Source organism: Callospermophilus lateralis, chromosome 15 (assembly GCF_048772815.1).
Source record: "Callospermophilus lateralis isolate mCalLat2 chromosome 15, mCalLat2.hap1, whole genome shotgun sequence".
Classification (NCBI taxonomy): Eukaryota; Metazoa; Chordata; class Mammalia; order Rodentia; family Sciuridae; genus Callospermophilus; species Callospermophilus lateralis.
The window spans coordinates 58,823,498-59,111,855 of record NC_135319.1 but is presented as its reverse complement, the minus strand read 5'-3'; the positions used below and the strand labels follow the sequence as shown (position 1 = coordinate 59,111,855).

Sequence of the window (288,358 nt, the reverse complement as noted above, 5' to 3'; positions counted from 1 at the left end):
TAAAAATGGGATAACCATAGGTGCACTTGTGTCTGATGTAGAGGGATGAATCACAGAAAATGATTTCTGGGGATAGGACCCTCTTCTAGTCTATATGAAGGATATGCAGATGAGTAAAAGGTAGACTGTGGCCCTCAGGGTGCTACACTCCATGGAATAATTACCATGCAATCGTATGATGGACACATGTGAAAGCTCAGAGAAGAAAAGACACGTGGCCAGGTCATACAACTAGTGATTAGCTGAATAGTGAGTCAAATTCTACCTTTCTGACTTGAAATTCCATTCTCTAAAATGCAGATAGTATTTTAAAATGTCATTTTAATATTACAACAAATACTAATTTCCTATGAAGTGGAATGCAAACCTTGATAAATTAAAAGGATTAAAGAAAAGAATCTTCAAATAAATTTAGTTTGTTTCTTGGGATGCCCCACAAATTTAAATCCAGAAATTTCTGCATTTAGAAATCCCTGGGAACCTTTAAGAACCCATAGAAGCTCTGCTTGGGGATAGCATCCTAGCATAGAGCACAGAAGGGTTTGGAGAATATAGTATGGTGCTCAAAAGACCACCAGCAGCCACGATACCAAATATGTTACTATCCAGTTCAGACCAAACAGACCAAACACGGAGCCTAGCAACCAGCTTAGCCATAATGAGTCCTATCTTCTTCTTCATGACAAAAGAAGCTAGGTGTCCTAGAAAAAAAGAAAGGAAGGACAGGGGTTAATAAACCATGTACTAGATATTCCTTTACCATGGAACATGGCCCAAGCCTGTTCTTTTATGCTTCTGCCTTCATAAGTCTCCCAAACCATAAGTTTATCCTCCACTTAATTTTTGGACTGGACTAGAATCCAATCATGATTTCTGTTGCATCTCATTGGTCCCCTGGTCCTACTTTGAAGAATAGAGAGAGAAGAAAGTATGACTAGGGCAAAAAGCCCAGAAGATATGGGTCTTACTGGAAAGGGAATTTTCTGGATAGAAGAGCATACAATTAGTTTGGACATGGATTGGAAAAGAAGGCAGTAACAGCATGGTGGGTGAGGGGGATAGCAAAGAAAGCAAGGTCAGAGAGGAAATGGGGAGGGAGGATCAGTTATGGGGAGCAAGGAAGAGCTGCTATGTCTTCCATGTCTAATAGCAGTTAGGAGCTGTTGGAGGATTTTTAGGCAGTGAAGGAGAGGCCTGTGACAAGATAGATTTGTGTTTTCCAAAGATTATCCTGGTGGGATAATGAATTCTAGGATGGAAAGACATGAAGCAGGGAGGCTGAAGATTTCCCAGTGGAAGGGGATTTAGATGGTGGTAGTTTGAATGGGAGCAGTTGGTGAAGATGGAAATGAGAGAGATTTTGAACATTGTTTGTAGGCGAAGGACTCCTTCTGATATTATCTAGCCCAACTCCCTCATGTTACAGATGAGGAAGCTGCGGTTCAGAGAGGTCATTTTGGGTCAACGTCTGTGTATGGCAGAACTACCACTCTGATACGGGCTCTTGACTTCCAGCCTAAAACACTTCCTGTTGGACTACACAACTTTCTATTATTTTTATGTTTATATGTCTTTATCCCTTTCACCAGATTATAAATTTCCTGAAAGCAGAGAGGCTGCCTTACACCTGAATGACTGATTAACTTTTATTTTGCAAGGGCTGTCAGCAAGCCGCTTGGTAGATGAAATGTGGTGAGGTACAGTCCTTCAGTCCCAAGATCACTCAACTCCAGGCACACAGAGGGAGCTCCTTGCCACTTCTTAAATCAAAATGAAGTTGAATTATACATAAGCTTTCCCATTGACATAAAATAAAATCCTATTGAGATTCAGATTCCAAGAGGAATTTCAGAACCATGCTAAAGAGAAGAGGAAATAAGGAGAGGAAATCCACATCAATCCTTTATGGAGGAAAAGACAAAGCCTTTATAGGAACTGTCCCAGCGGGCCCTGAGTCGGGAAGCATTTGCAAACACTCTTCCCTGAACCTAACCCTGGGAGGAGTTTCCCATGGGTTTAGCTGAGGGTCTACATACCCGTCAGGACTTGGCAATGGAGATGGTGGTGGAAAGGGTGAATGAATGACAAGTAATTCCAGGAACTCCCTCTCTTTCTATTTCTGCTTCCAGAATGGCAAAATGGGGTTGGCTGAGTCTTCGTTTTAGGAGCTGTTTTTAATCCAGAGGAATATGCAGGACCAAGTCGCAGCTGTAGGGAAGCAAATCAATAGGCTGGCTTCTTACACCAGTTTCTGGCTTAGGCTTCAGACTAAAATCAAATAAAATGAGGGAGAGACTCTAAGTTTACGTATTTTTTGGTCTAATTGACTAAGCAACCAAGCAGAAAGAAATTATACCTAGAGCCCAATATAAATTATTACCAAGGATTAAGTCATAACCAAGCATAAAGGATGTTCATTTAACACAACCATTTCCTATATATCTCGCTCAGGAGCCCAGCTTGACAGAGAACTACTGGAGGGATGTGCAGATTCAGTTCAGGTAAGGGAACCCTTCCCATCTGGTGTGGTTGGCAGGATCCAACACAGCCATCTGGAAAACCTCAAATAAAACAAAGATGCCATTTGGTTTCAGACAGAGTGCCAAACACCTGTGTCTGTTATTCATCATGAAGTTATTGAAAATTAGCTTTGAATAGCTCAAGTGCTAATGATGAATGAATTAAGATCACTCCCTGTACTTTGTACTCATCCTTTCTCGAGGTATGTACAGTGTTGGCTAAGGCCCTGCTTGGACCAGTTCTGTTTTCCAGTCTCTCAGCCTCTCCTTCTGTGTCCTCCTCACTTCCTCTCTGATAGCTGGTACCTTCTTGCTGCAAATAGGGTTTCTGGATCTCCATAACCAGGTTTGCCCACTGAACAATGTCCAATGTTTTTAAGTTATTCTTTTACTCTCCCTCAATTCCATAAATCTTCCTACTTCCTCAGAACACTGTTTTCCTGAAGCTGTTCAAAGGAAAACAATCTGACTGAACTTATTCGCTCTATACGTTGGATGGCTCTTGTGTTGATTCCTCCAACCTTCAAATGGATAGCTCTTTATTTATTTATTTTTATGTGGTGCTGAGGATCGAACCCAGTGCCTCACACGTGCTAGGCAAGCGCTCTACCACTGAGCTACAACCCCAGCCTCCAAATGGATAGATCTTACTGGTAGAATGTAGTGGGAACACTACTCTCTAGCACTTTGAACATTATTATGTACTTTTCCCCACCATTTTTATTAGCTTTTAATTAATCTAATTGTTTTAAAAACTGATTAATTTATTAATAATTCTTTTCAATTGGATGACAAGCTGTGAGAGAATAAGGCCAGGTCTATTCACCTTTCCTCGTCTAGACCACTACGACTATCTCAAGAAGGAGACTAGTAAATGCTTCTTGTGTGAATGAATGAATGAATGAATGAGTTGAATTTTCCGTTCCAAGTGAGTCAGATATTTTTCATATCAGCTCCTAAGCACAAAACCAGCAAAAAAAGAAAGAAAGAAAGAAAGAAAGAAAGAAAGAAAGAAAGAAAGAAAGAAATATTCTCAGGAAAATTGAAGGATTTTCTTGGGGAACTGAAAAATAACCAACTTAAAAAAAATATAACACTATGTACAAATTTCTTTCAACTAAAAAAGCATAGACTTCCCTGAGGCTGACAGATAGGTTTCAAGGAAGCAAGCCCCAATTACTTAATACCCTTTGCTTACAGAGCACAGCTCTCCTCAGATAGGAAAAATGAATCAAGACTATTCTCCCCCACTTCCTTTCCCTCTTCTCTGATGAGAAGAGCAATTTGAACCTCCAGCCGGAGCCCCGTGTTCTCAGCTCTCACACTGGCCTTTTCCTCACCCACCCCTCTCACTTCCATCCGCTTCCCCACATAGACTCATAGGCTCCCTCTCTAATCCCTTCTTTCTCTCTGGCTTCCTTGGTGATAAGACACAGGATTAGGATGCTGTATATAAAATTTGCCAGTTTTGCACAGGGCTCACCCTGTGCTGCAGAGGTGTCGTTGTTCTGTCTGGATTTCTATGAAAATGAGATAAAATTTATGTAAAAGAGTTGGGTTTGTAGTAGGCACTCAAAACACACAGTGTTTTTTCTCCTTGGTTTTAGTTGATTCAAATACTTCTGAATCAGATTTGTTCATCAATGACAGCTAAAAAGAGAAGCTGTTTGTAATTAATTAAATTGAAAAAAAAACAACAACAGTGGAATGGGATTAGAAATGTACAAATGTAAATATGTGACAAAGGACTAAGATATTTGAAGTGGCAATGGCCTGTGTTTCCCTGGAATGGAAGACTTCTTAAAGGGTAATTTATCTTTAAAACATAGTTCAGGTGTTTTTTTTTTTTTTTTTTTTTTTTTTTTTTTTATAGTTCTACTGTTGCTATGGAAATTGCCTCTGTAGGAATGTGTGCAAATGCAGAATGGATTGCTAGTTGTATGAATAGGGAGGTGTGGGCAAGGGGCAGGCATGTTGACACTTGTCAGTCTGCAGCTTTGGTCCTGAAGAGAAAGAAACAGAATGTGGCTGAGGAACATGAGGGAATGCTGTGGGATCCGCACCACCATAGTTATCTCACTGCTTGACAGACCCGGAGTGAGACCTTCTAGAATCTCTAAATCTCCACTCGACTAATTAGGGAGACCACTGTGTCTGTTATCTCAGAATTTTCATTCATACCATCACCTTTCACTGTCAGTGTCATTCTGGTTTAGTTGATAAACCCGAAAATCACCAGATCACTACAGAATATAATTTCCCCTATAAAATGAGAGAAGCACACTGAAATGATTTGTCACAGCTTTGATGATTTTTTTTTTTTTAAAGCACAGGACTTAAGTCATTTATAAAGCTACTTTCTGGGTAAGCAGCATCTCTTCCTTTCCCTGCACTTCTCTTACTTCTGTCACAGCTTCAGTTGAACAGCTGTGCTTCCTGCCCACCCAGAAGAAACAAGTAGTCTTATCATCTCTCGAGGAGAAACTAAAGTTGTGTTGAGTCATGCAACTGGGGAATCTGCTAGCCTCATTCTCTCGTCAAGTCAGTAGCTCTTACATGTCAGCCTTCCCAATTATATATTTCAGATTTTTGTGCTGCAAAGAAAACAAAGCAAATGATTACCCATAGAGAATCCTAGGCAGGTATATCATCTATAGCTGCTTTCTGGGAGTAATCTCAAAGAAAAAGGGAAGTGTTAAAAGGACACTGGGAACATTAACAGAATCATGGGGGCAGTCTAGAGAACCGGGTGCAGAAATTGAGGAAGCACAAAGTGGGATTAGACAGCTGGACCATAGCCAGAGTCAGTGCCACAGATGTCCAATTTGGATACTGCTGCCCCTGCTGTTAGGCATTGGATCCCATGGTGGCAGTACAACCATGACTGCCCCAAACTTGCTGACTTTGCTGCCACCGACAGAGGGATAATCCATGATCCCTTCTTTTTTGCTTAAATAACCTCTGATTCAATGTCCCAGATTTATGCATCTTATGGGCCAAGACAATTGTTGGTACCCAGGTTCTAGTAGCAATTTAAGGCCTGAAGAGTGAATAGCAGCCCTTTTCATCTTCTATAGAAGAATTCTGTCTCCCACTAATTTCTCCAACCTTGGCAAGAAATTCAAATCCACCTTAGCCTAGAAAATATCCGCTATGTGAGTATTTACCTTGAGAATGTAAAGGACCTCCACTCATAACCTTTAGAAATAAGATCTCTGAAAGTCTATTGAAAGCAAGGTCTAATGTTCCAAAATAAAGCCTTAAAGCAGGGCTCTCTGTTGTGATTCTATAACCCGTAAAATCAGAAAAACTAGAAATTATACCCCATCAATGTATGACATATCAAAGTGCATAAATGTATTCTATCATCATGTATAACTAATTAAAACAATTTTTTAAAAAAAATTTTAAAAAGAAGAGATAATTTTTAACTGTTCATGGGTTTGTATCTAATGTCAAAAAGGAAAGTGAAAGGAAAAGGAAGAAAAAATACTAAGAAAGGAGAAAGGGTTCTTAGGGGCAGGGAAGTCAACAGTCTTGGATGGAGGAAGGGGTATATTTACTATTTTCACCATTCACAGAAAAGGGATGTAATCCAAGGGGCAGAAATGATTGAGTCAAGGAACCCAGAATTCCACCCAGAGAGAAGGCAGAAATGTAACCTGCAATGAAGGAAAAGAGTGCTATGGAAAACTTAGGGCCCCAGGAGAGTGGTGTCCTCCAGAAACCTTGAACACCTGGGTGGCCCACCCAGCAGGCTTGACTCAGAGGCACCCTCCAGGAAGGAGGAGACAAATGGAGCTTTGATGCAAAAGACACAAGAAGGGTCATCTAATTATGGGACAGGCCAGCTGTCAGGATGAGAAATTTGCCAATGTGTCACTTGGCTGCAAGTGATAGAAACCCAACACTAACTAGCAAGGGCAAAAAGAGAATTTACTGGCAGGATAAGGGGGTGCTTCATGTCTTTGCCAACAGGGGGGAGAAGGGGCAAGCTGGGCCTCAAAGATCAAATGTCCCATCTTAATGTCTCATCTCTGCTTCTTGCCGAAGAGAAGAGGCACCACTGCCTTGACTTGTGGACCAATATCTTTGACCTAGTAGCAGCAGGATGGCTCACAAGGCCAAAGTCCTATGTCGGGTGGCTTCTTCCCTTAGAGAGGAGATCATCCTATTCTTTCAGTCCTAGTTCTGTAGAAATAATCTAAGGAGACCCACCCACTCAGGACAAGTGTCCCAGTTTAAGTTTCTGACCATTTTATAAGAATGTAGAACTTTATTTATTTATTTATTTATTTTTATGGGGGTGCTGAGGATCAAACCCAGAGCCTCACATGTACCAGGCAAATGCTCTACCACTGAGCTAGAACCCCAGCCCCAAGTTTCTGACCATCTTAAAGGACAATTGTTAGTTGTGACTAATCTGCTTGCATTTTTACCTACCCCTCAGGTGATCAGTTGTGGATAACAAATTGGGTCTTGCTCGTCCATTTTGGGATTCTTTTTTTCCTGGATCTGCCCGTTATTCAAGGAACAAGGCCCTGTCACAAAAACAAGACTGCTCGGGTCCCACCCCTGAAAGTCAGTGCTGTTCTCACAGAAGGGAGAATTCCTGCCAGCTTCAGCTGGTGTCTGTTAACATCCAGCAGTCTGGATGGGAATAAGAGCATGGTCTTTTTCTGGGAGGAAAGAGAAGGCCCCTATCTTTAATACCCTTCTTTGTTTTTCCTGATACTAAGGCAGTGAGCTTGAGAGAAAGCATTCTTGAGAGCCCCTGAGTAACTAGGACAACGCCTCATCACCTCTGGGTAATCCTAGGTCCCTTGTGGGTACTGCATGGTGGTGGGGTTGAAAGCAGCCTGTCACCAACTCAGTTCAAGAAAGTTCTGGCAAGAAGCACATCTGCAGTCTGAGCATGGGCAAGGGCCCATGATGCTTACCTTACAACAGAGCACTATCTGAGTCTAAGGAGGATCTGGGGCAAGGAAGACAGGCACCAAAGCCCCCAAGAATAAGGGGTCCTGATGGTGATGTTTAGGGATGGTCAGGGGCTCAGTCAGTGTTCAATTTATTATCCCAAGTTCCCTCACCATCCCTGTAAAACCCTGATTGGTTTTACAAGGAACCGGCTTGAAATTAGGCAGATACAAAGCAAGTTTATCTTTCCTGCCCACTGCTGCTCACTCCTAGATAACACATTTCTAAGGCCACAGTCAAATTTACATTTGAAAAGTGGAAAAAAAAAACACACACACACAAACACACAATCATTCTGTATTTATGTTCCAAGCAACTGCCAGGAGGGATTCTTGATGGAACTGACTTAATCACAGTTGTTTTGATATCATTCAAATGGAGCTGTAACTCTGGAAAAAAGTCAGCACGCATGTACCTGAGCTGGCATGTTCTCGTGTCAGCTACGGCTCTCGACCTGGCCTGGCCTTGCTGAAACCAAACCCTTAAAAGAACACCTGTGATATTAAACTTGCAGTTCTTGGTGCTGGTAGAATTTTTACATCCTAACCCGAACTTCGATAATTGGGAAAGACAAGTAGAAGCTCCTGAATTACTGCAGTCAAGTTTATCCTTCGCTGTTCAGGGGAGTTAAGATTGGCATCTCCCTCCTAAGTTACAGGTACAACTGAACATTTTACATGAAGTTCTGTTGCAGGACCCAATTAAGTTTGTGTTCCATCCAACTCCTTGTAATGAGTCATGGTCTAACAGCCTTCTTCTATGGGAAAATGAAGTTACACAAGTGGATTTTAACTGTCATTTGCTGTTCGAAAATGCCTTTGGTTCATCTTTTTCTACTTTTACTCAAGTTTCTTACTTTTGGACACATTTTTACTTTAAAAAAAAAAATTAAAGCTCTATCCTTTTAGGGATATATGTCAACATGTCAACTGCTTTGTCACATTCTTTGCTAATGCCAATGTCATCAGAATTTAAAAAGCTGAAGCAAGGAATTGCATTTTGGAATGAACGCCACGTGAGTAGTCAGGGCAGACAGCCAGAACCTTCTGGTGAAGAGAATGAAAGCAGAACTGTGGTGGAGAGCATTTAAATCCCCTTTACAGTTCTGATCTCCTCCCCCCTTTCCCAGCCTCTGTGGCCCATTGGAACAAAGGTGGTGTCATATTCCCTGGGCACGCTGCCACCACTCTTTTTTATTTTTTTAACCCAAGTCTTTTTTTTTTTTTAAGACTGTATTTTTTTTTAGAGCAGCTTTATGTGTACAGAGAAATTGTGAGGAAGGTACAGAGATTTCTTTCCCATACACCCCCTACTCCCACACATGCATCACCTCCCCCATCACCAATATTCCCCACCAAAGTTACAACTGATCAACCTACATCGACACACTCTTCGCACCCAGAGTCCAGAGTTTACATAGGTTTGTCTTGGTGCTGTCCACTCCGTGGGCTTGAACAAATATACACTAACATGTACATACCCAGTGTCTGAAGAGTAGTTTCACTGCTTTAAAAATCCTCTGAGCTCCATCTAGTCTCCTCCCCGCCCTTAACCCTTGGCAACCACTGATCTTCTGTCTCCATAGTTGTGCCTTTTCCAGATGCCAGTTCGTTGGAATCACACAGAGTGGCTTTTTTCACTTATAATATGCATTTGTTTCCTCCATGTATTTTCGTGGTTTGACGGCTCCTTGCTTGCCACCGCACAGTCAGTATAAGCACCAAGATTTCACTCGTCCCGTCTACCCTCCCCTCCATGATGCACACATTTTTGGATCATTTCCTTGCCACCGACTTCCCCTGTGCAGGGGAAAGAAAAGCATGTTACACAGCAAAGTCTAATCATCATGCTTCTCCATTGGCTTCCTGGCACCCAGTGTCCTGCTTGGGCTTAGAGATTTCTTGGTTTTTATTTTTTAACTTAAAAAAATTTTTTATCGGTGCATTATAATTATACATAATAGGAAATTCATTATGCCATGCATTCATATGTGCACATAACCTAATTTGATCATGCTTATTCCCCAGAATTTTCCCTATCCTTCTTCTCCTCCTTCCTCCTGATCTGCTTTCTGATTTCCCTTCTATATTATTGCTGTTCAGTTAGTACATTGTTATCATACACATGTACATATGTATATGCAGAATTCGCTGTGGCATATTCATACGTGGACATGATGCATTGGCCACCACGTGGTCTGCATTTTAAATTTTCTTTTCAAGTAGCTATTATCAACAGATTCAGTGTGTAGGGCCATGAAGGTAAGCATACTCTGTGTATCTGCTGGAATTTCTCTTCCATGCTCACAGTGATGGCTAAAGTTTAGAAACTATTCATATTGGACATTTTTACATCAGAAAAAGTCCAGAAATGTCTCTCGGACCCCACAGTTCAGAACAGTTAGCAGCAACATGTGAAAAAGTATCCAAGAAGCTATTTCATTTCCATGGCAGCCAGGGCCCAGACGCTAAAGCTTTATAGATTAAAATCAATGCTTGAATTGCATTCAGAAAGCCTGAATTGCCTGTCAGACTTCAGGACCAGCAGCGCAACGTGATAAATGAGGTGAAGAGCCCCATCCAGGCCAGGGAGTGTGTGCCGCATTAGCGAGTACTTGGGTTTCTTTTTCAAAGCAAATACCAAATGGAATGAATTACTGAGAAACAGCAAATGAATGTCAAGAATTTGAGATGCGAGGGTTATAATTTACTAATTACTGGGAAACGATGAACACAAAGTCAGTGTGTGAAAGAATGTGGTAGGAGAAAGCATGGATCAGGGAGACAAAGAAAGGAAGCAAGGCAGGAGGCTCTTGATTTCCATCCTGATCAAAGGAGATGGATTTTAGAGACATAGACACCTGGTGAAACTCCCGGCTTGGTCATTACTAGTCTGTGTCATAAATTATAATGAGCATTAAATAAGTAGATCCACACCTAAGTTAGTATATAAGCACACAGGAGGCAGTCAATAAATGTTATGGCCCCCTCTTTCCAGTTCCCATTCAATTCCTTTCTCATTTAATGCTGAGAAGCTTGTACTGACTTTGTTCAGTGAGTCAGTGTGAGAGAAGAAGGCTTGCCGCCTCCCACAGCAGGTCACCAACACTTAAAGACAGCCAAGTAAGGACAGAGCATTGAGGGAGGCACAGAGACACCTTCATAAATGCTGGGCTCATTATAAAATTGCTCAAATAATCTAACTTCTGATGCTGTTTTCTATCAATGCAAAATAACAACCCATAGTTTCATTCTCCAGTGTTTCTACCTTTTTTTTTTTTTTTTTTTTTGTGACACTAATGCATTTTCTGAGCCTAGGCTGTCCATCAACCTTGTGCTCCTCACAAGGCTGCAATTCCAGGAGCTAAGGTAGAGACTCCCTGGGGCTTCTCCTCTGCCACCAGGAAAAGGAAGGATGTCATCTGAGAGGAACCTTGGACTGATTGAGCAAGACCTGGAATTTCTAGGGAGTCAAGAAACTGAAACATTTCTCTTGACTCATCCAGTAGCCAGTTGTGCAAAGTTAAAGGATCAGACCAGATCATCATTTCCCAAACTATTTTCACTAGTTCTTTAAGAGGCTGTGATGGAATGGCTTATTGTTTTCCAATATCCACTCTCCCTTTGTTGGCACTGGCATCCTTGATGTTTAGCTGTGAAGATGGCTGCTCAGAAGGAAGACCACATCGCCCCAGGCTTCCTTGCCAATGTGATGAGATCTGGCAATGATGGAAAGCATAGAGTGTATGTACCTTCTTGGGAGTCTAATGGGAAAGGAGAGTGTATGCATCTTTCTCCTGGCCCTCCTTTCTCCTGCTAGTGTGATGTGTTTGTGAATGTTGAAACTGGAGCAGCTCTCTTGGACACGAGTGGGTGCCACGTGCCAGGAGGGCAGAACAAGACAAAAGAAAGAACCTGGATCCCTGAGGCTATTAGGATCCATGCCAAGACTAGACTATCAAGACTGCTTTTATAGGCAAAGGGAAAATGTCTCCATTAGTCTGAATTTTTTGTTTCTGAAAATTGAAACTTAATCTTAAATAATAGAGATACTAACAGACATCCTACTAAAAATGGTTCCTTGGCCAAATTCTAGAAGTTCTGCATATCACAGACCCTTCTCAAAGATTTGCAACACATGACAGCCTTTAAGAAAGCACATTTCATATAACTTCTCTCCTGAGATTAGTATTCCACAGGCCCTTGTAACTCAGAATGTGGTCCGTCACCCAGGAATTTGTTAGAATATGCAGGATCTCAGACAACGCTAGACCTGCTGAGTCAGAATTTGTATTTTAAACAAGAGTTCCAGGTGATTTGCCTCCACTGGAGTTTGGGAAGCACCATGAGAGACTTCAATGATGTCCTGTGGTCTTAATTTGGCAAAGGCAGTGTTGTACAGGCAATGAATCTGTCTGGAGCCCCTGAAGCCCTGGGACAGCCTGAGGGATATCCACAGTTTCGAAATGGCTCTGAGCTCTTCAAACCTGAGGCAGCTGCTATCAACTCCATGAGTCTCACTGTTTCATCTCTCAGCTTTGGGTCAAGGTACTTGTTAGATGTCACATTGTCTGAGACAAGTCTGTGGCAGGCTTCCTTGTCCTGTGCTTCTGCAGAAGGTCTCCTGCTAGAGTGTGTCCCCTGCTGCTGCACACCTCTATGTCTTACTGCTGCCTTCCTTGGCAAGTTACATATGAATCTATAGGCAAGATGAGAGGGGACCTCCAGGAGACCCAACACGACTTGCCAGACCCTGCAGGAACAGCTGTGTGGGCAAAACATCTGTCAGTCATTTTCAATCACAGAAACTCATCTGGTCTCCTACCTTACACAGTCATAGCATCAGTTGAATTAGGTCATATTGGTTGTAAATAGTAATCGATTGGATCAGTTCCATTTGCTTTTTACTTATGATTTATCTGGCAGTAGCAAATTGGAGGAGGTACTAGGCAGTAGAGAAGATCTTGTTCTCTGGAATCATATTTCATGGGTTGGGATCCAGACTTACAAGGTCCTAACTGAAAAACTTCAGTCAAGCTTAACTTCTCCAAGCCTCAGTTTCCTCACTATAAAATGAAGATTAGTATGGTATCTACCTTCCAGGTTTGTTGTGTGGCTCATGTGAAGTACTGAGATTTGTTCTTGGCACATTGGAAACATGATATAATAAAAAATTAAAATACATTAATAGATACACACATGTTATAATTTACTACTACTGTATCATAATTTGGATTAAAATCAAAATCATGTGACAGAAATCTAAAAATGAGGAAAGAAATCTAAATATTGACAGGGTTTTTCAGCTTTGTTTCTTCCATGGGGTTTAGGTAAACTAATGGTCAGTTTTATTAAAGCAAAGCAGACAATTTGAGCATATACACATTTAATAAGCATATACTGAGTGTCAAGTAAGGTGAATGCAAGGCACTTGGGGACTACAGTGATGAAGTTCCTGCGGTGTGATTTAGTAGAGGAGAAAGACAAAGGCACAAATATCTTAATTAAAAGACCAATGGAGAGGGGTTGGGGTTGTGGCTCAGAGGTAGAGTGCTTGCCTAGCACGTGCAAGACCCCGAGTTCAATATTTAGCACCACATAAAAATAAAAAAAATAAAATAAGGGTATTGTGTTCAACTACAACGAAAAAATAAATATTTTTTTTTAAAAAAAGACCAATGGAGGAAGTGCCATAATATGTCCTATGAAAGCAGAAAAGCCCACAATAATAACGGGTAAGTGTGCCAGGAATTACATAGGTACTTGAACATTCATTATTCCTTTTGATATTCAAAGCAAGCCTTTGATGGCAGAATAAATCATTCTCATTTTGAAAATCACTAGATGGAGCTTTACAGATATTAAGAAAATTGCTGAGTTCTCATAGATGGTAAGTGAAAGAGTTAGGATTTGAACTCAAGTTTGGCTTTCTCTGTCGCACTTAAGTTGAATGCAAAGAATAACAAACACTTCATGGAGAAGATGACATTTCAATTTAGCCTTGAAAGAGACTTCGGGGGCCAGTTTTCAAAATTGAAAGGCAACGGTGTCCACATGAAATATGGGTCCCAAGCTGGAGTCACGGAGATCTACTCCGAGTCCAGGTGGGGGTGAGGTTGAGGGGACAGAATAAAAAAAATTGGCAGAGGAGCAGAGTCAGATGTATAGTTAGCAAATCAAAAAATTTGCCTATAAATTACTAAACAGCTAGATTTTAAATCTGGCTCTACCACATCCTTAAAAGTTGCTTGCAGCAGGGAAAAAGAGACCCATGATCTAGGCATTATCCATAGGTCTGCTTCTGAAGCTTCTAAAATTCAAACAGAATTTTAGAAGAATTACTTTCTGCATTTCTTGTGATTTCACTGCATGTAGCCTCACTGCCCACCAGAGCTGCCAGAGCGGGGAGGGCCCAGTGCAGTGAGGATGGTTAAATAAAAACAGTTCTATTTTGGGCACGCTTTAATGACAACCCCATCTTAGAAATATTTTTCCTGTGATGCCTTTTCTGTTCAGTGTCATTGAAAGTGTTTTTAATCTCAAAGAGAGGTTAGGGCACGGGATGTTAATCAATGGAATTCTGGCATGCTTTTCTATGAATCTGACTCATTTTTTATGTTTACCAGTGACAGAGATGAGCTGTTCAACCCAGGCAATATTGTCATTCATGCCTGGTTAATAAAGGAAGAAACAAATGCCTTAGGAAACTCGTCCTGACGTTAGAGGGAGGGAGGAGGACCTATTTTAGGGCTTTAGGATATTTCATTGTCCCCAGGCTGTTCCTGTGAGTCACACACAGGACAGAAATGTGAAGCAGAAAAGGCAAGAGAGCAGAGTCATCCAGACTAAAAAATAAGTTTGGGCTGCAATAGTGGATAATGGTATTTATGTATTCCTCATTTGCTGGTTTCTGCCTTGCCTTCTGTTATGTATGCAGGGGGTGCAGCCTGAAATGCCTGCATTTTTGTTCCTCTAAATTCCTGTCCCTGGACACTGCCAGGATTTAGGGTGGGGTCAGCCCAGGGCCATTTTAGCCCCAATAAAGGTCTGTTTTATTAAAGGACTGTTGGTTGCTTGCCTGTTTACTGCTGCCTAATACAACCCTTTCTTTATCTCTTTTTGGCTCTGTCCCAAAGAAAGCAGGGAGACTTGCTGCTGTTTGGATCCCAGTTTCCATCTCCAGTCTGGTCTTAAGGGGTTTAAGGGCTTGAAGTGAGGAAACACGGGAGCACGGCATTTAGGATGACATTTCAGGCTAGTTTGCATCCCAATTATTATGAACAACAGTGATGACGCTCTGACCTCCCCCTTGGAGCATTTCTTCCACATTTTGAGGAGGAGCTATGTACGCCCTGTCATTCACGTGCTCCCCCTTCCTTCCAGTGACAAGGTCCGTGTTAGAGTTGACTGGGTGAGAAGTGAAGACTGTGTACATGGAGGGGTGGTTCCCTGGGAAAACTAACTGGCAATTTCTTCCCATGTTCTCATTAACTTCTCTGGTCCTGATAGTTGCCAAGCTAAAAGCCTGGCTGAAGCATAAGGCTCAGGAGGATCAGCTTCCTGAGCGTGTGACCACTGCACTTACAAGGGCTCTGCACTTAAAAGGGTCATGGCCTTTGTTTAATGAACTGCTGTCATTGGCTTGAATTTTTTTAACGTTTTTTAAACAAGGGATCCACATTTTGTTTTATACTAGGCTCTGCAAATTATGCAACTGGTCCTGTTTGTCCCTACCTTTGAGCATTCTTGACTAAGTCAATCAACTGTGAAGATAAATCATCTTTTAGGCTCCCCCAGTGGTGTGCCAGTTCTCAGGGATTAAAGGATGCATAATGGGGCAAATGACAAGTGGGCATGCCTGCTAAATCCTGAGATCTGTCTACAGTACAGGAATTCAGCTTGTCTATTACATGAAAAGGCAAAATGTGGTGTAGCTGTGAACATGACCACCCTGGCAGAGCCAGAGTGCTTAGAGAAGAGGGTGACTGGCAATGGCAGGTGTGGCCATGAGGTCAAGGAAGAGGAGTTTGAAGAGGCTTACAAATATGCCCTTGAAGATGTAATTGGAGACCTAGAGAAGCTGTAGAAGAGAAGACTGAAAGCTGGCTGAAACTAAGAAGAGAATTCCAAAAGTGAAATTGGAGATAGAGAACATGTCCAGAGATAGATAGAGTGGAAGAGAGTTGGTGAGGGCTGAATATTTGTGGATAGACGGCCTGTGATTGTCTGGTGGTCACTAGAAGGCAGGCAGGGCAGAAGGACGGGGTGAGGAGGGTGCGGGAGGCTGCAAAGGGAATAGGTACTATATAAGATCTAGCACACATCTAATAGTCTCCACGCTGCCACCTCCACCTCCCTGACAGGCCAGAATCCAGGCTGTGAAGGAGTAAAGCAGAAGGAAGGGGTTAAACTAGGTTTCTGAAAATCTAGACTGGGAACATGAGTAGCAGACTTACTTTGTGGGGATTATTGTAAATATATTTTCTGGATCCTGGACCTCACTATCAGAATCCCTCAGGACCCTGGAGGTGGAAGAGCAGGAATGTACCCTTAAAACTGGCATTTTCAGGTAATCTTGATGATAGTAAACATTTTAAAACCAGAGGATGGAGAAATACAGCCAGTGGGGACAGCTCAGGCAAAATTTGGAGACTTGAATGCATGGTAAAGTGAGACGGCAGTTGGATAAGGAAAGGAGTGTTGTGGGTCCAGCTCCTCTAGATGCCCAACTGGTCTGAGATGATTGCAGTGCAATCTGTCCCAAAGGCAAAGTGTCTGTTACCAAAGTCCCCAAAGGAGCCTCCTGTCAACCAACTTCCCACCACACCTTACCTTATTGGGAGAAATTGTTTCCTGTAATCACAGGAAAATAGAACATTTTCAATGAAGATGATGCTCCTTGCAGTAGTTTGGATCTTGACTGTCCCCCAAAGGCTTATGTGTTATAGTCATGGTTCCCAGCCCATAGAGTTACTGGGGGATGGTGAACCTTCAAGAGGTGGAGCCTAGTGAGAGGAAGTTAGGTCATGCCTTAGGAGGAGATATTGGGACTCAGACCCTTCCTGCTGCTTATGTTTACTTTCCAGTCACCATGAGGTAAGCAGCTTCTTTTGCCACATGCTCCCACAATGATGAACTACCTCACCACAAGCCCCAAAGCAACAGAGCCTACTGACCATGAACCAAAATCTCTGAAACCATGAGCCAAAATAAATCTTTCCCCTGACAAGTGATTATCTCAGGTATTTTGTCACAGTGACGGAAAGCTGACTCACACACTCCTAAAAATTCTATTCTGGTGTATCTTGCTTATGCTTAGAGGCAGTCAGTCTGAAGAAGTTCGAAATAACTCTGACCTTTTGAGGGAGGGTTCTTAAATCAAAATGGAAGACTCATGAGGTGTTATAGAGTGTGCCTAGACCTTGGCTCAGGTCTCCAGTCAAACACATTCTCTGGTCACTTCTTCCTTCTTCAGTCTTACCTCTTGTATGTATTGTCCTCTCTTAGGTATACAGGGTATTTACAGGCCTAGGCTTAGGCAAAATTCTTCAGGGAATTGGACCCAGGGCCTTGTACTTGCTAGGCAAGTGCTCCACCACTGAGCTACATTCCCAGCTGTAGGCAAAATTCTTTATTGTTCTTGGTCCAGCCTTTTAGTCCTAGATAAACTTGATCTCTTCTTAGTCCACAGATTCTGCCAAAGTGAATAGGCTGATAAGACTTCTATTTCTCTAGCTTCCAGATTCTCTTTCGAATCTTTGTTGACTAATTCCTGTTTGATATTTCTCTGATGATTTCTTTCAGAGTTTTGTCTTAGCTGTCTGGTCTCTAGAGAACTTCTTGATGCACCAATCATTTCACAGTTCCTGAATATTCAGACACAATCCTTTCCAAACTTCAGCATGTAGACAAATCACTTGGGAATGCACATTTTCATTCAGTGAGTATGGGTTAGGACCTGAGAAACTGCTTTTCTAACAGCCTCCCTGGTGATGCCAGTATGACTGTTCCATGGGCCACACAATGAGCAGCGAGCTTTTATAGGAAGAGTAGATCACAATTCTCTTCCATATCGAGCTCTGCCCACTCCAATTTTTGAGCCTCTATCATTCTCCTTTACATACAGGAACAGAAAAATAGCCTATCTTCAGTTAACCTTGTTTTCCTGCTTCTAGTCAGATTGATCTCTCCAAATCAATTTCAAATTGCTAATGAGCTGAGATGGGGCATTGACATCCTTCTACACAGTTTTCCAGGATTTTCTTTGCATTATCTTCTTAAGACTTTATTGAAAATGTCTTATACACAGGGCATATGGCATTATATATAGAGAAGAACAGTGAGCTGTACCAAGCAGATAACAAGCAGGCTTCCTCCAACATTGGAGAACATGGCAGAGAAGTTTCCGAAGGTTGGCCTTAGAAAGGCCTCACATCTATGCCCCCATACCATTGGCCAAATTGAGCCCTTTGCCACAGCTCTCCCACCCAAATCTCAACTCCCCTCCTGCCTGTTTAGCAATTGTTAAGTGAAAAGGAGCCAAGAATCCCTGAATTTGAACGAAAATCATATTTTTTTCCATTTGTGTAAAGGATTTGAAAACAACACTTATTGCTTATACCATTTACATTTCAAATGCAAATTTCTTTATTTTTATACTAGGTGGGTGAATTGAGTGAATTAGCTCTCTAAATATGAAGTTTCAGAATTATAACAAATGTTTTACACTAGTAATATTGGAGGATAGGGAAAATGGTTAATATTCAACATACATTCTCGGTTTCTCCTGACAGCAAACCCTGCTGCTTATTCCTCATGTTCCCCCCTTCAAACCACTGCTCAATTCCCCTGCCTTTCACAGACAAATTTTTAGAATGATCTATACTTATTCAGAGGCATCTTTATCCCCACTCTCTCCTTTAGTGTCTGAAGTGGAATTCTATTTTCACAACTTTACTGAAATTGCACTTTTAAGGACATCAGCAGTCTCCAAGTCACTGGATCAAATGGCTCCTCAGTCTCGATTTGCTTTCCCTCTCTAAAGCCAGGATGCTATTAACCTCACCTTCTCCCCTGGCTCCCTGACGGGTGAGGTCTGCTGACTCACCACCTGCCACATCATGTCTAGACCTTCTTTGCTATTTCCTTTTCCTCCTTCCCCCTCTACTGCACACACTAAGACAAGTACCAATGTCCAGGACTGTTGTTTGTCTATTTTCTTTGCCTTGGGATCTCATCTATTTTACTGGGCTCTAACTATCAGCACAGGTAAATGTTCACCAAGCCTCTGGTGCTGACCTCTCTGCAGCTCTACCTCCCCTCTTTAATTGTTTGTTCTACTTCCATGGTCACCTTCAAACTTCCCTCTGCCCAGTTTCTCTATTGTAGCCAACAATAATTTTCAACCCTGAACTCAAAGTGATTAAGAAATATTATTTTTCTTTAAATCAATATGAATGTGACTCTAAAATCCTTTCCCCCTAAGCTGACAAGGAGTTAAATTTCACCCACTGTAGGGGCTAAGCCCTGCCTGTCAAAGGTTATGCTAACATACCCAGGAGGTTAAGCAGTGCCAAAGCATTAAGGAAGATTCAAGTTGCCAACAAGATATTCCTTGCCCCAACTCATGGACTTCCTTAAGATCAACCCCCTTTGCTACTTCCATGTCACACTTGAGATCTGGAGTGTTTTGGAAATTAAAAAGGTAGTTTTAATTCTTCCTAGCCTTCCTTTTCCTTATCTTCCTGAAGAATTCTATCCAAAAGGCATCACAAAGTGTAGAGCAAATTTGTTATCTGTGTTAAGGAGAAGAGAAATGAGAGCCTTTGTATTTCCGGAGAGCAAGATGTCAAAGGTCAAGGAGGACAACATGTGCATTGCATAGGAGGGAGCCCAGTGTGGGGACTGGCATGGAAAGACAGGGTTCAGGAGGCTTAAGGAAGGTGTTCACACGAGAAAGGGACCTGAGGTTTCAGAACCCAAATGAGGTAAGGAAGGAAAGAACTAGAACAGTACTGTGGTGGGAATCAGAGCTCATGGTTTGTATATGTATTGTATGAAGATTTCCTAGCTTAGCCCACTGAGAGGGCCTGAGAGCTGCAACATCCCAACAGTAGTGAGCAACTACAATGCTCAGATCTTGGCTTCTGAATACCATTCTGCACTAAAATGAATGAGGCCGACCCACAAACTAGCAAACTCCACCTTAAAGGGGCATCTACAAAAACTACAGCTTACATATTCTTAATGTTGGAAGACTAAATGCCTTTTCTCATAAGATCAGGGACAAAGCAAAGAGGTCCAATTGTTTTAGAGAGGGTTTTCACTGCTGCAACTAAAAGACCTGACCAGAACCACTGTAGAGGAGGAAAAGCTTATTTGAGGACTCATGGTTTCAGAGGTCTCAGTCCATAGACAGCAGACTCCACTCCTCAGGGCTCCATGTGAGGATAAACATCATGTCCAGAGAGTGGTGGAGGGAAGCAGCTCACATGATTATCAGGAAGCAGAGAGAGAAACTCCACTGGCCAGATAAAAATAAATACCCCAAAGCCACACCTGAGATGCCCCACCTCCTCCAGCCACACCCCACCTGCCTCCAGTCACCACTCAATTAATCCCATCAGGGATAATTAACCGATTGGGTTAAGGCTCTCACAACCTGATCATTTCTCCTTTGAACTCTCTCACATTGTCTCTTTGGGGGGACACCACATCTAAACCCCTACATTGCTTTCACAACTCCTATTCAACATTGTACTGGTAATTCTAGCCTGTGCGAAATACAGGAAAAAGAAATAGCACCTAAATGAAGAAACGAAGATGTAAAAGTCTACTAGAAGCAATAAGTGAATGAGCAAGGTGGCATAAAGAAATGGAAATTGAAATTCTAAAAACATTTTGGAATAGAACCCAACTATTTTCAATAATATGAAAAATTAGAAATTCTTAGAAATAAATTTGACAACATATCTGCAAAATGTGTATACTGAAAATATAAAACACTGCTAAAAATTAAAGAAGTCCTAAATAAAAACATCATGGAATGGATCATGGATCTGAAAACTCAATATTAGGAAGATGTCAGTTTTCTCCAAAATATCAATAGATTCAATGCAGTCCCAGTTGAAGTCAGAGCTGGCTTTTATTTTTGAAGAAACTGACTAAAATTCAAAGGGAAATGCTGAAAACTACCTTAAAAAATATAAAGTTGGAAGATTTACACAACCTGAACTCAAGATTTCTTTTAAAGTTGTAGGAATTAAGATAATGTGGTATTGGTGTAAAGATAGAAAAATAAGTCTATGGAGAAGAATAGGAAATAAAGAAATATACCCATGGTGTTCAACAAATGTGTAACAAGTGGTACTAGAACAATTGGATGTTCATATGCCAAACAGAACAAATCCTCCAGTCCATAGTTTCCATCATAAACAAATAAATATTAACTAAAAACTGAATCATAGACTCAATGAAAAACCTGAAACTACAAAACTTACAGAAAAGAGCAGGAAAAAAATCTTTGTTACCTCAAATTAAGTTAAGATTTCTAATTTACAATGCTAAGAATACGTTCCCCAAAAGAACAAATTGATAAATTGGACTTTATCAAAATTAAGAACTGGTTGTTGAGCAACAGTAAACAAATTAAAAGAGAAATGTAGGCTAGGAAAAAATGTTCATAAATTACCTATTGATAAATGACTTCTGTCCAGAATGTATAAAATAAAATTTCAAATCTCAATCCAAAAGTCCATTGACAGGTAAATAGATAAATTGTGGCATATCCATACAATGGAATACTACCAAGCAATAAAAAAGAATGAAATATTGATACCAAAACAAAGGTGATGTCAATATAATTATGCTGAATCAAAAAGCCTAGCAAAAAGGAGCTCATACTATCTGATTCTTTTTATATACATTTCTATAAAAGGCAAATAAATTTATAAGGACTGAAAACAGAGTGGAGAAAGGAATAAAGGAGTAAAGAGGAAAATTTGGGGAGTGATTGATATGTTCATTATCTTTACTGATATGGTGGTTTCAAGGGTGTTCATATAATGTAAAAACATCATATTGTTCACTTTGACATATGCCATTAATTATACTTCAACAGAGCTGTTAAAATACTCTCATAGAATATTTCACATATTCAGACGTGCTAATTTAACAAACATCTGTGTACCCACCACCAAGTTTTGACAGATCTTAACATTTTGCTAAAATTTCTTTGAATTTTTTTTAAAGAAATAAATCATTATAGACAAAGTTGAAGCTTGTATGATCTCTTTCTAATCCATCGTCCCCTCTACCCTCCAGCTGTAATAGGTATCCTGATTTTACTGATTGTGGATCTCATGCTGGCTTCACTCTTTTGCTTTGTGTGATGTTAATAAATAAGACATAGCATAGCTTTGCATGGTTTGCACACTGGAAATCTTTATGTAAATGGAAATTTCCTTCCCAAACTTGTTTTTATATTCAACATTGTGCTTTTTGAAATCTATCCATGTTGCTCTACATCATTCACTTAGTGGTTCAATTCATGAATATACACAACATAGTTAAAACTTCTCTTGGATTTTAAGCTGTTCCCAATTTTCCACTCTTACAAATATTTGTCTCAAAAATGTTGTCCTTCAACATTCTTGCACTGATCTCCTTGGCCTATCTGTGGGAGAAATTTCTAGGGTTGCATCCTTCAGGGAATGTGTGGGAGAAGTTCTGGGCATCTTCTTGCTATACTAGCTAGATTCAAATTGCTCTCCAGAGTGGGTCAAACACAGCAACTAGGATTCCCAGTGCCCCTCATCCTTGACTATACTTGTTTCTGTCACAGTTTTAAATGAAGCATGGAATCTGAAACACCTCTTGCCAGGAGGTAGCTTCTGCTTTCTCCAGGTGAACCCTGTGGGCATCTGCTTGGAAGCTAGCCATCTTCCTGGCATAGCCACTGAGCTGAACAGGGTGCATATTTCTCATGGGATCCTTTTCCTACTCTCTTGGAATCCATTACCCTTTTCTCCCTGACCTTGGAAAAAAAGTCTTTTCTCCTCTTGTACATTATTCTGGGATATCAGCATTACTCCTTTATAAGTTTCAACTTTATAAAGAAGAGATAGATCCAGGAAAAATTCTTGAAGCAAAGAAATAAGAAAGACCCACCTGCTTTTGTGGAATTAGAGGGGATTGGAGGTGGAGAGGATGGTGCAGAAAATCTCAGAGAGCAAAATGGAAATCAATGTCTCAAGAAACTATCCTCCCCGTGCAAATGGTACCGTTATCATCATCATCCAGATGCTGAACCCCACGCCACTCACTCATTTCTGTAGTTCTCACATCCAGTCTCACTTTGTGTCACTTTCAATCAAAATGCCTTTCATATTCTATGCACTTACCCTACTCTAAAACTTATCTCAGGCAGCTCCTGAATCCCATTGCCTTCCTTTCTTGCTCCACTCTCAGAGAGCTGTCTGCACTCTGAGATAGCAGAAGACATCCTTTCTGCAAATGAGCACCGGGAAAAATTTTCTTAGACCACTTTGGACATTTCAGTATCCTTTGAAGGTAAGAATTGGACTACTTACCCTGGCAGTCACGGCCCTTTACAATCTGGTCCTACCTAGGCTTAACTCTTTTGCTCCCAGGATGATAAGCGCTCTGTGCTGGCCAGCTTGACCTATCTGTCAAGCTGTTTCTCATCCTTGACAGATACTTCTCTCTCCTCCAGGCTCAGCCCTAGCCCTTACTGCTCTTTGTAACTCCAGACCACTACTACCTTCTTCTTTTTAGAACTCAAGCTATTTATTACATCCACACTAGCCATTTGGGCAGTTAACCCCAGCTGGCTTTATGACAGTTTTATTTTGCTATTTGACTTTTTGCATATATATTTATGTTTCTCTCTCCATTAAGGCTATTAATTCTCTTACGTCTGTGAAATAGAGATTCATTTCTCCAGCTGCTCAGACGAAAAAGCCAATTGTGTTCAAATAATTTGGGAAAAGACTAGGTACCATGCCCCTCTCTAGAAGGTTCCCATTGCATATTAGCATATTAAAAGACCTGAAAATTCCTATACCAAAGAAAATTTGCTTCACTACTTACTGATTCTTATAATTATGAAAATTCTTTTTTCCCCCTTGTAACAATAGTAATGTTCCCCAGAACTTAGTGCTCCTTACAGGAGGCTTTGGGAAGCCTGGAATTAGATAATAATCTTCTTAACCCATCATTGCAACCCCTACAATGGCCTCTTGCTCAGTGCCCTAATACTTAGTAGGGGCTCTGAAAATATTTGGGGATTTGGTAAATAATTCTATTTTGGTCAGTTAGTGATCTAAACTCTTCTAAGAGTCTTTCTCTGTGCAGTCTTTAGAATACTAGAAAACAAATAATCTTGCTTCCATTTATTATTAAGTTTTTGGCACCAGACTCTGAAACTAATGGAATTTTCGAAGTCCTCTGTGTGCCTCCATGTCTGCCTGAGAAAGATAGCGTGTGCTCACACACAGTGGGAACATACAAAGTTCACAGAATTTTCACTTCTAGTACAGCAGACCCCCATTTGCTTTGTTATCATTTAAATGTGTGCTTTATCATTGTATTTTACTTACAGGCATACTTCAGAGAAAAGCTCAGGAGTTGCCTGAACTCTCTGAAGACAAACTGACTCAGAACTTCCACATAGATGAATTGTACTTCCAGGTCCAATTCTCTCTCTCTCTCTCTCTTTTTTTTTTTAATTTGTGGCTTTGGATGTACTTTTACCAGCATGTTGGATAGAAAAGCTAAAAGGTTTGAATCTGAATCTGAGATAGCAAAAGACAAATAGCTACAATTAGTTCAATCGCCAAAGTTGTGGTAGAGCTACTTGTAATTGGAAAACAAGTTTGACTTTGAAATTTGAAAGTAAAAGGAAATTTTAGAGAAGATTGACAATAAGTTGGTGATTTTTTTCAAGTTAATAGGACTCACTCTTAAATTGCTTTTAACTATCAACATGAATATGAATAATACATATTTTATATATTATTATATACAATATCATTTTGCTATCTATATATTATATATTTAATGTGTAAATCTCTCTCATATATATATATATATGTGTGTGTGTGTGTGTGTGTGTGTGTGTGTGTGTGTGTATAATTTGACATATACAAAAGAATATGAGCAGAAAACGAACTCCTATCTCTTGTCTCCTACCAGCCAGCCCTCCCCAGAACATTCCGTTTAAAGTTACTTTTCAAAGCTTCTAAACTATGCATATATGTATATATTATTTGCAATGCTGAATGTTACATGATTTACACTTCTTAACCTTACTTTTTAACTTACTATATATTGAAGATGTGTTCATTTCAGTAATATAGACTGCTTCTTTCTAATACCTTCAGTGTATCCTATTTTGGGACCATACCACCATTTATTTTATTTTCATATTGATGATATTTAGTTTATTTCAAATCACTTTATATTGCAAAAGATACTATAACAATTTTCTTTATATATATCTTTATTTATATTTAGAATATTATTTAAACATATTTATATTTAAGCATATGTAAGCATTTATATATAATACATATATTTATACTTATACATAACTATAAATATATTTATAGTGAATATAAATATATTTAAATTAAATATGTATATATATTTCTTCTACAAATATGTGAATAGTTATATGAATAAATTCTCTTTCTGGGGAGTATACCAGGGATTGAACTCAGGGACACTCAACCACTGAGCCATATCCCCAACCTTTTTTTGCATTTTATTTAGAGACAGGGTCCCACCTGAGTTGCTTAGCACCTTGTCATTGCTGAGGCTGGCTTTGAACTTGTAATCCTCCTACCTCAACCTCCTGAGCCATTGGGATTATAGGCATGCACCACTGTGCCCGGCTAATAATTCTTTAACTTACAAATGTCTGGGTCAAGGGGTATATATTATTTTATTTTAATGGGTTCTCTCCTTAGCAGTCATAACATTAGAAAAATTCCACCATCAGTCTATTATAATGGCAATTTCCCAACATGTACTATCCAAATTTCTCTTAAACTTTTTCCAATAAAGTGACACTTAAAATTATATTTCTCACATAAGTGAAGCCAAACATTTTTTATAGGTTAGAAGAAAGTACAATACTTTTTTCTTCAAATTGTGTATTTTTCTTTGTTCATGTTCCATTGTGGTATATTATTGATTCATGAGAACTCTTTATATACTGTTTGTGATAGGTATTGAAATAATTAACTTTAATCACTAGTGCTCATTCCTGAAAGAGACTTTAGATTATAATCTTTTCCAATGCATTGTTCTTTCAACCCTAACATTTTAAAGATATAAATTAAGGACTACTTCAGAGAAAATCAATTTCCTTCTTTCTAGTTCAACTTTGTAAAATTTTTCCCACTAAAGCAAGACCAAACTTACATATTAGACATTCTGTATCATCTTCCAAGTTTTGTCAGTGGGTTTAATACATTCTTTTGAAATGGTCTAATCCTATGATTTATGTTCTAGCAGAAGCAATGTGCCTACCTGCCAAGCCTGGTGGGATTTATTCAAACAACAAGCCTATCATTCCATCCAGATCAGAGGTTACAAATTGACTACCCAAATTCCAAATGCAGCCACAGTGTGTATTTTATTTGACCAGCATGATATTTAGAAAAAAATAGAATTAGTTGCCCACATCAAAGACAGTGCATAATGCAGGAGTATCTAGATTTCTGGCTTCTCTTGAGAAATCACAAGATCTAGCCACACTGCATTTCCACATGACAACAGCAGGCTGGAGCTGGTGGGTATCTGCCCCTTTCAGAAGCCACGTACTGCCATATTCTTACGCCAAGCCAGCCTCACTTGCTTCTGTCAATTCCCTGGTTCCTGGAGATATTTGCCTTTGGAATTTTTGACTCTTTGCTCTGAGGGTTTTCCTCTCTTTTTTTCTCTCCCTGAGTCAGAAGGGAAAAAATTCCCCCAGGTATCTCAGCTTACACAGACTCAGGTAATTTCCACTCCTCCAATCCACCTCCCTGACTTTTCTTTGAAAGACTCTTCCGTGCACCCCATAGTATTTACCTGGACTTCACATCATGTCTTCACATTTCCTCTTTCACCACTTCCCTTAGAAATGCAGTCTGCTCCTTGGGAGCCCTTCCAAAAATTTTGGAATGACACAAGTCTACTCTACCAGGGCGTGAATTTTAAAACATAGTGTAGCAGGCTTCAGGTTTTGAGAAGCATATTTTGAGGTGTCCTTTGGGTACCAGTGGATCCTTTAACATAAAATTCCCTGCTTAAGATGGAGAATATGGACTCGGGATGGGTGTGCCCCTCTCCATCCCCTGTTCCTCTCAATTCTTCCTCTTAGCTTCTCCTGAGCTACTGCCTCAGACGTGGAAACTAGTCTCCACACTGCAGGTCTTCTTCAATTTGATTTTCCAGACATAATTTTCCAAAATGCAACTTTTATTTCATCAAGTATCACCCCTTTTAAAAGTTTTAAGTCATTCCCTGTTGCCTAGGGGCAACGGCTGATTGCCAACAAAGTTCTTGAGGTCCTTTACCATGCAGCCTTAGGACTTGGTTCCAACCAAGCCGTATACCTCGTGCGTGGTCTGGCTGTGTCAGACTCTGCCATTCCCTGAGCTCACCAAGAGCACCCGGTCCTGGTGCTGTTGCCAACGGTGCTTTTTTTCACTAAAATACATTATTCTTGTTGATTTGCCTAGAATGTTCTTCAAGTTCCAGGGCAATTTCACTTCTTGGGAGTTTCCATTTTCTTCTACTTGGCACTTTCCTCTTCTGTGTTTGTACAATACTTATCATAGTATCTTGGATTCTTTCTCCTCCCTTTTACACTGTGAGGGTATGAAATTTATTTACCTTTCTGTCTCCAGAACTAATCTCAGTGTTTGATAGGTAGACGATGTTCATTAAATACTTAATGAGTGAAAAAAAGGAACCATTGACACTTTAACTCACGTTATTAGCTAGTCAGTCACTTGGCAGCTTCTAGAAAATATATGTCGTCCTTCCTTTTCAGCCTGCAGGATCATCCTAACTGTAGACTTGATTCGGTTATTGTTTTCCATGGACCTCACTGTAAGAACAAGGTCTTAGGTTGTTGCTCGGTGTGGTACACACTATCCTTCATGGCCTGAACTCTTGTCTGCCATTCCAATTTTAGCTGTTGCCATCTTCCCAATTCTTCCCCAACAACTGGAACACGTAAATATCCTGAAAAATCCCTGCTTTCTTGGTCTGGGCTTAACCATTTGCTTTTCGCTCGGCTTAGAGGATCTTTCCTGTGTTTTCCTTTTCCTTTGGCTGTGCATACACGGCAGCTTAGAAAGGCTTCACCTGTCATGGGCCAGGTTGGATGTTCCCAGGTGCTCCCATGGCACTTCTCACCCTGTGCCCTTCTGTAGTCTCAGCTCCAACCTCACTGCAAGCTTTAGGACGAGAGCTGGGTTTTTCATCTTTTTATCAATGGTAGGAGCACAGATTTTTGGTACAAACTAGATGCTCAATAGTTGTCAGTAAAAATATCAGGATAAATGAATGGACCAATAAAAGTTTTTTAAAAATCAGGAAAAAGGAAGAGCAATCCAAAGTATACAATTCTCGAGATGACGTGAATGCTTAACCCTCTCCTTTGCATTTGATAGGTCTTTTAAAAAGTAGTACACATAATGTATGCAAGTTAGTCAACATGGTCAGGAAAAGAGAAAACTTGCAAAATCCTTCAAATAGAAGATATCTATTACAGGGAATTGTTTTATAGATATTGGGAGGCTGGAAGAGCAAAACAAGAAGTTGAGGGAAATTAGTTATTAGTAATTATTGTCCCTAGGGCTGAGGCAAACCTCCTACTACCCTGAGAACACTGAGCAAAAAGAGAAGAAGGGATTACCAGAATCTAGTTACTCAGAAGGAAAAAGGAAAACAATTTAACCATTAAAGACACATATGACTGGAAGATGTGTCTCAATGGCACACACGTTGAAATGTGCCGGGAAAAAAATAGATGGTATTAACCAATAAATGGAAAGAATCTGGGTTGGCTAAGGGAAGGGTGGGAAAAGACTGTCCCAGGCCACAAGGACAGTATGTGCCAAGCTCTAGAAGTCCACAGGTACTTAGAGATGAAGAATCATAGAAGGAACAAAGAGACATCAGAAGGCAGTAGCATTGGACCCTAAGAGTGCTGGGTGGCGAGGAAGAAATAATAAGGTGAACTGGGGTGACTAATTGCACATTAACCTTCCAGTAGCTCCCAATGTCATAATGTAGAGAAGCGACATCAGGGAGCAGCGTAGAGGATGAGGATCCACCTTAAGCATGAACATTTGCAGTTGGGCTGTGTGTTGGGAAGAATTGCCCATCAGTCTCCACTCCCATTTCTTTTCCTGTGGAAGGGCACACGTTAAATCTGATAATTTAACCACTCTGAGTTCTTCCTGGCCTTCGGAAGGAGTATCAGTTAATGAATCTTGCTCCTTTCTCCATTCTGGTTGCCCTGGGATGGAAAGTTTGTTCTTACAAAAATGCGGTGCTGTCGTCTTGCTAGTGAGGAAACAGGTGTCTGTCACTGTAGACAGTGTAGTGTCCAACTGAATGGGTCCTTGGTTAAAAGGACTGGTGTGCTTGCAGATCAGACTTAGAAGGAATATTGAAATGGAAGTATGACCAGAAGGAACCCCATCTACTCCTCATGATGGGATTTTTAAGATGTGAGTGGCAATGGACATCTCTAACCATTCAGTGGTGCTATTTCAGCTGATAAAACCGACTTGGGATCATGCACGAGGAAGAAGGATGTGAACAGGAATGGAGAGATTCGGCTATATGTGAAGGTGGGTAAAGATTTAGACAAGACCAAAGGATAAAAGGGTTTGGGAAGGGGTCTCAAGCCTGAGGGCTAGTGAGGCAACTCACAGGTAGGAAGAACTAGAAACAGGAGCGCATTCCAGAGGTGGGGGGGCCTCGTTCTTCAGGCGCCATCCTGGGACACTCAAGAAAGTTAAGATTGGTGAGACTTCTAGCCCTACTGAAGGGTGAGGCCAATGTTTGAAGGATATAGAAAGAAGAAGGGGATCCTTCCTGTAATTCCCTCTGACGCTGACTCACTCTTCTGTGTGCTCATATATTTATGTTTGCAAAGTCCAGTGTTCAGATGGAAAAGGCAGACGATGGAGCACGGTCCACCCATATCCTCACTGGAGCCAGAGGAGACAGGGCACATCTTGATATTTCTGTATTCAGTGGGTTCTGACTAGGGGTTTTGATTTAGCACATTTAGAATTTTTTTTTTCCTAGAAAAAGAATTGGTAGAAGGAGCCCTCTATCTTGGGTAAACCCAAGGAAGGCCCCAAACAAACCCTTTTCTTACCATAATTTTGGACAAGCTGCCCCCTAAAAGACAAGGAAGCTGGCATTGGGGTAGCATCTGGTGGCCTTACTTCACTACCAAGAGGACACATGGCACCTCAGGCCACGGCAGAGGTACATCTTAAGGTACCCAACACACAGATGTAGGGTGCGAGTAAACACGTCTTCCTCAGTTGCTGTTGGAAGCCAGTTGGTCAGGGTCCCTAACTGAATCTCAGTAAGCCCAGAGCAGGAGGCTACCTGAGACTCTGTAAAGATAAATGACAAGAACATAAGCTACTCTGAGAAACCTACACACAAGGCCTGGTGGTTTGTGGCTGTTTTGTTTTTAATCAGTGACTTTCCCTGGGGCAGTCCCTTTGATAGATTCCAGAATCTGCTCAAATTGTCCTTCTCCCCCCACCCTCCCCACAAAGAGCAGATTCATTCCCCTCAAGTAGGGTTGCCAGATAAAATCCAAGACACTCCATTAAATATGAATTTCAGACAAACACCGAATAATTTGTCAGTCTAAGTATGTCCCCAATGTTGCAAAAAAAAGTTTGTTTTTTTTTAATCGAGCAGGCATTCTATATTTTTATGTGCTAAACCCTCTTTGAGGGAGCAGATACTGTTTCCATTCTGTGAGTAGCTGGTTTGGGCCCTTTCTTCTTCTTTGAGATTGCCCTGTGATCACTGATTTAATATAGAAACTTTCAGTTGGACTTTTAAGGAGATGGGGAAGAAAAAGTGAATAGCTCTCAAGTACTTTAAACGATTCTATAGGCGCATTTGTTGTTGTTGTTTTTCTTACCTAATGTGCAGTCCAGAAGGAGATGAAGAAAAGACATGCAGAGTGATTAGCTCTCCTTCACGTCCACGTCTTAACTCTGGAGTGTTGGGATGTGAACTCCAGATAGAAAAGGAGAGCTCAGACAGTACCAAGTGTTGTGATCGGAAACTGTCAAAAGAGGACTGTTTTCCAACCACCTCTCATACCACAAACACCGTGGTTGGTTAGTTGTGGGTGGGTTTTTTATAGAACTATTACTGTACTTTCATTTTGAGAGAGCCGCTTGCTCTTTGCCTGAATGAGAATTAGATAAACGACTCCCCTCACATCGGACTAGTAAGGACTGAAACTGAGTGCCTGGAGATTTTGGAAACTTTGGTGAGTGCACATTGGAAAAGTAGTCACTTAAATGCTGCAGGTGATTTTCTCCCTTGTAGGAAGTAGAGATTTCAACAATCACTTCAGGGAAGACTCTTCCTTTACTAGCAACACCCGAAGGTATCTTTGTTTACACCAATGTAAGGCAAGTACCTTCTCATTCAATAATAAGGAAAGTGTCAAGTTACCAAATACAGTTTAGACTAGAAGTTCATTGTTGGGTTTGGAAATACTAACTGTGTGTTCACTGAGGTCAGAACTACTTCTCTGCATACTTACTTTGGTTCTGGGGAATGCTTACAGGAGCTAAAGATCCGAATATAGGAATAGGATGGAGTTTGGCAGGGCTCAACCAGATTGGTGCTATTGCTGTCAATAGCACAGCTGTTTAAGATGAAACTGGAATTACAGAGTGTCCTGATGGTGGATTTTTGCGGTGCTGTTCTTATACTGAGGCCAAGCCTACCCCCTTGTGGTAGGGGTTAGAATTGCTCCTTAAGAAAAATTACCGTTGTCAATCATCCCAAGAACAGCCAATTATATGAGTAATTAGTTAAACCCCCACATAACAGTGGCTTTCATACTTCCTAAAAGAGAGTCTAGAAGCGGGCAGTCAGAGCTACTGGGTAGCTCCTTGGTCTCTAAGGGCACTTGCATCTTTCTATCTTCCTTCTTATTTAGCCTTAACGAACGGCTTATTCTCAAGGGTCCCTGGATAGCTACTGGAACTCCAGTAATCTTAACAACGTTGTAGCTTGGAAGGATGAAAAATGGAAGAGGAAAGAAACTGTGTGTGTGTGTGTGTGTGTGTGTGTGTGTGTGTCCTTCCTCATTCTCCCTTAAATTGCCTTTCCGAAGTCCTCAAACACTCCCAGAGCTGGTTGAGGTATTGAGAGAGAAAGTCTTTTACCTGGGCACTTTTCATTCTAAATAAGTCAGAGTACTGTTACTGAGAAAACAAGAGAATGAATGTTGAGTGGCAGTAGTAGTTTCTGCCTCTCTGGGAAGCAGTCCTGAAACCCAAGGGACAGAGGAATCTTTTTCTCCTGAAACCATTTGACAGTTGGGCCCAAACTTTCTGGTGAAGGGTGTACAGGACTCTTTCACAAGGGAGACCTGGCACCAGGAACACAGAATGGCTCTGGCGGGTGTGCTTGAGCTGGCTGCTCTGCTGCTGAAAGTCAGAAGTACTCTTGAGGCCCACTTCTCCTTCCGTTATCCCTAAACCTTCTGTAAGGTTTGGTTCATCTTGGGCTGTGGGAAGTCGAGGTGGGCTCTGACACTTTTCATGCTAAAGACAGCAAAGTCCTAGATAAACTAAAAGGAGTCTGTCATCTTAAACGCACCCAAGGAAGCTTCTTTCAGGAATCCTTATAATTGCTAGGGGCATCTTTAGGAGCAGGACCAAGTACCTGTGATGTGATAGCTGGGGACTCAGAGTCTCTGGGCCCTTTTGACTGGTATGAACTGTGGGAAATTAGTTTCAGTGATTCCTGAAGTTCATGAGTCCACAAATTCTACCTCTCAGAAATAAATCATCACAGAAGAGCAACAATTAAAAGTGTCAGAACAAATGTGGCAGTGAATAAATGAACAAATAAATGGAAATGTCTAAATCCCATGCCATCACATACAGACCTCCTAGGGTCTGGCCAAGGACTTCCTCTCCAACTTCAGCCACACCTCCTGTCCTGCCCTCACAGTCACCTTATCATCTCCTGTCCTGAATGTATGGGCCATTTCATAGCACCGAAATACCTTCTCCTTCTTCATGTGCCTGGTGAACCACAAATGTTCTTTCAAGTTGCAGCCTCAGGGTTCTCTCTGCGGAGCCTTCCCTGGCCCTCCCCAGGCAATGCTGAGTAGTCCCTCCTTTCAGCCACTTGGCACCTGGCACTCCCCACCACACTGGCTCCCAGTGACAGGCTCAGATTCAGGTCACATGGTACATATAATGGATGTTAATTAGTGTTGGTTTAAAGAGGCAAATCAACATGTACATATCTATATATTTATATTTATTTGGATTTTTTCTGTTCCGGGCGTCAGAATATTGACTACAATTCTCAGTTGTTTTCACTCTGCACAGGTTTATTTGCTGAGTGGTTTATTTAATTTGAGACTTTATAAAGACACAGAAAAAGATTCATTGGGAAATATTACCATTGAGAATAACTAAAATTTATAAATACAATAAAAAAATTTGTTAGAGATTATTGAGACTAACTGAATCTATGATGCAGGTTGAACTGAGGATGAACTGTTGCTTCCCTAACAGTTAACTTCAGCCGACATAGGTGACAAACAATATTTTAAAGTGTGTTCAAATATTAATGATTGGTTGTTTCTCATGCTGGGATTAGAAAAATCTTTGCATATGGATGCACTCGATAAGATGGGGTGAGTTAGGCTTTATTAAGAAAACAACAACAAATTAACACAAAAACAAGACAAAACAAAAAACAAGCCAAATCTCAGAGATTTAACACTTTCCACTCATGCAAGTGCTCCATGCGGTGTCTGGGCTACTTTACGCGTACTGATCCCAGGGGCACCGTGACAGGGAAGGAGAGCCCTGGGCAATTTCCTGGCCCTTCTCTCCTTGGCCAGAGCCCTGCCACATGGCCCAGCTCACCAATAGGAAAGGTGAGGTGTCGATTAGCTGGGATTCACAGTCCCGTAAGGAAGGAGCTTAGCGGGCAGCTCATCAGGAGGGTGTGCCCTTGGGGTCCCCAGCTGTGTAAAAGAGAGGACGGAAGTCAGGCTGGGCAGAGGGATAGGCCAAGCCTCAAGGGATCCCCTCAGGAGTCTTCACTGTTTTGGTGGGACTTCTAAGGACAAGCTGACTTCAGGGCTGACCCAAGTATGTCAGTCACTGGATCAAGACGTCCCAGGAAGGAACATGACCCTGAGTGAGGCAACTCAGCTTGGGCAATTCCAGAAAGAGCTGGCACTGAGGGCCATGTGCCAGGCTAGGGAGCAAGAGCTGCTTTCATCCCCGAGGGGGGATCTGGAGGGCTTATCATAGCACACCACGGTAAGCACAGTGGTCTCTTCCAAGCAGATATTTCTGCATAGATCACATCTGAATGTGTTCATGTCTGAATTCTCTTTCATCATATTGGCTTGATGTCAGTTGCTTAGCTTGACCTGTACCTCACAGCACTTGTCTCTAGCAGTTTCATCAAACTTGGGTTTAAAGCACAATCTTCATCTCTAGCCGCTTTAGCTGTCCCTGCTGGCTACGGCACAGATTGGGGCATCGCTAGACTCTAGAAAAACATTCTGCAAAATTCCTGCTGCCTACTTAACCAAAGAATGGTCTCTCCTCATGTGCACTGGGCTCTCTATTGATCAGGGGTATCTGTCTCTTTAAACTCCTGGCTACAGTGGGCCAAGACTCTTCAAAGACAGAGTTGGACTTCCTGTTCAGAGTCATGGAATATCCACCCCTCCCGTAAAGGAAACCATACTCAATCTTTCTATGACCATGTTGTGCCCTCTCTGCACTGGACACAGTGCAGCTCTGTTGAAGAACACCTATGCAAATTCAGCATTTATTTGTCCTCCACTAAGAGCGGATGTTGAGCTTGATGTTGAGCTAATAGGGCCCCATTTTAACTTGATCTAACCATTTTCAGTGGAGGCAACAGTAATGGCTGGTCTTTATTGCAAAGCATTTACTCATGATAATTTGCCTAGTTTTCACAACTATCCTATGCAGAAGGACTGCTAGCGTTCCTGATTTACATGTAAGCAAACCAAGACAGCAATTTAAGATACTTGACCAAGGTCACGTGATATGTAACTGCAGAGTTTGGGTTCTTAATCACTATATCCCACAGCTCATCAATGCCCAGCTTTTCTTAAAACTCAGGGATCTGTGGGTCCCTAGGATCAGGCCCACACTTTAGCAAGGTATATTTCCATGGAGTCCCTCATGAAAGTCATTTAATTCATTAAAGTTCAAAGCCTGCATGGGAGATCTAATAAGGACAACGCTCTCTCAAAGAACTTCTTCACAAGCTGGAAAGAGAAATTAAAAGTGAATAAACTTAGAAAGGAAGATTCCTCATCAAAATATGGAGATATATCTATATCTATCTATCTATACACACACACACACACACACACACACACACACACACATTTATGGACTTTGGTATTTTCTAGGATGGGACAACTGATGAGTAGCTTTTGAGAATTTTTAGTAGAGTGCCATGAAGCAATTGGGTAGTAACATACATTTAGATTTTGAGGACAGACAGCAAGCAAGCACTCTATGTAGGTGGGGTAGGGCAAGAAGAGGGTCATTGTTCCCTAGAAACTGAGACTACTCATGCCTCCCTGCAGGCATGTAACTACAACACCGTGGCCCCTATTGAACTCTGTTTGAAAAGGAAGCCTAATTATCTACAGAGAGTGTCTCTGAGTTACAATGTGGCATCCTCTATATTCAATGATCTGGTGAAAGTTAGGAATATTTTATAAATATGACCTAAATGCTAGGCAAATGGCTCCTTCATCTTCAGGTGTGATGATTTGATGAACTTTCTCCACATCACATTACCTGGGAAATGGGTCTGGAAGAAGCTGGGTGCCACAATTCTTTGACGGGGAGTCTAACCTGTCATGTTGGCTCCGGTGTTAGGGGTACAAACAGCCATAATGAGGCCATTGACCGAGCTTAGCAAGCCCTCCCTGGTGATGAAATGTGCTTGCAATAGGCAGGGTCTGGAGGTGATCTGGGCCTGACAGCTCAGCCTACAAACCACATATTCCATGTGTCAGGAAAATGAACACCAGGTCCCCTCTGCGTGGTTTGAGCAATTAGACCTTTATTAATACCATGGAGCAGCTGGAACTAGAAATAGTCTCAAGTGCTCACATTCTTTGAACACACAAATTTCCAGAGTGGGTGGCAGCTGTTGAGACCAGGTTTATTCATCTTGGGCCAAAATTCTCATACTCTTGATCCCATGTACTGGGCCTGGACTTTGTGGCTCTGTGAAAATATGGCTGCAGAGCTCTGCTCTGAGGAATCAAACCCTGCTCTCTTTGTCTCCTCATGGTCACTGTTTCAGGATTTAGAGAGGACTTTCCTTTCCTGTATTTGGGGTTTTGTTCCTCCATGAGTAGGAGTGTTTTTGATTTATGAATCTCTTATGCCTGTCCCCCTCCAAAGTCCCCTCCTTGAGTGTTTGCACTGGACAGGACTCCACGGAAGCATGAGAATTGGTCTAATCCACTTCCCACCCAGGGAAGATCCCATCTGTAGCTTCTGACTCAATTTCCCACAACCATGGGCTTATCTGTGGGATAACTGAGTTCCATCACAGGGCTACCCCCGGTATTCAGAAGTTCTTCCTTGCATTCATTGCATTGAACGAAACATTTGTTTCCAGGCAGATAGGTTTCTGAGTGTCCTGGTCATTCTCAATGACTCATTTTCCCATGTTGTTCTGGGGAAAGAGAAGATGGGGACTGTGAAATTAACTCCTTTTCTCCCTATTATAAGATGAAGACCCTTCAAGAATGTGGCCCAATGCTACCTTCTCTAGAAAAAAAAAATCTTCTACTTCTATGGATTATGATCATATGAGGTACTGATATGGGTTAAATTGTGTCCCCTCGAAACATATGTTGGAGTCCAACTTCCAGTACCTAAGAATGTGACCTTATTTGGAAATAAGTTCTTCTTGGAAGTAACACAACTAAAATGGGGTCATTAGGGTGGGTCCTAATCCAATATGATTGGTGTTCTTATAAAAAAGAGAAATTTGGAAATGTAAATGCACGTGGAGGGAAGATAACACGAGGACACACAGAGAAGATGCCATCCATGAGCGAAGGAGAGAGGCTTGGAGCTGATTCTCCCTCCCGGCCCTCAGAAGAAACCAGTGCTACCGACACCTTGGTTTCAGACCTCTAGCCTCCAGCACTGGGAGATAACACTTATCTGGTATTTGAGCCACTCAGTTTTCAGTATTTAGTCCTAAGGCCTGATAAAAACTATCAGGCCTTACATTTTTTCTACATTTTTTTTCTTTAAAAATTTCTTAAACAGAAAAGTATTAAGACAAAAATAAGGCAGGAAAAAAAAGCATATAGTCTGTTGAGAAAACTCTGTTTTCAGTGTGGAAAACATGCATGGTATATAATATATATATTATATTATATATTATATAGGTCATATATATGACCCTATTTTACATACACACACACACACAAACACACACACACAGAGTACATATTTACACCATCATCTCCTCATTGTCTATAGGGGGTTGATACCAAACTACACAGATGCTCAAGTCCCTCGTATCAAATGGCATATGATCTACACTTATCCTCTCACATACTTTAAATCATCTCTTGATTGCTTATAATATCTAATAGAATGTAAATTTTATGTAAATAATTGTTTTACAATATTACTTAGGAAATAATGATAAGGTAAAAAAAAAAAAAAGTCTGTATATGTTCAGTACAGATGCAATTTTTTCCCTGAATATTTTTGATCCCAAGCAGGTTGAATTCACAGATGCAGAGCCTCTAGGTACAGAGGACCAATTGTACTTCTGTTTGTGTATAACGCAACATGTGCTGAATTACACAACTCAAATACTTCAAAAAGGTGCAGAAAGAGAGAGAGAGGAGAGAGAGAATGAGGATGTACCTAGTCCCTTTTCTCATAACCATTAAACAGTCCGTACCCCAAACTTGTTTATACCAGTAACTTTACATCCATCCATCTATAGATTTTTAAAAACATTCAAACGGGGTGATATTTTTCATATTCTTTTTGCCTTGCTCTTTTCTTTAGATTACTTGTTGGAAATCCATCCAGATTTGCACATGACTATCCTTGTTTCTTGGTGCCTTTACAGCATCCTCCCACAAGATATGCAATGACTCACGTAACTGGATCTACCCCAAGGGCCGGAGTTTTCTGCTGGGCTGGGTGAGGGTGGGTGAGGAATGCATCTGAGCACCTGAGGACTGGTAGAACATTCAGAGCTCATCTGCTAGCCCTCCTTTTTCAAATGAGGGAAACAGAAAACGGAAGCATTTTGTCTCAAGTGGCACAGAGAGCTAGCAAAAGTGGTTCCAGCTGTTGAGGACGTCAAACATTTTCCGTAATTCTGTAATTAGTTTTTGTCACCAAAACAATGTAAAGGTGTTACTGATGAAGTAGGAAAAAAAATCTAACATCTGCATATTTTCCAAAAAAGAACCCAAACAATATTTGGAAACAGAATTTCTAACCGGTCTACAACTCTTCCAAATGAAGAGTGGATGGAGGAGGTTGAACATATTGTTTTAAATGCGTAAAGATGCAACGAACTTCAAATAATTTGTAAGAACAATTGATTGACATCAGGGGAAAATTAGAACTAAAGTTGAATTAAAAAAAAAAACTTTAGTGAAATTGGTAAATGGGGCTTAAAAAAATGAGTGTCATAAAAAATAAGTATCATGATTTAGTAAGTGAAGTTACCATTTTCCTCATGTATTCTCACATTTATGTGTTTTTGTATGGTAATAATTTTTTGTGTTTATTGGTAGTTATAGTCACTGAAATCCATTATCAAAATATTTCAAACATAAAACCAGAGGTTTCTATCACTTTATGTTAAAGTGATATTAAACCAAATATTTCAAAACATTTATATTTGCATTTAGCTCTTTAACATATTATTAATTATAACTTTTAACAATTTAGGAAAAGCAAATCCTTTTTATATAAACAAAATAAATTAGATTTTAAGCTGTTTATATATATGTGTATATATGTGTGTATATATATATATCCCTTTATGTTTCTATTTTATATGTTACATTATGTACCTATTACTACAGTCAAACATATAGATTTGTATGTACATATGTACTTGTTCTAAAAGTCTGGTCTCAAAATTGGTTTTACTTCTAAGCATGTGAAATCAAAATTTAGACAACTATGAATTAAATTGCTAGCTGACTACTTTGTGGCAACAACAGAGACAAGTAATGAGACAACTTCAAAGTGCTGAGGAAAAATAATTGACACCTCACAATTCTATTCTCGGCTAAAGTAAAATCCAAGAGTGAGAGGAAAAATAAAGATATCATCAGATAAGCAAAGATTTAAATAAATTACTACTCACAACCCCCACCCTCGAAGAAATGCTAAAACTCTACTCTGGGAGAAAGCACGAGAAGCAAGAAACAAAGGTGAGCAGAGACTGGTAAGTCTAAACAAGCGTGGATCCATCTGATGATGATTAGCTTTGAGGTTGTAAAAGCAAGGTGTAACTAAAATGCTAGATAAGAACTTGTAATACAAGAAGGCATGATCAGAATTAATATGTTCTAAAGTAGTGCCCAGGAGGAGAGCAGAGCTATTGATTAACTTTAAGCTTTATTAAGTCAAAGTACCAGTGTGAAGATGGTAGCAAAAAAAAAAAAAAAAAAAAAAAAATCAGTATTTCTTACAAAGCATCCAAAAGAAGAATGAAAAATAAAACGCATCCTCCGATTTTAGCAAATCCTGGAGATGGATAAATGTTTGAATCACAAAATTAATGGAAACATTCCCCAGAGCAGTGGGCATCAAATAAGGGGTATCCTGAGGCAGAGTTGGCATCATCTGCTTCTCAAAGGGGTGCTGTAAAACCCTAATTCAGGAACAGAGTGGATGGGGGTGGTCAAAGGTGTCAGGGCCCTGGGCCTGTTGCTTCCAAGGGGAAAGAAGAGGTGAAAAAAAAGGAGAAATTATCACACAAAGAAGCTAGGGACCCCCTCAAAAAGACCAAAAAATTCTGAGCATAGACTTTTAATAATACAGTCTGAAAATATATAAACCACAAATGATTGGAATTAAAAATATATAAAGAAAGCCACAATCTCAGTAAACTGTCTATACAATGCTCAACATTAAATACCTTAAAGCAAGCAAAATTATTTGTAAATGTGTAAAAGATATTTTACACATTTACTAAATATTTAATAACTCAAACATAACATTTCCTGAGCCTAAAAATTGGAGAATACATATTGAATTTATGTTTTGAATGACCACATAACTGGTCATACAACAAGTATCTAAAAATAACAAATCAATGAATCATACAGACCACATTCCCTTTCAAATCCAACAACATTGGAAATATGTTACAAAAATGGAACTAAAAAAAAGAACCAATTTAAAAACACTTCTAAATAATTAGAAAGTCAAAGTAGAGATCATAAAGGAAAATTTTAAAAACTAGAATAATGATGGGAAAACTGCAGATCAAAATTGTGAGATGTAGCTAAACTAATACTTCAGATAACAATTATAGATACACAGAACTGACAATAGTGCTTTTCATAGGAATCTAATAGCTGGTCCTAAAATACTGGATGAGGAAGAACTAATGAATGTCAAAACAAATTTAAGGTAAAAACCAAAAAAAAGTAGAATCACATCACCAGCTATTAAGACCTGTCACTTTGTTATACTAATGTTAGAATTCTAGTACAGGTATAGGGATAGACAAACTGGTATAGAGATTCTAGGAATTGACCCACTTTTCCATGAGCATTTCAAATACTGAGAAACTCTGGATTATGCTTAACAATTAGCTTTCTCTTTAGAAAAAGATAAAAATTAGTTCCCTATTTTTTCCAGATCAACAAAAGTAAATTCTAGATGGATAAAGATCTAAATGGGAGAGCAAAAAATTTAGAGTTTTTAAAAAACAGTGTGGGAGAATATCTCAAATATAGTTAGGCACAGATTTATTAAATAAAGAACAGAGAAAAGTCTTGAATAAACATATGAATTTGACTACATAAAATTTAAAAGTTATTTATAATAGGAAATAACATAAACAAAATTGAAAGGTAAGGTAAAGTTTGAGAAAGATGTTTGCAACTCAAAGAATAACTTCACAATAAATAGTTATAAATTTATAAGAAAAGAGCACAGGATTAGAACAACTCTCACATATGCGCATGCACACACACACACACACACACACCACACACATACACACACCCTGTGGAGATAAAATTGGCTAGTAAGCATGTTTAAATTCTTACCCCCATGAGCAATTAGGGAAATGTAAATTAAAATGATTAAATACCATTTGCACCTTTCAGATTGGAAAAATTTAAAAGCCCCACAAGGGATGGTAACGATGCAGGAAAATAGAAAGTTCTCATCTAGTGGGAGTTCAAATAGTCACAACTACTCGTGAGAGCAATTTGTCAATACTGAAGAGGGTCAAGAACTATGTTCCCTACTAATTAGCAATTCTACTTTTAGGTTTTTACCCTAAGAAAATATATGCACAAGCACAAAGATGCGTGCCCAAGCATGTTCCTGGAAACAAATGACAATAAAGCAATAACTAATCTTCCCTCAAAAAGCAACGGAAACTCCTTGGTTCATACCCAAAGGACTTAAAGTCAGCATACTACAGTAATGCAGCCACATTAATATTCATAGCAGCTCAATTCACAAAAGCTAAACTATGGAACCAACCTAGGTGTCCCTCAATAGATGAATGGATAAAGAAATGTGGTATATATACTCAATGGAATATTACTCAGCTTTAAAGAAGAGTGAAATTATGGCATTTGCCAGTAAATGGTTGGAGTTGGAGAATATCATGCTAAGCAAAATAAGCCAATCCCACAGAACCAAAGGCCGAATGTTTCTTTAATATGCATATGATAATTCACAATAAGGCAGCAGCACTAGGGAAGAATAGCATTACCTCAGATTAGGTAGAGGGAAGTGATGGGAGGGGAAGGAGGCGATGTGGGGATAGGAAGGATAGTAGAATGAAAAAGACATTATTACCATATGTACATATGTGACTTTGTGACCAATATGATTCTGCAACATGTATACTCAGAAAAATGAGAAATTATATCCCATCTATGTATGATCTATCAAAGTGCATAAGTGCATTCTACTGTCATGAATAACTAATTAAAACAAATTAAAAAATTTTTATAAGGCAACAGAAAAGCAGTCAAAATGAACAAGCTAGGTCTACATTGTATCCATACAACATAGAATTTAGAATAAGTCTCTAAAATATTCTGTTGGGTAAGAAAAGCAAGTTGCAAAAGAATACGATGCCATTTATGTAAATTCTGAATGCATAAAAAACAATAGTAAATGTGGCTTGGGATTTATAAATATCTACTGAAAGTACAGACTCATGCGTGGGAATAACTCATGCCAACTTCAGGCAGAGGTTCCTCTGTGGAAGGAAGATGGAGAAGGGATGAAAGGGAAGAGGGGCTGTCTTTTGGTTTTGCTTTTGTTACAAATGATTTGAAGTAAATATGGGGAAATATTTAATCTAGAGGGTAGGTTTATGGTTATCTTTTTTTTTCTACACCTTTCTATGTGGTTGAAATACTTCTTAATTAAAAACTTTTAAATATAGGAAAAAATTAAGAACTGAGAATAGATATTCGGGTCTTTTCCTTCTGAATCTTTTTCAGTACAATAAATATTGATGCATATCCCATGAGCTAGGCATGGGAGAGCTAAGTGTCAGGTGGAAGTGGACCCACATTTAAGGAGTATATGCCCTAATAGGGAGAAAAGTAACAATTATTTCTTACTCTTTTTGATTACTGTTTGATAACCCACCACTGAGAAAAATAGTTGCAGGTTTTTTTATTTGTACTAAATATAAAAGCAACAAGGAAAGACCCATGTGAAGGGCTTTCCCCAGGGTCACATGGTTGGCTGTCACGTTCACAGATTGCTTTCACAAGTTTCCTTTGACTGCCAAATGTCACTGGGTGTTGAGGGCCTGTCCTTTGTGTGTGGCACAGACAGGGTGGCTGGGATGATAGGCCATTTCACAGACTGTAGGTAGCAGAGTTCTGCAGAGGCCATGTTCACTCAGGTAGATCCTGAATAATTGCTGTATTGGGACCGAAGAAAGAAGCTCACATTCTTGGGATGGGGGGACAAATATGTAGATGAAGCTATATGGTCCTGCTAGTTCTGATCTTTAATGTCCTCCAAAGACCCTTGTGTTACAGGCTTAGTCCCCAGTTTGGTACTTTCGGAGGGGGTGGAAATTTTAAGAGGCGGAGCCTAGCGGGAGGTCTTTAGGTCACTGGGGATGTACTGCCAAAGGGGATTGTGGGAACCCAGACTTCCTCTTCTTTCTGCCATGAAGTGGACAGTTTGGGCACACCACACACATTGGTCATATGCTGTTGTGCCAAAGGTCTAAATTAACAGGTCTTAACCAATCAGGGGCGGAAACTTTAAAAATTGTAAGTCAAAATAAACCTTTTCTCTTATTAAGTAGATATGTTTCGGGTGTTCATTGAAGTGACAGAAAACTAACATAGGTCCATAAAAGAAGTGGAAACAACCTATTTAAAAAAAAAAAAAAAACGGTGGCAAGAGAAGAAATGAGATTGCAGAACGTTTCTTGAAATCAACAGAATTTAAGATCAGCCTTATTTCCAGTCAATAGCATGAGAAGATTAGCCTTCTAGATCCCTATCTGAAGAGTCATGCAGTATCATTCTAGGTTGACAGAGGATGCTTTATAGAAGTGACACAGGCTTCTGCCAGTTGGGCTTAAACTACAATTTCATTCCTTTCCCTCCTCCCAGTGAAGTAGTGTGCTGATAATGTTATTCTATTCACACAATAGAGTCTCCAGGGGGAGTGCAGATGTTGAATTTAGGGGGCAAAGGAATAGAGGGAAAAAAAAAAAACCAAGGAGGGGGAGAAGTTCTAACAAGCTCTAGCATCAAGAAGTAAAATTATCCAGGTAGGCTCTAAATGCAGTCACAAGCATCCTTCCCAAAGGGAGGCAGAGGGAGATGTGACAAAGAAGAATAAGGCAGTGTGGCCGTTGTGGTTCCCTTCTCCATTTTCAAACCAGTTATGCTGCTGGCTTTGAAAATGGAGAAGGGAACCATGAACCAAGGAATGCAAAACATTCAACTCTAGAAGCTGGAAAAGATGAGAGATTGGTTTCTTTGTCTGGTCTCCAAAATGAGCCCAGTCCTGCTGACACCTTGAGTTGGGCTCATTGAAACTGATTTCAGACTCTGACGTCCAGAACTATAACAGAATACATGTGTTTTGTTTTAGGCCACCAAGTATGTTGTGTTTTGTTATAGCAGCCATAGGGAACAAATACAGGTTTCTTCAGATGTCTGAAAGCAGCCTTCTAGGCATCTGCTCTAAAGTCGTTGGAGGAGTCTCCATCAGAAGACAAGAATCAAGATTTTGGTCTCAAAGGAGGCAAAATTTTGATAAAATGTGTGTGTGTGTGTGTGTGTGTCTTTGGTAGGTCAAGTTCTCTGGAGAAAAGATTCTGGGACAAATATTTGCACGCAGGTAGTTTACCAGGGAGCACTTGTACCTATAAAGGACGCTGGGAGGCAGACCTCAGTAGAGGCCAAAGTTGCACCCACAGCCAATCCCTCAAGCAACAGTAGAGCTCCTTGAATTTTTGATACTTGAAAATATACCAAATTAATCTAAGAACCAACATTTTGTACCCCTACATTGACCAGTTGTGGGATGCAAGACTGTTTCCAGGGAAGGGGTGGTAACCTTGAATGAGACAGTGACCTTTGACCAAGGGCAATCCCTGGGAAGGGACACAGCTATGAGCCACCCATGGGCCACATTCCTGAATGTGGGAGGGCATGTGCCAGGGTCCTAGGGTAGAGGAGTCAGAGCAGCACCCCACGGCATTTCCTTCTCTGTGGGGGCAATCCCCCACCCAGTAGAGTTTTGTTTGATGAAGTTCCTAAAGCAGAGAGGTGAGGGGAAAGTCTCTCCTTGACCCTGTTCTCAGGCCATTGCTGGGTCTGCCAGTCCTGAGCTTTGTGTTTCTTTTAGGAGCCTGATGACAACAAATCAGGGACACCTTGGGCAAACCTGCTGACATAACTATAAGTGGTTTGGTTTTGGACCCAGGTTTGAAAACAAACCTACTGGTGACGACTTGGAAAGCCTTCTGAGAAAGCCCCTGAATAGGTGCCACAACCCCGTGCTACATGGGTTAGGATTGCTTTGGCCTGGATTTTCTGGGGCTCATACTGTGCCCTGGCTGATAAACTAAGCAATGCAGAAAGCACCGAAGCACGCGGCCAAACCCTGTCCCAGCCATCATACCACACCAAGCATCAGCCAGCCCTGGCTCCACACTCTAATCCTGAGGTCCCAGGGCAAAGCAGAGATGGAATTGATTTCCAGAGAGTCTGCACTTGGGGAACACCCACTGTCAGAACAACCTGAGCAAGTCAAAGGCCTTTGATTTCAGCCTTCCTTGCTCCAGGTCCAGCTAAAGAGCCTTACTTCACTCACCTGCTTAAATACTGAACTGAGTGTAATAGAGTGGTGCTTTAGTGATTTGGAACCTCAAGGCATCTCTCTGAACTGTGTGGTGTCTGAAGATCTGGGGTTTCATCCTACTTCTGATACCTATTACAAAAGTGATTTTGAACAAGGCACTGTTCTCTGAACCTGCTTCCCTTCCCTGTAACATAGGGTTGGGATTAAATTATCTCAGATTCTGGCCAGTCTTCATGCTCAAGGAATCTGTGGTCTCCCTGTAGGCATGAAGGTTGTAGAGAATGACATGCATTCGTACCGAGGCTGATACATTCTAGAATCTGCCTTGTTGGGAGAAAATTCCTGCCATCAGGTTTCTTTCAAATGGATGAATATATGAATATATCACGCTTATTTGCATTGGCTGCTTTTTCTAAAATTGGCAGCTCAATATTTCCTTGAATCACCAAAATAGATTCCTTTCATCAGTCTGTGGATTTTCCAGGGGCTTGTGCATGAGTGGCCATTACCTTTTTTAAATCCACAGGATTATCTTTGAAGTGTAGCCGAATGGAAGGATAGAAAGCCCGCTAACTTATTTGTCAGAATATTTGGGTTGCAATTCATGCCAACTAGTTTCCTTGTGACATTGGCAAACCATTTAACTCATTGAACTTCTGATGGGGGGCCAGTCAAGGTCAACCCTGCCTACCTCACATGGTAACCGTGAATATGAAATGTAAGAGACCTTTGGAACCTCTAAGGCTTATCAGAACAAAAGCAATTATTTTTATTACTTTAACACCTTCAAAGCTACATGCAAGGAATCTATTCCATCAGTTATATTTGCTTGAAGAAAATCTCCCATTTTCAGTGCAGAAGTTTTTATTCAGAATATAAACAAAGTGGGTACAAAGATTTACTGTGCCAGCTTCTAAAGCTCCCAAGAGAATGTTTCCCAGCAGTAAAAGTTGCTAAAATAGTTTGTAAGGTCACCTGCTCTTAGCAACTACCATTGGTAGAGAGGGAACTAGCCCCAGAGGACCAATGCTTTTAACAGGCCTTACAGCTGCAGGGGGCAAGTTGCTCTTACAACCTCCAGCAAGAAACCCCTGCTTTTGCATGGGAATTAGGCAGGTCTGTTAGCTCCTTCTGAGCATACAATAGTCACGTGGTTCTTCTGTTTACAAGGACAGCTGCAAATGTGAATCCCCTTGAAATAAAAAGCACGATCTTGAAGATTTTCCTGTTTCTATTGTGTGCTCTTATTTCTTCCAGATTGTTGCAAGCCCACAGAACAACTTCCTACCTATTCTCTTCCTCCAATTTGTTCTCTCAGAAAAACCTACACATGAAAGAGAAGAAAACTCACAAAAGGTATATCTCCATAAGTGCATTAAAATCTGCTCCTAGATTTTTAAAAATCTTGAATTCAGCTTCTCTTCTGAAAGATGATTGGGAACACATCATAGCAAGCCAAATGACAGCTGCCTTCTTACTCCTGCTGCAAGCTTATAAGTACCAAATAAAGCAGCAGAGAAGGAAACACAAACTGCTCCAAGATTAGAATGCCTTTGAGAAGCTCTGCCTTTATTTATGTATTTTCTGAGTCTCCATTTTCTTCTTTCCACTCTTGGGAAATACTGATGATCAGCATGTTGCCTGGATAGAAACAGGTGCTGCAGGTCTGGAGGGACCCGGCTAAGGGCTGGACTAAGTCAGCATGGATTGGCAGGTGGGCCACACACACCACACCACACCACGCTGGGTGGGCTGGGGGCATGAGGTCTGTTGTTATAGAAACCAGACTCCTCTGGGAGCACAAAGGTAGGGGCAACATGTCTGTGAGAACAGAGTGCAGATAGTAAGCCCTGGAACCATTCAGTGGGATTCAGTGCAGGCTGACAGGCAGACCCTTGTACAGTGCAACTGAGCCTGACAGCCGAGCGCAAAAGAGGTGCCAGTGCTCTCATGCTCTGCGTTGAAGCCCTGTCTTTCCTTCCTCCAGGCAGATGTCAGCTGGCAGGTGTGTTCTGCTCTCTCCTCTGCAAGACAGAGCTTTGCAGGTGCTGGTGATTACAGAGCCAGCAAGGGTTAGATCTTCTGGGAGCCTTTCAAACCGTTTTGATGTCAGTTACTTGTGGGTTCCTATTTCTCTACAGCCCAATTAACTAGAGTTTCATATAATGTTATGTATAACATGGATCCACTTGAGCTGCCTCCTTCCCACTCCGAATCTCTCTGTTTCTCTCTCTTGCACAGACCTTCCCTTCTGGACATTCACGTGTCTGAGGTTAGAGGCTCATCCTTCAGAGAATAGAGCTTACCTATGTTTTTAAGCATTAGGGCTGGCAGGCAGACAGATATTTATCTTGATGTAGGGTGGTTGCCAGACTCACAGGAATCTGAGTTTGAAGTAATGAAGCTGCAGCTCTTTTCATAGTGGCTGGGCTGCCTCTGTTATGATTGTTTGTTTTTTAGTTTCCCTGAGATTTGTCACAGTTTGTGTTTTTTTTTTTTAAAAAAAAAAAAAAAAAAAAAAACCTCTGCCAGGGACCCTGAGGTCGACACTTGCTCATTCACTGCTTTTTTCCAGGAAGCAAATGAAACGTGCAGCATCGCAGACAGGAAGAAGCTTGGCCAGGGTGGCCTCATTTCAGTGAACCCCACCCTCCCTGCTCAGCGTCCCTGGACTAGGAATCTTGGCCTCAGTTGCCAGTAAGACTCTGCCAGCCCAGACAGCATGTCAGAAGTACCTAACGAGGCTCTTTAACCCGTGACTTTATAAAGACAGCAAAAAGGCTAATGGGGAATGACTGACTCCAACTATGAAATAAGAATTAGGTACAGTTTGTTACACAGTTAACCCTAACACGTTTCCATGTTCCACAAGCCATAAATGATATACGGTGGAGTTCTGGAATTAATTTCCACGCCCTTTTAACCCCAGACTTGTCTATAGGCAAACGTCTCTCTCTCTGGTCCTGTTCAGATTGCTGCTCCTTTCTCTGCCCCAGTTCTCACATATTTGCTGATTTCTTCAGACTCTTACCATTCAAGTTCCAAGCCAGTTTATGTTGATGAAGCAGAGATACTGCTATGTGCTCACCCAAATTCTCATCTTGATGGAACACAGAGGAAAACTCATTTCCCAGCTTCTCCGACAGTGGGAGGCAGTGCTGGGCCCTGGCCAATGGGATGTGGGCAGATGTGATCCCTGTCACAACCATCGCTGCATGAGCCTCCCTAACCCTTGCCCCATACAACCACATCCAATTGCAACAGAAGCGAGAAGTAAACTTTTATTGTTTTACTTCAGTGAGATCTGGGGATAATTTGTCGGAATGCTCAGAATAGACTTTCTCTTAGATCAAGGTTGAGAATACCAACTTCTAAGAACTCTTTGTTTCTGTCAACTATGACTCGAAGTACAGAGTTTGAGTATATTTCCCCTTGACCATATATAAAATCCAGAATTGCTTTCATCCAGTACAATCCCTATCATCTGGCATCTCTGGTCTCTGGATGCAGTGCTAGACTTCTCTGTTCTAGTCGATATCACCCTGAGTTGTATCGCATAGGGGAGATTTTGAATACTTCATAGCGTTTTGGTATGTACACTGTGAAAAATTCTTTTTGCTCAAAATTCACCTCTGGTTCTTTCTTGAGTAGCAGCATCAAATAACAGCCCACAAACTGCGAGCTCTCCTGGCCAGTGGGGTCACTTCAGTTCATTTGGTTTTGAGCACTGGAGGAAAAGGACAATATAGATCAGTGGAAAGAGCACAGGATTTGGTTGTTGATCTGGATTTTAATTCAGGTACTTTTATGAACTTGCTGGGTGACTTTGGACAAGTTGCAACTTGCCTTGGCCTCTGTTCTTCTGTTTAGTCACCTATGATACGCAGGTACTATTGTGTTCTCTGGCTAACTCAGCAGGATTCTTTTGTTGTTATAGGACAAAATGAGTAGTCTAGGTAGAAATATGGGAAATCATGGTGGGGAAAATGCAAGGAATTATTTCAACAAAATTCACTTATAATCAGGTAGTTAAATATTATGGACTAGCCAGACCTCTGCTAGAAAGATTTGCTGTTTTGAAAAATAAACATTATCTTCTTGGGTTTACTTTGTAGTTTCCTTACCTTTGTATACATACAAACACGTGGAGCAATGGTCTCTGAGTGTGATTCATATAGTTGCTTTTCTGGACAACTTGTCAGATTTGAGGTCCTTGTCGATTAATAGCATGTTCCTGATATCTACTCAACAGTCTTAAGATCAAGTCTGCCTGTATCAAAAACTATTAAAACCATAGTTAGACAATTCCATGTCTCTTCTATGAGTTGGTATATGTGAGAAAGGACATAGAAGAGGCTATCTACTGTTTAGAATAGCAAAAGATTTGAAACATCTGGTTTTGTACCACAGGGGAAACTGGATAAATCAACTGTGGAAATCTGTGCACTGGCAAAATATGTAGCTATGAATGTTGAAACTCTGATATACTGATATGGAACATTCTCCAAGAAATTTCATTAAGTTAAAAAAGCAAATTGCAGGAGAGTGTGTAAAATATGATACTGCTTGTGTAAAGACATTCTTAAAAATGTATTTATTTGTGAATGCATAAAATCTCTTTGGAAGAATACCAAAATTCTGGTATTATTGTTTGCCTCTGGAGAAGAAAATGGATTAGCTAGGGAACAGATTGTGGAGGGGCTGTTTCTGTTTTCTTTAAATTTAAAATCACGTGAATATTTTAACTATTCAAAAGCAAAGCAGAAATGAAACCCAAAAATATGGTTTGTTTTTTTTTACATTTATTTATTTTACTAAAATTTGCATAACATAAAATTTACTATTGTAATCATTTTCAAGTGTACAGTTCGGTGGCATTCAAACAGGAACATTTTTGTGGAGCCCTCACCAGCGTCCAGAACTGTTAGATCCAGTTCATTTCTGATCTGCGCACATTTCCACAGAGACCATTGTGCTTCCCTCCATGGGAGGGAACAGCATCCATGGAATGTTTCTGAAGGTTCCCGGAGCCTTTACTCCCTTCCCTAAGGGCAGGTGAATGGCTAAGAAGACTGGTGATTTGGAAGAAGGACAAAAGTTCAGCCTTTTCTGGATTTCCTTTTTGATGGCATCCTGTCTAGGGACACATACGTGTTCTTCTCCTCCAACCAGTGGACATACTTGGGCAGACCCTATAGTTCTGGGGAAATGAGGACAATGGGGACGAAGCAGTAGGAAGCTCACTTGGGTGTGGCCCAGAATCATTTGTCTAAGACAGATTCCCATTCATCAGTCTTTCAGAAAGGGAGTTGGATGCAAATAAGGTACAGCACAGAGTTAAGGTGGCCAATCCCAGTTAATCCTGAGGCTTGGACCCAGCCTCCTCAGCAGGCCAGGAGAAAATCTGTGTTTCCCCAGGGATGAAGGCTGTGAGAAGAGTGGAACTGCTAAGTGGCTGCAGGGTTTCACTGCCATGGTGAGGAATGGACACTGCCTGCTGTTATAAACTTGGAAGCAATCATGATCCCCAGCCCAAGCCTGGAGCTGGCAGTTCTCTGAACTCAAATTTCTCCAGACAAGCGCTTGCTGTTTACTAATGTAGCTTGAACTCTTCACAGTTCAATGGTTCTAGTCCCTTTCCTAGAATTTGATGTCTGGTCCCATTGACCATTGTTTTCTGCCCTAGAAGGTGGTGGGCAATGGGGACCCCCACACCTGCTATTGTTCCCGTCTTGGTATCTTCCCAAGGAGCATTGCCCCAAAAGGGCAAAATGTATCCACTGGTTACTTGAAATGTTTATATGACAGTGTCCAAGTGAGTTCTACCAATAATAGAACTAATGCTTTAATTTTCAAAAATCATCTAAATCTCTAATGTTTTCAAATTCAAAGGAGGAAGAGAGGACTGACTTACCATGGCCTGCTTAAACTCCAATGATTTTTATTAAATTACTAAATTATGACTTTTGCTACCACCTGCACCTATAGTTTCTCTTGGTTATTTCATGTCTAATAATGGAACTTCATAATAAAGCCAACATGCCCCTGCACCACTGCCTACCATCCTGAGGGACTGCTGTTCCATGGTGCATGGCATTATTTTCCAGGGCATTCGTCCCTCTCACTTCCAGAAGGGGCTCTGCCCTGCCCTTCTCTTACCGGAACCCAAACATGTCCTAGACCTGTTCTTTATTTACCACCTTGCTTAGGCCAGGCTGAAAGACTGGATTGAAATTGATTCAAGCGTTGGGGAAGCATAAGAAGATAACTTAGCACTAATATAAGATGTGCTTTTTAATGAAGGGACAGACCAACCCACTGCCTTACAGTCACCTAAATATTGACTTGCCTACAAAGAAGTCACTCATGCCCACTGCTGGGACAGCACCCAAAACATGACCAGTGCCGCAGAAAGAAAGGAGTTTCTCCTTTTTGCTAGTCTGATCAGGGTCTATCTTCTCAATCCTTCCCTCCTGGCCTAGGATCTTGCCAGGGTAATTGACAAGGGCAATGTTTAGTTCTTTCAAGAGGAACACCACCCTCCATCTATAGGGGTTTTACCTATTCCTTTGCCTTCCATGCTCTATCAGATAACCACATCATAACACAATAGTCTAATAATGGTACTTCCAAGAAGACTAATCAATGTTCAAAACAACTGTAAGACACCATAGGTTTTAGCCCAAGATGAATCCGGCCAAACCCAAAGCAGTCCTTTAGTAAGGTGGTCATTAACTACTCACCGTTTCCTACCCTTTACCCCCTCACCTCTGTGAGCATCAACCCAAACAAGAACACAACCCACCACTAGAACAGATGCACCTGCTAGTGGGTATGAGAAAACTGTTTTTTAAGGGGTGCACAGCTGCTAAGATGCAGTTCTTTCTGCATCATCAACAACATGTTCCCTTATCTCATGAATGAACTTAGTTTCTTGGAGTTAATATCTTCATTTTAGAAAAAAAACATTTATTTTGCATTTTTATAATGTAGACTCATTCAGATGCTTGTCCCCCCCTACCCCCCCAAAAAAAAATAGAAGTCTGTACTTTTTGAATTTAAATTTTGAGTGACTGGAAATTACTTGTAGCTTTAAATTTTCTGTTTGGCCAGGCTGTATTTATTAAAGTTTCAAAATAAGCCTCAGCCTGAGAACCACATTACATGCTTCAGTTGGAATCCAATCTCCTGAACATAACTTTCAAGGCATGGTGCACCTGGGCCCATCTTACCAACACACATGATCGTAACTGTCCCCATCTCAGACACACACTCTACCCAGTCAGGGGGAAGTCCTCCAGAAGAAGCATCACTTTTGTCTTTATTCATGCCACCCTTTTATCTAGAATCCTCCTCAGTTCCTCCCATTTGATGAAGTCTTTCATACCTTCATTTCTCCCTTCGGACCCTCACAAGGCTCTTCTTACTCATCCACCTCCCCACTTACCCAATGGGAGTGCGCTGAGGGCTTACCATGTACAAGACACCAGGTTGATTCTATAGGATTTCCAGAAATGGACAACATGCAGGTCTTTTCCCAGTTTGCAATTTTGTAGCAAAGTACACAAAAAGCAAAGTTGTGTTTTACTTTTCCACCCAAAAACTATGTCTGGTTTCTTTTTTTCACTCAAGTGTCTGATACTGCTTTTCTTGTTCCTCATCCCTGATAGTCTGAAGAATAGACATTCTCTGATTCAAAATCATCCCATGTTGTATTAATAACAGATGTGATAAAATGAGGACTAATCAGCACCAAATCCATCTGCTTATCTGCACCTGTAACCACATTTTCTCTCTTGCTCTTACTTAAAGCAAATGCTTCCATTTGGACCCTGGATTGCTCTGCATTTGTCCCTATTCTTTTGTGCATCTTCAGTTTTTAACTTAATACTACCCTTTAAAAAACAAAACCAATTGCGAACCTCCTGCTTTTCCCTGCTACCCTTCACATACCTTCAGGAGATGTCTATATGCACTGCCATTGCTTCCTCATCCTCCAGGCTCTTCAGAATTCTCTCCAGAGCTGTGCACCCATCACTCTTAGGAATTAGCTCCTGTAGGAGTAGCATTAGCCAAGGCTCTTGGCCAGCTCTGCCTTGTCTCTCTTGGCCTCCCTGCAGGGCTGGGCCTGACTGCCTTCCCTTCTTCCCCAAGATCCTTTCTGGGCTTCTGGGCAGACACCTGCCTGGCTTCCCTGCACGGCCTTGCTGCTGTTGTTTGGCCTCCTGCTGGCTCCTTTCCTACACTACATTTTTAAATGTCGCGGGCCTCTGAGCTCTGTCAGGAACCTTGTTCTCTTCTTTTCCTTTTCTGTATACTCTTTTCCTAGGAAATTCATGGTCTCTTAGGGATTCAAATAACACATGTGCAATGACTGTGCTCAAACTTCAGGTCCCTGGATGCAGCTGTCTGTATCTACCCATTTAAATGTCTAATGGACATTTCTGACTTGACCTAGCCAAGAAAATGGGATCATTATTCCTCCATCACCTGCCCCCAGCCAGTAACAGCCTTCTGTGCCCTGACAAGCCTTCCTTGTCTTATTCAGTGATGCCACTTGTCAGGGGAAGGTTCAGGTTTTGTGGTCCTGAAGCTTAAACAATTTAGGGATCCCTCTGTAACATACATAATACAAAATTAAAATATAAATTCAGCATAAAAATATATATATTAATTTAGACCTAGAAAAGAAATCACAATGAATTACAAGTATTGCTATACTGACAAATACCACAGTAATTGCAAAATCAAGAAAGACAACATTTTATTAATTACCGGCCTCACATACTTCAATGATGCTTTTTTCCTACATGCTTTTTGATTGCCTTTTAAGATAACATTTTGTAATAATTTCTATAGTGAGAATAAGAGAATGATTCAGATCATTTCTCTTTGATAGGTTAGTAAATATATTTTTTTAAAAAGTAGAGGTAGTTTTGAGACATTTATTTTAAGCTTCACAATTGGTAATATTTAAAGAAAATTCACATAAGACTGGATAGTTTTGCACTGTGGACTGAGCAGACCTGTGCCAGCAGGAGATGCCCTTTGAAAATGGACTCCATGTTGAGGGATCTTATTTGGCAGTTTTTGCAGCCTGAGGTATGTACTGTGACACAAAGCAATGAACAGGAGGAAGGTCCATTTCATTGCTTACCCAGGTTCATTTTCAGATTGATGTTCTTGGTTACTTACTGATGTGTCCAAAATATCTGCCCAGCCCTCCCGGGTTCATGTTTCCCAGTGTTGAAATATGTCATGGGCTTAGGTTAAGTAATTCACTTTCAGCATTTATCTTATAGGTAGATTATTTTCCTTTCTTTACACTCCGTATCTAATCTGTCAGTAATTCTTGTTGCCTTTTTTCCCCCAAATTCACTCCCTAAATTTAACTCCTCTTACCAGCTCCCCGATTCCTTCCTTGTTCCACACTGCACCCACGTCTCTCGAGGACTCTGTCGATAGTGTATGACTGTCTTGCTACTGGTTGACTTGATTTAACTTCCCTGTCTTCCATTATCCCACCTCACAGTACCCAGAACAAAAACAGCTCAGCTCCTGCCAATCTTCTGCCCCAAACCCCAGATGGCTTTGAATCTCACTGAAAACCATATGCAGCTCCTGGAGCCCCACCATTCTGGCTCTGCCCATCTCTCTGACCTCACTTTCCTCCACAGTTCCTCTTGATCATCATGCTCCAGCCACACTGATCACTTTGTCACTCAATTATTCCCACAGGACCCTTGTACTTGCTGTTCCTCCAGCTTAGAGCACACTTCCCAAACACAGCAAGCTGCCTATGCCCACCCTCCAGTGCTCATCTTCCAGGTCCAGGTGAAGTGGCCCCTCTCCCAGAGGCCTTATCTCATATAGCAGCCTCTCTCCAGGTTTTTGCCATATGCTTCTTCTGTATAGCACTTTTTTTTTTCCAGTGCCAGGAGAATCTCATTGTATATATTTTTATAAATTTTTCTGTATCTACAAGAGCATTGGTCCTAAAACTGAGATGCAAATACTTCTGGAGCTCCGTGAGGTCTTCTAAGGATATGAGAATATAACGAGTTAGTTTTCAGGGAATTTTTTTTCAGATAGCTAATTCCACATGAAATGAACCACAGCAGAGACATTATGCCAGCTTTTCTTTTCCAATCCCCCATCACAATTGTACTTATCTGATTTACCCTCTACTCATCCATCTTGATGGATATAAAAAAAAAGTCTGAGGCTTGGGAAAAGCAGTAATTAAAAATAAGAGTTTGAGGAAGTAAACAACTTTTAATGACAGATTTTAAAAAAATATTTCCTAATAAATATAATATAATTTCTAAATGTTTTTTCAGTGCTTGGTATTGAAGTCAGGACCTTGCTTATGCTAAACCTGGGCTCCACTAGTAAGCTACATCACTAGACCTTGGTGTCTAATGTTTTACTTTGACAAAATTAAAAGATGACCAAATTTTTTTCAAATATTATTAAATATTATTTTAACATGGATCACTATGTGCTTTTCTGAATATAACTTAGGAACAGTTTAAATAACTGAATTGCATTGAAAGAAAAAAATTCTTTCTATTCCCACTGAATTATTTAAGTGAATCAGGTTTCTTCATGCTTACATTTGTAAAAACAAAAACTAGAAATAGAATTGATGTTGAATCCCATCTGATTCTAGCAGTAATATTCATCCATGAATACATAAACTAACTGAAAAAATAACCCTAGTAAGTCTCATTAAGAGAACATTTAATAAAATTTTTATTTCTTATGTTTGAGTACTTTCTAATAAAATTTGCAATGTAGTTATGCTTTGATCAATCATGTCTTAATATCATTATAATGTTAACTGAATCCAGATGAAATTGTTAGCAGTAAGAGCTTTATAGTCACAAGAATAAAAAGAACTGACTTCGATTTAAAAAGTTTGCTCAAGATAAATATCGCTTGTCCCCTTTTCCTCTCATAGTGTCCCATGCCAGAGCATATTGTGGCCCTAAAGCATTGCCTGACCTCTGTGCCTGTAGGCTCCTGGCACTGAAGCAGGTTGCATAGTGGGAAAAAAAAGATAAATATCATGGAATTTCTATGGAAGAAATGGACTGGAAATGCAATGGGGAAAAGGAAGGAATTAAAATTTGTGACTTTTGGAGATGAACTTTCCATATGTTTTCAAAATAGATAATAGCCATATAAATAAAAAGAGTTGGCTAGACATAGAAGATGCTAGAAATCTAACTTCCAATACTATATCAACAGGGTGAAATGTTATTAGGGACTTTATATGCTTCTCCATCTCAAAGAGTAGTAGAAAATCTTTATTATATATACTGCAAGCATGCAACTATTGCACATTGCACTCACTTGTGTTTAGCCACGCCTCACGTAAGCAAGCAGGGGCTGCTGAACTTTTAACTCATGTGTTCTACTTCAGTGCTAGTCACATAGTTAGTGCTAAAATTAATGACATTTAAAAAAAAAAAAGACCATACCCCTCCACCAAAATAAAAACAAACAAAAAAACCCTTAAGTTTCAGCTACATTGCAGGCAGGAAGGCTCCTTTTAAGCCTAGAAGGGATTCCTTTTAGGAAAACTAGACAGGAAGCCCACTCCCATGGCCTTCTCTCTCACAATGGAGAGAGACAGATATTCTTTTCTTTGCATATGACAGGGTTTTCTGGAATCAAAGTAAAAATGGCTTTAATAAACAACGATTCCTCTTATCCAATTACCATTGGATTTAAGACTTAGATCAGCTTCCCCAGGCAAACAAATTTTAAGTGACTGAGAGCCCCAAACCATTGTCACCTGGATGAACAACTTGTTCATCCTGGAGGGTTTACTTTTGACAAAGCCATTCTAGCAGAGAGATAAATTAATGACTAACATCATTTAAAAAACTGCTTTCATTGAATTGTGCTTTTGTGTATGTCATCAGTCTCTTCCACAGGACACTGTAAGAAACAGTCTCATGACATTCTTTGCTTTTATTATTGTATTTAGCTTAGGACTATTGTTGAGGGTGTGGCTTACCATTTTACACAGCATCAACTTTATCAGGAAGGAGGTAGAAATTCCTTTTTGGTTTTATAATCAAAGATAGTTATATTTCTTCTGCTCATCTTCATTAGTTTTAATCTTCTGGGTTCTCTAATTTGCATGATTAAGCATGTGTCCCTCTATGTCAGCGACTGAGGTTTGAGTGGATTTGGTGAGGTTGCACTAGCAAGTTCACTGAAATTCATGGCAACCTTTTTGGGGAGTGTGTGCTCACCTGACCACTAGTTTCGAATTTTTCTTCTCTAGCCTCATTTCCACACCCCTCCCCACACACTTTCTTCACATACTGAATTAATCAAGAACCTTAATTAAGAATGGTCATGGGGCTGGTGCTGTAGCTCAGTGGTAGAGCGCATCCCTCACACGTGTGAGGCACTGGGTTTGATCCTCAGGACTGCATACAAATAAGAAAATAAATGAAGGGGGATAAAAACAGAATGGCCAGAAACTCAACTTAATTGAAAAAGTAAAGCGAATATATTATGCTTGCTGAATATAGTTCAGGAGCTAGGCTAGCTTCAACCATGGCTGGATGTGGGAATTTTTCCTAAAACCCTCTCTGGCACTCGGCGTTTTCCCCTCTGTCTTGCAGCCCTGCTGTCTTCTGGGTTGACTCTGTCTGAGGTCTCTGCCTCCCCACCTAGTGGCTCTGGCAGCACAGGCTTGTAGACTGCTGCAGACATCAGTCCAGTGGAGGGAGAGCTTCATTTTCCCCCACAATCCCGACAAAGTTCCCAAATTGAGCTTCCGTGAGTGACTTGGCCAAGCCACTGAGGACAGATGGTTGGAACCCACATCTTCTCGGAGATGCTTCCGGCTCCACCTGAGAGGCAGGAAGTTTCTCCTGCGGCAGCTGAGGAAGAATGGGGAAATGGATACAAGGCAGACAAAACCAAAACTTGCGGTATCCATTTACATTCAATTTTATTTTTTAGACAGAAACATGTACACTTTTCTAAGTCCCTTTATAACCTTTTAAGAACAATGTAGGTCATTAATAAATACATAAGAAATCAAATTATAATTTGTCAGTTGCTCAGTGAGCCTGAAATCAGAACAAGGGCATCTGTGTATGTGACTGAACTATTCTGTGGAGGGCTCTAAGGGCAGAATCATCTGCACAACTAGAAACAGGTCACAGGGCCGTGCTGGAGACACAGTACAGGTGCTTTTTCCCTGGAATCTTCTTTTCCTTAGCTACCATTCCCAACCATCCCACTCCTCCTGGTTATGGTAATACCGTTCACTCCAGTCACCTATTGACATAACCGTGAGGCTAGAATTCCCAGCTTCCCTGCTTCAAGCCTGGAAGACAATATGTCTTTTATGTTTATATATGTCCTGCTTCTTCTATCATGGACTGACTTCACAGTGTAACTCTGAGAGCTTTGTGAAGGGAAGAAGTTAAAACTACTAAATACTTACAATGAAGGCAAAATCTCCTCCGCTCCCCAAAATGCTATATAGATCAGGGTTGGGTGGGGACAAGTAGCATGTCCTTAGTCATTGTTGGTGATGGGGCTGTGCCTTTGCCATCAAATGGCTCAGTCTAAGGTGGGTGGTGGTAGAAATGCCTACAGCAATCACACTGGGCATGCACTGTACTCCCAGTATATAGGGAGGTGTAGCTCAAGCAGTCTCTCTAAAAGTTATAGGGAAGGAACTGTCGTCAACATTCAGATTCAACAGACTGCTGACGTCTTCTGCAATTTCTTAGGGGACCAATACTATGTTGGACTGCTTGAGTTAACATTAGCATTGAATTTCATTGATACGGACCAAATCTACCCTTTTCCCTACCTCCTATTCTCCTACCTGGAAAGAGGGAGAAATTAGGGATAAGAGGCATCCATTTTTGTCAGTTAATAAAAGAAGCTTCACAATAACAAGGAACATGAATGCAGAAGGCATCTCCTTTGCTTGATAAGGCCAGAATTATTATTTTACAAAGTTCTGTTAAGAGTAAATAGGAGGCTGGGGATGTAGCTCAGTTGGTAGAGTGCCTGCCTCTCATGCACAAGGCCCTGGGTTCAATCCCCAGCACCACCACCACAAAAAAAAAAAAAAAAAAAAATTGACTAGGAAGTCCTCACCCAGGCTACTTTGGTACTGTCAGTAGAAAGCTAGTTCTCTTATTGACAAAAAAGAATGTGAGGGATCCTAGAGACTAAACATGGACGCGCACCTGAGTAACTTCCGGATTGGGGGGGGGGTGGCTAAACATGGACACCTGAGGCATTTCTGGATCCTAGAGCCTAAACATGGATGCCTGAGGAACTCCCGGACCCCAGGGGCTTAAACATGGATGTGCACCCTACGAAATTCCGGATCCAGGGTCCTAAACATGGACGTGCACCTGAGGAATTTCCGGATGCTAAGGCCTAAACATGGACGTGCACCTGAGGAATTTCCGGATGCTAAGGCCTAAACATGGATGCCTGAGGCACTTCCAGATCTGAGGGCCCAAAGATGGACGTGTGCCAGAGGAACTTCCGGATCCTAGAGCCTAAACATGGACGTGCAACTGAGGAACTTCCGGATCCAGGGGTCTAAACATGGATCCTAGAGCCTAAACATGGATGCCTGAGGAACTTCCAGATCTGGGGGCCTAAACATGGACACCTGAGGCACTTCCGGATGCTAAGGCCTAAACATGGACGTGCACCCGAGGAACTTCCAGATGCTACAGCCCAAACATGGATGTGCGCCTGAGGAACTTCCGGATCCGGGGGCCTAAACATGGACGTGTCCCTGGAACTTCTGGGTCCTTGTGCCTATAAAGGGCAGGGCGTGACTCCCAGAAGGGATGTGGCCCATGAAGGGGAGCCGAGTATGGGGCCTGTTGGGAGGCAGACTGAGTTGTCGCACCCTGAACTTGAATGTGATGGTGGCCTCACTTCCTGGCCTTCCCCTGGGTGTCACTTCCTCCCCTTCCAGGTGGTGCCGGGGAGGAAGTGAGACCAGGCGCAGGGGCCAGGCCCTGAGGAGGGACACCGTCTTTCTCCTCACTTAGCCAGGCACCCGGCCTGGCTGGGGACGGGGACATTTTGTGACACTGGCTGCCTCCTGCATCCCTGCCCCAGGACCTCAGGGACCACAGGCGGGGACAGTCGTTGATTCTCCCCTGGCCGCTGACCCTCGGCCCTGGGGTCTGCCCAGGAAGAGCTCTGTGTCCCAGAGGGTCAGGGGGCCCCTGTGACCTGCTGCTCCTTACCCACCATCATCCTGGGCAAGAACAGGTCAGGATACCAGACGCTACTGAGAGTGACATCTCCTAGATGGGCAGCTGGGGACTTTGCCTCTGTCCCCAGGCCTCGGACACTGGATGATCCCCCCCAGAGACAGAAAATAACCCTACACTGCCCAAGAATTATTTAAGCTTTGGATTCTGAAATTTTCCTGCTGCCACCTGCTTTGTGAAGCCAGTTTTTCAACAGAGACAATATTCCAGGTAAAGTCAATCAAACCAAGCTGACATATCTGGTCCTCCAAGAGAAATCTGGATTGGAAGGAGAACAGCCATTCTCAACTGGCGAAATAATGAAGTTCCCTTGTCCTTATTTTGTGTAAGCAAAATAAATAATCTGATGTTAATCATCAAATTATTTTTGATGAGTGCTTGGCTCATAGGAAAACTGATTCTGTTTTATGGAATGAAGTGTTACCTGATTTTAAAATTTAAAATGAAGTCAATTAGGATTGTTAATTTACACTGTCATAATTCTGTTCTTTGATAGCAGAAATAAATAAATGTGTTTTTTTTAAATAAAAAGAATGTGATTTTTAGATTTTGGATTATTGAGGAAGAAATTAAGAACAATCTGCAACCATAGGTCACCTTTCCTTTTCTCCATATTATTTCCACTGGGCTGCATCCCCTTCCTTCACCCACAGAACCAGAACTCACACTCCTTCCAACCTCACCTTCCACCCTGGAAGATCAGCAGGAACTGGCCAGAGGAGCAGGCAGTAGGGACAAGGGGAGCATGCACTTCACTGGGAGAGGTAAAGCCTGCAGGAGGTGTGGAATTGATCCTTTAAGTGGTGTAAGGAAATGGGGGACAGGCAGGAGCATACACCATGAGTAACTCTCTTCTTTACCTCCTCCCTGCCTACTTCCTACTTGTTCCTGCTCTGCTCAGAATTTTTGAGACAGCTTACTGAAACTTTTAGGACAGAACTGCATAACTTCTTGAGGTCTGGTATGCATTTGTTTTAAGAAGGAGAAGCATGAAATGAGCATCCCTTTTTGGGTTCCTGGGAACCACTGGGAAGCCAGGGATGCCTATCCAGAAAACAGCTCTGCTGCCAATACCACTGACTCCCAAAATTGTTCCTTAGAGTCACAGGTTATGAGAAAGGAGAGAAAAAAAACCTGACAGGTAAGCATATCCACCCACAATGAATCGAATCTTCTTTAAGGAAAAGCTTGTTCCTTGTTTGTCCTTCCCCTTCTTAGTAACCAGAATCCATATTTTGCCCGGAGTGAATCTTCAATAAATATAAATTATCTTAATAATTATTAATAAATTATTATCAATAAATTATTATTAATGTTATCACCAAATAAAAAGTAATAAACATTTTTTGAGGATAGGTTCTCCCCCAGTCTACCAATGTGCTCACATGGTAGAGGATACTGGACAACGATTTAAAAATGAGAAATGCTACTTTAAAAGAGCTAAAGCATACAGTCAAAATTATAACTCACATAGACATAAAAAGAAAGCTAACCACTCAATTCTTTCAAATAAAACATAGAGAGATTAAACCATGTAACCAAGGGCACACAGCTGGTAATATTGTGGCCTGGATTCAAGCTCTCTCTCCAATAGCAAAGTCTCTAGCGGCTGAAGGCAGCTGGGAGAGGATTCTGCATCTTTGGCTCCAGGAAAAATTTCCTGAGAAATTAGTGCAAAGGTCACTTTTTCTTATTGAAAGCAAACTCTTTCTCAAAACTCAACGTGGTTAGCAGGTTCTGACGATGCTATTACTTTGAGCTGAACTTTTCTCATGATACATTTAGACCTGTTGACTAAAATGTATCATGAGAAAAGTGATGAACCAGGGACAATGGAGGCTTCAAGCCTTGTTTCAGTCTTTCAGTGAACTTAGTTTTAGAAAAAGTCAATTCTCTTTTTGATTACCGAGTGCAATATTGGATGTGGTTGGATTTGCTGGGTTTTTATTTTTCTTCTTGCTGTTGATCCTAAGGCACCCAGAATGGGAGCTTTGTAGGCAACCCATAGCAGCAAAGGCCATTGAAACCAGAACCACAGAAAATAAAACCCAAGATGCAATGTTATTAGGAAAAAGCCTTCCTTGGCTTTATAACACTTTTCATTGGTTTGTCAGCCCTGCACACCTCGCCCCACCCCCACCAGCATGAGGGAAGCAGATATGCAGAGAGAGGCAGAGATAGCAGAGCATGTGCCTGGGTAGCTGGCAGGAGGGGCTGTGCTGTTCCTGGCTCAGGCCCTGGTGCTGGGTCTCTGTGGGGTCTGCTGCCTTGTCTGCCCTTGGGCTCTAGGAGATCCTACATATCACTCCAACAAACCCACTGTTAGCCTTAAGATCATTTTAATGGTCCTGAACAAAGGCACCCTTGCTCTTTACCCATCTGTCACTGGAGTCTTTTACCATATTTTGTGAGTTTTCATTCACATCTTGGTAGCTTCTTTAGTTTTGTAAGTTTACTTACCTATTTAAGGTATTCAATTTTGCTTTTATTTAATCAGGAGAGAATACATTTGACTTAATTCACAATGGAATATAACCGTAAGCCAAAAAGTAAATTGTAAACATTTGGGGAGATAGGAAAGATTATCTTGGGATATAAATCTGAATTCTATCTGTAGTTACTAGTTGTGAAGGGGATTTCCAAATGGCTTCAAAAAATTACTTGTTTCTTTTATTTATGTAGCACTATATAACATCGGCACATTCTGATACGTTAACTCTTAAAATCCCAGAATTTGGAAAACCATGCAGACTAAGTCAGCTCTCATTTTACAGATCTGGAAACTGAGTCTCAGAGAAGTTAAATGTACCATTTAGCTTCTTGGTCCAGGAAAGGTTATTGTAATCCAGTCTCTACGTCTGGCCTTTATATCAGAGGGAAACAGATATTTCTATATGTGTTTCATTAGTATAAATTTCCCTAATTGCTTTGGGCAGGGGCTTCCATCCCTGAAACAAATCCTTAGGGACATTTGGGGGTCTCTTCATTACCAATAATAAAAAGTTGCGAAGTATTGAGGCTTTCTGCTCCTGATGTTGCTTTGTAATGCAGAGATAACATACTTTTAAAACATTAATGAGTTCTCTGAACCCAACAGAATTCAAATAAGATGCCTCTCTCACATGCCACCACCCACTACCTGTGCAAGAGAGGCCACCCTGGGTCCTGTGGGGAGGAGAGATATAAGAAGGGCCTGGAATCTGGAAGGAGGTTGCTCTATCAGTCTGTTTTTCATTACTGTAATGAGGCTGGATACTTTATAGGAAATAGAGGTTTATTTAGCTCACAGTTCTGAGGGTTCAATGGCATGACACCAGTATTGACTGGGCTCTTGGGAGGATCTCATGGCAGATGGCACCTTAATAACAGAGTCACATATGAAAGGGAGGGAATCACACCTCAAGACAAAGAACCAGAGTAAAGGGAGGGGCTGGGCTCACTTCTTTTATAACAACCCACTTGAGAGAACTAACCAGGAGAGACCCATGAGAACGACCTGAATACTTTATAAGAGCAGTGACCTTAATGACCTCTCACTAGTCCCAGCTCTTAAAGGTCCTACCATCTCCAAATATCCCCACACTGTGGACAGCACATCTAAACCACAAAACTCTTAAGGGACAAACTACATCCAAAGAATATCACCTGCCTTTGAGGAAATTCTTCCTTTTAAAGAGAAACTGTCCATCTCTCAAGGAGAAGGCCCTTCCCCAGAGTTATGAAAATGAAGGCCCCAGAGAACCACCTTGTAAACTAAGGTGGCAGACTGTCACCTCCATCCCTGGCTGAATGTCTGCTCAGTCTCTTGACTTGCTGATCCATCTAGTACGAGCTCTGGAGAGAGGTCAGAGGCAGGATGGAGAGTCAAGGAGAGGGAAGAACACCACTCTCAGCTTTTCATTTCTCTGAAAACATAGAAAATCAATTCTTCCTGTGGTAGTCTCCAAAGAGAGCTGGGCTTGGGAAGGGAAACCCTCTGTGCTAGGCAAACTCTGTGAAGGGCACTGTGGGACTTGCCTCAGAAATGGGTATGTGGCCCCCAACTGATGGAGGAGAAGGATTTTTTGAAAAGGGTGACTAATACCCATGAGAGCTGTTGGGGGATGAATAACTGGGGCTCCCTGTGTCTCCCACTAGTCCAACCCATGCACAAGATGGGTGGATTTGAAAGACCTTGTTAGGGAAGCCACATTCAGAGCATTATCCTGCAAGGAATTTCATCTCCTTGCTTCATATCCCAACATCACAGAAGTAAGTGAAATGAGGAAGTGAATGGCAGACCGTTCTACTAGGGCTCCTGCATCTCATTCCAGGCAACCAAAGCTCCCACTGCAGCTGTTGCTGAGCAACAGGGCTGGGAAGAAGACAGCTTTGAACCAAACATGGGACAGATGTTTTTAAATGAATAGATTTATGTTTCAAGAATCTGAGGAGACTGTTTCAAGAGCTGAAAGTGATGGGAAGACATAGAATCAAACTATGAGGTTCTTCTTTGCCAGGAATGTAGAATTTGAAGAACTGTGCCATATGCTGGATGCTTTTCTTGGTCTTTGGACTATGGTAAATATTTTACATGCTGTACCAGTTAAGGTGGGTTGTGGGTGGTGGACAAAGAAAAGCTAGGTTCTAATTCAACCTGCGCTTGTATTATATGCCTTTTCTAGAAACTTTCAGAAGCAGGGAGCTGCACAGGGTAGGAGGAGGTGAAGTTTATGCTAATAGGCGTACTTGTTGCCTCCAGAGTCCCTAACAAAGAGTTTGAACTTCTAGTAGCAGTACCTTTAGGAAGCCAAGTCTTCCCAAATCTGAGAAACTCCCCACTTGCTCTGCCATCATCTTTCTGTACCTGGAAATTATTTTCCAGAATATTACTATTCTGGAAAAATTTGCACTGACCATCTATATGCTTACATTTAAAGAAACATTTACAAACATTGGGTTCTCCTGGTTTTAAACTAAGATGGCTGACAACAAGGTCACATTCTATGAAAATATAGAATCAATACCCAGGTCTCCTTGACCACTGTCTCTCTCCCTTCTCCTCCCCTCTCCCATATGTGCATCACCTGTGTAAGCCCATATCCCAAACAGATACCAGCTCAGTAGTGCTCATGAAAGGCCTGTGAACTAAGACAAAACTAAGATTCAAGACATGGCTTAAATTTCACAAAATCAGCTTAGTAAGTAGCCAAGCCAAAATTTGACCACTGATCTGTCTGACTTAGCCAATACTCATGCTGCCTATTTCAGGATGGACAGAATTTCCTGCATCTTCTCCAGCTAATGGCTAGGTCAGGAAGGAGCCATTGCACTGGACAATATCATATCCTAGGGACAAGGTAATCCACAGTCCTCAAAGTCCAGTGAGCTCCCTAGCTATAGCTGATATGGATTCTCAGAAGATCTAGCCTCTTAGACCAAGTGTCCAGGGAGAGACTTTAGCTTTGGGATTCTTTGCAGGTCTTCTCTGAGCATCCTGAGCTTTGGATATCAAGGGCCTATTAGACAACTCTCTTCATAACCAAACCCATCAGTTTTTGAAAGTCCTGTGTGTTCCAAGCACTATACTAGGTACCTTATGAAAATCTTATTTGATCTTTAAAATAACCTTTCATGTGGATGTTATTATTGTCTGTTACATAGTAGGGAAACTAAGGCTCGGAGGAGTGATTCATCATGTGGAATAGATGGCTGGGATTTTAATTTAGTTATATGTGGTAGATTGCTGATTGTGTATCCCTCCAGGATGGCCAGGGCACTTTACTCTTCCCTCTGACTTAGGACTCCTCCATGTGCTTGATTTGGCCAGTGGTCCATTTGTTACCTCATTTGTTAACAGATGAGATACAAACAGATGATACTTGTTGCCTCTATACTTCTCTTGTTTCTCTCACTTTACCATGAGAATACACTTGAGCTAGAATACTAGACACATGGAAAATGGCCAGACCAGTCAAGCTGTTCAGAGATCAGATAATATAGCCAATCCTCAACTGATCAGCTTCCAACTATAGATGCATGCATAAACAAGTCCTGTCAATCCCAGCTCAAATGGGCAGAAGCCCCAGTCAATCCAATAGTTTCAAGAAAAATAATATGAAGATCTTTTTTTAAGCTGATAAAGTTTGGGATGGCTTAAACACAGCAGTCGCTAGCTGATACAGTATGTCTTCAAACCTGCACACCTGTGTTCTCACCGAACTCATAACTGTAAATTCAGCACTGCTGCAGAGGGGCTTCTTTGTCAAGTAAGAGGTTAAACTAGATGACACCTTTAGTGCTAAGTTCTGTGATTACCTATGCAGCAAGCAAAACTTATCAGCAGTTTCCCTTCCTCATTTTTCTATATCTCCAGGGTATAGATGACATGAGGCCACTTTATCCCCGGCCAGATGTCTCTGATCCTGAGGTGCAATCCCTAGTCAGGCCAACACATCAAGGTTTCTAACCCTCCAGAGCTTTAGTGTCTTCATCTATAAAATGAAGACAGGTCTTCTACTAAGTCCTGCTGTTCATCCAGTAAAACCTTTCTCTTCAACACCAATAAGGAAGATCAAAAAGATTTTGCTTTTATTTGGACTAGAGAGCAGCACATACATCCACAGTTTTCCAGGAGTAGGTCCCAGGAATTCTCCTGTTCTCTGAGATCGTCCAAAGGGCCTGGATTATCTTGACATTCCACATATGCCCACTCATGGTCTATCTGGATTGAACTGAATAAGTGGGAAGGGGCAAGTTTGGGTCCAGTAATAAGGTTACATCATGCAGAAGGAGGGAGCAGCAGCAGCCATGAAGAGTCAGGTACTCTCCACGTTGCTCAGCATTTTGGGGCCCAACAGTCCAGATCATGCCAGGACATACCATCTAAGATAAAGAACAAGTTGTGCTTTCCATTCCACTAAGAACTTGCCTATCATTTGGAATGGGCATACTGATCCACCCACACCAGCCTGCGTGGGACCCAGGCTCACAGTAGGCCCGGGTCCACCCCTCCACCCGTGGGGCAGACACCCGCAGGAGCCTAGCCTCTTCCATTGAGAATACAATTGAGCTAGAATACCAGACCACTCCTTCCAATCATCAGACTACCGGGGGAGGTCAAGCCCTGCAGCCCCATCTACCCACACCAGCCTGGGCAGGACCCAGACTCACAGTAGGCCCGGGTCCACCCCTCCACCGCAGGGGCAGACACCTGGTGGAGCCCAGACTCTGGCACAGGACCGCCTCTTCGTGGGAGCCCAGGCCCAGCCCAGGTCCATCCACACTGACTTGCGCAGGACCCAGGTCCAGGGTAGGTCCGAGTTCGCTGCCCCCCCCCCCATACCTGGGAGCCTAAGCTTAACCGGCTTCCAACCTGGGACACTGCAGTCATCGTCATCACCTTCCAATGCAGTAGCCCCTAATTTTTTGACAGCAGACAGGGCCTAGAAGGAGCTGCATCTCAGAGCAGGCACCCCAAAGAGAGTGTGAGGCCCACCTTTTAGCCCCATCTCTGTAAGACATTGCTTCCATCTTGGGGCACCTTAAATATTATCTTGAGTTCCCTTGGCTATTGCGGCCACCACCTTTGGATGCAGTAGCCTACATTAAGGGACACAAGCAGGGTCTGGAAGACCAGCATCAAGGTGATGTACAGATATCTGCACAGGTACTATAAAAATATAGGGAAGAAACTGTGATATCTCAGATCTACACTGTAAGAAAGGAAGACACATAGACAACATGAAAAAACAAGGGAGGAAAGTTCCCCAAACAAACCAGGATACTATAATAACATAACTCATGGACAGCAACGTTGATGAAATTTCAGAGAAGGAGTTTAGAGGTTCATAATTAAATGATCTGTGAATTAAAGAATGGCCTAAATGAGCAAATACAGGCAAAAATTGATCACTCCAACAAAGAGATAAGTGAGCAAATACAGGCATCAAAAGATTACTTTAAGAGAGAGATAAAGACACTGAAAAAAACCCAGAAATCTTTGACATGAAGGATACAATAATTCAAATAAAAAACTCAATAAAAAGCATAACCAACAGACTAGATCACTTGGAAGAAAGGACATCAGATAATGAAGACAAAGTATACAATCTAGGAAAATAAAATTGATCACACAGTGAAGATAGTAAGAAACCATGAACAGAACATCCAAGAATTATGGAACAGCATCAAAAGATCAAATCTAAGAGTTATTGGGATAGGGGAAGGCACAGAGTTTCAAACCAAAGTTTCAAAACAATCTCTTCAAAGAGATAAAATCAGAAAATTTCCCAAGCATGAAGAATGAATTGGAAAACCAAATACAAGAGGCTTACAGGACACCAAATGAACAAAATTACAACAGATCTACACCAAAACACATTATAATGAAAATGCCTAGCATACAAAATAAGGATAGAATCTTAAAAGCCACAAGAGAGAGAAATCAGATCACATATAGGGGGAGACCAATTCGTATCTCAGCAGATTTTTCAACCCAGATCCTCAGACCCAGGAGATCGTGAAACAACATATACCAAGCTCTGAAAGAAAACGAATGCCAACAAAAAAAAATCTTATGTATAGCAAAACTAAGCTTTAGATTTGATGATGAAATAAAAACCTTCCATGATAAACAAAAGTTAAAAGAATTTACAACTAGAAAGCTTGCACTACAGAACATACTCAGCAAAATATTCCAAGAAGAGGAAATGAAAAAATGATGAAAATCAGCAGAGGGAGTGATTACACTAAAGATAAATCTAATCAGAGGAGAAACCAAGTCATGTTAAATGCCAGAAATAAACAAAAATTGCTTGGAATACAAATTATGTCTCAATAGTAACCCTGAATGTTAATGGCCTAAACTCACCAATCAAAAGTCATAGACTAGCAGATTGGATAAAAAAAGAAAAAGACCCAACAATATGCTCCCTCCAAGAGACTCATCTCATAAGAAAAGACATCCTCAAACTGAAGGTGAAAGGTTGGGAAAAATCATACCACTCACATGGACTGTGGAAGCAAGCAGGGGTTTCCATCCTCATATCAAATAAAGTAGACCTCAAGCTAAAGCCTATCGAAAAGGATAAAGAAGGACATTACATACTGCTCAAGGGAACCATACACCAACAAGATTAACAATTATCAATATATATGCCCTAAACAATAGAGCATCTACATTCATCAAACAAACTCTTCTCAAGTTCAAGAGTCAAATAGACAACAACACAATAATTTTGGGTGACTTTAACACACCTCTTTCATCACTAGATAGATCTTCCAAACAAAGCCAGGAGATGGTGATTGTTCAGCAAACAAATGCTGAACAAAGAAACTATAGAACTCAAATAATACAATCAATAACTTAGACTTAACTGACATATATAGAATAATTCATCCTTCAGTGAGAGAATACACTTTCTTCTCAGAAGCATATGATCCTTCTCTAAAATAGACCATATACTATGCCACAAAGCAACTCTTAGCAAATATAAAAAAGTAGAGATACTACTCTGCGTTCTATCAGATCATAATGGAATGAAATTAGAAACCAATGATAAAATAAGATAAAAGCCACTTCAACACCTGGAGATTAAATAATATGCTATTGAATGAATAATGGGTTACAGAAGACATCAAGGAGATTAAAAAAATTTTAGAGGTGAATGAGAACACAGATATAACATATAGAAATCTCCGGGACACTATGAAAGCAGTTCTAAGAGGAAAGTTAATTGCAGGGAGTTCATTCCTTAAAAGAAGAAAAAGTCAACAAATAAATGACATAACATTACATCTCAAAGCCCTAGTAAAAGAAGAACAAATCATCATAAAAAGCAGCAGAAGACAGAAAATAATTAAAATCAGAGTGGAAATCAATGAAATTGAAACAAAAGAAACAAATGAAAAAATTGACAGAACAAAAAGTTGGTTCTTTGAAAAAAATAAATAAAATTGACAGACCCTTAGCCATGTTAACAAAGAGAAGGAGAGAGAAAACTCAAATTACTAACATACATAATGAAAAAGAAAATATCACAACAGACACTACAGAAATACAGAAGATAATTAGAAATTATTTTGAAAACGTGTATTGCAATAAAATAGAAAATATTGAAGGCATCAACAAATTTCTAGAGTCATATAGTTTGCCCAAATTGAATTAGGATGATATACACAATTTAAACAGATCAATTTCAAATGATAAAATAGAAGATGCCATCAAAAGTCTACCAACCAAGAAAAGCCCAGGACCAGATGGATACACAGCCAAGTTCTACAAGACCTTTAAAAAAAGAACTAATACCAATACTCTTTAATTTATTTCAGGAAATAGAAAAAGTGGAAGCACTTCCAAACTCATTCTATGAGGCAAGTGTCACCCTGATTCCAAAACCAGGCAAAGACACATCAAAAAAGAAAACTTCAGACCAATATCTCTAATTAATATAGATGCAAAAATTCTTAATAAAATTTTGACAAATCGAATACAAAAACATACCAAAAAGATCAGGCACCATGATCTAGTGGGATTCATCCCAGGGATGCAAGGTTGATTCAACATACAGAAATCAATAAATGTAATTAATCACATCAATAGATTTAAAGTAATTGAGTGAAAACTTTTCTCAAAGTAAAAGGAGGCTGGAAATATAGCTTACTGGTAAAGTGCTTCTTAGTTCAATCCTTAGTACCACACACAAGAAGAAAGGGAAGAAAAATGGTTACCCATTGTTGCATAACAAACCACACTTAAACTCAGTCATTTAAAACAAGTTTTTATTCTTTGATGATCTATGGGTTGGCTGGACAGTTCCTCTGCTTGTTTCTCTTGGACTCACTCATGCAATTGCATTTAGCTGAAGAGTTTAGCTTGAAAAACTTTGTTTGTGTGAAGGACTAGATAGTCCTAGATAGTAAATACAGTCATTCCTCAGTATTGGAGGAGGTTTGGTTCCGGACCCTGTGTAGACCTGTGGATGCTCAAGTCCCTCACCTAAAGTGACATAGTATCTGCACATCACCTGTGAACATCTTCCCACATACTTTAAATTGCCTCTACATTACTTAAAACATTTACTACAATGTAAATGCTATGAAAAGTTGTGTCACTGTATTGTTCAAGGAATTATGGAAAAAAATTCTGTACATGTTCAGCACTGACACAATTATTTTCTCAAATATTTTCAATCTGTGGTTGGTTATCTGCAGATCCCAAACCTGGGGATATAGAGGGCTGACTGTATTTCAAGTTTTGATTGTTTTGGGGTCTCTTTAGCAAGAATTCCAGTCTGCCATTATGGTACAAAAGGAACCACAGACAATAAGTAAATAAGAATGTCTTCCCCCAAAGTTTTATTTCTACACTCTAAAATTTGAATGCCATGTGATTTTTCATGTGTTACACAATATTATTATTCTTTTGATTTTTCTAACAACTAAAGTTGTAAAAATCTATTTTCAGCTTACAGGTCATACAAATACAGGCCATGGGCCACAGCTGGCTGCCAGTTGAGAAGGTCCAGGATGGTCTCATTCATAGCTGGTGGCTGTTGCTACCTGTTTTCTGGGTTACTTGGTTCTCCTCATAGGTCACTCGTCCTCCACGAGTCTGAGTGGCTTCTGTTTGTGGCATCTTTAGGGCAGAAGTACAGGAGTGGGGAGGCAGAAGCTTCAAGGCTCTGGAGGCCTAGGCAGCAGCCCTTCCTCAGCATCACCACTATATTTTGAGTCAAAAAAGACACGACTCCTACCCAAACTCAAGGGGCAAGGGAATTAACTCCATTTCTTATTGTGCTGAGCTTTTCACCCTACCATGATGAATCACTGCTATCAGTGGAGTTGTGTACTCTTCCCCCAATGTATACATTAAAAACCTAACCCTCTAACCTAAACCTTGGAGGGGGCTATGGTTTGAAGACAAGAGTCATAGCAGATGTGATCAGTTGAGGTCAAACTGGAGAGAGGAGGTCCTAATCCAATGCCACTGATGTCCTTATCAAAAGGGCAAACTTGAAGACAGACATGCACACAGGGAGTACATATCCTATGAACCTGACCAAGGCAGGCAAAGATCAGGTGATCAATTTGCAAGCCAGGGAACATCAAAGCTTGATAGTATATTAATTTTCTAGGTCTGTTGTAACAAAGTACCCAAAACAAGGATATTTTAACATCAGAAATTTATTTTCTCATGATTCTGGAGGCTAGAAGTCCATTCAGGGTTTCGGGAGGGTAGGTTCCTTCTGAGGGTTCCTTGCCTTGCATATGGCTATCTTCTGTATGTCAGTCCAAATTCCCCTTTCCTATAAGGGTATCAGTCACAACACTGTAACTTAATTAACTCTGCAATCACCTTATCTCCAAATAAGTTCACATTCGGAAGTGCTAGGGGCCAGGATTTTAAAAAATGAATTTTAGTAGAGACAAATCATCCTACAACAGCTAGAAAACCATCAGAAACTAAGAAAAAGGCGTGGCACTAGCCCTTCTTCACTGCCCTCAGAAAACCAACCCTCCCCACACTGTGATTTAGACTTCTAGTCTCCAGACTGAGAAAATAAATTTCTGTTGTCTAAATATTATGTTTGTGGTACTTGTGGTACTTGGTTATGGTAGCCCTAGGAGACTAATACTAAAGAAAATTTTTCTTTCATTCATTTTTTTTAAGGTACTGAGGATTAAACTCAGGGCCACTTGATCACTGAGCCACATCCCAGACCAATTTTTCATATTTCATTTAGAGACAGGGTCTCACTGAGTTGCTTAGTGCCTTGCTGTTCCTGAGGCTGGCTTTAAACTTGTAATCCTCCTGTCTCAGCCTCCCTGGGCGCTGGGATTACAGGTGTGTGCCCCTGCACTTGGCTAAAGGAAATTTTTTAAGAGCTGAAACTGCAACTGGAAATTCATGGAAGGTTTTACCATATCAAGGATTTGAAGTTCAGCACTCAGATGTCTCTATTCAAATCTGTTGACAGATAAAAATTTTCCAAAAGTCACCGAGAATTTTACATGTGTTAGTCACAAGTACTAAAGGTTAGGATTCCTCACATTTCACACTTTTCCAAAATAGAAATCCCGACAATAACATTCTTCATTTTAATTTATATTCCCACACAAACATGAAAACATAAACTGTAGCAAACCAACACTCAGAAACTGAAATATTTAGGGATCAAAAGGGAGCACTTGATAATATATGGTGTAGTCTCATTCAATATCTGAGAAAAATACTTAAAAATGTATAACTTATCTAAGCCTGGAAAGCCAGTCAGATTTATAGGTCATTTATTTGGACCCAGACCATGTACATACTTTGGTTTCTTTACCATTATCCTGGTGTTCTTTCAGCTAGCTCCTTGACATTTAATTTCAACCCCAGAAAGCTAATCCTATATATTTTAATTTAATTGAGGGTTAATAATTTTTGCATATCTATTTTCCTCTGTTCTGAGTGGTAGAATATATTATCTCAATTTTAGAGATGAGAAAATTGTTGCTCAAGGTCCCTCATGATAATCAACTTAGGAAGACAGAACTTGAACTCGGGTCTTCAGATTCCAAACTCAACCCACTTTCTGCTACACTTTGGCTGTCTCCCTTAATACTGAACAAAAGCAGCTCAGTGCTTAAAGCCAATTGAACTACAGAACTGGGGGAGTCTGACCTCACCTTAAAGTTGTTGCTACGGCTTGGATATGGTTTGAGTGTGCCCCTCAAAGCTTCATGTGTGGACATCTAATCCCTCTTGTGAGGCAGTAAGAGGATGGAACTTAATCCAACTCTGGTGCTTAGAGGTGAGGCCTTTGAAAGATTATTAGGATTAGACAAGGTCATCAGGGTGGATCTCCCACGATTGAACACTGGTGGTTTTATAAGAGAGAGATCAGAGGACATAGACATGTAAGTACATCCTTCCAGTTTCTTGCCCTGCACTGCCTTGGGACTCTGGCAGCAAGAAGCCCATCACCAGATGTGGCCCCTTGAACCTTCAGACTCTGAGCCAAAGAATCTTCTTTTTGTCATAAAGCTACCCGGATGTGGTGAGAGGGTGTGGAATCTCATTTCATGGCATGAAAGGCCAGCTGTCAGGGGGAATGCTCCCCACTGGGTGGGGTTCTCAGACATTTCTGTGGTTGTGTGACTGACCAGGGTTATCCACCATCTTCATAAGGCCGCCTTTCAAATCTATGAGGTGGCACCTGGGTTCACTCCTCACTTAACCAGAGTGCTCCAATCCTCAGGGCTTAGGCTGAGCCAGCACTATCACTGTGTTTGCATTTCTCATAGCAGAGTTATGGAGTAGGGTTTGGTGAAAAATAGGGGCCTAGGAGATCGGACTTCAAACTCCGGCTCTGCTACTTGTTAGTTTGGTCAACATGGTCTAGTTGTTTAAACTAGAGAGCCTCAGGGTCACTATCTACACAATGGAAATAATAGTAGGAATACCAGCAATATGTTCAGCACAGAGTGAAATGCAACATGTTTTAGTTATCAGTATTACTAATCTAAAGCTTATTATTAACTGGGAAACACAGTTAAACCATTAAAGGAATGGAGGGCAGAACATTGAATGGTCGTTATTGGTAATTATTCCTTGACCACTTTGTGAACCTCCCAGACTGTATGTATTTTGGAATTTGTTGTCATACTTTGTTGACTCCTGTTATCACTTGAAGAATGTTTTTCTTCCTGCTTTGGCTTAACCCCAACCACATGGTAGGACTGGAAGTCCTGTGGATCCCTGACCTAACTTTCCTTTTTTCCTGATTGTCACTCTGTTCAGTTTATTTATTTATTTTTTTTTACCCTCTGGTCCTAGTTTCCATTTTTCCATTTTATGAGACAAAGGTAAGTGTGTAAGTAGGTTATTCTGGAATTTCGACTTGTTGGAAGACAGACATGAAACATTTTGATTGCTCTCAATAGCTGCTCCCAAGTCCCAATTACACTCCATCCAATCATTCTTTATTCTTTAACAACATCTTAAGTAATTTACATAATCTTCTCTTCATTTTCAGCTGTTAAAATTTAGTCTGGTACAATATAAAATGTCAATCTCCGATGTGATTCAAAGTTCTATGCCTATTCTCTCCAGTCTTCGGGGTTCTTGGCTGCTCCTTTGCTGTGTTGAGGTGGGAAAGGGAGAAGATAAAGGGAAACCTTGTGTTTGTTTAACTGGTTTGGGCCATATCTTGTGTTTTTAACAGGCCAGCTCATGGTAGCCTGTGTCCATGCCTCTAGTGTGACAGAAGCTTATGCAAAAGTTTTTGGTGACCTCTTAAGATCCTCTCCCCTTCCCCTGCTGTTCAGTTCCCTAACTAGAAGATCCTACTCCAGCTCCACCTCTTCTACTCACCTGTTCTAGTTCCACCTCAGCTCCCACCAAGGGAGTGTATGCAGCATCCTCTTGTTGGTGGGTATCCTTATCAGGTAGGATAGTACAGATATATGAGCCTCTTGGGTAAGAAAACAAGTGGCTCAAGCCCAGCTTCCTGCAAAGAACTGTGAACGATTATCTCAAGGACAACTCAAGTTCATTGCCAGGACAAGTAGTGAGCATGCAGCTGCTTCAACTGGAGGACCAGTTCTCCTCACATTTCATGACTGTTCAATTTTGACACAGAGTTTAGAGAACAGTTCTGCTGTGAATAGCCAACTGGGGAAAGGAGATGCCACTCTCTTTTTCATGATGGAAGTGTCATTCTTTATATCCAATTCTCTTGGTGTCTTCCTCCTTACTTGTTATTATAGTTAGGATATGGAATGTCCCCTAAAGGCTCATGGCTTGAAGGCTTGATGCCCAATACAGCAAGATTCAGAGGTGGGCCTATGGGGAACTGATTGGATCATGAGGATTCTAACTTCATCAATGGGTTAATCTATTGATGGATTCATAGCTGAATGGACTATTGAGAAGTGATGGAAATTATAGGAGGTAGGACCTAGTTGAAGGGAATGGGTTCTTGGGGTGTGTCCCTGGGTACTATATCTTGTCCCAAGCATGTCTCTCTATATATATCTGGTGCTCTCTCTCTGTCTCATCTCTCTCTCTCTCTCCCCCCCGCCTCTCCTTTCTCTCATTTCTTCAGAGCAGCTCTGCTTCATGCTCCCTGCCATGATGTTCTGCCTCACCACAGACCACAGCAATGGGGTCAAGTAACTCTTGACTGGAACTCTGAGCCAAAATAAACCTTTCCTTCTTTAAATTGTTTTGCTCAGGTATTTTGTCAAAATAAAAAGCTGACTAATACACTTGGTTTGAATAGGAAGTTGTACCCTTAGTCCTAGCCAGGGAAATGAGGTAGTTGCCATGGCTTATGATACTCTTAGACTTCCATTCCTCTCCCAGCCTTTTTAGTAGTTTGTAGTGGTCCTCAACAGGGGGAACACCATTCCCTAAAGGCACAACTATTATTGGTGGTAACAATGATCGGGAAACTTTCTGACAGTTGATGAACAGAGATGAAGATTCCAGACATCCTGCAATGCATGGGGGCAGTTCCACACCAGGAAGAACCATCTCATATCCCACATGTCTTTCTGGTTCTATGCCAGACATTTTATAGTTATCTGAGCCTAGAACCTAATTCCACCTTACATAAAAAACACAAAGAACTTTTGTATAGTTTCAACACTATGTAAATCAAGGGAAAATTATATAGTACATGCTTCTTTTGGAAATTTACCAAGAGTTGCTCATCATTCTGAACAAGTGCGTGACTAATGATAGGCTGGTTATGCTTTTTTAAGTTGTCAGTGTGTCACTCTGAATTTTTTCTGTTTCATTGGCAATTACTCTATAACTACCAATTTGCTTATTTGCTCTTTATTTTATATGTTAACTCTAAAGACAACTGGGCACATATCTGTAATCTCAGGGACTCAGGAGGCTGAGGCAGGAGGACCACTAGTTTGAGACCAGCCTAAGCAAATTAGTGAGACCATGTCTCAAATAGTAAAATAAAAAGGACTGGAGATGCTGTTCAGTGGTAAAGTGCCCATAGGTTTCAAGTCCAAAAAAACAAAAACAACACACACACACACACACACACACACACACACACACACACAGTATCAATTCAATAATACTCAACTTTATATTGGCTTATTTTTTTAAAAAATGTCCAAACATTCATTATGAGATCCAAATAACAAACTTCATTATATCCTTTATTGTTGTTGTGTCTTAGGAAATACCTACAAGAGTGCCTATTATTTTAACTAACCCCCACCCGCTTTATTTATGGTATTTCTATAAAGTTAGAGCATTTTTTTTTTACCTGACTCTGCCATTAACTTGCTGAGAGAACCCAGAGAAGTCTCTGAGTGTCTGAGGTCGGTGTCCATGTCCTTGTCTATAGAATGATGAAGTTGCATAGATCAGAGATGACATAATTGTGGCAAGCGTGCTGCCGCTCCTCATTCTGATGATCATACAGACATGCTTAATCAACCATGACACCTTTTCTTGCTGAGTCTTGATACTTTTTTTTTTTTTTTTTAGACCGGTCATGATCCATTGACTGGTTGCCCAGGAAAGGAGCTCAAAAGACACAAGCCAAAGAGTCAAACCCATGCTAGGCCCAAGTCTTGGCTCTGATACTTACTGGGTACGTGACTTTGAGCAAGTCGCTTATCCACCTTTGGTCTTAAGTCTTTTTTTTTCTGTTAAAAGAGAACCAACAACCTCTAAGTCACAGAGCTCTAGAAGTGAGCATCTGTGATCATAAATGAGCAGCCTTTGTAAGTGAGATAGGGCTAGACAGAGCTAAATTGTTCTTGCTACTGTGGTCTTTGTAAAATTCTGTACAGAATTTACCATACAGATGGCCCTCCCAGCTGTGTGGTTTTGAACAAACTTATTTAACTCATTGAGCTCAGTTTCTTTATCTCCAAAATGGGGCAATAATAGATTGCTTTAAAGGCTTACTGTGAAATCTCAAATGAGTTAATCAAACATTTATCCCTGGCATGGCACTCAGTGTGTAATAAATGGGAATAAATAGGTTGGGCTGGGAAGAGTCTCATTACACTGTTTAGGATTTGTCCTGAGTAGGAATTTTCATGCCCTACATAGCCCTTCCCCAAGATTTTAAAACGTTCTCTAATTGATTTCATGCCATGGATTTAAGTCAAAAGAATCATTACCCTTCTGAGTTGGACTCCCCTGAAAGAATCACCAAAAGAAAATACTAAGAAAGGGAGCTGACACCCCAATATTCCACCCTGTAGCCTATTTTCTGCACCCCTCAGCTCTGGCTGTCTGGCTAAAGTTAGTGCTGCCCATTCTGAAGATTTTCTGTAAATTCTAGAAGGATGCAATAAAAATGAATTCCCCAAAATGCCACAGAGGAATGCCTGATTAATCAAAGTTCTTTAATAAAAAAGTTATTTCCCCATAGGGTGGCTGAAAGTTTTTCAGTCTGCCTTTTGCTCAAGGATCATCCTGGAAAGATACTTCTCAGGGGGTTCAATCTCAGGCAAACAAAATTATCCTTTATCCTTCACTTTACAGAATAAGAAATTATAGTGTTCTAGAAGGTTCCTGGCTATCGCCACAGCAGGAATAATGATAGGAATTCTTGACATTTCAGAACTTTGATGTAGCAATTTATTTAAACATTTTTTTAAAGGAGGGAAGTTTTTCTTTAAAGACCTTTCAATGGTTTCATTGTTGTACCTAAAATTTCTTTATTCGGTGGATTTACTCTAATTATCTAAATGATGCTGAAGAAAATGGTTCCCCCCCTCCCCGCCCCAGTAAGGGTAAAGCAAAGTGATCATAGCAAAGATGTGAATGTGAATTGTTGTGGGTTGGAACATTGATTGTACTGTAACCAGTGGCAGCTGTTAGCAGAGGCCTTTGCTGCCTTTTAAAAACAGGGTTCTGGCCAAATCACTGTCTTCTCCTGACCTTAGGTTCTGGATTTAAGGTGGGCAGTATTTTGACAGAAATACTGACAATTTGTCAGAAATACTGATTTCTCAGGGACTCCACAGGTTGCAAGCACCATCTCATCCCCACTGAAACCTGTTACCATATTTGGATCTCTTTAATTCTCACTCCATCAACGAAAACACATCCTAGCAGCAGTAGGCAGCAACCCATGTCCAGAGCAGAAAGCAAGAGAAAGGAAGAAGGGAGATGGTGAGAGGAAGAAAACAGGGCAGAGAGCCAGTGAAACTGAGCAGAATGCACCGAGTCCCATGGAGAGACCTGCAGAGACAAAAACCTCCCTACTCAGACAGACACAAAAAATGTAATAGGCTGACAGCTGGAGAGACCAGAGAGGAGCGAGGAAGAAAGGATAATGCAAGGAGTAGACGGAGAGAGAAATAGACCTGAAGTTAACATCTATTTACCTATAGAGATGTCTTTATATTTAAGTGTGTGTGTGTGTGTGTGTGTGTGTGTGTGTGTGCGCGCGCGCGCGCGCACGCGAGCGCGCGCGCCCGCTCGTGCGCACACGCACACATGCTTTGAAATCACTTGTAGACCAAAAATACCTTACTTGTCAATGACCTAGTAGTATCTTCACTGCTTGTTGCCACAGAATTTGGAGCTACTAATTTGTTTTGGATACAGAACAAAAGATACTAATGAGCCCCAAAGACATCACCTCCTCTTCCAGGACGGAAATCCTGCTTTGGTGTAGCTGACAAAAGACCAGGAAGAAAAAGTCCTCTTTGTTAGAAAACTGTTGCCCAGCACTTCTAGCCAATTCATTATGTGTAATTGACCCTTCTTAGAATAAGTCAATCTATATTAGCACTTATTAGCACTTACTAGTTTTAGGTTTTTCTTTAATATCAACTCAAATGTGTCCCTAGAAAGAGGCGTTTTAGAAACCCAGGTGATTTCCACTTCTTGTCATTGGCCCTTCGGGCCCCTTCCCTCCACTGATGGAGAAAATTGGATTTCTTTAAGCTCTTTGCTACTTTATTTTTTTGCTGGGAATTTCATCACACCCGTGAGAAACTCGGAAGCTGCATCCTCACTCTTTTGCCTAAAACATGGTGGGTTTGAGTTGAAATGAAGGACATAACTGGTTTTCTTTCTGTCTTTATTTCCATTTTTGGCAGAAAAGGGTTCAATTTTCTGGCCCAAATTTCTTTCCTGGATTCATGCCCACAGTCCTGGAAGGGCTTAGCTATCAATCCCCTCAAGTTTGATTGATTTGTCATTTTCTGACGCTGGAATGGGTTTGTTAGAGGAAATTTATGAACACATTATCCCAACTGGCAAGAGCCATGAGTGCTTCAGGATTTCCTGAAGAAACACTACAAGAACTTTCTGTGGCTTTTGTTTTTCCTTGGGATGTGGTGTGATTTTCATGGTCTATTTGTCATAAGCTTCCCTGACGTAAAATACTCATACAGCATAAATAACTCCTCCCTGAAATACTTTGGATCTTTCCAATCTGGAAGTCTAAGCTTAAGCTCTCTGCTTTAAATAAACTGCAGACAAATTAGCCAGCGGAAGAGACAGTAAGTTCCTACTGGGTCAAATTGGTACATTTTACTCCATTTATTCTTTCTTGGCATGTCTGGACTCAGATTTGGTAGTTAGATATTTATTGCTGTCACTTATTGTACAAAAATTATTAGTTTAAACTTTTTGTAGGTTTGTATCTTTTTCTCCCCATTTTTCCATTTGGTGCTTTTTGCTCTGAATTTTATTTTTTCTGGTACTAATATTGTTCCTTCTGCATATTTTTGTAGCACTGATGTGCTAGCTCTTTGTTCTTCATTTTCAACCTTTCATTGTCATTCCAGTATAAGTTTATCTCTTATATAAAGAGAATATAGATTTTTTTGTTTTATTTTACATCAAATGAAAGGGTTTTTTTTTTTTGTCTTGAAGAGAATTTATTTTTCTTTTTTATCCCCTCAATATTTTGTGTGGTAAAATATACATATCATAAAATTTGCCATCTTGCCCGTTTAGGGATATTCAACTCATTTGTAATATAAAACCATCTCCATAACTCTTTTTACCTTAATGTTGAAACTCCCTATCCATTAATAACTCTGTTTCTCCCTCTCCCCATCCCTTGGCAACAACCGTTCTACTTTCTGTCTTTATGATTTTGATCACTTTACTTCATATACATGGAATCATATGGTACTTGTCTCTTGGGCTTATTTCACTGAACATAAATGTCCTCAAGAGTTATCCATGTTGTAGCATATATCAGAATTCCCTCCCTTTGTGAGGCTGAACAAAATTCAATTCTATATAAATACTACATACTGCTTATGCATTTGTACATTGATGCTGTACACTTGGGTGACTCCATGTTTTACTATTGTGAAACCTGGGTGTATGAATACTATTCAAGATTCTGCTTTCAATTCTCTTTGCATATACCCATAAATGGAACTGCTGGATCATAAAAAGCATCTGTCTTTTTTAAAAGAGGAATTTAATGTATTCATATTTATTAATTTGAATATATTCCTTCCAATTCATTTCCTATTTTATGCCCATTTATTTACTGATATATTCAGCAAATATTTTCTTCACTTTCTTGTTGCTTCTCCGATTATGAGGCCTTTGCAAATTACAGGTGACTTGTGGTTGTAACCATGGTGATGCTGACTTTATAACAAGTAGTGCCTTTGTCCTGAAGTTAAGGATATTAGAACCTGGTAAAGCTTCCTGATAGATACAGCCAGTGGTGTCATTGTTAACTGTGATGGGACTGAACTACCATAAAGATGATCTGGACCTAGAGCCAGTCTTGACTCTGAATTGGTAGCCTCTTCCCCTACCCCCATACACTTGCTATATGACTTGGGATATTTAATTAACCTCTGCACCCACTAATTTCCTCATTTGTAAAAATACCAGTGTGATTGCAGGGATTAACTGAAGCAACATGGGAAAGCACTTACCACAATTCTAGGCTTAGTGTAGAGTCTGAACAATGTCTATATAAAAATAAAATATCTCTCTTGGTTTGTGGTTGCTCCCTTTTCAGAGCTGGGGTCTGGTTGGTATGCAGGAAAAGGACAAGGCATGTGTGCTATGTTATCTGCTTGTCATCACAAGAGGAGCCCAGTGCAAGCCATGGATTGAAGCATATCCGGGCATTGGGGTGGGCCTTGGAATTCCACAGTGAAGACTCTTAGATAAGGAAATGCCAAGGGTGGGGGCTGCTGAATGGCTTGGGCTTCTGGTGCTGGGAAGAGAGCTGAGAAGGGATTGTGACTTCCAGAGTCACCAAATAAGGAAGGATATCATCTTTTCCCACCTCACCCAAGTATGAATGTCAGCAAGCAGAGCAACTCATCCCACATCATCTCAGTATCCCCTAACTATGATTTTGAAAGCATTAGGCACAGCGCCCAGCTCAGGAAATGCTTATTATGAACAAAGCATATATGCCCTTATTTTTTGATATGATTTCTAACCTTTCATAATTCAAACTTTGCCGCCATAGATAATTTATCTAGGAAAAGGGGCAGCTGCCCTTTGAAGGCAAGAAATTGATATCAACACACCAAAGCCCCTGTGACCCCAACTCACTCCTCTCCCCTGCCCAACGTGATCAGTCCAGGTTAGTGGTTCTAACCCAAAGGGACTCCCCAAAGAGCCATCAGATTGTGCCTCTAGAGGCCATTTCTTTGCCAAACATTCCTTTTCGATGAGAGGACGTTTTCATCCCCTGGTAAACAATCTTGCACACTGCAGAGAACAGTGCCTGTCCCTCTTCAGGGGCTCCACTTCGTCCAGAGCTGATTCCAACCCCAGAGGCGTCAGTCTGCGCTATAAATTCCTTTGTGAAACCTGAGAGCCTGTCTCCAAAGGAGAGCAAAGATCTTGGAGGGGTTGCAGTTTCCCTCGGCCCTGAAAGATCTGCTCCTGTTGGCAGCAGAGGACTATGTTTTTCCAAACAGACTCTTCCATTTCTTATGTGACTTCAGTTTAGAAAGCACGGCCAGGCTCCTGCTAAGTGGGAGAGCTAAGATCCTCTTGCTTGCAGGTCCACACATGCTAGAAAAGAGATGGCATGCCTCCGGGAGCTGTTAGCCAAAGTCTTTCCCAGGTTCTTTCTCAACTAGTTGCTATTAGAAGGAGCACGGCTCCACTCACCCAGAGGCAGGGTGGGCCAGTGACCTTCAGCCAGGTGGTAGAGGCTTTCCATGTCTTTAGTTTTGATCCCTTTGGTTTTTTAACCAGAGAGATAAAGAGAGAGAAGAAATAAAAGAGATATTCAAAGGATATAAGAAAGTTAAAGAGAAAAAGAAAGAGGAGGAAAAAAGAAACTAATCGCTGCACTGTTGTGCTAACCTCCTCCATCAATCCTGGGGAATTTAGCATTATTCCTATTTTAATTATTTCTTGATATATATATATATATATTTCCTTAAGCTCAGAATTGGGAAATGAGGTAATAGATCATTTTCTGGTAGGATCTCAGACAACTCATTTTTTTAAGACAAGATGTCATTTTGGTGGCTCCAAAAGAGAGAAAATGAAGAGTTCGCTCTTGTCTTTTTGTTAGACTCCGCTTTGCCATCTGTATCCTGTTGTAGAGTGGGGGCTGCTGGATCTCGGGGTCCCTAAGAGCTAACAGACATTCCAGCTTTCCCCTGAATTCATGGGAGGCAGTTGAACCAATGTGTGTGATAGATGCCCATGTTCTTATACTATCATCTGAAACATGCCATTTCTAGTTCCATCAGGGTGGGTGATAAGAAAGCAGCTCAAGCCATTTTGGCTGAGTGTGTCCTCCTTCCTCAACCTTCTGCCTGGCTAGCAGCACCAAAATTGAATGTAGCTGAAAAAGCAATGCCCACAGGAGCCTTGTTCTGTGGCTTTCCTGGGGCTCCAGGGAGCCTCTCAGAAATGCTGACTATCAGGGCTCTGTGCTGGCAGATTGGCCTGCTTCTGGCTTCTGTCCTCTTTCTCTGATCCCTGCTGGGACTTCCTCCTCCTCCTCTTCCTCCTCCTCCTCCTCCTCTTCCTCCTCCTCCTCCTCCTCCTCCTTCTTTTTAATAAACTTTTTATTAAACACACATTGATTGAATGCCTACTATGTGCCAGGATACTTCTAAGTGCTTGGTGTGCATCAGTGAGAGAAACATCTCTTGCATCATGGAACTTATGTTCTAGGGTCCTTATTTTACTAAAATGTTTTATGTATTTTTGAGATTTGAAATGTACAGCAAGCTGAAGAGATAGAACAATAAACACCCGTTTGCTCTTCATCTGGATTCACCAACTGTTAGTATTTGACAGTTACATTCTCTCTCTCCACACACAAACCTTTTCTGCTGAACCATTTGAAAGCACACTACCCCACTCCTAAATACTTCAGATTTCAGAACACATCTCCTCAGAGTAAGAACATTCCTTTACACAACCACAAAACCATCATCAGACAGAAGAAAACTATCATTAAGTCAATAATACTGTCTAAAATACCATCTGTGACTGGAGACAATTGTCCCCAAAATGTATTTTATGACTTTTGTGTTTTACATTATAGGATCCAACCAAGGTTCATGCTCTCTAGTTTCTTTTAATCTAGAATAATCCTTTGCTTCTTTATGGTTTTGTGTTTCCAGTCACTAACCTTTTGGAAGAACTCAAGCTAGTTGTCTTGTCACATGGCCTACAGTCTGGATTTGTCTGAATGTTGCATCATAATTGGATTCAGGTTAAACATTTTTGGCAAGGATTTTACATAAGTGATGGTGTGTTTTTCTTATTGCTGCACTTCAGGAAATGCATAATGTCAGGTTGTCTGACAGGAACGGGCTAAACACATGTTGAATGAATAAATAATATACACGTACATAACCTCTTCAGGTGCCACTTGCTGCAATGTGTATAATTAGGGGACTGGACTAGCAATGTTAAAGTCCTTTTAACCTTTGGGAAAACTTAGCGATGCCTACCTATGAGCTGTGCATGGTGGTGCATGCCTATAATCCCAGACACTCAGGAGACTGAGGCAGGAGGATCCCAAGTTTGAGGCCAGTGTGGGCAGCCTAGTGAGACTCTGCTTCAAAATAAAAAATAAAAAGTGGCAGGGGATATAGCTCAGTGACAGAGCACCCCAATATGGCAAAAATAATAATAATAAAATAAATAATACCTACTTATGAACCAACAGAGGGAGGCAGATTTCTATGGCAGGAACATCTATTTAAACTTTGTTCCCTTTGACTGGCCAAAGTCATTCTAAAAGGTACTCAATAAATGTTTTTGTTGGTGATGCTTCTTGGAATGAGACAAACAGGCTAAACTGTTAAGATTTAGGTAAGCCAAAAGAAACTTGTGTTGCAGTGAGATTCTAGGTATCAGGATGTATAGAAAGAAGGTTTTAGTCTTTAAAGTCCTACCTGCCTGAGCCTGGCTTTTCCTGACGACAAGGTGCTGGACTCAAAGCCCGCTCAGTGTTTTTTACTGGCCCTAAATTTCTCTGATGGCCAAATAATTCAGAGTTAAAATGTCTTGCAGCATTTTCTCTTTTACTAGGAAACCCCAAAGTGTATCAAGAAAAATTTTTTCCAATACTCCTTCTTGAAGTCAGAAATTGCATTTAAAAAATAATTCTCCCTGCTCTAATAAATGGCTAAAAATGTTAAATAGATTTTCTTTCTATGTTTGCAGTCACAGAAGCACTTATCTCTCACCCCAAGTGGATGTCCTATGTAATTGAGTGTGAAGTAATTCCAAAGTTGCATCAAAATCTTTTCAGAGCGTTGCTATGACGATCAGACTTCTTTTTACAAAAACTGCTTCAATGCCAACTCTCCATCATCCACTGTCCATTCAGTGAAATTTCATCTCATGAAGTAAATTTGGCTTTTCAGAAAGTTGAGGGAGAATCATTATGCATTCACATTTTAACTGATTCTCCCCCACACACCATTCTTCCTGAGATTGCTGTAGACAGTCCAGCCAGTCCTCATCTCAGCCCCAGAATGTTGATTGTCAGAGGAGCTGCCTCTGTGGGAATTAGTGGAGAGGGCCTAAACAATAACCTATTGTTTGGGCAAATAAGAATTTTAATAGAAAGTCACACAGCCTTTTCTGATCACTTACCACAAAGGCAAGCAAGAGCTTTGGCAGAGATTCTCAGAGTGGAGAGGACAAAGGAAAAGGCCTTATCGAAAAATCTCTGATACTGGGGTTAGTTAGCAAACTTGGGAAGTTCTGAAAACCTTATCAAAGTTGTCATTGCTTTGTTTTGATTTGGCCCCAAGTCGATCTTGAATTTTCTATTCATGTTAACAGGAGAAGGGGTATTTTTATGTTTATCAAACTGAAAATAGTTGAAAGACATTGGGCTTAGTAAAAGCTTTATGGACCATTTCCTATTTTAGAGGCTTTGGAGAATCAACCTTCTTGTCTGCACGTGATGCTGTAGTTATGAATGTTTATTTCTACCTTTTGATCCATTGATTTTTGAGGTCTTGATAAAACTTTAAGGACCTAGAAATCATTCCATTCAAAGCTCTCTTGTTAACTTTTGAGATTGGAAATTGTGAGAGCTGAAAGGGCTTGCTCAAATGACACAGGACAAAGCCAAGATCAAAAGCCAGGTTCTCTCATTCCTCACCTCACCTTCTTCTCGAGAGACACACAGCTGCTTCCTTCTCTCACCTTCCTCGGCTTGGGGCAGAAGCATGTTACCTGGTCTGAAGTTCCCCTTAAACACTTCAGTAACTCTGTGTAAGCTCTGTGAGGACAGGGTGATTGTCTTAGCCCTAGAAAAGTGTCTGACACACAGTAGGGCTAAATAAATATTGAATGCACGATTTATTTGTGTGTGTGTGTGTGTGTGTGTGTGTTTGGTTAGTTGGTTTTTTGTGGTGCTGAGGATCTAACCTAGGCCTTAGAGCATGCTAGGCAAATGTACTTTCACTGAACTACATCCCCAGCCCTGAATAAATGCATTTTGTTGTATGTATTTGTTTCCCATGGTCTTAGTAAAGGTGGAGTCTTTACCAATCAAAGTTCTGAGAACAGAATAGTGATGGCTTGACTGTCAACCACCACTTCAGAAATATACATGTGTATATGGTATTTACATATGTATTCACTTAAATTTATGTCCTGGAATGGTATTCTCAACGATGGGTGGAAATTAGAACCAGCTGGAAATTTTTTTCTTAATACCCATACTTGGATTTCTAGTGTAAAGTTTTGGATTTCATTTACCTGGAGTGAGACCAGACCAGGGCATGAGCATATTTTTAAAAGCTTTATAGCTAACTGTGAGATGCACCCAGCCTTTGAACCACTATCCTACCAAATGTCAGTTTACATCTCAAGCCCTAACTGAAAGCTCACTTGTTGATGTTCATGATTGTTTGAAAGATGCTAATGAGTTGCTCCCACTCCAGAGGAGGTAACTAACCCATAAGAATTTTATCTTTACCTCTGATTAGTACTAGAGGATTATTTGTTAAGTACCATTAGAAATAATGCAAATTATTTCTCATTTAAGGGAGAAATCAAGATAGTGGTTTGGCTAGGAAAGAACAATAGAATCCTGTTGGGTCTCAGGTAAGTCTTATGTAGCTCTAGTTTGTGCGAGGCATTTCTTGATGGCTATAGAGTCTTAGACATGTAGTGAGTGAGTGCTAGGGGTTTGTCAGATCTTCTGTTAGGCCACATATGAAAGTTAGCTGAAATCAGTTGCTAACATGTAGTCTCATCTGCTTCCAGTAAACCTTTTATGCTGGACATTATTTAATGGACAGAGGACTGGGCTTCCTTGCGTTTCCACAAGAGTCCATATGTCTGTTTGTGTCTGTTGGTTTACATGAGTTTATACATATGTTTGTATTGAGAATTTGTACTGAGACCCATTTACTTTAATAAGGCATCTCCTGGCAGATCTAGGAGCGAGAGCTTTACTTACCTCTAATGTCAGGAGCCCTCTGATGTTGCAAAAAGAAACTTTCCAATGTGAACAGCCCAGTTGGCTCAGAGCAGCTTGTGTGCACTTCGGTCCAGAGTCCTGGGTTCAAACATTTCAATATTTCAATTTTGATTCTTCTTTGAGAGGAAGGTGGAGGCCACCATTTTGTTCAAATGTCCCTAATACTTTACAGCTTTTCAAATGCAGGTGATTCCATTCCTGGTTGGCAGGTGAAGGGAAACAACCTTAAACCTTGTTTGCTTCCCTTTTGTGACCTCCCGTTGGCATTTTCGAATGTGTAACCGAGCCATTCTTGGCTGTAAGGATGCTTGGATTCCTGGGCAGGCTAAGTCAGCCACTTCTCTGCGCCAAGGAAGGTGAGCAGCAGCTGAGACTGCTGATGGCAGAATGAGCAATTCTAAGTACAACAGTGGAACAAGACGTCTTCCAAGTCGGAATCTGGCTGCTGTCCTTGGGGCTCTTCGTTTTAGTGTTGAGATGGGTATTCTAAGGATGAGGGGTGTTAATAACAATAAAATTTTATGTGCTGTAAAATGCCTTTGGTAGTAGCAAATAAAAGTGACCATTGTGAAAAACAGTCTACATGTTCATAAACAGGAGAGTGGTCAAATTAAAAAAATGCCATGTCCATCCATGAAAAATCATCTAGGCTTTTAAAATAACGAGATAGATCAGTTTAGGTTGATAGAAGACAATCTCAAAGACTTGTTATTGAGTTGAAAAAAAAAATCAAGTTTCAAATCAACACCCAATAAGATCTTGACTGAGCAACGTCATTTTAATAATAGCAATGTGTATCTTGCGTGTATAGTTAAAATATAATAAGAAAAACAAAAAGTCTGAGTAGATGTACAGTGTGTTATATTTCATATTTTACACAAAATTACCCATGGAGTTGAGCTATGGCACAGGAACCTGGGTGTGTTTGGATGCTTTGGGCCCCATATTTCTGCCTTTTAAACTTTCTCCTATAAACAGCTATAGCCAGGGTTGTAATTCTGGTCATTTTTCACTTCACCCATCAAAATGCATAAAATCTGACAAGAGGAAGAAAAGTCGCCTGCATTGATATCAGCAAGGTTCAGCGATCATTCTCTTGCTCATTCTGGTCATAGGTGGTTGGTATTGCCATTGCTAAATGATTGGAGTTCCAGCTAGAAACTTTGTTGTTTTAATTCATTTTGGTAAGGAAAGGGTTTGCTAGATGAAGGCAAATAGGAGCCAGGTGTGGTGGCATATGCCAGTAAATCCAGCAACTTGGGAAGCTGAAGCAGGAAGATCACAAATTTGAGACCAGACTAGGCAACTTAGTGAGACCCTGTCTCAAAATAAGAAAAAGTAAAAAGAGGCTGGAGATGTAGCTCAATAGTTGAGCACTCCTGGGTTTAATCCCACAGTGCCAATAGAGAGTGGGAGATGCTTTCCTCCAGTTGAGAAGTTTTGTTCTCAATTTTGACGAATGATTCAAAATACAATTTTGCCTTACATGTTGCTAAGGAGCTAAAGGCATCTAGAATCTCTTTTCAAAAAGCATATTCCCTCATGCTTTATAAGGACAAACTGGATCGGTGTGGAAAAGGTTTGCCTGGCTGTGATTTTGCTGGCCCTAAATATACCCAAGCTGGCTCCTTTCTCTCTGTTTCTGCCCATGTTGCCACCCCCTCTTCAACTGCTCTGCTCTGCAAAGTTTTCTTCAAGTTTTCCTGGAGCCTTTTGTGCACAATCAGTCAGGTTTGAGGGGATAATTAAATGATGAAATGGAGAAAAGGGTTTGGTAGCCCTTCTGACCCATTTTGTATTCTTTGAGGTGATTTGAGCACCAAAGAGCCATCAGTTTTGGGGTTCCTGAGTGGGTCTAGGTAGAAAAGGCTTCAGGAAATCTGCAAGTTACCTAACATTGCTGTGCCTCAGCATCCTCTTTGCAAAGAGTGCTGGTCTTGCTCAATTTTTGAGGCACAAACAGCTCTGAAATTCCATATCCAACACCACTGAACAACCCACTGCCCTTCCTTAAAGAGATCTCTTTTACTTCTCTGAGTTTGGGTTAGGCCTAGGAAAGAAAGGTATAAGAATGGAATGTAGGAAAAGCTTGCTTTGCTATTTCTCACTTCAAAAGACCAAAGAAAAATAGTGTTAGCTGTGCCCACCTCAAAGGAAAGGGTGGGAGAGTTCTTTCAGTTACCCCTACCCCTTATAGGATAGAATATTAGTAGACCAGAACACATGATACAGGAGTTATTGGTAGGGTCCCTCTTTGTCAGTGTTTTGGTTTTGGAGGTCAGTGTCTCATTCGGAAAGTTCCAGAAATGTCACCCACTGGCAGGTCATTTCAATGCGGGAAGATGAGAATGGCAGCCATATTGGTTTGAGTGGTGAGTTTGAGGAGACGGTGATGTCTACTTAACATCCCAATCAGCACTGCCCTCTTCCAATAGTTCCCTTCTCTTACTCACTCTTCTTTCTTTTACAAAAAAAAAAAAAAAAAAGTAAGATTTAAATGGCTTTGAAGATAGTAACCTAAATAATTTTCATAATTTAATACCTCAGAAATGAGAAACCATAAACAGAGATCTTTTTTTTTAACCCCTCTTCAAAGCAAAGCTCATCACCCCTCTAGCCATGTGTCTCACATCTTATACCAGAATAATCTGATGCTTTGAAAAAGACAGATCCTTAGAAATATATGTAAATATCTGGCCCCAGATTCGCTGTAGTAGGGTCAGGGGAATCTGAATTTTTTTTGGGGGGGGCATATTCTTTTTTGTGGGGGGCGGGGAGCAGTGCTGGGGTTGAAACCCTAGGATTGCAACAAATGTTAGGAAGGCACTCTACCACTGAGGCACATACCCAGCCCCAAACATATATATATATATATATATATATTTTCTGGTACTGGAGGTTGAACCCAGGGTTGCTTTACCACAGAGCTACATCCTCAGTCTCTTTCATTTTTATTTTTTGAGACAAAGCCTCACTACCTTTGAGGCTGGCCTCAAACTTGCAATCCTTCTGCCTTGACTTTTCAAATTGCCTGGGTTATAAGTGTGCACCACCACTCCTGGCCCAAATCTTTATTTTCTCTTCTTTTTATTCTCTCTCTCTCTCTCTCTCTCTCTCAACAAATTCCCATGGATGGTTTCTTTCCCATAGCATTTGAGGAGTTTATCTCAATAACCAAATCAAGGTCATGTTGTTGCTAATAACTGGTCTCATATAATCTATCTCTGGACCACTCTGATCCATTTCGAAGGAAAAATGCTCCAGTTAGTATGCTGTTTTAGAACACAGTGTACATGTCATGTGCTAATTATGGCCAATGACACTATAAAATAAAAATGCATTACTGAATGCTTTTAATTTCTTATAATAATGGTAAGTAAGGTGGCATGTCATGGAGCCATTTTAGCCCCAGACATCACTCCAGAGAATTCCAAACAGATATAGACAAGTGTCATCAGGACCCGGATGCTTTCCTCTCAGGCTGTTTACCCACAGAAATAGGATGCCCTGAGGCAACACTTCCCCAAAGTGAAGTGTTGATAATTCTGGTTATCAGAAAGATATTACTGGGAGTGTGATATGCAGAGCATTCACATTTTCTTGATAGGTTAGTCATATGAAAACTGACAAAGAAGGAAAAAGAGCAGTGATGTGGTGCAATATCAACAGACAGCTGTCCCCTGACTTCTCGATAAATAGGATGACTCACATTGCTGAGCAGTGTGGTCATTGCCAAAGGAATGGCCCTCTCACATTTCTTCCTGATTCACATATTCAGCAGAGTGCTCTTGTCATCCCCTCCCTCTCGGGCTTCCCAGACATTGAGTCTGGAATGAAAATTCACCTGCCTCTGAGTTGGCCACTAGTGGGGGTGGTGGGTGTTACTTGTGTTCCCAGGTTGGAAGATTATCTCACCCTGCCCAAGCTATTTAAGCTGACTGGTGTGGAGAGGCTCAGCAGGCCAACTCCAGGGGCTCATTCCACAGGAGAGAGACACGCAGACCACTGCCACCAACATGATGGTACTGAAAGTAGAGGAACTGGTATGTAAGACACATTATTTTTACACAAGGAAAACTGGCTCATCTTGGTTTTAATTTGAAAGTTGAGATGCCTTTTTCTTTCAAGCATAATGCAAGGGAACTCTGAGAATGTCATGTTTGGAAAAAAGGGGTTGGTATATGTGATGAAGCGAGTGAAATTGGAATAAAATGAAGCTGCCAGTAATGAATTCTCTGCATATTTCCTATTTATTATGTTCTCCTTTGGTTTTATTACTATAGTGTGGAATCACAGGTAGTTATCAAAATGCCTTAGGGAAGATTTTTTTTTTTTTGCAAGAATATATGGCTGGAAATTTTCCAAGTCAATGCTGAGAGTTATCAAAATTACCTAAAACTAGGGAATTTTAAATAAGCAGAGAAGGGGTTGTCAATCTCCTAGAAGAAGTCTGATTATGTGGACTCAAAGTGGATTTAAATATTTCAACCTACACTGAGCCTTACTTTAACTGAGAGAGTGGACATGCACCTGAAGGTAATCCTGGGTTATCTGTAGCCGTCTGAGAGTGTACCACATGGAGGTGCCTGTCACCAGGGAGGAAGGACCAAGAACCTCCTGCAGCATCCTCTGTGGAGAATGACCCCAGTAAGGGCACTGCTCCTTCTGACCGTGCTATCCTCTTCCTTTGCAGGTCACAGGAAAGAAGAATAACCACGGGGAGGCAGGGGTATTCCTTCCAGAGGATTTCAGAGATGGAGAATATGAAGCTGCTGTCACTTTGGAAAAGCAAGAAGATCTAAAGACACTTCCAGCCCACCATGTGAATGTGGGGGAGCAACAGTGGATAAGTGAGAAACAGCGAGAGGCAGAGGTGAGAACCTTTCATGGAATCTATTATTGCGGAGGGTTGGCGCTGGGTGAGGGATGGAGGCACCATGGAAGAAAGGAAGAAGAAAGAAAATAAAACCACTCCAGAGATGTTTTCTGGACCAAATTTTAATCCTAAAAGAGGCAAAATATATGGAATAGGTTTGGGAAAAGAATTCTTAGAAAAGACCATGACTGCTGGATTCTGAATCAATGATTTAATGTGCTATGAGCATGTTTGATTGAGAAACAGGCTTAAAGAGATAATCATGTCATATGAATTTCCAATGCCCTATTTTGTTTACTTAATCTCAAGTAAAGGAGATCTCTTTTTCTCAATAATGTGGTTTGTGGTCCATGGATCAGTTAGACTGTATCTGTTATCTGTATTGACACAATCTCTGTTGCCAAGCGAAGTTTGACTACTTACTAACACAGATAAAATGTGCATCAGTTTGCAGTACTCCCTGACTAGTGGGCCACCACTAGAGAATGGCACTATATTTCAGAACTTAATATTTATTATTAGATTCTTTGGGGCTGAAAAAAAACTTTAATTTTTGAGCATGATAAAATTCTACAGAAATCTGAGGCTTATTTATGGCATTAATTAGGAAATCATCACTCAGCGACTAGATCGTGTCTCCAGTTAGTCAAGGGCTGATCTACAAGCAAAGGAAGAAAGCATGAAGGCAATTAGCTAAAAATTAGAACCCCAACTACCTGCATAAGAAATTACTAAACCAAAGTCAAAGAATTATTTAATTTTTTTAAAAATTTTCTTGCTCAAACTGTTCACATACTTGTGTCAGACTTTGCAGATTTTGTTTAGACAACAGCAGAAGGCATGCCAAGTAGAATTCACCACGTTTTTGACACCTGGATTTCTTTTTTTAGCTCAAAAAGAAAAAACTAGAACAAAGATCAAAGCTTGAGAATTTAGAAGACCTTGAAATAATCATTCAACTGAAAAAAAGGAAAAAATACAGGAAAACTAAAGTTCCAGTTGTGAAGGAACCGGAACCTGAAATCATTGTAAGGACTGTTTGGTTCTGAAGTATTAATATCCAGTGTTGTGATAGAGGGGAGCAAATACTGGTGGAGGGTTTGACTGAATGTAGGACAGTTCACAGTGATTCTCACGCTTTTTTTTTTTTTTTTTTTTTTTTTTTTTTTTTTGGCTTTAGACAGAACCTGTGGATGTGCCTAGGTTTCTGAAGGCTGCTCTGGAGAATAAACTGCCAGTAGTAGAAAAATTCTTGTCAGACAAGAACAATCCAGATGTCTGTGATGAGGTAAGTTTTATTTCAAGCACTGCAAAATCCAGATCATTAATTTTGTGTTTCTAATGTTTTACTGAAGCCTTGAGACTTTGGTGCCAAAGTCTTTCGACCTGAAACAGTTTCCCCAGCTGTTGCCACATCTGCCAGAAGCATAACAGGAGAGTGCAGTTGCCCTCCCCCCCCACCCCCCACCCCCCCAAAAAAAATTCTGGATTAGTGCAATGGATTGGTTTTTGTATTCATATAATTCTGGCTGATTTTGAGTTTGTCTTTAATTTCTCAGATCCTTGGGAAAGACTTAACAAGGCAGGGTCTAAAAGTTACTTTTGGAGAAATATATTATTAACATCATCTTTGGTTGGAGCCAAACACATCAATACTAGACAGGCAATCTGGAAACTGGAGTTCAAGTTCCAGCTCTACTCTTACTTGGCTATTTGATTTTGAGCAAGCTCAAATGCATTCTTTAAGCCTCAGTTTCCTTAATCTGTAAACCTAGTCTACTACAGTGAAAAAATGTCCAAAGTTTTTCCAGCTCTAATAGCCTATTAATTCACTCACATGAAGCCAATTTACCAGAAATCACTAATCCTTTTGTAATTTTCACCCCATGAACTGAGATGGGGGATCCTATTAAAAATGAGTCTCCCATTCTTTCAAGGAAATGAACTAAATCCTTTTTGATATTCAAGCTAACAACAATTTTGAATGGAAGAAAATTGATCGGCATAACAAAATGCTACATGAACAAGAAAAGTGTAAAATACAAGAAAGGGAAATGTCAGTATTTAGGTAGCTTTGAGGTTTTAAGTCCACATCCCTCAGTGTAAGCCTTTGAGCACTTAGAAAAATATGTGGCAGGAAGCTCCAATCATAGTTGTGAGATAATTATTCTAATTCTGAAATTGTTAACTTTGGCTTTTCTGTTCATAAAGAAGTACTCAAGTTTCTGTCAGTTAGGCCACCAGAGTCCCCAGCTTCATACCTCTGAAAGGATGGTGAACATTTATATATACATCGCTATCTCTTTTTTAAATCTCTGACAGTATAAACGGACAGCTCTTCACAGAGCATGCTTGGAAGGACATTTGGCAATTGTAAAGAAGTTAATGGAAGCTGGAGCCCAGATTGAATTCCGTGATATGGTAAATATATTTCTTTGCTTGGAAATGAACCAAAATAAGTAGACTATATGAAGCTCAAGAAAACCTATCCTAAAAAACTGGGCTGATTGGATTGAAAATTGATCTGAGAGAACCAGGCAAAAGCTCATTTCTCCATACAAAAGAAAGTTGGAAGATGGGACTAGGTCATGTGGAAAGTATTTCCCATACATGCTGAGGAGGGGGAGTGTTCTGGGGAAGAGAGAGGAAGTGAAAGCTGTTGAACAGAATTCAATAACCTCATCAAAGAGTTGGGTCATTATCAAGTCAGTAGCATTACTGAGAAGTCATACAGTTGACACTTGCCTTTCAACACCTCTGCCCTCCCATTATACACAGCAGCCTGTTCTTGGCCCCTGGGCTGCCAGCAATATATAAGAAATTTTTAGCTGCGCACTTTATGTGAGAGATGCCAATTGCCACCGATGAGATTTGGAGCTAGACTGCATACTAAATGAATTGCATCCAAGGAAAGTAGCTGCTATTCAGAGCTCAATAATTCAACCACTGTGATTTCTACAAAGACCAGTATACAGTATATTTCATGAACTGAAGACTGGGCTGGGAAAAGGCTTCATTTATTTAAATGCAGCTCAATTTGATGTTATAGTAAAGTAGAAAAAGAATATCAAATATTCAAAGAACTTGGCCAAAACCGAATCTAAAGACCAAACAAGTTGAAAAAGAATTAAAGAAGCAACAACAACAGCAATAAAGTTTGCATGTAGTGACACCAAAATTCAGGAGTGTGGGATTTGGAGTCCAGAGATAAACCAAATAGAGCAGAGAGGAGGAAATCTACTAAAAGAACAATGTGCATTGATGACAAGAAAAGGCAGTTGAGGTTCTGAGGCTCTCCTGGTAGGAAAGGACAACAGGGAACATATTTAGGCAGTTAAATTACAATACTTGGTAAGAATCTTCATCTATAATAGTTAGAATTAATTAACCTGGGGACCACCTAGTACCTCATGGATGCCCTAGCACACCTGCATTCCCCTGGGCCTTAGAAACCCAGTACAAATCCTCCTGACCAGGTTCTCTCGTTGTGTCCTTTTACCTTCTGGTACAGCTTGAATCCACAGCCATCCATTGGGCATGCCGTGGGGGGAATTTGGATGTCTTAAAATTGCTGCTGAACAAAGGCGCAAAAATCAGCGCCCGAGATAAGGTATTTCCCCTTCGGATCTCCCTCCTTCTCTCTGCCATCCTCCCAGCCTCTTCCCAACCCCACCTCTCCACTGAGGTCATCTGGCAAAGTGGGCTGTGTGGGCACCCTAGCCATGTCCCCCCTTGCACCTGCCTTGGGGTCTAGGACAGGCTCTGTCTTCACTTCCAGCCAATCAACCATGTCTTCCCATTTTCCAGCTGCTCAGTACAGCCCTGCACGTGGCGGTGAGGACCGGTCACTACGAGTGCGCTGAGCACCTCATCGCCTGTGAGGCAGACCTCAATGCCAAAGACAGAGTGAGTAGCCGGACAAAGCTGGGCTGCTGAGTTTGTTGGATTGTTTTTTGGAATCACTCTGGCAAGCAGGGGTGCCCGGACGGGACCCACTGCTGGCTTCAGACCTATCACTAGCCTATTGGCTCTACCTTTCTAGGAGGGAGATACCCCACTGCACGACGCCGTGAGACTGAATCGTTACAAGATGATCAGACTCCTCATTATGTATGGCGCAGACCTCAACATCAAGAACTGTGTAAGTACTGCAAACAACGGGCAGAGCTCGCAGGCCTCCTAATTCCCAGAATTTCCTAAGGCTTGAAATTATATTCCCACATGGTTTTATTTTGGGGGATCCACTGATGATTTAAGTGTTCCTGCTCATTTCCATAAGGATGCTGTCGATTTTGGCAAAGACTCAGGTCATGTGGTCAGAAATGGGTAGAGCCATAGCTACTGCTATACCTTCAGTGTCTAATAATTCTGTCTTGAAAGTAAAAAATGGTCAAAATAGCTCACCTACACAAATACCTGCATGAAAGAAATTCAACCTGCCTTTGTCATTCCTGGCTGAGCAGAGCTTGGGTTAGTTCCTGAAAAATGGCCTAAAACTCCACAGGGGTCAATGGAGTCAATGAACTAAAAGTAATCAATATCTGATCAGTATGATTCAGAATAGTCTTTCTCTCCTTATAAATAACCACATGAAACATTACTGCTTTCTTCCCGGGTAGTTTTTTTTTTTTATAGAAAAGCCTATATTTTTCAGATAACTTCCCATCCATTCTTCATTTTGGCTTATCTGTATATATCTCAAAATAATTTCCTATATTAAGGCCTTGAAAATTCTTTCATAAGTACATATTAACTTCATCAGTAAGCAGGGAATGTAAGCAACTTTTTCTATGGCATAAATTCCCAGGCAAACAGCATCTAATGTGGGCTTTAAAAATATCAGGAGGAGGAATGAGTATAAATTACTGGAGAAATAATTTTGAAGATTTTGGAGAATTACTTTACAATAAAGGAAAAGAGTCATTTTCTAAATGCAAATAATTTCCTCTCCTTATTTGTGGTATTGTGAGGTTGAAAGGAATATTTTATCATTTTAAAAAAAGAAGAAAATATCTGGCTTGGTGACAAGGACAAAGATTGGTGATAAATGGAGCCTATTTGGGATGGAAAATGTAACCAGTAGGGTTCCCTCATGCTAGATACTAAAATTGGTTTTATCTTAATAATTTTTTAAAAGAGAAAAAATAGATTCAAAGAAACATCCAAAAAGCTGCAGAAAATACAGTTTTGTGGGGACAAGACGATCAGACTCCCCAAGGGTCAGGTAGATCATGTAAATGACTTAAATGAGTGGCTCCTGGGGTGTGTGCACATGACCCAGTATGGCTTTTTCCCAACCCCTTACATTTTTATTGTCTGGATCACAGGTGCCATCTTCTGATTTTTGTACAAATCCTGTTAGGAAATTGCTTGATGTCCAACTGTTGCCAATTAAGTCTAACTTAAAAAAAAAAAAAAGTCAAATCTAATCTGGGCAAAACATAATAGATCTCTAGACTGATTTGCATCTCAAAGCTTCTAGTTTTCAATCTCTGGCTTAAAGCATACTTCGGAATAAATTTTTAGGACTTCTCATAGCTAAAGACAAGCATTGAAAGATGACATGGTTTTAATATTTGTAAATATCTTGAGATGTGTGTATAAGGGAGAACAAAATTTGATCAAAAATTATTTATTCACACACGTCATTGACATCAACTCCAAGAAGAGTAAGTTCCCTGGGAAGACCTAGTGCAAATCCTGAGAAGCTGTGGAAAATCTGCTTTCAATAGAAGTCACCTGAGTGCTAAACCAAAGTGCACAGAGCAGCATCTGAGTGCTAAGCAGAGGTGCTGCGGTGGCTCATTTGTCAAGAGTTCACATCAATTCAAGAATTATTTTCTGCTGGGTGTAGGGATGCACACCTATAATCCCAGTGACTGGGGAAGCTGAGGCAGGAGGATCTGGCAATGTCTCGAGATCCTTTCTCAAAAATAAAAAGATCTGGGGAAGTAGCCAGGGGTACTCTACAATCCCCAGTGTCCAACAAAACAAATGAAACAAAATAGACAACCAAAAACCAAAACCAGACTATTTTTCAAAACAATAGGACCAAAAAGGATAGTACCACTTCCTGGAGCTATTAATTCCACAGGATATTGGAGATGTATACAGGCACTTTTGTTTTTTCAAACTTCAAAATGACTTGGGTTGCTCTTGTCACTTAATGTCTAAGGACCTGGGATATTACCAATGTCTCACAGGAACAAAATAAAATAAAAAAGCTAATATAAAATACCCAAAGCATTCCTATGAGAAACAGCGAAGGCTTGTTTGAATATAAAATGCAAATCACTTATAGTAGAAACCATAAAACACCTTGATAACATGTATTTTGTTAGCATACACACAGAGGATGGGAACTGATTGTTCACATGCAAGTCAACTTTCCTTCTCTCTTTTGACTAGGCTGGGAAGACCCCAATGGATTTGGTGCTACACTGGCAGAATGGAACCAAAGCAATATTTGACAGCCTCAAGGAAAACTCCTACAAAAGCTCTCGTATAGCTACATTTTAAGAGAACCCGAGACTCTTCATCAGTAGCTGTTCACTGTTTTTTTTTTTTTTTTTTTTTTTGAAGGCGTAGCCCAAAAGAAGAGTAACTAGCCATAAGATCCAGCTTGTTTGTCAACTTGTTAGGAAGACATACCTAAGGAAGTTTCAAGAAACCCCAGGGATATTATACCTATTTAAATTAATATTAGTGAAACTCACTGTTTTTATTTATTTATTGACTTCAATGCTTATTTATTTATTGACTTCAATGGCACGGTTATTCTGACTTTCATGAGCATCATTTGTTGGGCAAAACTTAATTTGTGCATAACATTGTCAGAGCCTTTCCATAGATGGTTCTTAAACCATGCAAAGGTACAATGTTCTAAGTGCCAGCTTATTATATGTCCTCACTCATGATGATAGTTTAAGGTATTTTTTAAAGGACAAGGGTGATTATTGCAGCCCTCTTTTCTTCTGGAGTTTTAATGCTGATGTTTGGGTTAAGCAATGGAAGGCATGTAGTAACAGGAAAGGAAACAAGAGCATGAAAGCAATTCAGTAAAAAAAAGACAGTAAAGCCAGCCATTTCACCCCGGGCCTGGTTGTTGTTGCAGTTTTAACCAAGTCACACAGTGTACCAAAGCAAAAGAACGTCATGAGTGTAAGCGAAGGGTAGTAGAAGGATTGGCTGATGGGGCCATGAAGAACTGAGTTTGATCTCAAAATATGAAAGGAAATGCAGACTGTAAATGTGTAAATAATTATTATGTTGTAGGTATATTTTATATTCATAATAAAAACAAACTCACTCTAAACCTTCTTCTAAGTTCTTCTGTAAATATGGTAGGAATGTCCCTTGTGAAAAAAGGCCACTTAGGAGGGTGGATTTTTTTTTCATTGTTTCCCATATTGGATATATCCTGCACAATAGCACTCTCGGTATTCAATGTGTGTACAGATAACCCTGAGGATCTTGTTAAAATGCAGATTTGGATTCAATTTGTCTCAGGTGGGGCTTGGGATTCTGTATTTCTGAAAGGATCCCAGACAAAGTGGCCATGGAGTCCCACAACCACACTGGGCATCAAGGTTGAGAGCTGTAAACATAAGGAAGCAGTTCTTTCTGCTCCAACTGTGTAGAGAAAGAGACCTCTGGTGAGATGAAAAAGTACTGCAAGTTCAACGAGTGCTCCTAAATCCCATAACTCATCAGAGCTTTAACCATCACTGCTGTGGATAGGGCTGGCAAGGTCAAAGGCCTTTGACTGACATTTTGACCTCCAATGGAAGCTAAATTGCTGCCAAGTCTAAGGTTAGGTGCTAAGACCTCTGAGGATAAAAAGTGTCTCCTGTCTTTCTGGGGCAAATGAATATTAAAAAAATAATTAGCTGGGTGCAGTAGCCCATGCCTATAATCCTAGTCACTTAGTGGGAGTCTGAGACAGGAGGACCACAAGTTCAAGGCTAGCCTCAGCAACACAGTGAGCCCCTAGCAACTTATCGAGACTTTGTCTCAAAATAAAAATAACAATAATAAAATAAGGGGACTGGGGATCTAGCTAAGTGGTAAAATGCTTTGGGGTTCAATCTCCAGAACTCCCACCAAATAATAATAATTAGAAATAATATATAGTATCAATTTATGGCAAGTACAATGAAGGGAAAAAATGGAGTGTTATGAGTATCTAAGATGTGCAGGTATACAATTTGGTGGGGATGGGAGGGGGATTCTATAAAGAATTTTTTGAGATGGTGACCTTTAGGGTGACTATGAAAGATAAACTGGAGTTATTCAAGCATAGTGTTCCAGGCAGCAGAAGAGCTGGGAAAGGGAAAGGGTATGGGAATGTCTGGCACTTGAAGAAATATATGAAGGCTAATGTGAAACACAAGCATTGTATCCCCCAAAGCTCATTCCAGGCAGGATCATGTATAATTAACCTCTTAGTAAGCTTCTACCATTTTGGAAGAGTGTATAGGTACAGTCTATAACCAGAAAGTCTTCCAGTTATTCAGTCATAGACACATAGAGTTGTGAGGATGGTTTAAATTTTTTTGTGTGTGAATTTTCTATCTACTCTCTAACCAATCCATGGAATTCATCTCCCACAGGCTTTTGAGTGTTCGTGGCAGTTTCATGGTCTCTGTTCGAGTCCTCCTAATTCCCTTTTGCCACTTCTGTGCCTTCCCCACAGGGTCTTGGATAGCTTGTGAGAGACTTAATTTGTTCTTCAATTTTTTCCAAGAAAATCACTTATAACACAGATGACATTTCTCTTGATTCTACTGATAACTCTCATAGCATAATGTGGATGTATTACTATAAAATACAATTTTTACAGTGTGGTCTTCAAGCCCCTCTCCCCAAAAGAGCAGGGAGGGGAAAAGGAGAAAATTTAATGAAAGTTGAAGATCTCTGTTGCCACATAGAAATATTTGCACTAATAAAGAGGTAGAAGGTATGAGAGACAGCATGGAATAAACCCCATTAAACTAAGACCAGCTCTTGTTTATCTGTAATGGAAGTGGTAAACACTTACGGGAAAAATGTCACGGTTCTATCACACAGAGTCTATTTTTTTAAGCTCCTTGTCTTCCCGCTGAACTAACTCTTTGTTCACCATCTTTTATCTTGTGTTCCCTCTCTGTAAAGGGCACATCCCATTAGCCAATGGAGAATACTCTAAAGTTGTTCTTGACCTTTCTCTTAGCTGCTCCCTTTCAATCAACCAAGTCTTACCAAGTAAGTACACAGCCTTCAGAACTCTGTAACCTGTCCCTGCCCTCCAGGCCTAGGTGCCTCTCTCCTAGTTTAGACCACCATTACTTCTCCTCTGGAATACTCAAACACTCCTTCCAGGGCTGCTGGACTTCAGGCTTATGTATTTACCTTCAGGCTTACTTACCACTCTGTTTTTTTTCAAGTTGTAACCAAAGAATTTTTCTAAAATGCAAATCTAATGAAGTCATTCTCCTTTCTAGCCCTTCCATGGCTTCACATTTTCCCCAGGATGAAATGAAAACTCCTTAACATGTATAATAAAATCCTTAAAATATGGCTGCTGCTAACTCTATTTTTATCTCTCATTATTTCCCTAGTTAAACTGGAAATTTCAGCTCTACCGAATTTTAAGTTCCTTGAAGAATCCAGACACTTGATTTATTGTTTTTATGGACAGCTCCCTCCCAACCCCAACCCACCCCAAAATATTGCAAAACTTCTTCTCATCCATCTCCTTTGGTTTAGTTGTATTTTCTCCAGGAAGCCATCCTTGAACTCTTAGATTTTGTTGGTTCCCTCAGGTGTGATCCAGTTGTACTTTTCCCCTCCATGTCATGATTTTTTAAAAATTTAAATATAACAACAGAAATATCATGATGTTGATCATATTGTTTTTCTCTCTCCTCTCCTTTTCCAATGGAAAAAATCTCCTTTCTTATCTTGAACAAGCAATAATATTTATTAAGTATTAAACTAATATAGAAATGAATTTTGAAAATAGTCAACATCACCAATAATCTTAATTTCATGACATCCTTTGATTATTTGTCCACATTATTTATAGGTAGAAAGCAGTTTTATAATTTTTTCAAGTGGACAGTTTATTCTAAGCATCTTTATAGACGGTATTCTTTTGTTTCAACGTATAATGGATCATTTAATCCTGTCATTGGGCATTTATATTGTTTCCATTTTCCCACTATTTTAGTCATTGCTTCAATGAATATTTATATACCCTTTAGACACCCTTTAAATGTTTATTTATACACCCTAACCAGTTATTTCTAAAGAACAAATATATAGAAGTATCTATAAGATTGGTATACCAATCAATAAGAAGTATCTATAAGGTTGGTATACCCCCTTCTACAATGTTATTGTCTGCACCAATTTTGAAAATATTTGTTTTATAAATCTTGTTTTTAATACCTTTTCAACTTGACATGCAAAACCAAGATATTTTTGATGGGTTCATTTCCCCTCATGTCTAGTTAAGTTCAGCATCTTCATGTTTATTGGACACTTTAAAAATCAACTTTATTTGCCTAGTTTCCTATGAAGTTGGGTCCTCTTGATAAGAATTCTTGTGCAAGTGATTTATGTATTGAGTGCTCTGCAAGGTAATGAGGGAAATGGGGAAGGACAGAAGAGACAAAGAAGTGGTTTCAGAAGAAAGCTACCCTCAGCCTACTCCCTTGGGATACTTAGGAGCATAAATGGCACCCCAGAGTCAGAGTCTGGGCTGTAGTGCCCTGCACTGGTCATTGGCCATGGGCCAAACTCAGAGATGGGCAATCCTTCCCAGGTATCCCTGGGCAACGTGACTTCTGTCAGGCTAGGACAACAGTCTGACAAAGGGTAAGCCAACACCCTGGGAAAGGGATCTGGATAGACTCTAACAGAATTTGTCAAGATAGGTGTTTTTAAAAATAATTTCTTAAAAGCCAAGGATGATAAATCTCTCAAAATGTACTTTACTAGTTATGTTTTTCTAATGGAATATTTTTATAGAGACAAATCCATCAAACTTTTTGTTTTCTGGCTTTGATGATCACACTTTATTTTATTCCAATCCAAAATTATTATTATTATTTTTGGTACTGGGGATTGAACTCAGGGGTATTTAACTACTGAGCCACATCCCCAGCCATTTTTAAAAATTTTTTGACACAGGGTCTTGCTAAATTGATTAAGGGCTGGTTTTGAACTTGTGATCCTCCTGCCTCAGCCTCCAGGGCCATTGGAATTACAGGCGTGAGCCACCATGCCTGGCCCCAACCTGATTATTATTATTATTTTTTTAGTGAGACAAATTATAAATCATATTCTGTCCAATTTGAATTTAACAAAATCCAAATCAAAATGCCTATTATCTAGATTTTTCTCTGGTATCTTATGAATTTGGTTGAATCTTTACTCATTTTGCTATGGATATATACTGGTTGTAAGATAAAGATGTAACTCAATTTTTTTCCTAAATAATGCGATTATAACTGATATGTAGTAGGTACATTCTAAATACCGGGCCTGGGTCTAAGCAAGCTTTCTACAAAAAGTAAGCTACTTAACCCTTGCAATGATATCACAGGTAGGGAGAACAGATAAAGGGAGGCACAGAAAGATTACATAATTTCTCCAACATCACAGCTAGTAATGGCAGCAAATTTAGATTTTAATGCATGTGGTTTGACTATGCATTTAACTTCACTGTGTTGGCTCTGCTGAACAGATAACCAATTGTTTCAATATCACATATTGAACAATTCATCATTTCTTTTTATAACTGGAGTGTGAGCCTGGACTCCCTACTCTTTCATTGATCTCTCATAATTTACATATCAATTACTAGAGTTTTATTGTATGCTACACTATTCATCAGTATAAATCTCAATAGGTTTTTCTCCAAAAACTTCATCTTTGTATTCTTTTAGAATGCCAAGTCCCAAATTGAAACATATAAACAAATAAAAACATCTATAGGCATTTTGATTTGGATTTTGTTAAATTCAAATTGGAGAGAATATGATTTATAATTTGTCTCACTAAAAAAAACAGAATACCTTTCTTCATGGTATTGCAGCCTTCTCTAATTTCTTTTATTATCTAGCTATTGTTGTGGTTTGGATGTGAGGTGGCCCCCAAAAGCTCATGTGTGAGACAATGCAAGAAGAGAAATTATTGTTATAACCTTAACCCAATTGGTGAATTAATCCTTGATGGGTAAAATGAACGGTAACTGGAGGCAGGTGGGGTGTGGATGGAGGAAGTGTTCATTGGGGATGTGGCTCTGGGGTATATATTTTGTATCTGGAGAGTGGAGTTTTTTCTCTCTTGTTTCTTAATCATCACATGAGCTGCTTCCCTCTACAACACTCTTCCACCATGATGTTCAATCTCACCTTGAGCCCCCAGGAGTGGAGCCTGCTGTCTATGGACTGAGACCTCTGAAACTGTGAACCCTCAAATAAACTTTTCCTCCTCTATAATTGTTTTGGTCAGGTCCTTTTGGTCACAACAGCAAAAAAGCTGACTAAAACGTCTATATTCATTTATTGTTTTTACTAAGAGTTTTCTTCAGGAAAGTCTAACACATTCATTCCTTGGTAATTTATGTCTTTAAGAATATGGTCATCTTTTATAATTATATAACAGGTTATTAATTAAAATTGTTGGCTTTGATGAATTTAGTTTATAACTGGCCTTCCTACTGAACTTGTAGTAAAGGTATTGTTTTCTTGTAGCAATTACAATGTTCTAACAATAGTGATTATTAGAATAGTGATCATGTTCTAACAATAGTGATTATTAGAAGGAAACCCTTTTGCTGCTACTCTCTGGAGACCATCCATCATGCCCTCCTATTCTGAATAATGGGACAAACATGTATTTATAAATAGAAAGTAGAGACCACTGCAGAAACATACTATGCATGCCCATACACCAAGAAGCACATATTTTTCTAATTGTTTTCAATTTGCTTTTTTTGAGTTTTCCAAGATAGTAACATCTGCAAATAATTTTGCCTCTTTAACAGGAAAACCCTCAGTAGGATATTTGGTGAAATTGGAGCTAGTATAGTTAATTCATAAAGTAGATTAAAGTGGGACTTCAAAAAAATTGGACATGTCTCTTTAAATATTATGAACTTAAAATACCTAAATGTACACTCCCATGTCAATTTTTTAAAAGAAAGGTCAAAGTTTACAGATGCACTGATAAAAGAACCAAAGCTGTCCTTCAGTTTTAGTCCCTTTAGAGAGCTTAAGACTTTAGTGAAGTAATTTGAATGCAGAATTCTTCCTGGATAACCTTCAGATCTTAAGTTGTCCTGCAGATATCTAATATGATAGCTGTTGTTGGTTTTGTACTTTTGGTGGGGTGTTTGGGTACACCAGACTTTATTGGTGGTACTTGACAAGGTAAGGTTCCCTTAGTCCCTACCTTTCTTCAGGAGGTATGGGATGGATACTGTCAAGAAGGGGGATTTTATCAAGGGATAAGTGTGGGGACAGGGACTTTGGAGCAACTGATGGATTTTTCTTCCACATATGTTCTTGCTAAGGCTACTGGTCCAAGGAACTCTTATTCTTTGGAGGTCACTTGGACCACAAGGTCCATCATTCTGTTCCTGTAGCCAAATTCATTGTCATACCGGGAAATGAGCTTGAAAAAGTGGTCATTGAGGGCAGTGCCAGGCCCAACATTCACAGTGGAAGAGCAGGTGTCAGTGTTAGTTGCAGTGGACAATGTGATCCTCAGTGTAGCCTAAAATGGCCTTTAGGTGGCCCTCTGATATTTGCTTTACTTCCTTCTAGATGTCTTATTTGGCAGGTTTCTCCAGACATCAGGTCAGATCTACAACCAATATGCTGGGAGCTGGCACATGGAAGGTTATGCTAATGAGCTTCCCATTCAGCTCAGGGATGACCTTGTCTACCAATCTTGGCAGGACCATGCCTATCATGCCAGCTTCCCAGAGGGGCCATCCATGATCTGAGTGGCAGTGATGGCATGCACTGTGGTCATGAATCTGTGATGCTAACATTGTTATAGATGACTTTGATCAGGGATGCTAAGCAGATGGTAGTACATGAGGCATTGCTGAAAATATTGAGGAAGTTGTCATACATCTTGAAGTTTATGCTCATCACAGGGACATCAGAAGGGGCACAGAGATGCTGACCTTTTGGCTCACTCTTCAATTGAACTTCAGCCTTCTACAAGGTAAAGACTGTGAAAATTCCACTACATATTTACCACCAGCATCAACCTATTTAATGTTAGCATGTTATCTCTTCTGGAAGGTGGATATGGGTTTCCCATTGATAACATACTTCTTATTCTTAGCCTTGAGAGTGAATGGAATCATAGAACATGTAAACCATGTAGTTGAGGTCAATGAGGGGGTCACTGATGGCAATAACTGCCGTAGTCTGGCTGAGCAAAATAACCAGGGGGTGACAAGCAACTTGTGAAGGTTGAAACAGCGGGAGCCGCTTTATTACGGGACAGCAGAGGTATATATACCCAACTAATTACACACAGCTTAACTTAATTAACCTCATCTAGATATAGCAGTCAGTCATTAAGGAATCCTCATCATCTTAATGGCTTGCTGGTGTTACTTCACAAACCACTCCTCCTGGCAAACTGCCAGGCGCCATCTTGACTTGGTTGTGGCCCTCAACAAATAACATTCACTTTGTTAGAGTTAAAATTAGCTCAAGTAACCAGCACTCAATATGGTCATATCCAGTTACTATGACCTTCACCATTATATCAAGGTAGTGGCTGGCACTATACAAGATGCAGGTGTCTTGTTGAATGGGGAGAAGCAGAGAACTGACAGTTCTTTTTCATGATTCATCTTTCCCAAGTCTTTCCAAAGAATCAGTTTAGATGGGGATTCTTTCTATGACTTTCATAGTTGATCAACTTTCATAGTTTTTAAATTAACTTGCATAATTTACAATATTAAACACAACTGGCATAAACAGACAGCTGACTTTTGGTGAATTCATGTGGGGTAAAGGTAGAAGCAAACGGGCAAAGAAGGGGTATATGGATGCAGCAGCAGCCATCAGTTACAGAGGCAATAGGTATCCTAGTACATCAAATTGGCCAAGTGGGTATCAGTTGATACTTTAATTTTAGAACCACCATGCTTAATATAAATGCAAGTGTGTATGTATAAACACATGTGTACTTGTGCAATATTCTTCAACTTGTATTTTACCGAGGATTGTCATTGCTATTTATAAAATGAGTGGATTTTACATTTTATCAAATGCCTTTTTGGTATTAAAGATTTTAAGTCTTTTCATTTGACTAATATAGTTTTCTCATTTGATTTATTAATGTGATGTAGTATATTGCATTAGAAAGAACTGAAATATCCTAACATTCAGAACTGAACTGTCCTTGAATTCCTGGAATAACTCTGACAGGGTCATGTTGTTTCAATGGTTTCTTTCTACTAATATTTTATTTGGGCATTTACATTTGTGAGATTAGTATATAATCTCATTATATATAAGATTAGTATATAAGGCTTTCTCATTTAAATATTAACTTTTATTCTTAAAATGGTGGGGTTTTTTTTCTCATTGATTTTTTTTTTTTTTTTTAATTCAGTTAGACCTCTTGCTGTACTTACTCCATTAGGTTTTAGGGTCCTTATATCAATATAGCATAAGTGCATATATTTAAAAGAAAGGCTACTTCTACTTAACATGATGATTCTATTATTTTTTAAAAATTGTTTCTTTAGTGTTTTGAGTCAAATGCTTTGATATCTTAAATATAGCCATGAGGAAAATCACTTATTACTTTTTCAGGGGTTTCCAATTAAAGGGAAGGTATCTTTTTCACATACATCACAAAGGTAAGAAAAAAGAAATGGAAGAGGTCAAGTGTAATTTTATGTACATACTCCCTCTCCTTCAATTCCTTTTAGAAAGAACTCTGACAATGAATACATGAATAGATCAACTAAAAGTCACCCCCTTAATATAAGTTGTAATGGTCTTCAAAATAACCACTTTTTGAGTTATAAGATTAAAAATAATAAGCCATGTATATCAAGTAGAAAAGCATTAGTTTTTAAATGAATAAGAAACATTAATATTAGAATCTCTCAAAATATTGAAACATTTGTTTTGGTAAGAGAAACTGAACTTACTGAGCTTAACTACTGAGTCACATTCCCAGACCTTTTTATATTTTATTTTGAAGATGGGTTCACACTAAATTGCTTAAGGTCTCACCAAGTTGCTGGGGCTGGCTTTAAACTTACAATCCTCCTCCTCAGCCTCTCAAACTGCTGGGATTATAGGCCTTTGTCTCTATTATTTTTCACTTACACAAAGGATAAACAAACTAGCCTTTTTTTTTCTTTTAAAATATACCTAAATCCATTAAACTGTTGGCCTGTTTTTTTTTTTTTTTAAATGCCTTACTAGGTTTTGTTAGTTGTTTTAATGGCTTCAGTGTAAAATAATTATTAAGACCATTGGTTTCTAGCTTCAAATCAAAACAGCAAATCATGCAAAAGTTTTCTTTTTATTGTGGATGATAACCTACAAAACGGAAGAAAGTAGTGCTGACAGAGACTGGTCCATTCTTTTCAGCTTTCACACTTAGCTTTTTTGCAAGCTGGAAGAGAATCATCACCCTCTTCTGATGGCCGAGGTTTCTTCACTGTAGAAATAATTCCAAAAGCAGTTTTTCTAGTTTCTATAAAACAGAAATTAGTGTGTGAAGGAAAGACACAATTTAAAGAGAAGTGGTTTAACAAGTATGACTTTGACTTTGACTGATGGCATTAGCAAATGATAAAACCATAGTGAACTGCTATGGCTGCTGATGCCATTTATGGTCATTATCTTTTTCCTAAATATATACAAATCATATATTACTAACATCTAATTTATTCCTAAGGATTACCTCATGGGTAAAAACCTCAGAATAGGATTTTTATCTTTTTATAACTTTGTTTTATTTGCTTATTTACTTATTATTGTTATTTTTAATGTAGTGCTGAGGATCAAACCCAGTGCCTCATACATTCTAGTCAAGCACTCTACCATTGAGCCACAACCCCAGCCCAAGATTTTATCTTTAATGGTCATGGTCTGTCTGTAGCATATTATGCAGCCAGAACCCAAATTGCATATTTGGTAGAAGCTGAACAAATCACAAGAGTGAATATAGCAGTAACTGTATTGCTCCTATAGTGGGGGGTGGGCTCACCTCATTTAATAGCATGTAACATCTCTCTCTCTCACACACACAGGATTAATGTATCTCTGAACAATCAATTATATTGTACCGTCTATACCCTCATTATATAACAAGTGTCCAATAAATGCTTGTTGAATAAATGAACAAAACCAAACACACTCTATTTACTTATTTATTTTTTGGTACCAGGGATTGAACACAGAGGTGCTTTACCAAGGAGCCACATCCCCAGCCCTTTTTTATATTTTATTTAGAGACAGGGTCTCACTGAGTTGCTTAGGGGCTTGCTAAGTTGCTGAGGCTGACTTTGAACTTGTGATCCTCTTGCCTCAGCCTCCTGAGCCACTGGGATTACAGGTGTGCACCACTGTGCCCAGTCAAACATACATTTATTGATCCTTTATGTGTTAGTGACAATGGGCAAAGAACAACAGGGATTATTTTAGATGCTCAGATCAAGTTAGCAGCAGAAGTCCACTTAAATTTAGCCAACTTCTGCTAAAACCTACTAATGGGTCAGGTACTATCACTATGTCATACACACAGGGCATAAAGATCCGTAACAGACTGTGCTTTTCCTACAATACACTGGAATAAACACATTAAGAGCAAATACAATAGGTATGGGGAAAACCATTAAGAATCATGTGGATAAACCACTAAACTATCTTCTCTAAAAAAGTGACACTATTTGGAATAAAGAAAAAGGTGGTGACAAGGTGAGGAAAGAAAGCAAGGAGACAAGAGGTAAGAATAACCTGGGCAAGAATGTGTAGAGGAAATGAAGCTGGAAGAGTAGCTTAGGAAAGGTCAGAATGTCACGAAGAGACTCAAACTTTGTCCTTAAGAAATGGAAAGGGATTATGAAGAAGGAAGAGGATACCTTTTAGCTACAAAGGAGATAAAATGGAAAAAAAAAAATAATGAACAGGAATTTAGTTAAGCATTATTTCTTATTTTAAGTAATAAAAGTAAAGTCGGCTCAGAAGAGCTAAGCATTACCTTTCCATTTGTGAGGACTAACTACCAATTGTTTTAAAAACATTTTAATTTATAAAAGAGACAAAATTGATTTCAAGGACATTAAAATGCCAACACAATGAGAAAACCTCAAACAAACTGTCAATGATTTCTATTTCACCAAATGAAAAATGCTGCATTTATATTTATATCATTATGACTGATAATAGTCTAAAAACAGTTGAATAAATAAAAATACATGAATTGTGAAAACAAGCACTTTATAACATTGTTAATTTCACTAAGAATTATTTTAGTTCCATCTCAGAAATGTTTTATTTTTACTACATGAATATTTTCTCCTTAATTAAGCTGACATAAATAACTGAACAATAAGTTCAGTTTATAGCTATCAATTAAAGTAGCTCTTTTAGTGTCTTTTAAAAATATATATTTTTTATAACAACAAGAAGTTTTATTTGTGTGGAGCTTTTGTTTTAATTTTCTTTTACACAAAGCATTTTCTTTAATCATCTTGCCAAGGAAAATCTACAACTAGCTCTAAAACAATCATTGATGAGTGTGGTATTTTGTTCAAGAGAGTTAAAGCCTTGTTCCTACCAGGTCCATTTCAGTCCAATGGCTGAGGACACTTCATACATTGAAGACTGTGCCTTTGAAACTTTTTACTCACAACCTCCTCAGAATTTCTATTCAGTGTTTTCTGGAATCCTAGAATATGTCTAGTTCTGATTGCCAGGGGCAAGCCTTTCAATGTTGAAAACCACAACATATTCTAAGTATTGTTTGCCAAGTAAGCATTCCTGTACTGCTTTCAATGTTATAAATGTAAAAGTTACAGTCCAAGTTTTGTTAGGTGGGTTTTTGAAAATGTATTCACTGTTTCTGTTTTTCTAATAAACAGCTTACCATATATTTCTAACATACCAATTCTCTAAAATAGCAATTTTCATCAAGGAAAGTATATTCCTCTAGAGAAGTGGGATGAGGAAAGATTAGAAGTTATCACGTGGGCTACAGCACACATATGTAGCTTGAAACAGCATTCAATATTTATTTCTATAATGCAAAGTATATTCATTCTGCAAATTACAGAAATGACAGCCTGAAATGATGGATATGGGTAAAACAGGTGAGAAAAGATGACCTCAAAGGAACTCTGGAGATAGGATAATAAAAGTAGATAATGGTTCAACTGTCTGATAAAAATGAGTTGCCTCTAACAGGACCATTCAGTTTTTATTGAAAGAACTTGCTCACCTCCGTGGAGAAGTGCTGCTCGGCAATTGGTGGACACTGCAGCCTTAGCATCACTTTCAGATAGTCCAAATAGCAACCCTCTGGTAGCACCATTAAGGATCTCAACTCATAGTCAGCTAAGGACACGAAACTAACACAAGTATGACACTAAACGCCAGCTCATCTTGTCACATTGAGAGAGACTAATGAATTCTACAGTAGTTCTTACCCCAACTGGAACATGCATCTGAGAAGAGACTTATTTAACTCTTTTCTCATTTTCTATCTGATGATTAATCCAAATATAAAAACAAAACAAAGGATGTAGCTCTCTACAACAAGAGAAAATTTCTGAAGACATTAATTGATAAGCTTACAGTAAGAGGTTGAGAAAAAAATCGTATTACATTCTAGTACCACTTCAAATTCTAAATTTCTTAAAAGAACATTTCAATAGAAAGTGATTAATATTAATATTAGACTAATGTAAAAAAAACTGAAGAGTCCAATAACCCAAATAACAAATAATCACATTTTAATATTTACAGATAAAATACCAACTTATTTTCATGATAAGGTAAAATAATTAAAGTTAAACATGGGAAATCTCATGTCAAACTAAAGGATACAAGTTTGCCACATCATATGGCCCTCTTATTTCCAAAGGCTAAAATAAAATGAATGAAAAATTGAAATGAGAAGTTATTTAATACCATTTCAATGGCTTTATTTGCAGTGAATTAATAGGATGCCTAAGTATCCAAAAACAAATCAATTACATACATTTAGATCCTCATAGTTTTGTTGGGTTTCTTAGGTTTATGAAAATATAAACAAACCTTTAAAAGCATTTATAACAGTATAAAGGAAAACTATATAAACACAACTTGAAGCCCAGAATGAATGGGGATAAATTTTACCTTTCAGCAATTATTATCAGCAAATGCACAGTTAAAAGAGAGAACATGAAACTCATTATATTACTATTTTGATTTCTCCCACAGAAATCCAACAAAGTTTTCTAACTGGAAGAGCTAAAACAAAGTACTTCATGCTAGACTTACCCTTTCTGCAGCACTGGATATAATTATATTCTACAAAACAGAAAGTACTCACTATTAATCTTAGATAAAGTAAAGAAAAAAAATCACTGAAATGTCTTATAAACAATCAGTAACCACATTTTAACATTTAAGGCTCAAAAACCAACTTCTTCTAATGATAAGTTAAACAATTAAAGTGAAAAATGAAAGACCTCATGTCAAACTAAAGGCAGCCTATAAAAAGATACAGAACAGGCTTTCTAAACAAATCTTAGTAGACATGAATTAAGTTTAAAAAACTAGTTGAAAAGGTCATATACCCTTAATTCAACTCACTGATAACAAAACAACTGTTATCTAGACCACTCTTTTCATAGTGGCAAATTGCAAATTCCTTATCAAAAGATAAAGGCTTTCAACACATCTTTCCCCTCCCTTTTGCTATTGTTCTGTTGATATTTTTCTTTCCCTTAAAACTTGCAGAGCTCATTGAAATCAAAGAATTTATGCCTGTGCCTTGAGAATTTCCTGCTTTAGGAAAAGGGAATCAGTTTGACAATTTCAGGGTATTAATAATAAACTGTCAGATTCACATCTAAAACATTCTAAACATTCTAAATTCTAAAACTTATGGAACCATACCTTTCCTTTGCAGATCTGCATCAAATTGAGGGCATTGGAAATTGTGTACCTTCTCATTGTGGAGTCTTTGATGGCAGGACTATAGACAAGTTCAAAGCCCAGGCCTCGGTCAATTGCCTTCACAGGAAATAAAGAAAAGAAACTGTATAGGATGAACACACACGGTCTTATTTAATTTTCACTGAAGTCTCCACTCCATCTCTACCACCCATCTCTTACACATCAAGGTATAGCCTTAAACAAAGGCAGATATGCACCCAAATGGCAACACCAACAAGAAGAAAATAGCTCTGCATTGAATTTGATCCACAGAGTTTACCTTAGCTGTGGGGAAGCTGACTTTATATATAAACAGGAATTATGAAGAGGCTAAGGAAAGCAAAGTCCCAGTGGGATGGCAGAAGAGCCACTCCATGAACTATGGAAAGGAAAAAAAGATGTGTTTCCCTAAATATAGGGTAAATTAAGTACAAACATAGTAAAAAACAAAACAAAACAAACAAACAAACAAAAAACAAGTACTTTGGCTTAAGAATGAAGAAAGGAAGAAAGAGACAAAGGAAGATTTCAGGAACACCTACAGAATGGTAAAGCCTTTCCAGTAAGTCATTTATTACAAACTAAGTGGAATGAGAGAATAATAGTCATGGTTCATTGAGGGATGACTATGTGCCAAGCACTGTACTAAGGGAATGCTATATATATATTTAATGCTTATAACACCTTTATAGAACACTATGGCAGAGATGCTCATTTCTCAGATTGCTGGCTTATCCCAGAAAAAAAAAAAAAGATGGAAGAAGCTGGGACCTTGAGGATTTTACCCAGCTCACCATACAAGCATGGCTTTTTTCATAGGGGAAAAAAAAAGTTCTCTCATTTAGTGTATTTTTAATACATAGGGATTTATAGGTAAGAAAGCCTGGAAGGGATGGAAATGGGATTGAAATGAATTTCAATGCTATTGAGCTTCTCAGGTGAGTGACTCACCCATTCACAACAGATGTTTTAAGCCCACTTTGTATAAAAGCTCCCTTCTAGGAGCTTATAGTTTAGAGGGGGAGACCATCAAATATATAAAGATCTAAAACTTCAGCTGTAATACATATTATTAAGGAAGAGTCTGAAAGTGGGTATGGAGAAATTAAGTAAATCATAGCAGAAGGAACATTTTTGAAAGAAGAAAAGTAGGGTTGGAGCACAGTGACATATAGGGGATTGGGGATATAGCTCAGTGGTAAAGCAGTTGCCTGTGTTCAACCACTAGACCTGTAAAACAAAAACAAACACAAACAAAAAAACAAAATCGAAGGCCTGAGGGTGGAGAAGAAAGGAGGAGGGGAAAAGAAACCTTGTGGTGATAGTTGAGGCTAAAGAGGATGGGAAGGGCCAACTTGTATAGGCCTTAATAATATATGGTGACAAAGATTAATCCTAACAGCAAAGGGAAATGTCTAAAGGATTTTTAGCATGGAGGTAATAATTAGACTCCCAGTTACAAAAGTCACACAGGCTGTGGTGTTGTTTGGAATGAATAAGGAAGGGTGGTAGGCATGGTCTGGGCAGGACAGTCCAAGTCTGTGGCTGGTAAATGAGCTTATATTACCCAGAGGATGGTCCAGGTGAGGCTGCTGAAGTCTACCCTTGAGTGTTTACAGGGAATGAAGAAACTTGTCTTCAGAACTGGCAGTCCACCTTGATTTACCTCTGGTGTACACTGAGGGTCCCTTCTACATTTCCTTCCTGAACAAAGATTTCCTTCTTTCCATCCACAAATCTTCCCTTTTCCCCTAGCCTATGGCTCTCAAATTTTATATTTTCCTACATATCTGGTATTACTTTAGTTGGAATTTAAATACTATTTTCTAAACTGCGACTTTTCTCTCTCCCTTTATTTTTGAAAAATTTCCCCCACCTCTAAATCTTTGGCTTGTGTTGATTATTTCTAGGAATGGCATTTGTTATGACACTCTTGGTACCATAATTAAATCTATACCTCCTTCTCCCTGCCTAATTTATAAACTCAGAGCTGGTGTCACAACACCTCTTTGTAACACCCAATTGCCTTTTATCCAAATAGCAATATATTTATATTTTGAGTGAATAAATAGTAGTTTATGGAAAAGAGGTCATGACAATGACCAGGAACAAGGGTGAACTTGGCTACCTAAAATTCACAGATAAATTAAAAACATCTCTTTTAGTCATATTATCATCTCCTTTGCTATTTCTTTTACCAAAATTACTAATTAGTCTAAGGAATCTACTTCCTTTCCTCATTCCTCTAGTTTCAGGACTAAAACACAAAGCAGTAGAATAAAGAGGATAAGTGAGTGATTTAGAGCTGGATGATCAGATCCCCAAATATTCCTAATTGACTGAACCTATATTTCTAAACCCTTGTGGGGATCAGAGCAAATTAAAAACTTATTGTGAGGTAGAGGAGACAAAAATAAAGATAAAATTATCAGCTTAATTCTTTAAAAAAGTTATGATATTAATCTTGGTACATTAATCAAGTTCACTTTAAAACTGGCAAGAATACTCTCGAGAAAGAAAAATAAAAGATAATGTGCCATTGAAGGTTGTGCACATTTCTCTCATAATACCTTATTTAAAATCTTTAGATGAATAAAATTTAGACTCATTACCTGCACTCCCGTTTCTAAGACCATTTTAATGTAAATCACTGTATACTCATCAAATGATTGTTCATAATAGCCTCTTCATAAAGAATGACAGTGCTTGCTTGATTGGCTTTTGTTCCCATATCTGACCAAAGGTTCTGCAATAGGCGATGCTTAGATTTCTTTTTTTTTTTTTATTGGTTGTTCAAAACATTACAAAGCTCATGATATATCATCTTTCATACATTTGACTCAATTGGGTTATGAACTCCCATTTTTACCCCAAATATAAATTGCAGAATCACATCGATTACACACTCACGTTTTTACATAATGGCATATTAGTGACTGTTGTATTCTGCTACCTTTCCTATCCCCTACTATCCCCCCACCCCTCCCCTCCCATCTTCCCTCTCTACCTCATCTGCTGTTGTTCAATTCTCTCCCTTGTTCCCCCCCTTTCCCCTCACAACCTCTTATATGTAATTTTGTGTAACATTTTTACTAATGAGAATAATAGTCATAAAGATGCTATCAAGGGCAGGTGTGTAATACTTGAATTAAGAGAAAATGGCCATAAAATTCAAGTATAAAAGCTTAAGCAAAGCTGTAGACAAAGAAGAGAAGAAAACAGGGAGTTGATTACTAGGACAATATTCTGTCAATTTCCTAAAAAAATAGTTTTTTAATTGAATTCAAATGGATGACAATACATATTTGTTCACAAGAGCTGCATATTAAATAAAAATAAGAAAACAATAGTCTTATGTGCATCTCTGCTCTTATCTGCCCCATCCTCACCTCCCGTGACCACTTTTATTAACTTCTTGTCTTCTTCCAGTTTCATCACACAAACATAAGCAATTATGAACATGTATTATTTTTCTTTTTCTTACCTTAAAGGTAGCTTTGTCCTGAAAGCTTTACCATGTCAGGCCACAACCTATTTATTCTCTTTATAGCAGCATAGTATTACATTGTAAAGATACAGTGTATATAATGTTTAACCAAGCCTCTACTGATAGATTTGGGTTGTATCAACTACTTGTAGAAAAAACAATAATGTGGGTTTGCTGGATATTATAAATTGTGTCCCCAACCATAACAGATATATCTTATTTGAAAATAGGGTCATTGCAAATATAATTAAGATGAGGTCATACTGTAAGAAGGAAGGAAGGCTCCTAATCCTACAGGACTGGTATCCTTATAAGAAGATGAACATGTGGGGAAGGGCAAGGATAATAAGAGGGGAAGAATAAGGAGGGTGGTTATAATCAAACTATGTTATGTGCATGTATGGAAACATCACATAAAAAAGATTAATTTGTACAGTCAATATGTGCTAATGATTTTATATATATATATAGTGATGACCATGTGAAGACACACAGGGAGAACATACTGTAAATAAATACAAAGGCAGAGAGAGATTGGGGTTAATGCAGCAAACAGCCAAGGACAGTCAAAGATTGTTAGCAAAATCACCAAAAGACAGGAAGAGGTAAGCAAGGCTTACCTACAGGTTTGAAGGGGAACACAATCCTACTGATACCTTGATTTTAAATTTCTATTCTCCAGAATTGTGAGACAATAAATTGCTATTGTTTTAGACTTTTTTTTTTTTTTTTTGGTGGCACCAGGGATCAAATCAGGAGCTTGAGAAGGCAAGTACTTGATAGGCAAGTACTCTATCATTAAGCCATATTCAGCTCTTAAATTTTTGCTGCTTTAAACCACTTAAGTTTGTGGTACTCAGTTATAGAAGATCTAGGAAACTAATATACTAGGTTAGAGGGTAGTTTATTTGTGATTTTAATAGTTGTTGCCAAATTACCCACTCCCCTCAGGAACTGTTCTGATTTACACTATTACAAACAAAGTATGAGAATGCCTATTTTCCCGAAGCATTACGACAGTGTATAGGCAGATTTTAATACGAACTTTAAAATGAATTTGTCTTATAGTGAATTTAAATATCTTTTCTTCCTTTTTCTCTTTCTTTTTGTTTTGGTGGTGCTGGGAATCAAACCCAGAGACCCTAAATGCCAAGCAAGCATTCTACCACTGAGTTACATCCACAGCCCTTAGGCTACTTTTCTTATGTTTAAAGGACAATTTGTATTTCCTCTCCTATGAAATGTCTTTTAACATTCTTAATCCATTTTTTGTATTGTTTTCCTTTTTCTTTTTTAAAAAAAATTTCTCAAGTAACTAAAGATAACTTGAAGTCACCGTTAATGGCAATAACATTCAAAAAGACAAAGCAAAGGTAAAGGTACGTGGTGCTTAAAAAAAATAACACAAATGAATAAAGATCATGTTTGTTTTTTTTTTTCCTCTCTCTCTTCAATTCCATGTTTCCCCATTCACAATGCAGACCAGGCACAGGGCCTGGGCTGGGTGTACATGCGGTATGCTTACTCCACCTCCTCTTTCTATATTGTCAGTGTAAGAACACAGCCTGTGGTAAGTATCAGGAGGCCTGAAGATCATGTTTTAAAATATGAAATTATTCTGTGTTTAACAAAGAGTTCAGATGTAAAATAACTTTACATAGCATTTCAGAATGACATATTTGGAATCAAAACAGTAAAAATCCCTAGCCAACTTTTTGAGAGAAACATTTAACCATGAGTCACAAACTACCTGAGGCTCAATTTCATTACCTGCATATGGAGATAATGAACATCCACCCCACTTCAATGCAACTGGACCACAACAGGTGTGAAAATGCTTTTGCTATAAAATGCTGAGGAAGTCACTTGATAATCCACAAAAAGCAGTTGAATCCAATTTTTTGGAAATATATCTATCACATAGTAGAGCTGAGATAGCCATACAAATTAACTAAAAATTCCAGAAGAGGTTTGTAGAAGATTTTGTAGAAATCTGCACAACTGATATTATGGTGCCCTAAGCACATGGTGAAGATGACAAAAAGACCTAGTGCTGTTGAGTACTGTTAAGTGCACAAATGGAGCATTTTGGTATAAACACTGGGTGCTCCAGCTCCTAGTCCCTAATCTCAATTTTCTGAGCTGATAATTCTCACATGGCTTTTGGCCTAAAGGTAAGACTAATGAATTACCTATCTTAATACTCCCGCTTTTCACTATCACTAAAGAAAAGGACACCAATTTAGATCTGTGTTGTTTTCTTATGTGCTGAATAAAGTGATCCTTATAAAGCTAACCTATCAACTTCTCATGGCCAAAGACAAATTTATCCTCAAAGCCATGCGAACATGGAAGTACCAAGAATTAACACTGAACTATTACCCATATGCACTAAATGATGGTTTCACAATGAGTGTATCTCCAATAGTTCCGTACCAACATTAGACATGATATTGTAAATGATAAACACACACCTATGCAACAACTATTATTTGCCCTGGACAATCAACTGGATACCTATGTGTTTAGTTTTCTCTTTTAAGTGAATAAAGAATAGGGACTTTTCTGCTACTTGACCAACTCATACCACAGTCTACTTCTATACTAGATGAAAACTAAAAATAATCTTATGCAAGCCTTTCTTTCCACTCCATAATCTAGTTTTTATTAAACAACATATGTAATATGTTCACAAGACTTTTTTTAAAGCAGACACTGTGTTAAATATTGCACATCGCTCCCGTCAAATTTTTTACTTGCAGAATTCTTAAGCTGAAAAATGTGGGAATTATGCCAAAAATACCCATCACACAATAGCAGCTTTCCTGCACCTCCAGATGAAATGGGGAGGGGCTGGGATGTCCTGGTGCTTTTGCATCAAGTGCCACACTCCTGGTCGTGTTGCTTCTATGCCCCACTTCCTCAATGCATATACTTCCTGCTCAACACTGACAGCCACTTAGGCCAGATTCCCAAACTGCACCCAGATACATCAAGTTAGAAATATACCAATTCAAGGAGCAAATTTCAAGAAAGACTTTTAGGCAAGATATTGGGAGTAGTTTAAAAAAGGCCTATGCACAGCTGGTATGCTCTAGAAGCTTGCAATCTGGTTTAAATTGAAGGCGAGTTCATAAGAAATTCAATTAAAAGTCCTCACCAAAATCAACACTGGGAATCTTACCATTGTCATGAAACATGAGGAATTATGAGCTGTGCATTGCTGTCCTCTCCATGAACTTGGCCTCAGCATCACATGCCACTGTCTCCTCCCAATCAACACTTGGTATCATGTGTGAACTTATTCAGGCAGAGCCACCTAGGAGATGGCCTTCCTAGTTCATTAAGGTGAAGAAAAAGGTGAAAAAGTTGTAGTTCAATAATAATTTGCAGAGTGGCTGCAAGCCTAACTCTGGAGATGCTATTTGTGTAGGAATGGGTTGGCAGACTGAAGCTGGTAAAAAGCTAAGGCAAACTTCTAAAGACAGATTGCTACTTCTGGAGAGAAAAAAATACATGAAGCCAACAAGACTTACTGTCCTAAACTTGGATACTGTATTAATTTGTGGTTTTTATTATAACTACTTGGGGCACACTTCACAGACAACCAATGAGAACAGCCTTAATCCTGTGACTGAAGAGTTAAATGACCTCTTACTAGTTTTCATTATCCCATATTTGATAAGTGAGCTCAACAGTGCACAGAGCTTCAAACTCCAAAATGTGATGATTCAGGTGTAAGTGTTTCTTCATTTATTTAGAAGTATTAGTACAGACATGGGGAGACCGATGATTCAAGTTCAGCCAATACTGAACTTGTTCAATGGTCCTCATTAACCAAACAAGAGCTGTATTTAGCAGCATATTTTCAGGGGTAGTAAATAAGTCAAGTTAAATTTTTCTATGCCAAACAGATCCATTTTTTTCCCATCATTATCTCTTCTTAATACTCAGCATCAAATCAGTTCCTTAGGAGAAAATGGAAACAAAAATCTAGCAAGTAAGCAGGATGTGATGGCACATGCTTATAAACCAAGTGATTTGGGAGGCTGAGACGAGCCTGGGTAATTTAGTGAGACCCTATTTCAAAATCAATAAAATGGGCTGGGAATGTAGCTCAGGGGTGAAACATTCCTGGGTTCTATCCCAAATTTATTTTGTTCTATCCCAACAAAATAAAAAACAAAAAACAAAAAAGTCAAAACCAAAACCAAAACCAAAAAACAACAATCCAGGGAGTAATGATTCTAAAGAGACAAAAGAATAAGGAATTAACCACTTTGAAAAAAATTAATATTCCAATTCTGAAAAAAAATTGGTATGTAATTTGGATTAATTTGCCAAACTTTTTGCTTGGATAGTAGTTTTTGAGAACAGGATTGAGTTTTATAAGTCATTGTTCTAAAATATTATTCCTAAGATCTTGCTCCCAAAGCAAATAGTTAACATATTTATTGACCTTATAACTATCAAATAGTTACTAGTATGAAATAATGTCACCTTTAGAATGGAAATGGAAGGGGACCGAGACTTTAGAGAGCAGTGTGACAGATACAAGATAAAAGGTAAAGGAAAACAAGAAAAAACTATGTAGATGGGTGAAAAAGAAAATTCTGTAGCAACAGGGAAGAATATTTTGGTGCCAATACCATGCTGTTTTTTGTTACTATTGCTCTGTAGTATAGTTTAAGGTCTGGTATTGTGATGTCTCCTGCTTAACTTTTCTTGCTAAGGATTGCTTTGGCTATTCTTGGGTCTCTTATATTTCCAAATGAATTTCATGATTGCTTTTTCAAGTTCTACAAAGAATGACATTGGGCTTTTAATTGGAATCGCATTAAATCTATATAACAGTTTTGATAGAATGGACATTTTGACAATATGAACTCTGCCTATCTAAGAACATGCAAGATCTTTCCATCTTCTAAGGTCTTCTTTAATTTCCTTAGTTTTGTTTTTCGTTGGAGAGGTCTTTCACTTCTTCTGAGTTCCAAGTATTTTGAACATGTGGCCACACTGTTATTATAAAAGCAACCCTGGGCTCTTGTGTGAGCTAGTATGCTTCAATGCAGATTATAATTTTGCATAATTCATGCCCAGGTGATTCCATGGCTTGCTCCTTACTCCTTTTGAGTTTGCTAGTATCTCAAGGACTCTCTGTATTATCATTATTATTATTATTTACTTTTCCTATCTTTCTTGACTGTTCTGTCTCCTTAATATTCAATGTTCAGGATATAATCACCCATTATTATTAGTTTCCCTCTTAAAAAACATTGTTCATAAATTTTAATTTCTAAGACTTTTCAAAAACATCTTGATACTTTTTATTTTAGTTTGCAAAAATAAAATCATCTTCTCTAAAACTGTTTTTTCTTACCTAGTTTTTATTTTTCCCTCTAAGAATGTTGATTTCTTCTATTCCTTTCCAATATGCTAATGTAAGTTTCTACAGACTCAAATATACAATGGAAAGGGTAACACTTACCACGTTAATAGGAGGTCTTTTGAAGTAAAATGGTAGTTTCTCTGTTACAGTTATGCAGACTAAATCCACATCCAAATGAGTGCAAGCAACCTATTAAGAAGAAAAAAACAAGTAAGGTAAAATGAAAACTGTGTACAAGTAAAAATAAGATATGGTCAGACCTGAATAAAAAGAAACATGGATAGGTATGGATCCCTCTATGCTTGTTATTGTGATTTGTGTTGATATACATCTGACCCATTACAAAGCCGATTTTTAGCCATTCCCTCAGGTTTGGTTTGAATGGTTTAACTGTGACCCAGCTGAAGCTGAGAGACATGTCTATAGACATTCCTCAAAAGACAAGGCCTGGGGACTGTCTAATTCAGATGGTCTTCTACAAAGGGATGGGTTATTGAGGCTCAATATCTAAGGAATTACTTCAGATTGTTCCAGAAAGAAGAAATTGTTTTGAAATCCAAATAAGCAGTAAGTCAAAGGAATGTACACATGGTACATTTGTTCCACAAACTATTTATTGAGGAATTGTCCTTTTTATTAGGACTCTTCCCAAGCATATCGCTCCAATCAGTCTATTTAGTGGCTAAAGAAACATAACATAGAACTACTGATAGCATTTTGTTCAAATAATAGAAACAGTTGATATAAATGGTAGAAGCAGAGCTGTTACAAATCAAATAACAGTGAATATATTTTTGAACTTATAATTTCCCTTTCATTTGATCTAATTTTTGCTATTATTGATTAACAGTCTGCATTTGCTTCTAAAATAAAAACAACATACTAAATTAAAAAATAAGCAGATAAGAAATCAGGATAAGTGGAAAATCAGAGAAGGAAAGTAAAGCTGGGCAACAGAGCTGCTTGGATAGAATGCAAGCCAGAGCATACTGCTCAAAGATTCCTATCCAGCTTTGATTTTTGCCATTACTTGATTTATAGAGATAAAAAGAATTGTTGTCTTGCACTGTATTAGAAATAATCCTTGTTGACAGTGCCAGTGTGTACAGGCTTGATGAACAAATTTAAACAGCCTGCGTAGTTATGTTAGCAAACCAATATCAGTGGCACACACCAGGAAAAATGGTGAAGTATGGAAGGGGGGTCAAGAGAGGGTAGTAATCCCCTACAGGATTGGTACCAACCTTCATCATTGACAGGGATAGCACATATTGTCCTTGTCAGAATTCCCACTGTGGTCACTCCTACCCCCACCCAAGGGCTTTAGGAAGCAAGTAATGATCAGAGGCTGCCTGGCTCTAAGACAGTCATGGTAACTTAGCCTGAGAAGCAATGCTGTTTTGGCAGAAACACTTGGCTCATAAATAATCTGCCCCATCCCTACTGCTCCAGCTGTCCAACTCATAAAAGAGTCATTGAAAATTTAGGAATAGATGAAGAAATGCTCTGAATAATAACTAAAACAAGTGCAAGTTATAGTCATCATTTTCTAACTACCAGACTGGTAAAGATCAAAAAGTTCAATAATAAAGTGCTGTTATGAGAATGAATAAACAGGCACACACAGAATTTTTTTGTTGTTGTTGTTTTAAATTTTTTTAATATTTATTTTTTAGTTTTCGGCGGACACAACATCTTTGTTTGTATGTGGTGCTGAGGATCGAACCCGGGCTGCATGAATGTCAGGTGAGCGTGCTACCGCTTGAGCCACATCCCCAGCCCACACACAGGGTTTTAAACAAGTAAAAGGTCTTGAAAAGCAATTTAACAATAGGTATCAAAATTTTAAATGCATACACTAGCAATTTCACTTAGAGGAATGTACTCCACAGGACTCCTGAAACATATTCTGACCTTAGTCTATACAAAGACTAAGAACAATAGTGCAAGGATAGTCATTGCAACATCAATCACAAAAGACTAGACACAATCAAATATCCCTCAGTTTTACTTAAATAATTATGATCCCTTTATATGATAGAATATACCAACTTCTTATAGGGAAAAAAGTTCATCTCTAATTGATTTTATGGAACAATCTCCAAGATTACGCGATAAGGTGAAAAAAGCAAGGCATCAGATGGGAAGGAAAGGAGACAGAGGGGAGAATGAAGGGAAGGACTAGGTAAATAATATTTTGAAAAGATACATAAGAATCTCAGTAATAGACACTCTCCTCAAAATAAAGCTAGATTAGGTTACTTTTTCTTATGTATTGCTCCTTTCTTCCCCCTCTCCTATAGAAGTGGCTGATTAAACAATGAATTTGTATTTAAGTAATCCATTATAAGAAACTTTTCATTTCAAAGGACAGCTCCATTTGGCTCCTTCTGACACGGAGAACTTAAAATGCCCCAAACTGAGTTCTTCTGTTATTTAGCTTTCTATTAACCCAAAGTTTAACTGGTACATTTAAAGAGCCATAAAGTTAAATGTTAATATTCAGACTATAATGAAATGCTTTCTAAATCATTAAAAAGATGAAATTCAATATAATTTTGGGATTAAGAATCTTCTAGTAGTTTTCTCTGAAAAATGATAGATTACACATGAATTCATATTAGTTAGCCACATACATATATGTGAAATGTGTGTGTGTGTGTATGTGTGTGTGTATGTATATATACACACACATATACATTTTGTGTGTTTGTGCACACATGCACGTGCACCAGGGACTCCTACAACAAAGAAAACATATTTCCATAAAAATACATACATCTTTGCCTTTATGACACAAAGGGAATAAAAAGGTAGGGGTTCATAGTGCACTGTAGCCCCTAAACTTCTTTCATGGATGTTGGGGTAATAAACTTTGGAATTTTTGATTAACAGTATACCAGGGAGAGTCAGGCTTACAAAGGAAAAGAGATGATCATGAACAGTGGTTCTCAATGTTAGATGTCATAAAACTCCCCTTAAAAAATGTACTAAAAGTGGAGATTACCAGGCCCCATCTCCCATGATTCATTCAATAAGTTGAGCCTAACAATATGCATTTTAACAAATATCACAGGAAAATCTGAAGCTAGAAGACCATATCCCGAGAAAATGGCCTTGAATGCTACTCTATAACAGTGCCCTGCAAAGAGAAGGCCTAGATTTGAGGAGTTCTATTTTCATTTATTTCTTAATTCACTTTCCTAAAATTTGTTTTATATGTATATTTTGCAAAGTGCACTGGCATAACAGAACATGAAAATAACTTTCAAGAAACAGACACATACTGGAAAAGTAGGCTCAATATTTCTCTAAACTGATAGGGTGCCTAATCTAAGCAGTTCAGAGTCTACTGGAGTAAATAACCTGAATTTTCCTCTATCCTGCTCAGTTACTTTAATCTTAAATGGGAATAAATGACTTGGATGCTCCTAAACGTACTAAGCAACTCTCTGTCTCTCTGTAATATTCCACAGTTGTCCCTGATCCCAAGGAGGCATGGTCAGTAGACCCACTCTCTGTGATGATCTTTAATCTTTGCCTTATTCCCTGGAGAAGCTAAGGGAACAGAGTTTCTTTTTTATGAGACATCTTCCATGCTGTGGAAAACAGTATGCTATTTCCTGTGGAAATGATGCTATTTAAAGTGTTTAGATTTTATACCAGAAAATATTGATGTATACGTGTACTTGTATATATACATTTTTATTTATTTTTAATTACTTAATAATAATTATTTATTAAATGTACATATACAAGTACACACATACATCAATACTTTCTAGTATAAAATCTAAACCTTTAAGACTCATTTTAGAGACCTAACTTTTAGAATATCAAACCTATATGAATATCCGTTAAAATTCTGGGTAATAAACTTGCAAACAAAACAAATCACTTATGGAAAGCAACCTATCAAACAACATACTGCTTGCACCTGACCTGACTATAAACTATGAAATACTTAACAAAACCTTTATAATGAGAAGGAAGATATCTTTTTAAATTATTTTCTCCAGGAAATAGGAAGAATTCTAACTTCAACTGAAGAATGGGTATGATTTATATGGAGATATTCCAATTTTAAAAACTGTTCTCATGTAACTTTTGGAATATCAGTCAATTCCAAACAATTACTGTGTGAATTTTTTATATTTTATATATATCTTCCATTTCTAAAATATTTCTGACTGTTCCATCCACCACCATCAAGCATGTTTTTAGCAAGTTCAAATTTGAATTGTCTGAGAAAAAAAAAAGTAATAAGATAAATGAATAAGTTAAAACTGCCATATATACTTATAATCTAAAATCTAAGTCCTACCTCTATTCACATACTTGCTGGGGTATTTATAGCAAATCATTTAGCTTAAGTCTCAGTTTTCACTTCTATAAAAAGGGGATAGTAGTAAATACTCAGCCTAGTTATCCTGAGATTGCTGCATAAGTTAAAGAAATAAACACATAAAAGTCTTTGGAAGGTTCTATAAGTACATTTTTTCTAGCCAAAATTTTGTTTCCCTAAACACTAGTAAAGGGTCATGGAAACATAAATTTTATGATCTTCAAAATTAATTCTGAAATCAATTATAAAACAAAAAACATGGTATATGATCAACTTTTTAGTCTATGCCATGGCTGAGTTACTATTTAATAACAAAACTAAGTTGCAGTTGCTTAACAACTTTGCAAAGTCCATGGTCCTCTTTATACAGTGATTTGAGCAATGAATCAGACTTTACTTGTGGAACCTGAAAAATCAGATATCCAGACTCAACTGCAAACCTATCGGTAAGGATGAAACATGATTGATTTAAAACTTCCATAGAGGTCTTTGATGTCTAAAAACTACTCATCAATTTAACTGAAACAAAGTTATTGAGATTTACTATAATTTTGCATTTATAAAGATGCTACCAAAAGAGAATAGGTGTCTATGGATAAGTTCTGGTGTTTCCCTCCATTTATATAATTAAGAATTCATAGTGTTCCTTAAAAACTAAACCTATCACACATCAGACTCCAGTCAATAGCTCCATCTACTAGATAAAGTTAAGACAAACAACAACAACAACAACAAAATTACAATTTTAGAACAAATTTTGCTTAAAAAAGAACAGAGGTAAAATTAAAACATCTAAGACCAGTATTTTTTTTTTTCCTGTTATATCCTTTGGCAGATACCTCTGGCAGATGGATCCTTTTTTGAGCATAGATAAAGATAACTTTCAAAACTTTCTAAAAATAGTTATACCTCATTTTACACATTGAAACATATTTCTGAAAAACTGCATTACAGTTGACTTTTTTTCCTTTACTATAATAATTGAAAATGCCCATGGTCAATCTATCTCAAGTTGACAAAATGAGTATACACGTTAAGCTCCTTTCTTTCCTGCAAAGGTACCAAAATGGCAATTTTAAAAGTCAAAAGGAATTCAATTCATAAAGGCTCTCAGAATAGCAAAAGAAATCATATTAGCAGATGATAGATTATGAAGAATTTCTGGAAGACTAAAGGCTGACGATCATACTGGCATATGGGCAGTACCTCAGAGCATGCAAAGGTGGAAGCTGAAACAGAGGGTGTAGCTTTCATGTCCTTTTCTTCCATTTTAGGCAACAGTTGAATAAGAAGGGCAGAAACTCAAGTGATTTTAGAGCTAGAGGGTGATGGACCAATATTTATCCAAGAGAAGTTTTGAATGAATGTAGCAAAAAGAAATAAACAGGAGAGTCAGTCATGATGTCACATGCCTGTAATCCCAGCAACGGGAGAAGCTGAGGCAGGAGGATCTCAAGTTCAAGGCAAGCATCAGCAACTTAGAGAGGCCCTAAGCAACTTGGTGAGATTTTGTCTCAAAATAAAAAATAAAAAGGGTTTGGAATGTGGCTCAGGGATTAAGTGCCCTTGGGTTCAATCCCTGGTACCAAAAAAAAAAAAAAAAAATCAACAGGGAAAAACTCGATGGGCTCTTTCAAACTGAGCCCATAAACTGTCTAGATAAAACAACACACAAAACAAAAAAACCACACATCCCCTCAAATATACCTCTGTGAAATTCTAGAGGTCAACTGTAAATGAAAAATCCTAACAGTTTTCAGATGGGATAAAACATGTCACCTGCAAAGGCATATATCAAATTTGTTAAATGGAATTAGCTTCTTTTACTTAATTGTTACTTACATGAAATAATTTTTCTGTCTTTGGAAAAACTGCAACAATATCATACAGCCGGACTCTTGAAGAAGTAGCCCTCTAGTGACAGAAGAAGAATGTTATTAATACAGTAACAAAAAATATACATACATGGAATTCTGCACAGTGATCTAGCTACACTTACATTTCAATCACATTACACTTCTAATGTGCTACTGATTTTTCTGTTTTGCTTTGTATGTTGGCAGAAAAGCACATGAGAATTAGGTACTAACACCTAACCCACTAAATATCCTCCTCCTTCTTACACTTGTTTTGCTTTAAATGTACACCAGTCAACACTGCTCTGGACATTTGGTTTATTAAAGATGAATCTAAATCATAACTCTAATCTTTAAGTTATCTAAACCAATGGAATGACAAGTTATTAATATTCAAAATAAGGCACGGCATTGCTAAATTGTGGTCTTTCCTATCCGTATACCAAACATTGTGTCTGACATACAGCACTGTATCCACTATTTGATCTTACAATCTAGTGAATGAGCTTGCCAGACATTCACTGAGCACCTACTATGTGGATACAAAATCACCAGGACATAAATCTGTCCTCAATGGAATTCATCTTTTTTTTTCCAAGACAAAAAATATATAAGATTAAGTGTCATGTGTACTATGCAATGTATGTGATACAAAAAGAATAGCATCAAAAAAATATAAATACAAGTAAATACCTGAGAGTCCTAGGACAGGAGAATACATCAGTAAAGACAGCATTATTGTTTATAAAAGAAAGTCTCAAACCTATAATGTATGTATCTAAACGAGAAAAGATTGGAAAATATATATTCAAATGTACAATCTCTGAATGCTAGCATAAAGTGTGATAGCTCTTCTTTGTATGTTGGTACCTTTTAAATTTTTACAACCTCTTCTTCATGAAAAGGCAAAGCATAATACAAGTTAGACCAAAGTTTAAGAGAAGCAGCCAGTGCTTAAGCAGGTAAGAGGGCATATTGAACAAACTTGGGCTAAAACAGGGCAGGTTAAAGGCTCTGGAAAAAGCTAGGATCCAGGATTCCCTTCTCCATTTGCCCATTTCCACTTGGAATGGGGGACAAAAAGGAGCCACTAGGATGTTCATGATAACAAAGAGTAAATCAAAGTTTTCCCATCCTATCAAAAGTCAGTTCTATTTATGTCCATCTGGACCTAGAGAACCAAAATGTTACCTTATAGCTGTATAAAATATCAAAACTGGGCTTCTCACAAGTTCTTTTGTCAAGTGTTATAAAGTGAATCGGTCTGTTCTTCATCATTCCTGTTCCACCACGGAAGCGTCAGTTCTTGCTAAAGATAAAACAGCTCACCTTCTCAGGGATTCATTTTCTCTCTCCCACACATGATGATCTTTCTTTTTTTTTTTTTTAAATATTTATTTTTTTTTTTTAGTTATTGGCAGACACAACATCTTTGTTGGTATGTGGTGCTGAGGATTGAACCCAGGCCGCACGCATGCCAGATGAGCACGCTACGGCTTGAGCCACATCCCCAGCCTCGTGATGATCTTTCTTATCATACGAATCTCTCCCATTTAACAAAATCTCTTTATATATATATATATATATATATATATATATATATATATATATATATATATAGAGAGAGAGAGAGAGAGAGAGAGAGAGAGCGCACACAAGTGCTCTTCCACCAATTACCCTATGCTTTCTGTACTCCTAAGGGGTCAAATTCCTATGCAAAGTCAGCAGCACACACTACTTGCATTTTCTTCTATCCCAGTCATATTGATGGAAATGGTTTCTGCTAAGGCTGCCAATGACTTTCTCATGAATAAATCCAACTGACTTTTTTTAAGCCCTTCTCCTGCTTGCCTACTCTGATATATTGATGCCATCTACTCACCTTTTGTTCCTACTTTCCATTTTCTTTCCTCCTTGCTTCCTACTTCTAGGGTAGTTCCTTTTCCGACTTCAATCTTTGCTCATCCTCTGTTTCACTATTAAATGGTGAAGTTCCTCAGGACTGTTCTAGATCTCTTCTTCCCATATCACACTCAGCAGGGAGTCTCAATCCTCCCTCCTTAGTGCCTCTCAAATTCCGCCCTCCTTTACCCCATAATCTTGTTCCCTTGGTTAAAGGCTTCAAGGACTTCCCACTGTTCTTGGAATCCTCACCTAAGCCTCCCTGCCTAATTCCCTAACAGGTAGCCAGCTCACAAGGCTCAATCCTTCAGGTCTTTTCTCACTTCCTAGAATACAGTTTTCCTTTGTTTTAGGGCGTTTGTATGCTGTCTGCAGAAACAGTCTTTCTTGCTTGGCTCCTAGGTAACCCTTACTGATTCTTCTGGCCTCAGTTTGAATAAGTTATTGAGGTTATACACTCCCAGAGCATCTTTTATTTGCCACTTCCCCTTTAAAGGTATTCCTCACGTCTGAAATAATTAATTGTTCAGTGCTTGTCTTATCAATTAAACTTATAAGCTTTATAAGTTCAAGGACCATGTCTGTGTTATTCACAGCAATATTCCCAGCACCCACTTTATGTCTGGTTCATATGATGAGTTCAATGACTAATAGTTGACATGGAATTCTTAATTGTGTTATCTTTACACATTCACCACAAGTAACATATAACATGTTTTTCTGCGTGAATTCTAAGAATAAGGAAAGCAGGTAAGTGTTATGAATGTGGTGGGGAGATGTAAAAATGGAGTGAGATGAAATGCAACAATGTTTAACATTCAACACAGGTTACAAGGCCAAAAGAAAAGGAAAAAATAATTAACTTACCAAAACATTGCAGTGAGATGGATCGGTAACGATAATTGTCAATCTCGTTAAAATTTTAATTGGTCTTGATTTTCCCTATAAATAAAAATATCAAAAGCATAAAAATAAAACTGATTTTCCTCTTTACCAGTGGAAAGAACTCATTAAAAGGGACTAGCTATAAGGAATAGAAAAGATCAATAAAGCCTAGTTCTCTGAGTTTATAATTCAGAAAGATAAAAATATGACGTACGCATATCTAGCTATATAATGAGATAATTTAAAAGTTGTAGGACTTTAGGAAGGAAGATTAACGAAGAAAGAAGTACCAAATCAATAGTAAGAGATTGTTTCAGGATATTATACTTTTTTAAAAACAAAAAACCCACCTGTACAATTGGGAAAGTTGGGAAGAGGTCAGAAATAGCTATGGGTTTCTCAATTTCCTACAACAAATGACAAACAGTTATCTTAGATTGTACATGTTAAAGGTACAATGCAAAATGGAAAACTTGACACGGGGTTCACAAACATTGTTTTAAAGAAAGAAAGCTAATTTCTTGTATTCAGGAGGATACATAACTTCTACATAACATAAGGCTACATAACTAAGAACATCAGTGAATAAAAGGGACAAAAACTAATTTTTAGACAGAAGTAATCTATAAGATAAAGTTGTTGGCCTAAAGAGAAATATGCATATTTACTAATGTGCTTAAGAATTTAAGACAATAAAAGATAAAATATTGTAATTACAGTTCAGTTGATAACAATGGACTTTTAAACATTATTGACAGTGACTTAAATAACATCAAACCAACTTTCTGTACTTACACCATGCCAAAATACTTCACAAAAATCTTAATCATTCTGTACAAATAAACATCAGCTCAATTGTTAGCATAAAATAATAGTACACAAAGACAGTTACATTTAAGACAAATGCTTATCTGCAGCTTTCATATTTCCAGTATGAACACAAATAATATCTCCTAACTTACTAACTTCAGAAATCTTATTTTACCTGTTTTTTTTCCTTAAAGTCAACAACATGATTGATGGCAACAACTGAATATCCAACTGAAAAGAAAAACAGAAATACTTAAGTATTTTCTTTCCTATACATACAGGCCCATTCTGATTCTATATCAAGACTAGGAGTGCTCTTAAACACTTTTCTGGGATCCAACTTGTTCACAAAGAAGTTGGTCTCTTCTGTGAGCAGGTCCGTGTTGTAGGTGATGGGTTTATACATGCTGAACTACTGCTGGAAGGCAGAAATGGGAGAGAGGGTCATAATTCAAAAGCATAATACCATTCATTGTGCTCTTTAAAAGGGTATGGGGGTTGAGAGCTGAGGACAAAAGAGAAGAGAATATAGGTTGAGTATCCCTAATCCAAAATCTGAAACTTTTTGAATGTCAGTTGGTAAGGCCTATGCAAATATTTCAAAATCTGAAAACCTCTCAAATTGAAAACACTCTGGTTCCAAGCATTTTTGATGAGGGATTCTCAACTTGTATAAGTTTTCATGAAAAATTGCCTTGAAACATCTATTAGCTCTTCATTTATGTAACGAAACACATGGTCAGACACACAGGTTTGAATCTCAGTATTGGGAAATAAAAAAAGAAAAAAGGAAAAGAAAAGGAGTTTAGCAAAGCAGTTATTGTGGGAACTTTGTCTCCTTTCAAATCTAAGCTGTCTCCTTTCAAATCTAAGCACTACCTCTTATAAGTTACTTAATTATAGTTTCAGTTCTTCATCTGTCAAACAGTGATAATAACAGCACTCATTCCATATGCCTATCATAACAATTAAATGAGATAATATACGCAAAGTATTTTATAACAGTGCTAGTCACATTGTCAGGGCTTTCACTACTGTGACTTATTGGTGGCATGATACTAAAGCCTTTTAACTCTGTGCTCTTTCTAATCAACACTCTCTTTCATGTCCCTATGTTCATTTTCATCACACCAAGTTAACACCTTTCACTATTACCTTTACTATCATTCATTTCTTTTGCTTTTCACCCTATTTCCTCCCTCTCCTAAGGACAGGTGGGAGTGATGACTCCATCACATCACCACCCACTTCTCCTTTTCAGCTGCCTACCATCAGCAGATTGGGAATTCTTTGAGGCCAGCAGCTTTACCTTCCTCCTCACAGTTAACATTGCTCTAGACATTTGGTCTACTTAAGATGCATCTAAATCATAATTCTAATCTTTAAGTTATCTAAACCAATGGGACGACAAGTTATTAATATTCAAAATAATGCATGGCGATGCCAAATTGTGGTCTTCCCTATCATCAGTTTGTCTAACTTCCTTCTTTCCTTCCTCCTTCACGTATTTATGGAGCCTTCACTACTTGACAGGCCCTAAGCCAAGCACTGAGCACACAAGGTAAATAAAACAGTTCTCAACCTATGTTTCATTGGAGAATTAAGACAATTAAACAAGTCATCATGTGTAAATAATTTTTTGTTGTCATTAAGGAAAGGTTCTATGGAAAACCCAGCAGAATGAAACATGGTTGCAGGGTGGGGGCAGAAAAGAGCCCCTGGAAAAATCAATATTTAAAAACAAAAGAGAAATATTCCTATACTTTGGTCTTTGCTTTTCACCCAGTCAAATCAACCAACCATATTTCCTTCCCATTCTCCTTTACCTCTCGCAAGTCTATGCTAAAATTTTTTTATACCATTTAGGATATCATTTGGTTACTAAACAATGTCCTTGTTTTTCAGAAATGTCAAGAATACTGTTTACCCACAAAACTTTCTCCTAGAGTACTCTTCATCTGGCATTTTAGGAATAATCCCCCAATCAGTCTTTGGTGTATTTTCTTAAATTCATTTATCATATATCTGAAGCTTATCACTGGTTTCTTATATAACATCATAAACTAAAAATGGGGGCTTTTAAAAATTTCCAGACTAAAAAGTAGTCTTTTGCCTTTTGACTCATAAGTTGAAATGACCTTGTATTTCATTTTTTTCCAGGTATCAGGGATTGAACCCAAGGCCAACCCTTTTTAATTTGAGACAGGGTCTCACTAAGTTGCTGAGGCTGGTTTTGAACTTATGATCCTCCAGCCTCAGCCTCCTGAGCCACTGGGATTACAGGCATGCACCACTGCATCCAGCCTTTCATTTCATTTTTAAATAAACTACTATTATATGAGGGAGCTAGAAATTAAAAAAGGGGAATCTCAAGAAGATAGAAGGGAGAACAGTGGAGTCAAGGAAGAAGATCAAAAGGGAGAAAGGAGGGATTAGAAAAGGGAGGAAATGTGCACATATGAATATATCATGATGAACTCCACTTTTATGAATAACTACAATGGCACACCCACAAAAAAAAGAAACATTAAATAAATAGAAGGAGGACCAACAGAGTACAGGAAGTATAACAGGGGAGGAAAAAGGAAGGAAAAGAGGAAGTACTGAAGACTAAAATGGAACAAATTATATTTTATGCATTTATAATTATGTCCTAACCAATGCATATACCAACTATTTACCCAGCATTTGCTTATAATTATTATAAGCAATCTAAAGATGACTTACACTACACAGGAGGATTGTGATGGTTTCTAGAGTCACTTCTGAGAAATAGCAATAATCAGCTCTCACAAGCACCTGAGACTGTTCTCTTAGGAATGGATGTTATTGCACCAACCTCTTTATTCTTTGATCTTCTCTATACCCATACTTTACAGTCTAAGAGAGATAAAACCCGTGACAAACTATAATGATTAAAACAGAGTCTCATTTCTTAGGCTTTAGCTTCCCTTTGACTCAAACATGAATAACACTGACATTCTAGCCATGTTGCCCATTCTCTCCTGTCAGGTATGTCCTGTGCCCAATCTACCATCCCTCTTAAATATTACTGTTCCAAATTTAAAAAAACTCCTATGTCCTCCCCATTCTCTGACTCTCCATACTCCCTGACTGTGCTTAGACCCTTTACTGAGAGTCAGAAAGGACTGATTAAAAGCACTAGTTCAGAAGACTGGACTTTAGGAGTCCAGCCCTGGCATCTGCCACACATCAGCTATGGGGCCCTACGAAAATCCCTCGCCCTCCTTGGGCCTGTTCCCTCAATATTACCAAAAAAAAAAAAAAAAAGGAACAGGACTGCTTAAAATTTCTCTAGAATCTTTTGAGTTTCCCACACCAGGGATTAGGGCAATAGCATCAGCTTCTAGTGACATCCCAGAGAGCCCAGGAGATCTGAACGAGAACTGGCAGAACTATCGAGCGAGGGGTAGGCGCTGCGACCCGCGAGGCCAGGGAGACTCACGATGAGCGGCAGTCTCCACGAGTCCGCGCAGAGCCTTCAGGTCGGAACCCGGTCTTATGTCCAAATCTGCAAACACCGCCATGCTGAAGTTCCATGAGCGCCCGCGCGCGCTTCTGCGCAGCCGCCGGCCTGCCCCGGGGCATGCTGGGAGTTGTGGTTTACCGGCACGGCCCGTCCTTCTGTCGGAATGACTGCTTCCGGGATGCGCTGAGACTTTCTTTGCTTTCAAGCGCCAGAAAAATTAGCATGTTCAAACCAACAGCCTCACTTCTTTGTCTTGTGAGAATGTTTGGTTCCTTCTGGAGGGGTTCAAATCTCCCAACATCCCTCTTACCGGGTAGAAAGTGGGTTATTCAAAATGCACCCGTACGGCAGCGATTGGGCACTTATCACGAACAAGACATTTGCGCCGTGTAAAGAGTAGTAATCCGGTTTTTTTTCCTTTCTCCAAAGTCCATTGAGTTATAAAATAGAATTTTAAGTTTAAAATAGACTTAACGGGAAGGTGTGTGTGTGTGTGTGTGTGTGTGTGTGTGTGAGAGAGAGAGAGAGAGAGAGAGAGAGAGAGAGAGAGAGAGAGAAACACACAAACTCTAAGACCTCAAAAGAGGACTGCCTGAAAGAAGTATTTTTGCAGTCAGAACTGATAGGCGCTTCTCTGTTACACCTAACAGCTTCCACCACGAGATGGCAGGGCTCTCCCTAGGAAGAGCGGTGAACGCCAAAGTTGGCCTAGCCAGACAAGTTTGATAGTCACGAAACTGAAATGTTTTTACAGTTTTCCATCTGAAAAAATATACAAGGTATATACCACACACTCGATGCTTCCACTTTTCTGAATTTTGTGTAAATTGAAGATTGGTAGATCAATTATCCGACAACATAAAATTGTGAAACTACTGTATAATTTACTGTCAGTGCTTCCCAGACTATCTGCAACAAAGGACCAGTCTCCTCCTCTCTCACCTGCCAGCATGTGGTCTCTTATGCATTACCAGTAAGCAGGCCCAACCCTTTGCCACTCCTCAGTGTGACATCATCTGAACTGTCCCCTAACCAGCTGAAATAAGAGTAGCCAGCTTCTATAGTGGGATGATGTATCAATGCTATTTCTAAACATTTTCACTTTCTGCATGATCACAAACAGTACACAAGAAGTCTTCCTCTTGTGGACCACATGTTGAGGTAGTACTCCTTTACTTATTGGTCTCAATTGGTTTTCTTATAGATTACAGAAGAGAGTGTGAAGAGGAATCTGTTCCTGTGGAAGCAATTTTTTCCTCTTGAATGACTTTTGTAAAGAAGTAGTATTTTGTCTTGTTCAATACTTGATATTTCCTAAATAAAAATATCACTTGCACAAATGAAACAAGGTCAAAAGATAAATCCATTGCTTTTTATTAAAAAAATGTTGATTTTTGTGGGAGTACACAGGCATTTTCACATATGACCAAATCTAGACAAATACCAGACCTTAAATTATATTACAGAGAGCAATAGCAACAAATACTACAGAGCAATAGTAACAAAAACAGCATGATATTGGCATCAAAATAGAATGGTAGACGAATGGTACAGAGTAGAGAACACAGAGACTAACCCACATAACTACAGTTGTCTTATATTAGAGAAAGGCACCAAAAACATACATTGGAGAAAAGATAGCCTCTTCAAGAAACAGTGCTGGGAAAACTAGAAATCATATGCAACAAAATGAAATTAAGCTCCTATCTCTCACCATGCACAAAATTTAACTCAAAGAGGATCAAAGACCTAGGAATTAAACCAGAGACACTGTTCCTATTAGAAGAAAAAGTAGGTCCAAATCTCCATCATGTCAGATTAGGCCCCAACTCAATAAGACTCCCATAGCACAAGAATTAAAATCAAGAGTCAATAAATGGGATGGATACAAACTAAGAAGGTGGATTTTTTTCTTTCTTTTTCTTCTCTTTCTTTCTTTCTTTTTTGTATTCAAAGTAACCTTTGATCCCCTCCCATTCTCTTACCTTGCTTTCTTGGACTGACCTATAGATCTTGGTTAGTCTTTAGTCTTATTCTCCTTTCATATGGTTCATTCTTCCTGGGTCAGCTAAGAAGCTTTCCACTAGCTTGTGTCCTCTTGCAGATTAAGACTGAGGAGGAGCCAGGCAATAAAGCACTACTTGATTTGCACAGATATGTTGGGAGCACTGGGAAGGGTTTTCTCTCCTAGACTGAGGGGGAAGTTGGGAGACTTGGAGGGAGAAAAGGATGATTTCTTGGAAGAGGTAATGCTTTTGCTGCATGGAGTAGAGGAGTTACATGATGCTGAGGTCTTAGGGCATATCCAGAGCCATCACAAAGCAGGTGGTGCTTAGTCAAAAGTTGTCAATTGAATAACCAAACCCATGACTTCTTGTTCAACTTCATACCCATGTCAGCACAATTGCAGCACTATTAAATTATTAAATTCCATAATGATTTAGCTAGAAAGTCACTGGACTATGTGTATGAGACACTGACATGATGTGCAGCAACTCAAACAAAACCTTCCTCTTCTATTCCAAATGATGGAGTGTTTATAGGAGTTCTTGGGGAGGCTAAAAGAAGATTCCTTTCCACCAGGCAGATATTATATTTGATCTAATTACCAAACAGCTGGGAAGTCTGTGAAGTCAACTATCTTCAACTTTTCCCCAGAGGCCCTGAAAAAGCTACCAGAGGACCTACACTGAGACCTAAACCTAGAACTCTACTAAGACTCTCACACCAATCCAGGAGTAATTCTTCCCTAACCTTCTTACCTTCCCCCAGAAACTTGTGTTTATTATTACTGACCTGATGTAATATGATGTCAGTGACAGTTTTCTCCCTTTATGTGCTGAAGTGGTCTATCCTTGCATACAGCTTTAGAGAGTTTTTATTTTCAGTATTATTAAGATGAAAGTGAAGTATATTTTGAAAACAAAGTATTTTTATACCTATGTTAATGTCAAACTTGGAAAATGACAGATGAAGACCTCTATGTTATAAAAAAATTAGCATGATAACATTCTTTAATTATTAGAGATTATTCCTACTTCTTTAGAATACAAAATATGCCTGTGATTAAAAAATTACAGGTCCACACAGGTCCTCCGGGTGCCCCAGTAGGACCACTGGCATTAGCACCTGTGCAGGACTCTTGGCCGCTCACTGGTGCAGGAATCCCGGCCATAGCCCACGTGGGAATTCTGGCTGCCATTCCCGTGTGGACCCCCATCTATCAACATGGGGCTCCTCCAGTCCCCTCCGTCTTGTGGCACTACAACCATGCCACAGTCCCTTACATGTGGTAGCCTGAACCTGGGGACACTTTACTTAGTCCCGTGACATCTGCCAGCCACAATACTGCATGTCACAAACCTGCATCTCTGAATATGCTAATCAACACCACTGCCTGGCCCCAATGGACCTGACACTCCTTCGCTGAAAGCAGCCACCTCCATTTTGGGATGCCTTCATCGCCATCTTTAGTTGGGGCAACTCCCAGCTTAGAATACTGATTGGGGCTTAGAAACAATATCAAGGTACCCAAAATCCCCAACTGCACCCTCTCCCTGGCAGCTGCTAACCTGGCACAGTGTCAGTGGCTATGCAGCTGATCCTAGCTGGCAAAATGAAGTCCTGAACTGCCCAGTATAAAACAGCACTCTGCAACAGGTGTGCAGCCCCCAGAGCGCAGCCCACAAGACCTCTTAAGAGAAAGGTTTCTGATTGGGAAGTAGAAAAGGAGGGGGTGAGTGAGACACAGTTTAGAGACTAAATTAGAGACCAGGAATTGTGAGATCTATAGGCGATATAAGAAGGTAAGGCCAGGTGCCCCCATCACACGAATGGACCCCAAAGGAGATCCTTGGGATGCAGTCTCCCATAGGGGACCAGCAAGTACTATACTCTACCTCCAGGGCCTATGCCCCCCCAAACCCTCCCACCTTAATAACTTTACCATCCTCATTCACCTATTGGGTGAGAAAGGAAGCTAGAAAGATACTGATCTCCAAAAGAAAAAACAAAACCAAACAAAAAAAAAATCTTTGCATCCTTTTTTGAGATTTTTTCCCCTCTCTCTCTCTCTCCTCCCACCCTCACATCCCCAACATTTGTGAAACAAAGTACTTGTTATGAATTAGGCTACTGAGGACTGAGATGTCTGAATGGTGTATTACCATGGTATTGTATATTCTTTTATCTCCTATTTTTACATTTTTTACTTTTCTTAATATTTATGTTTGTTTGTTTTTTTGTACTCTACTGTCTTCCCACTTGTCTCCCCAAAACCACTTTCTCTCTCTTCTCCTGCTACTAACCAACTTCTTTAGATTTCTCTTTCACACTTTCTAAGATCTAATAACTCTATATCCTCACCCCCTACCCTCTCAACATCTCATCCTACACCTCACCACCAGTTCTCTCATTGTCCACCATCAGAAACTGTAGACCTTTGTGCAAACCTACTGTTTATAATGTAGATAATAATTGAACTTCCCATTTCTGTATATTGTGACAAAACTATAAACATCTTAATAGCAACTATTTGGTTTAAGGCTGCATATTGTTTGTATTGGGATCTATTCACATTGTTCTCTCCCTTAAAGGAGAGGTTTTAGAAACCTGCAGGGATACTATAAGCCTTAGGGTTAAAACTGTAATGCCTCAGATCCACAGTGCTAGAAGGGAAGACCCCATGAACAACATGAATATACAAAGGAAGAAAGTGCCCCTAACAAACCAAAATATTACATTATTAGAATCCATGGCTAGTACAACAGAAAAAATTACAGAGGAGAAGCTCAAGATGTACATAACTAAAATGGTCTGTGAATTAAAGGATGATATAAGAGAGTAAATGCAGGCAGCAAAAGATCATTTTGATAAACCGTTACATAAGCAAATACAGGAAGCAAAAAATTACTTCAATAAGGAGAGAGGTTCTGAAAAAAAACCCCAAAAGAAATCCTTGAAATGAAAGAAGCATAAATCAAATTAAAAGCTCAATAGAAATCATCACCAAAAGATTAGATCACTTGGAAAACAGAACCTCAGACAATTAAGACAAAATATATAATCTTGAAAAGAATGTTGACTCTCACAGTGAAGATGGTAAGAAATAATGAGCAGAATATTCAAGAATTATGGGATAACATAAAAAGACCAAATTTAAGAATTATTGAGACAGAGAAAGCATAGAGTTCCAAACCAAAGGAATGAACAACCTATTCAATGAAATAATATCAAATTTTTTTCCAAACATGAAAAATGAATTGCAAAATCAAATACAACACAAAAGTTAACTCAAAATGGATCAGGGAGCTTGATATCAAATCAGAGACACGGCATCTGATAGAAGAAAAAGTTGGCTACGATCTACATACTGTGGGGTCAGTCTCCAAATTCCTCAGTAGGACACCCATAGCACAAGAGTTAATAACTAGAATCAACAAATGGGACTTACTCAAACTAAAAAGTTTTTTCTCAGCAAAAGAAACAATAACAGAGGTAAATAGGGAGCCTACATCCTGGGAACAAATCTTTACTCCTCACACTTCAGACAGAGCCCTAATATCCAGAGTATACAAAGAACTCAAAAAAATTAGACAATAAGATAACAAATAACCCAATCAACAAATGGGCCAAGGACCTGAACAGACACTTCTCAGAGGAGGACATACAATCAATCAACAAGTACATGAAAAAATGCTCACCATCTCTAGCAGTCAGAGAAATGCAAATCAAAACCACCCTAAGATACCATCTCACTCCAGTAAGATTGGCAGCCATTAGGAAGTCAAACAACAACAAGTGCTGGCGAGGATGTGGGGAAAAGGGTACACTTGTACATTGCTGGTGGGACTGCAAATTGGTGCTGCCAATTTGGAAAGCAGTATGGAGATTTCTTGGAAAGCTGGGAATGGAACCACCATTTGACCCAGCTATTCCCCTTCTCGGTCTATTCCCTAAAGACCTAAAAAGAGCATACTACGGGGACACTGCTACATCAATGTTCATAGCAGCACAATTCACAATAGCAAGACTGTGGAACCAACCTAGATGCCCTTCAATAGACAAATGGATAAAAAAAAAAAAAATGTGGCATTTATACACAATGGAGTACTACTCTGCATTAAAAAATGACAAAATCATAGAATTTGCAGGGAAATGGATGGCATTAGAGCAGAATATGCTAGGTGAAGCTAGCCAATCCCTTAAAAACAAATGCCAAATGTCTTCTTTGATATAAGGAGAGTAACTAAGAACAGAGTAGGGAGGAAGAGCATGAGAAGAAGATTAACATTAAACAGGGATGAGAGGTGGGAGGGAAAGGGAGAGAGAAGGGAAATTGCATGGAAATGGAAGGAGACCCTCAGGGGTATACAAAATTACATACAAGAGGAAGTGAGGGGAAAGGGAAAAAAATACAAGGGGGAGAAATGAATTACAGTAGATGGGGTAGAGAGAGAAGAGGGGAGGGGAGGAGAGGGGATGGGGGATAGTAGAGGATAGGAAATGCAGCAGAATACAACAGACACTAGTATGGCAATATGTAAATCAATGGATGTGTAACCGATGTGATTCTGCAATCTGTATATGGGGTAAAAATGGGAGTTCATAACCCACTTGAATCAAAGTGTGAAATATGATATATCAAGAACTATGTAATGTTTTGAACAACCAACAATAAAAATTTTTAAAAAATCAAATACAGGCTTACAGGACACCAAATGTACAAAATTACAACAGATCCATACGAAGGCACATTATAATGAAAAGTCCTAGCATACAGAATAAGAAGAGAATTTTAAAAGCCACAAGAGAAAGGAATAGGATTATATATAGGAGGAAATCAATTAGGATATCTGCAGATTTTTCAACCCAGACCCTGAAAACTAAAAGATCCTATAACAACATATACAAAGCTCTGAAAGAAAATGGACACCAACCACAAATCTTATATCCAGTAAAATTAATATTTAGATTTTATGATAAAATAAAAACCTTCCATGATAAACAAGTTTAAAAAATTTACAACCAGTAAGTATACACTACAGAATATCCTTAGCAAAATATTCCATGAGGGAAAAAATGAAAAACAACAATGAAAATCATCAAAGAGGGGTATTAAAAAAGAAGACCCAACAATATGCTGCCTTCAAGAGACTCATATCATAGGAAAAGCCATCCATAGACTGAAGGTAAAACGTTGGGAAAAACATATCACTCATATGGACTATGGAAACAAGCAGGGGTCTCCATCCTCATATCAAATAAAGTAGACTTCAAGCCAAAGTTAATCAAAAGGGATAAAGAAGAACATTTCATATTGCTTAAGGGAACCATATATCAACAAGACATAATAATTATAAATACATCCCCCCTCAAAATGGAGCATCTACATTCATCAAACAAACTTTTCTCAAATTCAAGAGTCAAATAGACTACAACACAATGATTCTGGGTGACTAACACACCTCTTTCAACACTAGATAGATCTTACAAACAAAAGCTGAATAAAGAAACTACAGAATTAAGTGATATAATCAATAATTTAGACTTAACTGACATATAGAGAATATTTCATCCATCAACAAGCAAATACACTTTCTTCTCAGCAACACATGGATCCTTCTCTAATAGAACATATATTATGCCACAAAGCAACTATTAGCAGATACAAAAAATAGAGATATTACCCTGAATTCTATCAGATCTTTATGGAATGAAATTAGAAATCAATGATAAAATAAAAATAGAAGCTATGCAAACACCTGGAGACTAAATAATATGTGACTGAATGAACAATGGGTTGCAAGAGACATTAAAGAGGAGATTAAAAAATTCTTAGAGGTAAATGAGAACACTCATACAACATATGAAATCTCTGGGACACTATGAAGGCAGTACTAAGAGGAAAGTTAATTGCATGGAGTTTATTCCTTCAAAGAAGAAAAAGTCAAAAAATAAGTGACCTAACATTACATCTCAAAGTCCTAGAAAAAGAAGAACAAATCAAACCCCAAAGCAGTAGAAGACAGGAAATAATTAAAACCAGAGCTGAAATCAATGCAATTGAAACAAAATAAACAATTTTAAAAATTGACAAAACAAAAAGCTGGTTCTTTGAAAAAAATAAATAAAATTGGTAAACCATTAGCCATGCTAATGAAGAGAAGGAGAGAGAAAAATCATATTACTAACATCCATGATGAAAAAGAAAATATCATGACAGACACCTCAGAAATATTTAAGATAATTAGAAATTATTTTTAAAATTTGTACTCCAATAAAATAGAAAATATGGAAGGCATCAACAAATTTCTAGAGTCATATGATTTGCCCAAACTGAATCAGGATGACATACACAAGTTAAACAGATCAATTTCAAGCAACGAAATAGAAGATACCACCAGAAGACTACCAACCAAGAAGAGCCCAAGACCAGATGGATACACAGCTAAGTTCCACAAGACCTTCACAGAAGAACTAATACAAATACTCCTCAAATTATTTCATGAAATAGAAAAAGAGGGAACACTTCCAGACTCATTCTATGAGGCCAATATCACCCTGATTCCAACACCAAAGACTCACCAAAGAAAGAAAACCAAAGACTAATATCTCTAATGAACACAGAGACAAAAATTCTCAATAAAATCTGGCAAATCAAATACAAAAACATCAAGTGGGGTTCATCCCAGGGATGCAAAGTTGGTTCAACATACGGAAATTGATAAATGTATTTCATCACATCAATTGACTTAAAAGATAAGAATCATATTATCATCTCAATAGATGCCAAACCATCATTTGACAAACTACAGCACCCCTTTATGTTCAAAACACTAGAAAAAGTAAGGATAATGGGAACATATCTCAACATTATAAAAGCTGTTTATGCTAAGAACCTTGGAATTAAACCGAGATCCTGCACCTAATAGAGGAAAAAGTAGGCCCAAATCTTCATCATGTCAGATTAGGCCTCGATTTCCTTAATAAGACTCCTATAGTGCAAGAAATAAAATCAAGAATCAATAAATGGGATGGATTCAAACTAAAAAGCTTTTTCGCAGCAAAAGAAATAATCAGTGAGGTGAATAGAGAACCTATATTTTAGGAGCAAATTTTTACCACACACACATTAGATAGAACACTAATCTGTAGGATATATGAAGAATCCAAAAATCTTAACACCAAAAAACAAAAACAAAAACAAATAACCCAGTCAATAAATGGGCCAAGGAACTGAAAAGACACTTCTCATAAGATGATATACAATCATTCAACAAAATATGAAAAAATGTTCAACATCTCTAGCAATTAGAGAAATGCAAATCAAAACCACTCTAAGATTTCATCTCACTCCAGTCAGAAAGGTAGGTATTTATAATACAAAAAACAATAAGTGTTTGTGAGGATGTGGAGAGAAAAGCACACTCATACATTGCTGGTGGGACTGCAAATTGGTTCAATCAACAAGGAAAGCTGTATGGAAATTCCTTGGAAAGCTGGGAATGGAACCACCATTTGACCCAGCTATCCCACTCCTTGGTCTATACTCAAAGGACTAAAAAACAGCATACTACAGTAATGCAGTCACATCAATGTTTATAGCAGCACAGTTCACACTACCTAAATTGTGGAACCAACCTAAATGCTCTTCAGTAGATGAATGGATAAAGAAACTATGGTATATATACACAATGGAATATTACTCAGCATGAAAAGAGAATAAAATCATGGCATTTGCAGGTAAATGAATGGAGGTGGAGAATAGTATGCTAAGTGAAGTAAGCCAATTCCAAAAAATCAAATGCTGAATGTTTTCTCTGATATGAGGATGCTTATCCATAATGTGGATGGAGTGGGTAGCATCAGAGGAATGGAGGAACTTTAAATAGGGCAAAGGGGAGGGAAGAGAAGGGAGGGGTAAGGGGGTAGGAATGACAGTGGAATGATACGGATATAATTATCCTAAGTACATGTATGAAGACATGAATGGTGTGACTCTACTTTGTGTACAACCAGACACATGAAAATTGAACTCTATATGTGTTCTACAAATTTAAATGCATTCTGCTGTCATACATAACAAATTAGGGTAAAAAATTAATTTAAAAATACAACTTAAAAGTTGTTATGGAAGAAATCAAAGGAAGAACTATGGTAAGTGGAAAAGATACATGTTGATGATTTTAGTGAATGGAGAGAAAAAGACTGTAATTTAAACACAGTTGGTTTTTTTAATTCAAGTAAAATAAGTGATGATAGTAGGGTTCTCCAGAGAAACAGAACCAAAGTATGGAGAAAGTGTGTGTGTGTGTGTGTGTGTGTGTGTGTGTGTGTGTGTGTGTAAGAGAGAGAGAGAGAGAGAGAGAGAGAGAGAGAGAGAGAGAGAGAGAGAGAGAGAATATTAAGTTATCAAGTCATTATGGAAGCTCACAAGTCCCATGATTTGTAGTCAGCAAGGTGGCAACCTAAGAGAGCTAATGGTGTAAGCTCCAGTCTGAGCCCAAAGGTCTGAGAATCAGGATTGCTGATGGTGCAGTTCTAGTCCGAGCAAGGCAGGCAGGTTGAAGACTCAGAAAGAGTTGACATTATTTGGAGTTTAAAGGTAGGGAACAGCTAATGTTCCAGCTCAAGGGCAGTCAGGCAGAGGAATTCTCTTTTATTGAGGGAATTCTCTTTTCATTGTATTCATCTTCAACTGATTGAATGAGGACCACCAATCTTAAGGTCAACTTGTTTTACTCAGTCTACTTATCAAAATGCTGATCTTATCCAGATATGCACTTACATTTGCATACAGAATAATAATATAACCCAATATCTGGGCCTCCATGGATGAGTTTACAAATAAAATTAACCATCACAGTGATACTGCTGTGAATTGAGTGAAAAAAAAATACTGCTCAGAAAACAAAAGCTTTTCATTGCAGGCAAGTTTACAAAGGATGCTTATTGAAGGTAAAAGAAGGAATGGGTCCTAAACAGAAACTAGCATTTACAAAGGTAATATCTATACATTCTATCGATTAGTATATTGTAATGTGGCTTACTACTTGCTGGACAAATTATATGAAAAAACTAATTTATTTCTGGCTTTTTCATTGCAGGTGGTAAGTAAACAGATACCCAAAAGCGATTTGTGTTGTTAAGAATTTTAACATGACTAGAAATCTTTTGGGAATTATGCTCCAAAAAGGCATGACATTAGGAAGCAGCTTATTTTTGTGTAGGGAGAAGAGTTTTGAGAATTCTAAAGTAGATTTTTCAGAATTGCTAAGCGTGACTACAGATGAGACTCTTACAGGGGTTAGGGTTCACATCAGACTTATGAAACATAAGCGCAGTATGTCCAGATTTTGGACACAAATTTAAGCCAACTTATTATACCATTGACTAAAAACCACTCTAAACTTAAAAACCATACAAACAAGAGCTAAGGCATTAACCATGGCTCTCACATAGTTCATATTCCAAATAGCTATAGTGGATGCTGAGTAAAGTTTATACTGTTGAAAGAAATTTACTTATAAATGTCATCATAGATAAAATCTCTAGTTCAGCCAACCATTGAATAATAAATGAAGGATTTGATTCTTTTAGTTGATGGTATATAACCCCTGTAAGTACTCCAATAGTCTCCTTTGAAAAGAAGTATATAAACTTATTTGTTTATATATAGCAAAATTGTATCTTTGGAAAACTCATCTGGTTAGGAATAATCTAACCCATTCCTGCAGTGCAAATGGTTTTCAGATGAAACCATTTGAAAATTATGTGCCAATTACCAAATTAGTTAATTCATAATGAAAATTTTGGACTAACTCCGTGTTACAGCAATAAATAGTGGAGTTAAAGACTATGATTCAAAAAAGTATTCAGATTTAAATCTTTAAACTTTATGATCAGATTGCTTAATTTCATTCACAATTAGTGTGAATGAAAATTGCAAAGGGGGATTTTTGAATTTAATTACATTAAAAATATTGAAATATAGAATTTTACCAATATCTTGCATTATCATTAGCGTAATTGGGGATTAGCAAACTATGGTCCAAGGGTCAAATCCAGTCAGACATGTTTTTCTATTGCCTGCAGTCCAAGAATCATTCTTACATTTTTAAATGGTTGAAAATATTTTTTATTTTTATTTATTTATTTATTTATTTATTTTTATTTATTGGTTGTTCAAAACATTATAAAGCTCTTGTTGAAAATATTTTAATGTCATTTATTTAATAAGTAATGTCAACCATGAATTTATTTATTATCAGTTCCATAAATTTTTGTCAGAAACAGAAGTTGACTATCGTGATTTATTCTACCATATATTAATTCAGTGGTTTAGGAGGGGTAAAGTTTTATTATGATGTTTTGAACTTAGACTGAAGATTGAATTTTTTTTCCAGAATAATAATCCCCCTTAACCACCATTCTCAAACACTAAATGACTTCAGAAATAGGTTTTCTGCAGATTTGATAATGTTGCATAATGGATGCAACATAAAGTTACAAGGTAAAATGAGATAGGGATTTAGGATACAAAGAGAGATATACTGAGTCTCAGAGGAAATGGTCATGAGCCCTTGAGATGCAGAAAGCACTCAGGAAGAGTTGTAACTCTTAGTGACATGCTCTTTGGCCCACACTCTTGTAAAATGAGGGAAATGCCCAGGCATAGGGAGAACTGGTGCAAAATTGTCTGGTTCCACCTGACTCTACTTCCACTCTGACCCGTTATTACCCCTCTATTAGTATTGAGTCACAACCCAAGGAGGGACTTCTCACTCTTGAAGTAGCCTTCATTCTCCCTTAAATGTGCATCTGCTTCCAAGTAAACTTCATCTGTGCCTTGGCTAAATGCTGAAGTTCTTTTCTGCCAGGTCTGTCAAGAACCCCGCTGGTCCTGAATTGAATTCCCTTTCTCTTCTTGGGGGGAACTCCTTGGACCTTTTAGAGACATCTCTTCTCCCATGACAAAACAATGCATACTTGTTAAACTTATTTCAATAGCAACTAAGTTGTTTGAATCACAAATAATGCTAATACAATTTTCTTGTGCTATTAAAGTTTTAAAAAGTGAGATTTCCATTTTCACATAAATTTGTAAACAATATTTTTTCCTCAGCTGAAACAACAGTTCCAGCAATGTTTTATGGACCTTGACTAAGGGCAAAAAAAAAAAAAAAAAAGTCCAGAATCCAAAATCCACTTAATTGTGTAGTTAAGGAGTTTCCACCTAACCTTACGTTGGGAGTGACGAGTTGACATTAAATATAATGACATATTAAATTTAAAACAGTAAGAATCTAATAGAATTCTATAAATTATTTCCAAGTTATGAATGCTTTTAGTTAAAATCATATGCTGATGTGTGTGGGGCGGGGGGTTGGGGGACTGGGGTTGTGGCTCAGCGGTAGAACACTCGCCTAGCCCATGCGAGGCACTGGGTTCAATCCTTAGCACCACATAACAATAAATAAAATAAAGATAGTGTCCAACTACAACAACAAAAAAAACATATGCTGATGTCAACTGATAAATGGGTAAACAAAATAAGGTATACCTTTATACCGGAAGATTATTCAGGCATAGAAATAATAAAATACTACTATATGCTTCAACACAGATGAACCTTGAACACTACTTGTCACATGAAAGAAACCATATACATAAGGCCACAGATTACATCATTCCATTTATATGAAATGTCCAGAACTGGCAAGCCCACAGAAACAGGAAGCAGATTAGGGGTTGCCAGGGCTAGGAGTTGGGGTGTAGAAAGTGAAGAGTGACTGCCTAATGCGGATAGAGTTCCTCTTTATTATAATGAAAATGTTCAGTGTTCTGGTGGTGGTGGTTGACACTTTGGTGAATATATTAAAACCACTGAATTGTACATTTTCAAATAGTTAAAGTTATGTGAAATTTATGTCAATTAAAATCATCTGCTTTTGGACACATATCAGTATATGTTAGTACCTATATGTTTGAAAAGGCTTTCTTAAAGATGAACTATGTAAACTTTCATTACAGAATATCATTAAGAAATGAATATTTCCAGGTGATTTGATGATAGAATACTAACTTTGAACACCAATTAGGTAAATTGTTGCCTCCTCAAAATGAATTCCATTCTTCTCATCAGTAGACTTGGACTACAAACAATTGTATTTGACTATTATTATTATATTTTGAATTTTGTTAAGAGATCTACAAGGACTATTGCCAAGTCCACAAAATCATGTCATTGCAACACCGAATTCTGTTCCATTTTATAGTTAGAGAATTGGATACTTCTAAAATTATAGCTGCAAATCATATTACCTGTGAATTTTGATTCAAATTAGTTAAGGGAATATTATAAAATATTTTATTTAACCATTTGGGGGTCTTATAAGTTGAGAATTATTTTCTTGAATATAAAAATCCATTGTGCAAAGAATCTATTCATTTTCACAAGTACTTGTATTTATGCACAAAAGTCTTTGTTTATAAAAATGAATAAAACTAGCTATTGCTTCCAGTTGGAGATTTCAAGGCAGAATTCTGTACTGAACATAATAATGCAAAATAGTAATAATAATAGTAATAACAAAAAATCTCTGCACTTCATTTTGGTTTGGGATAAAAAAGTATTTTTTAAATGCCGAATTACTTTTTAAAAATGAACTAAATATTTTATTTCTCATGTTGTGCATTTCCAGTTTAAAATATAGTCTACATCATGTCTCTCAATAGCACCACTGACATCTGGGGTCAGATAATCTTGTTGTAGGGGTTTATTCTGTGTATGTAAAATATTTTGGGGCATCTCTCTCCTCTACCCACTAAATACCAGTAGAATCCCTCTAGTTGTGGCAACTGAAGATATTTCCAGACATAGGTATATACCTTGGAGGGCAAAATCCTAGGCCGTTAACATTAAAGTGTTCATGTAAGGTAATTAATTGTAAGGGGAGTGTATTGATTTTTTTTTTTTTTTTTTTTTTAGGAATGTTTCAGAGAGTCAGACGGGAAGGGAAAAAAATTTCTGATTAGAGAGAAGATGTGGTTTGACTTTCTTCAGTAGTAAACAGAGAAGATGTGGTTTGACTTTCTTCAAGTAGTAGGGACCTCAGAGAGGTAGGGAAAACTATTGGGGAATGGATGCTTGACATACCTAGGAACGATAGGACCTTAAACCTAAGTGTGCAGCCTCAGCCGTGATCCTGAAGCCTCTGAAGGGCAGAGGAACCAAAGTGCTGCATTGTGGTGCTGTATCATTTTGTGCAACAATGAGGAACAGGGCAATGTGGGGGCTGGGGTAGGGGCAGAGGAAACCCCACTAATGACTAGAGTTGAATTTCCCATCAGATAGACAAGATGGGAGTTCAGGGTCAAAATTAATTTGATTTTAGAAGAATAATGTGACACTTCCTACACAGAGTAAAATTCATAACTACCTTGAGAGGCACATAGACTTTCTTATAAGCCACTATAGCAGGTCCACCCTTACCATTTTCAATGTCTTTTACACTACATAGCTATGATGAGTTCCACATGTTTAATGGCATTGCATTCTCCTCTAGTCTTCTGAAGAACTTTTGGCTTCAGCTGAAATGTTAGTCCTGTGATTTTTTTTTTTTGGTCATCCTAGGCAGAGTTAATGCCTCTTTCCTCTGAACTTACATATCATTGGTTTATTTATATAAGAGGCTTTCATATTGCACTGTAATTATTTATTTCTCCGTCTCTTTCACCAGGCAGTAAACATCTACAGAGCTGAGAACATGCCTTATTTATCCACCACTAGCACTTGGTACACTGCCTATTAATATGTAGCTGGCATATATTTATTAAGTAAATGAAAGAATGAATCAGGTGTAGTTTTGCTTTGAATTGGAAGCATAAATACGATGGCAAATTTGTGTGTGTATATGCTGGGGATTGAATTTAGGGCCTTGTGCATGGTGAGCATATGCTCTACCACTGAGCTCTACCCCTAGCCTGGCAATTTTCATTTCAAATATTATTTTGAAGACTATCAAAGGATTCCCCCAAATCTAAAGAGCTTTAGAAAATGTAGAATAAGATGCATCCTAATTCTTCAAAGAAAGCCTTTCTTTTATTTTGATAATCTTTAAATACCACACATCCCGGTGCCTTGGGAGGCTGAGACAGGAGGATCATGAGTTCAGAGCCAGTTTCAGCAACTTAGCAAAGGCCTAAGCAACTCAGTGAGACCCTGTCTCTAAATAAAATATAAAAAAAAGAGCTGGAGATGTGACTCAGTGGTTAAGTGTCCCTGAGTTCAATCCCAGGTACCAAAACATAAAATAAATAAATAAATACCACACATCCCTTTAGCTTTTTCCCCAACTGATGACTACTCTTTTCAGCAAAACTTTTCCAAGTGTTATTTATCTTCTGAGTTACCATTTTCTTTCTTTTCAGTTCTTGGGTCCTTTTCAATCACTTATATCCTTACTACTCTACTGAAATAGTTCTTGCCTTACTTGACATTTTCTCTCCTCCTTGAAACAGGCTCTTCCCTAGACTTTAGGCATTCATTTTCTCTTGAAAATAGCCTCTCCTCATTCTTTGTTGGTTCTTTTCCTCTCCCCGACCTTAGAATACTGGAACATCGTGGGGTTAAGTCCTCAGCCCTCTTCTGTTTAGTCAGATTTTTGTTGTTGTTGCTGTGACCAAAAGGAGGAAAAGTTTATAAGTTTATTTGGGACTCACAGTTTCAGAGGTCTCAGTCCACTGATGCCTAACTCTATTCCTCTGAGCCCGAGGTGAGGCAGAACATTATGGTGGAATATTATTGAGGAGGAAAGCAGCTCAGGACATGGCAACCAGAAAGCAGAAAGACAGCTTTGCTCATCAGGGACAAAAATATAAACCCCAAAGACATACTGTCTGTGGCCTGCCTTCTTCAGCCACATCATACTTGCCTATATCACCATCTAGATAATCCATTCAGATGGGATAATGAACTGATTAGATTAAGGCTTTCATAACCCAATCATTTCATCTCTAAACTTTCTTGCATTGTCTCACTCATGAGCTTTTCCAGGACGGCTCATATCTAAACCATAACATCTTCTCTGTCTACTCTTTCTCTTAAGATAACTTCCCTTGTATCTGTCTTGCTAACATTTCCACTTGTATATGATAAGATCTTGAATTTAATGTATCTTTTAAGAAAAGAACTCCTGAAACTGCCTGATTTGCATTTGACATTCAGTAATGAATGGTGACTTAACTAATGAGTGACTGCTACTTTTATCTATTTTTATTTAAGTCTGGAAACTTAAATAAAAATCTTCCTTTTTCCTAGACATCTCAGGTTTGGACTGTGGATTCCAACAGTGCCCAATTTGTTTCTTGACAAAAGCTTTATGTGGAAGTTATCTTTGTGGAATTTGCGTTGCTAAGTAGATTCTCCACTAGAGGGTGCACAGGTATCATTTATGTTTCAAAAACAGTCCTAGTAAGGAAAAAAAATTCAGTAATAAATAAAACAAATTTGCTCTTGGAGGTATCTTTTCTCTGATTTTCTATTTATTTTGTTTGGAGGAAAATTTTGAAAAGTTACACTTACGAATGAAAATTTTCTAAGTGGAAGGAAATAAAGAAAAAGTACATTTTAATTTTAGTCAGTTTAAGGGACAATACAAATGAAAGCAGCATGATTACACGTGTTTTCTAAATTAAAACAAAACCCATAATGTAGGTTGAGGCATTATTTTAAAACATGAATGAAAGAGGCACTATCCACCCTTACCACGTAGTACAGTGCCTATTAATATTTATCTGGTACATTTTTATTAAATGACTGAAAGAACAGATAGTATAGTTTCTCATTATTTATATGGAAATATTCCAGAATCTGGAAAAAATCTGAAATTGAAATAGGAAACACTTTTGGTCCCAAGTATTTTGGATAAAAAATACTCAATCTGTAGAATATCTATCTAAGAATGTGTGTGTGTGTGTGTGTGTGTGTGTGTGTGTGTGTGTGTGTATGTAAGCTACATCCCAAGCTCTTTTGCTTTCTATTTTGAGACAGGGTCTCTCTAAGTCGGCTTCAAACTTGCAATCCTCCTGTCTCAGCCTACCAAGTAGGTGGAATTATAAGTATAGACTACCCTGCCTTGCAGAATTGTAGTTTTTCTAGTCTTTTGTCATCCTAATGAGGAGTCAGAGGACATCCAGATGTTAGTGGAGTAAGGGAATGGAGTATATAAATGAGGGACTGAAAACATTTGGAGAAGTAAAAGAATAGCCCTGTAGAAAGTCAGCTGCACTGGGTATGTGAAGTTATTTGAACCCCAGCAAATAGGAAGGACATCCACATGCCTGACTGACTAGAGAGTTGCCAATGAACCCTGTGGTATAGGAACCTTTATTTTACTTAAGCTCCTTAAACAAATCTAGATTGTCAGAGCATGCTGGTTTAGGGCAAATCTACTATCCTAAGCTTACATCCCATGCATGGGCATGTATGGGTTTGCATAGATATGATTAAGCATATGCATTTAGATGAGCTATATGAATACCTAGAGGGAAGAAGGGCTTATGAAAAGATGATAATTCATGTTGTAGGACTGTGCTTCTCTTTTGCACTCCCCTAGAGCAGTTTTGAGAGCGGAAGATTGCCAGTTGGAAAGATTAGAAAGCTATATTCTCAGGTGCCCTCACTGACAATTTTATTAGAATGCCGTTATAGGCAACAAGAATCTAGATGAGGTTAGATACTTTTTAAAGCAGTGGTTTTTTAATGAAAGAAAGAAAATGAATAAAAACTAAAGTCATGATTTGATTTAGATGCCAACACACTTCATTTATTAACTCTAGCATAACTGGAAGAGCAGGGAGGCAGGGGAAGGAGTGGAGGGAGCAACAACCTGATAAGGATTTTAAAACACCAGGAAACACGGGCAAAGGGATCAGCAAATTTAGATGAATGTTTTGATACTTTATGAATATCTTGTGAAGCTCTATCTTTAGTTTTCCTTTGTGTGAAAAGCATAGAAAGGTATACATGAGATTTTAGGATTTTTATAAGGACCCAATTGTTTGTTAGTGAAGGCTAGAAGGAAACAAAGAATTCCAAATTGTTCTGTCAGGATTTCAGAATAATACAATGATAGATGAAATCTAAAGTCAACATAATCAAGGTAATGCTGTAGAAGCCAAGATTTTCAATAACTGTGTTTATGCATCGTGACAACTTATAAATTAAAAACCTAGCAACTCTTAAGAAATACACTCGGCTATCCTAGGGATAATGAAATAGAGGTGAGTATTCTGTAAAAGGGGAGTTTGGATCCAGCGCTATATTGACAATGAAAGAGAAAGTAATTTTGAAAATAGTATTTCATGATGATTTGGTGTGTTTATATGTTACACAGTTTAAAGGTTGTTATGGTCTTTTGTTACAGCAGCCTGAATGGACTAAATCAAAACAAAAGCAAGAACTGAAAGCTGCTAAGAAATTGAAGTGGGTAAGCACTGATAAGAGTGTAGATAGAAAGTTATATTGATTATTGATTGGAGTAAAAATAAAATTATTAATTTTCAAAATCATTGTATAATTAATTAATGTGGAACATTATTTCAAAGAGCCAAGATAGAATGTATATGCTGAACTGATTAGGGTACTCAAGAGAAAAAAAAATGAGAAAAGTCAAAGTGAGTTAAAATGAGTTTAAAAAGTTAGAATGAGAAAAGTCAAAAGAACCTTGGGAAATGTATCACTTTTAAGAGGTCTGAAGACAACTCTAAACCTCAGAAGCAAAAATTGAGACATTTCAATGTAGTCACATTTGGTCTTGGACAAATTTTAACTTCTCCCTGCCTCTATTTCCTCTTCTGTATAGAATGGTGAACAATGATGTCCTCCATATACAGATTATTTTTCTCCTGCTTGAGATTAAATACACAAGTAAGGTTGAATACTTTATGAATATCTTTAGATTTCATCTATCATTGTATTATTCTGAAATCCTGATGGAACTATTTGGAATTCTTTCTGTTTTCCTCTAGCCTTCACTAACAAACAACTGGGTCCTTATAAAAATCCTAAAATCTCATGTATACTTTTCCATGCTTTTCACACAAAGGAAAACTAAAGAGAGCTTTTTAAAGTATTTTCTTAAATATTAAATCATATTGCTTTGTGACCTGGACATTAACTTCCACTTTTCCTCTGACTCAATGGATCATTTTGCTTATTCCAGGCAAGGGAGAGCCTTTTAATGAATGATAGTAGTAAAGGAGCTGTGAATATTGTATTCTTAATTTTTTTCAGCTTATACAGGGAAGAATATAGACATAATAATGACAAAAGCCTGGTGTGAAACATAATTGTCACTTCCAGTTGATTGCAATAACAACTGTTTCTTTATCTGCAAAAATAGGGCTACTACCCACCTTGACAAATGAGAGTATTATTCGGTACTCAAATCAATACATTTTGAGGTGTTTGTTCCTTTTCTTCTTATATATAATCCACTCGAGCCTAACTAGAAAATAAAAGACAGATTTGATTATTTTTGGAGTCTTAAAGAAATCACTGCTATCTTCCAATAAAACCTTTAAACAAAATGGAACGAAGCAAGTCTCACAAATAATAAAAATTAGACACTCTGACAGGGTTTGAATACCAAAGTGGATTTTAGGCAATAGGTATTAAAACAACTTACATCTCCAGGATTCTTCTGCAGAACATTATAACTGTTCATTTCTTCGCTTGTGTACACAATTTCTAGATTGTCATAGGAAAATTAACCCTCATTTCAAACTATTAGGCTTTGAAGTCTGAATAACGAGGCAACCGGCACTCATCAACCAGCGGGCTCTATTTTCAGGGCTGAGCCCTGTCTCTAGATGCCTGGAAGGTTAGTCAGAGAGGGTATAACCCCCGCGGAGGCTTATGTTCAGAACCCTCAAGGGCCTCAAAGCATCCCTCCCTCTCCTTTATTTTATTTATTTATTTATTCATTTATTTCTCTTTCTTCGTCTTCTGAGCTCCTACTTCCACCCCATTTGGCTGCTTTTCTTTTTCCATCTTCGTTTTCTCCCATAAGTGGTCAAAATGGGAAACAGAAGCATCTTTTCGTTGCTTGGTATAGTGATGGAAAAGGTTTTTTAACTAAGGGGGAAAAATATTTCCCAACAAGGTTCTTTACTTCACAATGAGTCTGAACGTCTACTGACACCCTCCTGAGTGATAAATCAATAAATCATCAATCAATCAATCCCCCACCAAAATTGTCCTTTGCCACTGTGAAGAGGTTGGGGTCTTTTGGAGCGGGTAAGAGTCCGCAGCCGGAAGGCGAGATCCCGGAGCTAACGCGCTCCGGATCCCGGGAGCCGCGTGCAGGACCTCCCCACCGTCCACCTGCACAGTGGGGAGGCGCGGGGGCTGCTGCAGTCCAGCCCGGGAAGGGGTGGCCGGTCCCGGAGTGCCAGGGGCCCAGGAGGAGGTGGAGACGTCCGCAGCGGCGGCGGGGGGCGGGGGGGGGGGGGACGCGGCGCGGTAGCCGCAGGGGAGCGGCGGCGGGCGCGAGGGGCGGGGCGCACTCCTCAGCTTATACTCAGCCGCTCCGTACTCCTCGCCAGAGCTGAGTTGCGGCGAACTGCGCGCCACACAGCACAGCCCGGCCCGCGAGCCCTCGCGTTCCCGGGTCCGTCGGGTGCCGCGGCGCCTCCCACAGGGAGTCCCCGCGCTGCCGCACCCTGCGTTTCCCGCAGCGGCTGGGGGCTTCGGACGAGTGGTCCCAGAGCCCGAGGCAAGCGTCCCCAGAGACCACCGTGGTCTTCATGGCTGGAGCGGAACCGGTGAGTTGAACCCGAGTCAGGCAGCTTAGTTAGGGCGCGAAGTTCCTAGTCAGTAGCAGACAGCGGCACAGCCATGAGTAACAGCAGCACCCTCATGGACCTTTACGGGCACCTCCGTTCTCTCCTCCTGCCGGAGGGGGAAGGGGCGCCCGAGGCGAACCCCGATGGTGAACCCGACCCGGTTACCAGTACCTGGGCGCCGAGCGTGTCGGGCACCATCTCTGATGTGACCCCTACTCCATCGCCCACTTGGAACACAACCCCGGACCTTGGCCTGGGCTGCGGGGAACAGATCAACTATGGCAGAACTGAGAAAGTTGTGATTGGTGCCATCCTGGCACTCATTACGCTTCTGACGATCGCCGGCAACTGCCTGGTGGTAATCTCCGTGTGCTTCGTCAAGAAGCTCCGCCAGCCCTCCAACTACCTGATCGTGTCCCTTGCCCTGGCCGACCTCTCGGTGGCTGTGGCCGTGATGCCCTTTGTCAGTGTCACCGACCTCATCGGGGGCAAATGGATTTTTGGTCACTTCTTTTGCAACGTCTTCATCGCCATGGACGTCATGTGCTGCACGGCCTCAATTATGACCCTGTGCGTGATCAGCATCGACAGGTAAGCGCTGGGCCGCCGGGTCCTGGGGTCTGACAGTTGATGTGCTGTCAGCTAAGCCGCGTGCGCTCGCGTTTCCTGGGAGAATCAAGCCAGACCTCATGGTGGTATTAAGGGCTGAGCTTAAAATACAACCCCACACGTATCAACCCTATACCAATCAAACAATTTCAGTGACAGCATACCCTATATACACTTTTAAAAGAAAAGCACGAAATATTCTAGTTTATAGTAGTGACGAAATTTAAGACCAAAGTTAAGAGTATTTCAAGCATTAGCAGTTCCACCAGGGGGCTTGATTTTCAGAAGGAAGGGATTTGATGCTCTCTGACTTGGCAAACCCATTCTGTGAGCAGTAGAGTCATTTCTTGCATTAAGGAATAAGTCCAAAAAGAAACCACCCTGCTTCCTAATTGTGGGAGCTACTGTTTGGGCCAATGAAAGGACCTTGGCTGGTCCCAGAATGGGGTGTTACGTATCTCAAACGCTACACTTTTAAGATTGCTAATTCTGAATCTCGTTCTTTAAGTTAAAGTCTGTTTTCAGTGTGTGGCAACGTTGTTTTCCTGCAAGCTCACTGACTGGAATCTTACTCTGTATATGAAAGGTTTGTTCTAGGCTTTCATTATATTCCCGGAGTCATGAAACAGTGGCTGACCATCTGTTAAGGATGCTGGAGAAAAATTGCTGTTTTGGGTGTCATATTAGTCTAGGAGATGTCCAGAGTTTCCTCAGATTTCAAGATTAAGGATTTTGAAATGCAGCTAATCTTTAGCCCTAGAAATATTATGCAATTGATGGCTTGAAGTAAGATTTCCATGCTGTTCCATCACAGAACAACTCTTGTTTTATTTGAAACTGAAATATTAAATCTTAGTATTCACACTCAGAATTCTGCTGGTGTTGTGTTTAATGATACAGAGAAATAAAACATTATTTATTTTCTTAGTGGTCCTATAGAACCTTTAAATATAGGAAACATAGGAAAAATAATTGATGCTTCCGCATTTAAAATGACAGTGCCTCAAAGGATGGTCTAGCATGTAACTGAGATTTTCTTTCTTTTCCTTCTTGAAAATACTCCGTGTTTTGTTTATATTTGACATGTTCCATTTTGCTACTTGACCAGGTTTTTCAATTTGTAAATAAAGAGAATGATAAGAAAGGGGATATTGTTTAAAAAAAAAAAAGGAAAGAAAGAAAGAAAGGAACTCATTGTAGTTGCGTTTAGTGATTTAGTTTTTTTTTAAAAAAATGATTCTGTCATTTTATCTATTGTGGCAGGAGCTTCTGACAGCAAATGAGGAATTATTTTAAGTGCGGAGCAGGAACTATATATGTGAGAATACTGGCACCAAACTTGGCAGCCGAAGTTATGAATTACTGTAGTTAAGAATGACAAAAACATATGTATTTACAGTCTGGCTGTGGCAACAAAAATTAGAAGAGTATGTTTAATACACATAATAAATATATGTATGAATTAAAAGAGCAGAAATCCGACTACTCAGCCACCCAAAACAGTGGTTCTTCCATGAATGGAGCCCGGGTAAATGGACTTTAGTGTAATAAAATAAATAACAATTTATACTGCTAGTAATACATTTATAACCCTTTTTTCATTTCATAATTGATAAATGATAGATAAATGGTACATTGTGCTAACTTGTTTCCTAATACAGCCAGTGCTTCTGTTCCTGAGGACACGTTTCGGGTTTGGCTGAGATCATACTGTGATTCCTGTACATGAGCTAAAGCCGTTCTTCACTCTGTGTGTGTGTGATTTAGCACCAACAGGAATGTCATGAATACAGAGAAGAGGTTAATTCTTCTTGGCAAGAATTTCTAATTTCTTCATTATGATAGTTGCAAATTATGATAATATAGGCATAGAGAATCTCTTTTTTTTTCCTATGAGTTGCCCTATTGGTGAATTTTGCTTAAAACTAATTTTAGAAGATTAGTGTATCATTTCTTTAGATAAAATGAAGAATTGATAAAAGTGGAAGAAACAAATTGATTTTCTCCTAATAACACACAATATTAAACATGAGAAAGAGGAAAATGCATTTGACATCTAGACTGAATTATTTATGAAAAGAATGTTTTCTTCAGTTCTCATGTGTGGCAGGTGATATACAGTGTGCTATGAAAATATGAAAAACATATCTTTATTCATTCCCTCTTGAGTACCTAATACAGGTTGTACTATACTTTGTGCAGTACAGAGATGAATAACAATATCCTTGCCTTTTAACTTATATAATTATATTGTGAGAATTTGGATACCTGTTGGGCATTTAACCTGGCTGATGTGAAACCTCTGATTTTTCTTTGGGTGTCTAATTAGACTAGGAGAAATGTTTCTCAGGCTTTTGGCTAAGATCACATGTCAACAAGGAGATATGTGGGATGCCTTCCCAGGATTTTCTTCCAAATGCTCATCACACCCCCCTTTTCAAATAATGATTTCTGTTCTTTGAAGAAGTAGCAGCCATGAGAAGGGAACTTTCTTATTTTCCCACTACTAATAAACAGTCTTCCCTGCATCTGTTCTCTTCTTTTTGTTTCTTTTCAGTTTGTCCTAGCAAAAAACAAACCACCTGAATTTTACAATGCATCCCCTGTCCCTCTCAAAGACTTTGTTCCTGTATTGATTAGCTCATTCCTGTCTAGCTCTCATTTCTACTAGGTCAACTCAGGCTTCTGTTTTAAGATTTGGTTTTACCTGTTCCTCCAATTACTGCACAGCTTTGCAGTTGAAGCTTCTCAAAGAATTGTGCCTACAACATATCTTTCCTTGCTTACTCTTTAGATAGATGAATTTGATGTTCACCACATTTATTGCAGTATTTGAAGTATTTTCCTAGTTCGACTTCTGTCCATCCCCCATCTGTTTCCTTTTAGAAGGTAGAATGTTCTATTTTTTTTTGAAATTTTAAGTGATATAAAGTTTAGATATAACTGAATGGACAGATCTTAATTGTCCAATTCAATCCACAAAATTAATACTGCTTATCAAGTATAGACTATTTTTGTCACCCTAGAAAGTTTTCTTGTGTTCCTCCTGGAATCATCTTTTAAAAGTGGAAACCAAATTGCCTTTTATATATAGTTTTAAAACATGCAAAAACAGTTTTATATATTTTTCAGGGAAGCTTGGATAAGGATTGAAAGTATAAAATAATGTGGAGTTTGATGGACATCATATTTAGGAATTGTGATTATTGCTGGTGGGGTGGGTGAAAATGTAATCAATCATATAATTACAATCATGTAAATTGTATTGGTAATCTTTTAAATCTTGATACTAGATATGGTTTTATTCTTGGTATAGTTTTTGTATGTCTGAAATATAATTTTCAACTTTATTTTGAAATATATATATAGAAAAATGTACAATCTTTTTTTCTTTTTTCTCTGACTCTATGCTTTTATTATCTTTTATTTTTAATATTTTTTTTTTGGGGTATCTTTCCCTTTATTTTTTTTTCTTTTTTTTTTTAATTAATTTTTATTGTAGCTTGTTCAAAACATTACACAGTTCTTGATATATCATATTTCACACTTTTTTTTAAATTAATTTTTATTGTAGGTTGTTCAAAACATTACATAGTTCTTGATATATCATATTTCACACTTTGATTCAAGTGGGATATGAACTCCCATTTTTACCCCATATACAGATTGCAGAATCACTTCAGTTGCACAACCATTGACTTACATATTGCCATTCTGGAGTCTGTTGTATTCTGCTGCCTTTCCTATCCTCTACTATCCCCCCTCCCCCCTCCCCTCCCCTCTTCTCTCTCTACCCCCTCTACTGTAATTCATTTCTCCCCCTTATATTTTCCCTCCTTTCCCCTCACTTCCTCTTGTATGTAATTTTGTATACCCCTGAGGGTCTCCTTCCATTTCCATGCAATTTCCCTTCTCTCTCCCTTTCCCTCCCACCTCTCATCCCTGTTTAATGTTAATCTTCTTCTCATGCTCTTCCTCCCTACTCTGTTCTTAGTTACTCTCCTTATATCAAAGAAGACATTTGGCATTTGTTTTTAAGGGATTGGCTAGCTTCACTTAGCATAATCTGCTCTAATGCCATCCATTTCCCTCCAAATTCTATGATTTTGTCATTTCTTAATGCAGAGTAATACTCCATTGTGTATAAATGCCACATTTTTTTTTATCCATTCGTCTATTGAAGGGCATCTAGGTTGGTTCCACAGTCTTGCTATTGTGAATTGTGCTGCTATGAACATGGATGTAGCAGTGTCCCTATAGTGTGCTCTTTTTAGGTCTTTAGGGAATAGACCGAGTAGTGGAATAGCTGGATCAAATGGTGGTTCCATTCCGAGCTTTCCAAGAAATCTCCATACTGCTTTCCAAATTGGCCGCACCAATTTGCAGTCCCACCAGCAATGTACAAGAGTACCCTTTTCCCCACATCCTCGCCAGCACTTGTTGCTGTTTGACTTCCTAATGGCTGCCAATCTTACTGGAGTGAGATGGTATCTTAGGGTGGTTTTGATTTGCATTTCTCTGACTGCTAGAGATGGTGAGCATTTTTTCATATACTTGTTGATTGATTGTATGTCCTCCTCTGAGAAATTTCTGTTCAGGTCCTTGGCCCATTTGTTGATTGGGTTATTCGTTATCTCATTGTCTAATTTTTTTAGTTCTTTGTATATTCTGGATATTAGGGCTCTGTCTGAAGTGTGAGGAGTAAAGATTTGTTCCCAGGACGTAGGCTCCCTATTTACCTCTCTTATTGTTTCTTTTGCTGAGAAAAAACTTTTTAGTTTGAGTAAGTCCCATTTGTTGATTCTAGTTATTAACTGTTGTGCTATGGGTGTCCTATTGAGGAATTTGGAGCCCGACCCCACAGTATGTAGATCATAGCCAACTTTTTCTTCTATCAGACGCCATGTCTCTGATTTGATATCAAGTTCCTTGATCCACTTTGAGTTAACTTTTGTGCATGGCGAGAGAAAGGGATTCAGTTTCATTTTGTTGCATATGGATTTCCAGTTTTCCCAACACCATTTGTTGAAGATGCTATCCTTCTTCCATTGCATGCTTTTAGCCCCTTTATCAAATATAAGATAGTTGTAGTTTTGTGGATTGGTTTCTGTGTCCTCTATTCTGTACCATTGGTCCACCTGCCTGTTTTGGTACCAGTACCATGCTGTTTTTGTTACTATTGCTCTGTAGTATAGTTTGAAGTCTGGTATAGCTATACCGCCTGATTCACATTTCCTGCTTAGAATTGTTTTTGCTATTCTGGGTCTTTTATTTTTCCATATGAATTTCATGATTGCTTTCTCTATTTCTACAAGAAATGCCGTTGGGATTTTGATTGGCATTGCATTAAACCTATAGAGAACTTTTGGTAATATCGCCATTTTGATGATGTTACTTCTACCTATCCATGAACAGGGTATATTTTTCCATCTTCTAAGATCTTCTTCTATTTCTCTCTTTAGGGTTCTGTAGTTTTCATTGTATAAGTCTTTCACCTCTTTTGTTAGGTTGATTCCCAAGTATTTTATTTTCTTTGAGGATATTGTGAATGGGGTGGTTGTCCTCATTTCCATTTCAGAGGATTTGTTGCTGATATACAGGAATGCCTTTGATTTATGCGTGTTGATTTTATAGCCTGCCACTTTGCTGAATTCATTTATTAGCTCTAATAGTTTCTTTGTAGACCCTTTTGGGCCTGCTAGGTATAGAATCATGTCATCTGCAAATAGTGATAATTTGAGTTCTTCTTTTCCTATTTTTATGCCTTTAATTTCTTTCGTCTGTCTAATTGCTCTGGCCAGTGATTCGAGAACTATGTTGAACAGAAGTGGTGAGAGAGGGCATCCCTGTCTTGTTCCAGATTTTAGAGGGAATGCCTTCAGTTTTTCTCCATTCAGAATGATGCTAGCCTGAGGCTTAGCATAGATTGCTTTTACAATGTTGAGGTATGTTCCTGTTATCCCTAGTTTTTCTAGAGTTTTGAACATAAAGGGATGCTGTACTTTGTCGAATGCTTTTTCTGCATCTATCGAGATGACCATATGGTTCTTATTTTTAAGCCTGTTGATGTGGTGAATAACATTTATTGATTTCCGTATATTGAACCAACCTTGCATCCCAGGGATAAATCCTACCTGATCATGGTGCACAATTTTTTTGATATGTTTTTGTATCCGGTTCGCCAGAAGTTTATTGAGGATTTTTGCATCTAGGTTCATTAGAGATATTGGTCTGTAGTTTTCTTTCTTTGAAGTGTCTTTGTCTGGTTTAGGAATCAGGGTGATGTTGGCCTCATAGAATGAATTTGGAAGTTCTCCCTCTTTTTCTATTTCCTGAAATAGCTTGAAAAGTATTGGTGTTAATTCCTCTTTAAAGGTTTTGAAAAACTCTGCTGTATACCCATCCGGTCCTGGGCTTTTCTTAGTTGGTAGTCTTTTGATGGTATCTTCTATTTCCTCAATTGATATTGGTCTGTTTAGGTTGTCAATATCCTCCTGACTCAATCTGGGCAAATCATATGACTTAAGAAATTTATCGATGCCTTCACTATCTTCTATTTTATTGGAGTATAAGGATTCAAAATAATTTCTGATAATCTTCTGTATTTCTGAAGTGTCTGTTGTGATATTGCCTTTTTCATCCCGTATGCTGGTGTAGTAAGCCATTGTTGTAAATTGTGGCCGCCATTAGAAGATGGAGCCGGCTTCCACTGTGGACTGTGATAAATCAAATTCCTTTGTGGAGAGTTGGCACGCTATCTCTTGCCACCCTATAAGAAAGACCCACGCGGCGGTTTAAGATTGGTACGTGGGAGGCTTTATTAGGCTGTGCTTGGGCCCTCGAGAGAAAGAGAAAGAAAGGGAGTCACTAAAAGATACTTAAATCAAGGCCTGAATAAACTGCTGAAAGAAGATTCCTGAGTTGCGTCTTCCTTGCGGGCAAGGGGTCGCAACAAGTGGTGCCGAGACCCGGGAACCAGAACTTTCAGCAGTCAGGGGTGGTGCACCAATTAGTCCCAGGTAAGGTGGGACCCGCAGGTAAAGCGGAGATTAGTCCCAGACTAATTAGTACCAGACTAATTGGGACCCGCTGTCAAAGCGGCAGCTCCTCTGTAAAGCCAGAGAGAGCATTAAATCTTATTGCAGCTGCACTGTGTACTTTTGCTCTTACTTTCACTCTTGTTTGTTGTGTGTCTTTTGTTGTGTCATGGGTGCCGTATCTTCAAGCCCACTTCTCCTGGCCCTAGATAACCTGTTACATTCCAAGGGCCTAAAAGTGAAACGTAGTACTTTACAGAGATTTTTACAGAAGACAGATATTGCTGCATCATGGTTTCCGTTCTGGGGCAGCTTTACTCTGCCTAGCTGGGATAAGTTAGGCACAGACCTTGACTTTGCCTCTGAGCAGGGCATATTAGAGGGTGGGGTGATACCCCTTTGGAAGATGATTCGTAGTTGCCTCACAGATAGCAGATGTCAGGAAGCACTTACTAAAGGACAAGAAGTTTTAGATCAATTACATGAAGAAAAATCAGAAATGGCAGGCAGTGAGGTATTTCAGGAGGGTGGGAGTGTGCGGAGCGAGAAACAGGGGAGGAAACAATTATCTCCGGCAGGCAGTGACGTATTTCAGGAGGATGGCAGTGTGCGAAGCGAGAAACAGGGGAGGAGGCGATTGTCTCTGGCACGGAGTGAAATATTTCAGGAGGAGGGGAATGTGCAGAGCGAGAAACGGGGGAGGAAACGCTTGTATCCAGATCTCAGTACACTGCGCACACTCCCATGCAAAAGTGGGTCAGAAGAGGAGGAGGATGAACAGGAGGAGCTCGGGAGACTGTCTCGGCAGCTAGGGAGTTTAACTATGGGAGAAGGGAACAAAAATAAACAGGAGCTCAAGAAAAATGATCCTCCGGACCCGCCGCCGTACGGTGAGGGTGTTTCGAGGAGAGCTTTCCATGCCCAAACATGGAGGGCTGTTAATGCTGAGATGGGTCTTGCTTATCCAGTTTTCCAGGATGACAATAGGGGAAGATTCCATGAGCCCTTAGATTTCAAAATTGTGAAGACCCTGGCAGAGTCTGTGCGTACTTATGGGGTGGATGCCGCCTTCACATTAACTCAGGTGGAGAGTCTGTCTAGATACTGTATGACTCCCTCTGATTGGGCTAGCCTTGTTCGGGCTTGTGTTTCTCCAGGCAAATATTTGAACTGGAGAGCCTTTATGCTAGAGGGTGCTGTAGAGCAGGCTGCCCAAAACTATGCGGCGGGACACCCCCATTGGGACAAGGAAATGCTTTTGGGACAAGGCAGATTTGCTAATCAACAAACAGGATACCCCCCTGAGGTATATGAACAGATCAATAACATTTGTATCCGTGCATGGAAATCACTCCCAAATAGAGGAGAAGTGTCTGGCAATTTAACAAAAATCATGCAAGGCCCCACAGAACCTTTCTCGGATTTTGTTGCTAGGATGGTGGATGCCGCAGGAAAAATCTTTGGTGACCCTGATAGAGCAATGCCCTTGATTAAACAACTTGTTTTTGAGCAATGCACCAAAGAATGTAAAGCAGCAATCGCTCCTTATAAAAACAAGGGCATGGAAGCTTGGATGAAAGTGTGTAGAGAGCTTGGAGGACCTTTAACTAATGCAGGTCTTGCAGCTGCTGTCCTTCGGATTGCAAAAGGGGGCGGTCCTGGTGCCGGAACATGCTTCCATTGTGGTCAATCCAGCCATTTCAAACGTGACTGTCCCAAAAAAGGCAATTTTACTGGACCTCCTCGCGGTGGCCCTTCTAATGGCCCTCGTCAACCGGGGCTGTGTCCAAAATGCAAAAATGGGAAGCATTGGGCAAGGGAGTGTAGATCAGTGAGGGACATCCATGGACAGCCTATTTCAGCTGGGCCAAAAAACGGCCGAAGGGGCCCCCGACCCCAGGGCCCACGAATATATGGGGCAATGGAGAATGTCACACCCGAACCCGAGACATGGCCTTCTCTGCGCCATCCCACGAGATGCGGAGAGCCACTACAGGTGCCGCGGGATTGGACCTCTGTTCCACCTCCAGACTCGTATTAACACCTAAGATGGGAGTCCAATTGGTGGAAACTGAGTTCAAAGGGCCTTTACCCCCTGGCACTGTAGGTTTGTTAATTGGACGTGCATCCTCTATCCTACAAGGTCTTCATGTTTTCCCCGGAGTTGTAAACCCTGATACTGTAGGGGCAATAAAGGTTATGGTGGAAGCTCCAAGGGGCATTGTGTCTATCTCCCCAGGGGATCGGATTGCTCAATTGCTAATTTTGCCTAGTTTGCATAATCACTTCCCTGCTAACTCAAGGTCACGGACAGGAAATCAGATTGGTACCACTGGAGGAAATTGTGCCTATTTGTCACTGGATATGAGCAATCGCCCCACTTTGGAATTAAGCATAGAAGGTAAATCTATTGTGGGATTGCTGGACACAGGAGCAGATCGTAGTATCATAGCCCTTAAGGACTGGTCTAGGGGATGGCCAGTGCAGGCTTCTGATCAATCCTTAAGAGGACTTGGATATGCCCAAGCCCCTCAAATCAGCTGTAGACATCTATCTTGGAAGGACTCGGAAGGACACGATGGTACCTTTCAGCCTTATGTACTTGATTTACCTATTTCTTTATGGGGCCGTGATTTGATGAAAGACATGGGGTTCACTCTTAGTAATGACTATTCCCCAGTGTCTCAACATATCATGCAAAATATGGGGTATGAGCCAGGTCTAGGACTAGGAAGGCACCTACAGGGACGTAAGCATCCTGTGCAAGGTCATCAAAAGCTTAACAGGTTTGGTCTGGGTTTTTCCTAGGGGCCACTGGGGCTCAAATACCCATAACATGGCTCACCGAGGAGCCTGTTTGGGTGCCTCAGTGGCCTCTTCCCTCGGTTAAACTGGCAGCAGCCCATGATCTAGTCAAAGAACAACTTGATTTGGGTCACATCCAACCTTCTACTTCTCCATGGAATACTCCCATATTTGTCATTAAGAAAAAATCAGGGAAGTGGCGCCTACTGCATGATCTACGAGCAGTTAATGCTCAGATGCAGCTTATGGGGCCCATTCAAAGAGGGCTGCCTCTGCTCTCCTCTGTTCCTCAAGGCTGGCATATAATTGTTATTGACATTAAAGACTGTTTCTTTTCCATTCCTTTGCATCCTAAAGATTCCCAACGTTTTGCTTTCACCCTTCCCTCGTGTAATCACGAGGAACCAGATCAAAGGTTTGAGTGGGTGGTGTTGCCACAGGGGATGGCTAACAGTCCCACGATGTGCCAGATGTATGTGGGGAAGGCACTCGCACCTCTCAGACGTAAGTATTCCTCCACCAAGATCATTCACTATATGGATGATGTGTTATTGGCCGCAAAATTAGAACAGACAGTTTATGAGGCTTATAAAGAACTCGTGATGCTGTTGGCTCAACATGGACTGCACATCGCACCTGAAAAGGTTCAAACGGGGGATTCTATCAGGTTCTTGGGAGCGACAATTGGGTATGACAAATTAAAACCACAAAAAATTACCATCAGGACTCAAGATCTCCGAACTTTAAATGATTTTCAAAAATTGCTGGGAGATATTAATTGGATAAGAGGATATTTACATATTCCTAATATTGTGCTCCAGCCTTTGTATGCTACTCTTAAGGGTGATCCAGATCTTGCTTCCCCTCGTAGCCTCACTACTGAGGCTAGAGCGGCCCTTATAGAAGTAGAACAAGCTATACAGCATGCCACTCTATGCAGGCTCCAGAGTGATAAGCCTTTCCAGTTATGTGTGCTTGCCACTATGCGGCAGCCTACTGGAGTACTGTGGCAAGATGGGCCTTTACTATGGATCCACCCACATGTATCCCCAGGAAAATCCTTAGAATATTATCCTGATGCTGTTGCAGCATTGGCACTTAAAGGGATTCAACAAAGCATTCAATTTTTCGGCCAATCACCTTCTTCTCTTATCATACCCTACACTAAAGCTCAACTTAATGTTTTATGTGCTACTCTAGACAACTGGGCTATTCTGTGTTGCTCGTTTCAAGGGAGTATTGATAATCACTACCCTTCTCATCCATTACTCCATTTTGTTAAAGAACATCCCATCATTTTCCCTAAGGCAACTTCATCCAGTCCAATTCCGGGGGCTGTTAACATTTTTACTGATGGTTCCAAGTCTGGAATGGGAGCTTATGTAATTAATGACTCTCCCCCTATCCAGCATCAATTTGCTCCTGGAAATCCACAATGGGTAGAACTACAAATTGTTATTGAAGTTTTTAAACAGTGTTCTTTTCCTTTTAATCTTATTTCAGACTCCAGCAATGTGGTACAAGCACTGAAAGTCCTGGAGGCCGTGGGAACTATTAGAGATGCCCACAATGTGTCTGTTTACTTTACTCAGCTTCAACAGCTTATCTCTAACCGCACTGCTTCCTTTTATCCAATGCATATTAGGGCTCACACCTCTCTTCCTGGCCCGTTATCCCAAGGTAATGCCTGTGCGGACTTAGCCACTAGAAGTCAATTGATATGCTTGGCTTCCTCCTTAGAGAGGGCTAAGTTGTTTCACCAAAACTTCCATGTTAATGCATTAACGCTGCGCAGGCGTTTTTCCATTTCAAGAGCGAATGCTCGGCAGATAGTATTGCAATGTCCCCATTGTGTCACATTTCTTCATCCCCCTAATTATGGAGTAAACCCACGGGGATTAAAGCCATTGATTGTTTGGCAAATGGATGTGACACATATACCTGACTTTGGTAACCTTAAGTATGTGCATGTTTCCGTTGATACGTGCTCTGGAATTATCCATGCTTCTGCTTTATCGGGAGAAAAGGCACGTAATGTCATTACTCACTGTTTAGAGGCATGGGCAGCATGGGGTGCACCTGCATCCCTTAAGACTGATAATGGACCTGCTTATACTGGCAGACAATTTACAGCCTTTTGTTCTACTATGGGAGTGCAACTTACTCATGGTTTACCTTATAATCCTCAAGGACAAGGCATTGTTGAGCGTGCTCATCGCACCTTAAAGGAAACTTTACAAAAACAAAAAGGGGGAATAGGAGCTGAACACACTCCTAAAGAACGCCTGTCCTTAGCTCTCTTTACCATTAATTTTTTGAATTTGGATATTCATGGTCGCTCTGCGGCCGATAGACATGTGTCCCCTCAGCCCTCTGTGATTGGCTATGTTAAGTGGAAGGATGTTCTTACGGGCCAATGGAACGGCCCTGACCCCGTGCTGACATGGGCACGAGGATCTGTATGTGTTTTTCCCCAGGATCGTACGGAACCATTGTGGGTCCCTGAACGCTTGACAAGAAGAGTCTCGACATCAGCTGACCAGCAACAAGAGATACCACAACAATCCTGTGATGAAGATCTTCATTCTGCTAAGTGCTCTGGCTCTGGTGCTGGTGCCGATGGCACAGGTGACACCAATGCGGTGGTGGGCAGTGGCACGGGCCTGGCCAATGCCGATGCCGGTTCATGGTAATTCTAATGTCCTCCCCACTCTTTTTTTCTACCTCATGTGAGATGTCTACTCCCTGTGCCTCTCCTAGAGGGGACATGGAGAGAATTTTTAATCAATCTCAAGTTAATCTTACAGGAGTTTTTTGTTTCAGCCTTAGAAACGCTAATTGCATTAGCCTTAAGACCAAAAATTTGACTAACTGGGAGGACCCATTGCGGTCCAATCAGGTCTCAGGAAGCATTATCAGTGATGTATTGAGCAAGGTAGCTTCGGAGAAGCAATCAGGCTCAGAGACCCCTGCAAACAGCAGCTCTGCTCTTAACATAACTACCTTGGCTATTATCTCCGAGGTACTAATCCCAGTGCCTCCTTCTTCTAGTAGTATTCATGATGCCACTCATTTCAAGGCCTCTCCTTACTGTTCCCCTAATCTTGGTTTCCCCCCAACATTTACGCCTTGTCAGGATCATTCTTGGGAGAAACATCAAATTGCTAAAGGTTTCTCCCTTTCCCCCTCTCTTAATAGGTATGTTTATAACTTTAACAATAGTGCCAGCTCCTCTACAGGAGTAGGTTGGTCCTGGTTTCAATGGCTGATTTCTAATGAAAAGGGGGCTTCAGCTGATATTTCTGCATTGGCTCAGTTGCTAGGAGCCAAAAGTTGGCTGGCTAATATTTCTGGTACTGTTAGGGAAAGTGAACAAGGTAATAGACTTACATCTGTTTCATTCAACTCTCTGTTGTATAATGCCACATTGCCTCCTGCAATGGTCTGTGTCCAATCCCCCTTCTTATTCCTTTTGGCTGAGGCCGCCTCATCGGGGATGCTGGATTGTTCTCATACTACCTGTCTCTTATCTGAGTGTTGGAATGGTTCCTGGACTGTAGCAGTGATTATGAAAATTCCAACTTTCGTCCCAATCCCGGTCACTGCGGATCCTGATAAATTCCCTATTGTTGAGCTACTTAGAGTCCGCAGAGATTTTGGAATCACAGCGGCTATAGTGACAGCCGTGGCGATATCTGCTGCTGCAGCGGTTACGGCCGGAATGGCTATGGCCAATCAAGTACAAACTGCTGCCACCATTAATCAAGTTGTCCAACAAACTTCCACCATACTTGAATCCCAAAATACAATTAATCAACATATTTTGTCAGGGATTTTAGCTGCCAACCAAAGAATAGACTTACTCTAAGCTCAGGTAGAAGAATTGGCTGACTTAGTGCTTTTGGGTTGTGTTGACCAACGTGCACATTTATGCATAACCTCTGTCAGATTTAATGATTCCAGGAATGCTTCCCGCATCATTGGCGAATATTTGGCTGGAAATTGGTCCATGGAAGCGGAAGACATGATCCAGTCTCAACTAACCCAGATAGCTGTCTTGAATAGCACCCGTGTTGATCCCGTGACTTTGGGTCAATTCACCGATTGGATATCTTCTGCTTTTTCCTTTTTTAAAGAGTGGGTGGGGGTAGGCATTTTTGGTGCAATGTGTTGCTTTGGTATGTTTCTCTGTTTGTGGTTTCTCTGTCGCCTCAAGGCCCGCAATGCTCACGATAAGGCTATGATCATCCAAGCTCTTGCAGCTTTAGAAAATGGCAATTCACCTCAAGTCTGGCTTGCGCAGCTTAAACAGTAAATCTTTGACATGGCCGTTGCACCCCAAGTTATTATAACATTGCACTGGGATCGGCATGTCTTTCCTCATTATTCTCTTGGTGTTGGAAAGCCCTTGCACTCTGCCGGTCTTGCTGCCATTGCACGCAGGTGGGTTTCCACACTAATGCTTCTCTATCGCCTTAAAGTCCGTGCCTTTCTTTCAGGGTGCTGTCAACTCGTTTGTCATTGTGTGCAGCCACAGAACAGCCTTAGCTGTCCCCCTTCGTCCACCTTCATCACGATGCAGGATGCGAGGCAAAGCACTGCACTTGAGTGATCCCTCAACGGACCTCAAGGAAAGCATGTCCTATTGCATGCGGGTTTGACGTCCACACCCCCGCCCTACGAAAAAAGGCGTCGGCTGATATGGGGTCAGGTCTGGGGAAGGCGCCTCCTTAGGACTGAACCATACATTGCAGCCACTTCTGCACAGTAGGATAGGACCTCTACTTTCGCCTGCATTGTTTTATAAATTAGAAGGGGGAACTGTAGTAAGCCATTGTTGTAAATTGTGGCCGCCATTAGAAGATGGCGCCGGCTTCCACTGTGGCCTGTGATAAATCAAATTCCTTTGTGGAGAGTTGGCACGCTATCTCTTGCCACCCTATAAGAAAGACCCATGCGGCGGTTTAAGATTGGTACGTGGGAGGCTTTATTAGGCTGTGCTTGGGCCCTCGAGAGAAAGAGAAAGAAAGGGAGTCACTAAAAGATACTTAAATCAAGGCCTGAATAAACTGCTGAAAGAAGATTCCTGAGTTGCGTCTTCCTTGCGGGCAAGGGGTCGCGACATGCTGGTAATTTGAGTTCTCTCTCTTCTTCTCTTTGTTAGCGTGGCTAAGGGTCTGTCGATTTTATTTATTTTTTCAAAGAACCAACTTTTAGTTCTGTCAATTTTTTCAATTGTTTCTTTCGTTTCGATTTCATTAATTTCAGCTCTGATTTTAATTATTTCTTGTCTTCTACTTCTTTTTTTTTAATTAATTTTTATTGTAGGTTGTTCAAAACATTACATAGTTCTTGATATATCATATTTCACACTTTGATTCAAGTGGGATATGAACTCCCATTTTTACCCCATATACAGATTGCAGAATCACTTCAGTTGCACAACCATTGACTTACATATTGCCATTCTGGAGTCTGTTGTATTCTGCTGCCTTTCCTATCCTCTACTATCCCCCCTCCCCCCTCCCCTCCCCTCTTCTCTCTCTACCCCCTCTACTGTAATTCATTTCTCCCCCTTATATTTTCCCTCCTTTCCCCTCACTTCCTCTTGTATGTAATTTTGTATACCCCTGAGGGTCTCCTTCCATTTCCATGCAATTTCCCTTCTCTCTCCCTTTCCCTCCCACCTCTCATCCCTGTTTAATGTTAATCTTCTTCTCATGCTCTTCCTCCCTACTCTGTTCTTAGTTACTCTCCTTATATCAAAGAAGACATTTGGCATTTGTTTTTAAGGGATTGGCTAGCTTCACTTAGCATAATCTGCTCTAATGCCATCCATTTCCCTCCAAATTCTATGATTTTGTCATTTCTTAATGCAGAGTAATACTCCATTGTGTATAAATGCCACATTTTTTTTTATCCATTCGTCTATTGAAGGGCATCTAGGTTGGTTCCACAGTCTTGCTATTGTGAATTGTGCTGCTATGAACATGGATGTAGCAGTGTCCCTATAGTGTGCTCTTTTTAGGTCTTTAGGGAATAGACCGAGTAGTGGAATAGCTGGATCAAATGGTGGTTCCATTCCGAGCTTTCCAAGAAATCTCCATACTGCTTTCCAAATTGGCCGCACCAATTTGCAGTCCCACCAGCAATGTACAAGAATACCCTTTTCCCCACATCCTCGCCAGCACTTGTTGCTGTTTGACTTCCTAATGGCTGCCAATCTTACTGGAGTGAGATGGTATCTTAGGGTGGTTTTGATATGCATTTCTCTGACTGCTAGAGATGGTGAGCATTTTTTCATATACTTGTTGATTGATTGTATGTCCTCCTCTGAGAAATTTCTGTTCAGGTCCTTGGCCCATTTGTTGATTGGGTTATTCGTTATCTCATTGTCTAATTTTTTTAGTTCTTTGTATATTCTGGATATTAGGGCTCTGTCTGAAGTGTGAGGAGTAAAGATTTGTTCCCAGGACGTAGGCTCCCTATTTACCTCTCTTATTGTTTCTTTTGCTGAGAAAAAACTTTTTAGTTTGAGTAAGTCCCATTTGTTGATTCTAGTTATTAACTGTTGTGCTATGGGTGTCCTATTGAGGAATTTGGAGCCCGACCCCACAGTATGTAGATCATAGCCAACTTTTTCTTCTATCAGACGCCATGTCTCTGATTTGATATCAAGTTCCTTGATCCACTTTGAGTTAACTTTTGTGCATGGCGAGAGAAAGGGATTCAGTTTCATTTTGTTGCATATGGATTTCCAGTTTTCCCAACACCATTTGTTGAAGATGCTATCCTTCTTCCATTGCATGCTTTTAGCCCCTTTATCAAATATAAGATAGTTGTAGTTTTGTGGATTGGTTTCTGTGTCCTCTATTCTGTACCATTGGTCCACCTGCCTGTTTTGGTACCAGTACCATGCTGTTTTTGTTACTATTGCTCTGTAGTATAGTTTGAAGTCTGGTATAGCTATACCGCCTGATTCACATTTCCTGCTTAGAATTGTTTTTGCTATTCTGGGTCTTTTATTTTTCCATATGAATTTCATGATTGCTTTCTCTATTTCTACAAGAAATGCCGTTGGGATTTTGATTGGCATTGCATTAAACCTATAGAGAACTTTTGGTAATATCGCCATTTTGATGATGTTACTTCTACCTATCCATGAACAGGGTATATTTTTCCATCTTCTAAGATCTTCTTCTATTTCTCTCTTTAGGGTTCTGTAGTTTTCATTGTATAAGTCTTTCACCTCTTTTGTTAGGTTGATTCCCAAGTATTTTATTTTCTTTGAGGATATTGTGAATGGGGTGGTTGTCCTCATTTCCATTTCAGAGGATTTGTTGCTGATATACAGGAATGCCTTTGATTTATGCGTGTTGATTTTATAGCCTGCCACTTTGCTGAATTCATTTATTAGCTCTAATAGTTTCTTTGTAGACCCTTTTGGGCCTGCTAGGTATAGAATCATGTCATCTGCAAATAGTGATAATTTGAGTTCTTCTTTTCCTATTTTTATGCCTTTAATTTCTTTCGTCTGTCTAATTGCTCTGGCCAGTGATTCGAGAACTATGTTGAACAGAAGTGGTGAGAGAGGGCATCCCTGTCTTGTTCCAGATTTTAGAGGGAATGCCTTCAGTTTTTCTCCATTCAGAATGATGCTAGCCTGAGGCTTAGCATAGATTGCTTTTACAATGTTGAGGTATGTTCCTGTTATCCCTAGTTTTTCTAGAGTTTTGAACATAAAGGGATGCTGTACTTTGTCGAATGCTTTTTCTGCATCTATCGAGATGACCATATGGTTCTTATTTTTAAGCCTGTTGATGTGGTGAATAACATTTATTGATTTCCGTATATTGAACCAACCTTGCATCCCAGGGATAAATCCTACCTGATCATGGTGCACAATTTTTTTGATATGTTTTTGTATCCGGTTCGCCAGAAGTTTATTGAGGATTTTTGCATCTAGGTTCATTAGAGATATTGGTCTGTAGTTTTCTTTCTTTGAAGTGTCTTTGTCTGGTTTAGGAATCAGGGTGATGTTGGCCTCATAGAATGAATTTGGAAGTTCTCCCTCTTTTTCTATTTCCTGAAATAGCTTGAAAAGTATTGGTGTTAATTCCTCTTTAAAGGTTTTGAAAAACTCTGCTGTATACCCATCCGGTCCTGGGCTTTTCTTAGTTGGTAGTCTTTTGATGGTATCTTCTATTTCCTCAATTGATATTGGTCTGTTTAGGTTGTCAATATCCTCCTGACTCAATCTGGGAAAATCATATGACTTAAGAAATTTATCGATGCCTTCACTATCTTGTATTTTATTGGAGTATAAGGATTCAAAATAATTTCTGATAATCTCCTGTATTTCTGAAGTGTCTGTTGTGATATTGCCTTTTTCATCCCGTATGCTGGTAATTTGAGTTCTCTCTCTTCTTCTCTTTGTTAGCGTGGCTAAGGGTCTGTCGATTTTATTTATTTTTTCAAAGAACCAACTTTTAGTTTTGTCAATTTTTTCAATTGTTTCTTTCAGTTCGATTTCATTAATTTCAGCTCTGATTTTAATTATTTCTTGTCTTCTACTTCTTTTGCTGTTGTTTTGCTCTTCTTTTTCTAGGATTTTGAGTTGAAGTATTAGATCATTTATTTGTTGGTTTTTTCTTTTTTTAAGGAATGAACTCCAAGCAATAAATTTTCCTCTTAGAACTGCTTTCAATGTGTCCCATAGATTCCGATATGTTGTGTCTGTGTTTTCATTTATCTCTAAGAATTTTTTAATTTCCTCCTTGATGTCTTCTATAACCCATTGATCACTCAGTAACCTATTGTTCATTCTCCAAGTGATGCATGATTTTTCCTTACTTCTTTTATCGTTGATTTTCAATTTCATTCCATTATGATCAGATAATATGCATGGTATTATCTCTACTCCTTTATATTGTCTAAGAGTTGCCCTGTGACATAATATATGGTCTATTTTTGAGAAGGATCCATGTGCTGCTGAGAAAAAAGTGTAACTGCTTGATGTTGGGTGGTATATTCTATATATGTCAATTAAGTCTAGGTTATTAATTGTGTTATTGAGCTCTATAGTTTCCTTATTCAACTTTTGTTTGGAAGATCTGTCCAGTGGTGAGAGAGGTGTGTTGAAGTCTCCCATGATTATTGTATGGTGGTCTATTAGACTCTTGAACTTGAGAAGAGTTTGTTTGATGAACATAGCTGCACCATTGTTTGGGGCATATATATTTATGATTGTTATGTCTTGTTGGTGTATGGTTCCCTTGAGAAGTATGTAGTGTCCCTCTTCATCCCTTTTGATTAACTTTGGCTTGAAATCTATTTTATTTGAAATGAGTATGGACACTCCTGCTTGTTTCCGAAGTCCATATGAGTGATATGATTTTTCCCAACCTTTCACCTTCAGTCTATGTATGTCTTTTCCTATCAAATGCGTCTCCTGAAGGCAGCATATTGTTGGGTCTTGTTTAGTGATCCATTCTGCTAGCCTGTGTCTCTTAATTGGTGAGTTTAAGCCATTAACATTTAGAGTTATTATTGAGATATGGGTTGTTCTTCCAGCCATATTTGTTTATTTATGTTACTAAACATGGTTTGTTTTCCTCTTTGATTATTCCCCCCCACCTTTACTGTACTACCTCCCGCTGTTGGTTTTCATTGATATTTTCCATTTCCTCTTCCTGTAATATTTTGCCGAGGATGTTTTGAAGAGATGGTTTTCTAGCTGCAAATTCTTTTAACTTTTGTTTATCATGGAAGGTTTTAATTTCATCTTCCATCCTGAAGCTTAATTTCGCGGGATACACAATTCTTGGTTGGAACCCCTTTTCTTTCAGTGTTTGAAATATGTTATTCCAGGATCTTCTAGCTTTCAGAGTCTGTGTTGAAAGATCAGCTGTTATCCTGATTGGTTTACCCCTAAATGTAATCTGCTTCCTTTCTCTTGTAGCTTTTAAAATTCTCTCCTTATTCTGTATGTTGGGCATCTTCATTATAATGTGTCTAGGTGTGGATCTCTTATGATTTTGCACATTCGGCGTCCTGTAGGCTTCTAGGATTTGGGATTCTGTCTCATTCTTCAAGTCTGGGAAGTTTTCTCGTATTATTTCGTTGAATAGATTGCTCATTCCTTTGGTTTGGACCTCAATACCTTCCTGTATCCCCATGACCCTTAAGTTGGGTCTCTTTATGTTATCCCATATTTCTTGAATGTTCTGCTCATGGTTTCTTAACAGCTTTGCTGAGCTGTCTATGTTCTTCTCCAGTTGAAATACTTTGTCTTCATTGTCTGATGTTCTATCTTCTAAGTGTTCTACTCTGCTGGTAGTATTCTCAATTGAGTTTTTAAGTTGGTTTATTGTTTCCTGCATTTCCAGGATTTCTGTTTGTTTGTTTTTTATAACCTCTATCTCCCTGTATAATTGATCTTTTGCTTCTTGGATTTGTTTATGTAATTTATTGTCGAAGTGGTCGAAGTGGTCTTTCATTGTCTGATTTTGCTGTCTAATGTCTTCCTTGAGACTCCAGATCATCTGCAGCATGTATATCCTGAATTCTTTATCTGACATTCCATCTGCTGCAGATATTACCTCTTCTAAAGTTGAGTTGACCTGCATTGCTTGTGGTCCTTTCTTTCCTTGTCTTTTCATACTGATCGCGTTTCTTTCTGCTTGGTGAAACTGTTGTGTTATTGATTTTTCCCCCTATATATTTATATTGCTCTTGTATAGCTGCAAAGTCTCCCTCGCAGGCTTTGGCGGTGGCTCTGCCCCTCCTCCAATTGAGGCAATGTGCCTTCCATGCCAGGAGGCCGCTGTACCTGTACTTTCGATGGGCCTGTTCTTTCGGTGGTCACAGGTCCGCCTACCTTGCAGGCGTGAGCAGCGGCTTTGCCCCTCCGCTGGCCACTAGGCCTGTTCTGTCTGTCGGTTGCAGATCTGTCTACCTAAAAGGCGCTGGTGGCGGCTCTGCCCCTCCCCCGACCGGGGCGATGTATCTGGCGGGCCACTGGGCCTGTTTTGTCGGTGGTCACGGTTCCGCCTACCTTGCACACGCGTGGAGCAGCTGTTTCATTAGTGCCTGGGCACACTCTCCTTGTTTGCCTCCCTCAGGCCCTAAGTTTGTAGAGCTTGGGGCTGAGAACCCCCAGCAAATTTGCTTACCTTCTGGTAGCCACGCCCCCGTATCTGGTGCAAGAGACCTCAGTTGTCAGCACTGGTGGGAGCTGTAGCTGGGAGACCCGCGCCGCGCGGCTCCCGCCGGCTCCTGCGTCAGCGCCGCCTCAGCTCCCGCCGGTTCCCGTGCCGCTGCCGCGGTTCCCGCCAGCTCCGGCCGGCTCCCTCGCCACTCCTGCTAATTTAGAATCTGCTGGGAAGGAATCTCTTTGGCCGATCTTTGGTGACTTCCCCTCTCTGCTATGGCGGGCCCCTGGCTCCTTGCAGGAGTGACCGAAGGGAGAGGTGGAACTGGCTTGTCTCTGGTCTGACACAATCTCTGGTTTTAGATCCCAGTTCGCTAATTCATAGAGGCTTGGTTAGATTTCCTTCCCATCCTCTCAAGGGGGGGAGCCCTTTCCCGGGTGGGCAGGGCCGTTAGCAGAGCCGGAAGGGCACGTGCCTTCTGTCGGGCCAGGCGGGGACCCTTCTGGCTGCGCTTGGCCGCCGGGGGCGCCCACAGAGCCAGGCAGATGGCGCCCGCGTGGCTAAGAGCCGGGCGGGGTGACCCTTCGCAGAGCGGGCGGGCCGCCAGGAGTGCCGGGATGGTGGGAGCTGTCTGCCGGCCGGGCAGGGACCCTTCTCGACGAGCAGGGCCGCTGGGGGCGCTTGTAAAGCCGGGCGGCTGCAGCCTCGTGGCTAAGAACCAGGCGGGCGGGATGGCTGTTTGCAGAGCAAGAGCGGAATGGCGGGAGCTGTCTGCCGGCAGGGCGGGGACCCTTCTCGCCGAGCAGGGCCGCCGGGGGCGCTTGTAAAGCCGGGTGGCTGCAGCCGCGTGGCTAAGACCCAGGCGGACGGGGTGGCTGTTTGCAGGGCAAGAGCGGGACCGCCAGGGTAGCCGGGATGGCGGAAACTGTCTGTTGGCCGGGCAGGGACCCTTCTCACTGAGCAGGGCCCCTGGGGGCGCTTGTAAAGCCGGGCGGCTGCAGCCTCGTGGCTAAGAACCAGGCGGGCGGGGTGGCTGTTTGCAGAGCAAGAGCGGAATGGCGGGAGCTGTCTGCCGGCAGGGCGGGGACCCTTCTCGCCGAGCAGGGCCGCCGGGGGCGCTTGTAAAGCCGGGTGGCTGCAGCCACGTGGCTAAGACCCAGGCGGGCGGGGTGGCTGTTTGCAGGGCAAGAGCAGGGCCGCCAAGGTAGCCGGGATGGCAGAAACTGTCTGTCGGCCAGGCAGGGACCCTTCTCGACGAGCATGGCCGCCGGGGGCGCTTGTAAAGCCGGGCGGCTGCAGCCTCGTGGCTAAGAACCAGGCGGGCGGGGTGGCTGTTTGCAGAGCAAGAGCAGGATGGCTGGAGCAGTCTGCCGGCCTGGCGGGGACCCTTCTCGCCGAGCAGGGCCGCCGGGGGCGCTTGTAAAGCCGGGTGGCTGCAGCCGCGTGGCTAAGACCCAGGCGGGCGGGGTGGCTGTTTGCAGGGCAAGAGCGGGACCGCCAGGGTAGCCGGGATGGCGGAAGCTGTCTGTCGGCCGGGCAGGGACCCTTCTCGCCGAGCAGGGTCGCCGGGGGCCGCTTGTAAAGCCGGGTGACTGCAGCCGCGTGGCTAAGAACCAGCCGAGTGGGGTGGCTGTTCGCCGAGCGAGAGCAGGGCCGCCAGGGTAGCCGGGATGGCGGGAGCTGTCTGCTGGCCGGGCGGGGACCCTTCTGCCGCGCTGCTCTGGGCCGCCTGCCGCTTGCAGAAGCGGCGGGTGGCCGCGGGATTGGACTCTGAGCCCGCGCTGCCGGTCAAGTTTCACTTGTCTGGGGCAAACTGTCACGTCTAATAAACTTACTAATTCTCGGCAGGTCTCCTTTCAACGGAATTTTGCTAGAAGATCCTCAGTAGGTAGAATGTAGCTGTTTTAATTGGTGTTTCTGATCCCGTTAATGTGGAGATATTGAAAGTGCAGCTTCCTCGCCGGCCGCCATGTTGGATCTCTCTCATATTTCACACTTTGATTCAAGTGGGATATGAACTCCCATTTTTACCCCATATACAGATTGCAGAATCACTTCAGTTGCACAACCATTGATTTACATATTGCCATTCTGGAGTCTGTTGTATTCTGCTGCCTTTCCTATCCTCTACTATCCCTCCTCCCCCCTCCCCTCCCCTCTTCTCTCTCTACCCCCTCTACTGTAATTCATTTCTCCCCCTTATATTTTCCCTCCTTTCCCCTCACTTCCTCTTGTATGTAATTTTGTATACCCCTGAGGGTCTCCTTCCATTTACATGCAATTTCCCTTCTCTCTCCCTTTCCCTCCCACCTCTCATCCCTGTTTAATGTTAATCTTCTTCTCATGCTCTTCTTCCCTACTCTGTTCTTAGTTACTCTCCTTATATCAAAGAAGACATTTGGCATTTGTTTTTAAGGGATTGGCTAGCTTCACTTAGCATAATCTGCTCTAATGCCATCCATTTCCCTCCAAATTCTATGATTTTGTCATTTCTTAATGCAGAGTAATACTCCATTGTGTATAAATGCCACATTTTTTTTTTTATCCATTCGTCTATTGAAGGGCATCTAGGTTGGTTCCACAGTCTTGCTATTGTGAATTGTGCTGCTATGAACATGGATGTAGCAGTGTCCCTATAGTGTGCTCTTTTTAGGTCTTTAGGTGCTTGTAAAGCCGGGTGGCTGCAGCCGCGTGGCTAAGACCCAGGCGGGCGGGGTGGCTGTTTGCAGAACAAGAGTGGAATGGCGGGAGCTGTCTGCCGGCCGGGCGGGGACCCTTCTCTCCGAGCAGGGCCGCCGGGGGCCGCTTGTAAAGCCGGGTGACTGCAGCCGCGTGGCTAAGAACCAGCCGAGTGGGGTGGCTGTTCGCCGAGCGAGAGCAGGGCCGCCAGGGTAGCCGGGATGGCGGGAGCTGTCTGCTGGCCGTGCGGGGACCCTTCTGCCGTGCTGCTCTGGGCCGGCAGATCCTCAGTAGGTAGAATGTAGCTGTTTTAATTGGTGTTTCTGATCCCGTTAATGTGGAGATATTGAAAGTGCAGCTTCCTCGCTGGCCGCCATGTTGGATCCTCTTTAATATATTTTTATTTATTTGTTTTAATTAGTTACACATGACTGTACAATGATCTTATCATAGCATCATTTGAATCAGATGGGATATAATTTCTCATTTGAAAAATGTACAATCTTAAGTGTGGGTGCTTGATGAATTTCCACAACGTGAACACATCCTTGTGAGCACATCTGTCAATGAAAAAGAACATTGCCAACCTTCCACAGGTCCCCTCTCCCTTTTTAATTTCTGATGTCCCCAGATATAACTATTGTCCTGACTTTTAGCATCATAATAAAGTTTTACTTGCCAAAACTTAATATAAGTGGAATTATATAATATGTACTTTTTTGAATTTTGCTTCATTTGCTCAATATAATGTTTGTGAGACTCATCCACAGTTTTTAGCCTGTCAGTGGTTCATTCATTTTACAGCTGAATAGTATTCTGTTGTATGAATATGCTATAATTTGTTTGTCAGCTCACCTCTAGATAGAAATTTGAGTTTCTAGTTTTTGATTATTACTTATAATGCTGCTCTAAACATGTATTTTTTTGTACAAGTAATTCTGTAGACATGCTGTAATTTCTTTTAGGTAAATATAAAGCTGAATAATAAGGTACTGTTGAGGATTTTAATTCTGTCTACCTCTTCATACCTTTTGCATTATCTTTTTCCTGAAATTTAAGTCTATAGATTAAAAAATATAAATTATTTTTATTTTTGATTAAAGCAATGATTAATTAATATTTACAACATGTGTACTTTTCCCACTTCTTTGAATTTTCTACATTACCATGCTTTCATCTGCGATCATTTTCTTCTGTCCAGTTAGACTTCCATTAGCATTTTTTTTAGTGACAGTTTGCTGGTGACAAATTTTCTCAATTTTTGCTTTTCTGAAAATGCCTTAAAAATTTAGAATACTTGGGAATCAATCTAACAAAAGAGGTGAATGACCTCTACCAAGTAAACTCCAGAATGATAAATAAATGAGAAATTATACCCCATTTGATTCAAATGTATGATATGTCAAGATCATTGTATTGTCATGAGCAACTAATATAAAAAGAAAATTATAATCATCATAGCAACCAGTAACAATGAAACAATGTGTCATTGAAATGCTGGGAAAGAATCTGAGTGATGCAGTTATTTGTTAAGAGGCCCAGTAGTGCTGATGGTCCAATATAAAAAATAACTCAAATGTTCTTGAAGCACACACCCTGACCGACTCATATAGATTCTGTATAATTCAGCAGCTGTATTTACAATTATAATGCATGATGTCAGGCAAAATAAAATTATAGTTAAATATCCATTGCAGTAACATGCTTCTGTGAACAGAAAGTTGAATGTAAAAGAAAATAGACTTTTTGAGATGCTTTAAAATATTCTGTGCTTAAAAGCAGTAAAGATTTTTATCATTCTATTTATCAAAACTGTATAATTAATATCTGTGACATTCAAGGCATATGACCTCACCAAAAAATTAATGAGGAGCAGGAGTGTTATGTTGAAGAATGGGTAGAAGTATAGACAAAATAAAAATTGCATGTAATAAGCAGGTATTTAATCTGGATACTTGTATAATATAATAATAATAATAATAATTATGTATATATATATATTCTACATTTATGTAACAAAACATTTCTATGCTGGTTCAAAAAAAAAAAAAGAAATTGAAGAAGAATTAGTTGATGGAAATACCCTTCCATTTTCTTGGATTAATATTGTCAAAATGGCCATACTACTAAAAGTGCTATACAGATTTAATGCAATTCCTATTAAAATTCCAATGATGTTCTCCATAGAAATAGAAAAAGCAGTCATGAAATTCATTTGGTAAAATAAGAGTCTCAGAATAGCCAAAGCAATCCTTATCAAGAAGAGTGAAGCAAGAAGCATCAGATTACCAGACCTTAAATTATACTACTGAACTATAGCAACGAAAACAGCATTGTATTGGCACCAAAACAGACATGAAGACCATGGGATAGAATAGAAGACACAGAGATAAAACCACATGAAAACAATTCTCTCATTCTAGACAAAAGCACCAAAAACATATCTTGGAGAAAAAATAGTTTCTTCAACAAATGGTACTGGGAAAATTGGCCATTCATATGTAGTAGATGAAATTAAACCACCATCTCTCACCCTGCACAAAACTCAATTGAAAATGCCTCGGTTTATTCATTTAAAAATATTTTTTGTGGAGCATAGAATTCTATATTTGTAGTTTTCCTGCAGCACCATAAAACATTTTTTCTGTTGTCTTCAGATATCCATAGTGTTGGTTGAAATATCAGCCATCAGCTAACATTATTATTACTCTTTTGAAAGTAACTTACCTTTTTGTCTCTGATTATTTTTAGGGCTTTCTCTTGGTGTTTAGTTTTATCAGTTTTCTCTGATGTCCCTAAGTCTGGAAGTGTTGATTATTGTTTGCTTATTTATTGATAACCCTGCTTGAGGTTCTTAGTAATTTTTGTATTTATGAATTGCTAACTTTTATTAGTTCGTTCTTGTCATTTCAGACACTGCTTCATTTATCTCTCTTTTCTCTATCTTCAAATATACATATTTATACCTTTTATGCTTTATATATTTCATACTTTATTATTCTGCCATGTCTCATCTGTTGTTTAACTTTACCTACTGCATTCTTCATTTCAGTAATTGAATTTTACAATTCTAGAATTCAAAAATCAAAAGACCAAAAGCTGCCAGAGTGAAACAGCAAAAAGGCAAGAGAAAAGGGGCTGTCAATGCCCTTTTAGAAGGGAGAGGCAGACTTCAAGGGTATTTTTCTAGCCCACCCCCAAGATAATCAATAAGCTAAAGGAGAAGGCACAGAATGACAAAAATAGAGCCCAGCCAAATCCAAAGGGAAAGTCTTATGGAAAGAGGAAAGAGAGTTAAAGGAATAGAAAATTCAAGATGGCGAATTGGTTTGTGTAGAGGTTGGACAACACTTCATCCTGAAGACAAAGCTACTCTCATACATGAAAGCACATTCCAGGCAGAAACATGTTATTTGCAGGAAGTGTCCACAGGGTTTTAACCGTGAATCAGCATTACCTTTGTACCATAGGAGACACACAGGAGAGAAGACCTGTGAGTGCACAGAGTGTGGGGAAGGCTTTGACCATAAGTCACACCTTGTTGCACACCAGATGACACACGCAGGGGAGAAGCCCTTTGTGTGCAAGGATTGTGGGCAGGCCTGTACCAGGAGGTCAGACCTTGCTCTGCATGATAGACCACTCAGGAGAGAAGCCTTATGGATGTCAGGTGTGTGGAGGAAGGTTTAGGGATAAGTCATACTACAATAAGCACTTGAAGGCACAGGTTGTGGAGAAGCCCTTTGTGTGCAAGGAGTGTGAGTGAGCCTGTACCAATAACTCAAATTTCACCTTGCATGGGAGAACACACTTAGGATGCCAGGAGTGCTTAGGATGCCAAAATCACACTTTGTCACACCCCAAAGGACACAATCAGGTGAGAAGCTTTGTGTACAGGCAATGTGAGGAGAGTTTTAGCTTGAAATCAAATCTCAGACACCAGAGGGCACACTAAGGAGAGAAAACTCTTTTGTGTAAAGAGTATGGACAAGGCTTCCACCAGAGGGCACTCAGGGGAGAAAGCTTATGCATGAAAGGAATATGGACAAGGCTTTATTCAAAAGACAACCCGCTTGGAATGAGATGGACATCATTATCCAAATTACGTGTCATCACAAATGATGTAAATATACTTTTTATACAATCAGAGATATGAAAAATTGTGCTCTATATGTGTAATATGAATTGTAATGCATTCCTCTGTCATATATAACAAATCAGAATAAAAAAAAAAAAGTCAACCCTTTTTTCCACCAGAGGACACATTCAAGGGAGAAACCTTTTGTGTGCAGACAGTGTGAGCCAAGTTTTGGTGTAAAGAAAAATCTCCTTAGACACTAGAGGACACATTCTGGGGAGAAATATTGTGTGTGTAAAGAGCCTGGGAAACCCTATGCCAGTAATTCAAACCACATTGTGCATGAAGGCACACACTTAGGAGAGAGTTGTTTTGGGTGCCTGGAGTGTGAGCAAATATTTAGCAATAAGTCATCCCACAAAAGTCCTTGAAGTCCCTTAGTTGAGAAGTGCTTTTTGTGCAAGTATTGTGGGCATGGCTTCAACTTGACCCATGACCTAGGGGTCCTATGGTGTATGCATATCTCACCATACACTAGAGGACACCCTCAAGAGAATAATTTTGCTTCATTACAGAACTGTAGCCAATGTACCATTTGTTCATGGGTATATTATGAAGGTAGAAAGGACCCAGAGTACTCCAGACAACTTGAATGTGACCCAAGTATCCCCAAGAGATTCTCAGAGATCAAGTAAAGATTTGAAGGACAGAGGAGTCAGGTGAAGGGGTGGGGTTTGGGGTTCCCTGGCTTTGTGGGGAAAATAAGGTCTCTTTGCTCCTGAGAACTTTTTCCCATTGTATTTGTACCAGTCCACACTTCTCAAAGACTACTCTTAGCCAGTCACCGCGGGGCAGGGCTACTAGGGCAGGTCTGTTTTGGACATTCTCCCAACCTCCTTTAGCCGCCTAGCAGCCCATGGTGACTCTGCCAGTTCTTCCTTCCATCTTTCCTTCCCCCAGTGGCTCTCCTCACCTTCCTTCATGTTATGGTTTGAATGCTTTGTCTCCTCCAAACTTCATGTTCAAACAATTGCCCAGGAAGTATGCAACAGTACTGAGTGGGGTCTGTGGGAGGGGGTTAGTCACAAGGAGGGGGCCCTTGGGAATGCAATTCTGTGCACTTATAAAATGGCTTGATGGAGTGGATTCACAATGGCCCTTTCACTTGCTGCCTGTGAGGACACAGTGGTCCTCTCTTTCAATGAGTGCAGCATCAAGGCACCATCATGGTGGTAAGCAGCCCTCACAAGGACAAGGAGCTCTTGAACTTGGGTTTCCCAGACTCTTAAGACTGAAAGAAAATGAATTTCTGTTCTTGATGAAAAAAAAATCAACTTGAAACTCTAAAATTTGAAATGATACATATGTATATCAATAGCATAAGGGATAAATAAAGTGTGGTATATTTACATAATACTATCCAGAAATAGTTACCAAACTTGAGCATGCAATGGAACTACCTGGAGAGCTTATTAAAACACAAATTGATGTATAATTTAGATTAGATTTCAGATATTGCATCATATCTTGAGTCAATATTTTGGGGTCACAAACATAATGCTGCGCATAAGAAACAAAGTATTAAAAAATACATACATGTGATCCCATTTATATAAAATTTGAAATAAACAACATTGTTTAGGGATGTACCCCAAAAATAATGTAAATAAGATGAAGGAAATATATATCTTGAGAACTAGCAATAACTTCTAGGTGGGAAGGAAATTGTGATCAGAGAGGCATGTCTCTGAGGTGGTATAATGTCCTGTTTCTTGACAAGAATGATAATTACATGAGGGTTTGCTTTAAAACTATTGTAAACACATCCATGAATATTATAGGCACTTCCCAGCATATGCATTTTGTTTTATAATAAAAGAGACAAAAGTAGTTATTTGATGACATCTTGTGAAGGGTATATTTGGATCTGTATTAGATGTATGATGAATCTGAGCAGATACAGTTATTGTTTTAATGCTATCAGCAAATGTTTGTATTTAGCTTCATGTATGAGGGCAGGGGTCCTCTTTGGGTTATTCACAGTTACAGGAACTCATCTGGCTTATTTTCAAGAGCCGTAATATTTAGTTCTTCTGACTGATGTCTGGCTGAAGTCTTGCTTCCTCACCAGGTACTATGACTCATTCCCTTTGATGGTATGAGTTCTGCTGTTGGTTTTCATTCTGCTGTGATGAGCAGTTGTAGGGGCATTCTGACTTCTCCAAATCGCCTTTCTCTTCGAAGGAAGTCATCTGTGCTCATCATGTCTGAACTTCCTTTGCAGCTTGTATTTAGGTTTTAAGAATGGACAGAATCCTCTTACAGCTTTGCCTTGAGAAGGAAAGAATGAAGAGAAGAAACAGGCGTTTCTGCTTTGTTCTTTCCAGGAGACAACACTTCCCACAAACAACTTCAGTTTTCTTCTTCTGTTAACTAACAAGAAGAAACACCTCAGGGGAGAAATGGTAACAGCTAATAGATGTTTATTGCTTTATTGTTCACAGACCACTTTCACTTGCAGAAATCTCCTTTGAGCCTCCCTGTGGAATTGTGAGGTGTACATTATTCACTCTACTTGATATGGGAGAAACTAGAGACTCAGAGAGTAGAAGTGAGAAGTGACTTGTTTAAGGACATACAGTTTGTTTGGATGGGACTGTGCTAAAACTATTCAATCACCAGGTTTCTTATATACATATACGTACTTATTTAAAGAAGATAGCAAAAGCTGAAACATGGGCTATTTTGGAGCTAAGTCTTAGATCTTAAAAGAAATGGACTGATGATGAAAAGGCTGGAGAGCAGCCCAGCAAGGGAAGAGCACGTGGAGGTAGTGAATCTGCCTAGTAATCTCAGACAAAGGAAGCAGGCTAGCCTTCTGAGTGAGAGAATAGCCTGAGAGAAGGGAGTCAGCAGGTCTCTATCCCTTGCAATAGATACTGATGGTTGCTTAATCCCAACCTCCATCTTCTTCCTATGAGAATCCCTGTTTTTGCCTGGAGATATGGCTGCTCTGAATAAAGAGAGCAGTTCCTAGATTCCTTTCTAGCTAGGTGTGGTCATAGTACTAAATTTGGGCCGAAGAGATGTTAGTGACACTGTGTTTTGGCTTTCTGGGGACTTCCTTCAAGATGATTGGTGGATGTGTTCTTCTTTTTTGTCCTTTCCCCCACCTGTTGCCTGGAATATGGACATGGCAGATAGAGCTCTGGTTTTGATAAACTTGGAGGATTAGTAATAAATGTTACCATTTATTAGTCGAACCTTCAGCTACATGCTGAATGTCTTATTTAATCTTCACAACAACCCCATGGGTTAGGGTCTGTCCTTCCCATGTCTCCATCTTACAAATAAGGAAAGGCTTAGAGAATTTAATCAGTTATCCAGGGGAACCTGGAATCTTGAATCAAACCTTGATGTTTCAGAGATGGTGTCTTACCCCTTAATCTTTACAGAGAAGATAATGGACAATACTGCCTGTTTATGGTAGATCGTATATCCTCTTTAAAGATGAAAATCAAATAGGTTATGTAGTTATGGAGGACCACCTAGAGACATGAGGTCCTTGGGGGCAGGAACATCTTAGTCATCTCTCTTAGCTTGAAACATCCTTTACAGTGAGTAGGGGTGAGATGTGGGGGGGCGCTAACCTTGGTGTACACGAGGGTCCACATATATTCATACTTGTCCAGAAGTGCCACTCTTGACATGACTGAGGTCAGGTTGTCCCTTCAACTGTGTCTATTCACTATTATCCATGCTAGTTACTCCCTGGAAAAATGGCTGGTTGGATTCGGCCAATGGAGAAGGATAACTGAGCCAGGGAGGGATAAATGAGGGTGAGGGAGAGGTCACCCCCAACTACCTGCCTGTAGAGCCAACTTGCACTTGCTGTGCCCCTTGACTAGAAGTCACTGCTGTCTTATGGTGGCTGTTTTGTGGCATGATTCCTTCCTTCTGGGTCCTGTATGTGACCCCTTCTCTCCTCCTTATGGGTCTGGAATGTTCTCTTGTTGCTGCATTCTCTCCTCCAAGGATTCCCAAATCTCCATGAGTGGTTTCCCTGAATTATTCCAATTTGTATGTGCAATCTATTTCTTCCTGGAACCTTGATTGATAATTTTTGAGATTGCATAGTCGAACCTTCACATTCTGGGCAGATCTTTCATTATGCAAAACAATGTAGTTCTCTTCGCCCAACCCCCTCATCAGACTAGCCTGGAACCTTCTCTTTCACAGCCTAAGGTTTATGTCTTCCCAAACAAAGGAATGACTTATTCTGAGGTGAATTTTGCACTTTCCCAGAATGCAGAAGCAGCTTGAAAGTATATCTCCTTTTTTTTTTTAAAAAAAAATAGATTTTCCTTCCTGATAAATGTCAGTGTGGTTATGATTAATAAAATGTAAATTTACTTAAGAACATTTAAGCTATCATAGTAGCTTTTTGTCATTCTTTATTTTTTCAATCAACTGATACTAAAAGTATAATTACTACTAAGTGTGGGTTTGAAAAATGTTTTGACATTTGAAAGGGGTCCTCATTTTTAAAAAAAGAATAAAATCCCTGGGCTAAATATTTTAGCTTATGTGATCAATGCTGCCAGAATTGTGCCCCTCCTGAGTGTTGCAGGAAGCTAGTTGGTGCCATTCTAAATGAGGTGCCATTCCTGACCTGTAGTTGGTGCCATTCTAAATGAGGTGCCATTCCCGGCCTGTAGTCTGGGATGGTACTTGGGGTTTTGTGTCTGGGATATGCTTGGAGGAATAATGCTGAATTTTTTGAAGCCATCTCAGGAACCAAGAGGACAGTTAGGACTGGGGAGAGGGTTCCCAGAAGTAGAAACCAGGTATCAGACTAAGCATTTGAGGGGCCAATTTGGGTTCTAACATGGCTTCTGTTGCTTGAGCAAAAGTAGAGAGAAAACAAATCATGCTTTGAGCATTGTGTAAAGCTTGTGTCCTCATTTAATCCATTAACTATCTTCCCAGGTAGAATTCATATCCTTTTTACAGGTGGAAAAATTGAGGTTCCGAGTCCTGAAACATATGGTCCATAAGGGGACAAGTTCCTCATTCTCAGAGCATTGGCACTCTTTGTGTCAAAGTTGTTCATGAGGAAACCTTCAATGTTGTAAACACCTTTCCAAAACAGGAAGAGAGGAGAAGGAGATTTCAAGTTACTACAATGCATGACCCCAGAGAACAACATTAAAACTCCTACTCTGTTTTCTTAGCGTAGTTTTTCATTTAGATTATGGTTATTTTTGGTACAATTCTAACAAGGTTGCTTCCCAGTTGTCAGATTATCTGGCTTCCCAGTTGTCAGATTAGAAGCAGAAAATTAGAAAAGGGATATGAGTTGCTCATGGCAGGCACATTAAAACAGCAAAACGGCCAGAGTTTCATAGTGGAGGAGGAAGGTAGTTTCCTCCTTTCTAAAATGAGTGGGTTGAACAGATTAATCTCTGAGGTCCCTTCCAGCTCTAAAAATTCAGTGTGTTTAAGATAAAAAGTTATAAAAAGCTGTAGAAGAACACATAAGAATGAAAAAAATCCTAGAAATCTAGACCCAGTATGGGGAAAATAATCCTAGATTGCTGTTCCTGTGGGTATAACTGTGTCATAGTGCTGTACTTGATGTTTGTAATAATGACACTGAGTCATCAGGGGAAGATGGGTTTTGTTTTGTAGAAACTGTTTCAGAATGCAAGAAAGCAAGCAACAAATTACTTTTGGAGAGTTTCACTCAAAAGTGCATATCAAAATTTTTGCTGCATAAACATCCACTGATTGGGAAATTTGCTTTGAAGATTTTTTTACATTTAGTTCTCCAATGATTTTTGTTGTCATATTGTATTTAGGTTTACTATATACCAAGATTATTATGCTATCAGTTCTTATGCCAACACCTTGCTGTTTTAATTTCTTTAATATCTGATAAGAACATTTCATTTCCTTTTCAAAATTTCTTGGATAATGTCATCTAAGTATCTTTCCAGATAAATTTGATTCATTCTAAGTAAATAAATTTCCTACTGATTTCAGTACAATTTTTTTTATCCACTTTCATTTTTTAATGAATGCAATAGTCTGTATGGTTTATCTGAAGATACTAATCATATTTTTGAAAAACTAAACTGATTGTAAAGTCTCTCCCGATTTGCTGTAATCATCTTTCTTTCTCTGGGGTGTGGTCTTGCTGTTGTGTTTTCTATCTCATTTTGGTGATACTGGTTTTGTTATATGGTTGGGGCCCATCTCCTTTTTCTGTTAATGGGGTTTTCCTTAAACAACAGCCTCCAGTGAATATGAGAGAGCTGGGGGTTTTGTTAGTGCTGTGGGGAGTAGAGAAGAGTGGAATGTGGCAGAATTTCCTATCTCTTTGCTGCTCTGATAACTGCCCTCATCCACATAACACTGTTGGTTTCCTGGGGTGCCTTTATCCACCAGTTGCAAGTGTGGAGTACCCCTAGAGATCTTTCTGGTCTTTTGCAGTCATCTGAGCATTTTTAGCTGTGTTCCTTTTTCAATCTGATCCAGTCTACTGTTGGCTTTTAAGGAATTCCTTATGATTTTTGGCCCATTCTTTTTTTTTAATCTTATTTTTTTGGTGGGGTTCTTTTTTTTTTTTTTTTTTGTCTTTTTTGGAACTCGGGGTTGAACCCAGGACTTTGCAAATGCAAGGCAGACGCTTTGCCACTGAGCTACATCCCAGCCCAATTTTTGGTCCATTCTTGCTTTCTATTACTGTTATGAATTAAAACAACTACCTTTGCACATCAAGGAATTGGTGTTACTGGGGTTGGAGCACATTATACAATGGTCTATCATTTCAAGCAGATTTTATTACTATTTAGAAAGCTTTTTTTTAAAAAAATTGGTTACTATTATTAAATTTATTTTCACCGTGTATAGTGCATATGATTTTTGTTTAGACATATTGGTATATGCTTCTATTACATAAGTGATTTCCTAACATTAAACTTTTCTTGAATTCCTTAGATTAATTAATGGTCATTATTAGTGATTCTTTTAGTTTATTTTAAATTCTGTCAGCATGTTATTATAGATTTTCACATCTCTATTCTATTGTTGGTCAGTTTTTTGTTACTGTAATAAAATACCTAAGGCAATCAACCTAAAAAGAAGGAAGGGTTGTTTTGGAGGTTTCAGTCCCTGGTCATCGATGAGGCAGCACATCATGGTAAAAGTAAGTTACAGATTATCTTGATGGTTGTGAAATGATATCTCATTATGTTTTTTTTTTCAAAAATTTTTTAGTTGTAGATGGACACAAGATCTTTGTTTTATTTATTTATTTATTTTACGTGGTGCTGAGGATCGAACCCATTGCCTCACACATGTGAGGCAAGCACTCAGTCACTGAGCTACAGTCGGAGCCCCTCATTATGGTTTTAATTTGCATGTCACAAATACTTAGTGATATTGAGATCTTTTCATATGCTTATTGGGCATTTGTATGTTTTCTTTGAAGAAATGTCTAAGTTCTTTGCCCATTTTAAAATTGTGTTTTTTTTTTTTGTTGTGGGAGTTATTTTTATATATTCTGGATATGAACTCCTTATCAGATATATGACTTGCACATGGTTTTTCCTTATCACTATCTTGATTGCTTTGAAATGTACTAGATTTTAAGTTTTCTAGGTCCAGTATTTTGCTTTTATTGTCTGTGTTTTTGAAAGATCATTGCTAAATCCAATGTTATAAAGCTTTCCTTCTAAATTTTCTTGTAGGATTTTTGATTTTGGGCCCTACATTTAGGTCTTTTATCCATTTTGAGTTAAGTTTTTTATGTGGTGTGAGGTAAGGATCCAACTTTATTCCTTTGCATATGGATATCAGTTTTCTTAGTACCAGTTGTTGAAGAGATTATTATTCCCCATTGTGGGGTCTTTGTACCTTTGTCAAAAGATCATTTGACCATATACATGACAGTTTATCTGGAGGCTCACTATTTTGTTCTAATCATCTATAAATCTTTCTTTATGCCAGATTGTTTTGATGATTATAGTTTTGTATTAATGTTTGAAATTAGGAAGTATTAGTTTTCCAATTTTGTTCTGTTTCAAAATTATTTTGGCTATTCCATTTGAATATTGAGAGTCCATGTGAATTTTATGATGCATTTTTCTATTTGTAAAACATGTCATTGGGATTTTGTTGATGAATGCATTGAATCTATTAGTCACTTTTAGTAGTTATGGGCTTTTAAATGATATTAATTCTTTTAATCCATGAACATGGGGGTTTCATTTAATTTTGTCTTTTTAAATTTCTTTCACCAATGTTTTATAGTTTTATGTGTGTAAGTCTTTGACTTCTTGGTTAAGTTTATTCCAAAGTATTGTATTCTTTTCAATACCAATTTAATGGAATGGTTTTTAAAAATTCCTTTCAGATTGTTTATTGTTAGTGTATAAAACATGGAGCTTATTTTTGCATGGTGATTATATAATCCTGCAATTCTGATGAATTTGTTATGAGGGAATATTTAGAGTTTTCCTCTCTGATATCATGTCATTGTGAGTGGGAATAATCTTACTTCTTCATTTGCAGTTTGAATGCTTTTAAAAATATTTGTCTAACTGCTTTGGCCATGACATTTAGCATATACCATGTTGACTAGAAATGGCAAGAATAGGCATTCATGCGTTGTTTCTGAACTTAGAGTTTCTGAACTTCAATTTTTCATTATTGAGTGTGGTATTAATTTTGGATTTTGGGCTTTTCACATATGGTGTTTATTATATTGAGATGATTTTTTTCTATCTGAAGTTTGTTGAGTGCTTTTATCATGAAAGGGTGTTGAATTTTGTCAAAAGCTTTTTATGCATCAAGTGAGATGATCTTGTGTCTTTTGTCCTTCATTCTATAAATGTAGTACATTTCTTTTCTTTTGAGATAGGATCTTGCTCTGTTGCCTAGGCTGGCCAAAACTTGTGATCCTGCTTTCTCAGCCTCCAGAGTAGCTGGGATTATAGGTGTATGCCACCATGCCCAGCTCTTATGTAGTATAGATATATTGTATATTGATTGTTTTTCATGTGTTGAACTGTCCTTGCATTCCAGTAATAAATCCTACATAATATTGGTGTATAATCTTTTAAATATTTTATTGAATTTGGCTTGCTAGTAATTTGTTGAGTATTTTTGCATCAATATTCATAAGAGATATGGCTTGTAGTTTTCATTTTTAAGTATCTTTGTTTTTGGTGTATTTTGGAAATAAGGACACAACAGTGAAACCATCTGGTGGTTGTCTAGAATTAAAAAAAATCTTTTAGTTTCTTTTATTATTTTTGATCTATTTACGTTGTCTAGTTTTTTGGGAAAATTTATATTTATCCCACAGATATTTCAAGTGAACTCAATTATATACACACTACCTAAAATTAATATGGTTGTCTGTGTTTTCTTGCTTTCTTTTATTAGTGTTTTACTGATTAATCTTTGTTCTTCAACTTTTATGGGGAGGTTGCTGGGTATGAAACCCAGAGCCTTGCCCATAGCTAGGTAAGTACTCTTATCACTGAGCTACAGTGCCAGTACCTCTTCAACATTTTATGATTTTTTTAGAGGAGAAAAGTTTTATTTTGGGGATCACGGTTGTCCGCAGACAGTTGGCTCCATTTCCTGGGACTCCAGGTAAGGCAGAAGAACATCATAGTGAAAAAATGTGGTAAAGGGAAGAGGAAGCAGCTCACGTGATGATCAGAAAGTAGAGAGCAAGAGAGAGTCTATTCTCCAGAAACAAAATATATGCCCAAAAGGCATGGCTCTAAGAAAAATATGGAATGCTTCACGAATTTGCGTGTCATTCTTGTCCATGCTAATCTCTGTATCATTCCAATTTTAGTATATGTGCTGCCAAAGCGAGCACCATTTTATGATTCTTATACTTGTTTTTATTTTAAGCTGTGTCTTGTTGAACTTTTAAAAAGGAAAATTTGAGGTTATTTGTTAATCACTTAAAAATCATGTAAGTGATTTTTATGACTTTTCTGTCTTTGTTTTTCACTTTTGTGAGAATCTAGAAGTGGCTACTACTAGAATGTTAGGCAGATGTCATTTCCAGTGACATTTTCTTATATAACTATGAACTGAACGTTTTGATTTTGATTTTTCTCCTTTAATTCGAATCTGTTTCCATCCTGTTGATTTTTCTCAAAATACAGCTTTGATCAGTTATTTCCTTACTTAATGTTCTTCACTGTCTCCCTTTTGTCTTCAGGATAAATTTAGGACACTTTTAGTGGCATTTAGCATTCTTGACCAATGGATGTATCTTCCATTGTCTCCCATGAAGCCCTTACACAGATTAGCACTTCAGTTGAATTCATTTCTGCTTCCTCCTCCTCTTTCATAAATTCCTTATAATATTTTATGTTAGAATTTCCTCTACCTTTTATTCACATATGGGTATTCTTTTCCATCTATTTGCATCCTACTGGTCATCCTTGGCTCAAATCTGACCAGTTCCGTTGAGTCATCAGAAAGTGGGCTCTTTTCCTGTGTGAGGGAAAAGGGCAAAGAAGACAATGATTATTTAGATTCTAGTTATTGAGATAGATGGTACATTTATGGTGTCCTTATTATTATTATTACTATATTTTTTCCAGGACTGGGGATTAAACCCAAGTATTCCCACATGCTAGGCAATCGCTGTAGCACTGAGGTGTAACCATAGCCCTTTATTTTATTATTTTTTAAAACATAAATGATATAAATAATAGATAATAAAAAGAATCATTCATGGACCAATGTTCATAATGTGTTAAATATTAAGAATTATGATTAATTCCCTCTTGTGTAACTGCAGCCAAGAAACAAACAACAAAATCCCCACAAATGAACATACAAACAAAAATCTCTATTCATAATTTATCTTTTATCTGCCTAATTAGAGCCTGAAGTCTTTAGAATCAGGGACTTGGTATTGTCTTATTTCTAATCCCCACAGCACTCTGCCTTATGCTGCAAACCAACAATTTTGAAAATCTGAATAATGGAATCAACATTATGTTCCAGTCACTGAGTGTATACATGAAGTACTTTGACCACTTTAAACAAAAACTAGTGTTTTTATGAAAGAGTTTCATATTCTGATTTATTTCATCCTTTTAAGAGAGTTACCCAATATTTCTGAGAGTTAGATGCTTCTGAAAATGGGGAGTGCTGAGAGCCATGGCCGAGTCTGTATGGCCCCTGGCATTTGGCCAACAGTATTGATTGACAGGCGAGGCATTATTATCCGCCTCGGCTGCTACTTTTGAGTTCTCGAGCTACTTTGGAGTTCTCGTGCGGATTCCCGGGGATTCCAGAGAGATTAACTAAGGTCCTGACCCAATGATTGTCTGGAGTCAGGGTTCTGTTTGTGTGTTTCCACAGAGAGAACAACAGATTATTTGGATTCCAGAAAGACTAACCAAAGCAATTTCTACAGACTAAAAAGAAGATGATTTGACTCAAATCCATAACAGCTGATATCCAGAGCTCCAGCTTGGCTATTCTTACATCTGCAACAGTGATTAACCAGGATGCTTTTTTCAATATCTATTTTATTATTGCCTTTTCCCACACCATAAAGTTCTATTTTATTTTTTTGAGCTCATACAGACCTAGGTTAATGTTTTACTGATCAGTTTTATTTTTTGACTGTGGAGTTTTAAACATTGCAATGGAGATTTCACCTGTGTAAAGCAACAAGACCTTTACTATTGTCTTATGTGTTGTATGTTTGTGTGCACACTTGTGTTTGATGTTGTATGTCTGTGTGTGCATATGTCCATATATCTTATATGAGGAGCGCTCATGAAAAAATTGATCCAAATTTTTTTTATTCACGTGATTTTAATGGTTAAATTAAATTGGGTAAACAGCTGTTGAGGATTGTTTTAATATGTGAACAAATAAGGAGGTTAACAGATCTGTTTGTTTACTTTCACCTTTCCTTTTCATTATATTTAATAATTCTGTTCAGGATAATGTAAATTGTTCAGAAAATTGTTTTCTTAGTACCTGTTGCAATGTTACGTATTTTTTTGTTTAGCATCATTGCCAGAATTTCTATCTTCATCCCAGTGCCAGTGAAGACAAAGATAAAACCAAACTACAGCTTTTTTGATAGTTATCACAACAAACTGTATAAACTGATGCATCAATGAATAATAACTCAACAAGTGATGCTCAGTCAAGAAGTCGATTTACTTTGGGAGGAAATGGACATATGGATGGATTTCTCTGCTTTGAACTGCTTGCAGAACTTGCCTGGACTATGTATCACTTGTATGCATTGTGAACTATCTGTTGGTGCAACGAATTGTGGTAGTGCTGGAGTATCTTTGCTGATGGTGTCACCGGTGGTACAGTTTTTCAAAGGAGCCCTCAATTGGCTTAGTGTCATGGCATTTTGCATCCTCCTCCCTTCTACTAGTGATGGTCTAAAATTTGGGGGTCAACAGAGGTGAGGCAAACAACCTCACCCCCCCCCCCCACTGGTGCCAAGGCCTCTCCACAAGTATGGCTGTATGATGGACCGGTAGTCAGTGACGGGTATGATCCAATTGCAGTGGTACCAACCTAAGACAGGAGGCTGATGCCTAGAGGTCAGCTCATCTGATGACGGGTAAGGACCATATGTTGTATTGGACAACCTAACAGGCACGGTCCCTAAGCCACATTGCTTATTGTTTAATTAAACAGAAGGGGGGAGATGCTGAGAGCCATGGCTGAGTCTGTATGGCCCCTGGCATTTTGCCAACAGTATTGATTGACAGGCGAGGCATTACTATCCGCCTCAGCTGCTACTTTTGAGTTCTTGAGCTACTTTGGAGTTCTCGTGGGGATTCCTGGGGATTCCCCGGGAGTTCCCATTGGTTGGAGAAGTGCAGGAGGAGGGATTTCCGGAGAAGATATTTCCGGTGGCTGGTCCCTGGACGAGCCGCGTGGTGTTCGGGAGGAGTTGCTGGTGGAGTTCAAAAATAAAGTTTGTTCCTGCTTCAGTGGCTCGTGATTTGTGCCCAGCCGGATGCTATTTCTTGTGATAATATGTTAATATGTGAAAAGATATTAGGCTTCTGTCTCTAGATTTTCATTGTGCCCCAAAATGTTTGCAAGCAAACACCTTTGACAATGAATTCCAGGAGCATATAGTCAGCCGAATTATAAAACAAATTTAAAAAATTACAGCCAACTTAAAACTCCCTTGGGAAGCACCAGGTCAGAAAATTAGTCATTTTTTTTTTGTTGGTAAATGAGCAAAATACAAATAAATTGTTTCCTTGGATATTTTATTGCAATAAGTACACATCTGTAAATAACTAGAATTAGTTTCAATCCTCTATGCACATCCAAAATGCTTGAATTTTGAAGTGTTAAGGATTTCAGATGGTTTCACATTTGGGGATATTTGGCTTTAACAATGAGGTATTTTGGGGATGGGACACATGTCTAAGCATGAAATTGATTTGTTTTACATGTACCTAAAACACATAGCCTGATGGCAATTTGATACAATATTTTTAGTGTATCTGTATTTTGACTACAAACTATCACAAGAGGTCATGTGTGAAGCTTTCTACTTGTGTCTTAAATGTCAATCTCCCCAAAGTTTCAGATCTTGAAATATTTAAGATTTTCAGATTAGGAATACTCAATATGTTTCATGAACAGACACATTTCTCTAATTAATATAGTAGGAGTTCTTTTGTCATGAATGATATTCAACTTATCTTTGGGTACTCATGTCTAAATTTGATTCCTCACCTTACCTTTCAATTTCTTTTATGAATTAATACTTTTATCACACATATGAAAATCATTTTGAAGAAAGGCAAATTAGTTATCTCCAAAGAATCTCTCAGTGCTTTGTTTATTTATGATCATTTGGTATATTGTTTCTAATAAACACTACAGACTTTTAATCATACGTTCTAAAAGTAAATACTTTATTACAGATTTTTGGTTACTTATGTACTAGGCACTATATACATGTTAGATTACCACAACAATTTTGAAATATAGGTATTATTTTCCAGTTCATGGATGTACAAAATGAGAATAAGAGAAGTTTAAAAGCATGCTTCAGGAACATAACTAATAAGTAGCAATACCTGGATTTAAGCTGATGACAACATGCTCGGCTCTTAACCTGAGAGCTTCATTCTCAGTGAGAAATTCCCTGGTGTTTTTCTACCTTTTGAAATCCCAACTTTAAGGATCAATTCAAATCCTAATTTATTCAAGACACCTTCCTCTATAAAGTTAATAACAAACTTTTGCCCTCTTAAGTGACAATGACAGTTGGTCTCAAATTTGTCCTCATGGTGCATCTGCATTTTCCCAAGGACTAATGATACTGAACATTTTATATTTTTATTCATCAGCTTATTGATCATTTGTATTTCTTTATTTGTGAAGGTTTTCTGTTCAAATTATGCTCATTTTATAGAGTTGTTTGTTCTTTTAAGTGTGGGGATTAATCATATGTTCTAAAAGTAAATACTTTGTTACACATATTGTTTTACAAATATTTCCTCCCAGTCTGAGGCTTACCTTATTATTTTCTTAATGGTGCCTTTTGTAAAACAGACATTTGATATTTTAATGAGTCTAATGCATCAGTTTTTCTCTTTTATGGTTATTGCTTTCTCTATATTGTTTAAGAAATGTTTACCTAACTCCAGTTCACAATATATCCTATATTTTATTCTAGGTACTTTATGCTTTTGGCTTTTAAATTTAGGTTTATGATTCATCTCAAAGTTCAGATGCATCTTGATAAGTTCAAAGTGTCATAAGTCAAAAATGCATCTAACCTACCCTAGACCAGAGCTTAGAATGGCCTATTTTAAATATGCTCAGAATACTTACTATAGTGTTCAGATGGCCATGATTGTCAAGTACAGCCTATTTTATAATAAAATCTTATGTAATTTATTGGATGCCTGTATCCCCTCACACCCCCCTCAAGAAACAAACCAAAAAAAAATTCCTCCCCCCCCCAAAAAAAATTAACTATGCTATAGAATACTGGTTGCCCCTTGTTGTTGAGCTGTTGACTGGGAGTTGCAACTCTCTCCTGCTGCCTTGTATTATGAGAAAATATCATACTGCATGCCACAAGCTCAGGAAAAGATCAAAATTCAAAGTATAATTTCTACTGAATGTATATAGCTGTAGCACCAGCATAAAGTTGAAGAAGTCAAGCCATTGTTAAGTTGGGACTGCCTATGCTTTTTGTTATGTAGAATAGAGTTCACTGCATCTCCCCCAACCCCAATGTGGATGTTCAATCCTTATAGCACCATTTTCAAAGAAAGACTTTCTTTTTCCCATTGAATAATCTTGGTATTTTTGTAGAAATTAACTTATATATAAGAATTGGTCTCTTTCTTGACTCTATTCTGTTACATTGACCTCTCTGCCTGCTATTAGACCAATATTACTATATTACAGTATCTTTATACCAGGAGTTAAAGTCAGGTCATGGAAGCTCTTACTATAGTGTTTCCTTCCAGAACTGTTTGATGTCTTTTGAATTTCCCATGTAAATTATAGTATCAGCTCATCAGTTTCTAGAAAATGCCTCCCCTTGATTACATATGGGATTCATTGAATTCATAGATTTTTGGAAGAAGTGACATCTTAGAAATAACGATTTTTTTTTCTGATTTATGAACATGCTATGCCTCTAACTAGTTCCTTTAAAATGTTTTGTGAGCCTCTGTATCCTCTTTCTGTACTATTGGTCTACCAGTCTGTTTTGGTGCCAATACCTTGCTGTTTTTGTTACTTTGCTCTGTAGTATAGTTTAAGGTCTGGTATTGTGATGCCTCCTGCTTTACTCTTCTTGCTAAGGATTCCTTTGGCTATTCTGGGTCTCTTATTTTTCCAAATGAATTTCATGATTGCTTTTTCTATTTCTATGGGGAATGTAATTGGGATTTTAATTGAAATTTCATTAAATATGCATAACACTTTTGGTAGTATGGTCATTTTAATAATACTAATTCTGCCTATCCAAGAACACAGAAGATGTTTCCGTTTTGTAAGGTCTTCTTCAATTTCTTTTATTAGTTTTCTGTAGTTTTCATTGTAGAGGTCTTTCACCTCTTTTGTTAAGTTGATTCCCAAGTGTTTTTTTTTTTTTTTTTGAGGCTATTGTGAATGGGATAGTTTTCCTAATTTCTCTTTCAGATGATTCATCACTGACGTATAGAGATGCATTTGATTTATGGGTGGTGATTTTTATATCCTGCTACTTTGCTGAGTTTGTTTATTAATTCTAGAATTTTTTTGGTGGAGTTTTTTGGATCCTCTAAGTACAGAATCATATCATGAGCAAATAATGATAATTTGAGTTCTTCTTTTCCTATTTGTATTCCTTTAATTTCTTTCATCTGTCTAATTGCTTTGGCTAGAATTTCAAGGACTATATAAAATAGAAGTGGTGAAAGAGGACATCCCTGTCTTGTTCCCATTTTTAGAGGGAATCTTTCCAATTTTTCTCCATTTAGAATGATGTTGGCCTTAGTTTTAGCATAAAAAGGTTTTACAATGTTGAGGTATATTTCTACTCTCCGTAGTTTTTCTAGAGTTTTGAACATGAAGGGGTGCTGTATTTTGTCGAACTTTTCTTTGTCTATTGAGATGATCATGTGATTCTTATTTTTAAGTCTATTAATGTGATGTATTGTATTTATTGATTTTCATATGTTGAACCAAACTTGCAACCCTGGAATGAATCCCACTCGAGCATATTTTTTTTATAATTTTCCAGAATTTTATTGAGAATCTTTGCATCAATGTTCTTCAGGGATATTGGTCTAAAATTTTCTTTCCTTCATGTATCTCTGCCTGGTTTTGGTATCAGGATGATACTAACTTCATAGAATGAGTTTGGAAGGGCTCCCTCCTTTTCTGTTTCATGGAATAATTTGAGGAGTATTGGTATTAATTCTTCTTTGTAGGTCTTGTAGAACTCAGCTGTGAGTCCATCTGGTCTTGGGTTTTCTGGTTGGTACGTTTTTAATAGTGTCTTCTATTTCCTTACTTGAAATTGATCTGTTTAAATTGTGTATGTCCTCTTGACTGAGTTCAGGTTCATCATATGCCTCTAGAAATTTGTTGGTGTCTTCAAGGTTTTCTATTTTACTGGAGTGTAAATTTTCAAAATAATTTCTAATTGTCTTCTGAGTTTCCTTTTTCATCACAAATGTTAGTAATTCGAGTTTCTCTCTCCTTCTTTTCATTAGGGTAGCTAAATATTTGTCAATTTTGTTTTTTTAAAGAACCAGCTTTTTGTTTTGTCAATTTTTTGAGTTGTTTATTTTGTTTGATTTAATTGATGTCTGCCCTGATTTTAATCATTTCCTGTCTTTTACAACTTTGTTGTTGGTTTGTTCTTCTTTTTTTACAACTTTGAGATGTCATAACAGGTTGTTTATTTGTTGACTTTTTCTTCTTTTAAAGAATGAACTTAATGCAATGAACTTTCCTCATAGCACTTCCTACATAGTGTCCCATAGATTTTGAAAAGTTTTATTTTTATCTCCTTCTTGATGTCTTCTGTTATCTATGCATCATTCAATAGCATATTATTTAGTGTGCAGGTGCTGGAGTATCTTCTTTTTAATTTTATCATTGGTTTCTAATTTCATTCCATTATGGTTATATAGAATGCAGAGTAGTATCTCTATTTTTTTTTTTTTTTTTGTATTTGCTAAGACTTGCTTTGTGACATGTTACATGGTCTATTTTGGAGAAGGATCCAGGAGTTGCTGAAAAGAAAGTGTATTCATTTGTTGATGGATGGAATATTCTATATGTCTCTTAAGCCCAAATTATTGATTGTGATATGGTATATCAAGATCATTGTAATGTTTTGAGCAACCAATAAAAAAAGGAATACAAAAAAATTATTGATTGTATTATTGAGTTCTATAGTTTCTTTGTGTAGTTTTTATTTGGAAGTTCTATCCAGTGTTGAGAGAGGTGTATTAAAGTCACCCAGTATTAGTGTGTTGTGGTCTATTTGGTTCTTCTAATTGAGAAGGGTTTGTTGATATAGATAGTTGTCCCATTTTATGTCTTATTGATGTATGAATCCCTTAAGCAGTATGAAATGTCCTTCTTTATTCCTTTTCACTAACTTTGGTTGAAGTCCACTTTATCTGATATGAGGCTGCAAACCCCTGCTTGTTTACATGGCCCATGGGAGTGGTACATTTTTTTTCCCACTCTTTCACGTTCAATCTGTGGATATGTTTTCCTATGAAATCAGGGTCTTAAAGGCAGAATGTTGTTGGGTCTCTCTCTCTCTTTTTTTTAAAATTCAATCTGTCAGTCTATGTTTTTTTCTTTTTAATATATAGTTTTTTTTTTTTTTAGTTGTAGTCTGACACACTATTTATTTATTTATTTAGTGGTGCTGAGGATTGAACCCAGGGCCTCATACATGCTAGACCAGCGCTCTACCGCTGAGCCACAACCCCAACCCCAGTCTATGTCTTTTAATTCATGAGTTTATGCCATTCATATTCAGGATTATTATTGAAATATGATTTGTATTTCAAGACATTTTGGTTTATGTTTTTTTAAATTTGACTTGGTTTCTCCTTTGATTGGCCTTTCCTTTAGTGTAGTTTCTCACTTTGCTGATTTTGTAGTAATGAAACTCATTCTCTGACTTTTTTTTTTTTTTTTTGGTACTGAGGATTTATTTCTGGGGTGTCTTACCGCTAAGCCACATCCTTAGTCTTTTTTATTTATCTATTTATTTACTTATTTATGTTTAATTTTGAGACAGGGTCTTTGTTAGGTTGCTGAAGGCTTAGGGCTTTGCTGTGTTGCTAAGGCTGGCTTTAAACTTGTGACCCTCCTGCGTCAGCCTCCGTAGCTTCTGGGATTATAGGTGTGTACCACCACATCAGGCTCCCCTGACTGGTAAAGCTAGTAAGAATATCTTTTTTCCTTGAGTCTAGATACCCTACTGATTGGGTGTGTCCAAAGGCAAACAAGGCACACAGACACAAATCTCACCTACTCCAGCTTCCTTATTTTGAATGTCACGATGACTTTCTTTTGCCTGCATTTGACCACTATCTTGTGTCTTTAAATAGTTGTGCTTCATTTTTATATTTTTAATGATTTAAAATTAAAATCTGTGATAAATAATCCAACATGAGTTACTTCTGCCAGTTCTGAAAGAAGAATTCTATACATATATTTTTTATATTAAAGCTATAAATTTTTGGAGCACAGGTACTGAGGCATATTTTTTTCCAAAGGCCTGAAAGAATTTACTAATGAACAGCCTATACAACAGAATAATAATAAATACCTACTGAAGTGAATGGTTCTGACTAAACTAAATTATTTGACATATCATTATTACAATTTAATTATACTATTATTAAAATGCCCCATAATGGATAACCACATAGAAATTTCTAAGAAATTCAAAATGTGTAGTATAACCCTCTGTGTTTAAGCAATAACTTAAGTTATGTTTGTCACTATTTGTAGACCTGGATTTACTGAATTTGGCTTAAAATGTTATATTCTTTCTCTTGTGCTTATCTCTGATAATCAAGGCATTGCCACCAGCTGAGTGTGGCTCCTTGGTGGTAGGAATGTAAGTCAACCAACAAAAGTCTAGGGCCTTAGGTCTAACACTACACAGTGTTGGCAACACTCCAAAATCAGTGCTAGTGACAATTTGGAACTCAGTATTTAGAATTATAAAGATGAGTCTAGATAAATCTGGAAAGAATGACATAAGCAATTAGCCCTGTCTTTCACAGACTCTTGAATGAACACTGGTACCATGCCAGGCATTTCTTCCTATGGCGCAGGCTTTCTTCTGCATTAATTATGGAGATGCCTAGCCAGTGTTACAGTCCAGTTGTTTTATTTTCTCTTGGCTCCAGAAGACAGCCACAATCAATAGAGCACCTAACCAATGTGTAAATATTCCTTGCTTATGTGAATAGGTAACTGCAGTTTTAAACTTAACAAAACTTGTATAAAAGCAAAAAAGATCTCTTTTTAATTCTTTTGCTTCCCAATAGGATATCTAAGAACACATTATGGTGAAAAATGGGAACTTGCTGCTTGTATTAGGGAGTATATATCTCTGTGGATGCCCTAATTTTATTTGAGAAGGGAATTATTGAAAATTCTTTAGTGCAGGCAGAGTAAATTTTCAGAAATATATAATAGCATACACAGTCAACCCTGGGGCTTTGCTAACATTTTTGTAGTGTAATGTTGCACTTAAATCTGCTTTTTAATTTTCCAATTATGCATACCAATAGGGAATGCTTATAGCAAACACTGCCTATAGAGTAAAGGTGATATGACCTCTTTATTCTAAAGTAAATTAAAGAATCACAACATATTTGAAATTATTTGTTTTGTTTTATGAATTTAAGTTTAAATATTCACTTCCTTATACCTGTAGGGATAAGCTAGGATATCCAATTAGGGAGTCAATCTCTGACAAATTTATACTTGCTTGTCGTTTCCTTGTAAAATTTTTAGAAAAATAAATGTAAAAAATGTTGGCATCCAAATAGCTTTGAAACATATACAAAAAAAAATAGGAACATGATTACTTAAATTTATATGGAATAAATGCAATATGTGGAAATAAAATTTAACTATTGCAATTCTTCTTCATTTATTAATTTAATTATACAAAAATTTATAGAGCACTAAAATGTACCAAGTGTTATCCTACAAGATAAGATTAATGCCAAGAGGACTCACAGTAGAGGGGAATGTGTGTATAAACAAGTGATTTCAATGTAACATGTTGCCTGCTATCACAGAAGTTTGTTAGGTCTGTTTTAGAGGTTTGCTTTTCAGAGGTAATGTATTTGATTTTATGTGTCAGAGGTTTTCAAATGATGCAGAAGCAGAATCTAGCTTCAAGTAAATCTTTATTCAAGGTCCCAACAATATCACCATGAACTTGTTCCTCCCCGAATTTGACTCTGCTTCTTAGTTAATGATTCCCAAAGTCATCAGCTGTTGGGGCTAAACACGTTTTCATTCACATTGAGGTAGAAAGACTATTTACTTTTTCCAACAGCTGAAAAATATCAAGGTGTTGAGTATTCAGAGATCCTTATTGGTCTGACTTGGATTATGTGTTTATCTTTGAATCAGTCACTTCATTATGCTGATAGCAAAGGGGTAGGTGAAATTGGAAATGGGTGTAGGAATAAATTTTCTATCCTGAATGGTTGGACAACTTGAGATGTTTCAAGTTTTTTGATATACACTGAGGAGGCAACTTATGAAAATGTGTTCCATCATGCTTAGAGTAAATTTACTCCCACTCCTAATGTACAGAACTAACTTGACTGAAAGAAGTCCACTCTATGGATTGGCATAAAGACTCTCAAAAAGCAGCCAAACTAATGCCAGTTAATTGGCTTTCCACCTGAAGCCAACCTAGTCACCAAGTAAGAAAATAGTTAACTCTGGGGTCAATCACCCTCTTGCTAAATATTAATTGATTGTTTTATTCTGTACTAGGCTGCATACTAGTGCAATAGCACTAAACAGTGTTTAGCCAGGCACAGTCTCTACACAGAGTACATTTCCTAATGGAGGAGACAAGAAGGTAAATGCAAAATAGCAACAAAATGTTGATGGCAGAAGTACCTAGTGCTTAGGAACATATAGATGGGTTCATTGAACTTGTTTGGGGGCATCAAGGAAGCTTCTCAGAGAACATGAAATCTGGAAGGTTAAATAGGTGAGCACCATTCTAAGTCAGAGGGAACAGGTGGATTTTTTACACAATGATCATGTGCTTCTCTGACTAAACATGGTGTGTGTGTGTGTGTGTGTGTGTGTGTGTGTGTGTAGTACTGGGAATTGAACCTAGGGATGCTCTGTCACTGAGTTGCACCAACAGGCCTTTTTTATGTTTTTATTTTGAGTCAGAATCTCATTAATTTGTGGAGGCTAGCCTAGCACTTGCAGTTCTCCTGCCTCAGCCTCTAAGTCAGTGGGATTACAGGTGTATGCCAGGGGACCAGGTTCTTCTGATGAAACATTTTATGGCAGATATGCAGATAATACTAGTTATCCAAAAGCCATTTTTGCTTTTCAAAAAGTGAAATCATATTTTATTCCAGACTAAAATGTTCACTTGAAGATACCTACCTGCTTAGACTCCTTTCTGGTCATTCTTCAAACAAACAAACACCAAACCAAACAAAGGCAAACCATACAAAGAAAAAATCCAGAAAAGCAGTTACGGACAATGGAAGATAGTTTCAAGAATCAATTTCCCTGGTAAAGAGATTTTCAAAGTGAGTTTTAAAGTTAAGGAAACAGATTTTAACACAATACTAACTTAGTTAACTGAATTTATATTACCAAAATACCTTTCCCCCATTTTTTTCTTCTTTTTACTTCTTTGACTTTAATATTTGCTGGAATTCAGATTCCCCTGGAGAACTTTGCTTATTTTAGTCTGACAACTGAAATCCATTAAAAATGCTCAATTAATGCTCTCAAAATTCAAATAAAAAGAACTGGGTTTTCAGTGCTTTGAGTCATAAATTTAGATGATCTCTAAAGTCCATTAAATTCTTGCTATTATGCTTAGTAGGCAGGTCTCCTTTCTACTAATGAGGTTTTAGCAAAGGCATAAAAGGTTAAGTGATTAGCTAGGGAAAGTCTGGGATATTGAAGGTGGGAATTGTTGCTATTCTTTTTTATTGTAGGCTGCTACTTGCCTTAAGTCAGTGTTTCTTTGCAATGCAAATAGTACTCCTCAGACTTTATTAAAAGATTTAAGAGGAGTTCAGTCTAAAGTCTTTGCTTCTTATAATTATTGGAACATAATCTGGTCCCCAGATACTTAATTATTCTTAAAATATGTATATAACAATAATGCAACCTTATACATTATAAGTGATTATATATATACCATATAACTGCAGGAGCCCTTTATTTGACTTTTCCTCAACAGTTAGATGATTCTCATGTCTGCACCAATCCACCAGTCCCTCCACCAGTGTTCCCTTTCTGGGGGACAATGAAATGATGCAGAGTTGTCATGTATGTTTACTGGAGTCAGCCTCCTGATTATGCTACCTGAGTGACTAAAGGCTGGTCTGTTACTTCCATTTTGGCTTCTTGCATTAATCTGCTGCTCCTATACCTGGAAGCTCAGTTTCCTCTCCAGTTCAACTGAGTCACTAATGCTGCTCTTCCAGATTATCCTATGATTTTATTTAAAACACCTTGTATACAATCTCTTCCAGTCTCTTTTTTCCTATGCTAAACTATGACTATGTAGATTCATTACCTAAAAGAAGAGTTACTTTGTCTTAGTTGTCAGGCAGACATTGCAGGTTGGAAAGCTGATGGTCTTTGCCCTGCCATGACAAATATTTGGTAAATCTAATCCTGTGATACCTTGAAAATAGGTGTATGGGTATTTAATGGGTTTAAAAAGTCATAATATTGGTAGGTGAGAAATTCTTTTTGCTTTATTTGAGCAAGCAGAGATGAAAAGGGCACATGTCTGCTCAGGATGGCTTTTCCTGGTGATGAAGTACAGTGAATATTGACTGAGGGCCAGTTGAAAAGCCCAGTTGTTTCCGAACCTCACATATAAGAGATAAAATTGTGATCTCAGCCTTCTTAAAAATCTTCCATTAAGTATTTCTTGGCCAGACAATGGGAGACAACCCAAGGCAGGATTAAACTCATTGCTTTTGGATTTAAGCTTATTGTTTCCGGTGTCTTGTCAATGGCCAAGCACAGAAACCAGTGTATGACATACAGGAATGCTTAATGCTAGGTATTGTTGCACTTGTTTTTTGTCCTAATTAACAATGGCTTTTATTCTGAGAACCATGGAGCTTTTGTTGACAAGGAAAGAAATAGTTTTAACCAACCATCATTTCTAGTTGACTATATATTTGAGGATTTATAAGAAATAGACAAGATCTATGATGCTGTTTTCTAGTTATAAACCAATATAAAGAAATGATTATCAAGCACATTGAACCTATGAGGCTCATCAACCTATCTAGGTAGACCAACACTTCACACTTTATCTTAGAATATACTATGTGGAGTGTGTATTAGTTTGTTAGAGCTGCCATAACAAAATGCCACAAGCTGTGTAGCTTAAACAATAGAAACTTATTTCTCACAGTTCTGGAGAGAAGTTGAAGCTGAAGGAAGGTATGACTTTCTCCTGGGCTTGCCCATAGCTGCCTTCTTTCTGTGTCTTCATGTGACCTTTCATATGCACACATATGACCGGCATCTCTTGAATTAGGGCCTTACCTTTTGACTTCATTAAACCTTAATTACTTTTTAAAAAACTATCTACAAGTAAAGTCCCAGGAGGAACAAAATTTCATCTCTGAATGAGGGGATGAAGAGTTCTTTTTTGTGGTGGACAGAGTTATAGAAAACTGTAAAAAAGGCAAACTTTGACATGAGTGTTAAGGAATACAGGACACAATGCATAAAAAGTGGTGAAAAGGGGGCACTTCAGGCATAAAAATGAATAAGGAAATGTATATATATATGCATATTTTATCTGCTGAAAAACTGGAAGAATGAATTGGCTGCTGCAAACTGTACTTACAAAACAAATTCAGAAGAGCTTTGCTGATACCCTTACATACAGTCTCAGGATAGTAAATGGAAAAAAACAATATCTTCCTTAGAAGTTCATCCCTATCTATTAGGAAAGTAATGTGTCAAATATGAGCATGTGGTATTCATCAAATTGCTACTAAGTTAATTATTTAGAGAGTAGAGGAAATTTATAAAGTAATTGAGGATAAACTTTTAAAATAGATACATAATAAGAGAGAAAAATCTAGTGAAGTGTTTGGTGTCAGTGATCAATAATCTTTCTTTTTTTAATTTGGATTTTATTTGGAAAGCTACTTTCAACTGAGGGACAGTCTACAAATCATCTGAATAATGTTATTCAAAATTGCCATGGTCATAAAAAAATAGGAAGTGTGAGACACTTAGAACTAGGAGTTGCCTATGGAGATAGGACAACTAAATGTAATGTGATAAGCTCCATAACTCCTAGAACAAGATAAAGGACATTAGATATACACTAAGGGAGTCTGAATAAAATGCTAACTTTGGTCAATAAGAAAATATTTATGTTGTTTTAGTAATAGTTAAAAATGGACCATAAATAATAAAGAACCTGGATCCATTGGTTGATATTTGAATGTTGACAACTTTTAAGTCTTATCCATTCATCTTCCCTTTTTGCCCCATATCCAGGCAAGGAAATAATAAAGGTTAGGTGCTCCCTCCTTTGGTACATGTAGGAGGTTCAAACCACATTAGCTGTTACCTACCCACAGAAAACCTCACCCTGCTTCTAACCTTTAATAAAACAGACCCTAAGTCAGTCTCCTTTCCTGGATCTCTTAAGCTATTTGGAACTACCTTGTGAAGACTGCTTTTTACTTTCCTAAAAACTTCATTATATAAGTAATAAACATTTTTAGAACCTCATGGTATATGTGTGGAATCCTTAGTCTTGGTATCCAAATCAAATACTGGATGGGAATCCATTCAGTTTCTTCAGAGGGGCTACTGACATGATACTAATGGAAAATGTTAATAATGTTGGAAAATTGGTGTGGGGTATATGGGAATTCTCTACCTTTGCAATTTCTCTGTAAACATAAAACTCTTCAAAGACAAAGTTAACTTTTAAAAAAGTCTTAGTTCATTATAAGACAGTTATAATATAAACCTATCTTTGGGGTCTGTAGTACTTAGTGGGACTGCTACTTGAAGAGACCATTTAATTTTGCTGGAGGACTCCTGTCTTAATTTAAAGTCAGATTCATTTAAAGCAAAATTTCATCATGAGGTACATTGGATTTCTTTTGAAAAATTTCTTTTTTATTCTAATTTGTTATGTATGACAGCAGAATGCATTATAATTCTTATTACACATACAGAGCATAATTTTCATATCTCTGGTTGTATACAAAGTTTATTCACACCATTCATGTCTCCATACATGTACTTAGGTTAATGATGTCCATCTCATTCCACTATCTTTCTTACCCACAAGGCCCCCTCCAAACCCTCCCACCCCTTTGCACTAACTGGAGTTCCTCTAATCCTCCCATGCTCCCCCTCCCAATCCCACTATGAATCAGCCTCCCTATATCAGAGAAAACATTTGGCATTTGGTTTGGCTAACTTCACTTAGCATTGTATTCTCCAACTCTGTCCATTTACCTGCAAATGCCATGATTTTTATTCTCTTTTAATGCTGAGTAATATTCCATTGAGTATATATTCCATATTTTCTTTATCCACTCCTCTACTGAAGGCCATCTAGTTTGGTTCCACAGTTTGGCTATTGTGAATTGTGCTGCAATAAACATTGCTGTGGCTAGGTCCCTGTAATATGCTATTTTTAAGTTTTTTAAGTATAGACCAAAGAGTGGAACAGCTGGGTCAAATGGTGGTTCCATTCCCAATTTTCCAAGGAATCTTCATACTGTCTTCCATATTGGCTGCACCATTTTGCAGTCCCACCAGCAATGTATGAGTGGGCCTTTTCCCCCACATCCTCGCCACCACTTATGTTGTTTGTGTTCTTCATAGCTGCCATTCTGACTGGAGTGAGTTGAAATCTTAGAGTAGTTTTGATTTGCATTTCTCTAATTACTAGAGACATTTATATATCTTTTCAGAAGTGTATATTCAGTTCATTGGCCCATTTACTGATTGGGTTATTTGGTTTTTTTGGTGTTTAGCTTTTGAGTTTTTCATCTACCCTAGGGATTAATGCTCTATCTGATGTGTGAGTGGAAAAAATTTGCTCCCAAGATATAGACTCTCTATTCACCTCACTGATTGATTCTTTTACTGAGAAGAAGATTTTTAGTCTGAATCCATCCTGTTCATTGATTCTTGATTTTAATTCTTGCACTATATGAGTCTTATTAAGGAAGTCAGGGCCTAATCTGACAGGAGGGAGATTGGGGCATACTTTTTCTTCTATTAGACGCAAGGGCTCTGGTTTAATTCCTTAGGTCCTTGATTCACTTTGTATTGAGTTTTGTGCATGGTGAGAGATAAGAGTTTAATTTCATTTTGTTGCATATGGATTTCCAGTTTTCCCAGCACCATTTGTTGCAGAGGCTGTCTTTTCTCCAATGTATATTTTGGCACCTTTGTGTGATATAAGAAAACTCTAATTATGTGGGTTAATCTTTGTGTTCTCTATTCTGTGCCATTGGTCTACAGTCTATTTTGATGCCAATCCCATGCTGTTTTTGTTACTATTGCTCAGTAGTATAGTTTAAGTTTGGGTATAGTGATGCCACCAGCTTCTCTCTTCTGGCTAAGGATTGCTTTGGCTATTCTGGGTCTCTTATTTTTCCAAATGAATTTCATGAAATTATTTTGAAAACTTGTACTCTAATAAAATAGAAAATATTGAAGGCACTGATGAATTTCTAGAGTCATATAATTTGCCCAAATTGAATCAGGATGATATGCACAATTTAAACAGATCACTTTCAATAAATGAAATATCAAGACACCATCAGAAGCCTATCAACCAAGAAAAGTCTAGGACTGGATGAATACCAGTGAGTTCTATAAGACCTTTAAAAAAGAACTAATATCAACATTCTTCAATTTATTTCACAAAATAGAAAAATAGGGAGCACTTCCAAACTCATTCCTTAGAAGATGGAAAGATCTACCTTGCTCTTTGATAGGCAGAATTAATATTGTCAAAATGACCATACTACCAAAAGCACTATACAGATTTAATGCAACTCCAGTCAAAATTCCATTGATACACTGGATTTCTTTTCTTTCTTTCTTTCTTTCTTTTTTTAATATTTACGTTTTAGTTGTAGTTAGACATAATACCTTTATTTTATTCAAATATTTTTATGTGGTGCTGAGGATTGAACCCAGGGTCTCGCATGTGCAAGACGAGTGCTCTACCGAAGAGCCACAACCCCAGCCATTTAAACCCCAGTTATTTAAAAACTAATCAGAAATTAGATTTTTCTATTCAATTCATCACAGAGATGGCAATTTTAGGGGAATGGCTACCTTTTACATAGGCAATACATTTTGTTCTGGAGTATTAGGAGCTTCATGATTATTATTCAGAAAATGTCTTAAATGTATCTCAGTGAGCACACTCAATTTGTGCTGCTTTTCTGAAGGCATATATACCTCAGAGCAGAGGTCTAATCATCAGGCAGAATAAATTGCTTTCATGGCACATTGCTTGTATTTCTATTAGGACTTATTTATTTGCCTGTTATGTAATCATAATAATGGTAATTTTCCACACTAATACCCAGAGATGTGCTAAGCCTTTTCTGTGCTTTTTCCCCTTTAACATTTATATTACTTCAGCAGGGAGTTATCTTGGTTTAGAGATGAGACAACTAAATCATAGGAGAGGGTAAGTAAGTTACTTAAAGTCTCCCAGCTAGTAAGTGGCAAAGCTTGACTCAATCCCATATCTGTAAGACTGCTGATCTTAGCTTTTCCCACTAGATAAAGCACTTGCTATTTACATACCAATGTCCCTTAACTAGGTTTAAATTATTTTACATTTTATCCATTTCTGTTTCCGCAAACATAATTTATAGCTATACCTTGGAAGTAAGTAGTGTAGAGTTTATGCTAACTATCCCCATCTCTAGTTTCTTATTTGCAGGATACAGAGGTTTACCCTGTATTTCTTCTTACTTTTCCCTTAATGTATAAATTTGGTTGACTTAATTGTTCAGTATAAGAATAGTCTTCCCAATTACTCAATTGCTTAGATTAGTAGTACTAATTCATGGGGAATTAGTACTACTAGACGCCTGCATTACATAATGTGCTTATAGAATTATATGGGGGAAAAAACCTCATTCCCACTTGAAACTGGATGATAATTGCATGTACATTACATTGTGGTCCTGTGTAACAGTGTGGCTCTTACTTTTCCCTGGTCTAGGAAAGCCGTGCGTGACCTGCTTCTTAAAACCCAGGTAAAGAAGAGGTTGCTATTAAGAGGTATTTTGGGAGACTGTATGAAATTGTTGTTTGTCTGAATTCTAAATGATAATTTTGCTGTCTAAAATCTCAGTTAAATTGCCATGAGCTATCAGGCAGCTCTCCATCATGAAGGAGCAATGTAGCATGTAGTAACAATTTTATAACTTAAAATAGATCTTTATCAAGAGCCATCAGGTTAGCATAATGAGAATTATGCCAGGTTCTGTAGATTTATCTGTACTCTACCCTGATGAAATGAATCTAGCCTGAAGTACCATTCTCCCTTAATTTGAATAGATGTCTCATCATCACAGGTGTGATGTGGATGAGATGCTGCTCTCCTGATAGTTGAAAGAATACTCTTCCTTTGTTATAGTAGGTAATGTTCTAAGTGATGTTATACATCTTCAGATTTGTTAAGAACTTTCAGGCACATCCAAAGAATGCTCTTTTGTCCATGGTTTTTCTCACTCTCAGGCCTCTCATAGAGTGAAATTCATTGCAGCTCTTTGAACGAGTTGAATTAAATTGCTTGGGTCTTAGTGATATCCTTGTGCAATGCAGGTGCTCAATAGTCAGGACTCCTAATGAAGCTGGTTTCTAAGGCTTGAGTGGGTGCTAGTGGGAAGTCAGCAGTATAGAGATGATGCTAACTTTTCCCATCTCTAGTCTCTGATTTGCTTTAAGCTTGCTCGATGACATTGGATAAGGCTCTTTACTTCTTGAAAACTTGGATTGCTCTTATGTAAAATGAGAGAACTAGAATGTGTGACCTCCGAATCTAACATTTTATAGTTGTAGTATTGCATCGTAGGAACACAGGTATGTGAGGTACATCACACTCCGTGATTTTACTGTCTGGCTTCATCAGTAATAAGTTTGAATGACTGTAGTTCTGAGTTCCAGAGAAAACACAACTATCTAAAAGTAATGCATGTATTTAGATTTAGATTTTGTAAGATTTATATTAAGGAGATATATAAGTTTGATTTTATTAATGGTTTTCATGGAAGCATGAAAGTAATAAAGGAACATTAATAGTAGAAAGCCATAGGAATTTATTTGGTACAAAAAATAGTTTGGGGCTCAGTTAACATCCTACCTACTTACTCAGTTGACTTTCTACCACTAAATATAGTGGCAGAAAAGGCTGCTGCTCAACAACTGCTTGAAAAAGTGCCTGTTCCAGAGGCATGTCCTGAGTTCTCTGTGCCCCTACTTGAAGAAACAAAGATCTGACAGAAGTAATTCTCAGGAAACACCAGACTATAACATGAGTGTGGCAGAATTGCAGGACTAAGGGGTGTTGGAGGAATGAGTGGTCAGAAAGGTCTTGGAGGTGCTGATTAGATTTGAAAATGGCTTTTTATCCAAGACAGGGAGAATACTAGACATTGGCATCAAAGACTGTAGGTGATAAGGGAGCAAGCCAGTCAAATATCTGGGGAGAAAGACTTCTAGGCAAAAGGAAAAGCAACTGCAAAGTCCCCAAGATGGCACTACACCTGATAGGGTTAAATCCAGAGGGGTAACCATTGGCTGGAGCAACAAGAGTGTTAGTGTTACAGCAAAAGATAAGGTCACAGAGAGAATAAGGAGCCAAATAATAGAGGGCTTGGAAAGTCACAAGTTGATTTAGAAGAAAATAGATTTTTAACAGAGAAGGGACATGATCTGAATTAATTCTTCATAGAAATACAGTGTTGTTATAAGATAAAGCTTTTGCTGTACAAAGGTAGAAGCTCAGAGATCAGTTAGGAAACTATTCCAATAATCCAGGTTAAAGTGTCAGGGTAGAAGCAACAAATTGATGAAAGTTATCAGATTCTGATTATCTTTGAAAGTGTAAACTACAGAATCTGATGACATTTTGGATGTTTGGTAGGAAAGCAAACAAAAAAATTAAGAATAATTTCAAGGTATTGGCATGAAAAGCAGTAAGGCTTTGCACTGAGGACAGATAAAATGGAATTGTCCTTTAAGGAGATGAGAAAATCAATGGATGGAGCAGGTTTATGGGAATTGAAAATCAAGAGTTTGTTTGGGGTACAGTAGTCTCCCTTTTATCCACAGTTTAGTTTACCCTGGTTTCAGTTACCTACATGTTCAAAAATAATAAATGGAGCTTCCAGAAATAAATAATTCATGTTTTAAATTATATGCCATTCTTAGTAGCATGATGAAATCTCATATCACCTTGTTCTGGCTGGCCTAAGATGTGAATCATCACTTTGCCCAGAATATTCATACAGTATACTCTACACATCCATTATTAGGTGTGTCAGTTAACAGAATGATTTTCATGATATTTCAGTATTTATGTTCAAGGAACTCTTAGTTTATTTCATAATAGCTCAAAGCTCAAGGATAGTGATACTTTGATTTGGATAAGCCAAGGGAAACTATAAAGTGCTTCTTTTAAAAAAAGGTGAAAGTTCACAATTAGGAAAGAAAAATTTGTGTACTGAGATTGCTAAGATCAATGGTAAGAATAAGTCTGTATGTGAAACTGTGAAGAAGGGAAAGAAAATGTGTGTTAGTTTTGCTGTTTCATTTCACACTGCAAAAGGCACAGCCACTATGATAAATGCATCGTCAAGATGCAGAGGCATTTAATTTGTGGGTAGAAGACATGAACAGAAAATGTGCTCTGATTAACAGCAATATGTTGCACCAGAAAGTACTTATCCTCTACGAAGACTTAAAGTGATCCCCTGAAATATATCACACCAAGCCATTTACTGTAAATAAGGGATGATTACACAGATTCAGGAATGGACTTGGACTGAAAAATATAAAAAATTCCCCGAGAGGCTGCATTTGCCAATGAAGAAGCTGCCATCACATTTTCAGCAGAGTTCAAGAAGTTGATTAAGGAGAAAGGACAACATCCAAAGTAAGTCTTCAATTGTGATGAGAGCAAGCTCTTCTGGAAGAAGAAGCCCGATAAAATTTGTATTTATAAAAAATGCAAAGGAGGCACCAGGGCATAAAATATGGAAAGCAGATTAACTGTGATACTGTACAGCAAAGCTTCAGAGAATATGATAATGACAGTCACAGTGTATACAGTAAAGAATGAGGTGCTTTCAAAAGCAAAAAACAAAGACAGTAGAATGAATTGGACATAACTTTCCTATGTTCATATATGCATACACTGTCCGTGAAACTCCACATAATATATAACCATAAAATGGCATCCTAATTAGAATGAGTTATACTCCATGCATGTATAATATGTCAAAAGACACTCTATTTTCATGTATATCTAAAAACAACAACAACAACAAAAGGCTAGTTGTATTTTTTTTGTGGAATAAGTATATTCTTTTTATTTTTATTTATTTTTATTACTATTAGTTGTTCAAAACATTACAAAGCTCTTGACATATCATATTTCATACATTTGATTCAAGTGGGTTATGAACTCCCATTTTTAACCTGTATATGGATTGTAGAATCACATCGGTTACACATCCACGTTTTTACATACTGCCATACTAGTATATGTTGTATTCGGCTGCCTTTCCTATCCTCTACTATCCCCCCTCCCATCTTCTCTCTCTACCCCATCTTATGTAATTCATTTCTCTTTCTTGTTTTTTTCCCTTTTCCCTCACATCCTCTTATATGTAATTTTGTATAACAATGAGGGTCTCCTTCCATTTCCATGCATTTTCCCTTCTCTCTGCCTTTCCCTCCCATCACTTGTCCCTGTTTAATGGTAATCTTCTTCTCATGCTCTTCCTCCCTGTTCTGTTCTGAGTTGTCCTCCTTATAACAAAGAAGACATTTGGCATTTGTTTTTTAGGGATTGGCTAGCTTCACTTAGCATAATCTGCTCTAATGCCATCCATTTCCCTGCAAATGTCATGATTCGGTCATTTTTTAGTGCCGAGTAATACTCCATTGTGTGAAAATGCCACATTTTTTAAAATCCATTCATCTATTGAAGGGCATCTAGGTTGGTTCCACAGTCTAGCTATTGTGAATTGTGGTGCTATAGACATTGATGAAGCTGTATCCCTATAATACGCTCTTTTAAGGTCTTTGGGGAATAGTCTGAGAAGGGGAATAGCTGGGTCAAATGGTGGTTCCATTCCCAGCTTTCCGAGGAATCTCCGTACTGCTTTCCAAATTGGCCACACCAATGCAGTCCCACCAGCAATGTACAAGTGTACCCTTTCCCCACATCCTCGCCAGCACTTGTTATTGTTTGACTTCAAAATGGCTGCCAATCTTACTGGAGTGAGATGGTATCTTAGGGTGGTTTTAGTTTGCATTTCTCTGACTGCTAGAGATGGTGAGTATTTTTTCGTGTACTTGTTGATCGATTATATGTCCTCCTCTAAGAAGTGTCTGTTCAGCTCTTTGGCCCATTTGTTGATTGGGTTGTTTGTTTTCTTATTGTTCAATTTTTTGGGTTCTTTGTATACTCTGGATATTAGGGCTCTATCTGAATTGTGAGGAGTAAAAATTTGTTCCCAGGATGTAGGCTCCCTATTTACCTCTCTTATTGTTTCTCTTGCTGAGAAAAAACTTTTTAGTTTGAATAAGTTCCATTTGTTGATCCTTGTTTTAAACTCTTGTGCTATGGGTGTCGTATTAAGGAATTTGGAGCCCAACCCCACAATATGTAGATTAGAGCCCACTTTTTCTTCTATCAGATGCAGAGTCTCTGTTTTTATATCAAGCTCCTTGATCCATTTTGAGTTAACTTTTGTGCATGGCGAGAGAAAGGGATTCAGATTCATTTTGTTGCATATGGATTTCCAGTTTTCCCAGCACCATTTGTTGAAGATGCTATCCTTTTTCCATTGCATGCTTTTAGCACCTTTGTCAAATATAAGATAGTTGTAATTTTGTGGATTCATCTCTGTGTCCTCTATTTTGTACCATAGGTCCACCCGCCTGTTTTGGTACCAGTAACATGCTGTTTTTGTCTGATTAACTTCTCTTCCAGTAGGTGGAGCTGTGCCCACCGGGCCAAGCTCCTCCTGTCAATATGCAGGAACCAATCACTGTGAGGTGGCTCCTCCCATCCCACTGGGCGGCTCTCCAATCCTGGTCGCCCAGGACCTTTCCTGGTCTCCAGTCAGGCCATGCTCACTGGTAACATTCACCACAAAACTGGCTACACACTGGGTCAGCTGCTCCTGGGAGCTCTATTTTCTTAAACAACAGGGCCCACTCTCTCTGTTTGCCATTTCCCGAGACCCTAAGGTTGTGGAGCATGGAGCTGGGAACTGTCATCTTATTCTGCCTGCCCTCCGATAGCCACGCCCCAGGAGCTGGCGCAAGAGACCTCGGTTGTCAGCACTGGTGGGAGCAGTTGTCGGGGTCATGTGCCGCTTCTGACTCCCTCGGTCTGACAATTGCGCTCACGGGAGAGCTGGGGGGGCCCTTCAGATTTCTCCGGTGTGTGGAGAGGAGGGGCCCAGGGAGTCACACACCTGCAGATGCCCATTTCAATGAAGCTATCCCCTCCGCTGAATTCTGGTTACTTCAGTTCTCTGCTATGGTGGTGTCCAATGTGAAGGGCAGCTGTTCATTCCTTTTGCCTGGTATCCGATGAGAAGGGTGGGTCCGGTCCAGCTCTCTCAGGTCCCGTCTCAATCCTGGGCCTCCTGCCTATGAATGCTTGGTTGGTATCACCTCAAAAGTTTCACAGAGGAACCGAAGAGTTGTTTCTGTATTCCACGGGAGCTTCTGTAGCCCTGAGTCACGGAGGTTTGGCGGCAAGACTCAGACAATCAGCCAAAAACTGCATATGGGGAGCCTGAATTCACCCGCTCCAGGCTCAGTGTGGATTCTGAAGGGCGCAAACTGCTCGCTGTAGGTCCATTTCAGCCCAGCATTGCCTAGTGATCCTGAGCAAACAGCATTCAGTCGGTTTAAGACTCCCTTTGCCCGCCCAGCTGAAGAGGTCAGAGAATTGATCTCTCAGTGGCCCGCCGCCATGTTGGATCTCCGAGTAATTATATTCCATATTTCATGATTATGTCAAAATAAACCTGACATTGTCTGGTTCTCAGGAGTGGGGCTACTTGGGATCCTCAGTTCCTGCATAGCAGAACAACCTGTGACTCTGAAGTGTGAGACATTTCCTGGCTTTCAGAGTTCTCAGCATTCTCCCTGTGATTTGTTTTCAGATTCTGCATAGCTTAGACACCTGGGTTCCGGATCCAGGACAGAAAGCCTATCTAGTTGTATTTTTTTTTAAATATTTATTTTTTAGGTGTAGATGGACACAACAAAATGCCTTTATTTTTATGTGATTCTGAGGATCGAACCCAGGTCCCACCAGTGCTAGGTGAGTGCTCTAATGCTGAGCCACAATCCCAGCCCCAGGCTAGTTGTATTTTGACAGAGAGAAATAATTCACGTAACTTTTATGATAGCATATTGTTATAATTATTCTACTTTTTATTAGTTATTGTTGTTGATCTCTCAATATGTCTAATTTGTAAATTGGAGCCTATCACAGATGTAAGTGCATAGGGAAAAAACCATAGTATATACAAGTATTTGGTACTATCTGTGGTTTCAGGCAGTGGTTGGGATCTTGAAGCACAGACCCCAGGAATGAACAAGGAACTATGCATTTCAAATTTGTTTGCTTCATAGTTGTGTTTATAATTTAAAATATGTTTGTCATGAATCCAATTAGATATTTCTAGGTAGGCAGTTGATTATGCAAATCATTTATATCTCCCAACAACTTTGTAAAGTAGGTTTTGTTATTATCCTGGTTAAATGTGGGGTATGTAATTATTATCCTGGTTATAAGTGTTCAAGAACATGTAGATAGTAAGTACAGGAGTAGACTTTGAATCCAGAGTCTTGGTTTCCAAAGTGCAAATGTATTCTTCCCTATTCTTTTCATTTTTCATAAAAAATGTGGAAAATTACTGTGATTATAGAAAAAAATAAATGAATTCACAGAGGTTTCCCAAGAATTCTCATAGTCTATATTCAAATTCTCATGAAATACACAAGAAATTATGATATTTTACCTAGATCTAAAAGTATATTTTATAAACAATTGATAAGGCTGTGGAAGAAATGCTTCCTCAATATATTGTATCTTCCAGGTCTTCTGGGGAGGGCTTCATTCACTAACTCAGTCACACAGTAGACATTTGTTGAGCCCCTGGAGTGTACTAGGTATTGCAGTGCAGATAAAATTGAAGTTCCTTCCCTCAATAAATGTGCAGTTTGGTGGAAAAATACAACATAAATCAAATAAGTACTCATACAAATGTAAACATCAACTATAATACGAGCTAAGAATGGTAGATGAGGGATGTGAGGAAAGAAAGTTCCAAACAGAAGAAAAATTATATGCAAAGGCCAAGTGCAGAGAATGAGGGAGAAATTTGCAATTTTCCACATACTAGATTGCATGGGGAGATTTTAGAAAGATTCATGAATTATGACTATAGCTAAAATGTTCTCCCTCTCAGACAATGAAATGCATCCCGTCTTTAATCTTACTAATATTTCAGTATCAAACCCTTTCCTAAAGGAAGTCACAAAATTACATTGATAAGCACTTTGCCTAGGGCATAGTCATGACCAGAGTTTTGAGTCCCTTGTCTCTTTGTTTGTCATTATGGAAATAAAACACTAATTCAGAAACATATTACTATCACTGGCTCTTTGATTCTGACATCAAGCTTATGTACCAAATCTTTTCAAAATTCCTATTTTTTCTTAACTACAGAGTGTCATTAACCAAACTTCATTCACTTATTAGCAAGACTTATGAATAGTTGTAGCTCGAAACACTAATAGTCATTTGATAATGGTTTAAGAGAATGATGTGAAAATACATATATACTTACGTAATAATGTACAGTTTATGACACACCTTCATATACACAACGTTACCAAGTCTTTCAAAACTCCATGACAAGGATACTGAACACCAAATGGAGAGCAGGATTGGTCTAGAGACTTTTAAAATATTGGGGTGTTTGGGTTCTGCCAGAGATCCAATATATATTGAGTGGTTCCTGATATAGGTCATTAAAAATTTTCTAGATGTTTAGGAAATATGCCCAAGTTTGAGGAAAGAGTAAAGCAAGTCATACTATTTTCAGGTTATAGATGAGGAAATAAAAACAAAATAGTTTCATAAAATCATATATCTTTCTAATCTAGCGACTCCTTAACTTTTCAGTCTAAATTCCCTTTCTGTAGCAAACAAATTGTCATTCTTTACTATATTGAAATTTATACATTATAATAATGCCTAAAACATAATTTAAAAATTCTGAATGGAGCTCTATTTCCAGTAAAGATGCAGAAGGATATGAAAGACTTTCATCTCTGCCAATAAAGCCAAGTAATGAAATAAGCAACAAAAATCACACACCTCAAAAATCAAAAATCTGTTGGGTGTGGTGGTACATTCTAATCCCAGCGACTTGGGAGGCTGAAGCAGGAGAATTGAAAGTTCAAGGTCAGCGTCAACAACTTGGGGAGATTCTGTCTCAAGAAAAGAAAAAGAAGTAAACAAAACAAAACAAAACAAAACCAAGGACTGGATGCAGCTCAATTGTTAAGTAACCATGGTTTTTACACACTTACACACACAAAACAAACAAACAAACAAACAAAAAAACCTATGGATGAAAAGAAATATTTTTTAAAAATCTGAATTCCAGAGAGATAGGCCATTCCTAAGTAAGGAAGGGACAAAGGACAGTGTTTAAACCCAAGAACAGTTATTAAGAGTAGCAGGAGGGCAGGCCAAGGAGAAAATCTGCTTGCTTGAAGGACAGTTGTTCCTTGAATTGGAAACTAGTCAAATTTTGGGTGAAACAAGTTTCACCAAAGGTAAAATGTATATTCAAGGCCATTCTAATAAAAGTGCTAACATCCTTTTTTTGTAGAAACCAAGATGATCTGTAAATTTATACAGAAATATAAAAGCCCTAGACTAGCTAAAACATTTTGCAAAAGAATATAGTTAGATAAATTGTACCACTTAACGTCAAGATAATATAAACCCTCAATAGACAAGTTGGCATTTTTATAAGAAACAAAGCAATATAACATAATTAGCAGTCCAGAAAGAGAAATGTATATGATCAACTGATTATTAACAAGCTGGAAGGTAATTCAGTCGCAAAATCTTTGTATTTTCAATAATGGTACTTGAACAATTCAGTATCCACAGAGAAATAGGAAAGAATGACAATTTCTATTTCATTCCAGGCATAAATTAATTTTAAATATGTATATATATACACCTAAATGCCAGAACTAAAGTCATAAAACTTCTAGAAGAGAATATCCCTGGGAAGTGAGGATAGGCAGACTTTTGACAGGATATAAAAAGCCATTAATATAGAAATCATAAATTAGGCCTACCAAGATTAAAAGTCACCTATTCTTCAAAAAGAGGTGCTAAGAAAATAGAAAAGCCATAAACTGGGCAAAAAATATTTGCAATATCTTATATGAAAAAGGATTAGTATCAAATACCAATTAATACAATATGCTAGCTATAATGCAAGATGAAACAGGAAATAATTTTAAATGAAACTTGTTACAACACATAAGCAAAGTAGTCAGAGGCTTAGAATCAGAGGTAGGATTATTTTGAATATCACAGGTTGTACCAGGAAGAGGAATGTCATCTGTAACATGATTTTCTGAAATAGAGAATTATTGAAGAGCCTGAACAAAACTAAGGCTTTATGGTAGCCGAAATCTGGAAAATTTCAATGTACATTAAAATTATGCAAAATATGTTATGTTAATGAGTAAGATGGAGTTAGGGTTTCACCTTGAGTTATTAGTAACAAGTTTCAGTCACAAGCAAGTCCAATGATATGTTCAAAAGTTGAGTAAGGTATAATTCAGTGATGTATGAAACTGTTCAAACCCACAAGTCTCATGAGGTTTTGAGTCAAACGGTGCCTGAGCCCCTGATCTGCCTCCTGGCTTGAAAACTGTCCCCAAACTTCTGTCCTTTAGTACTGGGTATCCACAGAGCTGAGGATTGAACCCAATGCTTCACATGTGCAAAGCAAGCACATTCTACCTCTGAGCCACAACCCCAGCCCCTATATTTGTATCTTGAGTAAATGAAATAACTGAGAGGGAACATTAGCAGAGTTAACTGGAAAAATTTCTTCTCTTTGGGGACATTAGACATAAGTACAATTCTAATACAATTTGGGGGGTTATTATGTATTTTAATTTAGGCTAGCCTTATCTCTCCTAGTTGTTTTAGTTTAGGGTCTTTAAGATGTAGAACATTCCTGCAATGATTAGGAAAGATCTTTCAGATGGAAGATTTTATGACTTGCAGATCCTGGTGGATACTTAGTACGCCTGTAGCCCACACACATGGAGATCATGGAGTATAGGTAGAAAGAGAGGGAGAAAGGGACCTGTGGGCCAATGCCTTTATTGGATTCAGAGTATTACCCAAACAAGTTTCCAATCAGGAGTTTTATCTGGTGGGTTTAAAGCAAGCAAGCACAAGTTCTGGGAGGTCCTGCTGTGACTAAGGCTTGGTCTTCATGGTGTTTCTATGCAGTTGATGTGAGGTGTGAATGGCAGTGGTATCAGTCAAGCAGGCTGAATCTAAGCTGTCACATAGTGAAATGGCCACCAGGGAGCTGTTGTATAAGGCAGGACTGACCACAATGAGGTTTGACCACAAAGAGGAACTGTGAGGGTTCTAGAACTAGCAAGTATGTCAAGAGTGACCAACTTCTGGTATGAGATGGTCTAACTTACATTTCAGAGGGTTGTGGAGGCAATGTAAAATGATAAGAGTTTACTATTATGATCTCTCCATGAACAAAAATGTTTACATACATCTGAATCATTCATCTCTCTTGAGCATTTTCTCAATTATTTACTTCTGAATGTTTCCTTGGTAAGTTTCTACTGAATCATCTTGGTGAATTCTGTTCAGTGTTCAATGTACAATTTAAATATTAAGTTAACTTAAAAGTTATCTATGTAACCTTCCTCTAACTTCCCAGTTGAAATTAACCACCCTACAATCTATCTCCTCTTCACTTCTTTAGTTATGTATTATGTTCTATTTACTACATAATACATAATGTGCGTATGTGCATATACACATGCTTTGATGGAACTTCCCATATATTATCTTACTCTAAATATGCATTGTACTGTCTGCTTTAAGCTTAAATCTTCTTGTGGACAGGCAGTTAGTGCTTAATTTTTCTTTGTGTCCCACCTAGGAACCATAACAGTTACTGGCCCATGATAAGTGCTCACGAAAGAGAGGGGCTTAGAGCAAAGCTTTCTGTATATCACTTTTAAATGAAATATGATATAGAAAAAATTAAAATGTATAGAAGAGATTAAGGGGAATTTTATTAGTATAAATTTATTAGGTAAAATTTGTGACATTTGATTCTTATAATTATCCAAAAGAGCAATGAAGCTGATTTAATAAACTTCTAGTGCAATTTGTGTTTATGGAAGGCAGTTGCAGCCCCATTAGTCTAAGTATCCAATTTAATTTTCTTCTTCCCTTTCTCTCTCTCTCTCTCTTTCCCTTCAGACCTATCTTGTACATCTTTTTGCGTGGTACCAAAAAAAAATCTGGATTCACACAAATGAGTTATTGCAAATTGTAGCATTTTAAATAGCTTGCTTTCTAATTTAACTGATGCAGTAGCTCAAAAGAGTAGGAAATGTTTGTTTAAAATTAAAATCACAGCAAGAAACAAGGGCATGCAGTATTAATTGTTAAGTGTTCAGTTTAAAGAGTCAATTAATGGATTACTCAGCCAGTTTAATTTGTTACAGAAAATACCTTATGAAAATATCTTGTCATTTATTAGAGTGGAACACACAAATGTCGTAGGATTATATTTGCTTGTTTTATGTTTTTATGGGAATAGATGTGTGTAGGACTGCACTTTAAAAAGAGGAAAAATAAAGAAGACCAGTAATTTTCTTAATGAGTGTCACATTCTAAGAAGTTCAAATATGTCTCCATGGAAGCCTTATCTTGAGGGGCCCAGAAAAAAGCAGAGTTACCAGGCAGCACAGATGAAAGCATTTGGGGGTATCCCTCGAGTTACAAGTTGATAAGGGAACATAAGGGTGTTGCTTTTTATCTTTTAGAAAGAATTAATATGTTTTAACAACGAAATTTGAATCCAGTGTTTAGCAGAAGCCGGGGAGCGGTTCAAATACCCCGTGACTAGAAGCAAAGGATATTGGCCTAGGGCAGGTTCTTGAGTCTGACCCTTCCATTTTTTACAGATTGGAACTGCAGTGATGTGTGTGAAAGTCTCTAGAACATTATCAAATATGGGTATACTAAATATATATTTCCTTGAAATAATGAATAAATCAGAAAAGAGAAGGAATAATAACAATCTTTACTGTATGTCTCCCGTCTGCCAGACACAACATATTAAGTGCTCATTGCAAACCCAGCATTGAACTATTATTATTCCCATTTTAAAGATAAGACAGTTGAGACATTAAGAGATCATGCAGTGTGTTCAAGGTTGCACAGCATGTGTATACCTTGCAGAGTGTGGATTTGAGTTCTGGCTCTTTGATCTCCTTGAGTCCAAATGTCTAACCAGGGCACTACACCAACAAAATGCATTTAGCAAGTGCAGTGCTTCCTCTAGTGATATATTTTTGTTTAATTGTAGCTGATTTTATGTAATCATGCCAGGCTGATCTTTCTGTTTCGTTTATCATTTCCATGGAAATACCGTGATTCTTAATTGTCTCTTGACCTTGAACAGAATGTTTGCCAGCAGCATTTAAAGAAACAGATTGTGTCTGGGCATTTGGACTGATGAAGGGCATCTGATGTTCCCAGCAAGCCTTTCACATTCTTTTCAGTTCAGACAGATGCACTGATGCATGAGGTGCCTCCCTCCTGACACACTTTTATCGTGGACAGAAGAGAAGAAAATAGCATTTAAAATAAAAGCTGTTGGTTATTTTATTTTATTTTTCTAGTTTACATTTCAATGATTGCTGATTTTGTGGCTTGGAAAGACTAGTCTTGAAGACCATATAGGGGGGAAAAATCACAAAAGGAAGAGTCAAAGTCTTGAGAATTGCGGGGTCTTTTTTTCTACTTTCAAGAGCTTTGTGTTGTATAACAATACAAAGCATAGTGTAGAAAAAAGGAAATAATATTTGTTTCAAATGATTGTTATTTACTTCTGGTCTCATCAGTCATTTAGCTGGCAGATGTGCTGAGAAACTCAAGAAAGGACTCACAGTCTCTGGGGAAGAAGGATGAGTCAGTGCACCATTATAAAATAATGCTCTATTGTATCATAGTACTATGTATCAAGTGCTATAGGATCTCAATAATGGGGGTAAATAGCTAGGGGTGGAGTGCAGACAGGAAGAACTTCACCATGGAGGTGATTCTTGAGCAAGGTGTTGAAGGGTGAATAGGAGTTTGCCAGGTTGTGAAATAGGGACTACAAGTACAGATTCTTGCCTCTTTGGCCTTCTCTGCATTTTTCATCTTCCTCTTCTCTATCTTTGCTTTAATGTTCAAGGGAAAAAGCAACTGAAAATGACAAATTGAAATAAAATACTTGTTAAATTTTTCCTGTTATTTTTAATAAGAGGCCTTAATAAAAGAGTTACAATTGATTATTTTGTCTTACTTTAAACAAAGTATAGGTGGAGGCTTCATTTAATTTTATAGTACCGCATCAGTATTAGTTGGCTAATTCTTATTACAAGTATGCAGATTGAGTTCCTGTAGAAGTAGAGATCAGAAACAATATTTTTTAAAGTTGTAGATCTAGATCCAAGCTAAATTTTGGCCTCCAAATGACTGGCTTTATTTGTTTTATAAGTCCAGTGCAATTTTTTGTAGACACAAGTGTGGAGGTCTTTTCTAAGACTTTAAAGTCTCCTTTATATTGTATTGGGTTCATAATCATGGGTGTCCCACAAGAGCTCTGTTTAAAATGTTTTGTTTTCTTGATGCTTTAAAAATATGAATGCTTGGGCTGGGGCTGTAGCTCAGTGGTAGAGCACTTGCCTAGCATGTGTGAGGCACTGAGTTCGATCCTCAGCACCACATAAAAATAAAAAAATACAAAAATGGAAAAAAAAATTCTTAAAAATATATGGATGCTTAATTTATTCTTGTTTTTAAATATTAGTTATTATATATATGAAGAAACAAGCTTCTGGTAAACCTGAAGGGGTTCTGCAACCAACTGTCAGAGGTCTGAAGGATCATGGCAAAGCACCTACATGCACACGTTGACCCGAATTATCCAGATAATTGCTGTCACCTCTGGTACCCCTTGGCAATGCCATCAACTACTCCTTCTAATGGTTGTCTTTCTTGTGCCAGGCCTCTCTCCACTAGATGGTGCTAATACTTGCTATTGCAGCTTCAGCCCAGGGTAAGGGTAATTTTAGCAATAAGGATGAATCTGGTATTCAATAAATATTTACTGAGCACTCATGAACCAGACCCTCTAGTGGTTGTGGGCAGTGGGTGAAAAATATAACTAGGGTGTATATCCTGCCCTTGGGAGGTTATACTCTTATTGTCGTACCCAACTAACAAGGGAGCAACTAGAAAAGGCCATGAGAGGGAGGCAATCTACCTGGGTTCACATCCTGACTCCTCCCCGGATTAGTTTAGGAGCTGAGTGACTTGACTTCTCTGAGCCTCAGTTTCTTCATCTGTAAGATGGGAATATATGATAGTACCTCCCTCAAGAACTCAAGAGTTAAATATGTGAAGCAACTTACCACTGCAGCTGGTATGTGATGGTGTTCACCTCCTGCCCCCAGCTGTAGCATGCTTGCCCAGGGAGCTTTGTTAGTATTATTTGCTAGTGGATCTCAAAGGGGCCTGACCTGAAGCAGACACTCTTTGGCAGTAAATATATTGAGTGAATAAAGGAGGGTGAGAAGGTGGCTCTGTGAATCTGGCTGAGTGTGTGAGATGTGGAAGTCTGGGTCTAACAGGGACTCAGAAGCTCTTAGGTTTTCTTAGCTTCCTCTAGATTTCCGTCCTGGTCATTCTAAAAGAGGTCTCTTTGTCCTTGCAAAATGCCCTTTGCATAAGAGGGTCTTCTTGAGAAGATACAGTAATGCAGAGGCTTGTTTTTCCATGTATTCTTCTGATACTCTGGTACTTTCCACCTGAGGACCTCTTATGGGGTGGCTGGCCTCTCTGGGGCTGCCTCCACTTCTCTGTCCGCTTCTCCTGGGTACTTTCTTTCTACATTGATTAAGCATCTTGAAGGCAAATGTCAAGACTAGGAATAAGAAAAGCTTAATTTGTCACATCGAGTACAGCTGTGTGTGGAATTGCAATTTGCATCTTAATGTCCTGCTTATTCCAGAAAAGTGGCATTTTACAGATTTCCTGTATTATTCATGAATTTCAAGGCTTTGTAGTTTAAAAATAAGAGTTCAGGTAATAACCAAGAATAAGGGAAGTTAAACTCTGTCAGGTTTTCTCATTCTTACTAGATCTCATCACTTTTCCATCTGTTGATGCATTTCATAGCCCGTTCCTACCTTAGGTGAATAGATATCAGGAAGAAAAAAAATGAACATGGAAACATTAGCTAAGACATCACATCTGGTTCCTCATTACCTTCAAATTCTCAAGAGAATATGCTCAGTTAAAAAAAAACAAATCACTGACCTTCATAGAGAAACATGAACAGACGTGTAGCAGCAAGCAACTACCACAGCATTTTCCTGCCACCCAGGTGAATGAACTCTCAGCCTTAGCTGAGGCCTGCCCTTGGCCACTTGGCATTCCTAGAGTATGAAAGTCCCCCTGTGGTTTATCCTGCTGGTTGGGATGTGCAGGGTTTGTCATGCCGAGTATAGATCAGGTGTTAACCAGCCTGATCTTCTAAATTATGTGTATTTAATGAAAACATAAATTGGTTCAGGTCAGAGAGAAACCTGGGCATATGTGCTGAGGAAGTTCCCTTCCCAGAAATGCCTGGAAGGAGCAATATTTAAGATGGAAGCCAGGTGGTGTGAAAGTACCTTGCTGAAAGGCCACTCCCTGTGGTTACGTGAGTTGAGGTGAGAAAGCACTCTCCTGGGGTGAAAACATCCCCATGTTGCTTAGAAGGCAGCTCAGTGACTGCTTTCCTGCTCTCCCAAGTGGGAGGAGTGGCCCTGAGGGCTGTGAGACTTTGTGGATCTCAGCATTCTTGACATCCAGCGTTAAGGGTGCTGGCTGAGAAGCAGCAGGAAATCTTGGGGAGAAAATCAACACAGTTTGAAGGATGAAGTAAAGAATAAGAATGAACCATGACGTTATTTAAAATGTATCACAGAATGGAGGCTTGAGGTGAATTGGTGCAAGTCCAGTGCTGTTTCTTGGCTAAAATGCTGTTACCCCAGGCCCTGTTTAGGATTGATGGGGAAAATACAGGAGTGCTGTTCAGTTACTAAGACCATATTTATTTAGTGCCAGTCTACTAGGTACTGAGTCACGTGTTACATGGAGAAATGTGTGCATGCATGTGTGTGTGTGTGTATGGTTGTGGGGGCGGGGATCACAGATTGATAAATGGGGGACATTGCAAAGTCAACAAAGGAATTTGCATCTAGGATTTTAAAGTCTCCGAGACTTTACTTGGCTTTTACTGAGAAGATGGAGTTCAAAGTCTCTATCACTTCTTTGATTTTGATAATTAGGTTTGTCTGAGTGATCAAACACTTTTGATGTTTTTAATTGCCTCTCTGTGATGTCTGTGGGACAAAGAAGTCTTTCCCCATAGTTCTCTGCATGTTCCCTTCCTTCCTTTCTCCAACCGATATGTATTTAATGCCTATGTCACTGTACTAGGATTTTGATTCAGGGATGAGCAAGGGAAAACATGGTTCCTCTCCTAATGTAACTTACATTACTGAGGATCCAGAAAAATAAGTGGGTACCAGGAATACAGTCATTTGATGAGGGGGAGATGCTTTGAGAATACAGAGTAGGGTACTCTTGAGAAGCTGGAGGTTCTTTCTGGAGGAAGCAGCATCTAGGCTGATATCCAAGGAATTCATAAAAAGTTTCTTCTCAGCAAAAGAAACAATCTGTGAGGTAAATAGAGAGTTTACATCTTGGGAGCAAATTTTTACACATCAGATAGAGCACTTCTCTCTAGACTACATAAAGAACTCAAAAAGCTAACTACCAAAAAAATCAAATAACCCAATCAATAAATGGGCCTAGGAACTGAACAGATACTTCCCAGAAGATGACATACAAGCAATCAATAAATATATGAAAAAATTTCAACATGTCTAGCAATTAGAGAAATACAAATCAAAACTATTCTAAGATTTCATCTCCCTCCAGTCAGAATGGCAGCTATTATGAAGACAAACAACAATAAGTGTTGGCGAGGATGTGGGAAAAAATGCACACTCATACATTGCTTGTGGGACTGCAATTTGGTGCAGCCAATCTGGAAAGCAATATGGGAATGGAACCACCATTTGACCCAGCTATCCCACTCCTAGGTCTATCACCAAAGGACAGCATATTACAGGACACAGACATATCAATGTTTATAGCAGCACAATTCACAGTAACTAAATTGTAGAACCAACCTAGATGTCCTTCATTAGATGAATAGATAAAGAAAATGTGGTATATGTACACAATGTAAAATTGCTCAGCATAAAAAGAGAATAAAACCATGGCATTTGCAGGTAAATTGATGAAGTTGGAGAATATAATGCTAAGTCAAGTGAGCCAATCTCAAGAAACCAAATGCCAAATGTTTTCTCATATATTGGAGATGGGTGTGGAGCATGGGAGGAATGGAAGAACTTTAGATAGGGCAAAGAGGAGGAAGTGGAAAGGAGGGGGCATTGGAGTAGGAAAGATGATGGAGTGAGATGGACATCATTGTCCTAAGAACATATATATGAAGACATGAATGGTGTGACTCTACTTTGTCAACTAGAGACATGAAAAATTGTGCTCTATATGTGTAATATGAATTGAATTGCATTCTGCTGTCATATATAACAAAGTAGAATAAATAAAATAAATAAATAAAATCTGCAACTTGATTGAGACATAATAATCATGCTCACTTCATTTAGCCCTGTATTAGGAGATACAACTAATAGCTGATAATGGAAACATGATTCATGATGATTTTTTTTCAGGCAAAGCTGAAATCAGGTCCGTAACATGAAATATATAAGATAAAGGTAAAGCCTTTCATATGATAAGCATAAAGTCCTGCTAAATGAATGGGAGAGGGCTACTTAGCAGTATGTGGAATAAAGACCCAGAGGCGTCAATCCTAAATACAAGTTTCTAGTTTCCAGACCTGCCTCAAGGAGAAGGGTTGTTTGGGAATCTGCATGTTTCAAAAGCTTCTCAGTGATTCTGATAATTCTGATAATTTTTCAGTTTTGGGAATCCCTACTATGGGCTGGAGAGTCTAGTGTATATTTCCTTCCATAAGAGGTTTTCTCAAAGTGTGAACATTTTTTAAAACTAAACACTCTAAAAGCCACTGTATTTCAGAATAATTCTACCCAGTTTCTTTTGCCCCTTGAATTATTATTCCATAGCAATGAAACTCAGGAGAAGCAATTTAATCAAGGAACCATTATCTATGATTTCTAAACAGTTAGAATGAAGACAGGCGGCAGAGTTAATTTGCTTCCAATCCCTCTCTATGCAGATTATAGCTCCCTAATCTTCTTTTTCTCTGAACTCCTACTTCAATAGAACCCCTAATGTGAGTTGCATACATTTCTCAATTATATAATATTTTGGTATCTTTGTCTGAGGTTTACTGTATTTTAACATTTGTATGAATCTTTAAGTTAAATTCTGAAGGCTTTATAAGCACCCTGCTTTCTAATTAACAGTGGGCATAAATAGTTATTGAGATAAATATTAAAGCTATATTTTAATGAATACTCACAATAAGTCTAGGTTTTTTTTTCCTTCTTTTTTGCTTTCTCTCTCTTGAAGATAAGATTTATCAAATACAATGTTGGGAGGATGAATGAATAATTTGAACGAACACTTCCCTAAATACCAATATTACTTTATATAGTTAATTATAGGATTTTAACTGCCAATGAGTTCCATTTCTTTTGTGCAAATTTGTGAATGTAATAAAACACTTTTGACTAACCAATTAAATAAAACAATATAAGATTTAATTATCAGCTTTTTAGGAATTTTATGAACCAGATTATGTTGCCAGAATCGCTTAGGTAATTTAAGAATCACAGAATCTGAGACCGGAGCAGGAAGCCGCGACAGCCGCCCAGCCAGACCGGAGCAGGAAGCCGCGACAGCCGCCCAGCCAGACCGGAGCAGGAAGCCGCGACAGCCGCCCAGCCAGACCGGAGCAGGAAGCCGCGACAGCCGCCCAGCCAGACCGGAGCAGGAAGTCCGGTCCCGCCCCGAGCGCTAGTCTCCAGGAAGCCCATCAACCCTTAAAACCCATCAAAGTGGGTGTGGCTACCAGCACATTTGCGGCTGATCCAGGTACCCGGTTTCCAACTCCCCCACCCTTAGCTGCGATAACTCAAAATATTTCCCACAAGCTTTTGGGGATTGTAGCTATCAACACAAAACAACAACTGTAGAGGCACCTGGTTTCTACCTCAGAGACTAGAGTAGGGAAGATACAGGTGGAAGCTCATTTCCCTTCACACTGGCTATACCCACCACCCTGAACACAGAGGCTCTACTAGGAATAGACAACGCCACCTACTGGAAGCAAGGAAAACAGTGTTCTGAGAGACTTTTTTTTTTTTTCCTCTCTTTCTCTTTTCTTCTCTCTCTTCCACAACTTCAGCATATGTGAAACCAAGAACTGAGCATGAACAACTGAATTACCAAAGTAATATAATATAGAGGAATTGCATATACCCCACCTCCCCCCTATTTTTTTTTCTGTATTTCTATCTTACTTCCCTTTCCCTTCTCTTATTTCTCTTTTCTTCCTTGTTATTTCTTTTCTTTTCTTTTTTTTTTAATTCATATTCTCTCTATACCACTTTCAATCTCCTAACTTTTGCTATCTATACATAGGGTAACTATCTAAATAGGAGGTTGAGTCTATACATTCTTCCATAAATTACCAGTCGAATGGTTAGAGTTCTCCAAAGGTGCTAAGTTAGTTTAACCTCATTCCCTCACTCCTTTCTCTTTAAGTATAACATCCTTCGTCTGAAATTAAGTTTTCTATATGCCACCAGATATGGTACGCCTTTTATGAAACTAAGGAATATATTCTTAAGTAATAATTAAATCCAATATCTATAGTCTTAGAATCTAACTATAAATGTATTAATAATGAAAACTTGTCCTTAGATAATGTACTGTTGATATTGGGATCTGTTAACATTGTCTTTCTCCGAAAAAGAGGGATATTGGAGCTATTCAAGAACAATACAAATATATAAGGGGAAAAACATTAGCTCAACAGTTTCACAAAGCTAGAAAGAATCATGAGCAGTATGAAAAGACAAGGAAAGAAAGGACCACAAACAATACAGGTCAATTCAACATTAGATGAGGTAATATCCGCAGCTGATGGAATGTCAGACAAAGAGTTCAGGATATACATGCTTCAGATGATCTGGAGTCTCAAGGAAGACATTATTCATCAAATTCAGACAATGAAAAATCACTTGGACAATGAATTACATAAACAAATCCAAGAAGCAAAAGATCAACTCTATAGGGAGATAGAGGATATAAAAAAACAAACAAACAGAAATCCTGGAAATGCAGGAAACAATAAACCAAATTAAAAACTCAAATGAGAGTATTACCAGCAGAGTAGAACACTTGGAAGATAGAACTTCAGACAACGAAGACAAAGTTTTTCAACTTGAAAAGAACATAGACAGCTCAGCGAGAATGTTAAGAAATCATGAGCAGAACATCCAAGAATTATGGGATAACATCAAGAAACCAAACCTAAGAGTTATTGGGATACAAGAGGGTACAGAGGTCCAAACCAAGGGAATGAGTAATCTATTCAATGAAATAATACTAGAAAACTTCCCAGACTTAAAGAATGAAAAAGAAATCCAAATACTAGAAGCCTACAGGACACCGAATATACAAAATCATAAGAGATCCACACCAAGACATATAATAATGAAGATGCCCAACATACAGAATAAGGAGAGAATCTTAAAAGCCACAAGAGAGAGGAAGCAGATTACATTTAAGGGTAAACCAATCAGGATAACTGCTGATCTTTCAACACAGACTCTGAAAGCTAGAAGATCCTGGAACAACATATTTCAAACGCTGAAAGAAAAAGGGTTCCAACCAAGAATCATGTATCCAGCGAAATTAAGCTTCAGGATTGAAGATGAAATAAAAATCTTCCACGATAAGCAAAAGCTAAAAGAATTTGCAGCTAGAAAACCAGCTCTTCAAAACATCCTTGGCAAAACATTACAGGAAGAGGAAATGAAAAATAACAATGAAAACCAACAACGGGAGGTAGTACATTAAAGGAAAAACTAAGCATAGAGGAAAAACTAATCATGTTAAATATCATACATAACCAAATATGGCTGGAAATACAAACCATATCTCAATAGTAACCCTAAATGTTAATGGCTTAAATGCACCAATCAAAAGACATAGGCTAGTAGAATGGATTAAAAAAAAAGATCCAACAATATGCTGCCTACAGGAGACTCATCTGATAGGAAAAGACATACACAGACTGAAGGTGAAAGGTTGGGAAAAATCATATCACTCATACGGACCCCGGAAGCAAGCAGGGGTGTCCATACTTGTATCAAATAAAATAGACTTCAAGCCAAAGTTAATCAAAAGGGATAAACAAGGACAATACATACTGCTCAAGGGAACCATACACCAACAAGACTTGACGATCATTAATATATATGCCCCAAACAATGGTGCAGCTACGTTCATCAAACAAACTCTTCTCAAGTTCAAGAGTCTAATAGACCACAACACAATAATCATGGGAGATTTTAATACACCTCTCTCACCAATGGACAGATCTTCCAAACAAAAATTGAATAAAGAAACCATAGAGCTCAATAATACAATAAATAACTTAGACTTAATTGATATATACAGAATATACCACCCAACATCAAGCGGATACACTTTCTTCTCAGCAGCACATGGATCCTTCTCAAAAATAGACCATATATTATGTCACAGGGCAAAGCTTAGCAATTACAAAGGAGTTGAGATACTACCATGCATTTTATCTGATCATAATGGAATGAAATTGGAAATCAATAATAAAATGAGAAAGGAAAAACCCTACATCACATGGAGATTAAACAATATGCTACTGAATGAACAAAGGGTTACAGAAGACATCAAAGAGGAAATTAAAAAATTCTTAGAGGTAAACGAAAACTCAGAAACAACATATCGAAATCTTTGGGACACTATGAAAGCAGTACTAAGAGGAAAATTCATTTCATGGAGTTCATTCCTTAAAAGAAGGAAAAGCCAACAAATAAATGACCTCATGCTACACCTCAAAGCCTTAGAAAAAGAAGAACAAATCAGCAGCAAATACAGCAGAAGGCAAGAAATAATTAAAATTAGAGCAGAAATCAATGAAATCGAAACAAAAGAAACAATCGAAAAAATTGACAAAACTAAAAGTTGGTTCTTTGAAAACATAAATAAGATTGATAGACCACTAGCCACACTAACAAGGAGAAGAAGAGAGAGAACCCAAATTACTAGCTTACGGGATGAAAAAGGCAACATCACAACAGACAATTCAGAAATACAGACGATAATTAGAAATTATTTTGAAACCCTATACTCTAATAAAATAGAAGATAGTGAAGGCATAGATAAATTCCTTGAGACATATGAACTACCCAGATTGAATCAGGAAGATATAAACAACCTAAACAGATCAATATCAAGGGAGGAAATAGAAGAAGCCATCAAAAGACTACCAACCAAGAAAAGCCCAGGACCGGATGGATATACAGCAGAGTTTTACAAAACATTTAAAGAGGAACTAATACCAATACTCCATAATCTATTTCAGGAGATAGAAAAAGAGGGAGAACTCCCAAATTCATTCTATGAGGCCAATATCACCCTGATTCCCAAACCAGAGAAGGACACCTCAAAGAAAGAAAACTACAGACCAATATCCCTAATGAATTTAGATGCAAAAATCCTCAATAAAATTCTGGCAAATCGTATACAAAAACATATCAAAAAGATTGTGCACCATGATCAAGTAGGATTCATCCCTGGGATGCAAGGCTGGTTCAATATACGGAAATCAATAAACGTTATTCACCACATCAATAGACTTAAAGATAAGAACCATATGATCATCTCGGTGGACGCAGAAAAAGCATTCGACAAAGTACAGCATCCCTTTATGTTCAAAACATTAGAAAAACTAGGGATAACAGGAACTTACCTCAAAATTATAAAAGCTATATATGCTAAGCCTCAGGCTAGCATCATTCTAAATGGAAAAAAACTGAAGGCATTCCCTCTAAAATCTGGAACAAGACAGGGATGCCCTCTCTCACCACTTCTATTCAATATAGTTCTCGAAACACTGGCCAGAGCAATTAGACAGACGAAAGAAATTAAAGGCATAAAAATAGGAAAAGAAGAACTTAAATTATCACTATTTGCGGATGATATGATCCTATACCTAGAAGACACAAAAGGGTCTACAAAGAAACTACTAGAGCTAATAAATGAATTCAGCAAAGTGGCTGGATATAAAATCAACACGCATAAATCAAAGGCATTCCTGTATATCAGCGACAAATCTTCTGAACTGGAAATGAGGACATCTACCCCATTCACAATATCCTTAAAAAAAATAAAATACTTGGGAATCAACCTAACAAAAGAGGTGAAAGATTTATACAATGAAAACTACAGAACCCTAAAGAGAGAAATAGAAGAAGATCTCAGAAGATGGAAAAATATACCCTGTTCATGGATAGGCAGAACTAACATCATCAAAATGGCAATATTACCAAAAGTTCTCTATAGGTTCAATGCAATGCCAATCAAAATCCCAACGGCATTTCTTGAAGAAATAGATAAAGCAATCATGAAATTCATATGGAAAAATAAAAGACCCAGAATAGCAAAAGCAATTCTAAGCAGGAAGTGTGAATCAGGAGGTGTAGCTATACCAGATTTCAAAATGTACTACAAAGCAATAGTAACAAAAACAGCATGGTACTGGTACCAAAACAGGCGGGTGGACCAATGGTATAGAATAGAGGACACAGAAACCAATCCACAAAATTACAACTATCTTATATTTGATAAAGGGGCTAAAAGCATGCAATGGAGGAAGGATAGCATCTTCAACAAATGGTGCTGGGAAAACTGGAAATCCATATGCAATAAAATGAAACTGAATCCCCTACTCTCGCCTTGCACAAAAGTTAACTCAAAATGGATCAAGGACCTTGATATCAAATCAGAGACTATGCGTCTGATAGATGAAAAGGTTGGCTCCGATCTACATATTGTGGGGTCGGGCTCCAAATTCCTCAATAGGACACCCATAGCACAAGAGTTAAAAACAAGAATCAACAAATGGGACTTACTCAAACTAAAAAGTTTTTTCTCAGCAAGAGAAACAATAAGAGAGGTAAATAGGGAGCCTACATCATGGGAACAAATTTTTACTCCTCACACTTCAGATAGAGCCCTAATATCCAGAGTATACAAAGAACTCAAAAAATTAAACAATAAGAAAACAAATAACCCAATCAACAAATGGGCCAAAGACCTGAACAGACACTTCTCAGAGGAGGACATACAATCAATCAACAAGTACATGAAAAAATGCTCACCATCTCTAGCAGTCAGAGAAATGCAAATCAAAACCACCCTAAGATACCATCTCACTCCAGTAAGATTGGCAGCCATTATGAAGTCGAACAATAACAAGTGCTGGCGAGGATGTGGGGAAAAGGGTACTCTTATACATTGCTGGTGGGACTGCAAAATGGTGAGGCCAATATGGAAAGCAGTATGGAGATTCCTGGGAAAGCTGGGAATGGAACCACCATTTGACCCAGCTATTGCCCTTCTCGGACTATTCCCTGAAGACCTCAAAAGAGCGTACTACAGGGATACTGCCACATCGATGTTCATAGCAGCACAATTCACAATACCTAGACTGTGGAACCAACCCCGATGCCCCTCAATAGATGAATGGATAAAAAAAAATGTGGCATTTATACACAATGGAGTACTACGCAGCACTAAGAAATGACAAAATCATGGAATTTGCAGGGAAATGGATGGCACTAGAGCAGATTATGCTAAGTGAAGCTAGCCAATCCCTAAAAAACAAATGCCAAATGTCTTCTTTGATATAATGAGAGCAACCAAGAACAGAGCAGGGAGGAAGAGCAGGAGGAAAAGATTAACATTAAGCAGAGTCATGAAGTGGGAGGGAAAGGGAGAGAAAAGGGAAATTGCTTGGAAATGGAAGGAGACCCTCATTGTTATACAAAATTACATATAAGAGTTTGTGAGGGGAATGGGAAAAAAATAAGGAGAGAAATGAATTACAGTAGATGGGGTAGAGAGAGAAGTTGGGAGGGGAGGGGAGGGGGGATAGTAGAGGATAGGAAAGGTAGCAGAATACAACAGTTACTATTATGGAATTATGTAAAAATGTGGATGTGTAACCGATGTGATTCTGAAATATTTGTAATGTTTTGAATAACCAATAAAAAAATTAAATTAAAAAAAAAATAAAAAAAAAATAAAAAGAAAGGAATTTCAAAACTGGAAAAAAAAAAAGAATCACAGAATCTTCTTAAATGTTTTATTTTGTTCTTAAAACTAAAATAGTAGTTTTTATATGTTCATTGAAAAAATTCAAGCATAGTAAAATATATATATATAAAAAAGCTAAAACCACTAAAATCTCTATAACTCCAGTAAAACTGCTATTGATACTCTGGTGGATAGTCTTTGGCCATCTCAGTAGGCATGTGCACGCGCAGTGCACACATACACAAACACACACACACACACACAATGTATATATACACCCACAGATATAAACATAGACCTAATTTTACATATAAGGTTAATACATTATATAATACTGTTACTTATATTTGAGGACTAGATGTTATTTTCTATGCAGTCTTCTGTTAGTTCCATGTCAATAATTAGACATAAGCGCTTTTATCCTAGTTAAGAATAATCTTTGTCATCTCAGGATGGAAGACATACATTCACTTTTTCATAGTAGTATTAGGATTTAATTTTACTTTTTTAGTCCTTCATCCACGTGGGGTTTATATTTAATAAGTTGAAAAGTAAGAAGTCAATAATATTTTACTACTAATTTTAAAATGACTACTTCTTTTATATTAAATTCTTTATTCCAAGTCCTGAGAAAGTCTGCATGGGGGAGCTGGAAAACAAGGAAGGAGTCCCAAATCCTACTTCCAAAGAGACTGGTAGAGAGCAAGGGCTGGATCTAAGAAGAGGGATCTGTAAGGGACTTCCTTCAGGAAACACACGAATTCCTGAAGCAATGCAAGGGAAGGAGTTTTTTTGTTTGTTTATTTGTTTTGTTTTGTTTTAGTGAAATGTCTGCATTCAGCCTTCAGCAAGGATCAGCTTAATCATGGGCCTCCAGAGAGTGCCAATATCTTTCTTTAGGGGTTACCTTGTATATTTTAAATTGTTTTCCAAAAACTTTGTTTCCATAGCTTGAAACTCAGATAATTCCACAAAGCAATCCCAATTTAATATTTTCCTTTTATTTCTCTCTCCCTGATTCCTTTTCTCTTTTCGCTTTCTCTGTAGTTCTTATTCTTGCATTCTCAGGAAAAAAAAATCCTTCTTTCTCTTCTCCATTCTATTTGGGAGCCAAAACATAATCCTAACTTCATCCGATAGACCTAAGAAAACTAACCTAAGGATAGTTCTTATGGGTCAGCTTAAAAAGGAAAAGGTAGGGAAGAACTTATGAAATGAACACTCAGTGCCATGAACACGTGAGCTCTTGGAAACCATCAGAGATCCCCTTCAGCATTACTGTGGATTCAGTCCTTCCCTTCATCCCATGTGTTTTACTTTTTCTCCTGCTTTCAAAAATTTTGTCTCTTTTATTTACTGCTGTATCTCTGACATTTAGAACAGTCATTTAGAAGGAGCTCCATTAATACAATCAGTTCTCTGTCTATATGTTCTATATTTGCAAATTCAACCAACTGCTGATGGTACACTATATTATTAAGCCTACTATGGTTGTGACTATACTGAACATATAAAGACTTTTTTTTTTAAATTACGCTTCCCTAAACAATATAGTACAACAGCCATGCTCATAGTATGTGTAACATATTAGGCATTGTAAGTAATCTTAACATGATTTAAAGCGTAGGGGAGCATGTATGTAGGATATGTGTAAACACTATACTATTTTATATAAGAACCTATAAAATCCAGAGATTTAGGAATTCATGGTGGTAGAGGGGATTGTGTCCTGGAACCAGATCCCTGTGAATACCTAGGGATGTCTATATTTGTTGAAGTAATTAAGAGATGTTCTTGATGAATGAGCAAATTTGGCTTATTTCTTTTTACTGTATTTCAATTTTGCATTGCAAGTGTTGTAGTGACACTCATTTTCCTTGTAAAAGCAGGATTTTGGACTTATGTGGGATAATTTAAATATCAAGTGTATTTCTAGCAGAAAATTCTGAAGTTCTAATTTGCCAATTGACTGACTTTTAGAATATGATCTGCTGGCAAATTAGGGACTGTCTATACCTTCCTTTTCATGTTTCAGGAGTGTATCCTTTACAAGTGTAAACAAAGTGACCAACATTTATCTGTCTTTGTTTCTCAAGTGCTTTCCTGCATCTTTCCCAAAATGAAAGCTAAGGCTATTAAATATAGAGGGAAAGTTTTTTGAAAAGGTGAAAAATATTAAGCATTTGGCCGAAGATTTTACTGTACATGTTTTCTCTGTTTTCTGAGTGTCTTTTGCATTAAAATCCTTCATAATAGAAATGAAGAAATATTTATTCTCTATAAGAACCAAGCACAGGGAAAGTGTTAGATTTGCCTAACATATTTCAGAGTTGTGCCCTTTCTTGTGATCCACCTCAAAACTGGCACAGTGAGACAAACTGTTTTTACTTTAAAGAATGTTCCTCAGACATTGGTGTTGTGTAAGAATTTTCTGGGATAGGAAAAAAATGATCACTTCCTACTTCCCATTCCTGAACCTGGATTCTCAAAATATCTCACCGATCTCTGTGGGTGGAACAAAATGCTTTTGCTACACTACAAAGGGGAAGTTAAGATGCATTAAAAGCTACTTGAATTAAGACAGTAGAAGTGATCCACGATGGGATCATTATCCAAGGGTGGTAGACTTTGATTTCTGAGAATGTGTAACAATATCCCACATCCAGCTTGATATCTTGCTCCTGGCTGGTTTTGGTGGCCATGGTCATGGGAAGGGGCAGGTTATTTAACCTTTAAGATGTTTGACTGTGTGGATTATCAGAAGCTGCAAGGTATGAAAAAAGCATGGACTAACTTGAGGGCCAGAGGGCTCTCCGTCTGACTTCTAACTGTAGAAACTTGAGTGAAAGCATAACTTTTCCGTTCATCTTTCTGCAAAATGGGAATAAAGATGCCTACCTAGATGAGATGTGGCAAGGATGGCCCCAGTGTCTGGCTGGCAGCACTTCCTCAGTGGACCACTTACATCCCAGTATTCACCTGTCCTCTTTCCATTTCCCTCCTAGGTACCTTGGGATCACCCGCCCTCTCACATACCCTGTGAGGCAGAATGGGAAATGCATGGCAAAGATGATTCTGTCTGTCTGGCTGCTGTCTGCCTCCATCACTCTCCCCCCACTCTTCGGCTGGGCCCAGAACGTGAATGATGACAAGGTCTGCCTGATCAGCCAGGATTTCGGCTACACCATCTACTCCACCGCCGTGGCATTTTACATCCCGATGTCTGTCATGCTGTTCATGTACTACCAGATCTACCAGGCTGCCAAGAAGAGCGCCGCCAAGCACCGGTTCCCTGGCTTCCCCCGCACCCAGCCCGAGAGCGTCATCTCCCTGAATGGCGTGGTGAAGGCCCAGAAGGAGGTGGAAGAGTGTGCCAATCTGTCCCGACTGATCAAGCAGGAGAGGAAGAACATCTCCATCTTCAAGAGAGAGCAGAAGGCAGCTACTACCCTGGGGATCATCGTTGGAGCCTTTACCGTGTGCTGGCTACCCTTTTTCGTTCTCTCAACTGCCAGGCCCTTCATCTGTGGCACCTCCTGCAGCTGCATCCCGCTGTGGGTGGAAAGGACATGTCTGTGGCTGGGCTATGCCAACTCCCTCATCAACCCCTTCATCTACGCCTTCTTCAACCGAGACCTGAGAACGACCTACCGCAGCCTGCTCCGCTGCCAGTACCGTAACATCAACCGGAAGCTCTCCGCGGCTGGTATGCACGAGGCCCTGAGGCTGGCAGAGAGACCTGAGAAGCCGGAGTTCATCCTGTAAGGTCATTTGTCACTGCTTTTATCTTTATTCCCCTCCCTTTTACACAACTTCTTGAAGCATATTACAGAAGTCTTCCCAAATCCACAGATAGCTTATTTTCTACCATAGATATCAGATTTGAATTCAGAATAGTATAGACTCCAGTTCTCCACCCAATAACATTTCAATAGCCAAAAAAAGATAGGTACTTAGTTAGATTGGAAGAGGAGATTGATTTTGCTGATGAATTGCAATGGATGTGATGGATGACAAGGAAAGAAATATTTTCCACTCTTTCTCCATACATAATATCTAAATTGTGTCCTCATGTCTGAAGTGCTGTGACATTATCATTTTAATTGCAATTATTCTTCCCTCTGGTAAAATTTTTTTGATAGTCTCATACTTCACTGATAAATTCTTCTTTTGAGGAAGGAAGCAAAATGTTTCCAGAATGGGGCCACAGAAGATGCGAGGATGGGGCAATGTCTTAAAAGCCTTGGGAGCTTTCAGGAAGTGCTGTTTGCCATCTTGGCAGTTAAGAATTGATAGAGTTGTTGAATTTGTCTGGGAAGCCTTAGTGACTTTCTATGGAGAAATTGCAAAAGTGTGTAGAGATCTGGAAAAGGACCACAAAGAGCTGACTGTGATCAGGAAAGGAAATTTCACAAGCAATGCATGTATTGGCAAGTTTTGGGTTGCATAAAAGCATGGATAAAGGAGAGTAGAGTCAGCAGTAAGTTGAATGAAAATTTTCCTCAAGTTTAAGTACAGGAGGTATCTTCATATTTGATAGCTAAGAGAAAAGAAACTTAGAATGAAAAAATGTGCAGGAGAGAGGAAGAGGTGCTCCTTTGTACTGAACCTAGAAGGAAGGAATAAACTAGAAAGTAGGGACTCACCAGCTGAGAGGGATTTTCGCGGTCATCTTGTTGTCACTTGACCGAAGAGGTAACTGGGGTTTAGAGAGTGAGTTATCCCCTACTCAGCTAGTGTCCCAACTAAGTCAAGATCCCACACTGTCTGATCCCTAGTGCTACACATTTTCCATGTGCCTTTATTTAACAACTGAACGTTGTAGCTATGCTAATTCTCCAGCTGGACACAGCTTCTCAGATTTTATTTTTATTTCTTTTATATACACTCTGTTGTTCACAATATAAAAAGTAACATTTTAATAAAGTATAATTTTAGGTTCCAGAACAGATAATATGAAACAACTTCAGAGAGTCTAGGCCTCTAAGATTCTACTGAATTTACCACTGGTATTTGCCCATTAAATTTTGAATAACTTAAGGGAAGAAGCTAACACTTAGATTTCTTTTTGTAGTATAGTGCCTGATATATAGTAGATGATAAAAAATAATAATTGCTAACAATTATTGAGCAACTACTACATGCTATACACCATGCTACCTGAAAAGTAGGTGCTTCTAGTATCCCAGTTTTTAGAATAACTTAAGGCTCAGGGATATAAAATAACTGATTCATTGGGGTATGAATCACCCCAATACATGTGCTTTTAATAGTTAAGCAAATTACTTGTCAAATAAATGATTTTCAAATGGAGATAGTGAAGAGCTGCTGAATATTTTTGAACTAGGAATTGTAGTCACTTCTCCTTAAGAAGACAACTAGAATAACCTGCTAGTTTAATTAAGTTAGGTTCATTAGAATTACTGCACAGTGGGAGGACACCTACTAGACAGAGTCTTAGTAGTTTTTTGGAGAAAGAAAATAAGATGAGAATTTTGGTAGAGTTTTAGGGCTTAGCCTGGGTGTTTATAAAGTGGAAAAGTGATGGTTTCCAGACCTAATGGCATGGTATTGGTGAATAAGGTGAAGACTTAGAAGCAACTATTAATGAGAAAACTATTAGTCTTGACAAGTAAGCTACTTTAGTTGGTTCACAGTCTTATCTCCTGGAAACAGCTCTTTCTTGGAATAAGAAGCTAGGTTATCTTGCCTGGTCCTAGGATTGTTCAGCATAGGAAAAGGAAAGCATGTTGTTTCAGTTCTTTGGAGAATCTGGATGAGGGAATGTGTTTGAGGAAAGTCTTGGCAGTATGACAAGAGCAGACAGAAGGGCAAGACTGGTGGTAGGGGGTCCAGCAAGGCAGCCACATATACTGAGGATTCATTCTTAGTCACTATGTGTAATCAGACTCTATGAAAATTCTATCATTCAATCCTAAAAATTTCATGATAGGTTAGTTTTTTAAAAAATACCTTTATTTTATTTATTATTTTTATGTGGTGCTGAGGTCGAACCCAGGGTCTCGCACGGGCAAGGCGAGTGCTCTACCACTGAGCCACAATCCCAGCCCTAGGTTAGTATTTTTTTTTCACCTTCGTTCTGAAGATAACAAAATAAGGACTTGAAAAGATCAAATAATTTTCCCACAGTCATACAGATGAGAATGACAGAGATGAATTTGAACCCAGGAAGTTTGTGCTTAAAAGTGCTTTTAGTTTCCATGCTACTTTTATAAAATAAATCGGCCAATCTAAAGTACAAGGGCATTTGCTTCTGTATCTTTAGTTAGTATGGAGGCTTGGGTGTTGTTTTCCTGCTAGTCTAAGACAAGGGTCAGCAAAATTTTACTGTCAAGGGCCAAATATTACATATTCTAACCTTTGCTAGCAACAGGGTGTTTATCAAAACCATTTGTCCTTCCCTTTGTCATTCACTGAAGTAAACAGTGAACGTGGCTGTGTACCATTAAAACTTTATTTGCAAAAGGAGATAGCCAGATGGATTCAGACCACAGGCTATAATCTGCTGCCTTTTTATTTAAGAGAATGACTCTTTCTTCATTACCACTTTCTCAGCTTAAATTATAGGACATTCAAAACATTTAAGCTGATTGGCCTAAAAATACCAATCAACTTCAAAAAATTTCTAGTGGTAGAGCTATTCTACAGAGTTGTCGTAGGCATTACTTTTCTAATTCTAAACCTGGCAGTGTTCTAGATAGTGTTGTCATATTTATGTTTTAGGGTTTTTTTTTGTTTAACTGCCATAAACTGAGGTGGATGATACAGAAAATATGTGACCTCTTCCTTGTTTTTGTGAATATATTTCTGTTGGAAAGACCACATAGAAACACACACATATGCTATGATTTGAAGGTTTATGTTCCCCTAAAAGTCATAAGTTGAAATCCAGTCTCCAATGCAGTAGTGTTAAAAGGTAGGCCATTTAGGAGGTGGTTGCCATGTGAGGATATAGTGAGAAGCTCTCATCAGACACGAAGTTTGATGGTGTATAGATAGTGGTTTCCCAGCCTATACCAATGAATTGCTGGTGTTTATAAGCTACAGAGTTCATGGTATGTTGTTATAGCAGCCCAGGCAGACCAAGACATATGCACTCAGCGTTTTTGTACCAGGAAAGGTGGAGGCAGGAAAACTATAGATTCAAAGAAGAGGAAAATATCTCAGAGTTTACACTAAGATTGATCAGAGACGCCTTCCTGAAGGATATGGACTCTGGTATGTCTATGAGGTGATCAAAGGAAAGCTAAAGGTGAACAGAAGTGTTGTCCCAGGTGAAGGGGACATTTTACATAGAGGTGCCACAAGTGGGAGCTTATGCAAAAGACAGTCTGACTGAGGCTAAGCACTGGGTGAGGGAAGAGTTGGAGATCAGAGTAGAAATGTAGTCAAGACAAAATTATGAAGGATCTTCTATGCTACTTCAAGAATTTGGGCTTTTAGTGTAGATAAGTGGTTCTCAACCAGGAGTAAATTTGTCCCCTCCCCTGCATACATTTGGCAATGTTTGGAGATGTTTGGGTTGTCACAAGTGGAGTATAGAGTTCCAGGCTGGGTTTGAGCAGTGGTGAGGGCAGAGTAGTGAGGGGAGGACCAAAGTCTCCTGAGATCTCACCACGCAGGTGGTAGCGGCGGTGGAGAAGGCAGCTGGAGAGGTGCTAAGAAAGAATGTAACAGGAAAATAATTAAATATTTTCACTGTGACAGGGCCTCGCTAAGTTACTGAGGCTGTCCTTGAACTTGTGATCCTCCTGCCTCAGTCTCCTGAGTTGCTGGAATTACAGGTTTCTGTGCTACACTGGAGCTGAAAAAAAATATAGGGAACACTAAGCATCCTGAAATCCAGGAAATGGATCACTAGGTAATGCTGAGCTGACCTGGATCTGGGGCGAACAGTCTGGGCCTCTCAGAACACACACCGAGCCCGGATCGGCTGAATTGAAGCTCCCGTTCGCCTGCGTCTCGCAGACAAACAGCTGTAAGCACTAAAGGATCCTGCTGAAACAACTGGTCGGCCCTTCTGAACCTGCGGAGGTTAATACCAACTGAGCCTTCATAGGCAGTGGCCACAGGATTGAGACAGGGCTTGGGAGAGCCAGTCAGGACCCACCCATTGCGTTGGTCACTCGGCAAAGGGAATGAACTGTCGCCATTTGCATGGGATAACACCATGGTAGAGAGCTGACGTCACCAGAATGCGGCGGAGGAGATAACTTCATTGAAACCGGCGGCGACAGTGACTTCTTCCCTTCCCTTCTAATACCTTTCCTCCCAAGCATCAAATAAATTTATAGAAGTAAACAGTAACTCAGCAGTCAAACAGAACAAGAAGTAACATGAGCATCATGAAAAAGCAAGGAAGAAAAGGAGCACAAACAATGCAGGAGAGCCTAAATATTCAGGAGGACCTAGAGGCATCAGAAAAATGGCCAAATAAAGAACTCAAGGAATATCTTAGACAGATGGAATGGAATCTTAAAGAGGATGAGACAGCAAATTCAAACAGTGAAAGAACACATTGAATATGAATTACATAAACAGATAAAAGAAGCAAATAAGCATCTTTATCAGGAGACAGAGATTATAAAAAAATCAAACAATGATTCTAGAAATGAAGGAAACAATAAACCAAATTAAAAACTCAAATGAGAGTATCACTAACAGAGTGGAGCAAGTAGAAGCCAGAATGTCAGATAATGAAGACAAAATATATCATCTTGAAAATTTCGAGTCTAGCCAACTCAGAAAGGCTGGTAAGAAACCATGAGAAAAACAACCAAGAGATATGGGATAACATAAAAAAAAACAAACTTAAGAGTCTTAGGGATAGAGGAAGGTATAGAGGTTCAAACCAAGGGAATGAGCAACCTGCTGAATGAAATAATTATAGAAAACTTTCCAGAAATAAAAAAGGAAACGGATATACAAATTCTAGATGAATACAGGACACTGAGCATACAAAATCACAGTAGACCAACACCAAGACACATTGTTATGAGGATATCCAATATACAGAACAAAGAGAAAATATTAAAAGCTACAAGAGAAACCAGGCAGATTACATTCAGGGGTAAACCAATAAGTTTAACAACGGATTTTTCATCACAGACGCTGAAAGGGAGAAGATCCTGGAACAACGTATTTCAAACACTGAAAGACAATGGATGCCAACCAAGAATTTTGTATCCAGCAAAATTAAGCTTCAGGTACGACAATGAAATAAAAATCTTTCATGATAAACAAAAGTTAAAAGAATTTGCAGCCGGAAAACCAGCACTGCAAAGCATCTTGAGCAAAACACTACACGAGGAAGAAATCAAAAACAATAACCAAAACCAACAGTGGGAAGTACCTCAGTAAAGACAGAGGGCGGGGGGAAAGCTAATCATGGAGAAACAAACTAAATTAAAAAAAAAAAGATAGGGCTGGGGATGTAGCTCAAACGGTAGCGCACTCGCCTGGCATGTGTGCGGCCTGGGTTCGATCCTCAGAACCACATACCAACAAAGATGTTGTGTCTGCTGAGAACTAAAAAATAAATATTAAAAAAATTCTCTCTCTCTCTCGTTAAAAAAAAAAAAGATAAATAATCAAACATGGCTGGAAGTACAAACCATATATCAGTAGTTACTCTAAATGTTAATGGCTTAAACTCTCCAATAAAGCGACATAGGCTGGTAACATGGATTAAAAAAACAAATCCAACATTATGCTGCCTCCAGGAGACACATCTGATTGGAAAAGACATACACAGGCTGAAGGTGAAAGGTTGGGGAAAAATATACCATGCACACGGTCCTCGTAAGCAAGCAGGGGTGGCCATCCTCATATCGAATAAAATCGACTTCAAGACTAAGTTAATCAAAAGGGATAAGGAAGGACATTATATACTGTTAAAAGGAACCATTCACAAACAAGACATAACAATTATCAATATTTATGCACCAAATAAGGGTACTGCGACGTTCAAAAAACAAACTCTCCTCAAGTTCAAGAATCAAATAGACCACAACACAATAATTATGGGTGACTTCAACACACCTCTCTCATCATTGGACAGATCCTCCAAACAAAAGTTGAATAAAGAAACTATAGAACTCAATATCACAATCAATAACCTAGACTTAACTGACATATATAGAATATATCAACCATCATCAAGTGGATGTACTTTTTTCTCAGTAGCACATGGATCCTTCTCAAAAATAGACCATATATTATGCCATAGGGCAACCCTCAGTAAATATAAAGGGGTCGAGATAATACCATGCATCTTATCTGATCATAATGGAATGAAACTGGAAATCAGTGATAAAAGAAGGAAGGAAAAATTCTACATCACATGGAAAATGAACAATATGTTACTGAATGATCAATGGGTTACAGAAGATATAAAGGAGGAAATCAAAAAATTCTTAGAGATAAATGAAAATACAGACACAACATATCGGAATCTATGGGACACAATGAAAGCAGTTTTAAGAGGGAAATTCATCGCCTGGAGGTCATTCCTCAAAAAAAGGAAAAACCAACAAATAAATGAGCTCACACTTCACCTCAAAGCCCTAGAAAAGGAAGAGCAAAACAACAGCAAATGTAGCAGAAGGCAAGAAATAATTAAAATCAGAGCAGAAATCAACGAAATTGAAACAAAAGAAACTATTGAAAAAATTGACAAAACTAAAAGTTGGTTCTTCAAAAAAATAAATAAGATCGACAAACCCTTAGCCATGCTAACGAAGAGAAGAAGAGAGAGAACCCAAATTACTAACATATGGGATGAAAAAGGCAATATCACAACAGATGCTACAGAAATACAGAAGACAATTAGAAATTATTTTGAAACCCTATATTCCCATAAAATAGAAGATAGTGAAGACATCGATAAATTTCTTAAGTCATATGATTTGCCCAGACTGAGTCAGGAGGATACACACAATTTGAACACACCAATATCAATGGATAAAATAGAGGAAGCAATCAAAAGAGTACCAACCAAAAAAAGCCCAGGACTGGATGGGTATACAGTGAAGTTTTACAAAACCTTTAGAGAAGAATTAATACCAATACTTTTCAAGTTATTTCAGGAAATAGAAAAAGAGGGAGCTCTTCCAAATTCATTCTATGAGGCCAACATCACCCTGATTCCGAAACCAGACAAAGACACCTCAAAGAAAGAAAACTCCAGACCAATATCTCTAATGAGATGCAAAAATCCTCAATAAAATTCTTGCGAACCGAATACAAAAACACATCAAAAAAATTGTGCACCATGATCAAGTAGGATTCATCCCTGGGATGCAAGGATAGTTCAATATACGGAAATCAATAATGTTATTCACCACATCAATAGACTCAAAGATAAGAACCATATGATCATCTTGATAGACGCAGAAAAAGCATTCGACAAAGTACAGCATCCCTTTATTTTCAAAACATTAGAAAAACTAGGGATAACAGGGACTTTCCTCAACATTGTAAAAGCTATCTATGCTAAGCCTCAGGCTAGCATCATTCTGAATGGAGAAAATTGAAGACATTTCCTCTAAAATCTGGAACAAGACAGGGATGCCCTCTATCACCACTTCTATTCAATATAATTCTCTAAACACTGGCCAGAGCAATTAGACGAAAGAAATTAAAGGCATAAAAATAGGAAAAGAAGAACTTAAATTATCACTATTTGTAGATGACATGATTCTATACCTAGAAGACCCAAAAGGGTCTACAAAGAAACTACCAGAAATAATAAATGAATTCAGCAAAGTGGCAGGATATAAAATCAACACGCATAAATCAAAGGCATTTCTGTATATCATCGACAAAACTTCTGAAAGGAAATGAGGAAAAACACCCCATTCACAATATCCTCAAAAAAATAAAATACTTGGGAATCAACCTAACAAAAGAGGTGAAAGATTTATACAATGAAAACTACAGAACCCTAAAGAGAGAAATAGAAGAAGATCTTAGAAGATGCAAAAATATACCCTGTTCATGGATAGGCAGAACTAACACATCAAAATGGTGATATTACCAAAAGTTCTCTATAGGTTTAATGCAATGCCAATCAAAATCCCAATGGCATTTCTTGTAGAAATAGATGAAGCAATCATGAAATTCATATGGAAAAATAAAAGACCCAGAATAGCAAAAGCAACTCTAAGCAGGAAGTGTGAATCAGGCGGCATAGGGATACCAGATTTCAAACTGTACTACAAAGCAATAGTAACAAAAACAGCATTGTACTGGTACCAAAACAGGCGGGTGGACCAATGGTACAGAATAGAGGACACAGAGACTAATCCACAAAGTTACAACTTTCTTATATTTGATAAAGGGGCTAAAAGCATGCAATGGAGGAAGGATAGCATCTTCAACAAATGGTGTTGGGAAAACTGGAAATCCATATGCAACAAAATGAAATTGAATCCCCTTCTCTCAACATGTACAAAAGTTAACTCAAAATGGATCAAGGAGCTTGATATCAAATCAGAGACTCTGCATCTGATAGAAGAAAAAGTTGGCTCCGATCTACGTATTGTGGGGTCGGGCTCCAAATTCCTCAATAGGACACCCATAGCACAAGAGTTAATAACAAGAATCAACAAATGGGACTTACTTAAGCTAAAAAGTTTTTTCTCAGCAAGAGAAACAATAAGAGAGGTAAATAGGGAGCCTACATCCTGGGAACAAATCTTTACTCCTCACACTTTAGATAGAGCCCTAATATCCAGAGTATACAAAGAACTCAAAAAATTAAACAATAAGATAACAAATAACCCAACCAACAAATTGGCCAAGGACCTGAACAGACACTTCTCAGAAGAGGACATACAATCAATCAACAAGTACATGAAAAAATGCTCACCATCTCTAGCAGTCAGAGAAATGCAAATCAAAACCACCCTAAGATACCATCTCACTCCAGTAAGATTGGCAGCCATTATGAAGTCAAACAACAACAAGTGCTGGCAAGGATGTGGGGAAAAGGGTACTCTTGTACATTGCTGGTGGGACTGCAAATTGGTGCGGCCAATTTGGAAAGCAGTATGGAGATTCCTTGGAAAGCTGGGAATGGAACCACATTTGACCCAGCTATTGCCCTTCTCGGACTATTCCCTGAAGACCTTAAAAGAGCGTACTACAGGGATACTGCCACATCGATGTTCATAGCAGCACAATTCACAATAGCTAGACTGTGGAACCAACCCAGATGCCCTTCAATAGATGAATGGATAAAAAAAAATGTGGCATACAATGGAGTATTACTCTGCACTAAAAAATGACAAAATCATGGAATTTGCAGGGAAATGGATCGTATTAGAGCAGATTATTGTAAGTGAAGCTAGCCAATCCCTAAAAAAAAAATGCCAAATGTCTTCTTCGATATAATGAGAGCAACTAAGAACAGAGCAGGGAGGAAGAGCAGGAGGAAAAGATTAACATTAAACAGAGACATGAGGTTGGAGGGAAAGGGACAGAAAAGGGAAATTGCATGGAAATGGAAGGAGAACCTTATTGTTATACAAAATTACATATAAGAGATTGTGAGGGGAATGGGAAACAAAACAAGGAGAGAAATGAATTACAGATGGGGTAGAGAGAGAAGATGGGAGGGGAGGGGAGGGGGGATAATAGAGAATAGGAAAAGTAGCAGAATACAACAGTTACTAATATGGCATTATATAAAAATGTGGATGTGTAACTGATGTGACTCTGCAATCTGTCTTGGGGTTAAAATGGGAGTTCATAACCCACTTGAATCTAATGTATGAAATATGATACGTCAAGAGCTTTGTAATGTTTTGAACAACCAATTAAAAAAAGAAAAGAAAACAAGTGGAGTATAGGGAGAGGTTTCTATTGACATCAAGATAAAGGGAAATGCTTAAAGATCTTATGATATAGATATCAGCACCCCAATAACTAAGAATTACCCAGCCTCTATTGACAAAGTTGGAATACCTTAATGTGGACAGTAGTTGTCTGTCCATGAATCTCTGCAACCAGACAGTATAGTCATCAAAGTAGTGATGATTGATTCTGTGGCACCGTGTGGGTTGAATCAGAAGGTAAAGACTGGATATAAAGAGTCTCTTTGTTGGTTTGTTTTTTCCAGGAACATGTGGTCCTATGGGGTGTAAGACATGGTGCCTGGCATGGGGGAAGAGTAGAGAGATGAATAGCTATAGTACTTGTTTCTGGAAGTCCAGGTGGCTGTGGTGTTGCACAGGCTTCTAACCAGAATAAGAACCCACATGGTCCACACTGCATGGTTGCTTTCATGCAAACACTAGTTAGATAACCTCAAATAGCTCATAATCTCCACCGGGTCTAAAACACATAACCTGTCTCTAGTGTCTCTGCAAGAATGACAAAGGGCATCCAGTTTATACTTCCCAGCAAGCCTTCTAACCCTCCACAGAGCTCTGGTTCTCATACATCCAATGGCCACGCCTTCCTTAATTTCTCTAGCTCTTGCTTCGCATCTGGCTGCTTGTGTTCTAGTCCCTATTACTTTTGCTCCTGTGCCTTACTGACTCCATGGTTTTCCCCTCCTGCGTTAACCACTTTCCTTTCCTATGTGAACAATTTACTAGACTATGTGTTGCTATTTCCTATTATTTATCCACTTTTTTCCCATTTTCTTGATCAGAGTCTCAGAAGCCCAGCAGGGACTGGTGAATTTTCCTTGGGTTAACGAAGTGAATAGTGGGGAAAATGCCGCGAATACTTTTGAACTGGTAATTTTAATTCAATACTATCAATGTTAATCATTTTTCATCCTTTCACAAGTATTCCAATACTGATAATACCCAACCAAATATGATAATGTGATATAAACAGGGATTCTTTTTTCCTTTTAAATGAATGATGTTACTTATGGGTTTGAATTGCCATAAATCACTTTTAAGTATAATTTCAATGACTATTTTTGATACCATTTATGAACAATACTGAAAATCGGTTTCTATAATACTTCCATCTAAAAGAATGTCAAGAAATTGTTTCCAAGTAGCTCTTTCTTTCCCACTCCCCTTTTCTCTTTGGCAATTGTACTGTTTTTCTCTTCAAAGAGTCTCTTATAATCCCTGTCAGTTGCAATAGTTCTAAGCAGTAACTTTTAGCAGAGTAACCTTGGATTCCTGCCATGAATTCTGTCAATAAGCTGCTCCAGAGTTTGTGGAAATCAGGGTGATTCTACCCTTTCTTTATGGAAACCAGTGATGTACAAAATAAAATAAAATGAAATGGATCCCAGAGGAAACTAGAACCATCACAGCTCCTAAAACCCTGGTGTCTATGATGGGCTGTTGCCTTAAAGACTGAAACAAACAAAAAATTGTTCTTTCATGGATAAAATCCTCTGCAGTAGTATTTTCTTCATCATCAATTAGCTGAAATTCAACATTTTACTTTTACTAAATCATCAATTAGTAATAATAATAGCTTATTTGCTTTATGATTTGCAATTGCTTACATTTTAACTTTGCATGACTTCTTAAAGTGGGAAAGACAGATAATTTCCCTCCTTTTCTCTCTTTCCCTCTCTCCACCCCTGCTTTGTGTTTTTCCAAATGCTGCTGATTAAACCCAGGGGCCTGATATGTGCTAAGCATACATTGTTCCACTGAGCTACATCTCCAGTCCTATCCTCTTTTGCTTTATCTTTTGTTATCTTACTAGATAATAAATACACATAGTCCAATGTAAAATCAAACAGTACACAGGGATGCATAAGAAAAATATGCATTGAGGTGGGTCTGAAGAAAGAGTAGGATTCTAACAAGAAAAGGTGGTAGGAGTAGAGGTGGGGGTAGGGCTTTTTAAAGCAGATTGACAGCAAGGTCAGAGTGGTGCAGCTGTGGATGGAGGTGGATGAGGAGCCTGGGGCATATCTTCAGCAATATTGAGAATCTGGGTAGATTTGGGTCCACCTAGAAAGGCAGGCGGGCAGGGATTGGAGGAAGGAGCAGGAGTAAGACCAGACTATGTGGGGGCATCATGCAACCAGGGAGGCAGGGTCACAACAAGAGAAGGGAGATGAGTGAGGAGACTAATGTAAGAGTAGGGTCTCCTGTTAGGAAGGTGTGCACCAGGAGGCTGGTTTTGAGCCTGGGAAAGAGGCCACAGGTGTCCGAGCTATTTGGAAGCTGGAATCCCCCTGTGACCCTGTGACTGGTAGCAGTTGGGTCATGAGGAAAAGGACTTGTAGATGATGCTGTGGCTGAGTCCTGGAGGAATTCAGTAGAGTTCATGAACTGGTGTGAGCGCACACGAGCTGCAGAGGAAGCATAGGTGTGGTCTGTCCTCAAACTGAGGAAGAAGCAAAGGTCCAACCAGATCTGTGAAGCATGACTGTGAAGCACAACCTGTTTCCAGTCCCCACTCTCATGTAACCAGGATCCTGGAGAGCTGGATCTGGGCTCCTGTACCTTCTGTCCCCAGGCATCATTGTGGGAGACTGAGGAGCAAAGCCAGACACCCTGTCCTATGGAGAAACGGACCCTGTGATCAGGAAAATCCATCCATAGAGTCACCCATCTGAATGATGGGACTGGGAGGGTTATGAGATGAGGGTGAGCAGGACAGAAGGCATAGTAGCTAAGAGATAGGGGTTCTTTCAGCAGGGTCAGGAGGCTGAGGCTAGGAACATAGCCCTAGGCTTGTACCTACTAGATCCAGCTCCTAAGCACAAGGTGTAGGGTGGTAAGTTGAGGCCCCTACAGGTGTGGAGTTAGGGGAACATGGCTCTATACCAGGGGAAAAGGACTGTTTCTCTGCCGTTAGCTAACAGTTCTTCATGATTCATGCCACTTCTGTGAGTATGGGTGGGAGGAAGCAAGGTTTCCAGTTTCTGCACATATAGATTATAGTAACATACCTTCCTAGTCTGAAGGTGGGGGACACTTCTCATTAGTAGTCATTTTTTTTTCAAGTAGGGCAAGTGCTATAGTATTTTGCAAAGATTTTTGAGAGCAAAGCCAGATTTGGCAAGAGTTGTATTGTCAAAGACAATTTCTAACTGGGTTATTTGTGGTTGATTTGCAAATATATTAAGGGATTGGCAACTTGGGGAGTTATAAAATTTATGAAAAGAGGCACAGCACTTTTTCTTTCCCTTTGGAGATGTTCATAAACCCTTATAAGTCACAAATAATTCAGATTACTGACTTCTGTAAAATATTAAATCCACCCACCACCAAATGAAAACTCACAGTTCTGCTAAAACATTTTTCTGTCTCTCTCTCTCTTTCTTTCTCTTTTATAGACAAAAGTCTGAACTGTAGGAAAAAAGGTCATGAGTCATGATCCAAGGTGGAATAATGGAGATGAAATAAACAAGGCAAAACGGGCGGAAACAGAATGAAATCATTTACCAAGACTGCAAAATGGAATGTGGCTTCTATCCTTTCTTGATCTAAAATGTGACCAACAGTGATCTGTTGTACAAAGTATTTTACCGTGGAGATGATGACCTCTCCTTTTTTTCTGTGAACCAGTGCTATTTTGTGTGCAAATGAAAATAATTCTCAGTGTAAGATAGTCAGATCATCTCAGCAGTGAGCACACTAACAGAACTGAGTTCCAGAAGGAAGCAGTTTCTGGTGCTTTGCATACATCCATATCCATGCAAGCTGGAACAAGTTCCAATGCACACTTTCCATGCTTCTGAGTCTAGGCATTGTGGTGAATATTCAGGAGTCATTCCTGAGGCAGAATGTATTTTATTGTATGACAGAAGGGTGTCTTTCCAAGCAAACTGTGGTAAGCATAGTGTTGAATATGTTGCATGTCGTGTTAGAAAACAGAATCCAGTCATCAGCTAATACAAACGATTTCAAAGAGCAGTGTTTGTTTCAAGCTTCTGTCAAATAGTATGGCTTTTCTGCAGGGTCCCTGTGATTTCTCACCGATGTACTTTCTTTGTGAACTTCGTTACTGTTATGGTGTAACTCAGGAAAAGATGGATGGAGAGAGGAATAAATCTGAAAAGATTTTTCTTGGATTCACACATTTGAGGGGTCCTGAGGGGTGAGGGGATTCCTTTTGTGAGGATTACCTGAATGAAGAGAGAGGGCTACCTATCTGCATTGTATATTAACATGATTATTGGCATGTTGTTTACTATCATATTATACAAGGGTGCATTGAGCCCACGGGGCTGGTCCCTATACCGTATGTTATAAGGAAGACATGGGCAAAATACGTTTACACGGAGGGTGGTGGTACTTCTGGAGATGGAACGTAAATATGTACATTCAACTGAGTTATGTGAACTGGAGGTCACCTGCACCCCTGTTGACGGATGCTCCAGAACACCACCCTGTTTCCTCTATATAGAGTTTGTTTCTTTGTTCTCTGTATCTTAAATCAAATGTGTGCCTGAGTAATTCTGTCCACTAACCCCCTCCCCCAAATAAAAAATGGTGTTGTTAAAGGCAGATAAGAAAACAGAAATGGTCCCATTGTGGATAGTATTTTTGTAAGAAATGGAACTATGTAGTAAGTCTGAGCTAAGAAAACAGGAAGGCAGGTAGGTCAGAGGAGAACACCTGTAACTATAAGGAGAGAAAAAAAAAGAATGCAGATCTTCGTTTGATAAAAGAGAACTGAAAGAGAATATTATTTTCCTACAATGAAGGAAGTTGTCCTCTCACAGGATAAAGTGGAATTCCGGTGTGGATTATGGACTTTTTTTGATGGACATTGACATTGCTTCTTAACAGAGACAGAGAAGGGCTGCCTTTTGCAAGGGGGAGGTGGGCACTGTCCTTTCAGACAAAGCTTGTACAAATTCCTGAACCACAGATTTGCTAAAGTGACATATATACTTATATTAATAATTTAAATGATTAACTATGGTCTGATACATGTTGTTAAAGTTGAAAATGTTTTATTATATTACATCAAATAAAGGTTATTTATAGCCCAAATAAACCGATTTAAGTTCTGGTTTTTAATAAAAGGTGTGGCGTCATACACGCTGCTATATGAAGGATGGCAGAAGGGCCAACTATAAGTGTTTGCTAAAATCCTAACAGGTGGCTAACAGTTCTGTACTAAATTCCATTTCAACCCAAGGACACATCCATTTAATGACATTTTGTTTTTAAACTGTGACCATTCATTTCTTGATTTGACCAGTGAGCATTTACTGGGCTCCTGCTGTATTCAACACTGTAAGCATCGAGGGAACAAAGATGGCTACGGCATAGTTATTTTAATAAGTTTGCCATCAGGTGGAAAACAGGCACATCTCAGGTTGTCACAACATAGAGTAAGTGCTCTAGCAAGTTTTAGGGAGTGACATATTTCTTCCCTGTATCTAAAACAGAGCCTATTTGGTGGGATTGATTTATGTTTATAAGTGTGTTTCTTTCCCATTTCATAAAACCTTAGATAGTCAAACTCTAATTCAGCCTAATTTGAATTTTCAAGTATTGAACTATCTGCTTCATTCTGGCTACAGGGGCTGTACTTCATTTAGATACTGTGCTCTAAGTGCTTGGCAGCACTTAATGAAAAGAAAGGGTAGCAACTGGAAGGGAATGAGAAAAATATCCAATAATTAATACGACTCTGCGTGTGGCATCATTTGTCTGTGCCAGAGGTGCAGCTTTCATTTTAACTAAGAATCAAGATAAATCACTGAAGCAAACAATTTATATATATTTTGTGAATGCTGACAGTTATGACTAATCTCTTATCTCACCCTACGGTGTCAGCTGTCATCTTCTGGCAAGGCTGAGTACTGGCAAGCCATGCTTAGGAAGTGAAGAACTTATGAAAGTAACTGAATCATTGTTGCCTTAGTGTTTGATTTTTATTCTGTAAATATGAAACAGGTGCCAATCACAGTTCCTGAGTTTCCTCTAAACAGTTTCAAAACTCTGTAAGCATTTACATATACAATACATATATAAGCATCTCACCCTTTGCGTGAGATGCTTGTATATGTATTTGATGGCTATTTTCATACAGTTTTATTAGATTCATTGATTGCAGGCATGAAATCAACAATATGACTTAAAGATGCAGGCTATTTTTTAAAGAGTTTATACTAGTCTAATAATTGTCTGAATTGCCATCTGGAGATGGTGCAAATTTTCCTTTCAGCATTTTAATTACCAACCAAATGCCCAGTTTAATGGATATAAATGTTTACAAATGTTGAATTATTTTAAGCAATCCATGCTCCTTCCCATCTCAGGACCTTCACATATGCTTTTCCCCTCTGTCTGGGATAGTCATTTGATAGGTGTCCTCTTCATTGTTTGGGAATTCTTCAAGGGCAGGTATCCTGACTGTTTTCCTTAGCAATATGCCCATTTACCTAGCACCATGCTGGAGACATACATATGGTAGGCATGGATTAGTGTTCTTTTTTATGGGAAGGAAGGAGGGATAGAGGGAAGGAAGCAAAGAAGAAAGGAAGGAAGGACAGGAGGTGACTTAGCATTGATTTTCATTTTCATATGAGGAACTGAAGAAACTTGGCATGATCAGGTGGCATTTCAAGTAAGTGGCAGAGCAGGAACTATAATTGAGCTCTTCCATGTGCACCTTAGGGCAAGCTGTCCACTACATGGATGCTTCTTTTGCACAAGTCACTTATATCAAGAGAGTGACCTTTTCTTAATTTTCTGCACTAGTGGAGCAGAGCTGTGTATGTTCTACGGTCCATATGTTGAAACTTGTTTATCTTCAACTAGCCAGATGGTCCTTAACACTACACAAAGAAGCCATTTGGAGACTTTCAGAGGGTCAGCACATTTTGAAAACACCAACTGGAATGCATATTGTGATGTCATTACTTATTCTAAGCATACGTGAGGAACACCTCGTTAGATGTTATATGTAAATGTGCAGATTTTGAGAACCAACTCAGAAGATGTAGCTCCCAGAGACAGAAGTTTATTCAGTGGAATGGAACTTCAAACTTGCTTACACTTGTCTACACTTTATCTGGAGAAGAAAAATAAGTTATTAACATAAAAGACTTTGATTTTTAAGTTTCTAGTGCACTAAAGCCTGCTCATGTAGTACAAGTTAACAGAGTTATGATGTGATCATCAATAAAAATGTAAAAGCAACATGTACCATGGCTAATGTGAAAGAGATGGTGAGAGAAGTTGATAAGTAGCAAAAGTAGATTTGCACATTAGTCATGTTAAGTTTTCCTCACTTTATATAACAAAGTGAAGAAATTATACCCATATTAGTGGAAGGCAGGAATGGTAGTCTGAAGCAGCAGATGGTAAGAAATATGCAGTTTATCTTTGATTTGTATTATGTAATATTTTTGGTACCAAATTACCTTTCTTAATTACATCATAATTAGGCTACTATTAAAGTACTTTTTATTCTTTAAATCCACAAAGTCTCATAGTAGGAGAAGTGGTTCAGAGCTATGAAGAGAGGCAGTAGAAAGTCACCTGTAGATATAGAACTTTGTCATGGATCATTCACAAAGTGAATAGCACACTTGTAGATAAATGAGATAGAACTCTGTCCACAGAGAATCACAGAGCTAGAGACTCTCATCAATGATCCAGTCTGACCCTCTACTCTTTTGCAGATGAGAATATGTTCAAGCAGAGCTGTGATTTTTTTCTGAATTCATTTAAAGGAGAATTGTGTACAGCATTGCTCCACAGTATATCTTTGATGAAGTAATCAATTTTTAAAATCTTTCACATAGCTGTGTATTTGAAAAATACAAGAAAATGAAGTACAAAAACATATAACATAGAAATCTCATTTTTTCTTTTTAAGTTTAGACATAAAATTACATTTCAATAAATATGATCTGATCAAATGTAACATGGAGAAAGATAAAAAAATAACAAATATTGACCATTGTTCACCAAAAATGAGCAGTTGCTGAATTAGGAGAACTCTCACAATTATTCTGAGAAGAAATTACCAAGCATAATCATTGCCTGTACAGAATGCCAAATTTTCAAGGCTCTTTTCTAGCATACTGTGACAAGGGTAACGATGTCCTAACTGGAAGTGCAAGGACCTGGGAGGAATAGCTCATTTCTAAGAACTAGCAGAGTAGTTCTCTGTACCAGAGCAACGATAGTACAGAGAAGCTACCTACTTCGGTCTGTGCTCTGAAAATCGTGAATCAGCCTGCAAGAAACTGCAACTTTCCTTTTTGGCTATCTTCAGTTACACTGAATCCACAACACTTACCTGAAAAGTACTTAATTTTTAGAATGATAATTAAAGTGTTCTTAAGGCAAAGAAAGACTAAATTTCAGTAGTGTCACCAAGAGATTTTGAATGCAAAGGTTGTTATTAGAAAAATAACCAGCAGGTGAACACCAGGCCTTGTATCTTAAACCCAGTGTCTCTCAGACTTCATTCTGAATAATAATTATATAGGAAACTTGTTAAAGGTAAAGGTTTCTGGGCTCCATTTCAAGAGATTCGCATTTGCTATGTCCTGGGGTGGGATGTGCAATGAAGAGGGCTTCCAACCAGCCTATCAGTGATTCTGGTGCAAATGGTTTCTGGGTTTCAAATATTGAGAACTGCTGTTTCCAAACCTCATGAAAACTTGAATTATGTAGCCCATTGTGTATGCTATTAGTGTGGAAAAGCATGACCAATAGGAAATATTATGCAAATCATTTGTATATGGTTCTAGTATCTTTGCCAAAAAAATACACAGCCTCCCACAAGCTCTTTTACATCAGTACTCAGTTCTAAATTTTGGTTCAGGAAGTTTGTGGAGGAAAATAATCCACAGATCTCCTTGGGTAGCTTACAAATATGATATTTAAAGGCATATATACAATTATATTTAAGTGATTTCTACTGTTATGGTATCTTTATAACTTGGACTTGAGGTCTTTCTTTTGAGAGTAGCTATAAACCAGGATAGCCAGCCACTTTTTAGGAAAACCCTGATGGGGAGCAGGTAGTTATATTCAGGTGTATCTATCAGGTGAAAGCCAATGAGGAAGTGAAACCCAAATTATTACCTCACCGGTCCCAGAGAGGTTAGGAGTATTGATAGGAGACAATGAGAAGCTAGGAGGTAACAGGGAGCTCAACCAATTGGTTGGGGATATAGACAGGACTTGTGGGGCTATATCTGTGTTAAGGTCAGTGGGAGGGATCTTTTAGTCTATCTTGAGATGGCTGTGAATGGGCTGGCTTAAAGTTATGACTTACATGACTCTAGAGTTAACCATTGGATTGATGTGGCCAACAGCTGTGGAATGTGTTGGGTCTGGGATCAGTGAGTTGAATAAGTGGGCTAATATATCAAAAACAACCACATGGAAAGGAGAAGTTTTAATTAGGGTAAAGGTGACAAGGTACCTTTGAGGCTCAGTTAACTTATGTCAGTCCCCAAAATGGGTGTCAGGGTAGCAATTATATTAAATTCACAAGTGCAGAGCTGGAAATCCCCACATTATTGAGTGACTCCTCACATTAACTAATTAATTAATATTGGCACTATCATGGGGTCACATTAAAATCCATGTATCACATTTCTGTTCCCATGGCAAAGCAGATGACATCTGCTTTGTTTGTCATCAAAACAAAGATTAGATCTTTGTATGACATATATTGAATATTAGTCAATATTAGCCATTGAATATGAGATATTGACATTGGCCAAGTTCACATTTTCATGATTATTCATGATATGTATGTGTGTATATAATTTGTATGGATATTTTATGGGCAATGATGAATAGCAGCTCACATGTATTGTATTACTCATCAGTTATTCCAGTAATCTTCACAAGCTATTGTCATTTAACTCCCATCAAAATTTTCCATACATTTGCTTGTAAGTAGAAAAATTGACTTCTCAGCTGATGTACTTTTCATTGCCTCTTCCCTTATATCCCACAAAATGCATCTTAATGGTTCCTGATTGATCTTGTGAACCTGGAAATTTGCAACTGTACTCTGAGGAGACCCTCTTTTGGACCTCCAAATATCTTCTCTCACACTAAGTACTGCAGAGCTCCCAAGTTCAAGGTGAAATCTCAGATAATTCTGAAGGGAGCAAAGGAAATGTGATACATGGATTTTAAAGTGACTTCTCCACCCTCAACTTTGGTTTCTCCATCTTCAAATACCTGGTTCCTGATATTTTCTCCTGATCTATTGCAGCCTGCTTGTGATGGTTAATTTTATGTGTCAACTTGAGTAGACCATAGAGTACCCTAATTTTGATATAAGCATCATTTCTGTGTGTGTCTCTGAGGATGTTTCCAGATAAAGTTAGCATTTGAATCCCCACATGGATGGTAGCATCCAATTCCTTGAGAGGCTGAATAGATTGAAAAGGTAGAGGAAGAGAGAATCCACTCTTTGCCTGACAGCTTGAACTATGACATCAACCTTTTTCTCTTGGATTGGATACCTCAGTCCTCCAGATTTTAGGCTTTTAGACTTCTACTGAACTATACCACCGGCTTTCCTGGGTCTGCAGGTTGCAGATGAGAGATCATTGGACTTTTCAGCCTCCATAATAGTGTGAGTTAATTCCTCATAATAAGTCTCTCCAGGGCTGGGATTGTGGCTCAGCGGTAGAGTGCTCATCTAACACATACAAGGCCCTGGGTTCGATCCTCAGCACCACATGAAAATAAATAAACAAAATAAAGGTATCATGCCCAACTACTTATAAAAAATAAATATAAAAAATGTCCCTGCCTTGCTCCTCCATCTTCTCGCTCTCGCTCTGCCTGTCCCACTACTAGTAGATTGTCCTTTTGTTCTGCTTTTCTGGAGAACACGAATACAATGCCCTGTTATAATATATACCTTTCTATATTTTTCTCATTAAAACTGCTGGGTCCTGTGTTCCATTTATCACTTGAAGAAATACACTAATGGTCCATATCCTTTCCTTACAAAACACATAGTTCCATTGAGGCAAGCAATTTTCTGGATCTATGACTCAATCTCCCACAAATGTCGATGGAAATTTGAGACAGTGTGATGTGTTGGTGGTGGAGACAGTAACTAGACTCATCCTGTGTGTGCTTCCTTCATTGACTAGGATTCTGTGAGTCTTTTGAGTTGTTTAGTAACTTGTAGACCTCCCAGGGGGTCTCCAAAACTGAAAGCATGTTGTTATCCAACCAGGTCTCTTTCCTGCCAACAAGACAGGAGAGAACTGAGGGGGTTCCCTAGCTTTTTAAAACATAAATGAATGAGGGCAATTAGGTAACAGCTGAGATTAGTTAAGGCAATTTGGCCAGTTGCCCCCAGCTCCTGGTCTTTGTGGACATCTGCTTCTATGAGCCCAGCCCAAGGGACTAGTTCCAGAGAAGCATGCTTAGACTCATCACAATTTTCTATCAACTTCCTCATCACTGATTTGTTTGAAATCTGACACTCTGTTTTGGAAGTTGAGATAAAATTAATACCTCAAACTATTTCTGGGTGCATGGATCAGCAATTGTTGCTTTTTCTCTTGGCTCTTAAGAATTCGATTGCAGCAAGCTTTAAAATATTGGCTTTTAACTTATCTGCAAAGAAATAACTGCTTTAGCTAATTAAATCAATTAAAGCAAATTTTGGCCTAATTCCCATTCATCCATTTGTATAATTCAAAGCACAGATTTTTGGATGAGAACCGTTTTAAAAACATTACAATGTGAATTCTAGTGAGGCATGGAAATTATAAAAAAATTGTCTATTAAAGACAGATAAAATGTTTTTATTTTCATTTTCTCATAGCAAATATATATAAAGAAGAATGCAAAGGTATTTAATTTGTCTACCATTGGTAAAGACAATTCAGGAAAGTATATGCTTTTAAAAAAGAGACTATAACCAGAATTTTAGAATGATCTTAGTAGACAAATTTGAACTTTTGAAAGAATAAAGCAGAGCTTTTAAATTTGATATTTCAAACAAATAGAAAAAGATGAAATGTAATAAAACCAATTCAACCTTATGTTACCATTTTTTCATATTTACTTCTAATTTTTTAAAAAAATATTTATTTTTTTAGTTATAGGTAGACACAATATCTTTATTTTATTTTTTTATGTGGTGCTGAGGATTGAACCCGGTGCCTCATGCATGGTAGGAGAACGCTCTACCTCTGAGCCACAACCCCAGCCCTCAAAATGTTTTTAGATTATAAGCATTTATTTTTTAATTTGTTCTAATTAGTTATACATGACAGTCAATCCATTTTGACACATTGTACACAAATAGAGCACAACTTCTCATTTCTCTGGCTGTACATGGCGCAAATTCACATGGGTTGTGTAATCATATAGATACATAGGTAATAATGTGTCTCAATTCTACCATCCTTCCCACTCCCACGTCCCATCCCCTCCCCTCACTCCCCTCTGCCTAACTAAAACTTCCTCCATTCTTCCCTACCTCTCACCCCCATTATGGATTAGAAAACATTTGAACTTTGGTGTTTTGGGTATGATTTATTTCATTTAGCATGGTATTTTCTAGTGCCATCTGTTTATTGGTAAATGCCATAATTTCATTCTTCTTTAAGGCTGAGTAATATTCCATTGTGTATATATATACCACATTTTCTTTATCAATTCATCTGTTCGAAGACACCTAGTTTTTTCCATAGTTTAGCTATTGTAAATTGAGCTGCTATAAACATTGATGTGGCTGTGTCACTGTAGTATACTGATTTTAAGTCCTTTGGATATAAAGCAAGGAGTGAGATAGCTGGATCAAATGGTGGTTCTATTCCAAGTTTTTTTTGAGGAATGTCTATACTGTTTTCCATAGTGGTTGCTCCAATTGGAATTCCCACCAGCAATGTATGTGTGTGTACCTTTTCCCTCACATCCTTGTCAATATTTATCGTTGCTTATATTCTTGGTAATTGCCCTTCTTATGGGAGTGAAAAGAAATCTTAGAGTAGTTTTGATTTGCATTTCTCTAATTGCTGGAGATGTTGAACATTTTTTCATGTATTTGTTGATTGTTTGTATTACTTCTTCTGTGAGGTCTCTGTTTTGCTCCTTAGCCCATTTATTCATTGGAATAATTATTTTTATGTGTTAAATTTTTTGAGTTCTTTATATATTCCTAGAAATTAGTGTTTCTATCTGTGGTGCACGTGATAAAGATTTTCTTCCATTCTGTGGGATCTCTCTTTATGTTATTGAATGTTTCCTTTGCTGAGAAGAAGCTTTGTAGTTTGAATCCATCCCATTTATTGATTCTTGATTTTACTTCTTGTGCTTTAGGAGGTTTATTAAGGAAGTCAGAGCCTAATTCAACATGATGAGTATTTGGGCCAACTTTTTCTTTCAAAAATGCAAATTTTTTTTTACCACATACACATCAGTCATAATGGTAGATATTAAGAATACAAACAACAATAAGTGTTGGTGAGGATGTGGGGGAAAAAGACACACTCATACATTGTTGGTGGGACTGCAAATTGGTGCAGCCAATCTGGAAAGCAGATTGGAGATTTCTTAGAAAACTGGAAATGGAACCACCATTTGAACCACCAGCTATCCCACTCCTCAGTCTGTACCAAAGAACTTAAAAACAGCATACTACAGGGACGTAGCCACATCAATGTTTATAGCAGCATAACTCATAATAGCTGAGTTGTGGAACCAATTTAGGTACCCTTAAGTAGATAAATGAATAAAGAAAATGTGGTATATGTACACAATGGAATATTACTATTCAGCATTAAGAGAATAAAATCATGGCATTTGCAGGCAAATGGATGGAGTTGAAGAATATAAAACTAGTGAAGTAAGCCAATCCAAAAAAAGATGCTGAAAGTGTTCTCTAATATAAGGATGCTGATACATAATGGATTAGGGAGGAGGAGCATGGGAGGAATATAACTCTACATAGGGCAAATTGGAGGGAAGGGAAGGGAGAGGGTAAGGGAGTAGGAAAGACCATGGGATGAGGTGGACATCATTACCTCAAGTATATGTATGAAATCACAAATGATGTCACTCCAATTTGTGTACAACCAGAGACATGAAAAATTGTGCTCTATATGTGAATACGAATTGTAATGAAACCTCTGTCATATATAACAAATTAGAATTAAAAATCTATATAATGCTTTTGCTAGTATGACTATTTTGACAAAGTTAACGTTAATTCTGCCTAAGAGCATGGGAGTTCCTTCCATCTTCTAGGTTCTTCATCAGTTTCTTTCTTTAGTGTTCTGTAGATTTTATTGTACAGATATTTGCATCTTTTTCTAGGTCGAATCCTTTTTTTCTGTCATGAATTTTAGAAATTTGAGTTTTCTCATCATTAGTGTAACTAAGTGTTTTTCAATATTGTTAATTTTCAAAGAATAAACTTTTTATTTTGTCAACTTTTTAAATTGTTTATTTTGTTTCGATTTCATCTCTGATTTTAATTATTTCTACTACTTTTGGTGTTGATTTTCTCTTCCTTTTTAGAGCTTTGAGATGTAATGTTAGGTCATTTATTTGTTCACTTTTTATTCTTTTAGTGAATAAGTTCAATGCAATAAACTTTCCTCTTAGCACTGTCTTCATAGTGTCCCAGACATTTTGGTATGTTGTATTTGTGTTCTCATTTACTCTAAGAATTTTTTATTTTTTCCCTGATTTTTTCTACTATCCATTTGTCATTCAATAGCATATATTTTAATATCCAGGTATTGGAGTAGCTTCCAGATTTTTATGTTATCATTGGTTTCTCCTTTCATTCCATTATGATTTGATAGAATGCAGGGTAGTAATTCTATTGTATTTGCTGAAGGTTGCTTTGTAGCATAACCTATGATCTATTTTAAAGAAGAATCCATATGCTTCTGAGAAAAAAGTGTCTTCAGTCCTTAAAGGATGAAATACTCCCTGTATTGGTCAATGTGAACCCTCAATTTGATTGGATTAAGAGATGCCTAGGATAAGAGGCTGATAGGTGTTTCAGTGAAGTTGTGTCTAGAAATGATTGGCATGTGGGCTAGCCAACTGAATTGGAGAACCTCCCTAAACGTGGGTAGCACCAACCAATAGGGTGATGGCTTAGATGGGATTAAAAATTGGAAGAACAAGGAAGCAGCCTCAGAAGCATTGCATGTTCCACGCTGGAATCTTCTTGAATGTTATGTGTGTGTGTGTGTGTTACTGAGGATTAGAAACCAGGTCCTTGAGCATGCAAGGTAAGCACTCTGCCAAATGAACTATATCCCTTGCCCGTGATTGGTTCTGCAATCGTCAGAGAATATCCGACTCAAGCTTATTCACTTTTCTAAAGCAGATTTTCAAGAAGCTTTTGGTCTCTAACTAGGATGGCACCTTTGTCCCACTTGTTCTGGGGCTTCAGGCTCTTGGACTGTGCAGCTATTGGTTCTTTCAGCTCTCCAACCTGCAGGCCACCGTGGACTATATCACTTCTGGTCACATAAGCCAAATTAAATAGTCCTCTATTATACTTATACTACATTCCGTTCCTCGGGAAAACCCTGGCGGATTCCCTATATATTTCTGTTAAGTATTATTTAGTTACATGTTTCCTTCATTTAATTTTTGCTTGGAAGATTTATCCAGTGTTGAGAGAGGTACACATGGTATTATTGTGTTGAGGCCTATTTAATTTGAAATTGTTTGATGTACAAACATGCTCCATTGTTTGGGGCATAAATATCAGGGATGCGCCCTCACAAGGGAGCTACTCTGTGAATAGGCAACAAGATGGCAGCTGCTTGCACAGACTCGAAGCCCGGACACTATCCCAAGATGACCACGGCCCCATGACAGGGAATGCAGCTTACCTGTAGTCTGAACTCTTTAATCTCCTCAAATCTTTTTCAAAACAAAAGTAAATAAGCTGAGCACTGTTTTTGTGTGCTCTTTATTAGAGTTACTTGATGTTGGACAAGTTCCCTGATCTGTTTCTGGGTTTCAGTTGCTTCATTGGCAAAATGGACATAATTCTATCTAGTATTTCATTGGGTTGTTGAGAGGATTAATGAATAAGAATATGAAGAATGAAGAACAGAGCCTGATGTTCTGATGCCCAATTGGTGTCTGCCACCATGATCTTATTGTGCTCCTCAGTCCCAAGGTCCTTGTTTCTTCTCCCAGGAAAAGGGGTTGTAAGGACAAACGAGGCAAGGCACCGAAGAGAGCAGGAAACAGTTTTATCTGGCTGCAGCCAGGTTCAGAAGGCACAGCTTTTGCTGTAATCCATCAATCCCCTGAACCCCGAGTTCAGGGAGTTTCAGAGTTTTATACACAGCATGTAAGGGGAGGGGCTCAGAAGTTCACAGTCTGCAGAAGTTCACATAAAAGCAGGTTTTCCTTTCACTGTTCTGGGCAAGTTAACCCTTCAAGGACAACACCTGAGAAGGGGAGAGCTTCTTCTCCCCTTTCTTTCCTCCCCCTGCCAGCTGTTACCATGGGCCCATTTGTAACTTATCTTAAAAATGTAGACATCTCTGTGAAGCCCAGCTCAAGGCCAGAGGACTTGTTTGCACACTTCTTCAAAGTACTATACTGATACATTTGTGAAAAACTAGTAAGGGGGTGTCCAGCACCTGGAGTGCTGGTATCTTCTCGGCCAGTGGCCAAGTAAACAGGGTGACATGAAAACAGGAAGTTTATCTACGATGGACTCTTTTGCTGACAGTCTTAAAGTCAGCCATGGTGAAGAGGGCTTTTCTGTGGAGAAAGGGGGTGCCACTTCAAAGGCATTTTCCTGCCTTTCCTCTACATCTTTCCTATCAATGCCTGTATGTATTCAACATGCAATATTTGTGTCTTTTAAAAATTTACATAACTAAATTTTATACATAGTGTTATATCATGTACATTCTCCTGCAACTTGCTTTTTTCTCAGTGCTAGCTTTCTGAAATCTCTTTCTATTAGGAATCATAGTGACATGGCCGGCTACCAGTTACTTTAATGAGAACTTTATTAAAGAATACTAAAGTCCAAACAGACTTCCTCCGGGTGGAAGAAGAGGCCCAAGGCGTATTCTGTGTGATGAGGAAGTCCTGTAATCATCTCCTGTCATATTGGGAATTTATTCTGAAATTCCATGAAAAGAAGAGGGGTTTTACTCTTATTTTTCTTCTAAATTCATTCTGATTTGTTATCTATGACAGCAGAATGCATTACAAATCATATTATACTAATAGAGCACAATTTTTCATGTCTCTGTACACAAAGCACAGTCACACTATTCATATCTTCATACATGTGCTTAAAGTAATGACGTCCATCTAATTGCACCGTCTTTCCTACCCTCTTTTCTACTGCCTTCCTCTCCCTCCCCTTTGCCCTATCCAGAGTTCATCTATTCCTCTCATGCTCCCCCTCCCAAAAGCATTATGAAGCATCATTCTTATATCAGAGAAAACTGCCGCAGTCTCTGGCTGGGCACAAATCACGAGTCTCCACACAGCTTGTAGATTCAAACAGCAATTCTTTATTCCCGAACTCACACCGGCTGTCTACAAACACGTTCTGGGGGAATCCACGTTCTCTGCCCAAATCCACTCTCTGCCCTAATCCACTCTCTGCCCAAATCCACTACTCCTGGGCTTCTGTCTCCCAAAATATACTGTCTGACCCTAAGAACTCAAGAGGAACTCAGCAGCAGGATACGCCCTATTCTGAAGGGGGAACACCCTAATCTCCTATTATGCTAAACTGCCCTATTCTAAAAGGGGAACACCCTAATCTCCTATTATGGTAAACCGCCCTGGTCCTTGAGCAAGGTCACCTTTCAGAAGTCCTTCCACTAGACAGCATGGGAGTAAGCTGGCAAGGAGATTGTCATACCTACTTGGCTGATGGCTCCCAGCATCTCCCCCCTTCTGATTAATTAAACAACAAGTAATGTGGCTTAAGGACCGTGCCTGGTAGGTTGTCCAGTTCAACATATGGCTCTTACCCGTCATTGGAAAACTGACCTTTAGGCGTCAGCCTCCTGTCTTAGGTTGATACCATTGCAACTGGATCATACCCGTCACTGACTACCGGTCCAGCATACAGCCATACTTGTGGATAGGTCTATGCACCAGTGGGGGGGGGTGAGGTTCTTTGCCTCACCTCTGTTGGCCCCCAAATTTGGCCTTGGTGCCAGTGGGGGAGTGAGGTTAATGTGGCTTAAGGACCGTGCCTGGTAGGTTGTCCAATTCAACATATGGTTCTTACCCGTCATCGGAAAACTGACCTTTAGGCAACTGACCTTTAGGCGTCAGCCTCCTGTCTTAGGTTGATACCACTGCATTTGGATCATACCCGTCACTGACTACCGGTCCAGCATATAGCCATTGGCCCCCAAATTTAGACCATCACTAGCAGAAGGGAGGAGGATACAGAAATGCCACGACACCAAGCCAATTGACAGTTCCTTTGGAAAAATTGCATCATTGGTGACACCATCAGCAAAGATCACTGGTGACACCATCAGCAAAGATATGCCAGCATTACCACAGTTAGCTGCACTAAACGTAGTTACATAGTCCAGGCAAGTTCTGCAAGCAGTTCAAAGTGGAGGAATCTATCAATATGTCTGTCTCCTCCCAAAGTCCGTTGCCTCCCAAAGTAAGTTGGCTCCTTGATTGAGCATACTTGTTGAGTTATATTCATTGGGATAAAGATAGGAATTCTGGCAATGATGCTAAAAAGACATTATCTTGAAAAGAATTATTAAATAAAATTACATATAAGAGATTGTGAGGGGAATGGGAAAATTAACAAGGAGAGAAATGATTTATAGTAGATGGGGTACGGAGAGAAGATGGGAGGGGAGGGGAGGGGGGATAGTAGAGGATAGGAAAGGTAGCAGAATACATCACTAATAGGGCATTATGTAAAAATGTGGATGTGTAACCTATGTGATTCTGCAATCTGTATTTGGGGTAAAATTGGGAGTTTATAACCATCTTGAATCTAATGTATGAAATATGATATGTCAAGAGCTTTATAATGTTTTGAACAACCAATAAATTTAAAAAAATAAATTAAAAAAAAAAGTAACCATGACCAAGTTGGTATATGCACATGTGATGACATTAAGTTACCACAACCTGCTGGCCCACAGGGACCCTGAGATGCCATTGACTTGAAGATCCATTGTAGCAAAAGAAAAAGTAAAAAAGATGTGCCACTTAGGAGATATGAATGTGGTTACTCCTGAAGTAGAGATAGAGACAGAGATAATGAGTAGGGTTAGTGAATTTGTGAGTTAAAGCTTAATATTTTGTAGTAACGATGATGTATCTTCACTGAAAAAAACATTTCAAAAAATCACTACTAAGAAGACAATAAAATCACCAAAATCTCACCATGTAGTGATAATCTTTCAGATTTCTGAGTCTTTATGGATACATATAGATACATGTGAACACAACACTTTATAGTTATGTCCCCCCCCTGGTTTTCCCTGCTCATAAACACGTTGAGATCATAATTCTTTTTTAAAAATTATTATTTCATTTTTCTTCTTTTTAGTTATACGTGACAATAGAGTATAATTTGACTTATTTATACAAACATAGGATACCTCTTATTCTATTTAGGATCCCAGTCTGGGAGATGTACATGATGTGGAGATTCATATATGCACGTAAGTGTATTAATATATGCACATAAGAAAGTTCCATCAGGATCATTCCACTGTATCTCATATTCCTTCCCCCACTACTTCCCTTGATTTCCTTTATCTAATTTATAGACTTCTAAACTTCCCTTCCCCACTTAGTGTTTGTTAGTATCCACATATCAGAGAGAACATTTGGACTTGGGTTTTTTGGCTTATTTCACTTGGCATTATAAGCTTCAAGTTCCATCCTTTTACCAGCAAATATCCCAATTTCATTCTTTTCCATGACTGAATAATATTTTACTGTGTACGTAGGCCACATTTTCATTATCCAAAAAAATTCTGATGTTGCAGGGCACTTAGTTTGGTTCCATCACTTAGCTATTGTGAATTGAGCTGCTGTGAACATCGACACAGCTGTGTCTCTGTCGTATGCTGATTTTAAGTCCATTGGGTATAACCTGAGGTGCAGGATAGCTGGGTCAAATAGTGGTTCCATTCCAAGTTTTCTGGGGAGTCTCCATACTACTTTCCAGAGTGGTTTCTCCAATTTGCAGTCCCACCAGCAATATCTGAGTGTACCCTTTTCTCCACATCCTCACCAACATTTATTCTTGCTTGTATTCTTGATAATCGCCATCCTGACTGGGGTGAAATGAAATCTCAGTGTAGTTTTAATTTGCTTTTCTGTAATTGCTAGTGATGTTGAACATTTCTTTATATATTTGTTGATCAACTGTATTTCTTCTTCTGTCCAGTGTCAGTTCAGTTCCTTTGCTCATTTATTGACTGGGTCATTGGGGTACTTTTGGTGTGGATTTTTTTGAGTTCTCTGTATATTCTGGAGATTAGTGCTCTATCTGAGGTGCGGGTGGCAGATTTTTCCCCTTCTTGTAGGCTCTTTCTTCACACCTTTGGGTGTTTTCTTTGCTGAGAAGAAGCTTTTGAGTTTGATACAATCCCACTTACTGATTCTACTTCTTGTGCTTTTGGAGTGTTGTTGAGGAATTACTTCAGTTTCTAAATCAATATGGTGGAGATTTGGGCATACTCCTTCTATTAGGAATTGGGTCTCTGGTCTACTGTGTAGGTCCTTTATCCACTTTTAGTTGAGTTTTGTTCAGGGTGAGGGAAAGAGATTAAATTTCATTCTGTTATGTATGGATTTCTAGTTTTCCTAGCACCACTTGTGAAAGAGGTTATTTTTTTTCCTCCAGTATATGTTTATGGAGTCTTTGTCTAGTAAGAGATAACTGTATTTATGTGGATTTGTCTCTGGGTCTTCTATTCTGTACCACTGGTCTTCATGTGTGTTTTGGTCCTAATACCATGCTGTTTTTGTTACTATGGGTCTGTAGTAGAATTTAAGTGCTGGTATTGTGACGCCTCCTGCTTCACTCTTCTTGCTAAGTATTGCTTTGGCTATTCTGGGCCTCTTATTTTTCCAAATGAATTTTGTGATTGCTTTTTTTCATTTTTAAAAAATTTTCTTTTTTAAAAATTTTTTATTTTGTTTTAATTAGTTACACATGACAGTACAATGATCTTGACATATCATACATTTGAATCAAATGGGGTATAATTTCTCATTATTCTGAGTGTACAGGTTGCAGAATTACATTGGTCATACAGTCACCTATATACATACAGCAATACTAGTGTCTATTTTATTCTGCTGTCCTTCCATTCCCCTCTTCCCCTTCCCTCCCCTCCTATCACTTCTCTCTACCCAATCTAATGTGACACATTTCTTTTTTTTCCCCTCACATCTTCATACATGTATACAGCTTTTTTTTTTTTCATTTCTACAAAAATGATGAGTGTCCTTTTGGATTTTAACAGGAATTGCATTCAATCTGTATAATGCTTTTGGTAGTATGGCAATTTTGACAGTGTTCATTCTTCCTATGTCAGAGGAGGGGAGAACTTTCCATCCTCTAAGGTCTTCTTCAGTTTCTTTCTTTAGTGTTCTGTAGTTTTCATTGTAGAGGTCCTTTATCTCTTTTGTTATATTGATTCCCAAGTATTTTATTTTATTTTTGAGGCTATTGTAAATGGGGTAGTTTTCCTAATTTCTCTTTCAGAGCATTTATCATTGATGCATAGAAATGCATTTGGTTTATGGGTATTGATTTTATATCCAGCTACTTACTTTGCTCAATTCACTTATTAGTTCTAACAGGGTTCCAGTGGAGTTTTTTGTATCTTCTAAATATAGAATCATATCATTGGGAAACAGTGATAGTTTGAGTTCTTTATTTCCTATTTGTATCCCTTTAAATTTCTTTCATTTGTCTAGTTGCTCTGGCTAGAGGGTGAAGAACTATGTTAAATAGAATTGGTGAAAGAGGGCATCCTGCCTTATTCCACTTTTTAGCGGGAATACTTTTAATTTTTCATCATTTAAAGTGATGTTGGCCTTGGGCTTAGCAGAGATAGTTTATATAATGTTCAGGTATGTTCCTACTATTTCTAGTTTTCCTAGTTTTTGAACATTATTGGATGCTGTTATTTTGTCAAATGCCATTTCTGCATCTATTGAGATGATCCTGTGCTTCTTGTCTTTCAGCCTACTGATGTGATGAATTAGGTGTATTGATTTCCATATGTTGAGCCAACCTCGTATCCCTGGGATGGACCTGAGGTGATCATGGTGCACTGTCTTTTTAATATGTTTTTATATGCCATTGGCCAGAATTTTAGCATCTATTTTCATCAGGGATATTTGTCTGAAATTTTATTTCCTTCATGTATCTTTGTCTGGTTTTGATACCAGGTTAATTCTAGCCTCATGGAATGAGTTTGGAAGGGTTCCCTCTTTTGCTCTGTCAAGGAATAATTTGATGAATATTGGTGTTAGTTCTTCTTTGAAGGACTTGTAGAACTCTTCTGAGAATTCATGAAACTCTTTTCTTGATTGTAGGCTTTTCTTGGTTGTAGGCTTTTGATGGTGCCTCTATTTCATTGCTTGCAATTGATCCTTAAATTTGTGTATGTCCTCCCGAGTCAGTTTGCATATGTCCTATGTCTCTAGAAATGTGTCAATGTCTTTGAGATTTTTTTTAATTTTATTGGTATATAAAGTTTCAAAATAGTTTTTAATTATATTCGGTATTTAGGTAGAATCCATTGTGATATTTCCTTTTTCATCATGAATTTAGAAATTTGAATTTTCTCTCTCTTTCTCTTCGATAGTATAGCTAAGGGCTTTTCAATTTTGTTTCTTCTTTTCCAAGAATAAGCTTTTCTATTTTGTCATGATTTCATCTCTGATTTTAGTTATTTCTACTGCTTTTGGTGTTATTTTGTTCTTATTTTGAGATGCAATGTTAGGTCATTTCTGTGTTCGCTTTTTATTCTTTTAGTGAATAATTTTAATGAATTGAACTTCCTCTTAGCTCTGCTGTCATAGTGTCCCAGAGATTTTGGCATGTTTTATTTGTGTTCTTATTTACCTCTAAGAATTTTTTATATCCTCCCTGATTTCTTCTACTATCCATTTGTCATTCAATAGCATGTATTTTAGTTTTCAGGCATTGGAGTGGCTTCCAGGCTTTTATTTTATCATTGGTTTCTCCTTTCATTCCATTATCTGATGGAGTGCAGGGTAGTATTTCTATTATTTGTATTTGCTAAGGGTTGCTTTGTGGCATAACCTATGGTCTATTTTAAAGAAGAATCTGTGTGCTTCTGAGAAGAATGTGTCTTCAGTCCTTGAAGGATGAAATATTCCCTGTAATGGTCAATGTGAACCCTCAACTTGATTGGATTAAGAGATGCCTGGGATAAGAGGCTTATGGGTGTTTCAGTGAAGTTGTGTCTAGAAATGATGGCACGTGGGTTAGCCAACTGAATTGGAGAACCTTGTTTTCCAAGCATGGGTAGCACTAACCATTAGGGGGATGGCTTGGATGGGATTAAAAGTTGGAAGAACAAGGAAGCAGCCTGAGGTCCAAGTTTCAAGCTCAAATCTTCTTGAAAGTGTTGTGTGTGTGTGTGTGTGTGTGTGTGTGTATGTGTGTGTGTTACTGAGGATAGGAACCAGGTCCTTGAGCATGCAAGGCAAGCACTGTACCAAATAAACGATAGCCTCAGCCCTTGAATGGGTTCTTGATTGGTTTGGCAATCATCGGGCTCTCGCTTCTTCACTCTTCTAAAGTGGATTTTTCAGAAGCTTTTGGTCTCTGACTAGGCTGCACCTCTGTCCCACTTGTTCTGGGGCTTCAGGCTCTTGGACTGTGCAGCTACTGGTTCTTTCAGCTCTCCAGCCTGCAGGGTACTATGGACTGCTTTCCAGCTTCTGCTCGCAAAAGCCAACTTAATAACTCTAATACTTATACTTATACTTATACTTATACTTATACTACCTCTTGATTCTGTTTCTCTGGAAAACCCTGACAAATACACTATATATTTCTATAAAATGTAAATTATTGATTGTAATAATCAGTTCTATGTTTCCTTCATTTAATTTTTGTTTGGAAGATCTATCCAGTGGTGACAGGGGTATGTTAAAGTCATCCAGTATTATTGTATTTTGATCTATTTGATTGTTGAAATTGTTTGATATTCAAACATGCTTTGTTATTTGGGGCATAAATATCAGGGATGAGCTCTCACAAGGGAGACACTCTGTGAAGAGGCAGCAAGATGGCGGCTGCTTGTACACCCAGTAGGAACATCTCAGGTGCAGGCAGCACTGCAGGTATAAAGATAGTAGTTCTCTAGGCCCCAGTGTTCCCTGACTTGGGGCAGCATCCCGAGTCAGTGCTGGTAGTGGGGACAAACTTGTAGTTCCCTGTGCCCTTGATTCACAGACCCCAGACAGTATCCCAAGATGGCTGCGGCTGTTGACAGGGAATGCAGCTTCCCTCTAGTCTGAACTCTTGAATCTCCTCAAATCTTTTTCAACAACAACAAAAGTAAATAAGCTGAGCACTGTTTTTGTATGCTCTTTATTAGAACTAGTTGATGTTGATCTTTTTCTGGGCTTCAGTTGTTTCATTGGCTAATGGACATAATTCTATCGGGTATTTCATTGGATTGTTGAGAGAATTAATGAATAAGAATATGAAGAACGAAGAACAGAGCCTGATGTTCTGATGCCCAATTTATGTCTGCCACCATTAATCTTGTTGTCCTCCTTAGTCCCATCCTCCTTTTTTCTTCTCCCAGAGAAAAGGCATTTTCCTGCAATTCCTCTACATCTTTCCTATCAATGCCTATATGTGTTCAACAAAATATTTGTGTCTTTTAAAAATTTACATAACTAAATTTTACACATAGTTTTATATTATGTACATTCTCACGCAACTTGCTCTTTTCTCAGTGCTAGCTTTCTGAAATCTCTTTCTATTAGGAATCATAGTGACACCGCTGGCTACCAGTTACTGTAATGAGTCCTGCTTCCTCCAACATTGAAGTATAACACTGGACAAGCACCGGGAGACAAGCATAGTGTAGAAAGTAGGAATCTTATTAAAGGACAGTTAAAGTTAAAACAGACTTCTTCTGGGTGGAAGAAGGGGCCCAAGGGTGGACTCTCTGTGATAAGGAAGTCCTGTTTATTTCATATGTAATCATCTCCTGTTATAGGTTTGGGGATTTATTCTGAAATTCCATAAAAAATAGGAGAAGTTTTCATCTAACTTTTAAAGTTTATTCTGATTCGTTATCTATGACAGCAGAATGCATTACAAATCATATTACACTAATAGAGCACAATTTTTCATGTCTTTGGTTGTACACAGAGTCACACTATTCATGCCTTTATACATGTACTTAAGGTAAAGATGTCCACCTGATTCCACCATCTTTCCTACCCCCTATTATACTCTCTTCCCCTCACTCCCCTTTGCCCTATCTAGAGTTTTTCTATTCCTCCCACAATCCCCCATCCAACCTCATTATGAATCAGCATCCTTATATCAGAGAAAATATTCAGCATTTGGTTTTTTGGGATTGGCTTATTTCACTTAGCTTTACATTTTCCAACACCATCCATTTACCTGAAAATGCCATGATTTGATTCTCTTTAATGTTGAATAATATTCAATTGTGTATATATATCATATTTTGTTTACCCATTCATCTACTGAAGGTCATCTAAGTTGGTTCCACAATTTAGCTATTGTGAATTTTGGGGATTTACTTACTTCACTTAGTATTATATTCTCCACCTTCATCCATTTACCTGCATATGCAATAATTTTACTCTCAAAAAATAAATAAACATGTAAGAATATAAGAATAAGTAGGAAAAAAACCTGATAATACAACACAAACTCAAAATTTCAATAATGACATTCAAATTAGTATAAAGAGGAAATATTGAAAAAGCAAATGTATGAAATTTAAAACATTTAATAGGAATAAAAAATCGTATGTTTTAAAAGCAAGATACATTAAATGTTGTATCTGAGGAAATTTTAATCTTTTTCAATGGGCAGATATTCTTTGGAATGGCATGTTTATGGTCTACGGCAATTTGCTAGCAAGAAGTTACCAATTGGGCTCTATGCTAACAGCCGGCAGCAGGAGTAAAGAAAGGGGAGAAGAAGTTAAGTTCTCCCCTTCCCAAGGGGTATTTCCAAAGGGGAAAGGGTCCTTACCCTTGGGAAGGCGTTAACTTGCCCAGAACAGTGAGAGAAAAAGCTGCTTTTACGTGAACTTTTGTAGGCTGTAAACTTCTTTTTTTTTTTTTAAAGAGAGAGGGAGAATTTCAATATTTATTTTTTTTAGTTTTTTCGGTGGACACAACATTTTTGTTTGTTTGTGGTGCTGAGGATGGAACCTGGGCTGCACGCATGCCAGGCGAACGCGCTACTGCTTGAGCCTCATTCCCAGCCCTAGGCTGTAAACCTCTGAACCCCTCCTCTTACATGCTGGGTATAAAGTTCTGAAACTACCTGAACTTGGGGTTTGCAGGATTGATTGATTACAGCAAAAGCTGAGTCCTCTGAATCTAGCTGCAGCCAAATAAAACTATTTCCGGTTGTCTGGGTGCCTTGCCTCCTCTCTGCCTACAATAACTCCATCGAACATGAGTATATCATGACGATTTTTTTCCAGCAGGATGCTGGACCTGGCAGAAGGACAACCTCACAGATATTCTCTCAATAAACCTTTGCTTGAACTCTGAGATATCTCTCGTCTACACTAACAGGTGGATCAAAGACATGGGCATTAGAACAGAGACCTTGCGCCTACTAAAAGAAATAGTAGGTCCATATCTCCCCCTTGCGGATCTGACTTCTATAACAAGACCCCTAAAGCATAAGAAGTAATATTAAGAATCAATAAATGGGATGGATTCAAACTCTTTTCTACACATTAACTACTACCCTTTGCTTTCTTGGCTGCTTTGGAAGTAGTTTAAAGAAGACCCGAAAATAATAATAAAAGAAAGGGGAGAAGAAGTTCTCCCTTTCGCAAGGGGTATCCTTAAGCGTTAACTTGCACAGAACAGTGAAAGAAAAAGCTGCTTTTACGTGAACTTTTGTTTATTTATAAAACACATGACTTTGCCTGCATTCACTGCGCATTGCTGGTAGTTGCGTACACTGCGCATTGTGATCTAATGGACAGACACCTGCGGGCTGCCGTAGTGCAGTGCAAAAAAGATGGCGCTGGACAGTGTTCTGCGCAGTCACGCGCAGCGTCCCTCTTATAAGAAAGCTAAGTAAAGGTCGAATACTGGATTATTTGGAGAGTATCTTCATTTATAATCTTCATTTCAAGATATTCCTCAGTGCCACCCGAAATGTGGATGCTCACAGTCTCGCTCTTGGACCGTCTGCTGAGGATGCGCCTGCTGATCGCTGGTGCTGCAGTGGGTTACATTTCTTTATTTTATTCTACCTGTCCTTCTGTGTACCTAGGCCATTCTGAGAGTCCAGTATTAAATTTCAGTAAGATTTAAAAAAAAAATGACCTCAAAGAGAAGCTGCTTGTCATCTTTCCTGGTCCTGCGTTGGGGGCAGTTTGGAAAATGACCTTCTCTTTGTACAAAATTTCTAGAGATGCAATTGTTGGATCAAATAGTACTTATTTATAACTGATTATAATTTTTTAAAAAATTCTAAACTAGCCCTGTTGAGATTTTTAGTAGGATTACATAGAATTTATAGTAAATTTTGCAAAAGATCTACATCCTTACAACACCAAATATTCCTGTTCAGAAATAAGCTATGTCTTTTACTTATTCAACCATTATTTCATCTTTCTTGGTAGAATCTCATAATTCATAATACTGTATATTTCTTTTTAGTTTTTTTCTAACATGGTATTTTCATTGTTTATTGCCATTGCCAATGTGTTCGTCTAAATGCTTATCTTCGCTATGTGAAAAGAACAACGGCATTCTTATTTTGAAACTAGCTACCTTACTGATCCTTACGGATTCTTTTTTTTTTGGTCTAAGAATTAAACTCGGGGGCACTTGACCCCAGCCCTATATTGTATTTTATTTAGAGACAGGGCGTTTCAAGGGGGCAAAATTGCACCATATGCAGTTGAGGGGAGAAATAAAGAACGTCCATGCATTTCTGCCCCTTTCAATGCTTTTTTCAAAGTACTCAATACAATTTCACTCTATAGGTTCTTCTTCTTCTTTTTTTTTTTTAATGAAAGGGTAGTCTCTTTTATTTTTATTTATTTATTTTAGTTTTCGGCGGGCACAACATCTTTGTATGTGGTGCTGAGGATCCAACCCGGGCGGAAGCATGCCAGGCGGGCGCGCTACGGCTTGAGCCACATCCCCAGCCCCACTCTATAGGTTCTTAATCAAGAAAACCGCAATCCTTAATGCTAGGCGCTGCAATAGACATAAACAATTCACAGCAAACAATTCTAGATTAATTCTAAGCACTGCAAAACACACTTAATCCTAACAGGCTAATGACATACATTCCCTCTGCATGCTAAGTTCAAAAATCTTAAGCCTTAGGCTTTATGTCCAGCAGATGTACATTCACTTAGACCTCAGTGACCAGGTCTGGAACCTCTAGGATTATGGGTGTACACCACAGCACTTGACACTGATTCTTAATAATTTCAGAAATGTTCAGTGTTTTCCTCCTGACATTCACAGAAAAGTATAAATTATATAAAATTATACTAGCTGGAACAATAATTTTGAATCCTCCATTTTGTATTTCTCCTTTCATTTTCTTAATTAATTGCATTCATTTGGATGTTCAGAATAATATGTAATAATTGTGATGATGCAAGACATCCTTATCTTATTTCTGACTTTAATGGAAAGACTTCCATTATTTCTTCACTAAGTATAATTGTGGCCTTAGATTTGCAAAATGTATTTTTAAATAATATTTAGGCAGTACCTATCCAAACCTATATCACAGTTTGTTTTCTTTAAATCAGGAATAGATTTCAAATTAATAAAATGTTGTTCGGGGCAGCTAAGAGAGTATATTATGGTTAATTCACTTACTATTATAAAATTATACTTGAAATCTAGAATGACAATATTTGACAATCTAATATTCTTTCAGCATGTCATTTAATTCTATTTCCTAATGTTTTCTCTAGGATATTTTTTGGGGGAGGTCAATATTCATAAGCCAGTTATTTATTTATTTATTTATTATATAGATGAGAATAGTGGAGAGCATTACACTTATACTTATCTATTCACAGCATAATTTTTTGTAACTCTGTATGTTCACACCACATTATGCCATTATGCATGAGCTCTCATTTTTTTGCATACAATTCTTAATACACCTTTATACCACCATTTATCATATCTTTGTTTGTATATAAGGTATGTTAACACCAAATTCACATCATAAGTGAGTTTTGTCAGTAGCTTTTCTTTGTTTGCTTAATTGGATGTGGGAATTATGTTATTTGTAACACTTATTTAGAAATATTCCTTTATCTCAGGGGCTTAGCAAAATAATTTATATAAATAAATATTATTTGTTTATAAATTTTCTCATAAAATGGTTCTACCATGCCTTTTAGGAGGTGGTATTTTAAAAGCACTTTCATATTTATTTATTTATTATGACAGCAGAATGCATTACAATTCTTTTTACACATATAGAGCACAATTTTTCATATCTCTGGTTGTAGCAAAATATATTCACACTAATTTGTGTCTTCAAACCTGTACTTTGGATAATAATGATCCTTACGTTCCACCATCATTAATAAGCCCATGCCCTCTTCCTTACCCTCTCACTCACCCCATTCATTTCTACTTCCCAATCAGGAACCACTCTCTCCAGAGGTCTTGTAGGCTGTGTTCTGGGGCCTGCTCACCTGTTGCACAGAGCTGTTTTATATCAGGCAGATCAGGACAAGGCATTGTGAGCTGTGGACTGCCCACATAGCTGCAAGCACTGTGCCCGGTTAGTGGCTGTGGGGGAGAGGGGGGAATTGAGGGACTATAGGTACCTTGATATTGCTTCTAGGTCTCAGCTGGTGTCCCAAGCTTGGAGTGACCCCAACTAAAGATGACGATGCCAGTAGCGAGGATAACCCAAGATGGTAACAAAGGTGTCCTAAGATGGAGGTGGCTGCTTTCAGAGATGGGGTGTCAGGGTGTTGTGGAGGGCAGCTGTCTCAAGACTCTGTCCATTGTCTCCAGGTTCAATTTCTCTCCTGAAGAGGTCTAAGGCAACAGTTGCAGCTTCCCAACATGGAGGCAACTAGGGAAACCCCAGGCTAGTAGATGGAAGCAGCGGCCTGGGGTCCTGTGTGGGCGCTGATGCTGTGGATCCCGCTTGGGCAAGGTGGCCGGGGGTCCTTCATGGGCAAGTGACCTGGGGTTCTGCTCAGATGCTGAGGCTGGAGGACCTGTTGTGTATAAGGCGGCTGGGATTCTTGTGTGGAGCAGCTGTCGGAGATCTTTTAATAACTCACAGAGAAACATTATTCCCACTGCTTGAATCCCAGGTCACAGAGTGACAAGGAACGCAGACTCCCTATAGCCCCCCATCTTGGTTCCCCTCCACCCTATTTTTGTTAAGGTTGTTTGCTTGTACTTTGGTATTACTTGGCTAACGTTTTTTTTTCCTTTGGTGAATTTTATGTTTGTGCTTCTTTATACAGTTATCTATTATATCCACAAGGGATTGATTCCAGTAACCCCAAAGGATACCACAAAATCTACAGGTGCTCAAGTCTTTTTATATAAAATGGCATTGTTTGCCTATAATTTGTGTAAATCTTGTCTAGATCAGTTATAATACCTAATGCAATGTAAATGCTTCACAAACAGTGTCATTTTGTAGTGGTTAGATAATAATGATCTGTGGAAAGAATCTGCACATGTTCAGTACTGATGCAATATCAGTTGTTTGTATCTACAGAGGTAGCATATGCAGCTATGGGGGCAAATGGTTTGAAATAATACTTAGCAACTGGTAATATTTTAATAAAGAATGTATTTCTCAAGTAGTACAACAAATAGGACAGTGTCCCCTTGTGACAGCAAGACCTCATGTGCAATTTCATAAAGACATGACTAATTTATGTGGGCAAAACTTAGTATGCCCTGGTGGTTTATGGAAGGCTCAGAGACCACGCGGTGTAGAGGGAGAGAGATGAGGATGGGAGGGGTGTTAGTTGGGAGGAATGGACTCCACTGAAACTCAGATCTGAGCCAACTGCACCTCAAGTGAAATAAGCAGCAGACAGTTGCACTAATGAATGACACAGTCTTGTCTTTCTCCTTCAGCTAAGGACATCCCTCTCTAGGAAAGCTTATACTGCATCTGCAATTTCTACAGGGGTTTGTTCACTCATGATTAGCTTCATTCATCTAACTTTAGCATTAACAGTTAGATGGTGTGTTCTAGTGTTTGAATTACTCAGAATAGTGAAAACATTCTATTCTTTTTCCCTTTTTTAAAATTTCAGTACTAGGGATTGAACCCAGGGCCTGGCACATGCTAGACAAGTGCTCTCTACCACTGAGCTATAACTCCAACCCTTTCTTAAAATTTTATTTTGAAGCTGGATTTTACTTCATCACTCAGGCTGGCCTTGAACTTGTTATTCTCTTGCTTCCACCTTCTGAGTAGCTGGAATCAGAGGGTTTTGTCACTGAGCCTGGCTCAAAATAATTATTTTCTAAAGCTGAAATGGAATGTTTATCATATGAAAAGATCTTATGTTGATATTAAATGGCTTAAGTACATTATTAATATTGCAGTACAATAAAATGTGCTTGATCTAAGCATTTGACCTAAGAAAATAATCAAGAAGTGTAAAGGTTTGTGGACAAATCAATTTATCTCAACATTATTTGTGTAAAATGTATAAAGCCACTACCCAAAAGGGATATTGTGTGCAGAGAAACACTGATGAATGATGATAACAACCAAACATAATTTCAAAATACTTCACATCCTATGTTAGCTAGGGTCCTTTGGTCATAAGTAACAAAAGATAGTTGTGGCCAAGTTAGGGGAAAAAGAGGACTTTATTGAAGAATGTGGGCATATCATGGGTATGGAGGAAAAGCTGAATGTCTAGCTCTTACATAAATGGGTATTCAGGTTATGGGGAAAAATGAAGAGATTGACAGGGCATGATCATCAGGGTAAATCAACTCCAATTCACTTCCATCCTTCTTTCACTTTACTAAAGATTCAAATACCTAGGAAGCCTTACCTGGGCCCTGTGTCCTTCATTTGGCCAGGGGAACACACTGACACCTTATAAGAGTTGTACTAAGACCTTATGGAATAGGGAATGATAGCAGAGGTTGGCTGTCATCATGCCACAACAAACTGCATTTTTAAATTTCACATGAGGAACATGTGACCGAGTTTTTAGCACTGGAATGGAGCAAAAGTGATGTTTGCCACCTCCAGAGGCCCATTGCAACTCCAGTAGACTCTTCC

The 288,358-nt window shown here is 38.8% G+C and overlaps 3 protein-coding genes, 2 non-coding genes and 3 pseudogenes across 5 annotated transcripts; 4 read left to right on the top strand and 4 right to left on the bottom strand.

The window, feature by feature from the left end:
- Window positions 1-56,288: 56,288 nt before the first annotated feature.
- LOC143381661 (small nucleolar RNA SNORA42/SNORA80 family) lies at window positions 56,289-56,441 on the top strand (annotated as a pseudogene).
- A 2,980-nt stretch (window positions 56,442-59,421) lies between these two features.
- Trnae-cuc (transfer RNA glutamic acid (anticodon CUC)) lies at window positions 59,422-59,494 on the top strand. Its single transcript has one exon. It is a non-coding gene; the product is annotated as a tRNA-Glu (tRNA).
- Window positions 59,495-92,548: 33,054 nt separating this feature from the next.
- Ankrd1 (ankyrin repeat domain 1) lies at window positions 92,549-100,724 on the top strand. The gene is made up of 9 exons (XM_076834812.1): window positions 92,549-92,622; window positions 93,273-93,452; window positions 94,346-94,483; window positions 94,636-94,743; window positions 95,778-95,876; window positions 96,967-97,065; window positions 97,263-97,361; window positions 97,498-97,596; window positions 99,864-100,724. Exons 1-9 carry the CDS (start codon window positions 92,596-92,598, stop codon window positions 99,972-99,974), a joined length of 960 nt encoding a protein of 319 aa, XP_076690927.1. The 5' UTR covers window positions 92,549-92,595; the 3' UTR covers window positions 99,975-100,724.
- Window positions 100,725-107,039: 6,315 nt separating this feature from the next.
- LOC143381334 (glyceraldehyde-3-phosphate dehydrogenase-like) lies at window positions 107,040-108,232 on the bottom strand (annotated as a pseudogene).
- A 1,778-nt stretch (window positions 108,233-110,010) lies between these two features.
- Rpp30 (ribonuclease P/MRP subunit p30) lies at window positions 110,011-136,888 on the bottom strand. The gene is made up of 11 exons (XM_076834393.1): window positions 136,784-136,888; window positions 133,493-133,548; window positions 132,858-132,914; window positions 132,490-132,564; window positions 129,707-129,778; window positions 123,619-123,708; window positions 114,605-114,721; window positions 113,984-114,013; window positions 113,549-113,586; window positions 112,941-113,020; window positions 110,011-110,192 (listed from the first exon to the last, which is right to left on the bottom strand). Exons 1-11 carry the CDS (start codon window positions 136,863-136,865, stop codon window positions 110,083-110,085), a joined length of 807 nt encoding a protein of 268 aa, XP_076690508.1. The 5' UTR covers window positions 136,866-136,888; the 3' UTR covers window positions 110,011-110,082.
- Window positions 119,587-119,717, bottom strand: LOC143381667 (small nucleolar RNA SNORA51). The gene has a single exon (XR_013088842.1). It is a non-coding gene; the product is annotated as a small nucleolar RNA SNORA51 (small nucleolar RNA).
- Window positions 136,889-158,711: 21,823 nt separating the features above from the next.
- Htr7 (5-hydroxytryptamine receptor 7) lies at window positions 158,712-245,665 on the top strand. The gene is made up of 2 exons (XM_077105358.1): window positions 158,712-159,250; window positions 244,906-245,665. The coding sequence occupies exons 1-2, from the start codon at window positions 158,712-158,714 to the stop codon at window positions 245,663-245,665; spliced, it is 1,299 nt and encodes a 432-aa protein (XP_076961473.1).
- LOC143381705 (U6 spliceosomal RNA) lies at window positions 196,825-196,921 on the bottom strand (annotated as a pseudogene).
- Window positions 245,666-288,358: the final 42,693 nt, after the last annotated feature.

Coding starts and splice junctions, on each gene's coding strand:
- Ankrd1 (XM_076834812.1), top strand. CDS start 92,596: ATGATGGTACTGAAAGTAGAGGAACTG. Junction 92,623..93,272: donor TACTGAAAGTAGAGGAACTG/GTATGTAAGACA, acceptor CTTCCTTTGCAG/GTCACAGGAAAGAAGAATAA. Junction 97,362..97,497: donor ACCTCAATGCCAAAGACAGA/GTGAGTAGCCGG, acceptor CTACCTTTCTAG/GAGGGAGATACCCCACTGCA.
- Rpp30 (XM_076834393.1), bottom strand. CDS start 136,865: ATGGCGGTGTTTGCAGATTTGGACATAAGACCGGGTTCCGACCTGAAG. Junction 129,779..132,489: donor CATCTCACTGCAATGTTTTG/GTAAGTTAATTA, acceptor TTCTGTCACTAG/AGGGCTACTTCTTCAAGAGT. Junction 113,587..113,983: donor TATCCAGTGCTGCAGAAAGG/GTAAGTCTAGCA, acceptor ATTTTATTTTAG/CCTTTGGAAATAAGAGGGCC.
- Htr7 (XM_077105358.1), top strand. CDS start 158,712: ATGAGTAACAGCAGCACCCTCATGGACCTTTACGGGCACCTCCGTTCT. Junction 159,251..244,905: donor TGCGTGATCAGCATCGACAG/GTAAGCGCTGGG, acceptor TTTCCCTCCTAG/GTACCTTGGGATCACCCGCC.